This window comes from Ixodes scapularis, unplaced genomic scaffold (genome assembly GCF_016920785.2).
Source record: "Ixodes scapularis isolate PalLabHiFi unplaced genomic scaffold, ASM1692078v2 PGA_scaffold4__175_contigs__length_147842914, whole genome shotgun sequence".
NCBI classification, from domain to species: Eukaryota; Metazoa; Arthropoda; class Arachnida; order Ixodida; family Ixodidae; genus Ixodes; species Ixodes scapularis.
In genome coordinates, this window is record NW_024609879.1 from 40,976,261 (window position 1) to 41,264,618 (window position 288,358).

Genomic DNA, 288,358 nt, shown 5'->3' on the forward strand with positions numbered 1-288,358 from the left:
TGCAAAGCGACACAGTGCAATGAGGTTTCAAGTGCCCACAATAATATACTATATACGTTTGACCGAAGTGTAAAAAACTAGTGCCAAAATTCCTTTTTTTTTTTGTTCGTTTGTGCCGAGCCGACATTTAGCTTCCGTGCACTCTCATATTGTTACGGTAGACTTGTGTGGATTTAGGAAACTTTAAATTGATCGATTCGACCTTCGTGTCTAACACTGCCAGTACTCAAATGCTTTGCAGTTCGTCTTGAAGTCCGCGGTCTTTTTCTTTTCTTTTTTTTTTTGTTGAGTTCGTTGAGTTTAGTTTTCTCCATTCTTTGGTGCGCTACTGTGTAGCGACGGCGCCGGACTCTACGTAATGAGTCATGACTGAAACACATTTCCGAAAAGCGGCCAAATTGTATGAAGAAATCGCAAACGAAAATCAGACAGCAACTCCTATTGCCTTCTTTTTTTTTTTCTTTTTTTTTTTTTCTCTTTTCTTTTCTTCCGGCGGGGAAACCCGGAGGGGGACGGAGCGATGTCGCAACGTTACTTCGGGAGTTCCGTCCGTTCCGTCCCTCTCCGGGTTTTCTACTCTATGGCGCAGCCGCGGCAGCCGCCGAGGCTGTTTGAGTGTTTCCGCGGTTTTTGATCAGCTTTGTACGAAGACTGATTTTCGCCGATCTTTGTCGTGTTACGTGTATGTGGTGAACGGAGCATTGCGGAGACTGAGAATTATGTGGGCTGTTCGCTGTGTTGTGGCATTCGGGCAAAGCAAGATCGCGGTGAGTTTGCTCGTGTACAGTCGGCGGTAAAAGTTTGCGGGGCGCGGGAGCGTCAGCCGAAATGACTGGTTGCGCCTTCTGCGGCGCGCGGCCGCTCTCAAGATTCACGCTTCGAGAATGTGCTTCCTTTCGTGCTCGAAGCCATGACTTTTTCGCTCGCTTCCGCCCGACGTGCACGAGATAACCGGGGACCGGCGCAAGGTGCCGCTATGACAGCCATCACGCCGCGCGTCTGCCTCAGCCACCGTGATGGGTGACGAAACTCGCGCATGCTACAGATAACATTTCGCGGCACCTTGCGCCAGTCCCAGTTATATATCGTGCGTGTCGAACGGAAGCGAGCGAAAAAAGCATGACCGCGAACAAGAAAGGAAGCGCGTGCGCAAGGCGTGAGTCTTGGAGCAGCAACGTGCCGTGAGAAGGCGCAGCCAGTTTTTTCGGCAGGCGCTCCCGTGCCCCGCAAACTTTTGCTCCCGACTGTACGTCGGCCGATGCTCGTGTCGGTGCACATCTCAATCTCAACTAAACATCGAGCGCCGATTGTGGCTGACTCCATGCATGTAAGAATGAATTAATCTAACAGGAACTTCGTGAATAAGAACGAGGCAAGCGTGTGGCTGTAGAAGGATGTCGTGACCGGTGGCATACGTACACTGGTTTCCGCACGTTGCTTCTGTTTACTTTATCTGTTGTAATAGCAGTATTTGTACCGGTGCGTGAAGGCCTCGGTTGCTTCGAAAACCAAAGCTGATACAGCCAGTCTCTTTTTATCCGATGATTCTGTCAAGTCCTAATCACGGCGTCATATATATATATATATCAAGAGTGCACGTTTGGTGTTGTTTGCGTTAATTTTACTGCGGAGGACGTTGCCTTTTGCGCGGGATCAGTCTTCTCGTGTAACTTGTCTTCCAAATTTGCGTGCAACAATTTTTGCACCCTCCGATTTCCGTTCTATATTCGGTTTCTTTTCTTGTAAATGTGTTTCAGCCTTAACATTTTATCGCGGCGCAGCTCTGTTCAGAGAAGAAACGGTCTCAGCACAGCAGGGCGCACGAAGCGCGTCGTGTGTTTAGAAAAAAAGAAAATGAAATTGGGCAAGAAATGATTTGGTAACTGCACCGTAATAAGTGGCTGCCAGCAGTGGAAAAAAAAGAAAAAAAAAAAAGAGATATGTTGCCTTATAGTTGGAGTTAAGTCATCTGCCTTATTGTAGTATTTGAGGTAGAAAGGAGAACAAACTAGATGCCTGGGCCGGCTTGCGAGAGGCAGCGTCTCGGTTGAGACTGCTCAAAGAAAGCGCTGCCAAGGCTCGGGCGCGCGAGCGTCTAGGACTCGGTTTAAGCTCAAGCACAAGCCTTGACAGCGCTTTCTTTGAGCAGTCTCAACCGAGACTCTGCTTCATGCAAGCCGGCCCACATATCTAGAAAACCAATTTTCTGCCCCAAAAGGTGGTAAAAAAATGTGTCGCATTACTGTGCAATTGCGGGGCGTTAGCGTGAAATATATTCGCGGTAGACTGCAACGCAAACAAAAAATGGAAAAGAGCAAGAAAAAAAAAAAAACAGTAAGTCAAGCGCGAAATGCTAGGGAAAGGAAGGTGGGAGTGGAGGAAGCAGATGGTTAGCTGGCAAGGAGAGGAGGAACTTCCCTTCCCTTGCCAGCGTTGTTTACTTACTCCTTTCCATGTTCCTTTCCCTTGCCCTTGGCAGCAGTTTAAATCAAATAGCGCTGCGTCGTCCTGGCTTTCATTGCACTGCTCAAGCTATGAATGACAAGGCGCTATACCATTCCAGCCCAGCTCTGTTCACCTGACCTCTCAAGCCAGATGCACAGAAACGAAAACCTAGCCGAACGTTTCACATGACAATTACTGCGGCCATTCATATCACTGCCCAATGTTAGCATGCTAGACTGTAGCTCCTCATGGCTCGGGCAACCTAAAAGAACACGGAAACATAGTTTTGTATGTTAAGACTGAACGACAAGACGACACGCACGCTGCAGGTGTAGACAGGCAGGTGCAGGTGTTCTATCTTTCTGGTGTAAATAGAAACATTGCCTTCAGATTAACACAGAACATTGAGGATCGCTGTTTTGTACTTCAGTTTAAACACAATGTTAGTTTTGAAACTTGATGAAAGCTCACGTTAAGTGTTTTATAATCCTTACTGTGTTCATTTCTAGATAGGTGTATGTTTATGCTGTGTGTCATTATCTTCACAAGCACAGTTGATTTAATGCTCACTGATTTCAGTTGTGGCAGGAATAAAAAAATTTGGGGTCAAGGATTAATATCTTTGGATTAGGACTTCGCCATGATTGCTTCGAATATTGGTAATGTTTCAGGTACCTTTATAAAAATGCAAAGATCATGTGTATAAGTACAAAATCGTGGAGAGAAAAAATTTTTTTTTGCAGATCTTGGGACTTAAAGTAGATCTTCAATCCGAAAAAAGAAGGCCAAATTGTTCAGCTCTCATGTCGTCTTAGGATATTGTATTTCTCAGGGTCCTAACAAACGTGCTCAATATTAAATCAACTTGAAATAAACCAAGCACTCCTTTTTGGTTATAGATGAGACATCACTGCAAAAGATGCCAGAAAAAGTTTACATCATTGGACACGTTCTTCAAGCACACATTATATCATGAAACGTCATCAAGAGGTGTTACATGCAGCGTTGTCGGCTGTGAGGCTGCATTCAAAAATTACAACTCATTGCGAAGCCACATCACAAGGTGTCATTCTCCGCTTGCACCTCGTAATGCAACTAACTTCCAATCCTGCCGGACATGCAGTGTTAGTTCCTGCAGTGAAGAGGTGAGCCCTGGAAAGGCTTTTATCGAGCACCTCAAAAAACATCTCACCGGCAACCCGCCAACTGTTGTAACTTGTCCAATTGATGCGTGTGATAGCCAGCTTAGGACATGGGGTTCACTCAAGACCCATCTTTCCATATACCATAGAAATGGAAAAAAAAAATCAGTGGTGACAGAGCCAGTAGAGCAGGATGAAATAGTGACGTCATGCTGTAGCAAGGATGACAATGGTCTGGAGAACATTAGGGAAAAACCAGTCGTTGAGAGTGAAGTGCCTTCAGTCATTGATGATGTGCATCCCACTCACTTAGATCAAGACTCTTTCCTTGAAAGCATGGCCCTTTTTACTTTGAAGCTTGAGTCAAAATATTTGATCCCGTCCTCAATCGTCCAGGATATAGTTGATGACGTGAAAAGACTTCATGGCATTTCACAGGAGCATCTTATGACTGATTTGAAAGCTCACCTAACCGATAAGATGTCAAGAGACCAAATGACTGAGGCAATTGACCACTCCTTTGGGAAGAGTCCTTTGTCTGTTGCATTTTCAAGTGATGGAGCTCTTCGCTCAAGCTACATGAGAAATGTTTACTACACTAACCAACTTCATCACAATAAGCCAGTCGAAATCTCTCTTGGATTAGACTATTCCAACGAAATGCGACATTACAGCTATGTGCCCATAAAGGTGACACTTCATTCGCTGCTTTCTAACCCAGATGTACTGTGCAAACTCTCTTTCAACGCGCAGGGAGGCAACGATGGTGTGTATCGGGAATTCACAGACAGCAAAGTTTTTCAAAGCCGGATATCATCCGATGGCAGTACTGTATCGGTAATCTTATACCAAGATGCTTTCGAAGTCGCCAATCCCCTTGGATCAGCCCGTGGAAAGTTTAAAATGTTAGCGGTATACTTCACGCTTGGAAACCTACCACCTTACCTCAGAACCGTAGTTGACCCTGAACAGCTTGTTTTGCTTTGCCATGATAAAGACTTTAAACACTTTGGTTGTAGGAAGCTCTTCGAGCGACTCATCAGTGACCTCCAAGATCTTGAAGATGGCATCACAGTGAACGGGCACCGTTACATTGTGCAGCTTGCTTTTATATGCCGTGACAACCTTGGAAGCTATAGCATTGGCGGCTTTGTGGAGAATTTCAGCAGGGCCTCTTACATATGCCGGTACTGTGTTACAACCATGCAAGATTTTAGGAACAACAAGCCAGCAGAGCTTCGAACTGTTTCATCATACACTGAAGCAGTCAACCGTGCTAAGGACAGCCAAGAACAGGGTTTTATGGGAGTCAAACACGACTCTCCATTCAACAAGCTTTCAACATTTCATGTCTGTCTTCCTGGGCTCCCGCCATGTCTTGGGCATGATGTTTTTGAAGGTGTTGTTGACTACGACGTTGCACTGATGATAAAATATTTCGTGAAAACACTGAAATGGTTCTCTTACCACCATCTTAATGCAACAATACAGTTCAAGTTTAAGTACAACGCGTGTGACCGAAGGAACAAGCCAGCTTCAATGAACATAAGTGGTAAAAAGCTTGGAGGCCAGGCACTGCAAAACTACATACACCCTTTTGTTACTTCTACCAATAATGGTGGGAGACAAAGTTCAGGATGCAACTAACGAAATGTGGCGTCTCTTTTTGACTCTCCAACAGATTGTAGAACTCGTCATGGCAACTGCCATTTCAGATGACCAAGTGTCATATCTGGCACTCTTGATCAGTGATTACATCTGTGAGAGGGTAAGGTTGTTTCCAGCTGTTCCACTTCGTCCAAAGCATCATTATTTATTCCATTATCCTTATCTCATTAAACAGTTTGGACCACTCGTGAAGGTATGGTCTCTCCGATTCGAAAGTAAGCACAGCTACTTCAAACGTTGCATTAGAGCATCTGGCAACTTTATTAATGTTACAAAGTCACTTGCTCAGAAACACCAGCTCCTGCAGTCTTACTTGCAAAAGGAAGGCTTGTTTGGACCAGCTGCGGCGTTCAGTGACCTGGCTCCTGCATCTGAAATAGCCAGTTTCGACAAAAACTTCTGGTGCTTCATTCAGAAAAACTTGCCCACTAGTCATGAAACCTTGATGACTGCTTCGTCAGTGACACTATGTGGCACACATTACAAGCCAGGTTCTTACATAGTGCTTGCTGGGGACCAGTACAACCTGCAGTTCGGCCAGCTTCTGCATATTGTGGTAGAGTCTGGCCATGAGGCAACTCCATTATTTCTTGTGAAAAAAGCAGCGTCTGCATTCCTCCCAAACTTCAGGCTCTACAAGTTGATGGAATCGGAAGTGGAAGAGCTACAGTTGTTGTCTTCCTCTCAGCTGATGGACATACATGCATATGTCTCGTACAGACTCCTCAACTGTCTTGTGATCAGGCTGCGGAGTTCACTATTGTTCGACGATTTTGAAGGTATGATACCAGTGATTTGTGTGGAAATTACCTTAAATTTAAAAACGGGGGACATTCTGCAACTCACTTTTTCAGTATAGCACAGACATAGCACAGACAATTGGAAAATGTAGGCCAAACAAAAAACCTCTAGGCAGGCTTTTCTAGTTTTTTTTAATATAATATATCATTCATTGCAAGTTTTTACTAAGGTGCCTTCATGTGCGCTTCGCATAGGGTGATGCCAACTGCCTGTTTCCCTTTCCCACACCCTCGTCCACTGCCATTTTGTTCCTAATTGTTTCCCCGTGCGCCGGAAAGTGGCCTTTGTGTCCATCGGTCCTCCCATCCAAGGGGGGAAATGCTAATCCTCCCTCCGTGGGTTCCACAACACTGCTCCGAACTTGTGAGATAAGGTGCTTGTTTCCGGGAGGGTTATAAGCCCACGGATTATCGCCAAGGACCAAAATGGCTGCTGGTTTGTCGGTGAGTGGTATTACAAAGGGTGGCATCACCCTAGCAAAGCGCACATGAAGGCTCCCTAGTTTTTACACCCGCAATGTCTAATAACTTTAATTTGCAGTAGTGGGGAGTAACGTAAATAGGTTTCCATTTGGAAAAGTCGTGAAATTATCAGGGAATATCGTCAAAACGTTGGCCCCACAAGGGAAAATGATCAGTAAAAGTGGAATGGCAATGCGGAACAAAGCTAGATGGTTGCGCATGAGCACAGCCATGCCGAATAATGTTTCTGAAATATGATCCTTTGACCCGCAAATGCTCACGGGATTTTATCAAAATAGTCAAGGGAAAAACTGGGAAAAGTCGGGGCATTTAAGATCACTAATTTTGTAGACACCCTGTTAAATTGTAGCAATGCTTTACCAGCTAACTTGCACCCTTATTTTTTTTTTCTAAATTACAATTGTTTTGTAGCACATAACATAAACTTTGCATTTGTACGTTCACTTTTTTTCAGATGATAGTCAAGATCTGGAGCCTTGATAAAACAATAAAGAAACTGGCAGTGGTTGCCACTTTCGACGCCATAAAGAAAAAGGCCATAGAGTTCGGTATATGCTGCAATGGAGACATCAAGGTTTGAAAAATAATTTCAGCAGTTGAAATTATGTACTTATCCATTCTTATTGTCAAAATAACATACCCTGTTTCCAGGTACACATGCTGGATGGTACGGAGGTGGACGAAGAAGCTTTCAATTGTTTGAATCAGTCACCTGAGGATGCTACTTACACCTTCATTGCAACAACAGATTCTTGGGTTTCAGGGAAGTCCAAGCTTGAATTTACTTTAGGAATGGGGGAGTAGTAATTTTTCAGTTAAAAGAAAATGTGAAGCAAATTATAACGTAATATGAGAAATGAAAAATAACTTCGAAACACCTAATTTCATAGAACGGAAAAAAAGAACTTATTTAATTGATAAAGGTTCCTTAGCAAAGTTTCTGCCAATTAGTCTTTATTTATTATGCAGGCAATTAGCAACAGACGTGCAGTATAGAGTTTTTGCTTCAAACGTAACACTTCGATGGCATAGTTAGAAGTTTCAAAGACTGTAACCACAAACTACAAAGAAATGCACTTGGATTATTTTGCTTGAAATTTTAGTTACACAATATAATAACAATATTTATTAATATTCTAGAATATGTCTACGGTCCAGAAAAGTGAGCTGGTATTCTCTTTCGAGAAATTGTAAAACCTATAGGTACCGTGCTCATTGTGTTTTGTAAGCGAACACATGAAAGACATAAAAAGTTAGCTTATTGGTCTTCTCTGACAGAACTCAGATGCACAAGAAGAGAACAAAACAAGCAATGACACTGGCACCAGTGGTTGTATTTACCGGAATGAATAGCCAACACTCTTAAAGGCTGACGAATGCAAAACGATTAGGAAGCTGTCCCTCGCTTTCCTCGTTTGCACTCCAAAGAGGAAGAGACACTGCCTCCTCTCTGTGGGGGCTAGTTTTTGGACATTCTGTTTTCGGGGAAGGAGGAGAGAAGAGTGCAAGAGGGAGGGGAGAGGACACTACGGGAGGGATTTCAGACATGCAGAAAGTGCTCCCTGTGCGTCTGCCTTTAAAGGGAAGTAAAGAGGTTCTTAAGAAAACTGAGTTTGAGCCAGATTCCAGCATAATGTTATCCCGTGAATCCTGAAGATTAACTAAATGCGAGAAAACTCAAGAGACCTTAGGCCGGTCGTTGCGTCATATCCAGATTTTTCGGCCGCCAAGCGCGTTTTGCTCATGTGGGCAGCACATGGAATTGCAAGCTTGCCAGGTATATTACCCTGCACATGACACTGGTTGTGACGTTTTTGTCTGGCCTTTCTGACAATATCAAGAGTGCACGTGCATAGCTTTGATGGGTATTGTAGGCACGCAAGAGCAGAAGTTCCGACAAATCTGGGTATGATGTCACGCTCAAAGATGACAGGGCTTTGGCGCTATTTCCAAAGCACTGTTACGACTGCTCCTCGCATCAGACTGAAAAAATAATTCCAATATTTGTGGTCCTGGGGGCCAAAAGAAGATAATTAAAGTGTTTAATTTGTCGAAAATACAGAACCACTTTAGTTTCCCTTTAAGGCTTGTCGTGGCAAAGCACACTTTTTTGTTGTGAAGCACAAAAGACAGGTCCACATGCCAGTAGGCTCTTACGAGCGGTGGATCAAGCTTGTTGAAGGGCACATCAAACAGTCGGGTGGTGCAGGCTCTTTAAGGGAAGCCATTTATATCAAATAACTGGCAATGATTGATCATCTCTAGGCCTTCAAAAAGACCAAAGGAAAAAAGAAATTACTTGCTTGAGCTAAAACGTGTTTGTCAACCTTGCTGGCCTAGTCATTGTTTTAACTTGTTCTCGAACGTTTCGTCAGCTTGTACAGCTAGCTGACACCATCTGACATGATGTTGCAAGGAGATACTTTACAAAAGTATGTCTTTGCACTCGGATGAGGCGGGATGGCGGTTGTTATAATAAAGCCAATTTCCTACTTTTGATATGATTACATAAATACCATGTCTTTTATGTGTACGTCCCTCAAGCTCAATTGCTTTGCATCGTTGCTCTGTGGTAGAGCATCTTGGTGGCCCGAAGTTTGGATGTCGACCTCCTTCAGTTACTGTCGCATTGTATTTTGAAATACCACAGCCAAAAGAAATGTTCCCCTAAGTTTAAACTGAATATGGTGCTGCACTGTTATTTTATTATCCCTATTCTTTTTTTTGTCTGCCTCTTTTGGAATGATGTTTTGCACTTCGTTTTCAGGTCAGCAGGGGGATGTAACATCAACACAACATGAAGGTGTCGATGTGCCTTTCGGTTCACAAGTTCAGTTTCCCTGGAGCAGCCTTAGCAAAGACGTCATGAAAGCATTGCAAGAGGGGACTCAACTTAATCCGACTGACCGACAAGAAGTTGTGCGCATGGCTGCCGCGGCCTGTCAAAAAGTCAAGGCTAGACCATCTGCACGTGAAATAAGGAGTGCTGCCAGTTACCTTGTTGACAAGTACCTTGGGGCACTTGTGGACCCCACTTTCTGCTCAGCTACGTCAGTTTCTTCTGTAGGCCTGGCCTACAAAATAGAGAACAGGATAGAAAACAACAGAAGAGGATGCAAACGCCTTGCGGAAGCGCTCACTGGTGGAACCATCAAGCTAAAGAAGCAGACATTTCGATCAGCTTACGGTTGTGTGAACTGGCAGCCAGCTACTACGAGTTCTTCACTTCATGAAGTGGAAGCCTCAAGAAAGTTTCTATTGGACGAGGCATTGAAGTCGACATGTGAACAAAACATTTGCCTTCAAACAAAGGCCATGGCTGAGTGCTACCCCCACATCAGGACGTTCATAAATTCGTCAGAGCCTCCATATTCAGCATTGGATGTCAAACGAGCGTGGCTACTTCTGTTTGTGAGGGAGCACCTCCTTGATCACTTCCATAGGTATAATTTTCATAAATATTTGTCCATGAGTTTACTCAGGTTTAGAGTTATTTACAGGGTGTCGAAAAATGCAAAGCTATAGTTATATAATTGACGACAATGGGAGCTGCAAATTTGACAAAAAAGTGTTCCTTTTATTATTAACCATTATAATGCTCGGGCTTGGTGGCCACTGTTTTAGTTGCATATGGACTAGGGCAGCGTGAGTAAGCAATTAGAATGTGGGGAATATCATTAACTATAAATGTAACTATGGCTTCAATGTTCTGGTAGAGCAGTCACAATAGCATGTGGTAGAGGGCAAGAAACATTTCAGCACTGCAGCATGGAGGCACACATAACTGAGTGAATAAGGCAAATTGGAAACTTGCAGCAGTTTCAAAGTTTTTCCTGGCATGTGTGCTTGAAAATCTTTTTGCACAAATATACCTTTTTAAAAAGGCCGAATATGTTCAGTTCTTTGCAAGAGTCACTCACTCCTAAAACAAACATACACTATTATGCTCATAAAAAGGTGCTTTGAACGACGAATACGATTGCTACTTTCACCATACAGTGGTCCTTGCAGATTTCTTTCCTTCCATATTTTGCTTTTCGCAACAAGGTATTTTGATTACAAAGATTTCGGATATGAGGAGTCAGTGATAACATGAATTTTTTAAGGCTTACAGGTGTCTGTCTGGACGGAAAATTGAGGCTGCCCAAAGATGTCCTCCTCCTCGTGACATTGCTACGTTCAAGCCCCAAAAATGATGCTGTGCTCGAGTGGAGCCTCAAATTCAACAAGGCCGAGGCAGAGTTCAAAGATCAAAACGCAGCAGCTGTCTGCCTCCTCCCATTGCTTGCATCCTACTTTCAAGAAAACCTCGGAGAGCTCTTCCAGTTACATCAGGTGGGAGCATTCATAATAACCAGGCTATTTGTTTCCAAAGACACATCCTCATGACCTTGTTGAAAATAACTTCCTGGAAGTCTCACACAGGCAGTCAGCATTCCACTGAGAAACTATGCATCTGGAAATACTAAACTTTTCTTCATTTTTTGAAATTTTCAGCTATATCAGTCTTCCTGTATACCGTAACATACCGGTCATGCACCTATGTCCGAATAGGTGCCTACCTAGTGATTTTTAACCATTGGAGCAATGCCTTGTACTCTTTCTGCAGTTTCGCTTTCTGAGCGACCATCCCCCCACTTTTTCAGAATTGTCTGCAAAATCTTTGTGAACGCTTTCTTGGTATCTGACGACAATGCTGATAATGAGCACGTAAAAAGTGAAATTACTATTGCTCTACGAGGAGCCGAACCTTCCTTAATCTTTTCCTGGCTGAGGTGGCTCAACTTATTATACTTCATATTAGAGTGCAATGGGAAGATATGCAACTCTAGGTTGGGTCATCTTATAGTATGTTCTACATAAATATTTCACTAAACCAAAGCGGGAGCGGCGGTGGGCACCCACTCTTGTACCACTTGCTTCTAATGGGTTCACATGATGTTTTGCATTTTTGGGATCGAGTGTTAGAGTTAACACAAAAATTAAGCTAGAGAATTAACTAGTGACAAACGTTTGTACTTCCACTTCGACTCCTAAGTTAGGATCATTTGTTTTTAATATTAGCAACTTCCTTGTCCCGCAGGTGTAACAATGAGGCTTTGTGACAGATATCAGCAGATACATTGCTGCTTATTTAACGTTGTTTTTTAGTTGTTATTGAGCGTTAGGACAAGAAATGTTTGTAGTTAAAAATGTTCTTATTAGTGAGAAAATAACAGGAACCGCATCCTTTAATCTCAGCAAACGCTATCTCCTGTAGGTGGGATGAAGGGTTAAAGGAAATAAGGGTGAGATGAAAATAAAGTGGGTGAGACGAACCTCTTTCACATAAGTGAGGGGTGAATGGAGAATAGCCTTTTGGTATTCCCGAATACCCGTGGGATTAACAAACTCTTTCAAGGTTTGGGGTTCTTGCATGTGTTGGCAGTACCAGGAATGCGCTTCTGAGACTGTGACCTCGCAGTGGGCGCATAGGCTCTTGTCTTTTTCCTGTGTATGGCGGCTTATGCACCATGTTCTTGTGGGTGTTACATTTTGCTGTTTCCTTGGAAACCATAGTGGTGTAGGTCCGTTGTCTTTTCAGGCGAACCTCTTCCCACCTGGTATAATTACCATCTGGGAGTGGGTCTAAGTCTTCTTTGAGTAGAGCCGTGAGGTGTTTTCAGTGGGCCTGTTGTTTGGCTTCCTGGGAGAATAGGGGATCCTTTGTGTCTTTTTCAATGAAGGCGGCGCTGTTGTCACCAAGGATAGTAAGGATAAGGGAAGACAGGAACTCGCATGCGGCGGCTGACGCTGTTTTATTTACTTGGGAATGGTTTGGTGTACCAGGAAGCAGTGGATTTAAAGTTGTCGGCCTTCCTGCCAGAGTCCTTTGAATGTGCCCCACACTCGTCGTGTGTTATCTCGGAGCTTGCACCTCAGTTTTTTACGGAGCTTCTGGATGTATTTTTTATCTTCACCGTGGTTGCTTTGAAATTGGCTTGGAGCTTTCAGTCCTTATTTCTCCTGTAACATTGTTGGGCTTGCAGTCTGATAGCACACAAGTTGAGGAGATGAAGGTCGGGGTCTGGGTCGTCTTGTTTGGCTTGGTACTTCTGAGTGGATGTGGCTTTCATTATTCGCTCACCTAGACACTTTTTCAGGTGCTAGGTTAATGAAGCTGATCTGTCATTTAGTGTTGGGGTGTCTTTCTGTCATTATTTCTATTTCGACGGGTAGGTGCTTGCTTCCCAAGGCGTCGGAGCAGTTCGCACTCGGGCTTGGATGTTGTGTATGGCCCATGTCAAGTCTTGTGGTGTCGTTCTCAGTGCGACGTTTGCCAATGCGAATGGCAGTCTGTTTTTGTTGAGAATTCATAGATTGGCCTGCTTGGCGGGTGTGAAGACATTGCACTCTCTGTCATTGTCTCGCTTGTATCCCCATATTCGTGCATCTGCGGTAAAGTCGCCGGCCACGATAAGTTCTTCGGGCATCATTCTTTGCGATCCGCCTTACGTCGTCTTGCTTGTGTCCCACAGTTCTACATTCTGTGGGAATAAATATAGACCCATAGATATATGGTACCTTCACTAGCATTTCGTGCATTTCTCAATTAACCACACATGTTTTCTGACTTTTCTTAGGTGACAACAGAAATCACAGAGGAGTTTCGTAACAGTCTGCCTGCTTCTCCTGTAATTGTTGCACTGGGTGAGCTTCATGTGTGTTTTCCTTGCATGCTTTGTATTTTTGAAGGTGCTTTCTTTTTTAATTTGTGTTGAATTTTGGAACAACAACCTAGACCGTTTTATCGTGGGTAGTGCCATTTTGAGAGTGAGAGAGAGAAGAGGGGTCAGTGCAGATGACTCCTAGTGACTCAACTGTAGTGGGATACTGTAGTGGTGTAACCAGAGTGCTGGAATACTGCAGTGGTGTAACCAAAGGGTGGTGTGCCGATTTTGACCAGAGCTAGATGGACGACCATATTGTTTGGTTTCGGCAGCCTTATCAAGCACCAATGTAAAGCACATGTCCTGGTATTATACCATACTTCGACAATCAATGCTTGATTGATCCAGCAAGAAAAAGAGAAGTTTTTATTTTGGTTTGTGAGTGCAGGTGCCACAAAACGGCACACAGCCCAAACAGCAGGTGCCTGTGAGGCATTTGATTGTTCGGGCCTGCATTCTGTGTCTTGTCCAACCCGAACAGCCAAATTTTCTGCTCGTGGAATGTGTGGTCGCATGCGGTCTCCGGTCTTTTAATTTCCAGCTAAAGCAATTTAAACGAAACCGACGACTGGCATTGCACGTTGGCATCAGACTTCCATGCTACTGATTCTGTTGACAAACTCAACAAAAAGTGTTTGATTCTACATGCTCATATACAAATTTTTTGTTTTGTTCAAGCCTTCAGGAGCACTTTGCATAACCTAATGTCATTACTGGGTATGGTAGCTCAACACTATTTAGTTTGACCCTTATTTGGCTTGGCATATAAGGTGTGCCTTATCTGTGATTGTGATGCATCTCAGTCTCAGGTCTCAGATATGCGTCACAATCCTATATCAGTGTGCTTACCTATTCAGTGTCCCTGCTGGTAATACCTCTATAGAAGTTTCCAGATGTGAATATGACAATGGTATTTTTTTTCATTTAATGCGTGAGCGTTAAAAGCCCTATTAGAGAAAAAGCCGGCGTAGTGGTGTCGGTCGCATGACTTTTCTGGTCACTTGACTAGATAGGTCGATACATCTGATACTAACACATTTTCTCCGCATTAATTACATTAATCGCTTGTTTCTTTCCTAGGCCGCTCACTTTTCGAATGCAGCTGCCAGCTGTTTGTGGACCATGAGGTGATGGTGGAAGATGTGGGCTCTCTGCAAGCTGTGGAGCTCCTTTTCGCCCTTTATTATTGTTTAAACATCCGGTATGCCAAAGGTGCGGGAACCACACTTGAGTTCATTCAGAGGTATGGTTTATTTCCTTCATAATTTTGAGCCTCATGAGAGGCAATAAATAGCAACTCTGCTGAATTTTGGCTGAGAAAACGATTAGTTCTCTTTATAATCATCTAGGAAGGCTACAACTGAAATCTTTCTGTATATAAAATTGGACCCTCAAAGTTTGACAAGCGCTAATCTGCTAATTTTAGCGAGCGATGTGCAGGCTAGCCAACTTTGGCACTTCCTTCAGATGTGACGTCATGTTGATGTCTGTTGTATACACCGGCTTTTTTCTCTTTCAACGCCATGACATGTCCAGTCAGTTCAGACAACACTACCTAGAGTTGACCCAGTGAGTGGGGTAAATCACGTAATCATGCATCTGCCATGGACATGAGTGTGCATGCAACTGACGTCGCTGCTTGCCCTTTGCCGAAGTTTCGGTTTCAATTTGCGACTTGAGTTATAAATAGCAAAGTTGCACAAACAATATTCTACTTTTCGTGAAACAATGTAGAGTTGTTCATGAGTGCTTTTCAAAGTAAGGTCATCCACTATCTTGAAATTTTTTTAATTGAGTAGAGTTGCCCTTTAGTTTGCCACTGGCTACCCACATTTCCAAGCTCAATTTCAGAGTCCATTATTAAACCGCAATAGGGTGTTGTATTCTTGGACCACCGAATGAATAAAACGTGCTCGGGACGAAGGAGACGACAAACATTTCTTTCAACTAAGAACAACAGGAATGAACTTAAGAGCACTCCGTGCAATTCAGACTGCCAAGAAAATGGAGAGAAAGGGAGGCAGGAAGATAAAAAGGAAAGTGTAAAGTTAGAATTGTAACTCATGCTGTTGCTTCACTCTTTTTCTTATTTCCTTCCTTACAATTTTTGACACTTACCTTTCTCTCTTTCTGCCTCCCTTTCTCTCAATTTCCTTGGCGGTCTGAATTGAAGGAAGTGCTTTTAAGCTCATTCATGTTGTTAATTAAAAGAAATGTTTGTCGTCCTTCGTCCGGGTATGTTTTTTTCTTTCTGTGGTCTGTGAATTTTACCAACACACTCTTCAGTTACTTTAAAGGTTGTTATATCTTGCATAATAATTCGATTTAAAAATTTCACCTAATGTTACAGTGTGACTATGTTTGATCCTATCTCAGAAATCACAAATAAATATGTCAATATATCTACTATTCCTATTTTTTTATCTTTACTGAATGTGTCATTTACTTATAATTCTATTTGGCATTCAGTTAGAAGGCAGAGTCATAAGCAGTATACATCATTAAATTATTTTTGGCTGGAAACAAAGTGGAGCCTCAAAATATGTTTAATATACTCAGCTAATTATTTATTTAAGAGTTTCTTTACTGCACCACACTATTCTGTATCACTCTAAAAGTGCCTAGAAGTGATATGTGCAGATGATCTCTAATTCATAACTAAATTTGACTGATATACAACCTTTTCACAACTTTTTGAAGCTTTATTTCTGCATGTTTTAGTAGCATGTGGTTCACGTCTGATTTTGTACCTGAATACCTTTTTCTCGTCTTTATACATGTTTATCAATCGTATGTTCTTTCGACAGTGGCTGGCCAAAATGTGGCTTCCTAAAAAAAGAGAATGATTCTCTTACAACATTCCTTTTGCCATGTCTGGTGCTTTTAAGCAATCATTAACAGCTAGTTGAGTATTTTAGGTCATTCAACTGTCTGCAATAATAATTATGCAAATGGGTGCTTGCTTAATTACGAGTAGAAATGCAGAGGAGGAATTGCTTTGTGACTGTGTAGGACAACAGGCAAATTTTAATGCTGTATTGTAATAAAAGAAATAAGCACGAAGCAGGGATGGGCAAAATGCATGCAAATATGTATCGAAATACAAATACAAAATGCTTCGTCAAAAATGTATTTAATTACAAATCTAATTACTTTTGCAAAAAGTATTTAAGTACAAGATACAAATACAACCAAATGTAGTTGGTCTCTTCCAAATACTTTTCCAAATACATTCCTTAAAATTTGCATCAGCGACTTCAGGGCACCTGCAACAGGTTTCTGGCTATCTCATTTTAATTTTGCATCGCACACTCTGGAGTTAATGCTCGAGGCTCTAGTAACGTAATACAAATATAATCACAAAAAAAATGTAATCAGCTTGGACGTAATAGGTGAAAAAAGTACAGAGCTTCAAGCAGTTTTTTTTTTTTTGATTACATTTTGGTATAGACAATCAAAGAACCGAGACGACCAAGACGCGCAGCACTAGCTACAGATTTTTTTATTGTTGCAACTCGCACCAGTTACAAACATCTGGATGACCCGCGCATTTAGAATGTTCGAGGCAAAAGTATGGATGGAAATCAGGCTGGAAAGCATCACAAGTTGTCACCTTCACTTATTTAGCCAGTCTGCCTGTGAAGGTCGATTTTGTCACTATTCTTTCCCTGGACTAGCACCGTAATTACAAAGTCATTAAACGCTTGTGCTTGATTGAGAGACACTGCATTCGGTGCAGAACGTAGTTTTCTTCCTGCTCTGGACAGTGACAGTAAATTTGAGGGATGTATTTTCACCCACAAAATTGTATTTAATTACAATTGTATTTGAAATACACACGTTTTAGTATTTAAATACACACGTCAAATACATTACAGAATTTTTAATTAAATACAAATGCAAAATACACAAAGTATTTGAAACACATAGTTCAAATACTTGTATTTGAAGTACTGCCCATCCCTGGCGCGAAGTATGTACTTGTTCTTCTGTTTATGTCGCTGCTATAAAATTTACTTTTGTTTGCTTCCAAAGCTTCTCCCAAATGACTCAAATCAATTACATCGCTGTCTGTTCAATATCTTTTTAAATTAACATGTTTTTAGTGTTTTGTAGGTCTAAAAGTTACATTATATGAATCCTACCCCTTAAAGGACACATGCAAAGGAAAACAATTTTTTTTTAAACGGCTTAGATGGAAAAAGGACGCCAGAAAACGATTTTACAACGAAGAAAAAAAATTTTTAGAGCTATATTTACGGCGCAAAACGAATTCGTAGTTGGCGCCCGCGGGCACCGCGGAAAAGTGGTCTGTATTTATCACGTGACTGGTCTTTATTTATCACGTGGTGCTTGCGCTCTTTCGGAAGCTTCCTATGGCCTCTAAAAGTAACTTATTCATCTTTGTTTGAAGTATAACAAGAAACCAAGACGAATAAGTAACTTTTACAGCCCAAAGGAAACTCCTGAAAAAGCGCAAGCAGACGTGATAGACCTGTGCGCCGGTCAGACGACGGCGGCGGCGCCCCGAAGCAGACGAACTTGTGCGGCGGCGGCGACGGCGGCGTGGAGAAACGCGTTGAAGCGGCGTTCGCACAACGCTCAGCGTGCGGCGGCGACGCAGCGCGGCGGCGCGCGGGCCTACCACGTGACCAGCGGCGGCTACCGCGAGCGCCAACTACAAATCCGTATAGCGCCGTAAATATAGCTCTAAAAATTTTTTTCTTCGTTGTAAAATCGTTTTATGACATCCTTTTTCCATCTAAGCTGTCTAAAAATTTTTTTTTTTCCTTGGCATGTGTCCTTTAAGATGTGCCACATGGGGCTTCTAACTTCTGAAATATTCCGAGTTCTGTATCCCCATCGCATCTGAGTGAAAGAAGCCTTGAGTGCCAGATTTTCTCCTCTTGCAGAAAAATGACACATTATTACAATATTTTTTTTTGTTGTTCCCTCATTGTTTTATTTTCCTCAAAATCTAGGCATGAATTTGTACCTTGACATATTTTCTTTAAGTGCACAGTGCACAGTCTGCTGGCCTAAATGTAGGTTTTGCTCAGCTTGTTATGGCTTAATTGTTATTTTAGGAACCTTCAACACACTTATACTTTTGAAATGTGCACCTATGTGACTTTGGTGGCAAAGCTTGGGGCTTTCGACATTAGTTGTGCATGTAAAATATCAGCAAGTACTGATCCCAAATCCTTCACTGCAATTTTTTTTCACTTGTCTGGTTTCTGACCAAATACTTATGGGCCAATCTGCTATTTGTTTCAGATACCAAGTTGGTATCAAACAACATGATGGGTCACGACAGGAGGCCGGGAGGTCGAAAGGAGCTCGGGCAAGAGCAATCAAAGCCGCCACAGATCTTGCTGCTTTTGAGAAAAAATGGAACAGTGTGAGTACATATTTGATTTGGCATGTGTACGATGTGGTATCAAAAGGTTTCCAGTCTTGTTTTGTATTAAAAAGAAAAGCAAATAGCGGCACGACACTGCATTCACAGGGGTCGAGGGCAGCAAGCTTGATCTGTCATGGTGCTGAGTGGCTCAATGTGGCAATGCACAGGCGAGTTGGTGCATGATTACAACTGGTAGCAGCATGCAAAAACACACGGACAAAGGGACGAATGCACAGGACTTCGGCGTTTCCTTTTCATTAAACTTTTAGTTGAAGTTCAGCGCTCGCCTTGTGCATTTCCTCCCTTTGTCCTTGTGTTTTTGCGCGCTGCTACCAGAGGCTTAGAGCATCGCTCTGTGAGCTTGGGAGCCCCGCTGTACAGGTTTTTGTGACTTCAAGTGCATGCGGCTCTGCAATTTGTGCAAGTGGTTGTGGTCCTCCCGTAGCCTTTTCAATCATCTGAATATGAATTTGTTTTATTTTCAGCTCATCTGATGATAGATCGGATGCCATGAAGGTTTCTTTATAATTATGTTCTTTTACGGTTTACAATATAGTTCTTCAATTTCAAAACTGCCTCCGTCTTGTCTTGTCCCTTTTTTCAGACGCACTACACTTGTTTATAAGGATTTGTCGTTATATTACGGAACTGTACTGCGCTAACTCATGATGCCAGACGTTATCTGTAACCCTCAGTAATACTACCAATGCCGTAGCTGAGAGTTCACATTATTGTTACCGTACAGCGAGCACACAGCGATAGAAGTGCAGTACGCAAGTACGGGATTAAAGCTGCAAACTAAACTTGAGGTATGCAAGCCGTCAAGCGTTCCGACTGTATTGAAGGCGTAAGGGAAGGGTACGGTAACTGAACTGTTACCGTTACAATACGGCAATGGAAGTGCAGTATGAAAATCCGGGACTGAAACCGTGCCCTTCCCTTACGCCTTCAATACCGTCTGAACACTCGACGGCTTGGATACCTCGAGCTATGTTTGCGGCTTTAGTCCTGTACTTGCGTACTGCGCTTCTATTGCTGTATGTCTGCTGTACAGAAATGATAATGTAAACTGTCAGCTACGGCTTTGGTGGTATTACGGAGGGTTACAGATAATGTCTGGCATCATGAGTTAGCGCAGTACGGTTCTGTAATATAACGGCACTTTTTTTAACAGTGTATATATAGTTTTAAACAGGTCCGACAAAGCACGAGAGTGCTTGTAGGTGTGACATGCGACCAGCAGAGGAACTACTAACAAAATCAAATAACGTAAAAGAGAAAAACGCAGTTTCCTTAACCAGTACAACGATTTAAAAATCGTAGGTACAACACCAGTTTCTTAGCTCTTTTTTATCACTTTCAATGACTGTAGATGTAAAGGTTCATTGGGCAACAAATTAAAGTAGTGTGGAACGTAAAAAGACCGATCCCGCTTTCTGTAATTTGTGTACACCCAAGGGAGGTCGAACCGCTCTATTTTTCTCAAAACCTTTTGTTTTTTACAGGTTTCTTAAACGTACTATTATAATAAATCTTAACTAGTATTTCATAGACATATAATCTTTCAATTGACAAAAGCTGTAGCGAACGCATTTTTGATTCAGTTCTTAACTCATCCAATTTGGTTTCATGTGCTAAATTTCAAAAAATGTTATGCAAAATATTATCTAGTTTACTTTTATTAGAGTTCGAACAAGAACCATAAAGCGTGACAGCATACCGAAGCACCGACTCTCCCAGAGCTTGAAAGATCCTCATTCTCAAAGTCAGGTTAGTTACACCTCGGAAACGATATAAAGATGCAGAACCCCTGTGAAGTCGATTCGCAAGATACTCAATGTGACTATTCCAAGAAAGATGTTCATAAAAAAAAAAACATATTTTATCGAAGATGCATATTCAAGCGGCATAAATTTACATCTCTGGCAGTTGGATCGATGTAGACGCAGCGGTATATTAAACGTTATTGTTTTATGAGGATTACGGAAACATATAGGTTTGGCTTTACCTATGTAAACACAAATACGATTTTTATGAACCACGCCATTAGCTCGTGGATATAGGCCTGAAGGGATGACAGAGCTTTCGATTCATTGTTTCCCGCGAGTACAAGAGCGGCGTCATCGGCGGATTGGAAAACATGTGGAAAAAAAGTTCAATTTATCTATTTTATTCCCATAGATGTTAAAACAAAAGGACCCAGAGTAGATCCTTGGGGCACCAAAAGGAAGTATCAGTCAATTACTTTTAAACTCAACAATCGTTACAAAGTGACTCCGCTCTAAAGGTAGCTGGTTAGAAAGTTTATATATGGGCCTCTAAAGCCCAGGTGCTCTAGTTTGCATACGAGTAACCTGTGATCAATTGAATCGAACGCGTTTTTGAAATAAAATAAAGAAAGGACGAAATTATTTTATCAATATTATAATGAATGTGGTCACAAAAATCTTGCAGCAATGTAATTGTTCCTATATTTTGTCGAAACCCGTACTGTAAATGACACAGTAAAGAATGTTTATCACAAAAGGAGGTGATAGACCAAAATGCAAACTTTTTCATAATTAGGGATAGTAAGAGCAAAAGAGAAATGGGTCTATTGCTTAGCATCTCTTTTCTACTTCCTTTCTTAAAAACAGACCTCACAACAGCAATGTTAAGACGATTCGGATTTTTTTCTCCGAGAAAGATGAATTAGCTATTCTTAATAAAAGATGTTTTAGTTTTTCGAAATTGACTACAACAATCCCTTAAATGAATTCTATCATACCCAGGTGGTCTGGCCACCGACATACTATTGATTACTTCTTAAAAGTCTTCTTCTGGCATCCGTGGCAAGTAGGCGGAATTTCGGCACCTTTCTTCACATGGTAGGAAAACGTTAGAATCGCCAAATCCCTAGTATTGCAAATCTGCTGCACCTTGTATGAACGAGGCAATGAACCTATTGCACAAGGACTCTACATTGGAGTCTTCAAATGCTTTTACTACCATCTGATCAATATTGTCTTTACTTTTACCTCCTATTAATTCGTAAACAACATCGCACGTTTTCCTTTTTTTTTTGCGGGGGGGGGGGGGGTCACTCTGATGAGTCTGCAAATGGGCAATGTCATGTCTTTGGTTAGCTAATCTCATTTTTGCAGTGACCCTATTACGGAGGCTTCTAAATTATTCTTTCAATACGCTATTTCCAGGGTTGGCTTTACATCTGTGCCACTGTTTGTCCTTTTCATTGCACAGCTCCAATATTTCTGGAGTGATTCATACATTCTCACGTTGTGTATGTTTTAGCTTAATTTTTCTTTCACGTGCACTCTAAATATTTGCAAACCATTTGGTCGTTCTTCGGTGGGTTGTAATATAATGTAAAGTGAGTAGACTATCCTAGTCGTATTCAATAATTAATTTATCTACTTTTTTTGTTCTAAATAATCAACTTACACAGACAATTAGGTTTGCTGTTCCGGACATCCCCATACACAACAAGCGCTACAAAATAGTGATCGGCCACTTTTTGTTTAATTACACCAAAAACAATTTTAGTTCGCTTAGCCTTGCAATAATATGATGAATACATGTGCTTGTAATTGGGTTTCCGAGATGCTCTTCCCTCGTGAAGTTTGATATTACGTTGTCTATTCCAAGACCCGATAACAAGTTAAGGTTATCCGCAACTCCGTATTTGGACATATTCAGTACATCAATAATATAGTCACCCGCAACTATCCCTTACAAAAAGTGCATATCTGGCCAGATCTAAATACTTCAGATATGGCCTATCGAAAATTGGCCACATATCACCTGATATAGTATATCTGCCAGATATAGCCTCATAATGCCAGATCTAGTCTGATATCCTTGGCGAGTTATGAAAATCCCACATCTGTCGAAGTATGAGATTCCAGATCTGGCAAGGCATATAAAAAATACACAAGCCTTAAATCAGCACTTTATATTTTGATATTGTCTAAAATTCTCCCATGTGCCCTGGCCCGCACTCAAGGAATTATAGGAAGGGTGATCCTTCAGCTTTTAAGAAAGATATTATTAACGTTTGGCACAAGGTCACGAAGGGTACAATGACAGGGCAAAACAAGGCGCAAAGACGGGCGGACTAGGCCGTTTCAGAATAACGCGACGCGACGCAAGGGATTTACAACAAAACCGCCGGTATTACACCGGACAATGAAAAAAATACGGTCAAATTAAAACCGTCCTTGCGAGGGCGCGTACTCCACTCAGAGCTGGGCTAGGGGACAAATGCTAAGGAAATGCGGCCGTGGACTGAAGTAAAGTAACGGCAGGACCACCTGCGCAGGATTTCACGTTCGCTTAACCAGAAAAGTTCAGAGGCGATTTGGCGGAGCAAGGCTGCACAGAGCTGGGACAGGAGTGGCCACATCGCACGGGTGCACCGCTGTTGGCCCACCGCGGTACAGCGATTCTTCCAGAAAACTAAGTGTCCGAAGGCCAGGAGAAGCAAAGCCAGGCCACCCCGTGGGCACCGGCCACCGAGGGCAAAGTGGCGAACTCCCAAGAGTCGAAACCCGTGGTGAACTAGGCACCAAAATGTTTGCGCTACCGGACATTCTTGGAAGATATGCGAAACAGTCTCTAGTTGTCCGCAGTTGGGGCAACGGGGGTCCGGGACTAATCCCCGGCGGTGGAGACGTTGCTTCGTGGGCAGGATTTCTCACCCTCGACGCCACTCAAAATCATCTACAGACCCAGGCGGACGGCGGTACTCCAATGAAAACCAGAAGAAAGCGGTCGCCTTTCGGCGCTCTTCGGGAGTGACGCGCTGAACGCAAAGTTCTTCAGCAACACGGGTAGGGGTATACGTCCCGCACCACAAGGTTCGGGAACGCGCGGAGCGGTTCCTGATGGAGGCTCACCACTGCCTGGTAGAACGGCGGAGTGTACTCGGCGCTAGGCTAGAGGTTACCCAAAGCGCGAGGAACGAGCGCACGGCGCGAAGGTCCCATGAGATAGAGGGCAAGAGAACGCGCAGGGTATTCAGTGTTCTCCAGTACTCCCAAAACGGTACGAAGGGTCAGCAAACGGATCATGGTGTCGACACAGTCGACACACGGCATGCCTCTGCCGCCCAGGGACGTGGAGAGACGAAGTACCACCCAGGTGACATGCGCGGAGCCCCGTTCCAATAAATGCGAAAGAGACAAGAAGTGACGCGGTGAATGAACCGGGGGGAGGGGGGAGAGACATGGCGACGTGAGCGGCGCGAAAGAGAGGGCCGCAGAAAACGGCCTTAACAAGGTAAGAACGGTCTCGAAAAGACAACGCGAACGCTTCGGCAGCAGAGACCTGCCGTTCGAGGTTAGTGAATGCAACCTCCCAGGTGCGGGACGCCACGCCACGACAGTCGAAGAATAAGCCAAGAATGCGGAGCGCGGTGACGACCTGAATATCCGCCGGCAAGTTTGGAGGGGAGGCGCCACGGAGCAGAAGTGCCTCGCACTTGGAGCGGTTTAACTGTGCGCCCGACAGGACACCAGACTCAGAAAAGAGTCGCATAGCAGCTTCAAGGCTCTGAGTCTCGAATGAACAAACCGATGTCGTCAGTATAGGCACTGACGGTAACGCAGCCTAGACCGGGCAACGGGAAACCTCATATGCCCGAGCAGGACGCCAAACGTCTTAAGAGAGTATCGAGGCTCAAAACATAAAGCAAGGGGGATAAAGGGCAACCCTGCCGTACTCCCCGAGCGACGGGAAATGGAGCAAGGAGCCATTCATTGACAAGGAGACGGCTCGTCAAGCCACTGTACAGTGACCGTAGGAGAGCGACGAGCCTCTCAGGAAGGCCGAAGGCGCCCAAGACCTCGAACAAGAACTGGTGCTCGACGCGGTCGAAAGCCTTCGCCTGGTATAATGAGACGAATGCTCCTGACAAGTTGGTGAAGTGCGCGTACGTAAATAGGCCGCGGGTAAGAGACAGGGAAAAGAAGATGTTCCTCCCGGGCACTGAACTCGTCTGAGCCGGGCTCGCCACATAGGGCAAGAGCGGTCCGAGACGTGAAACAAACAGGGACGCCACAAGTTTGTAGTCAACGATAAGGAGTGTGATAGGCCGCCATGCCGTGGGGTCCGACGGGGAACCATCTTTGAGAAGAAGGACGACTCGACCGTGTCGGAAGGAAGGAGGGACCTCCCCAGTCTCTAGGAAATGGTTGACGAGGTCGACTAGAGGGTCCGCGAGGACGTCCCAAAAGGCCACGTAAAATTCGGCAGGCACACCGTCGGGCCCGGGAGCAGACCCGACCTTCATCGCACGGATAAGGTCAAAAAGTTCGTCACGAGTGGTGGGGCGTACGAGAGAAGGACCCTGAAAGTCGGGGAAAGCCGGGAGGTCACCCCAAAATAGGCGAACTCGATCGGCAAGGTTCAAAGCGGACACCGCAGGGTCCGTACGAAAAAGGCACGAGAAGAACTCGTAGAACACTGCACTAATGTCGCGGGGGTTGGCCGAAAGGCCGTCACTTGCGAGGCGGACATTCGGAATGTACGAGGGTTCATCTCTCCCGGTACGAGAGGAGCTAAGGCACTGAAGCACTTCGGGGTCGTCCACGGGCTGACCCCGCAGTTGCTGCGCGACGGTGGGTCGAAACGACGAGGGAATCAGCCGCTGGTACCGGTCGCGACGAAGCGCCAAGTACTCCGACATCAAGTAGGTGCGCGTGCCGCCACGCTGAACGATACAGATGCGGCGGATCGTTTCATTGAGGGCCTCAGTAACGCGGCGTCGAAGCAACTTCCCCGCTGTCGTCGCGTAAAACCGGCAGTCGGACTTGATGACCTCCCTGCGGGTGGGAGACAGCGGAGCAACCGACAGCGACATGCGAATCGACTAGCGCAGGCTGGAAAGGGCCAGCTCGTCTCGCAACAGCGTGGTGTCTAAGCGCCAGGTGTCACCGCGAGGATGTAAGAAAGCTCTAGAGGTACAAAACGACAGACACCGGGCGGTGGTCGGAAACGTACCTGACAACGGAGGGAAAAGAGAACAGCGCAACGAAGGAGGCGTGGCACAAGACCGGGAGGGAGATACACCTGATCAAGGCGGCTGGACGAGGAGCCGCGCGACCACGTGGGTACGTATCACAATCAATACGAGTGCGAACATCGCTCCGCGTGGCCCACAGTACTATCAGTGCCCTCTGGCGGTTGCTCTGTGAAGCATCAGTGCACCTTGCGGTCGAGACATATCGTCTCTAGCGACCGCCGCGCCACTCTGCACTTCCGGGTCGTCTTCTAGCGAAAAAAAGCAGGGCGAAAAAAACGACGAGGACGTCCAATGTTTGTCTTCGTCCTCGTCGTTTTTATCGCGCTGTTTTCTATGATGAAGAGTATCAGCCACGCTCGGCACCGCGCTAACGTCTTGCCTATGCGCATTCATGGTCCTTTGCTCTCGCAAAGCTTACGGTAAATAAATAATACGCCTCGCAAGTGGGCTCATTTTCGTCTTCTGCGCATGAGAAAGGAAGTAGCAGGGACATCAGAACGCCGAGCCCTGATTGGCTGATCGCGACCCCCTATCTGAGCGTCGTCTCCTCCTTTGCAACGTCGTCTGCTCGCAACGTCGTCTGCGTCTGTCTTACGTTTCCTGCGACTTTCGGAAGTGCAGGTCTTTACAAGCAAGCTCGACTTCGCCTTTCAGAGAGGGCAAATGAAATAACTCGAGCGGTAAGTTGTTTTTGTCTAACAACTAGCAGGCGCGCATCAAGGAGGGAAGTCAAAGGACTCACTGGCGAGGTGTCGCGAGGCGCCAAGGTTTGTTTGCTGAGAACCGAGACTGAGCGTGTTAGTGTCCGCAAGTTCCCTCCCAAATACTTTCTCCCTCCTTTCGTGTGCGGCGAGACTCCTCACTCTTTAACGGTGTCGGCAGGTTGGCGCGGTTAACGTCGTCTGCTTTACGACTGCTATAGTCAAAGCGATCGCTGCTTTATTTTTCCTGCGTCTGTCGGAGATTCACCGCTTTTTCACCGGCGAGAGTCACCGTTGCCTCGGAAAACAAGGAGAAGGCAAGAGGAAGAGGTTGACCTCTTAGTCTAAAATTGACGTCAGCGATCAAAGTATAAGACGGGAAGGGTTCACAAGGGCATTTTCCATTCAGTACGCCAGCCGGTCGTGGGCACACGGTCGCCGAGTCGGAGTGCCTGCTAGGCCTATCTGCCGAGCTCGCTTGGTCGTTGTCGGTGGAATCGTGGCCGTTGGATCTTTTCCCGGGTGTTTGTGAATCCAGCGTTCTTGTTCGTCGTGGTCTGTTTCAGGTACTTTTTACTTTTTTCTTGCTGCTTGAAGTCGGGACGCGTGAGAAGCGCACGTATAGAAAAATAAACGTCCCTTCGTCGTCGCTCCCGCGACGCTGTCGGCCATGCTGATTTGATCGTTAGAAGTGTGCAAGACAGCTTCGGAGCTGTCGTAGGATTTCGTCGTAACCTGCGCAAAACTTACGAAAATTTCGTTTCGTGAATACGAATTTGTTCTCAAGTTTTGTCTTACGCATATTTTTGGCGTAAGATCGTTTCGCGAATCTGGCCTCTGCACTTCCGAAAGTCGCAGGAAAGGTAAGACGGACCCAGACGACGTTGCGAGCGGACGACGTTGCAAAGGAGCAGACGACGCTCAGATAGGGGGTCGCGATCAGCCAATCAGGGTATCGGCGTTCTGACGTCACCGCTACCCCCTGCGCAAGAAGCAGACGAGCTTGCCCTCCGCATAGGCAGTCTTAGTTGAGTGTTTTGATACCTGCGAAAACAATATGATGCATGCTTAAAGGCGTCGGTCAAGTATCGGGTATTGTTATTGGAGTCATGAGAATAATCTACTAAAATTTATTTATTAAAAAAATTACGCTAAAAATATACAAGTAATTTCTACTGGCGCACATTGCTATACCCTGTCTCATCCTACGATGGACTAAAGACCAAAGCCACGGGACTCCAGGTCCAATCATGTTCCACGTTATACTATGGAACACTTTGCATTGATTAGGGGTGGACGAATAATGCTCGAATACAAAAGCGCCGCATTATTTCTATGCGGAGGGCAAGTTCGTCTGCTCCTTGCGCAGGGGGTAGCGGTGACGTCAGAACGCCGAGCCCTGATTGGCTGATCGAGCCCCCCTATCTGAGCGTCGTCTGCTTCTTTGCAACGTCGTCTGCGTCTGTCTTACGTTTCCTGCGACTTTCGGAAGTGCAGAGGCCAGATTCACGAAACGATCTTACGCCACAAATGTGCGTATGCAAAACTTAAGAACAAATTCGTATTCACGAAACGAAATTTTCGTAAGTTTTGCGCAGGTTACGGCGAAATCCTGCGACAGCTCCGAAGCTGTCTTAGCACTTCTTACGATCAAGTCAGCATGGCCGACAGCGTCGCGGTCGCGACGACCCACGGACGTTTATTTTTCTACGTGAGCTTCTCACGCGTCCTGACTTCAAGCAGCAAAAAAAAAAAAAAGTAAAAATTACTTGAAACAGAGCACGACGAACAAGAACGCTGGATCCACAGACACCGGGGAAAAGCTCCAACGGCGACAATTCCACCGAACGCGACCAAACGAGCTGGGCAGTTAGGCCTAGCAGGCACTCCGCGACTCGGCGACCGTCTGCCCACGACCGGCTGACGTGCTGAATGGAATATGCCCGCGCGACCCTTGTGAACCCTTCCCGTGTTATACTTTGATCGCTGACCTTAATTTTAGATTAAGAGGTCAATTTCTTCCTCTTGTTATCTCCTTGTTTCCCGAGGCAACGGTGAATCTCGCCGCTGAAAAAGCGGCGAATATCCGACAGACGCAGGAAAGGTAAAGCGGCCATCGCTTTGACTAGCAGACGTAAAGCAGACGACGTTAACTGCGCCAACCCGCCGGCGCCGTTAAAGAGTGAGGGGTCTCGCCGCACAGGAATGGAGGTAAAAAGTATTTGGGAGGGAACTTGCGGACACTAAGCAAAGAAACCTCGGCGCCCCGGGACACCTCGCCAGTGAGTCCTTTGAGTACCCTCCTTGATACGCGTCTGCTAGTTAGACGAAAACAACGTACCGCTCGAGTTATTTCGTCTGCCCTCCCTTCAAGGCCAAGTCGAGTTCGCTCCGCAAGTCGCAGGAAAGGTAAGACAGACGCAGACGATGTTGCGAGCAGACGACGTTGCAAAGGAGCAGACGACGCTCAGTAGGGGGTCGCGATCAGCCAATCAGGACTCGGCGTTCTGACGTCACCGTTACTTCCTTTCTCATGCGCAGAAGACGAAAATGAGCGCACTTGCGAGGCGTATAGCTTCGACGCTTCAAAGAGCCTACATCTCGTGACCTTCTTCGCTATGTAAAATTGTTGAGTCACTCAGTGCTCTTCGATTCGACCCACTGTCCACCCGTTCCCTCATCAGTGATCCGAGACGCGGGCACCGATACCGTGCATCGAGACGAAATACCGCACAATTTCTAAGTAGCTTTTGATTGGATCTGGCGGTCCGTAGCTTTTTCCTTTAGTCCATCGTAGGGTGAAACGAAGTATAGCGAAAATTGCGCTTTGTCATTGGTGAACAGTTTCCCAGTTTCGCCGACAGTTTTTCGCTTGCAGACGACCCGGAAGTGCAGAGTGGTGCGGCGATCGCTAGAAACGATATGTCTTGACCACAAGGTGCACTGATGCTTCATAGAGCAATCGCAAGAGGGCACTGCTAGTACCGCGGGCCACGCGGAGTGGTGTTCGCACTCATATTGATCGTGATAGTACAAAGCGCCATGCAGTTCGAGCCAAGCGTCGCGGAGGTTGTAGATTCTGAGCACCGGGGCCAACTCAGGAGCGTTCAAGATGCCACGCCCACGGCCAGGGCCACGAACATCGCGGTTAGAATCAAGAACGCAATTGAAATCGCCACAAAGAAAGAAAAACCCGTCCAGAGACACATACTGCAAAAGGCTCTTGAAAAAGGAGTGAGATGCCGAAGGACGCGTAGTCGCATAAACGCTTATCTCACGGAATTTGGCGCTATCAAGGAAAAATTGATAAATCAGTACGCGACCGTCTGGGTCGCAGACGAAAAAACTCCCCGCAAAAGAGAGCCGCGAAAGATTAAAACGCCCACGCCACAGGAGCGTGACGAGGCAAGAGAATATAGCAAGGGATCGAAAACCGGGCTTTAAACTCTTTCACATATTGCGCGGAAAAGAAATTGGTCTCCTGCAAAAAAAAGCAAGTCACGATGCTGGAACTAAGCAAAATTAACAACTTCGCGCTGCTTAGTAGGACAACGAAAACCTTGCACATTGAGAGTCAGAACGTGTAGTCCCAATATTAAAGGGTAGGAAAAGCGGAGTACCATCGGTAAGGTTAAAATACCAGCGGGTCGGAGCTATCGGAATCATCCATGTGGAGTTCAGGGCTTCGCAGATGGTCGGGGGTGTCCGGGTCGTCTCGAAGGAGTCTACGATGCTTCTTAGGGACTGTCGAAGCGTGTGTGGCGTCCGAGCCGCTGCTTGTCGTCGGTTGGCCACGCTTGGCGTCAGGACGAGCAGAGGGCATGTTGACGTCTTCAGCGGACGACGGGTTGGTGGACGACTCGCACGTGGGCGACGACGTCGGAAGGGTGGGCGTAGGGGCCGGGTGTCCTTGGCCCAGGGTAACGTTGGCCTGGTCTGCGATGACGAGGCGGTCGGAATCCGAGCTCAGACAGTCGTCGTCGACACCGGGAGCAACCTGTGCGCCGGCCGTGGTAAGGAAGCCTTGCAGACTAGGGTCACGGGAGCCTTCAGGGACGAGGGGCTGGGTGGTCGACCGGGGGGGGGGGGGGGGCGGGTGATCCAGCCGTAGGACTGGGGGGCCAAAGGTGTCGTCTTCAGGTTGGTTTGCCGGACGAGAGGCACCAGGAACGGGGAGGGCTCCGGGGGAGGGGGCGGAGGGCCGCGGGGCTGAACCGTGGTCTCCACGTATGTCTAGCGCTGCGTACAGTCGGTCGTGGCGTGCGCATGACCACAGCAAAGGCAGGGCGCCGTGCAGCCAGCGGTGGAATGACCGAACACGCCGCACCGGTCGCACCGAGGGGTCTGGCAGGCGGGACCGATGCGTCCTTCTTGCCCACACCTGCGGTACACACGACGAAGGCCTCGATAGTCCACCATCACACGATGCCCGTGCATGGTAATAAAGTTCGGGATGGGTTTAACCATCTCCATTTTCACCACACGGTTGCCGGTCCGGACGTCGGGGCGGTCACGGAAGGTCGCGTAAGTAATTTCTTTCACCTTACCCGACGGGCTGAGTGCCTGGACGAGGGCCTCTTCCGAGACGTACGGGGGCGGACGATAGACGGACACGTGAATGACGCGGCCGCCTACGGGTTCGATTGGGACCTCGACGTCACGAAGCACGAGGCAACCACGTGCTACGAGGCGTTTGGCCACAGCCATGCTGCTGACAGCCGCCAAAAACTTCACACCACCGTGGTGTTGAAAATACTGCAAGCCACCGGTGCCGGCGGCTACTTGAAACGCGTCCATGGTCTCGTCGACCGCCGTGTCGGCGAGAACGCTGAAGAAAAAACGCTGCACCTTCGGCGGGACGGTGGAAGACGCCATGTCGCAGCCAACGAAACGGAAACGCAGGGACGCACTGGATCGAAAACAAACCGCAAGTCACGCACTTCAGCTCCCTAGTGATCGCCAATTTGGACCAATTCCATGGTTACACAGTTTGGAGTGTAATTCGTAGTCACCCTGAACAAGCGTCCTATAGGGCTCAAGGACCTGTCATATCACTCTAAGAATTTCTCGTCAATTTCAGGGTTAATGATACTGTGCATGCGATCCACCTTTCAACCTGGCTAAGGCGCAGAAATCTTTTACAATATTATCATTCACGTGATTGTTGTTTTTCCAGGAATCACTTAAAAGCCGAGAAATCACAATAACCGAAACCGGAATTTAGCTCGGATTCAGCGGAGCTGTTTATAGCATTTTTAGCGTTTCTAACTTAATATTGTCACGGGTGGTAATTCGAAAACAATAAATAAACAGGAGGAAATTAGCGTTTACTGGGGCGAACTTGTGCCCAAAATAAAGCGAACACAAAGGATAAGAACAGAGCGTCGCGGGCGTCGAAGTTGGCGTAACGGCAAGTTCGAACTCTGGGGCGAAACTGACTCGGCTTGCCAGGCGAGCCCCTTTTGTACCCGCGTGGGCTTCTGGAACAATCGACGTAGAAGGTTATGTACGTAAAACATTCTTACCTCGAATTAGCTGAGACGGTTCTCGAATTTGCCAGAACATCACAATACAGCGTCAACAAAAATGTGTAGACGCGGCCATGAATCGAACCCTGGCCTACTGCGTGGAATGCAAGCCCGATAACCGTTAGGCCGCGGGCGCGCTGTCTACTTAGTCAGCTGCGCTCGCGGCAATACCAGTGCGTTGAAGGTGTACAAGACTGATAATAATGTAAGATATATGTCTGCAGCTCTTCCAGGTTGAAGGTGGGACAGAATGCAGAGTACTGACATTGCCGAGAAATTTTAAAAAGTGATATGACAGGTACTTCTGTTCTTCACATTTGTTCAGGGTGGCTCTGAATTACACTCAAAACTGTGTAACCGTAGATTGGTCGAAATCCGATCATTAGGCAGCTGAAGAAACACCGTCCCCATGATTCCTCGATTGCGGGCGAGGCACTTGGGGTTTTGGAAAATTGTCTATTCGGGCGTAATGTTAACACTTCGAAATAAATAAGCTACATTGAAATCCTCGTGAAAATTGGCACAAATAATCCCAAACTTAAGCTTGTTGAATATAGAGTTTGGGAGTATCTGTGCTAATATTCAGTTCGCGAACAATGAGTGATTTACAGTTTGCTAACAAAGCACTTTTTTTAATCTTTTTTACATTTTTTATATATTGAAAACCGGCCACCAGATAACGCTTTAGATAGGCTAGATAACGAAATATATACCTAAAATAAGTCTGTATATATGCCAGATAAGCCTGTATATACGCTAGATTTTGCTGTTTATATTCCAGATAAGGCATGATATTCGCAAGGTAAGGCTGTATATGCACAATATAAGGCTGTATAAACTCGAAATATAGGCCGCATATAACCATATAATGTTGGATATGGCCAGATAAGCCCCAGATATGAGATTTCCATACGGGATCAGTCGCCTATTGTCAAATGCATTCAGAAGCTGCGTCATTTCATAAAAAAAAACGGAAGATTAGAGCTAGGTGGCCTGTAAACAGAGAAGATAGTAGACGAAGTAAACTTATTAGAGATTGTTATGACCGACACTTCAGCATGACTACAAGATGTAATTACTTTCTCGGAAAGCCTGCCAGACTTAATAAACACAAGTATTCCTCCACCCAGTTGCCCTCCTCTACACAATGAAAAAGAATGAAAACCTTTTATCGTAAAAGAAGTGCTAGTTTCTCCGTCAACATTTATTTCTGTTAAAATTAAAGCATCGATAAAAGCAACTCGATCGCTCAAGTGAATAAGTGAATTATCCCAATTTTTTCGTATGCTTCTTATATTAATATTAAGTAAATTAAGTTTAATTTTACCTTTTGTAGAGACATCAAGCTAATTTTTAAGGTTTGCATCTCATTATAGGAACGACTGAAGTGCAGCAGACATTTGAAAAAAAAAAGTTCAAGAGATTTTCCTCTGTATTGATACGAATAGCGGGCTTCTGCTCGCTATGATGGCCACAATTTTTTTTCCGTTTGTGCACCGGACATCTTTATAATGGGTTTCCTTTACGCGCTGCTTAGCGCTCCAAAACAGTTGTCTAAGAGGCGTGGTCAGGTTGTCATTAATAAAAATACGTTCCTGCCTATGTACTACACGTTTAGTAATCCAAAGGTCTTTTACAGCGCGGTCCTTAAATCTAAGAATGATAGGTGATGTGTTTCCTTCACGGGGGCCCAGTCTATGAACTACTTCGATGTCATCGGCAGTTGGCATGGGCAGTTGCAACTTAGTGGCAAGTGACTGTATCACATTAAGCAGGTTTCCCTTCTGTTTTTGTTGGACACCATGAATTTCCAGATTATTCCTTCTGAAATATTGCTCAACGTTCTCCACGGTTGCCTTCACATTGCCATAGATGCCAGATACCTTCCAGAGTCTTTTCTTGCCGAGTCAGTTTTTCTATTACGGCATCATGTTTAACAGGCTGCACGGCAATCGACTTTTCCATCGCATCCATTCTGTTAAGGATTTCGGTAAGTATTGTACTCATACTCGTAAGCTGCGTCATCAGTTTCGCGAGCTCCGATTGATAGCCGTTCTTCTTTGAGTGGCTGGATTCATTCGCACCTTTATCAACTGAAGCTTGTGTAGTGAAATGTATTTTGCATGTAGCACATTGCCACGCTTTTACCTGCTCGCCTAAGAATTCTTTAAGTTTAGTCCTTGTAATTCCGGCACATTTTCCGAGATGGTACCAATGGGCACAGGCTGAACACCTAATCCCTTGAGCGTCTGGTGGCAATGTTTTAACACATGCACACATGCAATGCATTCTCCTTTGTCATCAAAATCAATGATATCGATTCTGAAACAATCAAACACTGCAAAAGCGAGGGGCAGTTCAGCAGAGCGTGAGACACAAGCTCACAACAAAAAGAAAAAAACAACAACAACAAAGGCAGTTCCTTATTTGCAATGGCAGTAGAAACAGGTGTTAGTGTGTGTGATACACCCTGCTGGACTACAACCCGCAGGCTGAAGAGGACCCCTTATGAAGCCTCGCTCGGTGCGGAAATAGGACCCACGTGGATTTATCCCCCAATATCCGCCAATGCCGTTGACGGAGAGTTTTTTTGAAGGTTATCAAGTTCAGTTTTCAAGATACGTCGAAGTGAACAGAGTAATCACACACCCACCGATGGCAGCTGACCACAGTTGGAAGTCTTGTCGGGTAAAGATACGGTACTTCGCCACTGGACAGTAGAATTACGCCTGCAGACACTCAGATCTCCGGTGCAGTGGCTTCGCTGCACAATAGCTGCTGATCTTGTCGCACCGGGTTATCGTGTTAAGAAACAGACTCTGCCACTGGAAAATAGGTATTACACCCGCATACATGCAGATCCCTAGTGCAGTGGCTACGATCGGCTGCAAAAGCAGTAGAAACAGGCGTTAGCGTGCGGGATACACCCTGCTGAACTTCCGAGTAGGTACTGTACCTTAACATAAAAAAAAAAAAACAACGAAGGGTCCAGCAGTGGAGTGTATGTGAAGTGTTTCCGACTTTCATTTCAAGTTTTTTTTTTTTTTTTTTTAATGTAGTACATGTTAGACGAGTGCTGTGTTCGCTATGCAATGAGCAAGGTGGGCGGAAATTAGATAAACGAATAATCGTACAGAAAAGATTGCTACTTTACTAAAATGTATGTAATAACTTTTTAATTTTTGGCATTAGGGGATATGTGGAAAGTGCAGTATTAACGGCAATTGCCATTATAGGCCATACAAATTAGGATATTGTTTCAACATGTAATGGGTTTGGAGATATTAACTGATGCATTTTTTTGTATTTCAGGTTGGTTTTAAAACGGCCCGCGAAAGAGAGCTACCCTGCCCACTATGAACATTCAAAGAGTTACTCAGTCGTTTCAATCATGTCGTCATCGTCTCGACAGCGTGTACTCGTTGGGTTCGCAGAGGACACCAGTGACCACGTGACTCAAACACCTACTTCACTCTTCCAAAGTCATTGTGGGTAGGGCTTGCGGCGCCCTTTCTGCGCGCACTTCCTAAGTCCTGCTGAAAAGGCTGAAAATTGATCGATTCGTATCTAATATAAAAACTATTGCAATTTCTCTTACGATTCTATCTCGTATGGCCTCTAATAATAGCTGCCATAAATACTGCATTTTGGACATGTCCTATTAAACCGAAAAATAAAAACAAAACAATGAAAACATCTGAGTTAATGAGCCAACTTACCATAACGCAGGGATGGGCAAATACATGCAAATATGTATCGAAATACAAAAACAAAATACTTCGTCAAAATTGTATTTAATTACAAATCTAATTACATTTCCAAAAAAGCATTTAAGTACAAGATACAAATAAAATCAATTGTATTTGGTCTCCTCCCAAATACTTTTTCAAACACATTCCTCAAAATTTGCGCCGGCGACTTCCGGGAACCTGCAACGGGTTTCTGGGTACCTCATTTTAATTTTGCATCGCACAATGGGAGTAAGTGTGCGAGGCTTTAGTAACGTAATACAAATATATTCACAAAAAAAAATGTAATCAGCTTGGACGTAATAGGGGAAAAAGTACAGAGCTTCAAGCAGCTTTTTTTTGTCGATTACATTTTGGTATAGACCAACAAAGAACGAAGACGACCAAGACGCGCAGCACTAGCTAGATAATTTTTTGTTGTTGCAACTCGCACCAGTTACGAAATTCTGGACGACTCACGCATTTAGATTGTTCCAGGCAAAAATATGGATGGAAACCAGGCTGGAAGGCATCACAAGTTGCCACAGGCACTTATTTAGCCAGTCTGCCTGTGAACGTCGATTTCGTCACTATTCCTTCCCTGGACTAGCACCGTAATCACAAAGTCACTAAACACTTGTGCTTGCTTGAGAGACACTGCATTCGGTGCAGAACGTAGTTTTCTGCCTGCTCTGGACAGTGACAATAAATTTGAGGGATGTATTTTCGCCCACAAAATTGTATTTAAGTACAATTGTATTTGAAATACCCACGTTTTAGTATTTAAATACACACTTCAAATAGATTACCTAATTTGTAATTAAATACAAATGCAAAATACACAAAGTATTTGAAATACGTATTTCAAATACTTGTATTTGAAGTACTGCCCATCCCTGCACGCTTATCCCCTGATCTTTTATTCGCCGAGCGTGACAATACGCGGTGAAGGAGTCACTGGTCTATGTTTCACCCCCTTTCATTCTAAATTCTGTTCGAATTATAATCATTACTCTGGATAGATACAGGGTGTTTCTTAAGCTTAACAGTTTTGTTTTTTTAAAAGCCGTGAAAGCGCATACTAATGTAATTTGTGCAGGTAAGTTATACGGCGAGGGGGCATAGTATAGGGGCTAATCGTAACAATCAGTCGGATAATTAAGCAAAATTTGTAATTTAATATCTTGTTTAGTACAAATCGACGAATCGTTCCAATGAGAAACTTGTTTAGCGTCATGGATAACAAATAAGGATTGGTTGCACCAACGTCGCTTACCTTAACTTAAAGCGGCTGTTTTGTAAGTCAGCTTAGCGTCCTAAACCTAACTCGAGTAAGCAGAGTTTTAAATTCCGGTTGCACTAACATTGACTCGGATTTACAGACGCGCCCCTAGTTTTACGTTGGATTTGCGTACGGAACGCGGGGACAGAGAGAGCTAATGAGGGAACTCTTAGATGAACGAATACAACAATAGGCGGAGAGGAATCACGCGATGTAAACAACATTTTTTTGACGTGCCAGTCGACGCCAGCGGTTGCGTTTTGCTGTGTTTGTTCTATGAGTGACGAATGAAACATCCCCAAATTCATTCATATTTGCGCTGATCTTTCAAAAATGGAAATCGGAGCTTTTAATAAACACCCAATATCTTCACTTATGTGATTGTGTGATTAATATCGGATGAGAGAATAATATTTTGATAGTGAGAGTATTTTAGTGCTCAAATTTTGAGTTAAAGGAGCCATTGTGGGGCCCAAAGTATTACCAAACGGAAGAGGGACTCTCTACTTGGTACATCCCGGTAGACTGCATAAACATCACCGAGAATGAGTAGGCAGGTGGGATGTCTACGAAAACCAAGAATCATATCTGATACCGACGACGTTCAAAACAGTGGCAAAGTCGCCACGGCAGCAGCAAAAGTGCCCGGAAAACGACGAAGAGAAGGCGTCAAGAGATCAAGTCGCCAGGCTGGGTTTTTTCAGCGACCGTGGCCATTGCTCTCACCAAGGTGACGGAACAGCTCTGTACTACCGCTGATCAACTGCTGCAACCCGAAAAAGACTGAATTTCACAGTGCGCTGTTCGAAGGTAACTGAGGAGGCTCAGCCATTTTTAATGGATATTTTTCTCCGCAGGCACAAATTACTTGTCTACTTGATATTGCCGCGTGCACGACCGAGCAGAAACGCTTCTCTGTGCATCTAGAACTTGCGTGGGCGCATTGATACTTTAGACCTATGTTGTTGCAAAAAAAAGAGAGGTTTACAAATATCTGTAATGCCCAATTAGAGCGCAGCTCTTGATGAGGAGAAGAGGAGGGTACGCTCCTCCTCCCCCTCCGTACCCTCCCCTCCTCCTTTCCTGCTTCCCTCCCACTTAACGGAAAATGTTCGCTAAATTTTCTGCTAAGTTTAGTGAAAATTTTCCCGCTGAATTTAGCGTGGAATCTGAATTAGCGTTGAGGTCACATAGCGTCAATTTCGTCGCTATAATTAGGGAGGAAACGTTTCCGATAATCTTAGCGGAAAAGATTTTTTGCTACATTTCACGTCACCTAACATTCATTCACGCGACGCCACACGTTACGTCACGTGTGGCGTCATGAAGGTAAAGTTTGGACGCTAAATTTCGTTGCCCACTACATCTTGCTGCAAAAACATTCCCCGGGTTGAGTGGCGTCACGTGTGCCGTCTCGGGGCATCATACGAGGCGTCACGTGTGACACTTAAAGACTAAAAGTTCCCCGCTAAATTTAGCGAAAATATTTCCCGCCAATGGTAGCGGCAAAATTCTAGTCTTGTGACGTCACACTTGACGTCACGTGTGACGTCATTGTGGGAAACGTCCCATAATGCAGAGGTCGGTTACGCCGACCGCGACGGCGACGCCGCTCAACCAGGAAACGGGCGCCGAAAGGCCCATTCATCCAGCGGAAAAACGCGCGTCGTGGGGTGAGTTTTTTGCTTATTTTTTCACTGATAAAAGTCGGGCGCCGAGGATGACGACGCAGGGAGACGACATCTCCGGACCCAATTTTTACCTCGACGGGCGCGCTTGAGTCAATCAGCGAGCGAGCGACCGGACGTGACTTGTTGCTCGCCCTTTTCCAGTCAGAACATCTTTTCGCTGTTTTTAGTTTCGATCCACAAGGAAGGGGAAAATGCAAAGGGGTCGAGGGATTCATGCAGTCGCCAAACGTGGCTGGAAGGATTTCAGCGTGGAAAGAAGCAAGCCGATTTGACCATCTGACTGTGAAAATTGTTTTATGTGCGGTTATGACGTCGTGAAACTACTCTTCATCGTTTTCGCGAAAGCCGTCACCGAAGTTTGCAGTGTGTTTCGACCTCCGACTACGCGGGAGCGATCACTCACTCTCAACGTGTTTTGTGTATTATTTGTGTGCACGCTACCACTACGAAGTACAACTGTTCTCCTTCGAAAACACTATCGCTCAAGGTGGGTGCAGTGTTAAAGGTACAGATGCGCGGGCGTAGCACCGTGCTTTGCACGGAAACTCGGCAACAGAGCGCCTTCTGAAGCTGCCCGCTCGAGTCCGTGCCTTTCGCATATGCTGCATACAATCGGAGTGTAAACGTATGTTACACATAATCATCGCAGTTATCCATTCAGTGAATTTGTTTGTCTCCAATCGCATATGCAATCGCGAAGGCAAGGCAACACCAATCGTACGAAGCAGACGAATAGAAAATTCCGTGTTGCATCGACAAACGTGAGGTTCCCTGAGAAGACGCCGACGTCGCGTGGCCCTGGGTGAATGCTTCGTATTCTTCGACGTCGACTTCGACGTGGACCGCAAGGCGCGTTTTTTGCTCAGTGTGAATGAGCCATAAGAGCTGCGGTCTAAAATCTATCTTTAAACTCCGGTTCAAAAACATGCTTTTCGTGTTAGCCTTGTCAAATTATAAGGCGCCAAATGATACCAGCCTCCTGCGTTAAGTAATTATCTCGAAATATTTTTGTTCGCGTTCCGCCCACCGAAGAGCATGCGGGAAAGGCCTCAGCACGTAGATCGTATCGCTGCGCCGCATAGCTCTTCTGCAGCATAAATGCCGTCTGCGTACGTCGTCGTCTTCATGGCAACTGACGTCTAAATTTCCGAACGCCGTCTGCCAGCCAAAGTTTTGTGGCATCGCAAGAAGCAACCGCACAGGGTCGCTGCGAAGCGGCGCGACCCCAGACAGGAGGGGGGGGGGGGGGGGGGGGGGGAAGGCGTTGTGTTAACAAGCTCCCCAGTGAACTATTCTGACGGGCGAGGGTTGGGGAAAGAAAAAATAGCTTCGTTTGTTTGGGTCAAATAAGAGGAGATCTGCGCAAAATAGTCCGAAGGCATGGACATAATTCGAGTTAATTCTGTTCAAGATCTGGATAAGATCTGCTGGATATGGCTGGTATTACTGAGAAGTGCAAGTAATTTCTAGAGCTTGAGCGGTTGATAGCTACAACCTCCCAGTCTTTTTTGGTTGTCTATATGGATATAAGAAGTATAAGGAAATTTTAGAAACTTTTTAAAGTTTTCGGTGGAAACGTTTTGCCTCGCATTGACGTGTTTCTTTTGACAAAATCAAATGTCCCAGGAGCACTCGGGGATCTTTTTTGGTTGAATGGTTAAGATTATTTTTGGTATTATCGTCAGTTGTCGTTGGGAGGATAGAGATTTCTTGTAATGGAGCCAGAGTTGAGCGTTCATCCCCATAGCGCCGGCTTTTCTGCATGGCACTAGTAGTATGCTCCTCACGTGACTGAATCCGGCGAATAGCAGTGCCGCGCGTTCGAGGTGGGTGGTGCGCTCAAAAGTGGGTCAACGTACACCGGGGCACGCGTAACGTCTACTTTCCTGCACGACACTTGATCCGACTCCTCACGTGATCTGATCTGGGCGAATAGCCGTGTGGCGGTACGTGAAAAACAGACACGCCAGTCTGGCTCCCGTAGAAAGCCTATACAGGAACTCTTGGAGGATGCATCGTTGTTTTTGTTAAGAATGACTGGATAGTAACGATATTGGAAAAAGTGCTTAATTATGAGGAATCTATTTGTTTAAAAATTGAGAATTTTCTCACTCTCCGGGCCTTTTGGCTTGCTATAGACCTTCTTCTAAAAGTGTGAGGCAAAATATTAAGAAGCTCACTGCGACAATTTCTAAAAGTTCGAGTCGGGGACTATTTTACTTCGTTGGGGATATCAACATTGTTATGTTGAAAGGCAGTGAATCTGAGATATATGACTACCTAAAACTCTAGCCAGCGTTGGCTTAGAAACTACTATTAGTTTTCCAACAAACCTGGAAGTGGTATCTGCGAAGCTGGTGTCCTTCGGAATTGATCAAATCTTCGTCAGAAATTAGATGAGTTGATAAGTAGTGACTTTAGCAGTAATTTCCTAAAGGTCAGCTGATCATTATTTCGTAGGTTGTGAAATTGATCTGGCACGTTTTGAGGCGAAGCGTGTTAATAATTAACTGACGGTTCACATAATTGAGAGAAAGCTTTTGGATATTCTGGTTTCATCCTTTGATTGGAGCTCGTTTTCTGAATCCTCTCATATTCTGATGTGTATCATACATTTTTGGATGCGCATAACTCCTAGAAGATTAAGGTACAACTCACAGTCACAAATTGAAAGAGAAGACCCCAGAACGCCTGGTTAAAACACATATTTTGAGAGTTGTACGGAAGAAGGAAAAGTTATGGGTACGTAGCAGGCGAGCAGCGAAAATAAGTAAATTCGCGCTCATTTTCGTGTAGTTAGAAACAGAGTAGACGCCCTCGTGCGCTCTGCAAAGTGAGATTATTTTCAAGCGCAGTTTTTGAAAAATCGGTTTATTATCGCAAGGACTTGGTTTCTCGTGAATGGGCTTCGCGGCTACTATCAGCTGCGTTGTCTTGACGATGTGGTGATTAAGAACTTCGTGGTTAATAGTAAGGACACCGCGGAAAAATTCCATTTTTTTTTAGGGCCTCTTCCGAGCAAACCTAGAAGGGAGCTATCTTTAGTTAACATAGAAAGAGGGCAACAGTGCGTCGGCAATTTTATGAGAAATAGATAGGAGGGTTTGCGGTCAGCTTTATTTAGTATTAAGTTGTCTAGACTACTGGGTGCGGACGGCATAATTGCAAAGAAATTTCTGCTCGCTAAAATGTGTGCTCCTTTTCATGACCAACAGCTTCTTAAAGACACTTCAGTTTCCGGAAGAGATAAAAAGGGCAATAGCTAGCGATTTTTAAGGGTGGTAATGCAGCTATGATAGACAATTACCGACCAATTTTCATCTTGCCTATCCTGGAGCATTTTTTAGAGAAACACCTTTTTTCGGCTATGAGAGGATTTCGCATAGGCACCCAATTGTGCCGCATGCTTGGCTGCCATTAAAAAAAATGAAAAAAACTTTAATAAGATGGATACATTCACAATTGCATATGTGGACCAATGTTGCCTAAACATTTGCTTAGAAAGATTGTGCACAAGGGAATTCATAAAAGTGCTAGGTCTCATTCTGCAACCTATGCTAGGAAAGATAGTCGAGAGCTTACCTCCTCTCCAACAAACAGATGTGACAGTGCCATGGTTTCCTTGACACTGTAAACCACGATCATCGTAGCCGCTACTGCCAATATGTCTGAAAAATAGTAGCACCGTTCCAGTATAAGGTTAATAGAAATTCTCTGCAGTTTTCATGTCTTGGCGCCATGGAGGGCCAGCCCTCCACGGCGCTTGTCCACATAATTTTGCAAGGTCCATCGAAGTTGGAGCTTCGGGTACTAAAAGGAGTACGGAGCTGGATGTAGTGCTGTACAAGCATACTTCTTGTAAGTGTCTAAAGCACTGGCCAAGACTCTTGGCTCCAGCCGGTATCAGGGGCAGATGAAGACGACCAAGACACGCTAATGTTCCGAGCATGCCTACCTACAGCGCCCGACGATTCGAAGGCACAGATTGGCGAGCATTTTTTGAAGTTAGCCCCACAACCGCCTGTTGCACAAACTTAAGGAGCATGGTTGTAAGCAGTGTTTCCTGCAATCACACAGGTATAATTGCAGGCACTGCACAGCTGTGACAACTGCTCAAGAGTGCTTTTACTGCTGAGAGCTACTGCCACAAGCCGTGCACTGGTGCACCCCCTGTTCCACAGCTCCATGGCGGGTGTGTTGATGATGTGATGGTTTCGTTGCTTAATGATTCCATACTTTATAATTATAACTTCAGATGATCCTTGTTTATATGCGATATTAAATAGAAACTACCTTAATAAATAACTGGTGCAGATCTCTGATTATAATATTCATTTTGCTTTAAAAAAGACTTAGCGGGTCTGACCCATCGTAGTTGCTTCATGAGGCATCGCCAATGCGTAGCAAATCACGTGCATTCGGCATCATGTGACGCCACTGCAGCACAAGCTGTTTGTGCCTTGTTCAGTTAAAATATAATGCACTAGTAACATAATTCTCCCCTTATAGCCTAGGTTGCCCAAAGCACCAATACAAGGATTATAAGGATTTCTTTTCTGTGAAGAAGCTGAAATTGAAGGTCATAAAATGTAACAAAAAAAAAAAAAGATTCTTCATCGTCTTTTGCCCAGTACAAACTGACATGTCTAGCTAATTGCTTCAGGGAGATCAACGACGTCACAATGCACAATATGAAGGCAACCGCATGTCGACTTCATAGGTAGTGGATTATATTGTCCGTCCTGTTTTTCTGTATTATTGTTCTGCCGTGTGTACAATCAATTTTGTTATATCCTCTGCCTGCATTAATCCAGGGCAGTTTCTCGGCCAGTAATTCATATTATAGCTTTTTGGATCCAATAAATTTGAAGTATGTGAACCTCAGCTTTCCCAGTGGCACAGAGGCATCACCAGGGCCTGTCCTACTCAAAAGATAACGAAAGCCCGGACCCCTCTCCGCTCCCCCTCCCCCCAAAGTATTCCATATTGCTGGGGCCTCCTCTCCTCCATTCCCCTCATACAGCATTTTTTCATGGGCGCCACCGAATCAAAATTTTAGCTACGTGCCTGGCTTGCACCCATTTTTTTTGTCTGTTCATTACTGCAGGATTCAACTGTAAGCACAGTGTTAATGCAGAGTAAAAAATAACAGCATACTCTTGTTGGCTAGTGCTGATTATTGGACCAGTTGGTAGACAATTATAAAAAAAATCATTGTGAAGAATATGAGAACAGAGCATACGAACACAACACAGCACTGTGTTCATCTCCTCCTCCTTGTCTGTACGACTTCCATTTTTTGTTTTAATAATAATGACTTTTTAATGACTTTCTGTTTGGTGTCATCTGTATGGGGGTTTACTGTAACGACCCACCTGCCATTGCAGCTCCACCTTCCTTGTAGTGCCATCGTTGAGTGAGTGCAGGGTGGGCGTCACTCTCACTCTTGTGGTGCAGTTCCCCAGGTTCCCATAGGTTACAAGCTGCCAGCCAAACTGTGTCAGGCCTGCCAGCCCAGCGGGAAATGTCAATTCCACTCTTTTAGACGAAGACACCTACGTTTGGCGTTCACCTGAAAAAAACTAACAGAGGGGAGACGCAATGATTGGCCCTTTTTTCATGGATCTTTTTCTTTTGCTGGGAACATACATAAAAGTCACAAGCTATTGTTCATTCAGTGGTGCGGTATAATTTATGATGAGCATTTTTTTTATATAACTTCGAGCATTTAAAGAAAATATACAATATAATGACTGGGTCGGACATAAATTGTTCCTGTGAACTATCCTATACATTTACACCTTACCTGATATCATAAAAGCAAAAGAGCAGGGAAGGCTGTACTGCATGAATTACAAATTTATAACCAATTAAATCTTGGTACTTATTTCATTTCTTACTATTGGCTATTATATTATTACAGAAAGAATATCTGGGCTAGTCGGTACGTTGGTAGTCTTTCAACACATTCGAATATTCAGGATCATTTCGCATTTTTTCATACTTTTGCTTTTTATAGCTGTTCTGCTTTTTGTAGCGGCTTTCACTACCACTAAAAACGTGACATGTAAACTCACTTTATTTACATCACACAATTGTAAACTTGGAAAGTGTGCCACTTCGGCATACGCGAAGAGACCGCGCGTCTCTGCGGCACAGGCATATTCATAGGCAAGAAATCATGCTGCTCGCTCTTGTAATGTTTTTTTCTCGCTCGCGCTTTACGAAACGAATCGGTGGCGAGCGGCTGTTGAGACCACACGGCAGAACTAGCGTGACCTGTGATTTCTTTAACTGCCGTCAGACTGCACTTGAACGCTCCGCAAAAGTGTTGTCGAACGAACGTCGTAGAACGGCGCCCAGAACAGTCTCTCGGTTCCGCCGCACACGAATCTTTCTCACTCTGCAGAACGAACCATAGGTTTCGAAGAACGTGCGAACTTTTCAAATAACGAAATAACACCGGCCAGAAGCATTGTTGGAATCAAGCATAGCTTAGCAACCACATGGTACACGACAAAGTGTGAAACACGGCGCACTTCAGAAAAACAAAATAGCTCACCGCCGCTTGCAGCAGTGTTGATGGACTGTCCGCAACTTGCGTTGGTAAGACGCAGCATGTCCCAGCTCTCAGTCATGGCTTGCTATTCTTGAACACGGTATTCATAAGGAAGATATCTAAAATATCTGCAAAAACGGCTAAAACGTAAAAAGGAAGCGATTCTCGAAGCCTGCGTAACCCCAGCGGTCAGTGCCAACCAACGTTACGAAACCACTTAGTTGGGAAATTGCCATAGAGACTGCTCTGAAAAAGTGGCCCCGATCTGTCCTCGAGAACCGAGCTAATGGCGAACACAACGCCGCCATACCTCCCGCAGCGGCCCCTCGAGGAACTGCACGTTACTTCCATTTTGGCTTTCATCGGCCGTTATGATGGCGAAACAGATACAGCAGAAGAGGTTACAGGGGTGCCACCCCCGTCACTCCAGCGGACGCGCCGCGACTTACTACCGAAGTTAAAATTCCCCTAGGTAGGGACGTGCTACCTGAAAGCACTGCTGAGGCATGGTTGTATAGAAACAATATTAATTGTGCCGCAAAACCCTGCAAACAAAAGATAATAAAAACATCACGCGTTCTTCATTTTGTACGAAACTCCAACAAATTTCACACAAAAAGAGTCTTTTCCGTTTGGTTTTACGCAAAAACATGCTTCGTAAGAACTCAAGGTGACCACAGTACAGACAAATGATAAAGAGTGGCGCTGTTGTCGTATTTAGCTCGGTTTCGGTGGACGCTAGCGGCCCAAGTTTCGACGGTGAGTTTCTCAACAGAGTGTTTTAGCAACGTTGGTGCAAACCAACGTTATTAAAACACTCAGTTGGGAAACTCCCATAGAGACAGCTTTCAAAAAGTGGCCCCAATCTGTCTCCGAGCACCGAGCTAATGTCGAACACAACGCCACCATTTTTCACGCAGCGGCCTCTCGAAGAACTGCACGTGACTTCTATTTTGGCTTTAAGAACAGATACAGCGGTAGAGGTCACAGGGGTGCCACCCTCGTCACCCCCGTCACCCCGGCGGACCCGCCGCGCGTAACTTCTGACGTTAAAATGCACCTAGGTCAGGACGTGCTACCTGAAAGGCCTGCTGAGGAATGGTGGTATGAAAACAATAGTAATTGTTCCGCAAAACCTTGCGAACTAAAGATTTTAAAAACATAACGCGCCCCTCTTTTTGCATTGATCTCCAATAAATTTCATACAAAAAGAGTCTTTTTCGTTTGTTTTTACGCAAAAACAGGCTTTCAAAAAGCTCAAGGTGACCACAGTACAGACAAATGATAAAGAGTGGCGCTGTTGTCGCATTTAGCTCGGTCTCGGTGGACGCCAGCGGCCCAAGTTTCGACGGCGAGTTTCCCAACTGAGTGTTTTAGTAACGTTGGTGCAAACGAAGCTGATTGCAATAGCGATGGTCCAGGCGCAGTCTTCAAAAGGCTCTTCTTTATATTTTGGTTTTTGAAAAAGAAACTAAGCAAATTAGTATTATAGTACAATTAGTAGTGTCACTGTAATGTTGTAAAATATTTACAAAAATTTAGTCTATATTATGTTTTATCTAAACTTTGGGTTTTCTTTTCAATACAAAACCGAAACTATAGCTCAAGCACATTTCGTTCGTCGTATTCGTTTCCGTGCGTGTGTGCGTGCATGCGCCCGTGTTCGTGTGCGCGTGTAGATGCGTCCGCGTGATTGTTTGTGCTTGCATCTGCGTCTGCGTGCGCTGGCGCAATGTGCATGCTTGCGTACGCCTGTGGGCGCGTGTATGTGTGTGTCCGCGCGCGCGCAAGCATGCCTGTTTATGCGTTCTATTGAACTACGCCGCAAGAAGACTGGACGTCCCAGGGCACTGTAGAAAACACAAAAATTAATTTATTATTATTGTTATTATTATTAGAATGCGCCAGCGCGAAATCCAGTGGTTCTTCCTCAAGTGTGCAGTAAACATTAGTTGATTGATTGATTCATTGATTGAGCTTTATTATTGCTGGTCGTAATTTGAGACAGATGCCAATCGGCCACTTTCGCGAATAGGGCAAACATCCGTGGCCCTTCTAAATATCGCGCTTCGAACGTTCCTCGAGAAGTCCGACGCCTTGAGTGTCGCCATTTCAGCAGTTTGATTACCAATATGATTAATTCACTTACAGCATGTACAGTTCAAATTGTGGTACAACCAGATTTTCGTTTTCATATGGTATGACCACTATTTGAGCCGGTATAGCAGGCGACAAACAACTTATGCGATTTTCAATAAAATATTTTGCAGTTAAAGTGTTAAGTTCAAGATTACTGTTTTAGACAGAGGAGGGACTCGTGCATGAGTCCAAGTCTTCAACAAAGCGGTAAATTAAAAAAAAAAACGAATGCTTCCTTATTTTCTGGTGTGTTTCTCCGCCACTCACCACTTAAGTAAAACAAAGTCGCATACTAAAAAAAAGAACTGCGAAAGGTTTAAGTGGGACAAACTTTTAGTAACTGGAACTAATTTAGGCGGAACAGGTGATCAGCCTGCTCTAAATGCGCGTGTTCCATCTAAAAAAAACTAATTATAAAAATAAAAAAGCGTTCCATTTACAACCGCTTGATCCGCTAAAAATTTGCCAGGACTAAGTCAAAATAGGTGGAACGCCAGCTTTATGCAAAGTTTAACTGGAACCTTAGTGGAACAAGATAAAAATGTATAAATGCCTCACGCCTTGAAGGTGCGTTGAAGACGCTTCCGTGTTTATCGGAAGTGCGCCACTTTTTTATTTGTTTTATTTATTTACAGAAAAAAAAAACTGCAGCGCCGAAATATTCGGCAATATAGCAGGTACAGCGCATGGATTAACACGCTCAATAAAATAAAAATAGAATACTTGAATATACAACGTGGGCTCTCTATAAACGAAATACATAAACATTGAACATAAACAACATTAAAATTCAAGACCATTTCCTGATATAAATGGTCCCACGTCGTCACGAGTAGAAAAAAACTCTGGTAACAGGTTCCACCGAGCTATTATACGTGGAAAAAATTAAAACTTCTTATAATCTGTTCTACAAGAACTTTCCCTTATTTTTCTCGTATGATCCACATGATTTGAAATGTAGTTAGTTTATTTTATGTAGTTGCTTTTATCAATACCTTTCAGATCATTAAAAATTGCGAGCAAGAACCTGAATCAAAAATCTTTGCGCCTTGACAATAAAGTTTCCCAACCAAGTACATTTTTAGTCTCTTTTACGCTATCGTTCTTACAATGTTTTACTGTTACAAATCTCGCCGCACGGCTTTGAAGTTTTTCTAACTTATCTGCAAGGTACTTCTGATGCGGATCCCACCAAACACATGGGCATTCTAGTATAGGTCTTACCAAACAGCAATAGGCAGTCTCTTTTAGTTTCTGTGGAGCACTACGTAATATTCGAATAAGAAAATTTAAAGTGCGGCTGGCTTTCTTAGCAGTTTCAGTGACATGAACATTGAAAGAAAGGGTGCTTGACAAAGTAATTCCCAAATATATAACATCAGTGTTATTACTTAATCTAAGATCACCAATAAAATAGCATGATGGGACAGGATTACGTTTACTCCCAAAACTGACTTGCACACTCTTTTCCACATTTAAGCCCAACTCCAAAATTCTGCACCAATCTGATATTTTATCTAGGTCCGACTGCAAAAAAAGCTGAATCACCAAAACTGTCTACCCTGCTGTACAAAACACAATCGTCCGCAAACAGCCTTATGGGCGAGTTAATGGTTGATGATATGTCATTAATAAATACAAAAATAAAAGGAGTCCCAGCACTGAACCCTGCGGCACGCCAGAAGTCACACCAACAAGATCTGAGCTTGCACCATTTATGACGACACACTGCTTTCTCCCAGAAAGGCCCTAAAATCCTACAATCCTAAATAATACTATTGGCGCGCCTAAATTGTACTTGAAGTATCTACGGTTGCTTAGAGCGTACTTGGAGTAGGGTAGTAGTTATATTATTTAAATATACTTGGCAAGTATACTTGGGATCATGGAACGGCTCCCGCATGCCATAAACTACTACTCTGTTTTTTGTAATATTCTATTACACTCCCTGCCATACAGTACACTAGAAGTATGTCGAGTATACTTTTATTCCGCTCTTTTTCACTAAGGGGATGACGGCGAGACAGAAACGACTACGTCACATATATCAGCACATCAGGCGCTCTAGTTTTTGAATTGTGATGGAAAAGCCGATGGCTATCTCAAGACTTGACGCATTTTCACGCATTGTTTCAAATGAGTTAGACCTTAAGAATCGCTCCATTTGAAGCTGTAATTCTAATATCGCCCATCAAACTAAAAAAAAACATAACAGATTTTGGTTAATTAGTCATAAATAAAAAATAAAATAAAATAGAAATAAAATAAAATAAAATTAATAAAAAATATACTGGGGCGTTTATCAATTCATCTAATGTACGCTGAGCCTACTTGTATACACGGAACACGACCATCCAGATATCAATCGCTTCTTTTTTTCTAAATTATGCTGTTAAAAACAAAGAACACCCTTGTCCAAATAATCGAGCACCCTTCCAGCACCCTTCCAACACCCTTCCAGCACTCAGCACCCCTTGCAATGTATCGGAAGGGTGCTCGCGCCCATGCACCCACGCGCTCGTCATGACGGGTGCTAACCCTGCAAAAAAAAGGGTGCTGGATGGCTAATTGAAGGGTGCAAATCCCGCGCAGCACCCCTAAAGGGTGCTGTGCACCCTCAAAGGGTGCAAAAAAGTTAAGTGTGTAGAGCGCGTGCGCCACGCACCTTGAGCGCCGACTAAAGCCGGGCGCACGGCTTCAATCCGCATTCAGGGTGCGCGAGCCCACGCGCTCTCCATAAAAATAAACGTAACACATAGGCACGGACTTTGAAATGGTTTTGTTAAACATTCCGGCTATCTATCAATATACTTACAGATTTCCTACATTTGATCAAGCAGTGACCGTGGCCAATTGCATAATAATTGAAAACCTGAGACTGTGGTTTGAAAAACGAAAAAATGTGAAGTAGAAAGAAAAAGGGGCAGACAGCGTGCACCAGCTCGCCTGCACTTTAACCGTTTTTTCGGTAGCCAATCACTTTTTTTTCAGGAGACTCCGCTTCCACTGGAATTAAAATTATGCAGCATTCACTTTGCTGTCGTGTACAAAGTATACTTTATTTTTCAATTTCTTTATTTTTCCGAGGAGAGTACACTTTAAAGTTTCAAGATCCGCACGCTTTCCTCCCGCATTTTGTGCTTCCGAACCTTTCCGGTCTGAGTCCTCGGGAAGGAGTCTACGAACAACACAAATTCCGGAATTTCGAACTCGTGGAGCTGTAATTAAGAAATATTATGTTAGTCACGCGCACACTTTACAAGAAAACCTTTAAACTGTTTATGTGTTCGTGTTATTGCCTTGTTTGTTTTTGTTTGTTTTTGTGGCTCAGAAATTATAACGCTATTTTCGCTGCCTCCAAGCGCTGATAAAAATTAGCCATTTCCCAGCTTGCAGTGGCGAAAAGCTTGGGTCTGCTTTAAGCTTCTTTACCTTGGCGTCTCCATATATGCTTCAGATTTAAGGCCCGGTAAAAATGCAAGTGCCCAGTTGATGTTGTAGTCCACGGAAATTATTGCCGATGGTTTGGTGCTACCTGTTCCAGGAACATTACTACAATGAAAACGCCAATAAAGTGTTCCCTCTATTAGAGCCAACGCTGAACCAGTTTCACTTAAAGTAGGTGAGATGTGCTAGTACTCGTGTTTACGGCGGGTCGTGGGGCTAATTTTCAAGTGTTCAGAATTAGAGAGACGTTTGAACCATATTCGCTAGAGGAGCGCGAATGAGGACTGTAGTCGCATGTGACATAGTCGCTTTCGAAGCATAAGCGCACGGAAATGGGGATTGCTCTTTGTCAGGCGAGGGTGAATTGGAGAGTATCTTTTTCATAGAACGACTTTACACAAACGCCATTCTGGTTGCGACTACCTGTACGTAATATTAACTTCAGAGTTTTTTAAAACATGGCAAAATTCTTGCAGTATGTCAAAGTTTAGACGAGAAGAAACATATGCGAGTAAACAGTGGATGCGTCTTAACACGTGTAGTTTTGTGTAGATATATTTCCCGTACTCAGTTACCTTGTTGCTAAATGTGTTTGATAAATATGGAACAACTCGATGTTAGATTGCCTGCAGATGTTGAAATAGCATGTAGATATGCTTTAGATCGTATATTGGAGATGCCAGTGAGTGAACCTTGTGCCGAAATTCGGTGTACCGTCCACCACAAACCGCTGTCCAGTTATTGCTTAGGTAGTGGTTGAATAGCTACCCGATGTTGGCTTGAATGTTGGATCAATAGCCGTATAATATAAGCATAAATAATGGTCCAATTACCCCTTAGATGTTGGCTTAAAAGTGGTTAAAAACTGGATCCTGATGCACAACTCCGAAATCCCAAGTAATGTCAATATTAGAGTCAATATTTGGCGTTTGTGGGCCTATGTTCTTAAGAATACTGTGCTGCTTGGTATAGTTTTCTTTTCAAAAACTATCCTGTCCAATAAAAAAATCGCCGTCTAGATAGAAGTCTCCTAGCAATGTGAAATGTTTTCCTCTCATAATTACCTGATTGTACACTTGTTCTGTGACCATTCCTTTGCTATTAATATAACTTTGAGAGATTTTGATAAATTATGTCAAAAACGTTCCTATTTTACATTTTGTATTATAATTTTTTTAATTGCTAAATAAGAAAACAGGTATATCTGGGTGGTTGAAGATGGCCTCCGCCAGGCCCTTGCCTTTATGCTTACTTTCAGCTTTCTTTGTTCTGACGTTACTCAGAACTTTGCGTATATAAATTTTAGCCGCTATGCATCTTGAATTTTTTACATACGTCCTTCTCCTTGCAGAAGGCTTTTATGTCTTCTTGGGTCAAGGTTTTATCTGATTTCAGCTTGATCCACGCACAAACCTTCTCTACCGTCCTTTCATCTGGTACTCCAATTACCTGCCGAGAAGTAAAATAAAAAGAAAAGAAGACAAATTTATTTTAGCATATGCTGTTTTACAAAAGTACCGCTGTAGTTTTTTATCTGTGTACATTAGCAACAGCAAATACGTAACTAAATGGGCACCACCTCTCCTGGTTTCGTACATTCACAATACACCAAAACACATTTCGATTTTAGTTGGTGATTAGGTTCCTAATGGCCCTGATAAGGCTGCTCTCAGAGCTATACGCAATCGAATGTGAAAATTAGACGGTTAAATAACAATCATAAGCAATTAAAACTCCCACTAAGACATTTTTTTTCAGAAAACACAACGGTTTTCACAATTACCGATCATTCAGACTTCTTGTGTTACCGCTGGTAGAGGCGCCCGCCTTTGAAATGCCATGCTTTGTATTGCTTTCAGTTACTATGTGCTATGTGTTCATACTTTGTTGAGTTGCCACCTCCAGCGTTCAGTGTTATTCGCGCCCCATATGGGTTAGGGGTCTAGGGTTTTCCACATAAATTATGTTAGTAAGTTGTGGTGCTTCATCAAGAACTGACACATTCATGTGTCCCTGGTAGGCGAGAATGTGCTCTTTACCGTATAGTTTAGTGTAATTACACCCACTTTCGATGCTAACAAAGAAACAACCGTTTTGTACACAAATCAGACTTCAGAAAGGCTTTTAATATTAAAAATTAACTGCTTCAATATACGGACCCAGTTTGCGGCGGAACCGGGAACATAGAACGAAAGACCTGAGCGCCTGTCACAAGACTAGTCTTAAACAAATATTTAAAAGAAAAATAAGAAATGCAGCAAGGAACAACGAGAATTAATTCGGAAAAGATCTCTAAAGGTGTCACAGGTTCTCCTGTAAGAGTCTGATATATCCGTTGACAAGTAGACGAGACGAAAATAAGACAAAGGTTATTCCAAAAATTAAATTTAACTAATAACAGTAATAGATAAAGCAGCGATATAAGTAAGAGAGAAAATAATTTAAGTTTGGATCATACGTTATTTATAAAAAAAATCAATTCTGACTTGTTGACTGTAGGTTGAGGCGACCGCATCCCGTCTAGATGGGACGCCTTAAACTGACCCTTTGCAAAAACAAAACCAGCGCTTAGAAAAAAAAAATGATAGCTCTTTTTTTCTTTTCGACAGAAAGAAAAGAGGGAAGAACCGCTTTTTCGGCTCGCATCGTACTAACTAGGATGCTCCGCAAGCAAGAACTGCGTCGTAGATCGCCCTGTTTATTATAATGCCAGATCAGCGCGTCGTCAAAGATTGCTAGAAATATAAAACGAATAGGGTCTTTGTTTTTATTACGGTGACCAAGTGTGTCCGGGCAAAAAGGAAGCTTGTATTTCTGCCGTGAAGAAAGAGAAGTCTTACGGCTCACCATACATTCCGCAGAATGACGCCGCCAGTGAAAGACGTGGCTGACGGCGCTCCCCTGAAGGGCGTATGTGGCACGTGTGATGCGCGCTTCTATGGGAAACAGCAATATCTAATCTGGTCGGCTGGTTGCAACCGGCGCTTCCACTGCAAATGCCTGAACATTGGCCCGGAAGAATACATCTTTATGGAAAGTGGTGCTAGTACCTTTAAATGCAAAGACTGTACCCGGCAACGACGAAATTCGACAGATTGTGACATGGATACCAACCAAACCACTCAGCGTGTTCAGCTCCGTCCCCGCTGCAGCCGACCAAATTAACGCCAAGTGTTTTCCCCCTGATGTTCTTCGGTTCTTCAGCACTATGACTGTACAGTTGGACGCACTAACCGCAGAGGTAAAGTGCCGAAGGGTTGAAAATCGACAATTGCGTTCCGAGCTCATGTTGCTGAACAGGAGGATGCTCGATCGACTTCCTTCTGCGTCGGCTCCTCTCGGTTCATACTCAGCGGCACTGGCATCCTCGAAGGTTCTATCGGTTGTACCCGACCCACCAGCAGCGAGTGTAATCTCCGGACTGAAACCGGCTTCTAGCAAGGAAAGTGCCAGCAACATTGCTCCTGTGTCTATGGTTGCAAGTCCTTCTTGGCATGAAACGCCTGATGTGCCGGAGGACGACGGTTTCACCATGGTAGCGAGAAAGAAGCGAAATCCACCGAAGCCTGGAACGGCCAAGTCACTCAAGTTGACGTCTGCTCCTCGTCAACCTACGGCATTGTTTCTCTCGAGACTTTATCCTCGAACGTCTACAGATGACGTAAGGGATCTTGCTAGACCCATCTTGCCCACAGGTCTCGAACAGTCACGCAGCTACAACCTAAATTTAACTCTTATGCGTCTTTTGATCTCGAATGTGACTACTCTTTGTTTGACAGTTAAAACGTCCCTGAGGTGTGGCCTGAGGGGATTATTTTTCATCAGTTTTACGGCAAACTTGACAGGACTCGTTTATGTACCTGAGACAGAAAGCTTAGACGACGATGCATATACGGCCTAAGTTTTTTTTATCAGAATGCTCGTGGTTTAAGAACAAAAGCAGCGGAACTGATGACGAGTATTCTTTCAACTGATATAGACATAGTTTGTCTGACAGAAACGTGGCTCTGTGACAGAATAGCCAGTGTTGAATATTTTCCTCCAAACTATGTTGTTCACAGGAGAGATCGCGACTATGAAAACACGGGTCAAAAATTGGGAGGCGGGGATTTGGTGGCTGTTGTCTGTTCTGTCCAGTCGCTTCGAAGAGCTGATTTTGAAACCTATGCCGAGTGTGCTTGGGTGGAAATTCCTACCATCGACGGTTTCCAGTACTTAATAGGAAACTATTAATTCCCTCCACTTTTTGATGACGTTGCGTTTATTGACCATTATGAGACCCTCTTTAATACTGTTGACTTTCTCTAAATACAAGGTACAAATATATGGAAATTTTGCCCTTCCTGGTCTTGATTGGTCGACTGGAACGGTGTCGCATATGAATAGTGTTGCTTCTAAAAAAACGGAATGGTTACTTTCTTTTTAAAATTTCTGTGGGTTTACTCAGTTTAACTTTGGCAAAAATACTGCTGATAACGTGCTTGATTTATGCTTATCAAATGCACCCATAGAGTATCTTGTTCCGGCAGTTATACCTTAAATTTGGTGCCTGTCGATGCATATCATCCTCTCTTTGTAGTTCAGTTTTCTTTGTCATGTACGCCCCGTGCAAATTATCAGTTGTCGTCGTTTTGTTATCGAAATGGAGACTATGGCGGTTTCTACAACAGTCTTGTTCAGCATAATTGGTCTGATGTTTTATCGGATCAAAATGCTGATTCAGCCGCTAAAAATTGACTAAAGTTGTGTCTACTGCAATGGGCGTTTTTATTCCGAAACAGCAAGCACATAAATCTAAGTATCCCAGCTAGTTCTCTAGAGAGCTAAAACGCCTATTACGCAATAAGTATCACTGTAATCGAATGTATAAGAAAGCAGGACTTACCGTCTGGTACCATAAATTCAGTGTTTACCGTGCTCTGGTGAAAAACGTCTCTAAAAAGGATAACCTATTGCGCTCGTCGAATGTTGAAAAGAGTTTAACCAGAGAAAGAAAACCTCGGACGTTCTGGCGCTAAGCTAAAACCACATGCGCGAAAATGCACAAAACTTATGTTTACGTGAATCAACTGGCTATTTGTCCTCTCCAACTGACATAGCTAATTGTTTTTCTGATTACTTTAGTCACTGCTATTCTAGTTTGAGAACAGCCGGTGCATCCGACAACATTACCACCACATACTTTTTATCTGTTTTTACTGTCGATGTCTCAGAAGTTCTTTAGGCGATAAAAAAAAATTAAAACCTAAGTTCTCGACGGGAATTGACGGTATACCCGATTTTAATATTAAGTACTGTTCCGATATATTTGCTCCCATTTTGGAACATATATTTAACCTATGTATCATGAAGTGTACTTTCCCTAGTTTGTGGAAGTCTTCTATAGTTGTGCCCATATTCAAAGCTGGTGATTCGTCATTAGTTAGTAACTATCGTCCTGTTTCGTTATTTTGCGGTTTTGCGAAGGTTTTCGAAATGTTATGCATAACCGGATCTCAATTTTCCTTAGTAAAAAAATTAGTCCTTTTCAGCATGTTTTTTTTTAAAGAAAAGTCCGTTGAAACACATTTTTGCTCTTTTCTAGATTTCTCTGTGCCGATAGTCACAGAGGCCAAATTGATGCCGAATATTTTGAAATGTCGAAGGCTTTTGACCGTGTAGATCATACTTCACTCCTCTGCAAACTTTCTTTTTATGGCATGTGCCCAAAGCTTTGTGAATGGTTCAGGAGCTACTTTTGTTTACGCAGCAATACTGTTCGTGTTCGCAACTGTTTTTCGAAGTGTTTTACATAAACTTCTGGTGTACCCAAGGTTCGAACCTGGGATCACTGTTGTTTATTTTGTTTGTAAATGATATAGTGTCATGCGTCAATCACTCAAACATCCTTCTTTTTGCTGACGACATAAAACCCTTTTTAAATATAAAGGACCATCTGATTGTACTCTATGGCGAACTGATATTGGTGCAATTTCAGAGTGGTGTGGAAAAAATGCTTTGTCGCTAAATCCTGGAAAAACTAAATTGATTTCTTTATCGAGAAAGCGGGACGTTTCTTTTTACCCTTACGTGCTCGAGGGGAATATGATAGATCGTGTATCTCTGGTAAGAGACCCTGGCGTCTATATCGATAGTACTCTATCACTCACTGCGCACGTTCCTAAGATCGTTGGATCAGCGATATGGAAGTTGGGAATGATCACGCATCTAGCGAGTTCTTTCACATCACCATTATCTGTAGTGCGTTTATTTGTAGCCTTGTACGCTGAGGACTTGAATTTGGTTCGATCAGTTGGAATTCACTATATTTAACACAAGTTGAAATCACTGAGCGGGTGCAGAAGAAATTTATGCGAATTATTTATAACCGATACATTGGTCGGAAACTCTTTTTTAGTTACGATCTGTTGCTGTCTTTATTTAGCCTTGAAAGGCTATCAACGAGGAGGGCTGTTAAAGACATTCATTTTCTTCATAAGGTAGTGCCTGGTACTGTTAATACTGAAAATTTACTTATAAATTTAGACTTTCATGTGACATTCAGAGCTAGTCGTCATTTTTTAACATTTTATCCTACTAGAATTTGTGAATCATGGCCATTGTGTCCTATGCGATTGTGATGTTGATATTTTGCTTGATTTTGTTATTTTCAAGTCAGCCTTGACAAAGTATATTTTATCCAACCAAGAATTAATGTAAGCTTGCTTTGGCTCTGTAGACTTGTATTTGTATCCTTACAAATGTCTGTGTAATTTTGTGCATGTTTGTATTTTAAATTGTGTTGCTGTAAACACAAACTGACAGTGCACCACACAAAAGGCGTTACAGCTGTTTCTGGGCACTAAAGAAACATAAAACATTATTATTATTATTATATTATTATTATAGGCCTAGACTCATGCATACTTTGTGTCTGTCAGACGGAGTAATAGATACGACCTCGCCCTCAGTTCGAGATGTTGCGCTTTGCCGCCGCTGCGTCAGGGTGGGGGCGCCACCTTCGCTGGGGCAGCTCAGAGCCATGTATAGAGAGAGTTTGGTTAATGGGCGGAGCGGGCAGAGCCAGGGCGTGCATCTGGCGCAGATAGAGGTTTCGGCCTGCTCTCTTGGCCAACCAGAAGTAGAAAAAACGAGAAAAAAATAATTGCCTAGGAGTGGTAGCGAGAAACAGTTTTAATAAGAGGGTATGGGTGAAACGTAGTAACTCTTCATGGCTTTAAATATGGTGCATGGGATGTTTCGATTATGATTAGGCAAAAAGATGTAAGAGACGCATATGCCGCTCGAACTCTGTTTTGCTCGGACAGAGTATGACTTCTGTGACGGCAGATTCCCGGCCCTTGGCCCCTGGCGTACGGATTATGGCGATCACTCCGCTAGTCGCGCTCTACTATAATTATTTTGGACGACAGTGATTGAAACATCGCGTGCACAATTGTTTAAGTCACCGAAAACTACTGCGACGCACTTATTAATTTCGTATAGTGATATTGTTTTAAATGGAACCAAAATAGAGATGCTATCTAGTTTTAAGACACTTGGCGTTATATTCACGGATCGAATGAGTTGGGATGAACACGTAAATTGTATTTTGGTAAAATTGTCACGAGTCGCAGGCTTAATGTATCGTCATCGCCATATTCTGCCCAACAATGTAAAATTAATTATTTATAATGCATTATTTCTCTCCCAGATCCATTACTCCTTCTTAGTCTGGGGTACTACTACGACCTCTCTTTAAACGTTTAAATTTGATGCCTGTAAATAGATTATATAAATATCGTTTATGCATTACCTATAAATCAGAGGTACAAACAAATCTTCATGCCCTTAGTGAATTGGCGTCTCTCTCGCTAAGAGTAGCAACATATCCTACTCGAAACTCGGAAATTTGGACGCTCCCTATTTGCAAAACTAACTAAGGTGAACAAATGTTAAAGTATGCACTTCCTCGACTGCTTAATTTTCTTGTTGCTCACAGCACTGACCTTCCGACAACATCTGTAAAAAATCTCCGAGCATTTTTTTCTTTTCCAAATGTGATTGCTTAGTTGTTATGTTTGAAAACCTAAATTTTTGCTGAATTGTCTAACGCTTTGCTTGCATGTGCTTTGATTTTGTTTGCGTCTTATATAGTCGCAACTGTTTGTAATATTGTCCTGTTCTTATCTCTGAAATTGTTATCTTTTCTCTTGGTTTTCTTTTTGGATTACTTGTGCCACTGCTGCCATGTGTAAGGAGGGGGGCCGAGCGCCCGTCAAGCTGCATGATGCAGCTTTTTTCCTCGGTCTCCCTCCGTCATTTGTGTTTTGACGGAAAAATAAACATTATTATTATTATTATTACTCGAGACCACCGCCAGGTTATTATTTCCGGCTTCTGGTTGGCCATATTCATATTTGTAAAGATGCCCTGGAACACGCTCAGCCCGCTTTCAGCCAATGGCGCCTCCTCGTTTTCCACCTATACTTCTTAACGAATGGCGAAACTTTCTTTATACACGGCTCACGGTCAGCACAGAGAGCCTAGATTTAAGGGTTTCTTCTGAAACAAACGGGAGTGTTTGCACTGTAATGACGGACACCTGCGGGGATCGGCCCCAAATGCGCAAGCCGTGCGTTTTTCCGTAGTGGGAAGGAAAGGCACAGACGTTTGCAGATGATCAACCCGTTCATAACTTCCTCGGAGCTCGTATTTTAAATACGCCCTATAAACCAAGTGATCCCAGTTGAGCAGTTAAAGACTCCCTGTACTTCTGGCTCGCTAGGGAAGGAGCACACGGCGCGTGGCGCGCAAAGCCTCAGCGTTATTCTCCCGAGAGCCTCTATTACGAAGAGCTTGCAGCTCATTGGTCGTGGCCACGTTGTGTATGGGTGGCGTTTGGTATACAAGGTGCCAAAATGTGTCGAAATCAGTTAAATGCCCGTATACGTGGCTCCTTTCCGGCTGCTTTCCTCCTTGACACGCAAAAAACGCTGCGACTGGGCACTGGGGAACAATCCTCGCAGGACACCACGGCCATTGAATTGCAAAAGCTCCCCGTGGTTTAAGATGGCCCCTCCTTTCAATATGGCATCTGTAGCCTCCTAAAGTAGGCAGCGCCGTATCGCGGCGCACAAGGAAATTAGAAGGCGAGGAGGAATGATTGGGAGAGGGGTAAATACGACTGTCTTGGGGAGCTCTTCCGACAGGGAAGAGCTTATAAGGGGTGCTATGCCACGGCAGCGGAGAGAGCGAAATGGATCGGCAACGCGCATTTTATAACTTGTACGCGGATTTTATGAGCTTCTGGCAAGCTTTCTATTCACCCTAGATTCTCGTGACTCGGTGAACCCTTTAACTCGTTCAACGTGAGTCTAGAGACCTAATCTAGGTCCAGAGATCTAACCAGTGAATATGTCCAAAGAGTTAAGAGATCCACGCGCAGTAAGGTAGTCCAAGGAGTTCAGAGATACACGAGGACTCAAGAGGTTCAACGGGTCAAGGGTTCAACGGCGAGTTAAGAAGTCCAATGAATTTAGATAGTCTACGAATCAGGAGGTCAACTTCTAGTCAAGGAGTCCGACTGGTGGAGATGTACACTGCTAATCAAGATGCCCAATGAGTCATGAGGTCCCCGGCGAGTCAAAAAATCCAACGAGTCAAGCGATCCAAAGAATCAAGACGTACAATAATGTATTTCTTATTTGTTGGTCTTGCGATCGTATGTGTTCGGTTAAAATAACTAAAATAAGAAAGCAGCGTTCAATGCTCGTTAATTTGTTATAGCTATAATAATTTGTCACAAAGTTTCGTGCATGTTTAGCATCTAAATAGTGCGTTCGTGTATGTAGGGAAGCGATTCAAGGTGTTCTTTGGCCAGTTTCTCTTCACTGGCAATTAATCCTTAATGCATTGGCAGATTTCCAATATTGTTTCGCTTGCAAGCTCATTGTGAGAGTGTTAATCGCGAAACGTCGTTTAGTACTACCGCGCCCCGCTGCATTATGTGTTCTGCGCCTTGGTTCCCTGGCACTCTCGCTTCTGCCGCTAGATTATCTAGCACGAACGTCTTCCAGGCTGAAAACGCCAGCTCTGTTTTCAAAAATAAACGTGGCCGTTTTATATCCACTTCACCTACGCTGCAACAGTTTTAGCTGGCACAGAGTAAAACAGATACCTTCGGCGTCATGAATATCGCGTGGTGCTCAATGGCTGTTGCGCCGGGTGATATTTATCAACGCGGCGATGGTTGCCACCGCTCAACAGTCCACATCAGAATCGTCTGCAGCCACATAATATTTATTGCTTTTATTTTATTTTATTTTTCCGAAATATGAGCATCGACGTTTGGTGAAACCGTGGGGACAGCGTCCAGGATAAACGTAGGCGTCACTCTTTAAATTCGAAGTTACTGACCGTTGATTCGGTGTGTATAGACTGGGTTGGAGGGGAGGCCAGAAGTCCCGTGGCCGGTACAAGAAAACATAACATTGTCGGTCATGGGCAATACGTATCGTTTCTGTCGTTAACCACCTTAAGTTGACCACAATTCAACACCCACGCTCACATATTTTCGTCAGTGCCGCAAGTTGTGATTTTCCTGCTCCTAGTCTGTACAGAATTAGTACGATTGTGGCGCTGATATTGACGTGTGTCATGAATGATCGGCGCATTGCGTTTGTAGTTTGAACGTAGCAGTAGAAACAAGGTGACGAAACTAAATCTCTTGCTTGTCTGATATCTTCCCAAGGAAGAGGACATTTTTTGATAGGCAGGCGGCAGAATGGGACGGTATTCTACTACACTCTCAGGAAACAGACTTTATTCCTCTTCATAAATGGAGGCCATCACTTTCAAGCAATGTTTCATCGCAAACGAAGAAAAACGTCCTTAATTATAATAATTTTTTCAGGAGAAGGGGAAACGCAGGAATTTTGTAATATTTGGAGGTGGGGCTAGTCGGTGGTGCATAGTAAACATGTAATTAAACTGCGCAAACGAGCACAAGGACAAGTAGAAGAAGGGACACAGACATAGCGCTGACTGACGACCTATTTTCTTTTTTGTCTTCTGATGTGTATTAAGAAGACGAAAAAGAGAGTAAGTCGTGAGCCAGCGCTGTGTCCAACGTTACTAAAACCCTCAGTTGGGAAACTCACCCTTAATCCTGGGCTGCTGGAGTCCACCGAGACCGAGCTAAATACGATAACAGCGCCACCCTTTAGCGACGCGTTGAAACATGAAAGTTTATTCACATAGCTACTGCAATATAGCCCTGCAAGATGGCGCCACCGCCCCTTGCCCGATTCGACGTGCAGTCGTGCAGTTCCCAGGGTGGACGCTGCGGGAGAATGGGCGGCGTTGCGATCGCCATTAGCTCGGTTCTCGAGTGCGGGGAAAAACCGGGAAGGAGAGATAAGCGGACGTGTCTTCCATGTGCTCAGGATTTTCCGTGGATTACCGCGGGTCCCGAACATCTTGGGGGTGATTCTGCACTTTTTACGCATCGGAAGATTAAGCGAAAGGTTGAGATATCGTTTTCTGCACGAAATTCCGTCCGAAATAGCCATTACAGAAGGAAATCTGTCGGAGAGAGCTAGGCCTCCCGCTGAGCCTAGCGCCATGACGGCGAGGGAGCAGAAGAATCACGCTACCTTCTTGAACATCGCTAGATACAAGCAAGAATTGACTGCTAGAGAGGAACAAAAAGTCGAAGATGACGACAAATCAAATGGCAACTAGTTGGTGGATATAAAGGCCGGCAGATGATAAGGAATTATAGAACGTCGCTCAAAGACGAAAGAAAGACCGTCGAGACTATCGTCGGAAACGAGGGCCTCGACCTAAGGAAAGCTAAAGCCTTGGAGAGTTTTGCGTGCATCCTATGGCAGCGACCAACGTATCGCCACGGGCAGCGCTCGGAGAAGACTATGCTATCAAGAACGTACGTAACAACACGGTCACCGTGCATACGAACGATCAGGAACGGGCGGAGAAGTACCTAGGAGTCAAGGGATTTCGGTACGAGGGCAGTGAATACGAAGCGCATGGATACACCGCAAACTCAGAAAACACTCTCCGAATAGTAGTCGCCGAGGTGTTTAGTAGAAAACGAGAAACCAACAACCAAGAGATTTTGGAAGAATTGCAGTGGAGCAATCCCAAAACACACATAATCGATGCAAAGCGGATTGGGCCGATCCGGGTCCATCTTGATTACACTGGGCACGAAGGTTCTACCGGGAAATATCAAGATCTTCGGAAGCATCAACTGCTACCACATCTATTTGGAGAAGAAGCAAGCGTCCACCGCGTGCAGAAAAATGGGACATCGTGCAGATAATTGCCCCGAAGGTGTCAGCCGCAGATGCCCAAACTACGGCGGGGAACACGACTTCCCTCAACGGGCGCCTGGAGTGAGAACCGATTACACGTGCACCCCCAAGTGCGTGATATGCAATGGACACCACTACACTGGAAGCAACGCCTGTCGGGAACGCTACAAGCCTTGCAGGGAGGACAGGCCCAAACAAAAAAAGTATTTCGTTACAACCGAAGATATCAACACTACTTCTACCAGCGAAGAGGAAGAAACAATGAGCTACGCCCGAGCCGTACGTGGTAAAATACGAGGGAGCCGCAAGCCAAGGATGCACCCGAAAACTCTACCGATTAGGCGCTTGAAAAAGCAAACAAGAAGCTAACCGAAGAATTGGCGTGCCTCAAGAAAAACTATGAAGCGGCCATGCGTACGATCCGACAACTTTAACAGGAACAAGTAAAAAGCAGCGCTCCTACACCAACCAGTGTCGTCACTGGAAACCAGAACATGGAAACCGACAACGATCGAGATGCCAGCACCTCCACTGCCGGCCGAAGTCAGGAAAGGACGGAAGAGAACAGACTCTGAAAGCTCGGTCCAAACAAGCGTCAGCTGCTCATCGGAGATACCGTACAAGGCTAGAAAGACCGGAGACTCGCTCCCTCAGAGAGTTTAAGCTGCGCTCAGCAGCATAATGGCAAGCCTTCAAAGACTGGATGAACGTATGAAGACGAACGAAGAGCGGATGGAGCGCATTGACCAAGAATTTGCGAGACTAACTGCAAACCATGGAGGACAGCAGTGAAGTGCGCGTGTGGCAGTGGAACAGTGGGGTCTCAACACAAAGATTGGCTCGCTCAAAATGTTAATCCTGGACACCGATTCTCCGCCGGACGTTTTGGATGTACAAGAATCGGGCTTCAAGTGTACGAAACAGAGACACATAAGATACGGAATGATAGTACAAACGGAAGGAAAATTTGTACACACTTTCTTAAGGAGAGATCTACCAGTCAAACAGCACGACATACAATTGGATGCCCAAATTAAATTGGTCACCGTAGAAATTATGCCCAAGCGCAAGAAACAGAAAAATCTCATTATCTGCAACGTGTACTCCAATCCAAAGGATACTTCCTATGCAGTCTCGCAAATTTTCAAGAAGATAGGGAACGTTGCGGGAGAAAATCCGGCCCTGATTCTGGGAGACTTTAACGCTCCAAATATTCTTTGGGGCTACGAAAGGGATTCTGCGAAAGGAAAGGAAGTTGCACACCAGGCAGAAGCCCACAAAGCCTTGCTACTGAACGACACTACAAAATACACTAGGATTGGAAATAGCGTGCAACGGGATACAAACCCGGATGTTACGTTTGTCCTAAACATCGACGAATTCAGATGGACCAATAGCAATGAAAATTTAGGCAGCGACCATTATATTCTGGAAACGAAAGTTCCACTGTCAGGATTCCGACTCACGAGACTTCCCACACAACCTTGCACCGATTGGGACGCTTTTCGCAAAATAAGACAAGAAGCCGCACGACCGCTGGAAATTATCGGCGACTGGTGCAAGCAGTTAGTCGAAGATCAAGTGACCAGTACTACAGAAATCGAGAACCCTACTCATTCGAGAACGATGGACAACAAACTACAACATATGCTGATGGCCTACCGTTCAATCTATCGGAGATGAAACCAAACGAAAAAGAAGTACCCTAAGTTAAGACGACGGGCTGCCAAACTCATCAGCTTACGTTTCTTTGTTTTTCTAAAATAAAGTTCAGTTGAAAGTGCGCCTCGTCCGGTCTGCTTCTCTCCTTGTGTCCTCGTTGTTTTGGCGCCTCACTTCAAGCATGTACAACCAACTAGCCCAACTCGCCGTTCGAATTCATCAGCGAAATTGAAGCGTATGCTCAGCAACTTAACCAGCAACGGTGGCTGCAAAATGTGCGACGAGCTACAAGGCAGATTACACACAAAGAGCCCCTGGTACCTGTTTCGCTATATGATGGCACCTGACGACACCAAACTAGAGAAGAGGAAACTCCTCACCAAACTCGTTCGGGAACTCGATGGTGAAGACATCTACGCAAGACTTATATCCCTGTATCTCGAATCCCCCCCACCTGCCACCCCGCTACCAACAGCGTACGGCGGAACCGAGAACGGCAGGTGGATGCTCCAATCACCGAATCGGAAGTGCGTCTCGCCATGGCCGGAGTCAGGATACTTCGGCACCGGGCGCGGACCAAGTTGCGAACCGAATGCTTTGCAACTTGGACGACGAATCGGTCCTACGAAATACCGAGTACTTTAACGAAATATGGACGAACGGGAGCCTGCCGGAAAGCTTTCGCCACGCCATCGTCTGCTCCATCCCAAAACCCGGAAAGCCTCTCAAGCTGGAGAATCTGCGCCCAATCTCACTTACGTCGTGCGTGGGCAAACTATTGGAAGGCATCATACAAACAAGAGTACAAGAATATATGGAGGAGCAAAATCTATTCACGCACCAAATGTTTGGTTTTAGAAAACATCTTTCTACGCAAGATGTGTTTATTCAACTTAAAGAAGACCCGCTGAATGAAAGCATAAATTGGACCGCACTCGCCGTACTCGATTTGAAGAAGGCTTTTGACCGCGTATCCCCTGCGGCAATCTTGAATCAAATCTCCGAGATGGGGTTCGGGGAGCGGACCTTTAACTACGTCCGCTCTTTCCTGTCTGGCCGCACAGCCAGCGTCCAACTAGAAGGCGAAACTTCGAAAGTCTTTAACATCAACAACGGGGGCGGTACGCCACAAGGGGCAGTCATTTCCCCTCTACTGTTTAATCTGGCAATGATACCCATGTCGAGAAAAATGGAACAAGTTGGAGGCCTGCAGCACGCCTTGTACGCCGACGATATTACGATTTAGACCAACCACCCATCCCCCTACATGGGTAAAACCATAAAGTTAGGGACGGATATTGTAAGGGAAGAGGCTAAAGCCATCGGACTGGAATGCGCCACCGAAAAGTCGGCACTACTCGTCCGAGCCCCCAAACATAAAGCTTACCAGCAGGAAATGGAGTTCTACCTCAAGACGCAAGGAATAGACATTCCTAGGACAGACAATTAACGAGTTTTCTGAATGACAATCTCTATGAAGAATGAGCAGAGCAGTATCAACAAGTACATCAGGAAGCACGCGGGCAACCTTGCCCGATTAGTTCGACGTGTGTCCCGCCAGAGCTACGGACTCAAAGAGAATGGGACTTGCCAACTAGTTCACGCATTCGTGCTCAGTCGAATCATGCATGCGGTACCTTACGTGAACCTAAACGAAGGGACCATCAAGACTCTAGACACAATTATCAGGAAAGCCTTTAAGACCGCCCTTGGTCTACCAACGTGCACACCAAACGACGCGCTGGAACAACTGGGACTTCATAATACTTTCGAATAAATGCGACTAGCACAGAGGACAGCGCAAGAACAGCGCCTGTCGAAAACTGCAACAGGCCTCATCACTCTGCAGCGCATCGGAGTCAAGCAATCGCAGAAAGAAGTCAGACAGAAATCGATCCCAGCAACATGGCACCGGGCTTTAAGAGTTATCCCGCTGCCCAAAAACATAAATTCCGCGAGGGACAATGCAAGAAGAGAAGCAAGAGCCAGGGCACTGGACACGCTACATAGTGGTCAAGACCACGTGTACCACGCAGACGCCGGCACATACCCCTCCAAAGAAAGCAAGTGCGTGGTGTCCGTGTACAACGTTAACTGCACGACCACCACATCAGTACGAACGAGCAGCGTCAACGAGGCAGAAGAGGCGGCGATCGCCCTGGCCCTGAACCTGGCCAACCTGCCACCATTACATCTGACTCAAGATCGGCCATTATGAACCTGAGCAACGGTAAAGCCGGACCTGCGGCACGGAATCTATTACTGAAGACGACGCCAAAGGAAGAAGCCAGCTACTCTTTGGCATGGGTACCCGGCCACTCGGGTCACTCTGGCAACGAGGGGGCTAACTCGCTAGTGCGCAAAACATCCGGACCACTGGCGGGATAGGCATCCCCACCACCGACGGAGACAACAATTACGGGGCCTCACCAATCACGCGGGGTCCCGTAACATATAATGAGATGCTCAGAAACCTCAGGATTCGACGCAAGTTTTTGGGCGAGCCTCACAAGAAGCACACCCGACTTCAAGAATCTACGAGGCGGCGCCTACAGCTCCGCAACTCCCTGACTCCCCGAACCCTGAGAAGAGCATGGCCAGATCTCTTCAAAAGAAATTGTGAAGAATGCGGCTTCGGGGACGGGTCCTGGCGGCACACCTACTGGGAATGCCCAGAGACCCCCCTGCCTACTGTCCTGCGAGACATACTAGAGGTAGGCGACGCCCCTGTTTGGGAACGGATATTGGTGGCAGAAGACTACACCGTTCAGGTTGCAGTCGTTTCATGGGTGCAAGAAATTGAGTGCAATCCAAGTCGAAGCTAAGAATGCGAAGAATCCGACACTCCCCATCCCCCCTTAAACGAACCCTCGTATCAGATCTTATGATCTGATTTTATGGTTCAATAAAGTTTACTGACTGACTGACTGTCTCGAGTGCGGATCGGAGCCACTTTTTTCTAAGCAGGCTCTATGGCAGTTTCCCAACTGAGTGGTTCTAGTAACGTTGGCTGTCTTTGTCCCTTCTTCTACTTCTCCCTGTGTTCGTTCGCGCTGTTTAGAAAGGGAAACTCTGGGACAAAGGTGAAACACACATGTCCAAACACAGCTAGGTGACTGCATGCTGCGCGACCGAAAAAGTCCTCTTGATCTTGCTATCCAACCAGGGACGCCTCTACTTCCAGTGGAGTTTTGATGGTAATTTAATCAATGCAAAGGTGAAGCAAGCTGGATCAGAATAACGAAACTAATCCCTGGAGTAGAAAAACAATAACTTTGCAGCCACAAACAGGTCCCCTAAATGTGTCTGGAGATTCACGTTCGTCTTTTGTTACCCTTGACCTCCTTCTACGGGGATCATCATTGTTACTCTTGTACAGCTGGCTGCACCTCTGCATTAATTGCATTAACATCAGAACTACCGTCTCTGACACAAGGGGAGCCAAGATCCTTCTTCGCACGCCTCTTAGTTTGGCGCCTTGGAATCGAACGAACCGAGCTTAATTAGGCTTAACCGCGACGCTACGTTGGTTATCGGTATCAACACGAATCGATACCGCGACTCCCCTGCAAATAATTTGCACACTTTTTGGACCTCCAAACACGTCGCGCTAGTGGCGCCACCGCCACTAGCACTGCTGTTTGCAGGCACTGCTGTTTGCAGTGCCTGCAAACAGCTAGGGTTAAGAAAGTAGTCAGCCGCTTCACACACATTCAATCAAAAACTCGCTCTTTCCGGAGTGAGATGAGCATCAAACAGAAACATAACACGAGCTTTTCAATTTACGGTAAGGAAAGAGGCACATTGAAAACAAACAGGGAAGACAAGCCTGTCTCGTCTCTTTGTTTTCAATGTCCCTCTTACCTTATCGTAAATGAGAAACCACGCTCAACCATCTACAGCCTTTCAAGCATTTTATGTATTAGCGATTGTCGCTCCGTGTTTTGAAACATCTTTAACGTCTTCGTCGTCAGAATGCCAGGTGCTGTAAATATTTGATTCGCTCTAGAAGCCTGGATAGCAAACATGACACCACAGCTTTCTCTCCTAGCCGCCAGGTGCCGTCGATTTTGCCGGAGTTGCCAATTGCCGACAGAGGTTTCCCGCGCAACTAAAAAAACTTGCGTTCTTTTCAGTTTACTCGTTTTAAACTCTGCGATGCTAAACCGGGAAAACTAATCATGGACCACTTTGCGTATTTCACGTCACACATTAGCTATTTCTGTAGTCAAAATCACGAAAACCAGAAGCCGCCCTAAAAATAGCTACTTTAAAGCAGCCTATTTCGCTCACTACACGATATGTTGACAGCGACACATGGAACAAATTTAATTGCTCACTACCAGGTAGCAAGTTCAAGCAAAGCAATTGCAAATAGGTAGGATAAGTTACACTAGGTACCCAAATTACACGAAGCCCCTCTATACAAAAAAGATAATGATGTAATTCTAAAAATGCCGCCTGCTATATTAGAGAGATTCAGACAGCTTTAGTGCTGACGATTCTGTACAAAAGAGCTACGAATCGAGAGAAAACATTTCTCACCGGGGAGGAGAAATGATGTAGAAAGCCAATGCTGCCAGGACGCAGTGGACGCTAGGAGCATTTCTCGCCTAACAGGTAATGCCGAGGTAACAACGCCACGGCTTTAATCGCCTTTCTTGAGCACATTTATAACAAACAATAAATATATTTATGTGTGTTGAATGGTTCTCAGTAATGCCATTTCTCGGATGATATATTAAACGGCGCGAGGAATGAAGCTCCAAACGTTCATGCTCCAATTATTTTCGATACCTGAGAAAACAACCTGTTTTGCAACGCTAAATAGTAGCCATGTATTCGTTTTCCGGAAATGCAAGTCGTAAAATAGTGCGAGGGACGGCAGTTTTTTGGCGTAGTATTTTTTCTGGCCTCGCTCACCCATGAATCGATGCTTCACGGGTAAAGAAATCACTTCTCGATCTACATGAATATGGTCAAAGAGGCGATTTTTGCCTAGTGTTTTGTACGGTTAGCTACGACGCTCCAAGCTAAAAGAAACAAGCAGATAGTTTTAAGAACTTCTGAAGTAAAGAACTTTATTGTGCCCGATTATATGTGGTGGGCGGAAGAGGGCAATAAATAAAGATATTGATTGGTTGTTGCACCGAGTAACTTTGGTGATACCATCAAGGGACACGGGTGGACGCCACACATCTGGTAATCCGAAGTCGTTAGTTTCTGTCCGACGGACAGGTCATTATTCTTACGGTTTGTCGTATACGCTACGATCATATGAATTGGGCATCGAGGAGAGGACGTTTTACAAACTAGACGACCAGCTACTTTTTTTTTATTATTACGAGGTACCCAGTGTTCTCTTTTTGGCTTGGCCGCAAACCGACTGTCGACTAAATACTCCGGCTATAACATAAAGTCAATGTATCTAGCATCTCCTCGGTTTTTTCGCTTCTTGTCATTTGATTATAAACTACTATCAGTAAATATGCCTATATGTCAACGCTTTAAGAGTACAGACATGCTTCGTTTTTGACGTATATCAAGACGATTCATCTCTTCGACAAGAGCGCAATCGCCCTCGGGGACGAGAAAACATTGCACACGGCAGATTCCTTGGCCACTGTAAGACAGGAGATACTGTTCATGTAAGCGTTCTACCATGACCATGCGAAGGTTGACCGATCGCACTGTAATCGCTGAAGCGATCATTTTAGGCTCTTTAATGCAAAGCAGAATATCAACATGTGATTTTAGTTTATCGCATCTTGAGATTACACCACTGGCGCGGGGGACACCTGGTCGCATCGGTAACAATGCAGCCTCTTTACAACGCGCAACACTGCCATGGCAAAGTTGGTGACACGCGAAAGTACAAAACCACGTTGAACGTCGGAATGCAGGCAATAACAGGAAACATAACCGAACTTAGCTCGAAAATGTACACAGGCAACATGCAGCAAAAACATACTTGCCTTGGACGCAAAATAGCCATGACGTTTTTTGGGGCACTGCCATCTCTGTCCACAGTACATACACTCTTAAGAAAAAAGGGAGCGTGACTTGCTCCCTCAAGGGAGAAAATGCGCTGACACAACCCTTGGTCCCCTAGGGCAGCATCGGTGACGAAAGCAACTCTTGCTCCACTACCGTTAGTTCCTCAAGCTTGAACCCCCAGGACTAACTTTGGCACCTTTGCATTTAAGCCCCTGGGACTAAATGTTGCGCCCTTACCTTATTTAGTACCAAATTGCGCCCCTACACACCCAGGTGGCGCTAGTCAACGTCAAATTTAAAGTTGGTAAACAATATAGTATCGCTGGGGTAGATCTTTTCTGAGCTCATTACATTCAGATACGGACAACGCTTATTTCACATTTGTACAGATTATACACATTTTAACACAGACAAAGAATTATAACACAGATGACATACACAACAGATGCTCCGACATCGTGAACTACATCGGCAATCAGTCTCGTTCCGGGCTGCTCAAGGAAGACCTCCCAGTCATCGACAGCGCCAGAATAAGGAGATATGCGTTGGAACACCACGCATCGACTACTACGACGGAGGCGGGGCTCGTAGCTTTGCTTAAAAGCAGTCCCTGGCATCGCCAGCGCTTCAGTGGGCTTGGCAGCACGTTCAGAGCAGGGATGGCTAATCGCTTCCTGTTCTACGCACAGGTTAGTAGAAAATCCCTTTACAAAAGTGCTAGAGATGATTGTGCTGCCGAGCCCACGCAGCTTGTGTATAACTATTTCCGTGGGTTGGAAAGTTATTGCTTTGTTGTTACATCTCAGCGGTGATGTCGAGCTTAATCTAGGAGATGATAGGGCTATGGAACAGCTGGTTGAGGGTCAGAGGCAGATTGATCTAAATGGTAGAAGACATGAGAAAAAACCAAGAAGGCTTTGGTAAACGACTCGAATCAATCGAAAACTCGGTTGCTAACTTACAGCGATTGTCTAGTGAACTGCAGAAGGCTCAGAATCAAATTTCCGCAATAGATACGTCTCTATGGGATCGGCAGCAAACCTCATGGGAATTGCAGACAAAAGTAGATCTTCTAGAAAACCAGGAAAGGTGTAAAAACCTTATAATCTATGGCGTTCTAGAAAATGAGCACAAAACCCAAGCATCGTTAAGGAAGCATGTTGTTGACAATGTGTTTAAAGAGAAACTAGGAATCGACGTTGAAAGGGTACAGCAGATAGAAAGATTGGGAAGACATATACCCGATAGAGTAAGACCAGTTTTTTGCGATTAGATAACTTGAATGAAAAAAAAAACGCAATCCTTCGCAGCGCAAATAAGCTAAAAGGAACGAAGATATTTGTCAATGATGATTTTTCCTTAAGGGTTAGAAATATTCGACGGAAACTTTGAGAAAATAGCCGGGTAAACAGAACCAACGGTGATAAGTGTGTTCTCATGTATGACAAGTTAAAAATAAACGGAACTACGTATGTCTGGGATGACAGCATAAATGATAAATTTAGGATTACTACAGAAAGAGGATATCAAGTTAGGCAGTCGCAACCGTTATGACGTAAAGTATTAGTAGACCAACGAAGCTTTCTTTTTTTAACCTTAATGCAAGAAGTATTATTAACAAAGTAGAGGACTTGGAACATATTCTAATTGAACCTGACCCCGAAATCGCGGTAGTTACAGAGGCGTGGTTGCATGGGCTTGTGTTGGATGATACAAAGAAAAGATCGCGGCAGCAGGAGAGGTGGTGTCGCTATAATTGTTAAGCGTGACCTTGTCTGCAACTTAATCGAAAACTCATCGAACATTGAGAGCGTTTGGTGCAAATAAAACTACCCAACATCAAAATATTGATAGGGGCTGTCTATCGTCGACCAGGTTCCGGCTTCGACTTCATAAAAAATTACATGACTTTTTTATTAAAACCAGGGCCAACACCCATAATGTTATAATTGCGGGAGACTTTAACGTACCAGGCATTGATCGGGCTGCGTTAATGCATGGAAACCAAGACGTCATTCTGGCTTCTGCATTGATCGATATGACTTTCTCTCAGTTTAACCCAGATAGTGGCCTCGTGATACACGAGGCCACTATCTTGGCCTCCTGATACACGAGGCCAAAGTGGATGCACATATGTTCTTGGCTTATTCGTTCTTAGTGACAGCGTCATGTTGTTCCCATTTGTATATAGTGTAGTACCAGGAATATCTGATCACTCCATGGTTACGTTGTCTCTGCATCTTGTAAACCTGCCAAGTACTTGTTGCGATGTCACAACATACAAACACTTCGATTACGCTGATGATGTTGGTATATTAGATACGTTGGAATCTAGTTATTCCGGTTTTACAGATTTGAGTCTTAACCCTGCAAACGATTTAACGATCTATGGCTGAAGTTTAAAGAAATAGTTTTCGAATGCATTGATCAATACGTTCCCACAAAGACAAAAAAAGGCATAGAATCAATCCGTGGATCACCAAAAATATCGTACATGAAAAGCGAAAAATCTCGAGATGTAGAGTGCAGCTGCGCAAAACCAATTGTGAAACCATACGTGAAACTATTCGAACTTTGAGTGCCAGCCTAAATACAGCAAGAAAAAGTGCTAAACACAAGTTTTATAATTTTACAATGCCGAACTTTCATTTAACTGCACCCAAGAAGTTTTGGCGGTATCTCTCTCCCAGGAAAAGCGAAATCACAAAACTGATTAGTGATGATGAGCCAGTCATTGAACCGGTGGATATAGCCAATACGTTCAATAAGTTTTTTCTACAGTATTTTCTAGTGACGATGGTATGGCACGAGTGTTTCACACGTATGCAAACATCCCGGCGATAGATGATGTATTTTTGTCATACGAGGGAATCTTTTCGTTTTACTCAACATTGACCATTCGAAATCAGAGGGATCCGATCAGGTTCCAAATTCTTTTTTAAAAAGATACGCAGAATGGTCAGCCAAATATCTTTTCATTATTTTTCAAAAATCACTACAGTCAGCTGCTATAACGGATGATTGGAAAATGGCTGAAGTAATTCCAATCTTAAAGTCAGGTGATGCGTGCAGTGTAATGAACTACCGGTCAATTTTATTAACATCAAGTTGCTGTAAACTCCTAGAACACATAGCTTCAAAGCATATTAAATGATTTTTAGACACTCATTCCCTATTGAATGACAAGCAGCATGGATTCAGAAAGGGTCTATCTACTGTAACGCAACTAACTGAGGTTGTATATTTTCTTTCTCAAGTTTTAGACGCCAGGGGACAGGTAGACTGTATCTTTCTAGATTTCCAGAAAGCAGCTTTGATAAAGTAAACCTTGAGAAGTTAATGATTAAATTACGTCCGATATTAAAAAAAAAACAACTGTTGCTAGGTTGGATTGAATCCTTTTAAAAAATCGTAGACTGTATGTAAGCATCAAAAATGGCTATTCAGATATGTATGATGTTGCGTCGGGGGTTTCTCAAGGGTCCGTGTTGGGCCCGTTGTTGTTCTTAGTATTTATAAATGATCTAGCAGAGGATCAAGAAGTGCATGCTAGGCTCTTTGCGGACGATTGTCTTATATTCGCTGAAGTTCATGCGGCCTCTGATCAGGATAAATTAAATAGATTTTTGACTAGAATAGGCGAATGGTGTGCCACTTGGCAAATGTCTCTAAATAAAAAAAAAACAGTATGTATGCCAGTCACTCACAAACGTCAACCATTAATATTTTCATACAAACTTAATGGTCCTTTGCGGTCTTGCGTGAATGAATTCAAATACCTTGGCGTCACGATCACAAACGACCTAAGATGGAGTACGGACATCCATAATATAGTTAAAAGGCCAATAGTAGATTGGGCTTTCTCCAAAGATTCCTTAAGTTTGCGTCCGTAGAAACAAGGCTAACGACGTACAAAACGCTGATCAGGCCTTTACGTCAGAAGTGTGGGATCCTCACGTGATGTATCTTGAGCGGGAACTTGAAAGAGCCCAGCGGCTTGCAGTGCGCTTTATATTTTCTAGTTATCGCCGACTTGAATCCCCTACCCAGCTTTGTTCGCAAGCCGGCCTTCCATCGCTTAGAAGTAGGAGAAAAACCAAGCGTTTAAAACTTCTCTTTATGATTCTCAATGACCTTTTTTTTATTGACAAAACATCTTATATCACGCCTCAGCAATCTAGAATTTCAAGAAACAAACATAGTCGACATATACAAGAATACAGATATAACAAGGAATGTTTTAAAAATTCTTTTTTTGCACGCACAATTCGCGAGTGGAATTTCCTGCCGGAAAGTATGGTGGCATGTCAAGATTCAGAAAAGATATTTTTTTATTAAGCGTGTTTCTAGATATTTAGGTGTATTGTCATGATCTGTGTGTGAATGAACGGGTGTGCTTTTGAACCATGTGTACCATTGTTGAATTGTTCTTTTTTTCCACTCCTGTAAGTGTCCCGACTCGGGACTGACAGTATGTGAAATAAATAAATGAAAAAAAAATAATAACCCACAGGCACAACACACACGCGACGACACGCTATTTCAATCGCCACACCAAAGCCTACCCATGCGCCTTTTAGAGTGATCATACGAGAGGAGTCGTTTTGTCAGTGACCATCTCAACCGTGAACGATGTTACAAATATGGTGCTGCTTTCGCACCATTATTGTTCTCCAATATTCTTGATGAACTTTCCAAGGAGTGTTTCTCTTACTAACAAGTAACAGTGCACACTATAATTATTTGTGACAGTCTATAAAACAGCGTCCCCAAAGGCTCCCGGCAGCCGTGTTCTCGCTTCCCCGCATAGACTGCCCTACTTTGCGCATGCGCGTCTCCGTGGCAACTGCATCGTCTCTTACGAAAAAAACAAAAAGAAAATAAACCAGAATTAATCTTTTTTGTCTTTGGAAACGCTTTTACCATGTGCTACGTGTTAAAAACATTTTTCTACGTTTCAGTTTACCTAAAAAGAAGATATAAACGTCTTCAAAGCACGTTCAAAGGTATGCAAAAGGGAAGAACACCAGGACAATGGTCAAAAGCGGCATGGCCAGTGCATCAACAATGGCTGCGCTTGAGTCAGCGGCGGCTTCCACGACGAGCTGGTACGGAGGCTGCGATCGTTATAAAGTCAGCTTCAACCCTTAAAGATGCCCCCTCTTGCAAGTTTTGATGCTACGCCATCGTCTGTGGATACCTCCCCCTGTGTTCCGAAACAGTAAGTGCGTCGCTAACGCTGGCCATCGACGATGCAGCAGACGCCGCCATCCTGTCCGCGCGTCTTTTGCTTCCTCGCGCCTTTCGCTGCTTTTGTACCCGCGCTTTTGCACCCGCGGCTGCTTTTGTTCCAGCGCGCCTTTCGGTTAGTCCTGGTCAAGTACAGTTAGTCCCTAGCATTTGCGCACGGTACTTAGCTCAAACCAGATGGTCTTTTCGGGGAGCTAATGGGAGTTCAGGGGACCAAATGCTACCATTAGTCCTTTGAGACCATCTTTTTTCTTAGAGTGTATATCTGCTGGCACTGCTTCGGGGCTCCGCTCTTACTGACGGGTTTGTTTGATCGTTTCAGAAAATTGGTCGTAGAAACGTTGATGAAACCTAGGTGTTCTTAGGGTTAGGTCTGTGAGACTTAAGTAGAGGAGGTTTCCGATGCCAGTGACGACATATAACCTCAGAAGCGTTTAATAAATAACGCGCTTGACGTTTCCGAAATACGAAACCGAAAAAAGACGACGTGGGAGTGAGAAGTATCCTTCTGCCTGACTGAAAAAAAAAGAAGCTTGCTCCTTTTTTATTTTTGTGCCTGCATGGGGGCACGTCAGTACAAGAAAAGAAAAAGAAAACACCGTTGATAAGTTTTCTCTTCTTTTTATCTTACAGTATACGCCAGAAATCAACAAGAACGCGAAGACGAAGGTAACCGACGCCAGGCGTAACCTTCAACTCAATCATTCGATCGAGAAAAATAAATTATAATCTAGCCCATGTTCTATGACAGGTTGAGTACGTACGTTCAGTAAGTGCGAGATTTCCTATTATTTATGTGGCCTTTTTAATTAAAGGCGAGAGAGTCGGATTGGAAGAAGGATCCTGCCCGGTGATTTCTAACAGTCCCGTCCGCCTACAGAAACTATCCATAAATAAACTAAGATGTTAGTGAAACATTTAAAGAGCAGCGAAGACTGAATATCGTTCTGAAACATGTCTCCCACCGTGTACATCTTTCTCAAGTTTCAGAATATATCGTCAAAAATGAGAAAACGTAACTGTATTTTTGACGAAGTTAGCTGAGCCTGTCGGTGCATGCATAAGAATGCTTCGGAGCAGCGAGATAAAAAAAAAAAATTTAAAGAAAGAGGTCCTTGGTCACTGGCTCTAAATGAACGCGAAGACGCTACGGGCTTTCTTCGAATAAACGACAGATGTCCAGGATGCACTGCAGGTAAGGGATTTACAAATGCGCGGCTGGCACCATCTCCGGTGATTCAGAAAGCATACCTGCGCCTCCTCCACGTGTGGGTGCTTGTTGAGGATGCTCTCAACCTCCAGCGGCGGCACTTTATATCCCATGTAGTTAATCATCTCCTTGATGCGTCCCACAAATGTGATACGACCATCCTCGCTCATTGTTGCCTCGTCCCTAGGAACGAGTTGATAGAAAGGAACTTTCAAGGCTTCAATCAAATATTATTTATATTTAAAATTTCCTCTCGTCCGGAAGAGATATCTGTGGAACTGGTTTTCAGACAGGATTCATCATCGCACGCGTAACGAAAATGATACATACAAAATTGCAATATTACTCTTCGATATATATTAAAGAAGCAGTGAGCTCCAGGTCCAGGGCAAATTTCCTTAAAGGAAAGGGTTAATATATTTATATAACAAAAGCAATTATTTTCTCCCCTCCGAAAAACAAAATGTTGCGGAAATATTTATATTTGCCGGCGCATTTAAAACAAGTCGCGTTTTCAAATATCATCACCTGCCGGTGCCAAAATAGAGACATTTCTCAGAATCACTGAAATTAGCCTCACGAAGTATTGTACTGAAAGTGCTTTTATTGTAATTTTTTTATAGGGCGCCATCTGCAGGTACCTAAATCCTGATGCTTGGTAGTTTCAATGTTTAAAAAACATTATTTAAGATGCCTGAAGCGTCAGGCTCGCGTTGAGACTGTTTGAAGAAAGCGGATACAGGTTCGATAGAGCTTTGAGGGCTGGAAAGAAGGAAAAACAAAAAGAAGTGCTGCAATCGGTTATCCCCAGGTTTAGCCGCCCTTGCATATGTGTTTATGCAAAAGTGTCACCATTTCTTGCAAAAAAAAAAAAAAAAAAAAAAACAACGAAACAACCTACGTGCTTTGAAGAAAAAAATGAACAAACTGCTGCAAGTGGCAGACAGTGGTGTAAAATAGACAAAAAAAACTGCAGAACCAGGGATGCTGCCGGAATTAGACAGGAATAACTGGGCAAATTTGACGGGCCTCGAAAAACAAAACAAAAAAAACATTTTGAAGAATATAGATTCTGGACGTGAACACATACTAGTGCGAATTGCTATTACTTTATAATTCTAAGAATAACATTATTCGGTGAGGGAGACAATTCTAATTTATTTCGGATTCAGGCGTGGAAGGTGATTCTAAAAGGACACTGGATCTGGTTATTCATAATTCAAGGAACTTATATGTAACACAAATTATCGAAGAGAGGTTACAGAGTGGTATGGAAGTTTGGCATTTTTGTGTTGTATTGAAAACATAGTAGGCATATACAAAAAATATTTAAGCGTATTTGGCATCTCCATGATAGTGCACCCTTAAATAAGCGCGCCGCGTTTCACAAACGCGGGTTGTTCCGGCATTTGCGCGTTTGTGCAATTGAAAATATACTTATGACTGCCGTACTCGATACCTGTTAACTTAGGGTGTATCGATGCACAAATGTACATAGCAACGTTCAAGGGAATTCTTGCGGGCACAGAAATAATTTAATTAAGTTAATCTTCACCGACTCATCTACATATTTCGGCCGAGCCTTTCGTATTCCATACTGGAAGGCTTAAATTTTTTGTCCAAAAATGCTAGCCCTCTTTGTCTCAAAAAAGAAAACTGTATCTTTTCGGTATTAAACAACTTTGAATTTAAGTCATGTCTTTTTTATAGTGATATTTGCAACAAAACACAAGATCGTTTCTTAGAGTTTTAGTTTAAGCTTTACTTTTTTTTCCTTCACTTAATTTTTTAACAGCCGAACAAAATGTCGCTTGAGCGAAACGTTCTGGAGTTTCACAACGCCCGTCAGTGCGCTGATGAACCTTGTTTAAAACGGAATATACGTTTTTTTTTATATATATACTAAGCGTTACTAACTTTGTGCGCTCGGAATTTTTTAGCGGTTATTCTTAAAGACACTCCTATTTGACTATCCGTATATTCTTTATCACAGTGAGGAAGCATCCATTATAGCCTTGGGCAACGCAACCGACGTGACTGCCTCCCTTACCCTGTATGGTACCAGTTATCTCGGATTGCGTCCTTCGTCTTGGCCTCATTGTTGATGTAGCCTTTGAAGACATGAGGGCCTCGGGTGCACAGTTCACCCCTCGTGTTCACAGGAACAATCCTGCCTTCCGCGTCCACAACCTTCACCTGCAGCAACGAAGGACGTCATCAGTTTTATGACTCTATAGCTTTAAAAAAAATGAAAAGTCATAGTAGTAAGTAGTTTAACTATTGCACTGATGACATCGCAGCTTCGAATAATAGGGTGACTATAAAATTGTTTTCAAGTCATTCACACTTGAATCAAAACAGAGTTCTGAAATCTGGTGTCGTATTTTCTCATCAACAAACATTTGCACCCCGAGACAAATAAATACGGCGTGGGAAAATAAGTTGCTATTTGCGAAGATGGAAGGAGGGCAAGTCCAGAAGATCCAGAAAGCGAGCTGTGCTTTGAGTGCCTTTATATTTTTTTTTGTCGGTGTCTTGTTGCCATTGGGCAGCATTGGCCTAAACGTCAGCTGACACTGTACAGAAACGTGAAGGTTGACTCCAAGTGCTTTTTCAAGTTCTGCTGACCAAATGTGAAAGTAGCTTTACGACTCCACAACTCCGAATAACAGAGATGGAAAAAGTCCCAGAATACCACCTGCTGTTCGTGAGCTGGAGAAAGGCGCATCGCACCATTTTAGACCGCAGCTCTTAGTCGTCCGTTTCCCGCTTGAGCGGCGTCGGCGACGGTATAGCCGTGAGCTCACGTGACCTCCGTGAAATCATGTGACCCCCGTGAGGTCACGTGACCCCATTGACGTCACGTGAACCCGGTGACATCACGTGAGCCCGGTGACGTCACGTGACTCCCGTGAGGTCACGTAACAACGGTGACGTCCCGCGATCTCACGGTTACGCCGACGACGCTTGGAGGGAGGGGTAGCAGGCAGGATGTGGAGGTGAGGAGAAGAGAGGAGGGGTTTACGCTCCCCTGAGTAGCCTTCCCTCCTCCTCGTGAGCTACGCTTTGATTCTATGTTACAGAATCGAAGCGACTTTCATTTTTATGTTGCCTTGTAGTTTTTGTACTTATGCATTTTATATCCTCATGCTCATGTTTATGTAGTTACAAGATACTTTTTTTATTTATAGTCTTTGTACATACTTGCACATGTGCTCTTTAAGCGGGAGACACCGGATCGAGAAGATTCAAGGGACACCCAATTGTTCCTGAGCCTTGCCGTACTCGGCCATTCCTCTGACCCGTTGTACGACAGGCTGGACGTTTTGTGGTTTATGGGTTTCCTCTGTCAAGCAGGCAACAGATCGACAATTTGTGGAGACGTTCAAAGCTCAGGTAAAAAACTGATTGGAAGGCACCAGCTATTCTTGGCTTGCGAAACGTGCCCAGCGACCGGTGTGTAACCGACCTCGACGTGACCCAGCGGCTTGCCAACCGTTCGAATCCAGCGATCTGTTTCTTCATCGGGATTCGTAAGGGAAATGACCGGACTTGTCTCGCTGCCGCCGTATACAATCTGAAATATCGCACCATAGAGTGGCATCAGTTGGGAGACCAGGGAATCTGGGAAATGTTCCGTAGTGAAGAGACTGCTTAAGAATAGTCCACGTACGTATAATTGTTGGGCGTTCAACCTTGTCATCGTCTTTTCAATGGTGGCAGGATTACACATGGACCCGCCCATAATTGCTGCGGTAGACATGGAAACCAAAGAAATGCATTCAGGAAATAAATAAATTGAGGTAATTGCAGGAAAGAAATAAGTAAATTGTAAATAAGACACAGGTAAACAATACAAATAAGGACGTAGACAGTGCAGCGAAGCCGCCACCAGAAAACAAAAATGATTTAAGCATGGAGCACAGCAGAGTAGCATTAGGTTATGCTTCACACTTCTGTTAAAGCATAAATACCGAACACAAATTGCTATAGGCATATAACAGGGAAACCGCTTGAGAAAAAAAAAGGCCTACCGCCTTCGCATTGCATCCATAATCTAATATATCCGTAACGTATAAGCACGTTCTGCGAAAAGAGTCTTGTAACCAGATTGAACTGTTTTGGATGATGATTGTTTGACGGCACGAGGGTGATGACTAGCACGATCTCTACAACAAAGCTAGCGTTTCCCTTGTGCGCCCCTGAGCGTCACTTTGTATGATATTATGCTGATAAATGTTTCTAAAAACCAATCGAGGCAAGCTCGTTTGATGTTCGATCATTACCCTAAAATGAATTCCCAGATAATGCATTTCCAATCTGACCCCCTCCAATAAATCTTACATGGTGACGTGAACGTGAGATGCCAATGCTGATTGCTCTTCGATGCTTCGACTTAACTTCTAAAAGAGCCCTGATACTCTCCTTCACAGATTTGACATTCACGTAGTAAAGATGTGGCGTTTCCTTGCAACGCTTAACTTTGACGGCGTATCTGTTGTTTCTGGAATAGCATTGCTTACTCCAGCGGAAAGACATTGGAGCTATTAGACGCAAGATCAGGGACCTCGGAACCGGAGGGGGCAAGGGGGCTTGAACACCCGCTGTCATTTTCCAGGGGGGTGCTGGGCAATACGCTGAGCCCTGTGCATTTGGCTCAAGGCCTCCCTCTACCCCAGCGCCGAATTAAAGTACTGGATAAGGGGGCTGTAGTGCTAATCCCCGAAAATTTGAAAAAAAAAAAAATAAAATCCTAGTCGGTTTTAGTTAAGAACAGCTCACACCTAAAGGTGGAAGCAAACTACAAGGAGCATCGGGGCCCTGGCTTTCTGACGTTGTGCCAATTCCCACAACCCTTCCTCCACCTCCCATTTTTTTTCTACGACGGGTAAGCGGTTTTTTTAGACGATCTGGTGTTTGTGAGCTCGTAAAAAAAAAAAAAAAAAACTGTGCCAGAGCAACAAAATGTAAGCGTCGCCTCCGACCCTCCTTGTCCGAGGGAGCAAAGCTGTCGACGTTGGCGGTTCCTTTTCGGTCTCTTCTAATGGAAACCAGACGTAAGGACGGCCACGGAGTTCTCTACTGTACTGGGGCACACTCGGCGCGTTGTACGGAGAATTGTTAGTTAGAAGGCAAGCAAGATTCGCCGAAGGCTACACGAGCAACATACATGCTACATATTATTTTTTGTATATTGTTGGTCTTTTAACTTAGTTCCACGTGGAAAATTTCCTCCGAAACGACAAGTTTAAAACAAGCAAAAAGAAACATCGGTGAACCTCCTGAAGCATTCTTTTCTAACCTCTAACAGGCGTTTCAAGGATCCGGTTCTTGAGGTGCCCCCCAAGAGTTTTCGAGAGGCAGTGACTCCAAGCAACGGCTCTGGAGCCCGTGTCTGATCTACTAGTGCGAGACATCTTTTCTGCCGTCGAGTGATATGACCGTAGAAATTTGTTTTGTGCGTGTCTCTGAGGTATGACTTTTTATTCTTAGCTTAGAGCAGGGGTGGCCAAGCTGCTGCTCTTTGAGTGTTAAAGTGCGGCTCGTGGCTCCCTAGAATTCCTAACACCCCCCCCCCCCTCCTTTTCCGCCTCTTAACGGTCACATGAGCATTTACCGCAGAAGGGAAAAGGAACAAGTTTTATATTGAGACAGGTTGCGGTTTGGTCCTGTGCTACCGCTACCATACGTACGTAGAGTTGGACTGCTTTTGACTTGGATAGTTCTAAAGTAGTGCAAGTTTCATTTATTGGTCTAAAAATGTTTGGACCCCCCTCTTTGTTTTCTCCCGCCTTTACACTTAGAAGAAACAAGACCATTTCCAAAACGAATGGAAACATTTTACCTTCAAAACACAGCATGTAGAAGAGGAGTTTGAAAATACATTCTTGATCTTTATGAGAGATGCCCGTGAATGTGTCCAAAATGATAGAGTTTGCTATATTGCCATCACATTTAGTCTTAATTATTTCTTGTATTATTTGCTTGCAGAAGTCTGTTAGTTTGGGATACGAGAGTTCAGTTACTAGAAGAGGGTGGACGAGGCGGCTTGAGTCCTAAATAATTGAACCACCAAGAATACTTTGTTTTATGTTTTCCTTTTAGAGCGCAGCTCTTAGGGGCCCGTTTCCGGCTTGAGCGGCGTCGCCGTCGGCGTCGGCGTCGGCGTCGGCGTCGCCGTCGCCGTCGCCGTCGGCGTCGGCGTAACCGCGCGGTGCATCATGGGAAATGTCCCATAATGCACCGCGCGAGCCCCCCACCAAGGTCACGTGACCTCGTGGGGGGTCACGTGACCCCCCGAAGTCACGTGGCCCCCTCCTCGAGGTCACGTGACCCCCGCCGATGTCGCGTGACCCCCCGATGACGTCATCGTCACTGATGACGTCACCGGCATCCACATCGTCATCATCACTGATGACGTCACCAGCATCCACATCGTCATCGTCATCATCACTGATGACGTCACCGGCATCCGCATCGTCATCGTCATCACTGATGACGTCACCGGCATCCGCATCGTCATCGTCATCATCACTGATGACGTCACCGGCATCCACATCGTCATCGTCATCATCACTGATGACGTCACCGGCATCCACATCGTCATCGTCATCATCACTGATGACGTCACCGGCATCCGCATCGTCATCGTCATCATCACTGATGACGTCACCGGCATCCACATCGTCATCGCCATCATCACTGATGACGTCACCGGCATCCACATCGTCATCGTCATCATCACTGATGACGTCACCGGCATCCACATCGTCATCGTCATCATCACTGATGACGTCACCGACATCCGCATTGTCATCGTCATCATCACTGATGACGTCATCAGTGACGTCACTGATGTCGTCACCGGCATCCGCATCGTCATCGTCATCATCACTGATGACGTCATCAGCGACGTCACTGATGACGTCACCGACATTCGCATCGCCATCGTCATCATCACTGGTGAAGTCATTAGTGACGTCACCAATGACGTCATCGGTACCCGCACCGTCATCGTCACTGATGACGTCATCAGTGACGTCAGTGATGACATCATCGGCATTGGGGGTCACGTGACCCCCAAGGTAACGTGACCCCCCCCCTGGTTAGTTTAACCCCCCCCCCCAGTGCCCTTCCCTCCTCCTCCTCAAGAGCTGCGCTCTAATTCGGCGTTACAGTGAGTTGTAAGCGGCTTTCATTTTATTGTTCAAGTCCCCATATGCAAGATATAAGTAAATATGTGAATTGAAAAAAAAGTCAGTAATTAAAGGGGTCATGAGATGATATCGGCTTGGAATGTTGATGACTTTAAAGAGGCGCACTCGTCCTAGTCTGAACGTATTGATTGATTGATTGATTTTGGGTTTTAATGGCGCAGCGGCTGCTAAGGCCATGGTGCGCCAGAACAATGGTAGAAGACAAAACTTCGGTGCTATTTAGTTAAAGGTGAGGCATGATATGAGAGTTTAAAATCTTTCATAAAATGCAGACAATACAAAGAAACTTCACTAACTTAAATGTGCTGTAATAGGCCAATGCTGTTTAGGAAGTTAAAAACTTGGTTATGAGGAGCAAGAGGCTCCTCTCCCAGCAAAAGGGCTGGGTGGAATGGGATCTGTTCTTTAAAAAACCGTGAAAAGTTGGTGCGACGCTCCTCATGAAATTTCGGACATTGAATGAGAATGTGCAAGACGGAGAGTGTTTCATCACATTCTTCACACATTGGAGCATCCTCTGCTCGCAGAAGGAAGCCATGCGTGAGTTGAGTGTGACCAATTCTCAGGCGACAGAGAACAACTTCATAAAAGCGCTCGTTATGTCGGCAACTGGCCCACTCAGAAAGAAGAGTTTTCACGCAATGGAGCTTATTATGGACTTCAGTGTCCTATTCCTCCTGCCACTTCTTTTTAATTGACTTTTTTAATGATGAACTGTAATCCAGGTATGGGATGCAGGTAACCTCTCTGTCCATGTCCTGACATGTTCTAGCGGCTTTATCGGTCTCCTCACTTCCGACTACACCGACGTGGCTAGGGATCTAACAAAAATTAATGGTGATGTTGGAGTCTGTGGCAGCTACAATCTTGTTACGTTTTTGCAGAATAAAAGCATCGTTTGATCTATCTAGGGATGCAAGTGCACGGAGTGCACTGAGGGAATCTGAGAAAATTATGGCAGCCTTGATATTTCTTTTGATGATAGTGTACACAGCTACCAGTAGGGCATATGACTCTGCAGAAAAGATGGTGGCTTGGTTGCTGAGCCGCGTTACAATACTGCATGACGGCCCGACTACAGCACATCCTACACTGCTGCTCCCCTTCGTTCCATCCGTGTAAAACTGTACAAAGTTTTTGTAGTTTTCAGAGATTTGGAAGAACTCTTGCCTAAGATCTTCTGCTGGTACATTCTTCATGTCATACTTGGAAAAAGAAAAATTAATCGGAATAGGTGTGATGTTCCCGGGTGCAACTGGGCGGGGCAACACTGCTACAGGGCTCGATAAGTCTATTACAAAATGCTTGGCCTCCGATTTAAGGCGCTGAGGAAAAGGAGGTGTAACAGAAGGTTTGTTATGGTACGTCCTTTCATACCGCGTGTCCAGAAACACTTCGAGTGCAGGATGTCGAGGCATATAGCGAACTCTTAAATGATATTGAAAGTCCAAGAGCAGACGTCTTTTTCCGAGAGAGTATTCATTAGATTCAGCGTAGAGACTGGGAACTGGAGAGGTCCGGAAAGCCCCCGTTGCAAGTCGTAGTCCCAGGTGGTGGACAGGATCCAAGATCCGAAGAAGAGACGGCCGTGCCGAGCCGTACACCATGCAACCAAATTCTAATTTCGATCGAACAAGGCACTGATACAAACGCAGCAGGCAGCTTCTGTCACTACCCCAGGACTTGTGCGAAAGAACTTTTAAAATATTCAATGCTAACAGGCATTTCTTTTTTAGATGCAAGATGTGACTACGGAAGCTAAGTTTCTTATTAAAAATAACCCCTAAAAATTTATGCTCAGGATGTACGTTTAGGGTATGACCTTCCAAATTTGGAGTGGGTTCTGTAATGATACCCCTCCGAAGAAAAAACAGAACACAGACTGTCTTTTCTGCTGAAAACCGGAAACAATTCTCATCTGCCCAACGTGTCATTCCATTAATACCTAGTTGAGCTTGGCGTTCACAGATAGCTGAATTACACGAAGAGCAGGATATTTGCACATCATCAACATAAAGTGCATAGGAGAGAGATCGGGGAAGAACCTGTCTAAGAGAGTTCATTTTGATCAGAAACAAAATAACACTCAGCACCGACCCTTGGGGAACACCATTCTCCTGGACAAACGTTTCAGAAAGTGTCGTGCCCAACCTCACCTGGAACGTGCGCTCCTCGAGGAAGCTCTGGATAAGAGCTAGCATTTTCCCACGAATTCCAGCTAAAACTAAATCACTTAAAATTCCGTACCGCCATGTGGTATCGTATGCCTTCTCAATATCGAAAAACACAGATAGACAATGTTGTCTGTTAACAAAGGCGTCCCTGACCGTTTTTTCTATGCGAACAAGGTGATCAACAGTTGATCGCCCTGTCCTATACCCACACTGAAATTTGTCGAAAATTTTTCCTGCTCTAAAAAATACACCAATCTAGAGGTCACCATTCGTTCAAACGTTTTTCCCAGGGAACTGATGAGTGCGATTGGTCTGTAGCTGGAGGGTAATGATGGATCCTTTCCAGGCTTCAGCAAAGGAATCACAATTGCCCTTTTCCAGAAAATGGGATAAGCTCCACTGCTCCATACAGAGTTAAAAAAACGATAGGATGGTATCTAATGTTGCAGGATGTAAATGCTGAAGCATACTGTAATGAATAAGGTCTGGTCCCGGTTACGAGTTCTTTCCCTTGTCAAGGGCAATCATCAGTTCCACAAGGGTAAATGGTTGATTATAAGCCTCGTTAGAACCACCGTACATTTTACTGGTACTTTCTTTTTGGCAGCCTTGTATTTTAGAAAGGTGTCTGAATAATGCTCTGATCCCGAGACAGACTTGAAGTGTTCACCTAGAATATTTGCCTGCTGTTTTAGTGTGGGAACACTGCTGCCATCCAATGTGAAGAGAGGGATAGTAAATGCACGGTAATCCCCTCTAATTCTATGAACCCGGTCCCATACGACTTTTACGCCTGTAGAACTGTTGACTGAAGAAGTATACAACATCCACGTGGTTTTTTTAGATTGGCGTCTTAGATTGCGGGCCTTAGTACGTAGCTTTTTAAACTTAATGACATTTTCAACTGTTGGGTAACGGCGCACTATTGTCCATGCACAGTTTTGGCGCTTACGAGCTAGGCTACACTCCTCATTCCACCAAGGCTTTGGTTTTGATGGTAAGCGTCCTGACGTTTTTGGAATAGAGCATTGTGGTGCTTGGACAATTACATTAGTCACAACTTCACAGTCTTCATTAACATCTAAGCTAGCTAATGCATCTGGATGCAACTCTGACTCCTTTATAAAGTGGCCCAGTCAGCCTTTTCTAACTTCCAACGCAGAGTTCGAGTTTGTAATGACTTAAAAGAGACTGTGCTTTTTAAAACAATGGGGAAGTGATCGCTACCATAGGGATTCTGATCTACACTCCATGAGAAGTCAGGCAGCAACGAGGCACTACCAATGGAGAGGTCAATGGAAGTCGATGATAAGGATGAGGCGCTAAAATAAGTTGAAGTACCAGTATTAAAAAGGCAAAAGCGTCGAGAAGTTAAAACCGATTCGATTATTTTCCCGCGAACATCAGTTAGATTCCCAGCCCAAAGGGTATTGCGGGCATTAAAATCCCCCATCAAGAGAAAGGGCTTTGGAAGTTGATCTAAAAGAGAGTGAAGTTCTGCACTTGCTACAGCTTGTGAGGGTGATAAATATATTGAACAAACAGAAATGGCTTCATGTACTAGAACACGCACTGCCACTGCCTCTAAAGGAGTGTGCAAGGGTATGGCTATACAAGCAGCCAGCCTTGGAACTACTATCGCTACTCCTCCAGATGAAATGGTAGCATTTAGGCGGTCCTTCCGAAAGACAGTAAAATTTCGGAGGAAGTTGGTATGTGTGGCATTTAAATGTGTTTCTTGTAAACACAGGGCTGCAGGTTTGTGTTCCTGCAGAAGATATTCAACATCGTCGACGTTAGTAAGTAATCCCCTGCAATTCCATTGGAGAAATGTTGCACCCATGTGTTGGAGATCCTTACTTCGGGGGTGTTACTTGTTTTTTACTTTTATGGCGGGCCTTGGGAGTCTGCCACTTCATGTCGTCTGTGTCAGACGCATGAGAGGAGGCTTGGGTGCATTCATCCATAGGTTCTGGGTCCTGTGGCGAGACCTTCCCAGATGGTATGGAAAGGCTCTGGCCACGAGGAGCCAGCCGTCGACCACGTCCACCTCCAGCCAAAGAGGCGGTGGAGGTGCCAGGCAGGGAGGCGCCAGATACCTCCTGTTCCTGCCCTTTGGGTGTTGGAGTGGCACAGGAACTATGCCTCTCCTTGGATGAGGATGTCTTCTCGTGACAGCGTGGGCCCCTCTCCCTTGAAGGGGATCGCGGGCTACTGACAGGCTTGGCCGTTGCCGATCCAACCTGTGAAGGGGATGCCGTAGTGCTCCCTCCCCACTAACTTGGACAGACTGCTGTCCCGTGAGAGCGGGAGGGGTGGTCGTCTGGCTGGAGGAGGCAGTAGACCCCCCAGCCGATACTGCACGCCCGGGCAGCTCGATTTTAAGCTTGGGCGTGGGGGACTGCAGTGGCTTCCGGTAGTCCAGAAAGGACGTCTGGGTAGCCACTGCAACCTTCAGTGGTGCATGTCCCCTCTGCACCACCTGCGCGTAGCCGCCCTTTCGTAAGAAAGCAAAACGACGACGTGCCTCCAGGTATGACAAGTTTTCTTTAACTTTTAGAGTCAGTATTTCTTTCTCATCTTTCCATACTCTACATGATCCGGAGCATGCCGGGTGGACCTCGTTGCAGTTTGCGCAGTGTGCGCTGTTTGGGCAAGAGTCTGTCTTATGGTCAGTTTTACTGCATTTCGCACATGTGGCTTTCCCGCGACAGGTCTGGGAGTCATGTCCGTACCTCTGACACTGAAAGCATCTTCGGGGGTTAGGGATATACGGCCGAACCCTGCAGTGGAGGTATCCGGCCTTGACAGCTTCAGAAAGTGTGGCGGCTTCAAATGTTAGAACGATGTGTTTTGTTCTTATTTCCTGCCCGTCACGTCGCATGCAGATAAGTCTTGCGGCCACGACTCCTTGGTCAGAAAGACCTTCAGCAATTTCAGTCTGTTGTCTCTAGAAAGTCCTCATCGGAGATTACTCCCCTGGATCGTATTTAGTGTGCGATGTGGCGTGACTGACACCTTATGGTCGGACATTGTACTCCGTTCAAGGAGGGCCGCACTCTGCATGCTGGTTTCAATTTCTACCAGAAGGTCGCCAGAAGACTTTTTTTTTTTTCGGCTTTGAAGCTCTTTCCCACAACACTTTCCAGTACTTTTGCAACAAGGAAGGGTGATAATTTTGAGAGCTGTTTGTCACTTTCGGAGTGAATAACCAAACACTTTGGGTAATTGGAACGAAAACATGGAGTCTTGTCTGGGATGATTACTTCGGTGCGGCCTCTTTTCAGAGGCCGATCAGGTTGGTTTGACTTGGACCCATAAAAGTGGGGAGGTTTTCAGAAACTGTGGCGCACCGCCTACCACCGAGCCCAACAAGGGGGTAGGTAGCACCCCATAGCAAGTATGGCTTGGCTGGGTATGTTACACTACCAGTGCTACCCAGTAACTATAACCAAGTGTGTTTCAAGAAAAGTATCTGTCGCCACCCAAGGTTAGCCCTTGCCGCCAAAGAAGGGAGAAAAAGGAGCAAGAGAAATGAGAAAGAAATGAAGGAAATAGGACAGGTAAAAGTGAAAGATCGGAGGGGATAGTAGAAGAAAAGGCGACTAGACTGAATCATCCTGGCCGGGCCTTACCAGGACTTCCGTCTACGAGAAGCGGGGGCCGAAGTGGTGTATTGCCTCACCCGGGGGGCCCCGAAGGGTCCAAACCTACCCCGGGCTCGGCTCAACCACCAGGATGCCCTTTTTCCCGCACACGGGCTCGCCACGCACAGCCAGACGTGGGTGGGTCTTAGCCACTTTTTACTCAGGGTCTGTGGTGTCGCCTATGTGGCTGGGGTTCGTGGTGACGCTACTCACCAAGCACCTATACCTAAGGTGCAGCCGCCTCCTGCGGGGCTCGGGGTCCGTGGAGACGCCACACTCCAAACACCTGCTTTCACAGGTGCCCCCTTGCGGGGTCTGAACTTGTTAGCACACGGTATAGGTAGTGATAATAAACCTTCTATAAAGAGTAGAATAATATATAGGTAGTGATAATAAAGCTTGTATAAACAATAACATTTTAATAATGATTTTGTTTTTTTTTTTCAATTTCTTTTTTATTCCATTTCCCCCCCCCCCCCACCCCTTTTTTTTTTCTCGACCGCTAGCCCTCCCATGTAAAATAGACTCCCGGGGTCGCTGCACAAGACCTTAACTTTGAGCAAGCAAAGCGGAGCCAGACTCCACTAAAATGGGGAATGGTTTAAACCCGGCACTTGGGTGATGCTCTCTGTGTAATTTCCTAGCCTATAAAAATAGAATTTTTGCCTTCTCTTGCTTAAACTGGCACATATGCACTCCCGCCAGGATATCGCAGAAAGAAGCATAAAAAAGGAAACAAAAATGGGTTAGGAAACTATAGACCTATTTCTATATCATCCGTATTTTTGAAGGCTATGGAAAAGTTACTCTATCATCGTTTAGTACACTTCTGGAATAAATGTGACCTCATACCTTCCTCGAATTTCGGCTCCAGGACAAACTGTCCCGAAGGAAAAATCCATCAATGTAACCCTGTTTGGCAGTCAATGTTTTCTAGTGGACCGCTGACTGTGCCTGACTGTACGTCAAGCATGTCTGATTGGCCAACAAGTTACTCTGACCGACAGTCAAACTCCAGTCAGACTCCGCTTGTCGGCTTTCTGATGGTTTCCTGGTGGCGATCGGCCGCCCCGAAATTCCATCAGGATGTCTTGGTGGCGGTTCTGACTGTACATCGATTGTCTCTGACTGTACGTCAAAAAGCTTTGACGTGGAGACAGACGTACGGTCAAAGGACGTAAAGTTCGTTCGGATACCACTATTTCGTCAAATCTATGAATACGAAATGTAATCTATGCACGAGAAAACGATTTCGGGACGTGAGTCCATAAAACCGCTGACGTTAGAGATATGACACGCAACCGACCGACAACCTTGATCAGAAGCCCACCGAAGCGCCGAGCACGACACTTCGCTTCGCCCATAGAGGCTTCCCCGCTTCGCCGAGCTTTCATGAACGATCGACTCGCTTTGTTTGCCCGCTTGCTCCAACCTGTCGATCCTGCCCGGGCTGTACAATGTCGTATGTTTTAGTCGAATTTCTACTCGACAAGACCCAGCCTGTTGTGAGTTCCGACGATGTAAGGGACTTTAGCGGTGTAGTTGAAGACGACAGGGTGTACCAGGTCTACTGGGCCGGTGACTCGCGAACACAAGGATCGTTCTACGACGCGAAAGTACTCTACATGGCAGGTGAGTAGAACTGAAGTACGGCGAGTGATGTACGAGTGCTTTGCATAACGTGCTGACGGCTTAACTGCATTTGCAGCCGAAGCATCTCGTATAAAACGACTAGTCAAATCGAGTTCCAAAAACAGTGGCAAGCATAGTGGTTAAGGTATCCGATTTGTACGCAAGTGGTCACGGGTTCGATCCGCGGTCGTCCTGCCTTTTTTTTTTCTTTTTTTTCTCGAACATTTTGTTTTATCGATGCATTTGGCGATATTTATGAGTGTGTATAGCTTTACTCTTGTATAGATGCCGCCCTTGATGATGAAATTCCCTTGGCAGTGGCAGTCAGGCGTCATCTGATGGACCATCAGAAGACGTCTGATGACGAATCGCCGGTAGTACGCGCAAAGTCCCAGGAATCTTCGTACGGCCCTTTTGTCGGTGGGCGGTGGAAACGCCGCTACGGCGCGTGTCTTCTCAGGGTCAGGACTTACACCTTCGTTGCTCACAAAGTGACCTAGGAACTTCAGTTCACCGTAGGCGAACCGGCACTTCGTCGGCTTGAGGGTGAGTCCTGCGGTCCTGATGGCCTCAAGAACGACCCGAAGGCGGCTTAAGTGCTCGTCGAAGTTCGTCGAGAATACCACGACGTCGTCGAGGTAAACAAGACAACTCTGATATTTGAGACCTGCCAGGACCGTGCCCATGACACGTTGGAACGTTGCCGGCGCCGTTCACAGTCCGAAGGGCATCGCCTTGAACTGATACAGTCCGTCGGGCTTGACGAAGGCAGTCTTTTCACGGTACCCTTCGTCGACTTCGATCGGCCAGTAGCCACCCTTAATGCCCATCGACAAAAAGTATCGGGAGTGGCGCAGCCGCTCCAGCGTGTCCTCGATGCGGGGGAGGGGATACACGTCTTTCCTGGTGACCGCGTTGAGCCGCCGGTAGTCAACGCAGAAGCGAAGCGTTCCGTCCTTCTTGACCTGTAGGACTGGAGTGGCCGCAGGCTGCTCGAAGGCTGAATAATGTCGTCGTTCAGTATCTCTTGTACTTGTTTATGGATGGCCGCTCGTTCCTTTGGGGAGACCCAGTACGGCGGCCGATGCAGAGGGGGTGCATCCTCGTTGGTAATGATGCGGTGTTTAGCAACTGTTGTCTGGCGAACCCTCGATGTGGTCGCAAAGCAGTCGCTGAATGTGTCGAGGAGGTCTCCGAGCTGTCGTTGTTCCGTGGCACTGTGCTTGGGGTTACCGTCGAGCTGTGGCGGCGGTGTACTGTACGGCTAACATGGCGAGGGCTAGTTGGAGATCACCGCGATTTCGGCGTCGGCCCGAAGTTCCTCGACGTGTGCTATAGCGCCACCTTTTGTGAGGTGCTGCGCCTCCGATCGATAGTTCGTCACGAGGACCACAGTACGTCCATCCTGCACCTCTACTACGCCCCTTGTGACTCCTATTCCTCTCCCGAGGAGCAGTTGGACGTCGCCTTAAAGAATAATTTTCCTGCGGGCGACTGCATTGGTCACGGCGGGCACAAGAACAGTCGACCTCGGCGGCAAGTTCACGTGGTCCGGAATGACTCGGACGGCGGCTGGCGTCGTTTTGAATCCCTCCGGAGGTAGGACGGGCTTTCGCAGCGTCAACCTGTTTGCTCTAAGGTCGATCACGGCACCGTTCTCACAGAGGAAGTCCATGCCAAGGATGACGTCTCTCGAGCAGTCCTTAAGGACGACGAATTTTACGGGGCAGATATCTCCGTGGATGTCCACACGCGCAGTACACCTTCCCACTGGTGTAATGAGATGTCAACCGGCGGTTCGTATTTTCGGTCCATCCAACGGCGTCATTACCTTACGAAGGCTGCGAGAGAGCTTCCCACTTAAAACAGAATAGTCTGCTCCGGTGTCGTCGAGTGCCTTTGCGTAGTGGCCGTCCATGGTAACGTCGAGGTTATTCCACACCGTCTCAGAAGCGTCGTTCTGATGCGTCTTGTTGCTAGTGTGGGAGCCCTCCGACGTTTGTGGAGGATATTGGCGTTGTTGGTCCCCGGCAACACCCCCTCCCGGTTTTTCCGCACTCAGTTTTCCCGGCGGGACACGGAAGACAGGCTTTTGGCGGGACCGATGGACATGTGATGCTGCAGGCCGTCGAGGTGAAGGCGAACGGGACCCACGTCGAGGCGCAGGCATCGGAGAGAGTGGACGTCGTAGGTAGTCGTCGATCTCGCACGGTCGCTCACCATAGCGTGGGCGCAGGTCGTCGGGGTGGAAACCACGTAGCCCTAGCTGCCGGTACGGGGAACGGCGGTAGACATGGCCGGCTTCCCCGCAATGGTGACACACCGGGCGTCGATCGGCCGTTCGCCACACGTCGGTCTTCCTGGGCGCCGGTTGTTCTTGCCGGACGTAATGAGGTCGATCGTCGAGACGTCGGGGGTACGACTGTGGTGGTGCATCCCGTCGTCGTGGCTCAGGAGGTTGACGGGTTGCCTGTGGCGGTCGTCGGGCCATGGCGGCGTAGCTCAACGTCGGTTGCTCGAGCGGAACGGGGTTGACAAGAGCCCGTGGTTCGATGGCTCTTTCGGGCTCGTCCCTCACAACTTCGGCGATGGACAGCGACGCGGGGGTCGGCAACAGGCAGCAGTTTCTTGAGTTCTTCGCGAACGACTTGACGGATTATCTCGCGAAGCTGGTCGGCGCTGGCGCTGAACTCGATGCTTGCCGATGCCAGAGTCGAAACGTCGTTAAGCCGATGATAGTGGCGCGCTCGGGCCATTAGCGCCCGCTCGATGTTTGTCGCTTCGGAAACAAATTCTTCAACGGTCGTCGGGGGTTTGCGAATGAGTCCCCCGAAGATTTCGCTTTTTACGCCTCTCATAAGAAAGCGCAACTACTTCTGGTCAGCGGCTTGCGGGTGAGCACGGCTGCTCAGGCGGAGGATGTCTTCAACGAAACTAGTGACCGTTTCGTTCGGGCCATGAGTCCTCGCCTGGAGAAGGTCTTCGGCCCGCTGCCTACGATGCTGATTCATGAACGCCTGCTTCATCTCGGTGACGCAGGCGTCCCACGACGTGAGCGCAGCCTCGTCGTTCTCGAACCAGTGCCTCGCAGTACCCCCCCGCCAATAGTAGAGGTTCTTTAGGTACTGCTCGGCGGTCCATCCGTTATGGTGTGCCACGCGCTCGTAGTGTTGGATCCAGTCCTCGACGTCCTCGTGAATCTCCCCGTGCAATGGCGTCGGAGTCCGCGGGGCGACGGGCAGGTAAACTACGGGGGGGGGGGGGGGGGGGGGGCTGCTGTGATCTGCGCCGCCGAAGAAGCGATCGTCGTTATCGCTTGCCTTGTCCTCACCGGGAGTGGTCCGAGTTCAGGAGCTTTCCCTTGAAGACTGCGGCTGGCACGATGCTCCGAGTCTTCAACGGAAGGTCGTCGGGAATTAGGGCTTGCTGTCCAAGTTCTTGTAGGGGTACACCTGCACGGGTTTCATACCCCGCGCCTCCACCAGAAATGTCACGAATCAAGGTGGCGAGAAGCTGAACAGTGAACTGAAGGATAAAGTTTTAATTGGCGAACTTGTGCCAAACAAAAATGAGAAACGGAAGAGTGTCAAGGCAACAGAAAAGGGAGCGGCAATTCGGTGACAGTACAGAGCGCTAGTGGGACTGACTCGACAAGGTCGCGGTCAGCTGCTTATCTACCGCGCGTCACTATCTCGAAAGTTCGGCAAAGAATGCTTGAGCGTTGCGCGCTCGGGGCAATGATGAAGAGGCGCTTTCGATAACAAGAAAGCAGGAGGAAAGTTACATCTGGTGCGAGAATGAACGCGAATCCTCTAGAAGTCCGTGACCAAGCGTTTCTTTATCGACCCTGGCGGCGGCAATATTTAGCAAGAATATGTTTTCTTTCAGATCGAAGATATTTTCCTCTTACATATTATCAGGACACTAGTATGTTTTTAATTCAGTGAAAAAATCGTCAGGAAAGTAAAATCTACAACGCGAAAAATATATTTCGAGACATATTCAACTATGAGACTTCCCAAGGGAATTTATCGATATAGTAACAATTGTGTGGGTAGTTTCATGTTGTAATGAAAAATTCCAGCGCGTTCGCTAGTTGATGGCGTTTTAATCCTTGAAAACAAACAAGGAACAACCACGAAGTATTTGTACGAATAAATAAAAACTATGGGTTCTATTTATTCGTACACATACTGAAACTATGGCCGGCACGGCCATAGTTTAAGTTTATTCATACAAATAAAAAGCGGCCATTCTACAAAAAGCAAAAAGCACAAAATCCATTCTTTCAGAAATATATCGGTGTCACTGAAAGACTCGGCTGCTTTTCAACGTGGAACACCAACACAGTTTTTTTTTTGTCCAATATTGCTGCGCTCACAGCTGAATACCTAGGCAGCGCACTCGTGGCTTTAACGGTTATCACACGTTCACACAAAAAGCCAAGGTTTGATGCCTCGCCGCGGGTGCATATTTTTGTTGACCCTATAATGTGATGCTCGGGTAAATTTAAGAACCGTGTTGCTGATTCGATGATAGAATATTCTGCGCGCCGAACTTTCTACGGCACTTTTTCCAGATGCCCACGCATGTACAAAAGGGGCTTCACGTGGCAAGCTACAGTCAGTCTCGCTCCAGCGCTCGATCATGCTGTCACGCCGACTTGGACGCCCGCGACGCTTTGTTGTTTTCTGCTATTTCCTTTTTGTTTCGGACACAACTTCGCCCCGTTAAACGTCTATTTATTCCTGTTTATTTATTGTTCTTTTCGTGACCAGCTATGACAATATATATTAACCCCCCCCCCCCCTTATGTAGGCCCTCGTCTTTTTGGTGATGAGCTAACTGGCCCCCACATCCAAATGATTTTGATACCCCTGCTTTGTTTAGTCACAACTAGCCATAAAAAGTGAGTATACCTGATGGCCAGTAACAGCCGTAAGTATGAGGCAGCTCAATTTATTTACTTCCTAGAAACCCTGCAGCGCCTAGGCATTAGAGCAGGGGAGTGAGATAATAATGCTGTCATTCAGACATCAGTATACGTCATCACAGTACACTTCAGCAACAAAAAAAAAAATCCACACATTATAACCCTTTTTTCCACAGTTATACTATATCAGGGGGCACACACGTTTGAACTCATCATCACAGGATGTTTACACGTCAACATAACACTCTTCAATATTATTCGTTTACAATTCATCCAAGAGTTTTAAAAAAGTGGCATTATCAACCGAGACCAAATCTGCAGGCAATTCATTTTATTTGCCTATCGCTTTTGGAAGAAAAAAAAAAACTTCATGTAGCTTATGCAGCATTTTATTTCACGTATTTTCCTGCTATGATCATTCCTATTTGAGATGTAATGAGGCGTTTTCAGGTATACAGATTTATCAACCCAGTTAAGTTATTGTATATTGCATGAATAAGTTTTAGTCTGCATTTCCTGCGTCTGCTATCAAGACGTTCCATATCAATACAAGCTTTCATCTGCGTCACACTTTCAAACCCAGAATATTTGTTGAGGATAAACCTTACTGCCCGATTTTGTACACACTCTATCTTATCTATCAAGTATTTTTGGTGCGGACCCCCCATACGGCACTTGCATACTCTAAATGTGGTGTTACCAATGCACGACATGCTGCTTCTTGTAGAAGTTGGGGTGCTGTACGCAGGTTTCGGATGACTAAACTAAGAATTTTACTAGCCTTATACAACATCCTATCTATGTGATGATTAAAGGCCATGTCTTCCGAAAGAATAATTCCCAGATATTTAAACTCTGACACTTTTCGAAGGGGGTTCCTTCCAATAACGTAATGTGAATCAATACTATTGTACTTTTTTTTCTTCTAAAGGTAACATCAACGCATTTGTGTGCATTTAAACGTAGTCTTCAGTTCTGGCACCAAACACTGATACAGTCCAAGCTCTGTTGCAACTGTAGTACATCGTTGGTATTTCTTATTACGCTGTAAATAACGGAATCATCCGAGAATAGCCTGATATTATAAATCACAGTGGATGCTATATCATTAATGAAGAGTAAAAATATTAGTGGCCCCATAACACATTCCAGAGAGACATCCGAAGTAACGTCCACAATTTTTGATTTTTCCCCCGTAAGACGGCACATTGTTTCCTTTCACTTAAGTGATCTTTTATCTATGCGAGTAGAGTACTATCATTATTAAGTGCGCTCATTTTATGCCACAACAAATTGTGAAAACGAAATCAAAGGCTTTACGAACGTCGATAAAAATGGCATCACTTAGTAGCCTATTTTCCGCTACACTAACCAGAACTGAAAGAGTTATATTAATTGAGTACTGCAAGAAACGCCCTTGCAAAATCCACGTGGGTTTGGACGGAAAAAAAAGTTATCTTCTAAGTGCTTCATTATATTACTATACATGATGTGCTTCATTATATTACATTCTATACAACTTAGTGAAATGGGCCTACAAATATCTACTGTCGATTTCGATCCACTTTTATGAACTGGCGCAACATGCGTTTTTTTCCATTCTTTTGGAAATAACCCTGTTTCAAAATATTTGCAAAACAATTATGTTCAGGTATTTGGACACGATACATGAACAAGCTTTCAGTACGTTAGGGGACAACTCATCAGGGCCAGAGGCCTTTCCCACCTGCAGGGAGTCTAAACACTTTTTATTCCCTCTACCGTGATTATGACATGAGGCATTATGCTTTTCAGTTCATCCCTTATCATCGGCAGATTGCCGAAGTCGTCTCTGTATAAGAATATGGACTTAAAGTAGCCATTGAAACAATTAGCATTTGCAGAGTTATCAGTTATGACTGTGCCAGAAACAGTAATGCTCGAAATGCCGGTTGTCTTTTTTTTCGCGTTTTCCGCAGATAACTCCACAATGCTTTGGGTTTGTGCTGATAGCGTTTGCAAGTCCAGTAAAATATGCCACCTTGGCATCACTTATAGCCGTCTTATAGACGCTTTCTAGTTCTCTTAGACGATGCTCAAGATTAGTACAAAGGTTCTTTTTATATATGTTATACATAAGGGAGCGTTATTTCACTACTTTTTAGTTTTTTTTTGTTCATCCAAGGTTTAACAGTCTTCCATTTGTCTATCATGCGCTTAAAGGGAATGTGGTTGTCAACGAGTGATGATAGCAAGTTTTTAAATCTGGTCCACAATGCGTCAACATCCTTAGATAAAGATTCTGCCGTGTACATGTCCAGTTCACTCTCAAGCTTGCTTATGATTTCATGGTACTTGGCTCGACTGTACATGTACACTTTTTAACATCACAGCTAGCAGGAACCAACTGAGACAGGAAAAACCTGGCGCTAACTATGTTATGGTCACTTATACCGGGTAAAACACTCACACATCGAACTACGCTTGGATCATTTCATAGTATTAAATGAAGCATATTATTTCCCTTTGTAGGGACCAAACGTACTGTTCAAGACATATGGATTAATGACATCATAAAATGCTGAAGAATTTCCACTGGGTGGTATTGCTTCATGCCATTTCAAACTTGGCAAATTAAAATCTCCAGCCAAGATAATGTGGTCATCAGGAAGCGAAGCCAAGATAGAATCTAATGACTTCATAATTTCATTAGTTGCTCCAGGGGGCGGTAGAAACAACATAGTGCCCTCTTACCCCTATCAGGCGTAGTCAATCCGCACCACACAGATTCTACATCATTACACTAAACGTCAATTTCAACACCGTCCAACGACTCTTTAATTATAATAAACACTCCCCCCTTCCATGACGCCTATCTTGGGTTCAAAACCTGCACCAGACCAGTGAAGTCATCAACTTTATTTTTGATACTTTGACAGTTCAGCAATAGAACAGTGCATTAGGTCATACTATTCGGTGCTGTTAAAGGTCGCCATTTTTTATTTAATTTGGCTGAAGATTGTGCATCTTCATCCCAGACATAGGTTTCACCGTTTATGATCAACTTATCGTGCACCAGGGAAACTTTATCTCGTCTGTTTTGCTTTTTTGCCCTGCCAACATTCCATAACTTGCGTCGGATATCTCCAACACACGGTAAAAAGTCCTTAGAAATGCCATAATTAGTGCCGTTCAGTTTTTTACCGTTGCTAAGAATTTTGTCAGTATCCTTGTAGGATGCGAAGTTCGCAATGATCGGGCGATTTTTGTTAGTTTATACTTTCCGATCCTGTGCACTCTCTGCATTTCACCGACAAATATTTGCAACTTATCCCGACAGAAGGCCCGAATCACATTTTCAGTTGTTTCCCAACTCTCACGTGAATCTCGATCTTCGATACCAAAAAAGACAGGACATTGTCTTCTGCTTTGATTTTCTAAATCATATAGTTTTCTACCCATGTCATCCACGTTTTTTGAGTGTGCTTGGGCATGGTTATAAACCCAAGCTGTATCCCTCTCAACATGCTCAAACGCTTGCATTTTCAATTCGAAGGACTCGACCTTTGCCCAAAAATCGCTGATTACGCCATCCAGGTTCGCTTGTCTCTTTTCTGTGTCGTCTAGTTTGCTCAAGATAGTAGCTTGACCTTCTTGTAAGTTCTTTAGAATGGTGGTCATTTCAGCGTCAGGGTCAGGATTCTCCTCGACATCTCCGGCCAAAAGCAGTGGCTTTAAGAAAAGCACTCTTACTTATACACGTAACATTTTTGCTCTTTGTGGGAAAGGCAGCAGCAACAAGAAGCGATCATCACTACAGTAACGGAGAACGTCCACCCTTACCTGTAGCAAAGAGAAGTGCCTAAAGCCAGCACGGCCAAGTAGGGTCCTTTTGTGTATTCCAGAAAGGAAGTCGTCCGATGTTCCCGCACGGACGTGACGTTGATAATCATGCCCAAAACAAACCAATCGAACATTGTCGCTCACGAGAGCATGTCAGAATAACTCCGATGAATTTTAAAACTATCATCTGCGTGTCCTCTTCATCCAAGCACCCTTTGTGCTCCAAGTGATTGTATCGTTTCCCAATATGCTATGCCTGGACCCAATTTACAGGAGTAACAAACTGCTACTGCCTTTGTTCGTGTTTCTTGTGGAAGAGGGCTCCGGTCTCAGACATGCTTTTGCATACGCCTTCGTTGAATCCAATCAACAGCATTTCGAAGCACACCTGCTGGGAACGTTAGCGAGAAGAATGAGAGCGCAAGCAAGACAATTCTGGCCAATGTGACCCAAGACTTCGCCGAGATCGAAGCCATACGGGAAACCTTTTATTCGACACCTGTAGTGCAATTATGTCAATTCCACGTCATGAAGCGGTTCAGGACGGCTGCTGGACAGGTGTCTTATTCAATGGAAGAACGAGAGAGGCACATCAGCAGCATAAAAGGCTGCTAATGCAGCGTACGGAATGAGCAGCTTGCAGCATGCTGCATTCTCAGACACCAGGCATGTTTGAGGAAGAACGTGTTGAAATCGTGATGTATAAACGATGCTTCCTAGCACTTCAAGAAGCACTGGGCACCTATTCTTAAAACGTGAGCCCGACAGCGCTGTGATCAGGTATTCACTTCAGGTGACAGCACTACGGACCGCGTGACTTTGCACAACGGAAAACTCATGGACATTATGTCCTCAACTGGAAAACTTCATGTAGCTGGCTCTACTTGCCCTCCTGAATATTTCAAGTTCAATGTTACAAGAGGCAAGGCACTAAGAAACATTGCGACACACCTCCACATTTTACTTTTAAAACAGATCCAGAGAGACTAAGACAGTGTGCTTATATATAAGAGATCGCACTCCGCACGCATGTCTCTTATTAGCAAGGAAGAAAAAACACTCCGCACGCAAGTTCTCTTATTAGCAAGGAAGGACAAAATTCAGAAGAAAACATTCTTGAAGTCCGTCAGCTGGCACCAGAGATGATGTCAGCTTGCGGTGTCATGTGCCATGAAGTCGCATTAGTAGAGCAAACCTGAAGCTGCACCATGTTTTTGAAGATGGAACTGTTATGCTTCCACTTTCGGACTGTTTGCGAGAAAATCAACAAGATGACATACATAAAGAAGGCAGTGAAGAAACGCTGGTTTAATTCGTACAAGCTGGGTTTCCCGGCCGATAGTGTTGAAGCAAGTAAAGAGCTTAGGGAAGACACCAACGTTACACAAGTCCTGATAATACCTGAACCGTTGTACCACAGGGTGAATAGGAACCAGCGCTTTAGTTATGTCATGCCAACTTTTAAGATAATTGCTGACTACTTCGACTGTCTAAAGGCTTTTTTCACTGAAAGGTTTGTGTTTCTGGAATATCTCCAAAAGGGGGCTTCGCTAAAAGGAGAGGATATTGTGACAGGCGCCGATAGCAGCAAAGGGCTAACATACTCGCAGCATCAGAACGTCTGTGCTATTGTTACGTGCGAGCCCAACGATATCACCACGCAGCAGGAGCACAGCAACTAAGATTTGTCATGTAGATACAGTGACCGCAACAAGGACCCAGGAGAACCATTTCAACATGTTTCTTGTACTAGCCAAGCTGCACATGGAGGTGACGACTCTTCTACACATCACGAGACTGTCCTCTTGCCTGAACCCGCTCCGGACCATTCAGAGACCCCGGGTCAAGCATTCTTCAGGTTGAAGCTCTCTGTGGTAAAGAGAGGTCGTCCAAAAAAGGAGCCGACCCAACGGCAGAGCAGGATACCAAGGTACTCCGCCAGCACTCGACCAACGCCCATTGTGCAACTTCCAGAAAGTGGCTACACGCAAATGTAATTATTATAATCAATTGCATTCACGAATGATTATTTATTTTTAGGTTTCTATGTGGTGTTGACCTTTTAGTGCTTCTGAATAGAATTGTTGGAAAAGCTGTCTGTTACCATGTCCTAAATCAAGGGTAAGTTTTGGAATAATCAGAAATGGGAGTGTGGCCAGGAGTCCTGCCTAGTGGGCTTTTAGATTATAAAGTAAATTTGCGAAAGCCAAGGAAGTATTTGAAACAAGATCTCAGGGCCCGTTTGACTTCATCCAGTTTGTGATATTTTTATTTCTTTAAGTTTCTTGAAGAGTGGTGCACGAACCACGTCCGTTCAGCCTCGAGCCGAGTGGTATGAACCTTGAAATATAATAAACGAGGATTACAATGCTATGAATATTTGCTTCTATGAATCTAATGTCGAATTCAAGTGATCACTTGCCGTCGAGACGTTGCTGATGGCACCGGCAACCAAAAACACGCCAGTGGCTGACCACGTGACCATCTCCACCGGAACACAAGACGCCGGCAACTGGCGCTTTTGTTTGCCTGGGTTGCACGAACGCTTTAACTTCTTGCTCTAATAATGCAGGGCACCATGAGCGCGCTGTATACGTCCAACAACATGTGTGCAAACTGAAGCGGCTTCGCAATAGTTTTCGAAATGTCAACATCACTACAGTCGTCACAAATTCAAGGATTCTATAATTATAAAATTAATGCACATTAATAAATCTTTGTGGTGCTGGCGTACAAGCGTCCGATTTCATTAAATCCTGTTTCGATTTTCGAAGAAGTGGGGCCAATTTGCGAGGATCGAAAGTCTTGACAGTTTTATTTTTCATGTTGCTATTTTATTGCTATTTCTTTTTTTTTACTCCTCAATCATTTCATGGCACCCAACTCCCTCGTAAATGTAATGTGCGTTGAAGTGCCGAGCTGGGCATCACGAGCTATACACAGTGTATTAACGTGTTATTTACCAGCTGTAAAAAAATAAGAAAAAAATGTGTGGATAGTGATGCAGATCGGTGCCCAGAGCAAGCTGACCCTGTGCAAGCTAGACAAATTATTAAAAAAAATATTGGCTTCCTTGAGTACCTTAATTATCTTTATCTTCATTGTTTTTTTTTGTTTTTTTTTATTTCTGTTCTCAGAGTGCAAAAATATGTGTGCCTCGATGTTTTCCTATTGTGACTCCCACCAAGATATTTGCAGCGGTCGGGGAGCATTGTTTTTTTAGGCTCCTTTTTGCAGATTCGAATGTGACGATACCTGATACAGTCTGGGATACTTATAATATTAATATTAAATTTAAAACATATATTTGTGATAATTTTTTTCTTCTTCTCCTTTGCAGGATTTGTGCTGGAAACTGGAAAGCAGGTGTCAAGTAGCTGTTGTTCTGCATGTTCCGCAAAAACAATTGATTGTTTATCGACACCAGGTGTACGAGATCTGACCTCTTGAATGATGTAATAAAGATGTGTCGTTTTCTTCGCAGATGACTGCCTTTTTTCTGCTTTTATGTGAATTCGTGGGTTGCGACCGGTCTACCACCTAGTTTCGGAAGCAGAAGAAGATTGCTTGACCGCGTCAATTTGAAAACATACATTACTCAACACAATCGCTGGTGGGGTGCCGCTGGCCTGTTCCTAAGGCGGAGCTTCATCGATGGGCGCGGCCTACGGAGAGAGAGCAGCATGCGAGCGACCGGATCGTGCGTATTTTAGCTAGGGAAGCCCGCCGCGCTAGCTAAACCTTGCTTACCGAAACCTTTGCGGTTTCAACCTGGCGCACGCGTGAGCCCGATATTATGTTAGGACAGAGCGAAGCGCTGCGAGGAATGCAAGACCAGGTTGTCGCCACGACCCACGGCCGCCGCACAGGCGGCGGCATCCCCTCAGCGGCTCGAACCACAGCATCGCGCGAAGCCAGCGTAGACGCGGAAAGGCACCACGCCCCCGCGAGACGAAATCAATTCGCGGCTAGGCACTAATCCTAGCCAAAGTTGGAGATCCTACCGCCCAATAAACGCGCCGTTCCAGTCGTCCTCTACGAACATCGCGAAGACAGCCTACTACTATAAATGTGACAGGCGCCCGTGGCTATACATTAGAGGCAGCACGTTTCCACGTACCTTTGAGACACCGACCAGTTTAGGAACAAGTTTCATTTCAGGTTCGAGAGTCGAAATGAAAAAGGCCGCTCGTTGTTTTCGCATAAATACGCGATAGGGCGCCTTATGGTCGTGGTTGGGCTGGTTAGACAGGTGTCCGCGATGTGGCGCAATACCCTAGTGCACATAGCACCTTCCGGTCCAGTCGTACTATATAGTGCATATTGCGTCGCTAATTCGCAATGCGGAAATCTTAACCACACTTTTAACGATGCCTTTTGTGCAGTTCGCTTGATTTAAACAAGCTCTTTTCCGTAGGGCAACGTAAAATATTTTTCAAGTGTTTTGATTTTCGGCGAATATTGCGAGAGTTTTCGCCGCACGTTAATTAGCTTTTACTTGTAGAATAATTACCTCGAAGGCCAGGTCTACTAACGTGTAGCGTTTACTTTTGTTCGTTCTGCACGAGCTGTACGAGGTTAGGTCTAGCCGAGGTGCTACAGAAAGCAAAAATATGGCGCTTAGAGATTTTACAACAATCCGTGCTAAATTAAGCCAATATTTAGGCGAGAAAAAAAAAATGTTAGGCTATACCCACTGCCAGAAAGAGAGCCCGTGTCATTCGAGTGCGGGGCTTCCATTACGCACTCCGTGCCTTCCATCGTGCTTTGGCCACGCGCATGCGCAAGAGGTGCGCGAGACGTTGAGTGTTGTTGAATGTATAAAGCACGTGCCGTTCTTAATTTGTTAGTAACTAAGATAACTTTTTTAAAAGTAGACTTGCATACCTTTTCGAACGGAAGAAAAATCGTGTACTCCTTCTTCAAAGTCCCGCGCCATAGCGAAGAATATGGTCGGTGAACCGTAGATCATCGTGCATCTGAAATGTAAAGTTTGTTCTTGAAGACTTGCCAGCAGATTTTAAAAAACCAAATCTAACTTTGTGGCTCATAGCTAGTTTCAGTGTGGCCTAGTCAACAAATAATGTTTCGCTGTATCCCATCGGAAGTAACAGCGAACAAACGATCCTCCTCTTGAGGAGGTATGTCGCCTTAGACGAGTGGCCACGCTGTTGGTGAGGTCTAGTCAAATAGTACTACCCGAGGCCAGTCTGAATGCAATGCTGAAGCGGACCTTTGAAAGGGGCAGAAAAACATCCGGAAAAAAAGGCGAGTAATGTTTGAGAACACCTTTACTTAGTTTCGCCCGAGGGGCGCGTTCACACTTGAAAGCTTCAGTGAAGATCGCAAAAGCGACCGGTTCGGTGCAGTTACGTCATACCTATTTCTTAGTTCGGTCGCAAAGCCGCCGTGCACATAGGAAGTTACGTGAGACACTTGCTGTTTCTTAACGTACGGCATTTAGGCGGGATATGCATGTCCGCTTCAAAGCGATGTTCGCAGTAGCTGACTTGAATACAAAGTCATGGACGTCTGCACAGCGGCTCTGATTAACACTGTTAAAAAATATCCATGAATTTATAACAAGCAGCGCCCTGATTTCAACGAGCGTCCGAACACGAACTCGGCTTGGCAGAAAATTTGTGCCCTTTTTTACTTGACAGGTACAGTCGTGGACGATGTGAAAAAACCTTGGCCAATGCGTGGCTCGCAATATATCAGTGCTATTATATAGCGGAAGAAATATTGGTTATCATCGAAGCTATCTGGAAATAAGATTATTTTTTGCGGCTTGGATTTCCTCAACACTTCCCAATTGGTCGGATAAGGATTTGTTCAGTCATAAACAAAAACAGTGCTAAATAATAATAAAAAAAAGCTTGATGGACTTTTAAGCATTTCTTCAAATTATTTTTTGGATACGAAACCATCCCTGGCTCGCCGGTGACTGCTGTGCCAGTGGGTGATGCAGCGGCGGGAGTGCGAACCTCGGTAGGGCGCGTGCTAAAGTTCCGTGTTTTCTCATCATCATCATCGCCCTAGCTGCGGGTACCGGTTGAACATGTTAGACCTTAAAAAGTAGCTTTTGACCTAACGTTAAGCCTGACGTCAGGCCAGCGCATACCCGAGTCCCCCCTCACGTGCAACTGCTGAGCGTACTGGTTGACCTTAGACCTCAAAGCGGGTGGATAGGCCTTACGTTAGGCCTAGCGTTAGGCCCAGCGTCAGGACTTCCGCTTTGCTGCCAGCAGTTCGGCTGACTCCTTAGCAACGATGACGCCGTTGCTATGGAGCCACATGACGCGTCGCAGCCAATGGAAATGTAGGTCTCGTTTTGCTCAGGGGAATTTAGGTCCCGCTTCTGGCTGCTACAGACGGAATTTAGGTGCCGTTTGGCTCAGCCAATTGGAATATTGGTGCCGCTTATGGGGGGGGGGGGGGTGCTGCTACAGGCGCCGAAGACGCCGGCTTCTCTCAGATAACGCCGGGTCGTTTCATGGAACAGTTAATGCGTGTGCATAAAAAGCGTTTCCCGTGATTTGTCACGTGGACTTATCAAACGACCGAAACCTAACCATGTTGAATTAACCCGAGACTGGGGCACAAAACAAGCATGAAAACGAAGAAGCAGCAGAAAATAGATGGGACGACTTCCCAATTTCAACTAACTCCTTGGCGTTTTCAGATAAGATCGAACAAGCATGTCTGGTGACCATTTTTACTTTTGACGAAAAAATAATTATGCTGGCTTTACGCCCAGAAGAATAAAAGCAATCATTGTTTTCGGGCAAAAAATATTCTCTTCCGAAAAAAAAATTGTGAGCACCCTCCAGTCACGTGCGCGTTTTGCGTATCGCGCGATGTTTACATTTTGGGCGGCTTCCCCCAAAACACTGTTCTGGCTACGGGCCTAGAAATATTCACTGATAACTTACACGTAGGAAGCATTGACAAAAAATATTAATTACCGAGTATTAGGGTATTTATTTTGAGAAAAAAATCGCAAACACTGCACATGCGCAATAACACCCTGAATTAAATGAAAATTTTCGCCGTATCTATAAGAGCTAAAGTCTTGAGACTTTGCCAGTGTGTTACCCTGTATATAGCTAATATTTGCGTGAAATATTGTTGTCCTGGTTAGCGAGAGAACGTTTCAAGAATTGTTCACACAGGGGTATTTAACTGAAAATGCGTTATTTTGAAAATCAGTTAAAAAAAAGGCTATCTTTAATAACCTCTAAACTCTCTGAAATTAACGGTCGTAATGTGTACCAGATGAGTCCGCGAAAATATGAAGCAATATGTGTGTGCCTTTTAAGTTATAAAGCGAGAAACATGGGCAAATTGACGCTAACGCGGTTGCCATAAATGGGGCGCGCACGTAACCGTTTATCACAATTTTATTATTATTAAAAAAAAAAGTAAAAATGCTACGTGGTGGTCAGCAAAAGACAAATTGACAGCACAGAGGTCGCTACTTAAAAAAAGAAGTTCTTTTGCTGACAAGGCCACGGTCGGCGCGCTTACGCAGAAATCCCTACTGAACATAATAACCTGTGCCTCGTAGAGCTTGCGATTTCGTCGTTCCCCGAAACGTTTCAGGATTTTTGTTTTCGTGAACAAGGCGGAGCACTGGCAGTCCCTGACATGTATGGCAAAGTGGCCTGCTGGCGACAACTTTAGTTACACGGCATGTTCTCTTCGACGATCTTTGACACACCTTCCTGTTTGACGAACATACACTTTCCCACACGTAAACGGTATTTCGTATACGACTGTACATTGGCATTCGACGTATCATTGTTCATGTTGAACTCCACACACGCCCTGTTGCTGCCGCTTGTTGTTAATTTTCGGACACAACTTCTTTAGTTTCTCCGGTGCAGGTAGCACGACTTCGACGTTAAAGTTCGATTCAATCTTCTTAAGGTTGTGGGGAGTGCGGTGAATGTATGGAAGCATAGCCGTTCGGATATTTGTGCCCGCTTTTATCTTTGTTGTCAACGTGAGGTGATAATGGACTCGGCGACGTCATACAAGACGGAACTTGGATAGCGAGAACTTTGAAGACTCTGCTCTTGATCATAAAAACTGTCCCCCGCTGAATGTATACAAAATTTCTTTAGCGCCGCATTTAGGGAGTTTTTTACAATTTCTCTCTTAATAATCTTCGAATGTGCCAAATCGTATTGCAGGAGGCCTTTTTCAGATTTTGGGGCGCACTTCCAACAAGTATGATGTTCAAAGAACGACAGTTGTAGATCCAATAATTAAAGAACGGTGTTCACCGGTAAGTCATGCGTGAAATTTAGCCCTTCTCCTTTTTTAAGGAACGTAGATTTTATGGTGTAGAATATTTGTAATTCATTGTCTGCCGGACGTTGTGTAAGGAGAACCAGGTAGTCGTCCACGCACCTAAAAATACGGGAAACTTGGCCGGTGGGAAGGGCATTAGATATTGTCCAATCACACTGCGAAAGAAAAAAAGTGAAAGCCGTTTACAAATCCCTGAAACGCCGAATTGGAGCGCAGCTCTTGAGGAGGAGGAGTGAAGGGTACTGAGGGAAGGGTAGACCCCTCCTCCTTCTCCTCCTCCTCCCCTCATTCTTTAATATGCTCCGGGGGGGGGGGGGTCACGTGACTTCGGGGAGGGGGGTCACGTGACCTCGGGGAGGCGTGACCTCGGGGACACGTGACCTTGGGTGTCACATGGGGGTCACCTCAAGGTCACGTGACCCCCAAGGTGACCCCCCACGTGACCGCAGGGGTCACGTGACCTGGAGGGGTCACGTGACCTTGAGATGACCTTGGAAGGGGTCATGTGACCTTTGGGGTCACGTGACCTCGGGGGTCACGTGACCTTGGGGAGGAGACCGCGTGACCTCGGGGGTCACGTGACCTCAGAGGGGTCACGTGACCTTCAAAGGGTCACGTGGGGTCATCTTGGGGTCACGTAACCTTGAGATGACCTTGGGAGGGGTCACGTGATCCCAAGATGACCCCACGTGACCCCCAAGGTCACGTGATCTTCAGGGGGTCACGTGGGGTCACGTGACCTTGAGATGACCTTGGGAGGGGTCACGTGACCTGGAGGGGTCACGTGACCTTGGGATGACCTTGGTTACGCCGACGCCGACGCCGACGCCAATGCCGACGCCAACGCCGACGCCGACGCCGCTCAAGCCGGGAACGGGCCCCTAAGAGCTGCGCTCTAAAAAATATTGCAGAGGGCTGGAGCGACGCACGACCCAATACAAATTCCTTTGTTTTGCAAGTAAGTCTTGCCCTCAACCGTAACGACTGTGGCAGAAAGGTATAACTGCAAAAGTTGTAGAAATGATTCTTCCGTAAATACACATTCGTTTTGAAAGGACGTGGTTCCCTTTGCCTTAATACACTCTTTGACGGCGGAAGATAATTTTAAATGTGGGATCGAATAAAACAGGCCTTGCGCATCAAGCGAAAATCTGTATTTGAGTCGTAAACTTCCTCTTTCTTATTTTTTTTACTGCAGTTTCTATGAACATCGTCGAAGGACTCAATCGTTTTTAAAAAGTCTTTTAAGCGAGCAGCTTAAAGCTTAGTATCCTTAGCAGTTCATTTCCAGGCAGTGTATGGAGTACTCTAGCTATAGCATATGTCTGTTAATGTGTCAGCTGAACGTTTTAAGGACACACGCACACAGACGAGCAAAAAGGCAGACACACTTCGTTCGTCTCTGTGTGTGTGTCCTTAAAACGTTCAGCTGGCACTTTAACAAGCATGATCCAAGTAGCTCAGCTTTAAGTCGTCACAAAATGGCATACGTTTTTGCGTCTTTTCATTATGCATGTTTTAAAAGTATTTTTAGGTTCTTTTTCCTCTTTCTCCTTTTCATTAAACGTCAGTTATTAGTTCAGCACCCTACCCTGTCTCTTTTCTCTATCCTTCCTTGTCGTATTTGCGCTGTTAATTCCATATAATGAACAACCAGCAAGCCCACCAGATGATTGTGATAACCAGGACAACAATATTTCACACAAAGATTAACTATATACAGGGCAACACAGTAGCAAAGTTTGAAGACCTTAGCCTTTATACATGGGGAGAAAAACATTCTTTGATCCAGAGCGTTGTGGCGCTATCCGCCGTGTGTGCGATTTTTTTCTCAAAAGAACTACCCTAATACTCGGTGATTAATACTTTTTGTCAATTCTTCCTATGCCTAGTTTGTCGGTGAATATTTCTAGACCCGTAGCCCCTACAGTTTTCGTGGGAAAGCCACCCAAGATGTAAACATCGCGCGATACGCAAAACGCGCACGTGACTGAGAGGGTGCTTACAATTTTTGCTCGCAACGACGACATTTTTTTTTTTTTTTGAAAGCAATGAATGGTTTTATTTTTTGGGGGACATAAAGCCAGCCAAACATATTTTTCCCATGGAAATTAAAAATGGTCACCAGACACGTTTTTTTATGTTATCTGATTACAACCTTTTCTACCGAGTTCAATTCTTTATATTGTCTCAAACTCAACGTGATCACCACCAACGCAGCAGGGCGAAGTAAATACAGTTCAAGCGCTGCAGTCCCCATCGCACAATGTAAGAACGGTGAACCTTTCAAGTCGACTCGCTAAGGCAACACCCATCCTTCTTCAAGCTTGAGCAAATTGATTATTCTCCCCTTCTGTTCTAAACACATTTTTGAAATCTTACACAAAAGGCGCTCTATCCACCTAGTACCACCAATAAAACCCGGAATGCCTTCAAGCCAAAAGAAAATTGGGAAACGAAAAAAAAAAAAGAGAAAGGGGTGTTTTTCTATTGTTCCGGACAACCTCAGTTCTTACATAGGTTCCCGGTTTACTCTTGGGAACACACATAAAAAAATGAATATTACATTTATCGAAAATGTTTTTAATTGATCCCTAACGCAGCGATACTTGACTCATACAATTTCTTAGAGATTTTATCCGCACAGTCTTCTACTACTTTTTACGCCGTGTCTCTTTTTTCTGTTTGATTTTTGTCTCCGACAGGAGCGCCGTGCAGTTGCTACATTCATGGATATGTTTTGCGATTTCCAAGATTTGTGCATTAATCTTCTCGTGTCTTTTATGTTTGTTCCATACTTTACTGATGCAGAGTGGTGTCTGTCTTGCCTGCTTAAACCTACACTCTAATTTTGTTATTCAAACACGACACCCTTCTCGCAACATACCGACTTTTGCGATAAGAACAATCAGTGTGTTGATTGAGACGGATTCTACCACAGTCTCGGGTCAATTAGACATGGCTAATGTTTTACCAGCTTACTTGAACTACATTACTATATCGTTTGGGACCCAAATCTAATCGCTCAATCCGCCGACACGTTAGATTCAGCCACGCCCAATCTCAGGGACTCAATGACAGCTAGTCAAGCGCGGAGTGACGACAAAATCTTATGTAAACAGACGCTGACCCTTCAATAATGATCAAGCTTTGGTCTGAATGATAAGCCTCTTTCATTGTTCAGGCGGCGCTGCGAATAGACTCATTTTGGGCTGTACAAACTCCGGCGAAATCACGGGGAGACTACAAACAGCAAATGCTCGAACGATGTCAGATCGCCGGTCAAAGACCGTGGCTCACGCTCACGGCGTCTTACGCCGTGAGCGTGAGCCAGGGTGGCATGAGTCAAAGACGCCGTTTCAGGCGTCCCAAAGGAGAGAACAGAAAAAAAATTAAGCACGTTTACAATTTTCTTTAATGCCGAATTAGAGTACAGTTATTGAGAAGGAAGAGGGCAGAGTACGAAGGGGAGGGTATGCCTTCCTTCCCCTCCGTACCCTCCACTTGTCTTCATCTCCGCTCTCATATAGTGCAAAATTTTTGAATAATTTTCCGCTACATTTAGCGGGACATTTACAAACGTTTTCCTGCTAAATTTAGCGAGGAAAGCAACATGGCAACATGGGCTCTGCGCACACAAGATTACTCATCAATCTAGGTTCTTTTCGTATTTGCAGTAACGTCAATATGCTGTATCTATTTATTTGGCCCAATTTGCATGTAATAGTAGAGCAATGCAACATTATCTGGGATCCGCAGAAACCAAACTATTTATATTAAATACGACTGTTGTAGAATTATAGGAAACGACCCTCATTGGTCGAAGTAGTGGCTTAAAATGTTGTATGGTTTACTCGATGCTCCCGAGGATATCCTTGGATACGAAGTCCACTTTTTCGGAAGCACACTGTTACACGCATTCGGTATGTGGAATGGGGCAAACGTGCTAGGTCACGAAGTTTAAATTAACTAAAAGAGCGCATCTCCGAGGCAACGCAGTTGACATCCGAACATATACTGGACACGTCTGGGCAAACTGTCTACCGTCTTGACATCTGCCTGATGTGATAGTACAAACGTCTGGATTTTGTATATTCTGTAGCATACTTCTTTAATTTTCTCGAAGTAATTGTTTTACTAGATGGTTTTAGTAGAGCTTTATAGACATCTTCATCCACCATCACTCGGCACTGCCATCTTGGAATAGCGTCACGTGGGTGCCATTAGGTGCCTTCAGTTTGTTGTTCTACTTATCACTACGTGCCTCGACAAGTGCGTTCTATTGGGGATTTTCAACGCGGTTCGACGCATTGAAGCCTTACTTTGTAAACTCTTGCCCAATGTGTCTTTTGAATAATATTTATGGCATATTTATGGCATTCCATAGTAACCAGCTTTTTACTGACACATGTTTCGTAGATAGATGACTGCAAAAAACTTTGCTATACGGAGAGCAGGGTATTTATTAGCGTACACTCGGGATCTCGCATAATCTCGTGTAGCTGGCGTGAAAATATTCAGCATGATACTTCCCTACGTGATTTCGAATTATTTTAGTTTTTAGTTTTTTGTTCAATGTCTTAATAAGCTCACTCAGAATTTAATCTTTTGTAATACATATCAACCTGAAGAGTGGATGGCATCTGCCTATTTAGAATGACATGTTGCGCTGTGGAGCAAATCAAATAAATATTTCCTTGTCGAAACCAGATGCGATTAATGCATAGTGTTTCACTGTGTGTGGTCGCACAGATACATTTTGTTTGCATAGTTAGGTGCTACTATCATGCAACAGGTCAAGGTGGCCAAGTCATAACGTAAACGATTTAATTCTCAAGCCTGTGTTCGGCAACTTAAGGTCGGTCCAAACCAAGCCGCGAAACGGGCCCTCAATAATGAGGAAGGAGGAACCTGTTTTTTTCCACAACTTCCGCCTGCCGTTTCAGTGCAGAAGCGTGTGGGAGTGTATGAGAGAGACCTTGAAAATAAAATTGCGCCGGAACGCTGGAGGCAAATATGTAGAGAGGAAAACGGAAAACCGTACAGGGACGGGCGGGAGAGGGAGAAAATGCGCTCTTTGTGGGATATTCGAGTGACTCCCAGGAGGAGACTACAACAAAAGCAACAGCTCCTTAAGCCTCCATTCTCCTTTTGTTGGGCTTCCGAGAGGCTATTAGCGTAACCCCCCCCCCCCTTTCCCTGCTCCCCCCCCCCCCCCCCCCCAACCCCAATCCACTCCATTCCACTTCAGCCCACCCCGCCTCACCCGACCTTTTCCGACCTCTTCACGGGCTCTCCGGCGCTTCGCGGCTCTCTCCGGTACAGAAAAAAAGTTTAATATTTTTAACTTCAGAGCCGCCAAGCAGGAGCCGCATAACGTCATGTTCACGTCATCGTTGACGTCGCTCCTCGTCCGTCGTATTTCTCCGGGACCCAATTTCTCCTGTTTTGCGTGTTGGTTTGGACCGCGCTTTACGCCTCCGTTGCTGAACTGTCCTGCTCCCTCTCCACGCTCTCCCCTTCCGTGGCCTCAACCCCTCGCTTGCCCGTCGCACGTTCGACGCATCGTCGCCTAATTTATGCGTCCGGAACCCCCAGATCCCCCTTCCCCTTTTAGATGGTTAATGTTCCAGGAAATAACAGCTACTCATCATCACTGCAGACGTTTGCACCAAGTCAGCCTTAGAGTAGAACTTGGGCTCAGAAGAAAAAACAAAAAACATTAAAATGGTTATATTCGAAATCACCACCTACTCTCCTTTGTGAGGCAGAAAACCTAACGAAAATTAGTAACCTCGCGTAGCCAATAACTGGGTACTCATCGTAAAATTAACAAAGAGTTTGAAAAACAAAATATCTGTCTGATTTTCCACCGCGCTCACTCTCCAACGAAGTATCATCTATAGCGCCGCTTAACTTTGTAAAGCCTTGCAGCTCACGACAAGTCTAGTTCGGGCAGAGAAAGAGAACGCGAGTTAAAGCAGGCGTATTTGTTTTCAAATAAAGACTTATATAAAATTAAGAAAACAAAAAATTACAATACCTACAATAGCAAAATATTGCCTGCATTTTGACCGGTCTCTTTCCGCAATCTGAGCATCATCAATGACGCCTCAAACATTTATAGTCTTACAGCTTGCGCCATTCCAAAGTTTACAGTCCAGTGGCTGTACTAAACCACTTCTTCTGTTATCTTTGTGTCGTGCACCGAAGACTGGATTATGCCTTTAGAAATCCATCAGTGAATTCCTTAGTATGCACACTTCGCACGCGTTTTTCGATGAGATGACGAGCGTGCTTCGGGTCGCTTCTGCCGCTTCCGTATATAAGACCAACAGTTTGCGAAGGACTCTAGGGGCGAATCTGCTCAGTCTTAATACACCAGTTTTATCGCTCGCTACGGATGAATAAAACGAAGACATCTGTTTTTGCGGGGTAGATGGCCGAATGGTCTAGTGCGCACCAGCTCGAGGTAAGTTGAGCTCGAGCTCGAGCTGCAGAACTCAAATATCCTAGGCTCAATTTTACCGCAACCCGTTTCGATCTGGATTATCATCGTACAGGCGTGGGGTCGCCTATCATCACTGCGTGATGCATGTTAAAAAAACACAGTTTAGCGGTTCCACAGCACTGGCTGAATTGCTCACCTAGATCTGCGAGATAAGTAGCCCGATGTGGCAGACTAACTTCAGGCGGTATAAACATCCGCACAAAATAGATGACTTCAGATTTTATTTTCAACTTCGTAGCAGTTCATTGTTGGCACGTGTATCGTGTATGTAATACATTTGTCCTTTTTGATTTTGTTATCGTTGTTCAGACCGCTCCTGCCTTTCACTCTGTATGGGCAGACCGGGCAGACTTACATGACGCTTCGGCATTTCTGACGTGACCAAAGTGCTTGAAACTGAAGCTTTAAAGGCTAGTTCACACATGCCCGTTTCCTTACGTTACGTTACGAAAAGTCACGGAGAAATCTGTGCTTCGTAATAAGCGTGGGTACCAATTCAAGGATATGGCCTGGCACAAGACATTTGAGACACGAATGTTTTGGTGACGACGAGCTAGGGCGGTGAGTTACCGTGGCAACCAAGGACACAAGGCTCGCCGTAACGTAACATAAGGAGTGTAGCTCAGTTCAACATTTCACACAGCACCGTATTCTTACGTTAGCTCCGCTCACGTTAGTTACGTTAGGTCTAAATCACCGAAACATTCGTGTTTCAAATGTGGCGTGTCAGGTATACCTCCTTGAATTGGTAGCCAAGCTTGTTACAAAGCACAGATTTCCCGGTAACTTTTCGTAACTTAACGTAACGTAACGTAAGAAAATGGGTCTGTGTGAACCTGCCTTCAAGGTCAATGGCAAAATAGCAGGATGTGTTTGACAGAGCTGTAATATTAAGTCGTTGTCACACTGCTTATACATCATACAAAAGACAGTCTGCCTAAATATACAAAGGAAAATCACCGCCAGATCCTTGCTTCGAATGCCGGATGGCAATGCGTTCAAGAAGAAAATTTGGCACGCGGCGTTCGGTCCACAGATGTTGCGGTGACTCGTGTGTTCAGACTGCCTTTTCTATACATTAGAGAGTTCGTTTCTAGGTTTTTCGTCATTGTCGTAATGTCATACCGTTTCTCGCCTTAACATGGACTAACCTAAAACAATGCATACGCAAACTCATACACTCTAAACAATGTTTGTGCGTCTACTTTCACGCACAAAACTCGAAGAGCCAATCACCGCGACTTACGGAGGCAGCTCAGCGAACGACATGCCGAAGCAAATGTTCAGACCGAAAAACGCAGTCTGAGTTGTGACATTAAGCAATGCAAAACGCCACGCTTGCATTGCTTAATGTCGCAACTCAGACTACGTTTTTTGGTCTAAACATATGTTTCGGCATTGTCATTCGCCGAGCTACCTCCGTAAGTGGCGGTGATTGACTCTGTAAGTGTTGTGCGGGAAAGTAGACTCACGGGTTTTTTTTTGTTTTAGTGATAGCGTTCCAGCACGAGCTTTAATATAACTTTGCGTCCTACTTATTTATCACCTGGAAGCTTGTCCAAATAGTGGCTTACATTCGTAATCGCGAATCATTTTAAAATCGACTTATGGGTTCTGTGGCATTTCCAGTGTGAAAGGCGCTCGTGCATTGCCTTGAGTTGCGCTTAAGGCTCAGTGATCTATACCCCTTTCACACTCGGTGCACAGCGCTGTCAAGGATACTTGCAAACGCGCGTGCAAATAAAACGCGTAAGAAAGGCACAAGCACGCGACAGCAAGTTCCTCAGCGTTGCACACGAAACAGAAACGAAGTAATATAGATGGACGCCCGTTGCTTTCATTGCTTAACGATCGAAAGTTGTCCTCGAGCATACCAAATGAATACACAATCGTTGACACATATACAGATACCCCAGAAAGCGAAGAACTTTCTATAGGTGGTATGTGTAACTTTCTTGCATGTGGCGTGCGCTTTTCTGACTTCCCGAGACAACGAATGCAAGCGTGCTAAGGTGTAAAGGAGGTAAACTGGGCTATTGGTTCTAGAGCATTTTATAGTGGTTGGAAAGACAAGATGTTACTCAACTCAAGGGCGAGGTTAACAAGCTTTGTAGGTGTTTAATGTGTCGTTCTCAAGAAGGTTGCTGTTAGCTTTAATCACGTGATACATGAAATGCATAAGGAAAGTTCGTTTCTTTTTTCACGCAGACCTCAGCGATTTAGTGCTCGAAGGCTGTCGACGGGCTGAACATAAACTGCGCTTTTGGAGAACGCCAAGCACACTTAGATTATATGTACTTTATTGTATACTTTAACTTTACTAGTGTGTGATTTTTGTATAATTTCCAATCTAGATGGCCACTTTAGGTGAAGAAAAAAGTTACCTTTCAGTGTTCTTCTAGTGTACTATCCGTATACGTATACAGTCATGTCTAGTTAATACGGACCAGGCTATTATGAAGACCCCGCCATATGAATTCCTTTCTTGAGGACAAAAAAACGTGTATGCATATTAGGGTCGTTATTAGGGACAACAAGCATTATAAACAATTTCTGGGGGAACGGAAGTGTTGATGTTCAAGAGACATCACAGTAGTTTACTTTTATTCAAAAATATACGAAAGAGTCAGACGAAGAGGACAGACAGGACAAACATCTTTCGAAAGATGTTTGTCCTGTCCGTCCTCTTCGTCTGACTCTTTCGTATATTTTTGAATTCATTACCAACGCGCTCAATCCAAGTTTACTTTTATGTTTCACGAAAGTGCGGAGATACTTTTATGCTTTTACTATATGCATAAAGTATGCAGTAAGCATATTTTAGCGTACTGCTCTCCACCTAGGGCGCCTTTGAACAATGAAATGCTCATTCTCATATTGAAACATCTATTTCTGCCGACACGCAATGTCATAACTGTACAGGTTGACTGAATGGAGAGATTTATGAAAAGGGCTTGTGCGCTCCATGGCGTTTAGAACATGACACAATGGGAAATTCTGCCTGTGAATGCGATCTACACGAGTAGAAACTGAGTTTATAAAAAAAATTGAAGGATATATAGTTGTTGGTAGGGGAGAAAGTGAGCGGCTAGTTCTGAAAATAAACAGTCGGGTCGATAATCTAGAGAGTGGTTTTATTTTCAGCCAATGCCCTAATTCCGCAATATGGCAGTTTGTTCCTAATACGAAACAGGCTACCCTGGGGAATAGTAAATAATTCATGCAAAGCCTTTGTCACCTGTGCTTTGTGATGACTTCTAGGGCAACTTTTGGCAGGAAGTAAGCTCCCGCCGTCACTATTGTGGAGCCGAACATCGAGGCAGCCAGCACACCCATTGTCCTGCCCAATCCGTAGATCAAATCCGTGTTCAAGCAGATGGATTCACGCTACAAACAAAAAGAGTACCATGTTTCAGCAAGCGTAATTAGGAAAAAAATAAGCATCCGCAGGTCTGTACAGCTTTCCACTTGCCTGAGTATTGTAGATCAATCAAAATGGCCCAATATACAAGGTCAAACTTTATAATCAATCAATTTCTACGAAAACGGAGCTGATGAGAATGTCATCAGCATTTTCTTATGGCATGACGGATCAAATCCCACCCTGTGTACAGCCTAAATTTGCCATTGATGAATGCCAAGAAGAATTTATTGTTCTAACTTCTAGCAACTGCTCTAACAAGTTTAGATGACGGGCAACGAATTTCGTATTAGAACGTAGTATGTCACGAGAATATTTGAAGCTATTCGTTTGTGATTCTTATGTAATTATTGCTCTTTTCCTCTTCTTGTTTTTCCTACCTGCATGCCACCGCATGTTTGACCGCTCTCTATTTTGTCACGCGTAAAGCTATTTCACCAGAACCCTTCTGTGATACTCTCAAAATACATATTTCAATGGATTAATGAAAATCATTTTTTTATATTTGACAGCTCTCAAAAATACATTTCTATTCATTTGAAGATTTGTGCAAAAGATTGGCGATTTTTGACGTGTAAACAATGTCATATATTTAAAAAAAATTCGATATCACCCCATCCAAAATGTGACTATTTCAATTGCCTATTAGCACAACTATATGCGTGCAACACAAATGCTTTGCATACAGTTGAACAGACGTGAAATTGTTCAAAAACAATATGTAATTCGGGGTTGACTTTTTTAAAAACCCAATTCTAATTTTTGTTTTACTTTTATTTGTGTAAAGAGATGCCGTGCTTGCCCACGGCATCCCGAAAATATGGGTGGAATGTTTTGGTTGTCATTTAAGATATTGTTTTCAGATGTTGGTAAACCACACTACCTGCTATTTGCTTGAAATTGCTCATTTCATGGGAATATTTTTTTTTATAAACTCAGTGTAAAATTTATATTTGCTTCATGATGTTTAAAACGGCAGACTGGAGTGCGAAAAAAAATAGAAAAATTTGAAGTCGAATAAGATGGCACAGGAGAAGACGTCTCTAACGCAGCTAAAAGCTTCCATCAAAACCAGCTACTCAGAAAATTGCTCGAATTTACGAAAAACATACATTTGCGTCATATAATTTCGAGTACTAGTCCTATATACAGAACGATACCTTTTGATGATAACCCACGAAGCGGCCAACAATGTTGGCGTTGTTGATAACATTGAAGTGAGACAGTCGCGCTGCTTTCGGCTGCCCCGTTGTGCCCTGCATTAATAAAAGAAAGCTTGATTGTTTACAGTAGTCCTCTCCCCTAAACGCTTTAAAAAACGTCTGTGCGTCTACTTTCACGCACAACACTCGGAGAGCCAATCACCGCAACTTATGGAGGCAGCCCAGCGAATAACGATGCCGATATATATTTAGACCAAAAAACGCAGTCTGAGTTGTGATATTAAGCAATACAAGTGTGGCGTTTTGCATTGCTTAATGTCAAAACTCAGACTGCATTTTGGGTCTAAACATATCTTTCGGCATCGTCATTCACTGAGCTGCGTCTGTAAGTTGCGGTGATTGGCTCTTCAAGTGTTGGGCGTGAAAGTAGATGCACAGACATTTTTTAGAGTGAAGACAGATTAGGGGGAGAAGCAGCTCATTTACAATAGATATTTATCCTACATGAATCCTTTAATTAAACAGCAGTGAAGGTATGAATCCGAGCGGCCAGTTGCGGTATTACCACACAGAAAATACGATGAACGGTGCACCTATGTTTGAGTTGTTTTCGTGTTCACTAAAGATAGGATTTTTAATCGAATTTTGCATTTGAGGAGAAACATATATGTATTTAGGCAGCATTATTAAAATGAGATACGACGCAAAGTGCAAGCTTATCAGATTCTCTCATTGTGAATTATTGGCAAATAAAGTGACGGAGGCGAAAACTGAAGATTCTCTCACCTGTCTGTGACAGCATGTTTGACCGCAAGCCATTTTATTCTAGTTGTCAAAGAGCTGCGCTACGTCACACTAACAATGTGAACGGCTTTGTGCTTAAAGAAATATTTGAATTTCTATATTTGTACATGAAAAGTTATGTTTCACATAAATTAAGATTTCGGAAATTTGTTAAAAAATCGAGATCTGTTTTCTCAAGAAGGTCCAGTTTATTTGTAGTATAGGTACTTTGGAAAGGTCTAGCGTTTGATTAATAAAATACACGTAAAAATTAATATGTTATATGACCGCACATAAGCGCAATTCCTGCAATCATATTTAGGCATCTACATTTTTTTTTGCGGTTTACACGTTTCTCGGTGTACGGGCAAGCCAGCGGGCACGGAGATAGTAACTAAATATCAGTGCGTCGTATTTGAACCAGACGACGCGGAAACCTCCTCCACCTACAGGGGCGACCCGCGGCGCCGAAAGCGCTGGATATGTGAAGTCTATGGTCCTGGCCTTACTACTGGTCAGAACCACTAACAGATTCTTTTAAGCCAATAACCAAAATATAATTGGCGCCAACCTTTCGATTATTTATGGAAGTAGTTCGTATTCAGAATTTTAGATCAGAAAAGAAACAAATGCAGATTATAAAGTAAGGAAACAAAGAATGACCCGTCGACATACCCGCCACCAAGCAGTGGAAAAGGCGGCGCATAGAAGAAAAGCGTAGTGGGATCAGGCACCTACGAGCGGCGAGCGTAGAAAGGTCCCGGATGTACGCGGCGGCGCTGCGGTCACATACTGGCTCCTGAATCCGACCGCTTCCAAACGTTCCAAAGAACTTCGGCGAGTAGGCTTTGCTTGCGGTTTGGCCATTTGGCGGTATGGCAGTGCAAAGTGGCTCCCGTTCTGAACTGAGCTTTACCCCATGTTTCCTGTCGTTTGTGGCCAATGAAGTATCATGACGAATTTGTGTTTCCTCGCGCAGCCAATGCAATGCGAGCCACCCTGGCTGCGCGCTTTATACAGAATATCAAGAGCATGCATTAGTGACGCCCTCTCGAACCGTCGACGCGGAGTGCGGCAGCCGTGAGCGCTCGCTGAGCTCACTACCTGCTCTAGTTCACGGTCACTCAAGCGACCAAGGACATGATAAAGAAGGTTATTTTTTGCTTGTTTTTACGAATTTAATCAGCCTACAACTTTTTTAATAAATCGGAACTCGAGAGAAAAAAAAAAGTTTCATTACGTTACTACGCTCAGTTCGCTCAAATTTAGTGCAATTTAAAAACCAGTAAAAATTTCCTTGCAGGGCCCCTTTAAAGCTTAAATCTTGCCACATGTGTTATGTAATGTGTTCTTGCCCGGGCGCTTTAATTGCACATATTCTGAAGTGGATATGGTATATTATGAAATATTAATATTTAAGCACATATTCAATCATAAATATGACTCAAATATTACGTATTGCATAAAAAACTATTTTCAAGTGTTCTTTAACGTAATCCAGCAGAAATGCTGAACAAATAGGGGAAAACGCATTAAATGCTAAACAAAAAGTAAACTCATCAAGGAGTAAAATTAAACATAATCCAGCAGAACTCACTTACAATAAAGAACACAAGACGTAATAAGCCTATTTTTATGGACCTTAAAATTTATGAATTCTTTCAGAATTAAGACTGAATAAGTTATATGTGGCGCTTAATAGGCTATAGCTACCAAAAAAACAAGGTAGTAAATTATATTTGCATATAGGCACTCCATATTAGCCTACCACATACAAATATAGCATTGCATGTCCGATTAGAGGAATTTATGATCAACTGTAGGAACTTATGATGAAGGTAAAGGGAAATTATGGGAACTTATGATGAAGGTAAAGCATTCCGCCGCAGACCGGCGGAATGCTTTACCTCGGCAACTTAATCTGACAGGCTGCTTCTGATTTTGTAGGGAGACATCGTCGGTATTTCGGAGCAAGCCGTGCTGTACGAGTTTGAGGCTGGGACGTTTTAGGCCAGAGCATTGCTGCCGTGTCATCCTGTCGTCGCCGCACACGCCCAGTACTACTACTACTACGTATGAGTGATTGATAGGCTTGTAATCAGTCGACCAAAGGACTGGCAGCCGCATCAAGCGTCCAGTACTGTGCTCTACAAAAGCCTTGGAGGTAGAGCGGTTCATCGCAGACCGGCGTAATGCTTTACCTCGGTAACTTAATTTGACACGCTGCTTCTCATTTTGTAGGTAAGCACTGTTTTCGCTTTCTCTTCACCCCGTGTTTGACTGCTTGCATTCCGCTAGTCTGCTATCCTGTTGCTTTGTGTTGCTTCCTCTTTTAGTATTTTTTTTTTCAAAATGAGTGACTGCATCTCATGCCAGAAACCGGTGGCATTTAAAAGTTGTTTCATTAAATGCTCAGAGTGTGAGCACTGTTATCACACTGGGAAGTGCTCTGGAGTTCCAAAAACTTTTCTTAAGTCAATGCCACAGGAGAGTCTCAATCACTGGGTATGCAACACTTGCAAATTGCACGCTCGACGTTCGTCTACTTCCTCGCTAGAGTCTCAGTCTGCACGGTAGAGTCCTCTGACCTTGCACGTCCAGACAGCTAAATCATCGGTGCCTCCAGCTGTAATTGAGGTTTATTCCAAAACCAAACGCAAAATACCGAACTGAACGTAGCAAACATGTTGGTGGCTATAAATGCAAAACTGGACACGCTCCTAATCTTAAAGGCAACGGTGGATGGTATAAAACACTCCCTTCAGCATATGTCGGAAAAATGCGACGATGTGTTGAAACGTGTTGGTGAGCAACACGAGGAAATAAAAGACTTGAAGAAAAGGGTCACAAACTTGGAGAAATCAGGGGCCGGAGCAGAAGTTTATCAACTAAAGCAGAAAGTTCACGACCTGGAGCGGAGAAATCGCAAACAAAACTTAGAAATACACGGGATCCCCATAAGTGAAAATGAAGACCTCATGGCCAAGCTAAATGAGCTGGCAGGGCAACTTGGTGTCCCCGACTTGACCACAGATCAAGTTGTTGTAACGCACACGCTTGCTTCACGTCCAGATAAAACACCCGGAATCATTGTTCTATTTGCTAGCCAGGCAACGCGAGACCTGTGGCTAGATAATCGGTCAAACCTGAAACGTGTCTGAAGCAAGATTTATATTTCGGAAAACCTGACACAGCAAGAAACAAAGCAATGGGCAAAAGCAAAGAGTTACCAGTATGTCTGGTATAGGAATGGAAAGGCCTTTGTAAGGGAGACAGATGGGGCTCGGTCCTATCTAATAGCAACGAAGGATGACTTGTAAAGCTAGACTGATTTCGTTGCACTTTCAGTTGATCACTCTAAATTTGTTTTTTTTGTTTCTAAACATGAAGGACAAGCCATATTTGTTGCCAAGTGAGGTTGAGCTTGTTTTTAAACACAAATATAATGTACCATTTAGTCTGATTCACCTTAATGTACAATCGGTAAGAACTAAAATCGAGGAACTAGGCATATTTTAGGAAATTTTGATTTCATGTATGAGGTAATTATGTTAACCGAAACATAGTATTGGTCAAGGGATGAAGTTTATGCGCTAGAAAATTATGAAGATTTCAATTTATGTCGTAATGTTAAACAAGGTGGCGGTGTATGCATGTATGTAAACAAAAGTTTTGAGTGTGTCGTGATTGATGATATTACGATTATCACAAATGACTACGAGATGCTGACGTTAAGGCACCATAAATCTGTATTTTGTGTTGTTTAACGGCCGCCAAGTGGAAATATTGCTACTTTTCTTGAATTGATTGATGTGTTTTTGAGGTTTATTTGTGAAAATGATTTTATGGTTTTTTGTGGTGGTGATTTCAACATAGATCCGCTTACGTCTTCTCCACGTCAACTAGACTTTCTTTTTTATTTCAGTCGTACGGTTTGCTTAATGTTATTGTACAGCCTACTCGTATTGCACCTAATCACGAAGCATTGCTCGTGTGCGAGTCCGATGTAATCTCGGGAGTAGTGTGAGAAACCGTTAGTGACCATTTGCCAATTTTTATGCTTGCTGACATAGGCTATAAGAGGAAGGAAATTAATTCACAAGATGTCTATTTTAGAAACGTAAGCGCAAAAAAACCTTGAAAAATTTTAACAAGTGAACTCTGAGGACTGTGGAATGGTTCTGTCTAGTGTGTCAGCTGATGAAGCCTTCAACTTTTTTTAGAAAAATTTAGTATAATATATGATCGTTGCTTTCCATATCAATTGCATAAAGTTTACCGTAAATCCCGTAAACCTTGGGTTACGTCTGAAGTATTACACATGATTAAAAATAAAAATGTTCTTTATCATAAATTTGTACTTAGCAAAAATGTTGCCATTTTGTCTGCCTTCCGAAAACAACGAAACGCGGTAACTAAAGCCCTAAGACCAAGCTAAGCACGCATATTTTAAGAATTGCGGTCTGGAAAAAGTTGAATAGTTTAATGAAAAATGGATTGCATATGGATAAGATAACAACACTTAAAATTGATGGTATTGACCTAAGTGGTGTGGCTTTAGCAGAAAAATTTAATGAATACTTTGTTGAACTTCTTCATAGTACACATAGTGTGCATGCTTGCAAATACATGATCAGCGTAAATGACAGTTTGTTTCTTCGTCCAACTGATGAAGATGAATTATACTCAGTTTTTCAAGACAAAAATAGCAGGAGCAGTGATTTTTATCAACTTCGAATTAAATGTATTAAGCATGTACTACGGTCTATCGTTCCGTGTTTGACACATATTTTTAATCTAGCGTTGCAAACGGGTTTTTCCTAAGAAAATGCAGGTGGCAAAAGTTTCAGTTTTACATAAAGCTGGGAATAAAAATAAGTTAGGCAATTATAGGCCTATTTCCGTATTACCAATATTTTCGAGAGGTCAAGAAAAAGTTTACATAAACGATTATACTGTTTTTGTGAAAAATTTTCAATCCTGACAGCCTGTCAGTATGGGTTCAGAAAAGGTCGCTCGATTGAACTCGCGCTGCTAAATCAAAAAGAATTAATTTTAAACAATATTGAAGATAAACTGGTTACGCTCGGAGTGTTTATAGATTTTTCAAAAGCCTTCGATCGCCTTAATCACCCAACGTTAATTCAAAAGTTGTATATGCCAGGTGTTCGTGGTGTCGCTCTTGAGCTGATTAAAAGTTACTTAGAAAACCGCTATCAGTGTGTAGAAATCAATAAAAATAGATGAGATCTCAGGAAATCAACAGCAGGCGTGCCTCAGGGCAGTATACTCGAGCCCCTTCTTTTTGATTTATATATCAATGATATAGTACATATTGATGATACCGTTAGTTACATCATATATGCAGATGGCACATCTCTCTTTTTCTCGGGGAATGACGCTGACCAAATTATACAGAAAGCAAATCAATATCTTGATAACCTAAATGTTTGGACGATATAAATTCCTTAAAAATAAATGTAAATAAAACTAAAGCCGTTCTATTCAGATCACATAATGCAAAATGTACCTACATGACTATCTCACCACTTGGTGGAAGTGAAATAGATATAGTAGAAAATGCAAAAGTATTAGGAAATATATTTAATGAATACCTGTGTTGGGACGAAACTGTGCAACAGCTAGGTAATAAGCTATCGAAAGTTGTTGGGATTATATATAAATACCAAAATATGAATTTAATCTCTGTTATGCTACTTAGAAGCAAGTCTCCTTTTTACGCATACTACAACTAGTGCTTTTTAGTATGGGGTAACACGACTGCTACAAATCATAAAATAATACATAATCTTCAAAAAAAAAAAGCAATTTGAGGTTTATCTCATGCTGCATACAATAGTCATACCAAGCCATTATTTTATAAATTTAATATAGTACAAATTCCAAATCACTATAGTTTTAAACTTCCACTTTCCTACAAAAGGTATTTTAGACAGAACGAAAATATGTATATATCAATTTCCCAACTTGAACTCAGGCAAGCTAATTATCCCACTCCTAATGCTGAGATGTGAATAGTGCCACATTCCAGAACAAACTATGGGAATCAGATGTTAAAATGTACCCTCCCCCATCTTCTGAATGATTTTTATGAACTCGATATAGATTTCTTCAGTATGTCCTCCAAACAAATATGTTCACTTCTTGTCTAATAATTACTCCCATGTAAAAAAAAAAAAGATTTGTATAACACGATTCTATACGTTTTGCGCGTGTTGTTATTGCTGACATACTTTTTCGTTTCTTTTTTCTCTCCCCTTTGTTTACATTCCTCTTCTTAGCAATAAAGATTATGTCTTTCCCGTGCTATAATGAATATGTCAAATGCTATTTTCTACGTTTGTGTTTGTTCTTCCCTGGGCTGCTGTGGGGGACAGAGGCTAGTCAAGCAGCGTGTCAGTTGCTTTTTTCTCTGCCTCCTTTCTCTGATTCAGGGATCAATAAAGAATTTGAATTAGAATTTGAAATTTGATCTCGTACCAGAGAAGCAGAGCTATATTGCGTATGGAGCAAATTAAACACACAACAACTATATTTAGTTAATGTTTTGAACACACCCAATAAACTCCGGATACTTAAAGGTCGCAAAATGTTATTAAGACGTTATACTCAGTTAAGTTAAAAAAATATATATTTTAAGATATACGAAACAAATACTCATTTGCTTTTAAGTTTATGAAAAGCAACGTAAATATCAGCCAAGGATCTTGATGTTAATTAAAGATGGGACCCGAGGATTTTCGTCACTTGAATGAACGCGTTCGAAATAGCATAGAAAAACTGCCAAATTAACTGTCTGTTACAATGTTTGCCAAAAGAACTGGCAGTTTTACCGATGCGCAACCTATTTGGTGGTCTGCACCGAAGGTAAAAGCACGCTATGCAACTCCATGTTCAAATGAGCATCTTGTAGACCACACACGATACTCAGTGCACAGAATAGACGGTGCTGTACTACGGTTTCTCGAAAACCAAGCAAAGTCAAGAACAGACGCTGTCAAATAGAGAAAAAAATATATCATTAAAAAAAAAAGTCGAGTTAAGAGCTAATTAATGACCAAACGGTTAAAGGCCTGCCCGAACTCATCTTCAGTTGTGACTGTGGTGATAGCCGTCGACGAGCAGTATTTTGATCTTACGATACACATGAAAAACTAAAGAACCCCAAAAGAGAGGCGCTAGGGAGACCGTGTCTGCTTTGAAGGATGTGCGCGAGCATTTATACAGGAGGCATGTGCAGCACGCGTGAACGTTTGATTAAAGCAATCTTAATTAAACTACTTAACTTTAGACAATATGCAAATATTTGTTTCTGTATTTTGAGGTTAAGGTAAGTTTTATTGTTAGATCATTAACCGTATCAACCCCAAATATTGGTCAGAATATCGACCATGCGAGGACGAACTCACAACAGAAATCTGACAAGATTCAAACTTTAATTACAGTCCCGCAAACAAAACCGTTATTTTATACTTATTTTTTCTAATGAACCACTATCCCACCTGCCTAATAAAAAATAGCGATTGAAAATTAAGGTTTTTTAATAAAATTAATGTTACATTGAGAAGATTTTTGAAACATTTCTTCATAGAAATGTTTTGTAAGAAATGTATTTTGAAGTTTAATATTGAATTTTTATTAAACAACAGCTTAGCTTGACATTTCGCTTTATATCACGGTCATTAAACTTTCTTGAATAAAACACACATAAGAACTTGCAATTGGTTTAAAGAACTAATAAAAAAAAACTTTCCACAGTTACCTTTTTTTCTTAAGCCTAAAAGCAAATGTCATTGGGTATAATGAAATCGATTTAAAAAATGCGAGAAAAGCTCAAGAGAAGCATTTTGAGAAATTGCGAAATAGCACGCGGCTAAACATGAAAGCCCCACGAAGAGTACCATCAGTTTTGCCGATCGCTTCAATGGTCACTAATATAAGAGTAAACAGGAAATTAGCATAGCTTGCTGTTTGCGCTGTCTTTCATTGAAAGATTGCTCACAAACACAGTCTTTTAGGTCAAAATAAGAAAAATTTGACCCAAAACCGTGCCCGGGTTACTATGAAAACAATAATGTTTTTTTGTTGATGTATACGTTTCTTAATTATTAACAAAATATTGTGTTAACATTTTGCATCTAAGTGTCATAACAAGGTTATTTGTGGCTGTATTTGCAGACCAGTCACATAACGTGTAGACTCAGAAATGGTGGGCGCTTTGGAGGCTACCATCATGGCTGGTCAGGCCGCCCGACGCCCAGGGTAACGGGTCATATTAGCACCTGGAGGTGACCCAGAGCGGCTGGCCAGGCGCACCTCGTGAGCACTGCCTTGATTGGGCATAGCTGCGGCGGCCGAGAGACAAGGTAGAAGCCTAGATTCTTCCCTTTCCTGCTTTCGTGCAGTGATCTGTAGATAATTATTTTTGAAACCGTATGGCTACTTGTAATTCTTCCGTGTCGGGTGTCCGGTAAGGCAAGCCACCCGCACAATTGAGGCATTAATAATTTAAGTGACCTTCTATGCCACACAAGGTAACCACACTACGCTATTAGTATCTGAAGAACGATCGCGGTATGCCTGGGATCACGGAAGTGGAATGCAAGAAGAGAGGCTGCTCAACTTTACTTTCACAAGGATGGTTATTTGGCATCGATAGAAACTAATGCTCAATTATTCCTTCGAGAAAAAGGAGCATGAAACAAACAGTTTTAAACGTAGCGTTTACGAAGTGTTATCATAAAGTATGCCATCTCATTGACTTGTAGCGACTATTTTGAAATTACGTGCCATCCTTGTGTGTCTTTTCGACGCATTGCGGCAACCCGATGTTTCGCGCAAAACAAAGTTATCTGTAGATTGATAGAAAGAGAAGGAACACAATTATGTTGGTTAATTTTTTTTCTTAATTTCTGAGGGAAAAAGACAATGAATACATGACGATTATAAAGTTCAGTATGGATCGAATCTTGTCCAAATTTATTTTCTTACGTTTTAGTTCTCCTTTTAAAATTACCAGAATGAATTGACCTCACTTCCGGATAATGCGGAGCGTTGGAGTCGAATCCAGTCCACGTCTGAACCGCCCCACAATTCACTCTGCTGCGAACAGCAGTGTGGTGGTTTAGTTTCAGAATATTGCTCTAGGTAATATTTTAGTGTCTTCAAGTTTAAAAAAAATGGAGATGATTTTAGGTACTTACTGATGAATATTGGATGAAAGCGTCTTGATCGAACTGTACTTTGGCAGACACAGAGTTCATGGTGGCGTAGTCCTCAGCAATCGCTGAATTCTTCAGATCGTCGAAAGTCATACTGCCGCTGCGGGAGGTTATCGTTCAGATTAACTGCCATTTGCATGGTGAGAGGAACTGCATAAACGCGGCGCACGCTCAATGGTAGAACGACGTCTCAGCGCCAGCCAGGACAATTTTGTGCAAGCGGCAAGAGCATGTATTTTGTTAAAAACACTTCATGGGAAACAGCTTCAGACGGCGCCGTAAAGTCACATGATAGTGTAGATTACCGGAAAATTGTTTCTCTTTGTGTAGTTTGAATAAACCTTATTGAAAACGAGTCTCATTTGTTTAATATAACATACATCTTTGCGAAGTAGTGACCCTTCCTCTCAAGGAAAGAAGGTCCTAGGCAAATTCCAATTCAGGACTTCTCAGAGTAGGCCCCATGAGTAAGATACAAACTTTATTTTGCACCAGAAATGTGGCGAAAAATAAGTATGATGTAGCTCTCCCATTGCTGCCAACCAGTGGATTGGAAGGTATTGATATTGAATCTCAGTCCACTCCCACACAGCGTCCATGACGGCGTCGTCGATGCGGAATTCCTCCACTTTCTGGTGCCGCTTCGGTGAAGAAGACATATGAAAGTAAAGCGGCGCCAGATTCGTTGCATACGCTGGTTGAAATAGTTGCTGGATACCGCCATCTATCGGGTAATCCTGGAACGCTTGGCACCTGTGCATAACTTGACTAAATATTTTTACATTTGAGCGATAAAATCTACGCAGTACGCATAGAAAAGAGTCCTCTAAAGCATACTCAGAATATTCAGAAGTGCAGGGTGAACGAATGGTGCCTAAACAATCATAAAACTATATATGCAGGTTCGAATCGTTGCCATGCTACCTGACACGTGGCAAAATGTGCCAGACTGCTTTTTTCTCGTAAGCAATTACCGCAGAATCCACTGTACTCTAGCACCCTCAAACGCAATTGTACAAATTAACCGGTAAAATTCAAATTCGTGACTCCGCTACAGGGAGGCGCGGGTACAGTGATACGGGTTTTTGGTTCTTAAATTTGATAGAACGCGCCTATATTACCGCGGCCGCGCCTTCAATATATGGCACCTCCAAGACCCCTTGCTTTTTCACTTTGTGTGCGTTTTACGGAATAAACGCTGCGAAATTGCCAGAACTCAATATCATCGGTTCGCCCGTAACGTAAAAAATCTTATTCAAACGCCCCTCATTAGTTTACACCGCTACGTGAATTGGCGGACAGCCCCGTATTATTGAATAGCGCCCCGGGCCCGGATTACTTTATCTGATATTGACCAGGAGAGGCTTGCTACGAACTAGTCAAGCTTAATTTTAATGGGTCGAAAAGGTTCCAAGTGAGTTCTCTATTTTTCCTGCACTCCTCGCGAAACGGCCAACATATCTTGCTTTGAGGTGAGGGCGTCTTAAAGGGACACTGACAGGTTGTTTATTCTCGCCAAGGTTCTTAGTTGTACATGACATTTGAGAGCCTAACTACCAAGAAAAGAATTTGCGACTCGAAGTTCGGTTTCTTTCCGCCCGAAAACCGAAGATCAAGAACTGGCCAGTTCGAGTCGCGCTCACTTTCTTTTCCGTCGTCACGGGCCGTTTCCTAAGGTATCGATGCGACCACCCAATTTAATCAAAGTCGTTGGCCACTTAAGGCGCGCACTCAATATTAAAAATAGAAAAACAAACATGAAATTCATATTCTAGATTATAAAATGCTGCAAATACGTTGATTGAAAAAGAAAAAGTTCCACAGAAAACCGGAAGCATTCTGGGCGTGCGTCGTTTCGCGTATCGTGGGACTCGCGAGGACGGCGATGGTAGCGGACGACGGGCGTGGGACCTCTACTTCACAACTGTCGTTCGCGGTACAGGTGAATTTTGTCTGTCTTTAAAAGAGGACTAATGAAAAGAATTGGTATTCATCCTGTACGACAAGCCCGACCACCAAGCCGATTAGCACGAAGACGTCGCCGAGCCGTCGCTCCCTTCTCGTGGCTGAAGACATCGCTCGCGCAAACGTCAAGCACGACGTGTCTCCTTCGAGTTGAATATGCACGCGTACGATATCTTTACTCGGTGCGAATGTCGCCAATCCGTGGTGCTTCCCGACTTTGACCCGGGAGTCCTTTTGCTGGGGGAAAATCCGCAACAAGGTGTAAAGTTGGGCGTGATGGTTGATGGCCATAATGAATGGGTTAAAACAGCGCAAAAAGACGAAGGACCAGCGAAAGGAAACTCAGACACAGCGCTGTGTCTGTGTGTTTCCTTTTACTGGTCGTTCGTCTTTTTCCGCTGTTTTAACTCATTCAATATGAAAATCGTCGGCAAACTGTCCAACTTACAGTTTACCGGTTGAATTATTAGTAAAGAAAAAGATCCCCCCCCCCCCCCCCCCCCAGTAAAGAGATGCCCCAGTAGCTCAGTGGGAAAGACTTCCGCTTCACACGCAGTAGGGCCGCGTTCGATCTCCAGTGAAAGTTTTTTTCTTCTTTTTTTTAAACATTTTCTGGTGTCTACATTTCCTTTTTTTTTTAACAATTATCACTGAAGAAACAAACATAAAATTAACAAACTAATGTTGTGCACGACACGTTGCTGAATTAAATGGTATGGGATATCCTTTTTGACACCTGCGAACTCAATGTAATCACTTTCCACAAAATGCAAGAAGCATATAAATCAGGTAGCGTCCACTTTCCGAGGTGCCAGTAAATGTTCTACAAGAATTGCAGCCAGCCATTGGTCCCTATCCCGTTGATCTTTTGGAAACTCTGTCGCACAATGCCACTTTTTTTGTTTTGGACGAAGGATATGTGAGCCAGCTCTTCACGCAACATCTTGGGTGTATTCTTTTCGGAGCCAATCGTGGAAATTCGCCACGGGCACTTACTACTCATCTCCAACTCTACAATGTACAAAACAACTCATCTTGGAGTGCAGAACAGCGAGCGGAACAAACATAACTGCTAAAGAATCGCACGGCAAACAGTTCCGGCTACGCCACAAGTCGTCTCATACGCAAATGATAAAAAAAAGAAACGCACGGTCGGGTCTAGTCACGTGACTTCCGCCAGTCACTCTTTTCCCTCCACTTCTTCGACCTCCGGGCGCTGGTTTCGGTTTTGGTTTCGAGCAGTTGCGTCTTTTGGCTTTATTTAAAAACAAAATACGCTACTCTTGCAAAATATTAATTGGGTAGTCCACCGACAAATATAATAAAGCGCCTGACAAGAATTAAAAAATAAAAACTTTTTTTGGGTGTTGTCAGTGTCCCTTTCATGGCACGACAAACAACAACCTTCTGGGTGTGCTCCTGGTACTCGCTACGCAGCGCAGCGCGTTCGCGAGAAATCACAACGCAGCAAGGTGGCTTGGCCCCGTGGAGGTAGTTAGAGGAGGCGACATACCGGCTCAGCCAGCTAAACAAAAAGAAAATCCCAAGTGAAACCGGAAGTAAAGATCGCCATATAATCGTATAAGGGTGTGCAAGTCTGTCCAATAAGGTTTTGGTTTTGCGTGTTTTTGGCCATCATTGGGGAGACGTCCCTCAAAACAGCAAGTGTCCCCCGGCTTCACCTCTGGTAGTGTGATGTTTTCTCGAGAAGCTTCCTACCTTCGAGTCTGGTCCTGACTACGAACAGCTGCAGCAAGATGAATTGGAGAATCTCAGGGTCGGAAGTCGTCTGGGTGGAGCTCCTCCATGAAGAGATAGATACACGCCAAGCACTTCCATGCTACTAACTCGGCTTTACATTAAGTGTGGCCGTAGCCAACGTTACAATATAATGAATCCAATCAAAGAGCGCGAAAAGTCGATCGTCGCGGGGATTGTCACTTTTGTGCGTTTGCATTACCGGTTAAACCGATCACGCACAGGCATTGCGGTGTGATTCTGCGCGTTACGTTCTTGAGTGGTTTAGTTGGTCCTAATAGACGCACAAAAACGACGAGTGACACGACGAAGCACTTTCGGTGCGGCTTGATTAACTCTATGGGATTGTAGCTTTGGCTTCGGTTGAGCTTAATGTGAAATGGAGTACAATTGTCTTGGTATTGCAACATAAAATGTAGCCTCTGATCGTTCACATCTAGGCTTCATCTGGAACCGCTTACTTGGTCATGAAGTCAGGCAACTTTGCCAGAAAAGTCATATCACCGCAGCTAGAAACCAACATTGTAAGCAAACAGACACTTTGAATCTAGATAGGGGAGTCAATAAGATGACTTTGTTTTGTGAACGCAGTATATTGGTTAAAATGTCTTCTTCCTCCACAGCGGGGAAGGCGAGAGTGGCATTACGCAACCAAAAGAAACAAAATACATTTTTTTTTAATTTGCTACGTTAATACATTCTAAAAAGAAGTGTTTTTTTTTTCTACAGTTTGCAACTGGTACTCTTCGCAGAGTCAGCTCTATGGGTTCACTTTACTCGAATGACTTGTATATTGTGATACAGATATACGTTGTAGGAGAAGAGGGTGAAAGACTGCGGGGCGGAGGATACGTGGCAAGCCGTGGCAAAAGAGGCACCAGCTGGAGCTGGATAGTGTTTTGCGCGAAGCTGGCGCCGGGCAAGAACGATGGAACCCGACTGGCTCATGGCGATCCCCGGAGCGGTCTACCATCTAGGTTCCAATCAGGACTGACGGGAACGGCGCGCCTTGGCAACACCGGCAATTTTTATGTCGGGTCGCTCTATAATAATTGCCGCCCTATCGGTCTGTGCTTTGCTCGTCTCGCAGGGAGCGACACAACACAACTAGAAGACAGCTAATGTGTTTAATGTACTTCCTTGTTGCCCGTCATCGAGAGCCGGCACTCCGGGCCCGGCGACCCTGGTTCTCGCCTGTCATTCAGAGGCCGCAGTCTGAGTCCGCGTTCATGCATGGGGATCGTCATTTCCACACCAGCGCGGCGTACGCTAGCTGCTCCGGGCTATCAGAGCCAGAGTCTTGCTACGGAACCACTCAGACGGTATGGCCCTACCAGCCAAGTGGTTCCAATTCGTCCACACAAGTGGACCACTTGGCCACACCGTAGCTAAATAATTTGTGGGCCTCGTTGGTTAAATATTACGAATATAAAATTCGCGGAAGACAAGGATACGCGGAAAACTACAGAGGACAAGCGCTTGTCCTATATAGTCTCCCACTCGTCATTGTCATTCGCGCTTTTCATTTTCGAGATGGCAGTAATGGCATAGACCGTTATGGCCAAGGCTCGCCGCTCCCGCAGGTCCTGGTCCGAACCTTGCTGGGGGACGATTCTGGGGATCGCCTTGGTCTAGACCGGTTCCATAGTTCCTGCCGGCCCCATCGTCACGCAGCACGCTCTGTCCGAAGCCAGCTCGTGCCTCCACCACCACTGGCAACGTGCCCTCCGCCCCGCCGTCTTCCACCCTCTTTTCCAACAACGTTTTTTTAATCTAGGTACCGTGAGTGCCATGCGCCACCATTTGCGGCACGTTCTAGTATGAATATTCCAACCACATTGAACGGGCCTTCTGCGTTGCCCAGAAAGCTCTGAAATAAAATCGGGTTTCTCGGTAATGCTGATTTCTGATATAGCTGCCTCCGATGAACCGTGCGAGCTTCATAGTCGGTGACAAGTGAAAAGTTCAGGAGAAGATCCCTCCGAACGTCTCCTCCTTTAGCAAAGTAGACGCCCCATTGAAAAATTGTTTATGGGGCCAACCAGTATTTAAGAAATAATTTTACGTATTCATCTAAGAAATTGGATCTGTTCGTGATCTCCATAAAAGTTTTCTAGGGGCCTGTCGTACACTTTTAAAATTGCTAAAGCGTGTAAGAAACCGTTCATGACTTTTTGAGGGGCTTGTGGTGTCTCTCGCAATCCTGACTGTGAAACCACCCCACTCATCAAAATAGTTTTAACGGGTTTGCGGTAGAAATCAAGTAACCCTTCAAATGTATGCGTCGCGGAAGCCGCTTAGCCAATTTTGGATAGGGCGGCGACGACGAGGTTTGAAAATTAAGGAGACGTTTGTCTTTGTGTAAAGGCGATATAGCTGGAAAAGGAAACGGGCATTTGTGGGTGGGCGCTCATATGCTTGTCTATCACTGACTGGGTGTCCGGTCGCTAAGTAGCTTACCATGCGCGACCGCCCCATGTGAAGATTTGACGAGGCGCCGACCTAGCGACGTTGGAAGGCGAACGCAATGCTGTCCGCTCTGTCATATTGTGATGCCAGATCCGTCCGCGTGATACCAGATGGCCTGCACGGCCGCCAACCTTGGCACGGCGATGGAGGGCTCCGCTTCCGTCCGCCCGGGGCTAGGCAGCGGGTACAGGGCCAGCTATGTCCCTCCCCAGCGGTAGGCGGGAGAGAGTGGAGCGTTGAAGCCGGGGGACCCAAGAAGAGCCATTTTCTGACCGCGCGTGTGCGATTTTCTTGTTACCACCGCGGATTCTCGAGCAGACCGGTTACCTCCAGGAGAGTGAGCATGGCTTTGAGGGCTCGCTGCTCGTTCTGTTTTGATCCGTGTGGTTTTTTTCCCTGGTTCCGCAGAGGAAGACCATTGCGGCGCAGGCCGTCGCAAGCATTGCCCGCCCGTTATAGTGTTCGGCACATTTCAGGAGAAGGTGGCCTGTGTTGGCCCACTCGCCGCAAGTCTGGCAGTCGGGGTTAGCGTCACACTGCATGCAGTGCTTGCGCACTGGGGTCATGGCACTTTGGGTCCTGATACGGTGGATGACGGCCGCTATCCGGCCGTGACTGTGCTCAGTATTTCTCAGCGGTGGCGGATGTTGGTTTCGCGTTCGTGGTTTTCGCTAAACGTGCTTACTGACAGTGTGTGTGTGTCCGTGTGGTGCACCTGCTCGGTTTTATTAGTTGAAGCACCGTGTATGAGGGATTTAGGCAGCGGCATTTTGAGTACTTTGAAATATATTTTGTAGCATAGAACTCAGTTGTCACTATTTAATTTGATCGCTTTCGTCCATAGCTGCTTGCGTCCGTGTTTGAGGAAACGTTGCTTTTTATCGTATTTTTAAATTATAAAATACATGTCAAACTCAATATTGGAAATAAATATCCAATAAAATTTTAAACTATTTTTTGCGTGTGGTTCACACTTTATGTAAAATTACAATCACATATCCCACACGTCATTGTCCCATTTAACATTTCTTTGTATAAAACGAGTTAAGGGGAGCAAATGATGAAATGCAAACTTCAAAAATTGCTCATTGTTTGTAATGATTACAATATACAACTAGAATTTACATAAAAAGTGTTGATGTTTTCTATTCTTACACGAGTATGAAGTCATGAGTATCAAGGTGTTATGATTGTGGAGTGTTTATAGCCAGTATCATGAAGAAAAAAAATGTTGGTATGATTGATTGAGTGTTTTTGCATGATATGCAGTACTGTCTACCTTTTTGTTTTGTACATTATATAAGTTTGTTGCAGGACCAGCTCGTCAAGTTGATTTCTTCAGATTTTTTTTCTCCAACCATTTACATCGCTGGGATGAAAAATAGGGTGTTACTATTGGGACGTGCAAAGAGTTGATCGGCTAGAGCTGAAGGGACTGACGGGCTGAACGGTCTGCTGAAGGGGCTTTACGGTCTGAAAGGGTTTGATGGGGCGGGGGGGGGGGGGGGGGGTGAGCTCCAGGGGTTTGAAGCGCTGAGATTGACCAATACACATCAGGGCTGAAATGTTATTTTCAACAGGGCGTAGGAGAGGATGTGGCATTATCTCCAGCGTTCGCTTGCTAATGTTGAAAGAGGTGGGAGGGGCGTCCTTTAACTCTTCGGATATCACCGACAGTAGGTTCCCACGCGCTTACGAAAATCATACAACAAAAACGAAAAATTCAAAAAGCCCACTTAGCATTTGTCAAAGAAAAGAGTTTGAGCGAGGAGACCCTGCTGCATGCACTATCGAATCAAAACGAATTGGAAGCATAGAAATGCACCATGACCCAACCTGCTATTCTAGCATAGATATGTAGGCCAAACATTTTTGTCGTCTATTTAGGGTCCTCCAAACATATACCTTACTTAGTATCCTTTGGTCAGTGTCTTACTATTTTGGCTATAAAGTTCCCAACATGTAAGATAGTTAGGTTTCACGGCATGGTAGTTCGGTGTCACCTGGCTTCCTTCGGCTTCATTTCCCAAGGAACTGCCAAGTGTAGGTGTTATTTTTGGTTCTTCGGTTTTCATATGGCTACGTTAGCAAAAAAATGGCCAAACAAGTGCGAGAACTAGGCTTTACTACGGGTTGATTTGCTGGCGCATCAAGGTTTTTTTTATTATATCTGTAACTTGGAAATTGTATTTGAAAATCAAACACAAGTACTCGAGACGGCAAAAATACGTACTGCCGCACAAACTGGCGCCTTTGACTGGAACTTTATTAAGCCCAAGTTAGCCCCTAGGTTTCCCAAACTTGGGCTAAGTTTACCGTTTCTCGTGCGTGTTCACTGGGCAACCGCTTAAAAAAAAGTATACGTGTCACATCGGTGTTGGGGCGCCGTATCTTATTGCTTGAAGGCCTGGAATGTTTGCGGCGCGCTAGTAAATGAGAGGAGGAAAATAGGCACGATAAGAGGAACTGGTACCATGTGCGACGAATTCGCCACTGCTGCTGCTCCTATATCCGGTGCAGACGACGTACCGACCAAGCATTTCTGAATGGTTAAACACGTACGGTACATGTTAGTAGGCCAAGACAACGTACCCTTATGAAAATTTCCTACCCCTTTCCTATAAAACTGAGCTCTCTTTCGTTACAAGTCTGTGGCTTTCCAAATGTCGTCGAACAGGTAAGACACACATCGCTAGCAGTAGGCCGAATGCCGGCATTGCGAGCTGAGTGCAGAAAGGGCTGTCTAGCATTTAGTGGTCCCGCCGGAAATTCATATGGTGCTTACGAACCACGTCTCAGTATTCGACGAAGGCCAGACGAAATTCCCCTACAGGTACGTCGTCTTTGTCGACTATTTTTTGTTTCAGCTTGTGTCTAGGCCCAGCCGACGCTACGACGTAATGTAACCAACCAAGAGCGTCAAAGGCGCAAGTCAAGAGGTCACTTTTATTTAGGGTTGGTTCAGCAATAATAGAAAACGTTTAGAGACATGACGTAACCATTATGTTTCACTTTTGGCGCAGTCTGATTGGTCCCATCAGCTCGTAGCGTCGGCTGCGTCTTGACTTAAGCCTAAACAAAGTACGCAGGGTCTGTCCCACAACTTCCTGGAGTGATAATTTTGTAGTCGGACACGCCGCCTGGCGGGCAGGGTTTTGGGCGTAGAAGTTAGTGGGGGATCTAAGCTTTAAATCGAGACCGGTTTCAGTTGCCTGGGGGCAGTTGTTGAGGCAGGTCACGGTCCGTGCAAAGGTATCACCTGCACCCTTGCCGAAAAAAAAAATGGACAGGTTTTTGGAGCAGCGTTATGCAATCAAGAGGTGTGGGAAACTAGGTAAAAAAACGGGGCGGAGACGCTCGAAATGCTTTGGAAAGCTACGGTGAGGACTGGATGATACAAAGCCAAACTTTCATGTGGAGCAGAAAGGTTCCGGGAAGGTCGGCCGTCCGTCTACCACGAGTACCGAGCGGGACGCCCGTCGACATCAGAAACGAACGGCTCGGTGCAAAAAATGCGTCAAGGTTTGAACAAGGACCGGCGATTAATTGTTCGGATGATCGCAAAGGAGTGTGGAATGCCGAAAATAATCGTTCACCGCATTTTAACGGAGCATCTTCAAATGAGAAAAATCTGCGCGAAAATTGTGCCAAACATCTTGACGAGTGAGATAAAGGAAGAGTGTTTGTGGGAGTGCCAGGAATAGCACGAACGCTACGAAACGAACCCAGAATTTTCGAACAGAATGATCACAGGGCACCAGACGTAGATTTTTAAGTACGAACCCAAATCGAAGTGTCGGAGCAGCGAGTGGCACATCGCGGAGTCTCCTCGCCGAAAAAAAGCAAGGATGAGCAAATCACAAATCAGGGCAGTGATAATTGTGTTTTGACAGAAAAGGTGTGGTTCACAATGAATTCATACCACAGTGACAAACAGTCTGCAAGGCGTTTTACATTGAGTGCTCAAACGGTTGCGCAACAGGGTTCGACGCGTCCTAAAACAAATTCGCGACAATTGGATCTTGCACCATGACAACGCTTCATGCCACACCGCGCTCATGATCTCCGACTTGCTGGCCAAAATGGGTGTGGCAACGCCGCCCCAGCCGCCGTACAGCTCTGATCTGGCACGACCGGACTTCGTTTTGTTCCCAAAAATCAAAAATAATCCTGAAAAGAACTCGGCATTGGATGCTGGAGACGGTAAAATCAGCTGCGACGACCTCACTCAAGAACGTTTCCGTTGACGGCTTCCAGGGCGCCTTCAGTGATTGGTTGAAGCATTGGCAACGATGCACATCGAAGCAGGAGGAAACTAATTTGAAAAGTCCTGAGAAGTTTGTAAACTAATATTGAATGAATAATTTACAAAAGAAAATTCCGAGAGGGTTTTGGGCAGACTCTGTCGACACTACAAGACGTGTATGAACGAACGAGGAATTCTTGACTGACGCATCTTCTGCTGCAGGTCGAGGAACAGTACTTGGGGCAAAGCTTCGTAGAACACACTGACAATCCTTCTCACCTCCGCCTGTTCTTCTTTCCTCCTTCCTTGTACCCCGCATGGTAACCAAAAGAATAAAAACGGCGGTGAGGTATTTCCATTGTCCAGACTTCAAATCGAGCTTCCTACCTTCAAAAGCTCTTCGGGCTATGACTGCTTTAGAGCGTGCACGCGAATCCAAAGCACGACGGAGTGCAGCCAACACGTGCTGAAGAGCGTAGATCTGAAAGAAGCACCTCGCCATTATCGTCCAGTCAGGCATTAGAGTTGGTATCGGTGTTGGGAGCTGGTATCAGTGTTGGGTATTTTGGTTCCTTTAGCAGTACACATAAAATTTAAAAAAAAAAAGAAACTTCAATATGGAGTTGCTACGCCCACGCCCGTTTCATAGCTGCCCAAACACGCGAACGTGTAGAACACAAAAAAGGGAGCATGATAATTACTTCAAAGCTTTAACGCACAAGGCGTTCATATCAGATTTAAAGAGGGAAATTATTTTCAGCGCCCCCCCCCCCCCTCTTCCCAAAGTAAAATATATAGACAGAAGGGAGAAGCAGATATTAGCGGGAACCAATCATGTTGCACTGTACTTGAAGGTACTTACGGCAGCAACGTGCGCTAAAAGTGCTTTTTATTATTGCATTTCACTTTGTACGTGTAAGGTTAAGAAAAAATTCCAATAGTCATGCGCAAAAAATATACAACTCACACCGCCAAAGTGAAATTGATTGCCGAATATTTTAACCTTGAACTGCCTGGAACACTTGAAACAAAATCCCCGGGCTAAACAAAATTAGTGGTTGGACCTCTTTCTTGCTGGGTTAAGCGTAGTAAATCTAACTTTTGTTGATGCATTAACTGATTGCACATTAAAACAAAAAAATAAGTCATTGACCGCCAGATGACAACCAATTGCACTAGCAACTTGCTTATTTTTCTTTTTTCTTAAGAGTTGACCATCCTCTCATTCTCTAAACATCCGGGCGTCTAATCTGCTTTCGAATCTAAAAAAAGGAACCAATATTTGTATATAATTACGTTCGTCTATAAAATACTGCCCTTTTCTCATGAATATACTCTGGATACGTTGTTAAATACAAACAACAAGAAACTCGGTTTTTTGTTCGTATTTAAAATCTTTCCAACTTTCACGCGAGGGAAAGACCTAGCTAGGCGCATGCTTGGCAGTTTGAGGGACGGGACCTAAAGTAGGCCGAATCCGTTTTTTGCCCCAATGGTTTTTCACTACCGGAGTACTTGTCTTTTTGCATTTCTATGACGTCTTTCTGGCTCGCCACATATTTTCCAAAGTGCCAGACTTAGCATGTATGAACCATGGCAAGCTTGAAACCGAAGAACCATCAGTGAACCTTACATCTCGTGTGCTTGGTTGGCGATTAAGCCCTAAAGTTTCCGCATAGTGTCCCAACCAAGTAGAAAGAAGCATAACTCTGACAACCGTTTGGCAATTTAGAGCCAACATATTAACGTCTAGAATCAGAAGTTCAATCTTAACTCTATCAACATATTCGTTTTTTTTTCAATCCCTTAAATTAAAAAAAAAACATTAAAATTTTGATTATTGGGCCGTTCTACCTGGATTGTATTTGGTATAAAGTCCATCCCTTCGGGAGCTCATAATGTTTTGGCGTCTCTTCTGCAGGAGGTCTTGTGCACCAGGGACGCGTGTTCTATTGGCAACTCAAGCATAGAGCAAGACAACAACGACCAGGGACATTAAAAAAAAACAGTGATTGATCAAAGCACCATCATGTGTAATTTAGTGTGCTCATATCTAAGTCTAGTTGACGGCCCAAGTGCATATATCGAGTCAAGCTCAGAGCAGGCGATAATGTGGTTTCACCTTTAATAACGCAGTACCCTATGTTGGTGCCAAACTTCATTTACTGCGCTTGGGACTCAACGTATTACAGTGTAAACAAATCGATCTAGCAAACAAAAAGTGCTTGTCCATCGTGCGCTGGACAAGCGATTTTTTGATACTTAGCTCAATGTCATAGGGATCTTCAGAAGTCAGTGTTTCGGCGTCTTTGTGCGGTACATAAACCACATAAATTGTAGGCCTGAGGTTAGACCAAAATTTTACTTCAGCACTAAAGGTATAATTTTGAAGATACGTCTTGATTAGTCCCCCCCATATTAATAAAAAATCTAGATATTTGTTAACGGATGTATATGTCAATATGTGAATGTTTAAACACTATTGGGACTTCAACTAAAATTAAACGAAATAAAGTCCTGATTTCCTGAACGCAAAATTATGTACACTTTTCTTGCAAGATCCAGTCAAAATTCACATGTGTTAACAAATAATTTCATTAATGACCATATGCTTTGATTTTCTCTCTGCTGGCGGTTGACTCTCTTAAAATTATGTACGTGTTCACTTCATACACTGTGTGACTACCAAATAGCGCAACCATTTTACAAAACGATGATGTTTATTTTGCATTGCATAAAATTCATCAAACGTTCAAGAACATCTGTGTAGTTTGAACGTAATCCGCTATAGACGATGTCTAAAAATTGACTAGGCGGAGATAAAGTTATGTTTAATTGCTGCGCAACGCCTGTAGTATGGTAAATAATATATATTACGCAGAAACTGACTCAGGTGCCTTGAGCACAAATAAAGGTAGCGCATTTGGTGTTAGATCTAAGATTCTTGATGCGGTATACACGATCGTCGTTACTTACAGACATACATTTTCGTAAAATGTGTCACACGATTAGTTTCACGTTTTAATTACGCACACGAATTGTCGTTAAAGTTAGCTTTTAACTCTTATGTTATGTCCTCAAAGACCATAGAAATAAAAGAAACGAATATAAGAACGAATTGGTATTGTGGGAAGCTCTTCGCGTTTTTATTAGGAATCAACTACTAAGCTATGGAGGATTTGTCAATGGAGTGAAGAACTCCTCTCCGTTTGTCGCTCTTTCGACAAATCCTCCACAGATGAATAAATTCACTTAAATAAACTCCAGAAAAACCCACTCTGGAAAACAGTCATAGCACTGACACTCGTAGTCGAGATTTAAGGTTACTTACGGCATCCTATTGTCGCCTATGGTGATAACGTGTTTCAAGAACGGTAACCTGGAAGGAGGTAGCAATAATTACGGCACTCAAAGACCGACCTTTGGGAGGTTCCACTGAAATATCGAACTACTATCCAATTACAAAATCATCACCTTTTGCTCTTCAACTCTCCCGGTGCCGAATTCTCCAGTTCTGGTGCAATTTCAAGCAGCATCTTGTAGTAATCTTTCTCGGTAAATATTTCCGAAACGATCAGAGCCGCACACTCTGCCTGAAATGAAGGGGTCTTTTGTGAGACATGGTTGAGACCAAGCGCACAGGCCTTGAATTGTAAATGGCGTCCTGAAGGGGTGTTGCGCTAACTCTTTTGCCTCTTCTGCGACTTATTCGAGTCACTGAGGAGGCAAGAGAGGTAGCACATATCTTTTTGGGGGAGCAGACCATGATTAAAGTTTTTTTCCCCGGCGTGATGACGGTTTGGGCATGCTCAAATTTCTGTATGATTCAAGTCAATGAGAATTAGTGGGTTTGCTGCTTCCCGAGTTACTGTGAAAAGATACCGTCACAGCGATAGCTTGCCAAGAGAAAAGACGAAACTAAAGTAACTGCATTTTATATATATGTACCATCGGCAGTCATTGTTTAAGATAAAAAAATAGCTAAGTGAACAGCGTTCGAACAAATCACTGCACCTCATTTATTATTGTCAAACTGAAGTTCTCATTGCTGTGAAAAGCGCGCAGTCGTAGCATAAAAAATAAGGTTTCATAAAGCCCATGACGCACTTTCTCACCTATTCACAGACATTTCAAACGAATTCGCAAAAAGAATAAACCTCACGTGTACCGCTGTGCACTCCGCCAAATACCCTTCATGACGGGGAACTATCGTGAATGACCAATGGCGCCCATTGTGTTAGGTTTTAACAAAAAAAGAAAAAAAAGAAATACATTATTACTGAATTGCGAATAAAATTAACGCATTGGCGACATGCGTTACCTCAAAACAAAAGGAACGTGTTTACGTTACCTTTACCATAAAAAATAACACGTTACTTTTGCTTTCCATTTTAAATTATGAATTACCAAGTTATATTCTTTTAAAGTTACACGCACGCATAAGGGCCACATTTCAAGAAACCTTATGTCCATCCAGAAACTGAACATAATTACCTAAACTTTTTTCGAGTTCTTCCAAAATAGTCACAAAGAAAACGCAAAGGAAAGCAAAAAAAATCATTTAGGCGCGTTTGTAGTGACGGTACCACAAAATGGGCTCCTCGCAAACAAAGAGAGTAATGATCTAAATTCACCACTTAAATTCTTTCTCTCGATCATTCTAAAAAAAATCCACACACACTCCAGACAGCGCAGGAATATGTCGAGCGTTCAACGTATCCGGCACTATCTGAAGCTCTTCGCGCTCATACACACCGAATCACATGGCGCGCGTAATGCACTAATAACGTAATTTGTGGTCCCCATGCTGATCAGAATGACAAAGACGAGTTTTCTTAACCCTTTGTGCATTTCAAATGCGCCTGGTTGCTCACCGGCGACAAAGTCACGCGGCGCATTTGCAGCGACGCCTTGCATTTTTTGCTTAAACGTACTTCCTTTTGCACCCCATCGGCGGTAGTTTGTTCTCCAATGAATGAATTGAGCATTTTAGGCTTTTTTCGTCGGCCACGCTATTTATCGCCTTCCATGGTGAGTTGTGTTGCCATCGGCGCGCTGCGCTATCCTGTTTGTGTGTTCTCAAGCGCCCCATGAGGCCCTGGATTCTCTGAGGGGGGATACCTGGGTTACGTCTTTGGGTCACCTGCTGCAGCAGGCTCTTGTGGGCTATGCTCAGTTCATTCGCTTCCTCTTCGTGGCGCTGAGTGAAGTCGTCAGACGGCGGATCACACGATAGTAGCTTCTGTTGCCGCTGAACCCGCCGATAAATATATCGTATAAATAATGAATTTAATAGGGTACGATTAATCTTCACGAAAGTTCACCTTGTATGTATATTCATATCCTGCAATGGGCTATGCGTGATATATTTTGCTTTGTCTTGCTTGGGGCGCTCTTTTGTTTTCCTCGACATAACGCTATTCATATAAGATCGAATTCTTGAAAGCAATCTGTTTGAAACTCATCGTCAATCATTTAAACGAAGAGCACGGCTTCCTCCTTTAGGCGCCTACAATTGGAGCAAAATGAGCTTCGGGGGCATGTGACGACGTGTTCCCAACACGACGTTGCTTCTTATGCTTACAAATAGAGTGCACTAAAGATTACGTCTAGATTTTGTTTTTAAATTTCGCATCTATGTAGCTGCTTAGAACATTTGTTTCGCGGATCAAGGTTGTCGGGCTGCCTGAGCCTAAAAAAATAAAGAAAAGGTTTGTGGTCTAGATGTGACTTACCTTATTCAAGCAAAACTCAAGTTCAGAGAGCGTGCAGAATGGGTTGATGCCAACCTGGATAAAACAACGGACGGGAACAAACAAACATTGCTGCGCACAGTGCCCAAGCGGTAAGCGTGTGTAGCGGAATAACTCAGTCGCACTTACCATAACAAGTCCCGCCTTGGATGCCGCATAAAGTAGCTGTGCCCCTTCGTAGAGCCTAGGAGCGAGTATGGCCACTCTGGAACCCAAGGGAAGTTCGAGGGACACCAAGCTTGCAGCTAGGTGGTCTACCTGTAAGAAATAAAAACCGAACCATTTTAACAACTTTTTTTTTTAAAGCCACCGCTATCATTGAATGTATTTATTATGAGAGGGCTTTAACTGAATGCATCGTGCTTATATATATTTATTAAAGTTCATATTATTATGCAATCTATTTTTGAATCGCTAGACATGAGGAAAAAATAACATTGCACAAAACATGTTTTAAAATCGTACAAAAAGAAAAGGATCAAAAATATATATTTAACTTGTAAGCAGGAGAACAAAGTAGTGCCGAGAGTCAGCATAACTAAACCTTGAAAGTACCAGGTGTAGTTTCAGAATATCCAGATTTGTTTCAATACGGGCCTGTCCTTAAAACATTGTGGGACACCTACACACGTGTTCATGTGTCTAGACAATTTGCTTGCCTCTGCTAAGCATAGTGGGACACCTAAACACTTGTTCAGGTGTCCACTATGTTTAGCAGAGACAAGCAAATTGTCTCCGATGTTTAAAAGAGACAAGCATTTTTTTTCTTTAATTTCTGTTCAAGTTAGTGTTTCGTTTGTAAACCTCAGCCGAAAGATTTGAGTTATCTCAGCCAGATGTGTGAGTGCCCAGTCACAAGCGAATACAGGTGTTATCTAAAATTCGTTTGACGGAGTAATATAGCGTTCGTTATAGCGGCGCGATGCATTTTAAGATTCGTCTCCATAAGGTGTAAAGAGCGCAAAAATTTAAATGCTTGGCCTGCATCGTCATCGCTGTCGTCATTCTATCTTAAAATGGATGAGTAATAAACTCCCAGACACTTATGTATTGCAACTAGCGGTTCTTCCGTAATGAGTCAAGTTTATACATATAAAATCCCCCCCTTTTGGTATATCTCGTAGGTCCTTTATATACCTAGCACCTATAGATCCTCTGTGACGTCATGTTGCGACCTGTCATCATGGTGACACCACGTTGTCAAAGGGTCACGTGACTTTATGTTCCAGCGTGACGTAAGCGCTCAAATTGACATGACGAGACCATTGGGAATATGTGGCCTGTGACCTAACGTAATATAATCTTGTGACATTACATAGCGTCAGGGGAAATCAGTGTCATATAACGTTCCGGTTTCAAATCACGTCATGGTATCACGTCAGTGACATCCCGTTCTCGCGTCATGGTTTAACCTAACGCCACGGTTTCCCGTAACGTTACATTACATGGCGACACGGTGCCACATCATGATAAAACCCAATATCACGGTGTCACGTGATGCAACAATGTCAAGGGAAATACGAAATCATGCGACGTTAGAGTCACGCTAAATCACAGTATCGCGTCACGTCACGCTGCCGTATGACGTAACGTCCCCTGACGTCATGGTATAAGGTGATGTCAGAGCGTCACGTTCAAAGAAAGAATGATCTAAGAGTTTACCCTCCTCCGAACCCGCCACCGCTCAGTCTCCCAGTCAGATTATGTAACTATCGTCCGACGCTGAACTTAAAGGTGCTGAAGCATTATCACGCCACACGCCGTTATCTCTGCCACCAACGCCGTAAATCCGTGAACCAAATTTACTAGAAAAGCTGTGAACTTCGTGACGTCACGTGCGTAACTTCACCATTGGTGCTATATCCCGGTTGCAAACAAAACATATCTACTACGGTAACATTATGCTTCCAGCACACTTAAATTCCTCTGACGTTAACATCTTCTACGTCATTTAGAAAGGCTTTGTACACTGTATGGAGCATGCGGACAGATCGAATGTAGCAAGCTTAATACTTATTATAGCTTTAATTATGAAATATTGTTTGCCACTAGTCGCTCCTGAGTTTAGGCTTATAACACTCCTAGAGCGAAATTGGTGATCATGATGGGGCTGGTCAGTCGTACTATGATCTGCTATGCACATGCCCTTTTTGCTATGTCGTTGGTTTTTTGAAAACTTAATCTAAAAGGCCTCGAAGAACTGCAGAAAAAAATGTTCTAAGTTAGTCAAGAGTTGTTACTGGGAAAAAGGCACTTCGTAAAGAAAAACACTAGAATTGTTCTCCTGTTTTGTTAAATCATTCAACAGATATATTATTTTTCTCCATACGCTGCCATACAACAACGTGTGGAGTAAAAATGTATAAGTAGGTAGTTTGCACACCCCAGAGCAGTATCCTACTTAGGCATACATCACTCAAGTAACGTAGAAATATATACTCGTGAATTGTGCTGTGTTGATTGTTATTAATTGTTCAGAGATACCAATTCCCTCGTCGGTAACACCAGCCACTCGGGGATATTTTCGAAACACCCTTAGAGGTGGTCGCATCTTTGAGCACCACCGGAGCGGCGTTTCCTATAAAGAATACGTCTAAAGTACCGATACGTCCTTAACCTATGTTTTTTTTTTTACTACGGGCACGGCCGGCGCCTCTCCCACGGTGAGTCATTGCCGGAGAGTCTTCCTCTAACCCAGGGCGGGGGCATCCGGCCACACAAATCTACGCGGCCGCTCGGAGCACCGGAGTGGTGCTATCGACGGCTGGCACGCCATTTTGTAAATTTGGCCGTGTCTCCGGCTCGAAAGACATCGTCATAACCCTCGGGTCAGATTCCAGTGGTTCGTGAAGTTGGCGGGCGGGGAACCGGGCGCGGCTGGTGTGTGCGCGCCGGCAAGGACCCAGCCTCGTGGGATTCTCCGCGAAACGGCTTCTCCCAGCGCCCGAATGTGTCTGGCGCGCTTTTAGTTTATTTCTAGGCTCCTGCCCACGCTCTGTGGTGATGGAACGTTTGCTGGTGAAGCACGTATCGGCGATCCTCGCCGAAACCGAGAATGAGTATATCATCCATGGAAGACAAACATGTTGGGGGTTTAGTATCTCAACCGCGGGACCCGATTTTAATACCACTACGGCAATGGGTGTGACCTCGCGTTGGATTGTATGAGAACGCGCCGGGGCTTGTACCCAATGATAGTCAAACTAGACGCTGACTGGATGGGCAGGTTTTGCCGCACTGTCATAACCCCTGACCGGACGGAAAATTGTAGAGTTTGAACGGGCCCGAGTGGCTTAGTAGTTTTCTCCCGCGGTTCGCCTCGTTACTTCTTTCGAGCGCGACAGCTTAGCCGCCGTTTCAACCGAGCGGGCGGACACTTGACGCCGAGGCGCCCGCCTTTTTAAGTGCTTAACTATGTAACCCGCGCGCGGCAGTTAGTTGCAGTAAAATTTTATTTTGTCTGTATTTTTTTTGTTGAAGTAAAGTGTATTTTCGATCAGTTCTACTCGTAACAACTTCGCCTCCAAGCCAATTGACTCTCCGCCGTCGATCACAACAAGAGGAAGCAAGAAGTATAATTCAGCCCAACCAGTGTCCGAACCACATCTTCCAAATCTCCCCTCCCACCGTTGCCGACGGTAGCTCAAGGTGCTGCATCGAGGTCCAGGAACAAAAACAACCTGATCTCTACTTCCTGGGGGTAACGGCCTCTAGGTAGAAAAGCGGCGCTTTCCCGCCAGGTCTGACAACCGAGCTACTGCACGTGGGGGCAACAAAGCCCGCACACAAACAATAGCCAACATGCCCACAAACAATCCGCGGAAGCAGAACTGTCTTGTACGCACGCGAGACCGCCCTCAATTCGGGAAACGCGATACCTGGTCTCCGAAAACGTTCCCGAGACGCGGCCTAAGCGGCAACAGACACATAAGTAACACAGAGCGCAGGATATTTTCCTGACTACTCTAAAAATTAATAAAGAAAAACGACCTGGTCTACACGTCCCCTCCAAGACTACGCCAGGACTTCTTGGACTGGTCAGCAGTTAAAAGAACTGAGTGGTCGCATAAACAAATCTTGATTTAGGCTCCATTCACGCATTTTGCTGGCATAAACCTGCACTGGCCGACATGTCTCGGTGGTTCTCGCCGTAGTTCTCGCTAGAATATTTTCTTCGTATGCCGGGTTTTACTTGTTACCGATCGCGTCGTAAACTACAGTTCAAATGCTCTGTGAAAAATTGGACCCCGACGCTTGCGTCAGGACAGGTACGCTGAAGTCTTATGTACGTTGTTTCGGTTTTGATATTTTCCTAACCACGTCCCTCCACAATTTGTGGAGGGTTGAAGTCGCCCGGCGAGGCATTTTTCCACGACTTCAGCGGACCCATATATCTGCTGCCGCTGGCAACCAGAACAGTACTCATGTTTGGGTCCTGGAATATGAAACCAAGGACCGAGTTTTTATTAACACCACGGGAGGGAGGGGGGGGGGGGGGGGAGGGCGGTCAGCGATATTGAAAGTGATGCGCCTAGCGTGTGATGGCGCACGGGGCCAATCCAAGGTTTTCAGGGCCCTTTTTGGACGGCGAGGGCATCATACAAGCGGTCTTTACTCCTGACGAGTCGGCCCGTACGAAAATGTCAGATATGGCCGTGATATATTTTATATAGGACCAAATATGATAATATAACAAGTCAAATATAGCCATATTCCGCCATATGCGGGAGCGAATACGGCAATATTCTGTCATATAAGTGGGCAAATACTGCCAGATGGGCCATATATCGCCATATACGCGTGCAAATATAGCGCCTGATAATGATATATGGGCCCGTTTCGGTCGTGCATGCAATAAGTCATATGAACTCGCCAAGACACTAGTTGATTGATCTAAATTGCATGAATCTCATGCAATTGGTTAACTATTCTTAACATCCTTAAAGTGAAATTATTCCAGGTATTTGGACCCATTAATAATTCGCGCATTTTGAAGGTTGAAAGACAATTGAAATTTGGTTGTATGTTTGACGTGTGACAATATGACGAAGTGGATAAGATCGGAAAGCGAGTTAATCAAATAATGAATTTTAGATCGCAGCTCTTATGCACCCGTTTCCGATTTACGCGGTGTCGGCTTCGCCATCGGTGTAACCGCCCCACTAAATTTAGCGAGAAATTGAATTGGGACGTACGTCACGTGACGACGATTTTCCCGCGAAATTTAGCAGTGAAACTAATTTTGTTCACGTTTCCCTGCTAAATTGAGCGGGGAAACACGAGCCGTTAGCTTACTGAAGATGCAAGACGCTACTTCGTCGTCCCGAATCCTTTTCCCATCGAACGAATGCGAAGTCGTTGCGTGCGTAGTACCCTTCGCAGCATCTTTCAAAAAGATGATGCATAGCGCTGGGATTCATCGTGTGTTGGAAGTCGGAAGATGTGGTGTCTTTTATGGGTAACTCTTTCGGAAAACAATTTGAAACTTAAAAACGCGAACCTAGCAGTGCACATATAATTTTAAATTTATTGGTAAAAAATATATATATTTATTTATCTATTTAATTGTGGACATCGTGCGCGAAAAAAGAGTCTGGATTATTTGTTTCATTTGAAAGTATAATGTGAGTTATACAGCGTAAAACATAGGATTTTCAAACTCGCATCGTTTTGGGTAACTTTCGAGCTGGACAGCTTCTTTGGAAGTTGAAAAACTGGACTTCATAGAGCTGTACGTTCACTCGGTATTGACAGCAGGGTAGACGCTATGCATGTTTTAGGCCAATTGTGTCTCCGGTTATGGTGACGTGACTACAGTCTAGAAGCTGGTGATAAAGCAGACCATGGCACCTGCCTGGAGTCCAAAGGCCCCCCCCCCCCCTACAAAGACACACATAGCATTCACTCCACTATCAAACTTGGGTACAAGTGACAAATCCGCGTGTCCTGGTTGTTGATGCCTCATAAGATAAGCCTTTTGTTTGTGCATTCCCGTTTCGGCCTTTCCTTCTCTCCTTTTCTCTCTCTCCCTAAGCTGAAAGCGGGGTAGAAGGTAGGTGGTCACGTGGTTTGACGGATGACGCATTAGCCGTTGGCTATTTCGGAATGCGTTTTGCCGGATCTAGTTTGCGTCTGCTCGCCCTGCGTGGCTGCTGCGGGTTTCTGCTTCTGCAAGCGATTTCTTCAAAGAAGCCAAAGATTTCTTTTGTGGTGCGTTTAGTGTTTGGTTCTACAAATGACAGCTTGTGCTACATCGTGTTGAATCCTCAGGGACACTTTCCTTCTCGTTTTTGTGTTTGAGTGGTGGCTCTGCGGTGGCCGTGTCGACATGCATCTCGGATTACACCTTTCAAGTCCCGTCTTGTCAACGTAAGTGCGCTGCAACCTACTTCGCGACAATTGATCGTTTTCCTAAAGGTACTCTTCCGGATTAGCTCTAGAATTACGCCGTGTCTATCTCGTGGCAGCCGGGAGAAAAATTTCTCCGAAATTATAAATCATGTCAAAACCGGAGGCAGAATACTGATTTTTTTTATTCTTCCTGCCTTTCGTGATAACACGTTCCACGGCCACCTTCTCGTTGATACACGTTTCATGAACATACATTTCATCGACATTAACGTTTCATCGATATTCGTAAAGCGATTGTCGATAAATCCTGCTTTCCCTGGGAATTAAGTTGAGCGAAATAGGAAGCGGCATAAAGCGCAGCTCACGTAAAAATTAATAAAAGTTGGTACATGCTCAATATCCAATTGGTATTTTTCTTATACAGGGGCGAGGTGACTTTTGGTAGTTACTTGCAGAGAACAAGTTTATACCGGGTGTTGTTTTCTTCCTTATTCTTGCAGATTTGTTTTAAAAGAAGCCGGGAAAGCTACACTTTTGTGGTTTGTGCAAGTGAGTTTTACGCCCAGGGGGACATTATATGGTTTGCTAATCTTTGCGATAAGTCGGCTAATTAAATAAAATTCCCTAATTAACTTTTAATTAGTGAAAACAGACATATGGCTTCAATTAAAACTTTGCTGAGCGTCGTCCAAAACCCCCAAAATCAGTAATTTTTATAAAAACTTTGAGCGCGCATAAAACGCACTAGTGCGCTGAAATTACCACACGTGGAGAAGGTACAATGCTGGGGCTAGATAAGGTACGGAAAAATTGCGCGGGCGCCTTTGCGGGCAATTTTTTCTGGTCCACAAGTGGTAACTTTAGTGTACTACTACGCTTCTCAAGCGCTGAATGTCTTTCTGAAAATCGCTGATATAGTGCCTTTGGACGACGCTGAGCAAGTTTCTAATTGGAATCGTATCTCTATTTTAAATAATTCAAAAGTTAGTGAATTTCAAATAATTAGCCGACTTATCACAGAGATTAGCCACCTAGATATTGTCCCCCTGGCGTATAAATGACTCGTACGCACCGCATAAATGTGGCTTTTATGGCTTTTTTTTTTTTTAAACAAACCTTCAAGAATAAAAAAAAAACACTGTATATACATGTTGCCTTACTTGATTGGGACACATCTGGCCTGATATGGGAGGCAGATATACCACTATTTGGCAGACCCAAATATGAATATATAAAAAAAATTGGGCAGATGTGGCTAGATAAGCCCTCTATAAACGGATGTGCTCTCTATGGGCCAGATCTACCCAATTTTTTATATAACCATAGTTGTCTTTTATATAAGCTCAGATATGCCATTTTCGTTAGTGGGGGCATGGTTGAGTTTGAACGGGTCCGAGTGCCCTAGCGTTTCTCTCGCGCGGTTCGCCGCGTTACTTCTGTCGTGCGCGATAGCCCCTGCTCTGCGACTCATCCGCCGTCCTCACCGTGCGCGGGAGGACACTTGAAGCCGATCCGTTCGTTTTTTTAACTGCTTATCTACGTAAGCCGTGCACGGCAGTTAGTTGCAGTGCGTCATTTTCTTTCCTGTAACTGCTTTTTTGTTATTATTAAAAAGAGTTTATTTTAATCGGTTGTATTCGTTACAACTTCGAGTTCAAGCATAGTGACTCTCCGCTGTCGGTCACAACAACAAGAAGCAACAAGTCTCGTTCAACTCCGACCAATATCCGGGCCACATTTCCACAATCTCCCCTTCCGCTTCCTGACGCTAGCCCAAGCTGCTCCACCAAGGACCGGGTACAAAAAAAAACCTGATTCTTTACTCCCAAAAATTACCTCGAAACTGCCAAATTATTATAAAAAACCTACAACGAGTCAGACGAAATCGTTAGGCAGAAGTGTTGGCAGCCGGACCATTAATTGACTAGGAGTGATTTCACATTAAAGCAGGGTTTGTACCGACCAAATGAGTCCAGGTGTTTCGATACGCATAGTGTTTTAGAGACAGGGCAGGTTCGATCATAGTTAAACCCTAGTCATATTTATATCAGGACCAGTCAAGGCAACCGGTTTTATTTTTAAATGTGACTTGCTGCGATAAAAATATATGTATTATTTTATCAGCAGCAGGCCACAAGTATCGCCCCAACAACTATTGCAGGATCTATTCATGTTCGATGCGAAAGGTATTCTTAGTTACATCCATGCATTTTTTCGGCTAATTAGATGATAATAAAAATGCAAACACTTAAGCCAGCGTGTGGGGAGTCGTGCGCGGAATCGACTGTGGCTGATGAGGATTCAAAGTCACGCCGATGAAGCTGCTGAATACCATAAGCTGAATGCTTACTGGTGTTGGAAGACATAAGATATTTGTATCATCGTTAACTTACACAGAAAGAGGTACTGCGCTGAGGATATCAGATAAATGGTTACAATCATCCCAATAGTCTGGAATATTACTGCGGATATATCACGGATTATCGATGATGGTGCGGTCACAGCCGGCTACGAAAATGTTACACAACACTGGTTCCACCCGCGATCATGTGAAAATGCCTTTCTTCTGCAAGTAAGACTGATCATTCAAGGCCACTCTTGGAGAATAAGTAGGACTCTAGAAGCTACAGAAAAGACCTTACTGTTATACCACAATTGTTCTCAAAATTGAAAACTCCGTTGGCTTCTGTGCACTCGTTCTCCGCAGCAGAGTTCCTTGTTTGGTATAGAGTATATTAGATTCTCAACATCAAGTGAGAAGCCATTGTGAGTAGAAGAGGAATTTTTGTCAGATACCGTGTTACTGTTTTATGATTAGGTACTTTGTAGGGGTCATCCAAATGAAGGTTGGACAGGGGCGTAGAAGGGACTGTGAAAAGACACCTAGCCATGATCCTTTTTGAATGACAATCACGCGGAAAGGGCATCCATTATTATCTGTCCTTGCTGTGAAAAACATTTCTAAGTTGCCTCCTTTGTTGGCGTAAATTTGATTTCCGAGTTTTACCAAATCTAGTCTATGACATAAGTGAAGTGCTCTGGCTTTTGCAGGTTTGGTATTGAAGGCTGACTAGCGGTTGAAGATTTTTTCTAATAGACACTTGAGCCTTGCCTAGGTAGATAGCTCTAGGCTCAACCACAAAACTTACCTTTCTTCATATTTTTCTTCGTTGTTCTTTCCTATTCTGCTTTTTACTTCATAGTGAAAGCAAGGTGCTTATTTATAGCGATAGCCTTTTTTATTATAAGTTTGCACAAATTTATTTTTATATTTGAATAATAATATTTTATATAAGTTTTATTTATTTACTACAGTTATCACCGCCCTTCGACTTTCCAGATCATAAAAAAGTAAGTTGTAAGTAGTGCTCTTTCCAGACCCTGTCTTCTTCGAACCGTGTTCCTGCGCTATATTTCGTTTACTATGTTTAACCAAGTTGCCCATCAATTAAATTTAGTAGAGGAACGATGGAGACGTTCTGGCCCATGAAAATCACTGGAGTGGTCCACACACTACGTTCAGACCAGGACTCGCGGTAACTGCGAGCCCTGGTCATACAGGCATAGGCCATGCCGATACGAGAGTGGTTTCGCAGCGAGATCCGGGCTATGTTAATCCGGAACGGCTACCCTAGGTAGCTTTTGCGTGGAAAGAACGATCCGCAGGTCTGCATACGGTCACCAACTGCGAGCTTTGAACGACGGGTGACAATGAGGGTCGGCGGGCCCGTACTGCCCGCTCTCATGGGCAGGTAATCAATAATTATAGTAAACCCATTCGCTGTCTTCTCGCTGTGTTGTGTCTCTCCTTGGGAGACGAGCGAAGCACTAACTGATCGGCGGCGATTATTATAGAGCGACCCCATATAATATGGCGCATCCAACGTGGAGCCCGGTCAGTATGCCAGTGCAACTGGTCGTCCTCAGGGAGTCCCACAGATTCACCAAGCGTGTGCTCACTAACGCTAGAAATGCCTGTCGAGACAAAGTCTGTTGGAATTTTGGTGTCTTGCCTAACAGCAAAGCTCAGCAGGTGTTTCCTCGAGTAGAGTACCGAAAGGACTCGAAGGACGAGTTTGCGGTCGTGTTCGATCCAGCACCACACAATATTGGTTGGGAGGAGGCAAACCAGACAGGCTCGTTGCAGATTGATGACGCTGCACGATGGTACCAAAGATCGTGGCTTGGGTGAAAGTAGTGAGCAAGGACGAGCTTGTCGAGGCCCTGTGAGTAGACGGGTTTTTGTCAGCGGTTAATAAAGAAATTAAGAGAATAGCAGTTAACACCGGTAGCATTGGCGGACCAGTTTGTCAAGGGGTGTCGGAAAAAAATGCGGGCAAAAGAATTGACACAGGGAACGCTGGCGGACGAGTTTGTGAAGCCGGTTTAGGATAAAATGCGAAATGTGCAGTTTACACCGGGAACGTTGAAGGGCAAGTTGATGTGCTGTACAAATCGCATCCGCTGCGCCAAGACGGCTTGTTACGTCACGTCATCCCAACGAATGACGATGGGAGAGGCACGACTATTAATTCTGGCAGACTTGTGCTCTTTACTCGAAAAATGTAACGGATTTCAATTACAAATTAACGGTCCTCAAGTGTGTTGAATTACCGGTATTTATTACTTTCGCTGAAAAGTAACTAATTACTTTGACGTTAATTTCCCGTGCCCTTATAAAAAAAAAGAAACAACTACAATAAGAACCATTTTGATATTTTTCAGAAATGTTCTGCAGCACTACTTTTCATTTCCAACACGCCCGTATTACGGTACTTCTTTTTAAAATAACATAAATATTGTATTTCAGAGAAAGAGTATAGGTGCCTTTTGTTCACCTGAAAGCTGACAAGGCACCGAAAGCTGCAACCGCACCCGCCATCCCACTAGCTAATGGCCTGCGGAAATGATCCCTGGAATTATGCAGACAAAGCTAGCGGTGTGCATTTTCAGTAGCAGCGTTTACCTCCACTAAAAGATTCGGAGCTAAAGAAGCAATCTACGAAAGCTCCCTTTTGACACGGGTGTTTCGCCTGTTATTCACAAGAAAAGAAACAATTGGTTCAAACATTGCAATGTATAGACAATGCAGAATGCACGTGTCCCTGCTTGCCTTGATGTGTTACTGTAGATCAGAGTGTGTTGTACTTGCTGATGACAATGTGTTTTTTTTACTAGCAAAGTATTCACTGATACTCTAGGTTTCCATTCTCCTTAATGTCCTGAATTTGGACCATCTCATTACCAAATGGCCATGGAAACGACGAACACTCCATGACCGAAAACTCGACCACTCAGAGAAAAAGTTTCAGTCACGGGTTATCGATCGTTCATTGGTTCTTAGTTTAATACCAATAATTGTGGAAGCCAGGGGATCGGAGGGCATAGAGGGAGAGAGAGAACCGGTGATGGGGGATGGGTCTCACATAACAATAGAGGATCACACCACTTTTACGCGTTCCCCCTCCCTTCTTTGTCAGCACTTTCTAGATGGCGTAACTCACCCCCCCCCCCCCCTCCCTTTTTATGTTGACAGTTGACTATAAAGTGAGAGTTCGATTCGACCACCATGCCCAGACAAGTAAACCAAAAGAAGAATCGTCCGTACCCTCCAAGACGATGCTCTGAGCCTCGCGCCGAGTGCTCTTCAGCCGTGCCTGAAAAGCGTGCTAGAATAAAGCAGCGCCCATCAAAGGCAAATATAATTTGACCCCTCGCGCGTGCCACTTTTTTTATTTATTTTTTTTATTTCAGTCTGTTCAGACAATAAATTGGTCTGCACTACCAAGGCAAAAGACCGGAAGGTCTGACGAGGCCTTGGTACCGCTACATAAATGAAATATTAAAAAGACTTCACATCGTCTGTTTCGAAAGTTGTGAACCCGCGAATCGAGGAGGTACGGACCCGCGTTTGATGTCTCTGCAGGTGGCGGGAAACGTCGTAGAAGTCGAATAGGTTGAAACGGTGTAAAAGACAAAAACAAATAAACGCGAAATGCTTTCTCCTTCCCGGGAGAAGAAGAAACACACGACGGGGAAGGCGACAAAGAGCCTACTCGGCGTTGCTTTACTTGATATTTGTCTTTCGTATATTTGTACATGCCTTGCCCGTTTTTCTAGTGATTCTGTAACTGGCCATACAAAAACTCGTGTTATTTTCGGCTATTTGCCCTTCCTGATGTTTTCTATTTTGTTAAACTTGATCTCTTTAAGCAGTTGAATGTTCTTCTCATATTACTCAAGCTGTTGTGTTAAACTGATATATTAAAAAAATACGAGTAATGAAAGCAATTCCTTACCGATATTTTGTAACGTAATTCTTTTAAAAATTACATTCGAAAAAATGTAAGGTGAGAATTACAAAATTACTTGAAAATGTGACGGATGACAAGTAACCCGCTACTTGTAATGAATTACTTCCCAAGTCTGCCGTCGGGGTGGTTATTCCTAGAAAACTAGAGAGGTGATAATGGGATGCTTTTACGACTTCAATATAGCTGGCCCTGGGAGTGGCAGCAAGACTTTTCATTAGTTATGTCGCGTCACGACTTGACCGGGAATGAGGCGGGAAATATTCCAGAGGGCTAGTGGATTTCTAGCTTGCCTTCAGGTGCGAACGGTTAAAGCAAGCTCTCTCGCTTCCGCCCTTTCCGGAGCCCGATACGCCCCTAGAGTCCGGAAGCGTGTGGACGGGACGGCACGCTGCGGCTCATACCGAGTAGCACACGGTATACTCGGCCATGGCGGAATGCGGGTATGGTATGGCCATTGCTACGCGGGGCATAGATCTCTCCGCTTGCGCAGCAGTTAGACTGGACTTAAGCCATCGTGGTCTAGTGCTGAGGGAAACTCACCCTCTGATCAAAGCAGCTGGTGGTTCTGCCGCATCACTTGCTCTTAGGCGAGAGGGCCCTTAAGAGGTAAAGACGCGAGCGTCGTGCCTTACTTCTAGGCTTACCCGGCAAGATACGAACAAGGAGTTTGTGCCTGTTTCCATCGCGGATTCTAAGGAACGCTACCGTCGTGATGGGGAAGATGATTAACATGGGGTTGCACTAGGACACAGGAAATCCCGTGTTAGTCGCACAGTACAAGACACCATCTGCAAGCAAGTTTACGGTAGATTATATGGCGGCTGCTACAATCTCCGGCTGAGTGTTTGTTTGTTGAGTATTTTTTTATCACTGTCTTCTGCGCAGGATGGCTTCTTTGAAGGGCGGTCATACACGGCATCACACAGGAAGTCCACCAGGAGGAAACACGAACCCGTCTCTTTTTGGAAGTGCTCAGGCTGGCTGACACTGGTTTGGCCTGGCTGACCCCCAGGGTAGCCGTTTATGGGGACGAATGCACCGGTGGTGAGCAGCCGTCGGAACAGTGAGAATCCAAAGGGGTTCGTGGGCTTCACGAGCCCGATGAACAAGGGCAGTTATAAGCCCGCGACGACTTCCACGCGAAACGCAGCAGGTCCGTACGCGTCGGGGGGACCAGCTTAGAGAAGGGTCCTGCCGTATCGTAGTAAATGGGAGAGCGAGAGACGGACAGGAAGCTGTGGACATTATCTGCCTGCACCGCAAGAATAGCCACCTAAGATTGGCACCAAGAAAAACTGACGCCGAGGTTTTCGGCAACAGCAATAGCAGCCGCCTCTGCAGACATCTCAAGCGGTCCCGACCACAGCGCTCACATCTGTCTCCCCAGTCCATCGACGAATGCATCATGGCTGACGTAGGGGAACTCCTCTCTGAGGCTCATGAAACCCCGACTGCCGGAAGCCCTTGAAGTCCAGGAGTTCAGTAGCAGAGTGTGGGAGACGAGTGTTAAAGACGAGGATGCGCAGGGCATGTGACAAGCGGTCAGCTGAGGAGGCTCGTGCTGGCGTTGGACAGAGCGTGCTGAGCTAGGCTGGCGCCGAGCAGGAGCGATCGAGGCGCTCTGGCCCATGGCGATCCACGTAGTGGTTAAAAAGCGAGGTTCGGACCACGACCGGCGAGAACGGCGCGCCATGGCTATACTGGCCTAGGCCATCACGGTCCCGGAATGGTTTCGTAGCGAGAGTCCTGCTATGATGGCCCGGAAAAGCTAGCCCACGTAGCGCTGGTGTTAGAAGGATTATCCGCAAGCGTGGACAGGGACTCGGACTCCAGGTTCTCAACGACGGACAACCAGGCCCGGCGGGCCTGGACTGCCGCTTTGAAGGACGAGCAACTGGGAGTACAATAATCCCACTTGCCGTCTTTCTTTATGCTGTGACACTCTTTGGGCCACGAGCGAAGCACACACCCGATCGGGCTGCGATAATTATAGCGCGACCCCACAAGACTCGACAAAAATACTGCCGGGAAAGACTGATCCCACGTGAAACGATGACTTTATGAGGTAAGTGACGCTATCATGATATAAAATAAACTGATGTCGTTCAGTCATCACGTCATATGACATCATTATGACCTCAAATATTGCCACGGAAAGGTTTTAGTCACGTCATGTCGTTTCAGGACATTATATTGACGTCATGGGGACGTTTCTTGGACGTTCACTTGACGTAACGGTGAAGGCCTGTGGCCTCTGACGTTACGGTGACGCCATGATGGCTTCACGTGATGTCGCCGTCACGCAATGATGTCACATAATGGAAATGCTCCTAAACTAGAAATCCTCAGCTCTACAAATTCTCCGCTGGTTGCACCGGTGAAAGCAGATGTTTAATGAGTGGTGACACAGCGGACCCGAGAAAAACGGGGCTAAGACCCACCCATGTATGCGTGGCGTACCCGTGTGCGGGGCAAAGAAATAATGGTAGTTGAGTCAAGTCCGGGGTAGTATTAGACCCTTCGGAGCGCCTCGGGTGAGACAACACATCATTTTGGCTCCGCTTCTCGTAGAAGGGGTATCCTAGCTTGGCCCAACCAGATGGTTCACTCAGTCGCCTTTTCTTCTACTAACCCCTCAATTCTTTCACCCTTGCTAACTCCTTCGCTTCCCCCCCACTATTCTGATTTCTTTTCCTCCCTTTTCCCCTGCTTTGGTGGCAGGGGCAAACCTTGGGTGGCAATATATGCTCTCGTCTTGATACTTGGTTGTAGCGTCTTCGCAGTACTGGTGGAGCAACACACTCAGACAAGCTCTGAGTGTTTTGAGGTATTGCCTGTCCCCTTGTTGAAAACCGTGGCGGGCGGAACGCCACGGATGCTGAGCTTTCTTTGCCTTCTATGGCGTCATCTACCAAAACGTCTTCAGGACAAACGTCCAAGCGGCGCGCTCCTGAACTAACCAAACTAAAAGCGTTTCAACCTGCGATTTTCAGAAGATACCTTTGTTATGTTGGGGCGTCTCGGCCCGTATATCGAAAGAGACCACTTCAGTCGCTGGCTGAGTATGAACTGCTTTTATTTCCACGATCTTCGTACGGCCCAGCCTGCTCGCGTTGCGGGCGGCTCGGGTAACCCGATCCTCGGATTCCGCGGCGGCGGGATGGCGGCACTACGTGATCGCCCGAGTGGCGCCGTAGAGTTCCACAAAGCGGCGGAATGTTGCTCGTATTATGCATAACATCCCTTCCTCCTCAGATCGAGTCACCGTAGTGGTCCGAGGGACGCCGTTCGCGCTGGGGTCTCGGCACCACAGTGGAAACTGGCGCTGACTGGTTCTTCCGCTGGTTGGCAGGTACCGTGTCGCACGGGTCAGATTGCGCACGAGCTCCATCTTGGGACTCGGGCGCTGGAGGTCGATTGGATTCGGACGATGCTGGGAAGTCCGGCTGTAAAACATATAGAGCCGGAACATGGCTCGTCACCGGTTCCTTGCTGGAATTGCGCGATGTCGAGTTCGTTTTCTGATTCTTCTGTGCACCGGGTTTAATGTGATCCAGGTTTCGACGAACCGTTCCATTCTCGCACTTCACCAGCCAAGAGCGGTGTCCCAGTCTCTTCATAACGGTTCCTTTAATCCAAGTAGGGTTTCCAACGAAGTTTCGGTCGAAGACGGGGTGTCCTCCTGTAACATCTCTAGGTGATTTTTCTCTGCGGTATTCCGATGCCGGCTCTTCCAGCACGCGGGGCTGTAGGCGTGTGAGCGCTGTAGGAAGTTCGCGGCCGAACATGAGCGCCGCTGGTGTTTTTCCAGTTGTTGTACAGACGGTTGTGTGCTGTTTTAGCAAGAACCTTGCCAGTCTGCACTCGAATGTTGCTGTTTCGTTTTGACTTTTTGCCCATGTCTGCTTCGTCATGAGGACCATTCTTTCCGCCTGCCCGTTTGTGGCGGGATGGTAAGGCGCACTTGTTATATGCGTCACACCATTTTTCTGTAGGAAGTCTTCCACCTCGGACGAAACAAAGGATGGTCCATTGTCCGTTACCATCTTTTCGGGGACTCCAAACGTTGCGAAGAGTTCCCGCAATTTCTCAATCAGTGTGATTGACTGTATGTTGTGCATGCAGCGTTCTTCTAGCCACTTGCTGTACGCGTCGACAACAATCAGCAGCATCTTCCCCTCCACGGGGCCAGCGAAGTCCGCATGAATGGTCTGCCAAGGCGTCGTCGCGCGCGTCCATTCGGGGATTGGTGCCTTGGGTGGTGCCTTCTGGTGTCGCCGACAAATTTCGCAGCTTCTTTGCCAGTCTTTCAATGTCGCTGTCAAGACCTGACCACCAAAAGCAACCTCGTGCACATGCCTTCATAGCTACTAAGCCTCTATGACCTGCATGCTCCAAGTCAAGCACATCTTTCCTCGCCTTTGTGGGAACGACCACTCTGCATACTCTCAGGAGGCAACTTTGTTGCGCTGAAAGTTCTGTGCCGAGTCTCCAGTACGGTGAAAACTGTTTCTTTGACAGTTTATGCAGTTCTCCACTTGAAAGAGCTGTGAGCACTCGAGACAAGAGTGGATCCTGTTGGGTCATTTGAGCAAGTGTACGTGGCGATAGTTCGACACTTGAAGGTGACGCCAACAAAAGTACGTCCGCCGGGGGACAGGGCTCGTTGACTTGTGCCGGAAGCGGGAACCTGCTGAGTGCATCAGCGTTTTGATGGAGTCTCCCCGGTCTGTAGACTAAATTGTAGTCGTAAGTGGCAAGCTTGAGTCATCAGCGTGTCATCCTAGGTGACAGGACTTGGGGCACTAGCTTTTTTTCTCCCAAGATGCCAAGCAGAGGTTGGTGATCTGTTAAAACTGTCACGTGTCTGCCTGCAATGTACTGGTGAAAATGACTGACACCGTAAATTACTGCCAAGCCTTGCTTGTCGAGCGGGAGTAATTCTTTTCTGCGGATCCCAGTGTTCGCGATGCGAAAGCTATAGGGGCCCCTCTGCCGAGTTCATCTTTCTGGGCGAGCACGGCACCGACACGGTACGGTGACGCGACGACAGACAAGAGAAGAGGCTTCGTCTCATCGTAATGAGCAAGCACAGTGGAAGATTGAATCAAGCTCTTAAGTGCATCAAAAGCAGCCTGGTGCTTCCTTTCCCACCTCCAGGGCGTATTTTTCTCCAGGAGCTTGTACAAATCGGCGGCAACTGTCGCGCGGTTTTCCAAAAAGCGGTCGCAGAATGCGAGAAGCCCAAGAAAAGCTTGTAGCGATGTCTTATTGGTCGGCTCGGGCGCTTGAAGGATAGCTTGAACTTTCTCCTCGGTAGTGTGCACTCCTATAGCGTCAATTCTGTATCCCAGAAACTCAACTGACTCGATGCCAAATCGGCACTTCTCTTGCTTGAGGCGTAGTCCTGCCTTGCGTAGCCTCAATAAAACCTGGTCCAGGCGTTCCGCATGCTCGAGAGTGCCCTTCCCACTGAAAATGATGTCGTCAAGGTAAAAACTCACCCCCGGAATTCCGGCCAGTGTGGTCTCCATCATGCGTTGGAAGATGGCTGGTGCTGCATAAATTCCGAACGGGAGCCGTTTGACTTGGAACAGTCCCTTGGTGGTGTCGATGGTGAGCACAGCAGCAGTTTCATCATCGACCTTCATTTGCTGGTATGCCTGGTACAGATCCAGAGTCGAGAGGACAATTCCACCGCGCAGATTTGCGAACACTTCAGTCGCTTTTGGCAAGCGGTACGATGCCTTCTTTGCGGCTGTGTTAACAGTACTCCTGTAATCGCCGAAAACACGAAATGTGCCGTCGCCTTTGCGTACGAACACCACTGGTGTGGCCCATTCAGCATGTTGCGTCGGTTCCAGGATGCCTTGATGTTGCAAACGATCAAGTTCTTCCATTGGTCTTTGCAAGGCCAAGGGGACAGAACGAGCCTTGCAAAACTTGGGTGCTGCTCTGTCTTCCAGTTCCAGGTGAACCAAAGGGCCCGTGTAACCGTCGATGTCTTCTTTAAAGACATCTGGGTGGCGTGCGAGGACCTCCTGTATCTCCAGTGTCATGAGGGCTGCTGGAGTTGACTGTATTTGGTTTATGCCACAGACGCGAATCCGAAGCGCTTGAAACCAATCTCTGCAAAGAAGGTTGCATCCCGTCCCTTTCATAACGAGTAGTGGCAGCAAGAAATCTTTAGACTTGAAGCGAACGGACACTTGCGCTGCACCGAGAAGTTGCAGGCCTTCTCCAGTTTAGGTGCGCAAATGCAGGTTGTCCTCGTGGAGCTGAGGAGGGTTATGGGGCCACACCTTGCAGTACGTCTCCTCGCTGATCAGGGTACACGAGGCACCGGAATCCATTTCAAATTCATTGTGATTTGCCTTCAATCTTCAATTTCACAAGGATTTTTGGACACGGTCCGTGTGCTGTTACGCTGTTGAGCTTATGGTAAAAATCTCCATGTTCCTCTGGCTGCCGGTCGACTGCTGTGGGCGTGAAGTCCACGTTGTGTTGACTGCTTTTGTGGCTTGCACTTTTACCTTGCTTTCTCTTCGTGATGCAGGCTTTTTCGATATGCCCACGATTGTGACAGTAACGACACTCCTCGTTACGGAATCTGCAGTCCAAGGACTGTGTTGGCTTTATCATCGAGAACAAGGTCAAGTGGACGATCGCCCGGGGTTCTCAGCTTTTCCCTCTCGGCCCGTATATCGAGGGAGACCACTTCAGTCGCTGGCTGTGTATGAACTGCTTTTATTTCCACGATCTTCGTACGGCCCAGCCTGCTCGCGTTACGGGCGGCTCGGGTAACCCGATCCTCGGATTCCGCGGCGACGGGATGGCGGCACTACGTGATCGCCCGAGTGGCGCCGTAGAGTTCCACAGAGCGGCGGAATGTTGCTCGTATTCATATTCATATATTCATTCTGTTCATATATTCATTCTCACGGGGTGCTGTTCATATATTCATTCTTAATATATGAACAGCACCCCGTGGGAAAGGTGTCTCCTTTTGCTTTACCTAAACTATTGGAAAACTTGATTGGTTCTAACTACAAAACAATGAAGATGCACACCACTGATCTGCTCGTCGAAGTTAGCACCAAGAAAGAAAGCATGGCTCTCCAGAAACTGTCCCGTATTGTAGATGTTCAAGTAACAGCTGCTCTACACCCCACACTGAATACCATTCGAGGAATGCTCTCCGAGGACGACTTTTACACTTTGGTGAAGAGGAAATTCTCGAAGGCGTCCGACCATCGGGTGTCGTTGGTGCAAAGCTGATCGTTTTCAAACGAGATGGTGGGGTAACTCCCAGCAAGCATGTTATTTTCACGTTGGAAATACACGCTCTCGCAGCATTTGTGAAGGCGGAATACGTCCACTGCCGTATGCAACCGTATTTACCGTATTCGCTGCGGTGATTTTGATGCCAGCGGTTCGGTCATGGCTTTCGGAGCTGCCGAAGCAAGGAAATCTGCTCAGAGTGTGGAAGCACTGGTCACGTTGATGACATCTGCGAAAGCGAAGTGGAGGGTGCTGACTGGGATGGGTGTACATCATGCCTACTCGCGGGCATTCCCCGTATGGAAACCGGACAAAGAGATTCCTTCATTGAGAGCAAAAAACAGCCTGTCTTACCCCGAGGCCTAAAACCGCAACGCATTGTTGGGACTGGGGGTCTCCTCGAGGTAGTGCGTAGGGGGCTTGCACCACCTTCCGAGCCTCTATTCTTCCAGGTTCTCTCTGGGAACTCGGAGGCCGTCGCTCAGCCCCCGCCTACAAAGAAGCCAGAGGTGAGGGCGTGCCCTCCACCTCAAGGAGGTTAAACGGGTGCCCTTCCCACCCAGGGGGACAGGCTGTCAAACAACATGCCTGCTCTGGTTACTCGGTCTCCTCCTAGGAGGAAAGAGTGTGCCCCTCGCCCCAAGCTTCTCGAGGAGCCGTCCACGTCTAGGGAGCAGCAGGCTGCCCTGCTGCCTCCACCGTTCCACGTGAACGGGAGACGATGAATGTGACTGAGGCTCTTCCTATCGGTATGGCTTCCCCTGATGACACAAAACTAAATAAGTCATCCCAAAAGAAGCCGATTCCACGGGTATCCCTGCCCAAGCCGCCTGCGGGCGCCTAGGCAGGACCCCCTTTCAACATTTACACCATGAATAGTTACAGTTTTATGCTGTGGAACTGCCGAGCGAGGACTGCTTCAAGACATTAACCATGGGCATTTGTTTCTTGATGAGCTGCGAGTTCTAGCAGCTGCTCTGCAAGAAAGTCGTCTCAATAGCGCTCACATCAACGGGTTTCGTCGGCTCCATGTTTTTCAAAAAGACCGTACAGCATCTCATTCTTCTGGTGGAGTGCGTGTTGTGGTACGAGGCGATATTGCGTGCACGGCAGTTCCTCTTTGCTCAGCACTGGAGGCGGTTGCAGTGCACAGTCTTGCAGATCGTCTGATCATTCTCGTCTCCTTTTACCTTCCACCAGATGTTCCGATTGACTTTAGCTATTTGCAAGACCTGCTGAATTGGCTTCCGAAGCTTTCTTTTTTTTCTTGAGAGACATAAAGGCACATAACCTCTTATAGGGAAGCACTCGGTTGGACAATCGAAAAAAGTCATTGAGCGTGCTTTGCTTTTATCTTTATTATGCCTTTTCAGCAAAAACAAAAAAAAAGATTTATAGTGCGAGCCATAACACTTTCACATGTACAGACTCGTCTATATCACGTGCTACATTTCTCTCTTTCCTTTCATAAAAGGTTTTAGATGATCCTCTTGACAGTGATCACTTCCCATCGTTCTAGGAAGTCATATTCCAATGCGCACTATTTTAAAACGAATTTCCCGATGGAAGCTTGAAGGGGCTGGGGACTGTTTAAACTTGAGGCCATATTTGCCCCCCTAATGTTTGAGAGTATGATACCAGAGGAGGCTAGATTATATATTACCGAGCAGATCATAAATGTTGTGCATCACATTATCTCCAAGACATCCACAAACCTCCCAAAACAGTACAAGCAGTGGTGGACCTTGGAGTGCAGCACAACTAGGCGAAACCAGAAAAATTGAACGAAATAAACCGAGCTGCTATAGTCGTTAAAGCTGAGCATAAATTCCTGGGCATTATTTCCAACAAAAAGTTAAATTTTAATTCCCATTTACAGCAGCTAAAACATGCGTGCTTAAAATCCACTAACATTCTCAAGGGTTTGTCTAACAAAACACGGGGGTCCGACTGAAAGTTTTGGTTACGCCTGCATAACCCTCAGGTGAGATCCCGTCGTGACTACGGTGCTTTAGTCTATGACTCAGCGCGAACATCCTCACTGAAAATGCTAAACCCCGTGCACCACCATGGCTTGCGGCTCTCCATGGGCGCCTCCCGTACCTTTTCTGTGCTTAGGTTGAATGTGGAATCTCACCAGGTGTCCCTCGCAAAGCGACGGCAGTATATAGGTCTCACTTGTACTTACCGGATTTTGTCTGACCAGGACCATCCAACCATTAATACCTTGTAGCCAAAAACTCCTCCACCGTAGGAGCTGCCGTTTACTCTGAAGAATTCACAAAGGCCCAACGACTCGAAAGCCATCCCTATTGAAAAAGGCCAATATGAACTCGGCTTATTGGAAATATTGTATTCCAATGAAGTTGATGGAAACCAATAAAAACTTATTGTTATCCGATTAACCCAATACGCACGATGGGAATTCATATCGGAGCACAATATCCCGATATTGTATACGGTTATTGGTATACAACAGGATATTGGAGCACAATATCCCGATATAACTTGCGGTTATTGGTATACAACACGATATCGAAGCACAATATCCCGACAGAACTTACGGTTATTGGAATAGAATACGACACCGCGTGCATATTGGTGACCGACATGGACATACTGTGCGGCCACACGATATATAAATATCGGTCGTCGATCACGGGCCCAAAGGAGAATACAATATCGCGTGGGTAAATCTCAGAACGAATTCCAAGTTACCAACATGAATTACGTCGGCATATTCCGCGGACTAAGAGGATACGTATCACAGTATTGATCGCCCGTGAAGCAACATGTGGATATCGGTACGCCCACATATACGACATCGCGTGAATGATATCGTAGAACAGCAGGAGTTACCATACGGCAATACGAGAGAGAACGATATTGGAGGTGGATACACACAGAACACAAACGTTCCGCGTTGCAAACATATTCACATTGATCGAAAGCGCAAGTGTACGTACGGCACACAGTACACACAGCCTCGAGCGCTTGAAATGCTAGACAACCACCAAACCATTTAGAATAACTAGCTGGGACACCCGCGACCTACCTTTCAATGAGAAAGCCCAATAACGACGTGCTCATTGGAGTGATCGTTTTCAAACAAATGTTTATTGCAGTTTTAATGCAACAAAAGTTAGGTTACCGATGTTGGAACCCAAATCGAACGCGATACGTGACAATGTCAGTTCGCACGATAAAATAATGAGGATTAATGGGCTTGACAGGTCACGTGCTTCTTACCCGCACATTTATCGATATTGACCCACCTTTCTGGGTAATCCTACGTCGTACACAAAATCCACAACCACACGCGAGCACATTTCACCCACCACTCTTCGTCGCCTGTTTCGCAAGATTCACACACTGTAAAAAACGACGGGGAAAATACGTGCATTTGCGCCATCAAACGATACGTTACAGACTCGTTTTATGAGAAAAGTTTCCATCGTCACCCCGCGCGCGCGAAAGCTCGAGCAGCTCGAGCTTCGGAGGCAGTTCGAACTCCGAAGGGAGGCGAGCCGGCGCGCCTGCGCGCATGCGCTGCCAGACAAGCGGCTGAGCGAGCCGCCGAGATTGCGCCGCCATTGCGCAACGACCGCGACCGCGCCAACCCGGCGGAACCGACGGATAACAGCTCGTCAAGTTCGTCGCGCACTTTGCTTGTGGGTTCCAAGTGAAACCAACGCACTTTCAATCGCTTCGAAAGGTACGTATAGACAACTTTATTACTTGCAGCATTGAGTGCTTTGGTATACACAGATCAAAGTGAACACTGAAGGACAGAATGGAGACATGATGTTTTGAAATCGCAGCTTATTTGAACGCATGCGTCCCCGCTGAAAGCGTCTGGCTGTGCTCTGTTGCAGACGTCATTTCGACTGCGTGTACTCTGATGTAACGTCAGTCAGTGTTTACACTCGGCTAGCTATCACTCGGTTTGTTATCTCGTGCGAAATAGACGTAGAAACCAGCGCCTCGTCTCTTTCGGATATTCAACCTCCAGCCCCCTGGCTCCCAGCGTGCTTACCGGCGCAAACCGTTCGACGTGTTGGATTCGTGGGCTCGTTCGAAGAGGCGTTGTTTAACGCTCGCGAGTCGCCGAAGTGTTACCGGAGCTTCTCTTTACGAAAGTCGCGATCGACGCTGGGCTCTGAGCTCGTACCCATTCATCTGTGGTGCCGACTGGCGCCGTACGAAGTTGAGAAAAGCTAGCGAGTCTCTCAGATTTTCGTGACGCCGCCCAACTGCTCTGCTACCGGCTGCGCTCAACAAATAAAGTAAAAAAAAAAAAAGCGTTTTTTTATTTTTAAACATTTTTTTTTTTTGCCATGTTTCATTTTAGTCGCTGCAAAGTAAATCGCGGCCGTACGTCGGTTGGCTCCCGATTACGGTCTCTACATCGTAGGTTGTCTCACCACAATGGTGCCTCGTTGGTGTGATCTTATTCTGATATCGTTACATCTTGCTTTTTCATCTTGGCACACTTCTAGACGACCTTCTACACGTTGCACTCCTTGTCGACATGTCGCTGGTGTTAGAGACACATCTGAAGTCGCTGTTTGCTCACTCCTTGGTGCACATATTTCATGTTCAACATCAGGTATCTGAAGGAGGTGCCATGAAACCCTGGAGTTTGTTTAGAGGCACCTCAACATACTGTATACAAGTGTCGTTTTGTGTGTTAGTTTCCTACAAAACCAAATTGCACTTTGTTCGTAATATACCCTATAACTGTTCACAACAATTAAAGTTGCTATGAAACATTGGCCACGAGAGGTGACTCGGCCAACGCAGCCTGAAAATTCCTCGCATAATTTTCTTCATGGGTCATTTTGGACATTGACAAATTTTCTTGTGAATAATGAGTGTTATGCACATGTGTTCTACTTTTCCCCAGCAAAACCCCAGCAAGGGCAGCAAGACCGTCTCATGGGGTCACACCAAGGATGACTGCATTCCTGCTCGAGTCCCGAGTCTTGTCACAAAACTTCACTGAACATAATGGTACATTCCGTTTCCTTAACTTTTTCTTCTGAAGTGTGTTATTTTTTTTATTGTTGCTTTTTTCTATTGAAAAAAGGATAGTACAACGTTTAAACACCCAATTTTTTTTTTCTTTTTGTAAAATGTGTAGTACATCGTTTAAACACCCAAGCGTTCATAAATGGTCTCTGTACCAGACAATAGGGTGTCTTATACTCTGTTTCATACTTAGCGTGCAACGCTGTCAAAGGTACTAAAGTAGTGCGCATGAAAAAATAGAAAAAGTGTTACTCCCCCGCAGGGGGCACCTGTGAAAGCAGGTGTTTGGAGAGTGGCGTCTCCACGTACCCCGAGCCCCGCAGGGGGCGCCTGCACCTTAGGTGCTAGGTGCTTGGTGAGTAGCGTCACCACAGAACCCAGCCACGTGGGCCACCATACCCGCACGCAGGGGGCACCTGCCTTGGTAGGTGCTTGGTGAGTGGCGCCACCGCGAACCCCGAGCTATGTGGGTTTACCCACCCACGCCTGGCTGTGCGTGGCTTAACCCGTGTCCGGGGAAAAGGGGACCCTGGTGGTTGAGCTGAGCCCGGGGTATGTTTGGACCCTTCGGGGCCCCCCGGGTGAGGCAATACACCGCTTCGACCTCTGCTTCTCGTAGACGGGTGTCCTGGCTTGGCCCGACCAGGATGATTCAGTCAGTCGCCTCTTCTACCCTCTTCTTCCTTCTTTCACTTTTCCTCCCACCTCTTTCTCTTTTCTTCTACACTCTCTTCCTTCCTTTTTCACCTTCTTAGGCGGCAAGGGCCAACCTTGAGTGGAAACAGGTCCTTTCCCTGCAACCACACTAGGGTATAGTGCCCGGGCAGCACTGGTAGTGTAATTGTGTCAGCCAAGCCTTTCTTGCTATGGCACATTACCTACCCCCTTGTTGGGCTCCGTGGTGGGCGGTGCACCCGGGCACTGAATGTTCCTCCCCATGTCATGGGTTCTCGTGCAAAAACCTTCCTCGATCGGCCCCCGAAAAGGGGCCGCACCGAAGTTCCAACCACAGTCAACACACCATCTACTCCTGCTAGGTTCCCAAAGTTCTTGGTTCTGCACTCTGAAACTGAAAAACCACTATCAAAGTTTTCTCCCTTCCTTGTAGCCAAGATACTTGAATCTACTGTCGGAAAGAAATTCAAGGCCAAGAAATTGCCCTCTGGCGACCTGCTTGTTGAAATCGAATCAAGCCAGCAGAGTGCTGCCCTTGTTGCTTTAAGTTCCATATCTGACCAGAAAATCACAGTTACACCTCACCGCACCCTAAACACCATCCAGGGGGTCATTTCTGAGGATGACCTCCTTGACTCCTCAGACAGTGAAATAGTTGAGGGACTTTCCGACCAAGGCGTTGTAGCGGCAAGGCGTATCTCCTTGCGCCGCGACGGCCAAGAACGGAAAACAAGGCACATAGTTCTTACCTTTGAATCCACTACATTGCCAGAGGCTGTGAAGGCTGGGTACCTTCACTGTAGAGTCCGGCCCTACGTGCCAAATCCTCGCAGGTGTTTTAACTGCCAGAGGTTTGGTCATGGATCCCAGAACTGCCGAGGAAAAGCCACTTGTGCGAAGTGCGGTCAGGCTAACCATCAAGCAGATACATGCTCTAACGACGCCAACTGTGTCAATTGCAACAATCCCCATCCTGCGTATTCCCGCTCTTGTAAAACTTGGAAAGATGAAAAAGCCATTCTTACCTTGAAAGTAAAGGAAAACCTCTCGTATCCAGAGGCACGCCGTCGCTTTGCGTTTTTGCAAAAAGGCGGCTTCGCGGAGGTGGTGCAGCGGGGGCCTGCACCACTGAAAGTTGCAGTGGCAACCCAGACGTCTTTTCCAGACAATGGGAAGCCACTGCAGTCCCCCACGCCCAAGCTGAAGATTCAGCTCCCTGGGCATGCACTTTCAGCAGGTCGGTCTCCCGACCATTCCAGCAAGAGTGCTAACTGCCCTGCACCTTCAGGGCAGCAGCCTCTCCGTTCTGGCGGAGAGTGTGCACAAGCAACCCCCCCTTCTCAGGATAGGCCGGCAGCTGCAGCTGTCGTGCCCGTCCGCACTCCGCGGTCCCCTTCCAGGGAAGGAAGTCGACGCTCTCGTCCGCACTCGTCGGAGGGAGCATCCTCTTCCAAGGAGCGGCATGTCTCTTCTGTCGCTCCTACATCGAAAAAGGGACAGGAACGGGTGGAGTCGGGCAGTGCACTGCCCGACACACCTGCTGCCTCTTCTGCTGGATCAGGTCGTGGCCGGGGCCTGCAGCCCCGCGCTCCGAGCCAACTCAAAGCTTTACCCAAAGCCCCGTCCCAAGAGGCGGAGGCAATGGATGACAGCAGTGAGGTGTCTGCGCCAGCGTCTGATCAAGACGACATGGACTGGCAGACAGCTAAATCTAAGCATAAGAGCAAAAAACCAGTAACCCCTCCAAAGTGACGTAGGACATTCTTTTTTGCCCTGCGCGGCAAAGTCAAGGTTTTACTTCTACTTGTCCTTTACTACTTTTACTTATTTACTAATCTTTTAACTGTGTTTTAGAATAATGTCTAAATTTACTTTTATGCAGTGGAACTGCCGCGGTCTTTTACGAAATATTGATGATGTCAATTTTTTCATGGACGAATTGCGACCTATAGCTCTCTCCTTACAAGAGACACATCTTAATGATCATCATAATTCAGTGTTACGTCGCCATCAGCTTTTTAGAAAAGATCGCCCTTCATCAAATGCATCAGGTGGAGTAGCTGTGGCTGTTCAAAGTGGAGTCGCATGCTCGCAGGTTCCTCTTTGCACACCCCTTGAGGCAGTGGCTGTGCGCCTTCTTTTGGATCGCCTCATCACTGTTGTATCTATTTATATTCCACCAAACATTCCACTGCATCTTCATGATCTCCAAAGACTTGTTGCACAGCTTCCTCACCCTTTTTTGCTTTTGGGAGATTTTAATGCTCACCACCCCTTGTGGGGTAGCGCCCGCCAAGACTCACGTGGTGGAGTCCTTGAGCGGTTTTTATTAACATCTGGGCTGTTCCTCATGAATAAGAGAAAACCAACCTTTTTCAGTGCAGCTCACAATTCATTTACATCTATCGATCTTTCCATCTCATCCCCTTCAGTGTTTTCTTCATTTACATGGAAAGTCTTGGATAATCCTTTTGGAAGTGACCACTTTCCAATCATTCTGGAGAGTCTTGTTTCAGTTCCAAGCCTTATGAAACGTACCCCTCGTTGGAAACTTGACAAGGCAGACTGGAGTCTATTCAACCTAAATGCAGAGCTTAAGCCTTCCATGTTCTTGTCCTTAACACACGATGAAGCCACCACATACATTACACAACAGATCACTAATGCCGCTTTTCGCTCCATCCCTCAAACCTCCTCTAGCATCCCCAAAAAGTGTAAACCATGGTGGAATGATGATTGTTCCAATACTAAGAAAAAACAGGACAAGGCATGGGGTATATTTCGCAGATATCCAACATTCATGAATTTGATAGAGTTTCAGCGAAATAGGGCCCAAGCTCGTTGGACCAGGAAACAGGCCAAGAGGAAGTCCTGGAGAGGCTATCTGTCCTCTATAAGCTGTTATGTCCCAGCAAAGGAAGTGTGGGACCGACTGCACAAGGTTGAAGGCAAATACCGATGCTTTACAGTACCTCTTTTTCCCTCTGTAAGCTCTTTACATGACCAGGCAAATGTGTTGGGTGCTCATTTTGCAGCCGTTTCAAACTCATCTCATTATTCTCCAGCGTTTCTGAAGTTTAAAACAGATGCGGAAAAAACGAAAGTCAGCTTGGCAGGAGGAGCCTCTGCACCGTATAATCAGCCGTTTACAATGGTTGAGCTTCAAATGGCTCTCAAAATCCGGAAGCATTCATCCCCCGGTCCTGATCGAATACATTATGAGATGATCCGCCATTTATCGGAGGAGTCACTCTCAGCCCTCCTGACATATTTCAATGAACTATGGAACAATGCACACTTCCCCGCCGATTGGAAGCAGGCAGAAGTAATTCCGTTACTAAAGCCTGGAAAAGATCCTTCACTTCCTACAAGTTACAGACCGATTGCACTGACTAGTTGCTTGGGTAAAACGTTTGAAAGGATGATTAATAAGCGTCTTGTTTATTTCCTGGAGCAACACAATATTTTGAATGTAAATCAATGTGGGTGTCGATCAGGACGTTCCACCATAGACCATTTAGTCCGGCTGGAGACTGTTGTACGAGAGGCGTTTGTGAATAGGCAGCATTGCGTATCTGTCTTTTTTGATTTGGAAAAGGCTTACGATACCACTTGGAGGCATGGCATCCTACGTGACTTGTTCATGTATGGAGTACGCGGCAGATTACTTCATTGTATAAAAAACTATCTTAGTGGACGTTTCTTCCGTGTACGGTTAGGCACGACAGTATCCAACAGCTTTCTCCAGGAGAATGGTGTTCCTCAGGGTGGAGTACTGAGTGTCACCCTCTTCGCCATAAAAATTAACTCTCTTTGTCGTGTCATACCTTCCTCAGTATCATATTCATTATACGTAGATGACATTCAAATTTCTGTAGCATCATGTAATATGTCTAGTTGTGAAAGGCAGCTACAACTAGCCATATATAAAATGACTAAATGGGCTAACGAGAATGGTTTTAAGTTTTCTCCAGAAAAAACTATTTGTGTTCCATTTTCTTTACGGCGGGGTCTCTGGTTAGAGCCCTCTCTCATGTTAAATGGAAATACCATCGAAGTTAGAACTGAGCATAAGTTTCTGGGATTGATATTTGACGGTAAGCTTAGTTTTGTCTCCCATCTCAAATGGCTAAAGCAGAAATGTATGCAGACATTGAACATTCTTAAAGTCCTCTCACACAAGTCTTGGGGTTCTGATAGCAGGTGTCTACTTCGTTTGTACTTCTCTCTTGTACGATCGCGCCTTGATTATGGGTCTGTTGTGTTCGCGTCTGCTCGGCCGTCTGCCTTAAAAATGCTTGACCCTGTGCATCACCTTGGGTTGCGCCTTGCGACGGGTGCTTTCAGAACATCTCCCATTTTAAGCTTGTATGCTGACTCCAATGAAATGTCATTGGAAAAAAGGCGGCAGTATCTAAGTTTGGTTTATGCCTACAAGGTGTTATCAGAACCCAGCCATCCAGCCCACAATAGTATTCGAGAGTCTAAGTTTTATCGTACTTTCGAGCATAAACCAACTGTTATTCGACCCTTGAGCCTTCGTTTTGAGAGTCTCCGTATCTCCCTTAACCTGCCACGTGAGGGTGTCCATTTCCTAGAATGTGCATATCATACTGCCCCGTGGGATATGAAACAAATAGCTTGCAATTGGTATTTTACAAAATTTAATAAACATAATGTTTCTCCACTCATTCTACAACAGGAATTCTTAGCTCTGCAAGAAAAATACAGACATTACCGCCAGTTTTATACTGACGGTGCCAAGTCCTTAATGTATGTCGGCTCAGCTGTTTATTCAAATTCGTTTACCCATGTTACTCGACTTCACAATGTCGCCAGCATTTTTACTGCCGAACTATATGGTGTTCTGGCAGCACTTGACTATATAATCAGGAACAAAGTGATGAAAGCCATTCTTTTTGTAGACTCTCAAAGTGTTCTTACTGCAGTATGTTCTATCACACCAACTACGAATAAGTTGACTCAACTTGTACGGGCCAGAGCTCAACAGGGACTTGCTGGTGGGAAGGACATTGAGTTTTGCTGGATCCCGAGCCATGTGGGCATCGCAGGCAACGAGGCTGCAGATAGACTAGCTGCTTCTTCACAGAACCTTTTACCATCGAATGTCTGCATACCTTACCAAGACCTTAAAGCGTCCGTAAAATTTTCACTCTCGCAACTTTGGCAATCTGAATGGAAGTTAGCCGATAACAATAAGCTTCATGTCATCAAGCCAGAACTTGGTGCATGGGAAACCTCGTATAATAAAAATCGTTTCCACGAAGTCCTCCTGTGCCGGCTGAGAATCGGCCATTCATTCCTAACCCATCAATACCTGCTTATAGGTGAGGAACCGCCGATATGCGAGCACTGTGGGGAAGCTTTATCTGTTCTGCATGTTCTCTTTCTTTGCCGTGGCCTTTTACAACAATACAAGATCTATTTCTCCGAGTTTTTCAAGTACAACATCCCATTTCACCCTGTCTTATTTCTAGGGGAGCAGCCTCTCATATCACTTGAACGTCTTTTAGCTTTCCTCAAAACTACAGGTATCTTACATAAATTATAGCCAAATTCTAGTCTAGTGAATGTACTTTTACCAGTGTTTTTCAGCTTACCTAGTTTGGCGCAGTATGGCCATCGGAGCTCTTGCGCCATAAAACCCGTAAACAACAACAACAACAAAAAAGTGTTACTCCGCGCGTTTCGTGGACGAGTGGTAGAAGGCGCTGCTCTGGCGATATTGACGTCTCGTCTCGGTGGCCGTAATTCGAACCCATTTTACGCGCAGCTTTTTTTTTTTTTTTTCTTTCTTTTCTAGACATTCTTTTTCTGCAAGATTGTGCGCATTGACGAAGTGCATATTTCAGTTCTTCCTTCTTGATTTTTATTTATAAGTCGCCGAGAGGCCAGATTTCTACCATCTGGTCTGCCGCTTTGCAAGTGTTATTTGCCTCCAGCACCGAGTTATATTTTTCTTTCGTGCAGCGTGGAATGAGGAATCGCCCTGATAGCGGCCTTGTCCCAAAATTTATAATAAAACATTAACGACAATAGTTGTGGCCTGTACAGTTTATTTTGAAATAGCTGTCAAGGGTAGGAATCTCCCTCTCGGAGCACTTGCAATGCACCTTCAGGCGAATGGCGTTCTGTGTGAACTCGTCATGCTTGACGGTCCCCGTGCTCGAAACTTTCTTGTTGCGAGGTCTTTGCTTCGGGGACGCCACCTTGCCAGATAGGCACTGTGCCTTGCACTTCGCGACAGTACAGGGCACACTCCAGTGTCGTTACTGGCCGTCTCCAGGACTTCACGACCGAATTCTCCGGGGAATGTGTTCTTATACTCCCGTACACATTGGCGATCATCTGCTTGCACTCTTTCAAGATTTTCGCACAATGAATCTTCGAAAACATCTGAGCAGGAAAGGTACTTGAGCTTGCTGCGTAAGACGCCATCTTCTCAAAACCAGCGGCTGCCACACGGATGAACACGAAAACAATTTAAGGCACGTGGTTTACATTATCTTTTCCTTTTTCTTGAAAAACATTTGTGCTCCGTTGAAATCATAACGCCAATATCAGTTACTAGCCCCGAGGAGGCACATTTTCCGACTTTTTAAAATTTTTCTGCAGGGGACGCACTATCTTATGGGGCGAACGTAGGCACGGTCAGCAATGCAAACCGGTGCGCTAGCTTTGACTGCGTTGCACTCTATGTATGAAACAGAGTATAGGATCGCTTCAGACGGGGCAACCTTTCCAGCAATTTTGGGGCTGCTGGCGGGTTGTTCCCTAGTTTTCCCTAGATCGACACAAATTGCTGAGATTGGGTCCGGCTCGAAGCGGACGAGCAACTCTGACTACTCGGAGATGTTTGAAGCGGCAGCAGCCAATCAGGAATGCAATATTTTCACTTGACACCCCTGTGGTCGTGATGATGAGAACTGAGGACTTAGTTCTGGTTTGAAATGGATCATTTTTGAAAATAAACTGTTTCAAAAAGACGAGTTAGTATTCTCAGCCCAATTTAAAGATATAAAAACATGTTTTTAGGATATAACTGTGTGTCTAAATACTGTAAGAAAAATAAAATTTCATGATGATGATGGCAAGTCGTAGCAATTCGGTTGCTGCATGTGAACGCGGGCGGCCCGTGTTGCTGGTGTTGCGACATGAAGTTGCTGGGCGAAATTGTTCCGTCTGAAGCGGGCTTTAGGGAACTGAATTCAAGGGCCGTGGAGCTCTGGGGGCAAGCCCACCTGGAAACATTTTTGTTTTCTTTTTTGCCTTTTTTAGTATTTAAATAGATATATATATATACATATATACTTTTTTTAAGTTTTAACATATAGATGCATAATTTACACACTAATTCATTTTCAGAAGCGCTTTTATTCACACTCTGTGGCTTTCTAGTGCTTGCAATAGCTTCTCGGTGAGCTAATGCCAGCTCTGCAAAGGGATAGGGATCTTCCCACGCTTTGCAGGCTGTAAAGCTGTGGCTTGCACAGCTCTAGTGTGTCACACCTCGCTCACTGGCTCCATTGCGAAGCATAGGTGCTTCATGAGTCGCGCCACACCGTAAGCCCAAAAAACGGTTGGGTGACAAACCTGGGACCATTTGTCACTGCACTCAGCTATGTTATGGTGGCATGGTCGGGGCATGAAGCAGGGGTACAGCTTGGAAATGCTGATCTTCATGACATTTTAAACACATTTTTCATTACTTTTGTGTCGAGTTGTCAGCTTTCTAAAGGTGAGAAAGCAAGCAGCAGTGACAGCAAGAAAAGAAAAATTTAAGACCGCTTTCACCAAGAATCAATTACGAGCACTAGAAAGGCATGGAGTGTAATTAAAACGCTTCTAAAGGTGAATTAGAGTATAAATTAAGTACTTGTGCCTCAAAAATACAAAAAAAACAATGTAAATATAGTTATAAGGATAAAAATATACACCAGGAGGACTTAAACCAAAACTACAGTCTGTAAGTTTGAAATTCGACACCTTAAACCACTTGGCCACCACCCAATTTTATTTCCAGGTCGTTCATTGAGGTATATGAATTTTGTTTGCAGCTGTCGGCTGCAAGAGAGATTGCCTTATTTTCATTTACTTTACTATTCCCACCAAATATGACAAGTGGTAAAGAATAGAACCTCATTTGGTTGGCCGAGGCACTGTGCTTGCATGAAGGCAAACTAGCCTGTCTTGCTGTGTTCATATTTTCTTTCATCATCTGTTTAGGATTCTGTTGTCGCTCATCAAAAGAAGAAAAACAAAACTGACTAATTCTGACTTATTCTGGTGTGCAGGTACCCTTGGCAGTAAACTCTGCTAAATGGGGCAAAATATAGATACTTTTTTTAGCAAATATGCATCGTTTTAGCAAAATGAGCTACACCATTTGACTAACGTGAAACAGAACGAGCCTCTCCACTTGGGTCTTTTTTCATCTCTCGCAGACACTATTTCCTGCTTTTTGTGGTTTGTATCAGACTTTTGTATTCTGTCCGGCCAAAGCATCTGTGTTACACTAAGACTGGGTTCTTTAGGATATCTACAGGTATTCTTCGCGGCAAATGGCTTCCAATCAGGAACACGAGTTCGATCTCGGCCACCGAGAGCAAGTATTTTCAAGGTGAGCTATTGCCCGCCTATGAGTTTTGTATTTCATTCCTCTTGAATGCCATAACTTATGTGTAGTGGTCTTGCATTAGTATTTTGTTGTCTCTCTTCTGCAAAAACACCCAAGTTTGACTAAGACCAGGTTCTTTCTTATACATGCAGGTCTTGGTGGCAAGCACCAGCCAATCAAGGCCAGAAGTTTGCTCTTTGCCGCGCATGGCGAGTGTTTTTAAGGTGAGTGATTCACGCCTATCTGAGTTGTGCGTTTCATTCCTCACAGACACTCAATTTCCTGTCTGTATAGTGGCCTTGTTTCAGGCTTTTGTCTCTCTGTCCGGCCAAAGCATCTGTGTTAGACTAATCTTTAGGATATGTGCAGCAATTCTTGGCAGCAAGTGGCTGCCAATCAGGAACACGAGTTTGTTCTCGGCCACCAAAAGCAAGTATTTTCAAGGCGAGCTATTGCTCGCCTATATGAGTTTCAGCATTCATCAAGGAGCGCAAAATCAAAGCCCGGGGGTTGGCCATTGCAAAAATGTTGACTCGGAAGCGCATAGGGAGGAAGCTTTATAAAAGTATCCACCTGCTTCTACAAGACAAACCAAAACTAAGAATGTGGGTTCCATTGAAAAAAAAAAAAAACAACATTGTCAGCCCGAATTAACTCGGGGGCGGCACTGAGCAAACAAGCCACGGTACGAGTATGCTTGGTTCAGGCGTTTGTAGGGGTGGTAGATGATTGGGTGTTTTCTAAAAGAAATTTTTTTTTTCTAAAGGTGTGGTGGTCGAATATTCAGGGATGGGCATTGAGTCGGGATGTTAAGGTAAAAATTTCATCCACATGCCGGGATTCATGTGCCTTGTCCCCCTAGCGAGGGGGACAAGGCCTTCAAAATTTTGGGTTCGCAAAAGAGGTGCGTCAGTATTGACGTCTCATTTTACATCATGCGTCTCAATTTAAAACGCACTATAATGACATGCCTGAGATTCGTTTGGGTGTACTTCCTCTCAGCAAGTATATGGTTCTGTCTCAAAAAGGTCTAATCTGATGTTGACCACTCCTCAGGTCTCCACCGACGATTCATCAGGACGAGACCCAACCGGGACACTAGGGAGGAACGGCTTAAGCAAGGGACGACAGCTTCTTGCGGACAAGAAACGAAAATAGATAGATGGTGGGTGTTTCATTTGCTATGCCTTTTGGCGTGCACATTATGTTTGTTATGTTTCAAGATTCCTGCGGAGTTCGGTTTCAACTATTGTAAAATACCGAGCATGCGCCCAGGTCGCAGAAGCGCCTACCCTCTGATTCGGAACGATCCGCAAATAAGCAAAGGGCATACTAGACACCCATCCACCTGTTTTGAGCCGTGCTCAAAATATTGAAAGAGCACATCAAGCGCCAGGTGCTGTGGCGTCTTTGCCACAATAGCGCCAGTCGCAGAGCTGACAGATCCGTGACTGGCGCAAGCCATGGCATGGCCTTTGGGAACCAGGGAATCGAGATTAAAGAAGTAGCGCAGAAATTGGAGGCGAGTGGTGAAGGTGAGCAGAGTTAACGGAAAACAAGGACGAAGGGAGTTCTGTCGCATGAGGCATCTGTGTCCCGTGCATGTAATTTTGAGTGTGCTGTAGGTGGCTACCCAAAAAAATTGTTACTTGGACGTAACTAATCGCAAACCTCTCTTGCAGTTTCCATGGCCCACAAGCCAGCCGGCGCCAGTTCGTTCTCGTTCAAAGGTGAGGATTCTAGATTTTCTAGATTGCTCTGAAGCAGCAATACTGAAGCCAGAGAAGCGGTAAGGCATATTTAATTGACAGAACAACTGGGGACGCTTTCACTGAAGCTTGTTTTGCTGCAATACACGTGTGTATTGCAGCAAAACAAGCTTCAGTGAAAGCGTCCCTACTCGTTCTGAGCTCCGTCAATTAAAGGTGCCGTACCTGTTGTCTGTCTGGCTTCAGTGTTGCTGTAGGCGACAAAACGTGTGCCCAGTTTTGTCACAAGAGGCATATTATGTCACGCACATGTAATTTTGAATTTATCGGGCTTAGTGTGCTGTAGGTGGCTGGTCAAAGAAATTGATACTTGGACGCAGCTAATCGCAAATCTTTCTGGCAGTTTCCACAGCCTAAGAGCCAGCAGGTCCCAGTTTGCTTTTCTTCAAAGGTGAGAATTCCAGATTCCCGAAGGAAGAATACTGAAGCCATATGAGCGGTACAGCATTTTTAATTGACGGAGCTCAGAACGACTGGGAGCTCCTGCATTGAAGCTTATTTTTCTGTAATACAAGCGGGCGACATTGACACGTGCCCAGTTACGTCGCAAGAGGATATCTATGTCCCGCACATGTGATTTTGAATCTTTCAGACTTGGTGTACTTTACGTGGCTACTCAAAGTAACTGCTACTTGGACGCAACTAACCGCAAATCTCTCTTCCAGTTTCCACGGCCTACAAGCAAGCAAGCACCAGTTCGTTTTCCCTCAAAGGTGAGCATTCCAGATACTCTAGTTAGGTGCGAAGCAGGAATAGTGAAGCCAGAAGAGAGGATACGTATATTTAATTGACTGAGCTCAGAATGACCTGTGGCAGTGGCATTGAAGCTTATTTTTCCACAATCAAACGCAGACATAATTTTGAATCTACCCGCTTGGTGAAGGATTGCTACTTGTCGCGAACTAATCACAAATTTTTATTTTGCAGTTTCTATATAACTACAGCTAGCAGGTGCTGTTTTCATTAAGGTGAGGATTTCACATTCTGTTTTCAAACATCAAGTTTTTGAATGAGAGTCCTAAACAATTAACTTTCTTTTGCAGTAAATGCCAGATCCTCCAGTTCAGGAATATGTTAAATATATTTGGTATGGATAAGTCCAGTGTTTTGCTTCTTTATTCACAATTTCACAACAGCAACATTTTTTTTAAATTTATCACTCAGAAATACACACAAGAAGAGACTGCGTTGCAGAGAAATGTTGCGCTGAACGTGATATTCCAACTCGTAAATAGTTTTATTGGTAGCCAATATAATATATTGGATTCCAATATCCATAATACGCTGAGTATATTGGAATCGTAAACCCTTATTGGATCCCCATGTGTCGTATGGGGATCCAATAAGGGTTTATACGGTATTGGATTCCAATATTTTCAGCGTATTATGGATATTGGAATCCCATAACAAATCCTTATTGTAATACAATACAATAAACGTAATGTTTTCCAATACACTGTCTATATTGTATTGCAATACAAAAAAAAGATATTGTTTACCAATATCCATAATACGCTGTTTATATTGGGGTTTTCCAATAGGGATGGCAAGTTTTTTTCCCGCAAAGTTCTATGGCGTCTTGATGGCTATTGAATACACTATGGCAAGCAAAACTATTAAATCTGTTCTTTTTGTGGATCTGCTGAGTGTTGTTTCAGCTCTCTGCTCTGTTAAAGATATAAAAAAGGGCCAGCTCAATTAGTGCGATGTGAAATCATAAAAACGTTTTGCTGGATCCTCCGTCACGTTGGAACTTTAGGCAATAAAAAAGTGGACCAGTTGTCTACCTCCAGAAAGAATCTTAAGGTGACCCCTTCTGCCCTATCCTACCAAGATATGAAACCTCTCCTTAAAAAAAAAGCACTCCTCTGGACGTAGAAGTCTGAATGGAACCAAAAAAGTACAAATAAGCTTCATGTGGTAAAACTAGTTTTAGGATTATGGGACAGTTCATCTCATGAGAATCGCTTTAGCGAAGTTCTCCACTGCCGCCTTAAAATTGAGCACAGTTTCTTGACCCATAGACATCCTTTGTAGAGGGGACGCTCCAGTCTGTGAGCACTGCGGAGAATCACTTACGGTCCTTCATATTCTATGGCTTTGTTCCGGTCTCGAGCAAAACCGACGTGCTTGCTTCCCCGGATTTGTTCGCATACAATAATTCTTTCCATCCTGCATACTTAGTGGGTGAGCTTACCATCATTCACTTCAATTGTATAGTTCTATACTCGAAAAAAGAGTGGTTGTTTACGTCAATTCTAACTTCTGTATCCTCTTCCATCTCATATCAGTACCAAAAGCTCTTTTGTTCAAGATTTGATTTCACAGTGAGCCTTTCAAGACTATTACTCTAAAGAACATTATTACATCTGTTTGGCGCAGTATGGCCTTCGTCGCTTTTGCGTGAGCTATCCACCAATACAACAGCATCTACGAACTGTGACGTCAGCAATGCCGCAGAATAAAGCCCCCGACGAGAAAAGTAGCCACGGCCGCAAGAAGGCTGCTCACGAAGCCTTCTTCTTATTGTGAGCCTTAGTTGGGGTGAATTATATTTTAAATGCCTGATCTTGTGTAATGGATTGTTACATAATTATCTGCTCAATGTACAACGCACTGCCCAAGATGGAATGGCAAATGTTTATCTGCAAATCTTAACGATGAAGTCGCTTAACGTTATGAGGTCACACAACATCATGGCATCATGACGTCATGTTACACGAATTAGGCCAGTGGTGCTTAGTCAAGAGACCTCACGACACCAGATGACCATGACCTATCATTTTTATTGCATGTGGCCACTAAATTTAGAACACTTATTCTGCTCCCCGGTCTGTGTCACCAAATCAAGATGGCGTAGTTGTTTCAGAAATGCCAGGACATCTGGTCAGTAGTTTTTATGTAATTTGAACATTATAAAACGTGTAATGTGCATTAATGAACTTTTTGACGCTGAGTTTAACGACCAGGGGCATATAATAGAGGTCCCTAGTCGTGTCAATAAATCAAATTATGCACTTCAAAATCTTAATTATATATTGCTGCACGCTGGTCGCTATCTAAAACCACTAAATTGGTTATTTTAAAAACTACTTGAAGCACCTGTGATGCGCTCAAGTTACCCCCCGCGCAAAAGACCCAAGACTTGTGGTATGAAAGCGCAGACTTGAGGCAGGCACTTGATGTCGATTGTGCAGTGTTTAGTGGAGCCTTTAGTGTTCACGGACCGACCGAATTCGGAGAACTACCCATTCGCTGCACGAAGGCTTCTTGCTTCACGACCCGACCCCCTACCCCTGACCAGGTTCTCACGGTCGATGCCGCTGTAACCAATATGTTAACGGCCGTTACCACCGAACGCTCTTCACGTGGTCCGTGCCTCAACCCCGTTGTCTTCAGCGTCCTCTAGTCAGCCACCAAGTCCCGCTTTGTATTATACTGGGGCGCACAAACTCCTCACCTCACGGCACCTTTGCTCCGCCTTACTCAGCTAACCCAGGCCATGAAAGCAAACTCCTCCCACTCCATGCGTATATGGTGAAGCTGGACTTTGCTGAGGACTTTTTTTCATCTAACGGTTCATCGCTCCCTTCTCAACCTGACCACATTTAGAGTAGGCCACCGCTACTACCGTTTTTGCCATATGCCCTTCGGCATACGACCGGCGCCATTTCATATGCAGCTGCTTGTCGTAGACATTGCCATGGAAATGCGCGCGCGTGGACTGTCGACTTGGTGTTACATGGACAACTTCTTGAGCGCCCATCCAGACCCAGACAATGGGGCCTATACGGTGCGCCTCCTCGTGAAGGACTTGCTGCGGTCGGGATTTCGCTTAAACCTATGCTGCACGAACCTAGAGCCTACGCAAAGCATGGAGTTTCTTGGGTTCAGGCTCGGCACAACCGATGGCGCCATTTCTCACACAGCACCACGGCTCCGAGCCATTCCTCGTATCCTTCACTCCCTGGAACGCACGCATCCCTCTAGGTGCTCAAGCGGACGGCGGGCTATTTGGGATTTCACATTTCTTTCTATCGCACTGGGGTTTCTTGCTTCGTCTCCTGTTTCTCAATGGTATGTATTTTTTTTTGTTAATATTTATATAAGTAAAATGGGTACCAACGGCATGAACCACGTCGACCTGCCGTTGCACGCTCAACGCGCGATGGTGGCCCGGCGGCCCAGCGAGTCCTTACGCTCTGAGAGCGAGAAATCTTTTTCTTTTCGAGCTGAGAGTGGCGGAAAGAGCGAGAAAGCGTCCGAAGTGTTTCCTCGCTCGGAAAAGGAAGAACTGCACTTTCAATAGCCGATGGCAAAGCTCGTCCATGGTCGCGGCGCAACACTAGAGCCGAAGCTCTGTTCTCCGTGTGTACAAGAGTCCCTTTCTCGGCAATGCACGCCCACCACAAGCCTTCCCAGAGGTACTTTGGCCTCGACAGAGGGGCGATGATTGCCTGTGCAAAGTCCGCAACAACGAAGCAAAAACAGACTCCGGAGGTATCTGCCCATCCTCTTTGGGGTAGCGGGGGAAGGTGGAGCGGTTGGCAGTGAGGCAAAGTCGGCAAAACTCGCATAAGAAAGGAAAAGCCAATTGAGTGAAGGAGGGGTTTGGTATGAAACTATGTCAAACATAAGACAAATAAAAAACAAAACAAAAAAACAGAGCCATAGGAAGAAAAGCAAATTGCCAAGTAGCCTACTGCCCGCTGGAACACCTTGAGGGTAACCTGGCGCTCCATCGAACGAAGGGCACGAGGGTTTCTCGTGCCTCCGAGGCGAGCTGGCGTGTAGAAAATAGTTGCTTCGGCTGTGTAGAGCCTGAACCCAAGCAAATTCATGCGTCACGTAGGATCTAGGCTCGAGTCGCTTAGGGTTAAGCGAAATGCCAACCGCACCGAGTCAACCACGAGAGGCGCGCCGCAGACGCCAACTTGTGTGGGTCGGGATGGGCTCACAAGAAGTTGCCTATGTAAAACCAAGACCAGGGTCCACGCATGAGCATTTTGTGGATTGGCTGTGGACAAAGCTCCATCTAAAAGGGCGCCGAGTGTATCCCGAAGGGCATACGGCAAAAGCAGTAGTAAAGGCGGCCTGCTCTAAATGTCGTCATGTTGCGGGAGGAGGGATAAAGAGTGATATGGTAAAAAGCCTCTGTAAAGTAAAGCTTTATCATACACGCTTGGGGCTGGAGGGGGTTTGCATTTGATGGCCTGGGGTAGCGGAGTAAGGGGGAATGGAGCTGCCGAGATCTCAGGAGTGTGTGCATCGCAGTCTAGAACAAATTGTGACTCAGTGGATGACTTGGATACCAGGAAGACGGAATTGAGGGGCGGGTCACGAGAGGAGCGTTCGATGATGCGAACCGCAAACATGTTGGTTACGGCGGCATCGATCGTGGGGACCTGCTCAGAAAGACGGGGGCGGGCGGTGAAGGAGAAGCCTTCGACCAGGCAATGGGACGTGTTCCAAAGGCGGACGACCCGTGGAAACTAAATGCATCACTAAGCACTGCCCAGTTGACTTGAGGTGCCTTTGGGACTAGCGAACTGGCAGCGGATGTCCTATACCCCTCGGCTTGTCAGTAGTGCTGCCCAGTTCTGATTCGGTTTCTTAGACGTCGGTTTGTTTGTCTGTAGTGTCTTCCTTTGCGTTGGTGTGATTTTCGCTCCTCGTCATTGACGTGGGGCTCGGCGAGACTGTCGGTCCTGCTGGGTCACTCCAGGATTCGCACAGCGGAGGTGGCCGTCGAGTCCGCATCCAATGCGTCGTTTTCTTTGGTCAAGACTAAGCACGGGCAAGGTCGGCCGCGACACCAGCCTCGCGAATTGCGCGGGCCAGAATGTCCCCGACCGGGAGAACGTCCTGGAGTGTCCAGTAGACAACCGTGTCGTCGATGACGGCACTGATGTGTCTCGGAGACCCAGAGTCACGGCCGGACTCATTTTGGATTAGGGCGGTGGCGGTGGCTGGTGTTCGCTGGGTCACTGTACGTGCGTCGTCTGCGTCGAGGCGGGTTCGGTAGCTGATCCGGGAGCTATCTGAATACGTAGGACTGGAGTCTGGACGTCTCGAATTCGATAGTCGCCTCCCAGCCCTTCTCGTGACGACGTTGAAGAGTTAGAGTTTATCTAAACTGAGGTGCTGCTTTTCGGGAGACATAGCGGCTCAGTAGGATAGCTGCAGGTGGAGATGCCGGATCTCGTGGACGTCTCGTAGAGAGACTTCTTGTGTTCTGGGCGAGGTCGCGCAGAATCTCGTAGGCGTGGCTGGACCTCGCTCCAGGAATGGGCGGAGGGAGCTCTAGTGGAGGTAGTCGGATCACATTCACGGCTCCGGTAGAAATAATTCCCGTAGAAGCCATACCTCCAGCGGAAGCAGGGTGGAGGGCTCCGGCGATGCACGAAGCAATCTCGTTGCGCGTTTGTGGATGCTCCGGCTCACCGTGCTGACATTTGAATAACCCGTGTTCAGAGTCCTGCGACAGGGACTGTGGAGATTGCTGCCTGTGAGTCTGATCATCCGCGATTTCACACAACTAGCCTTGAGCCTCTTGCTCGAGTGGTAGCTTGAGCGCTTCAACGATGTTACGACTCGCTACAAGTCGTTTAGAAATTACGGATTTAGATATTTCAGGCAAAGCTCAGCCGAGCTTCTGTTTAGAATCATATTTTTATTCTTATTAATTAAAATATAATCAACAGTTTCAGTTACTTTTTATTATTAAGACAATTTCCCTCTATATTATATTTGCATGGCTATATTACTCAACTGCGCAGAGGGCATTATTACACTTTTACGTACTTTTTTAGTTTATCAATTAAATTTAAATTAAACAGCAGACATAGCGCAACATAAGCACTCTTCAACCTTTCGCCGCGGGAAATATATATTCAGGCATTTATTATCAATTATCCAATTATTGTTATGACTTGAATGCATGCATGAATGCATGGCTATGCATGGCTAGCTAGCGCTTCGGTTAGGGTACTCCTTCAAGCCCTTTTGTGGTGAGGAAGATTTAACCATGCATCTCACAAATGATGTATTGGGCTTGTCAACCAGTGCGATTCAATACTGATCGTCGCACGCCGAATCCGTTCCTCGCGTTTCCCTTGCTATATTCAGAGCCAGTGCTGGCAGAAACGTGACATCTACATGCTTTGCTTCAGGGGTTAATAAAACGTTTTATTATAGCGTCCCCGACTCTTACGTGTGCAAAACGGAATATTATAGCGTACGCTAAAAACTACCTGCACGGACCGATTTTAGCTTCCGAGCTTAAAGGCCGGCCCGCAAGCAGAAAGAAGGAACTTGACCCCCACCTTCCTTCTCGCCACTGAGAAAGGAGGAAATCGCCTATCGTTTCCTCCTTGCCATTTTCGATTTTATGTTTTTGTTTTTTTGCAGGATGCCTGATTTTTTTCGGGGCAAGTTTGGGTTGGGGATTATGAAAGCTTGAAGGATTTGAAAATATTATCCAGAAGCCAGCCGGCACACCTGCGACAAGGGGCTGAATCAACCGAGGAGCTGTTTTGACTTTAGAGCGAGCTTGGCACTTGCTCTTCCCAACGTGTTGGATTGACTTTTTTCAGCATTGGCTTGGAGGACGATTCTCGCTGTTGTGAGAGCACAAATAACTTGTTCTGTTCAAAGAAGTAGTCATTGAAGTATGAATTTTAATATAAAGATATAGTTTGGCATCTTTCGTTGTTTAGGCGAATTCATGGCGACAACGAGAAGTACGAGCGGCGTTTTTCGGTATCTCAGGGATGGCGCTCCATAGATGACGGAGAATTCCATCCGTGATGGATCTAGCACTTTTCGGTGTAGAGCGTTTTGCTGTAGAGAATTTCGGTGCGGGCGTTTTGGTGCACAGACATTTCAGTGTACGGACTTTTTGCTGCAAAGACTTTTCGGTGTGGGACTTTTCGTTGCGCGGATATTTCGGTGCACGGACATTTTGATGCCTGGACATTCGACACTATCGTTCGCTCGCCGGTATCTCTTTTCCAACGTACGCACTACACGCTTCACATCGTGTTTGCGCGCTGAGTCGACAGAGATGGTCTCCTCTATAAGGTTTTGGCTTTATTATTGGTACTGCGTGTAGGAAAGACCCCGAACAGCAAGAAGCTTGAGAAGTTGTTTGTGTTCTCGGAACAATTTTGAATATCTTCAAATGCGCCTCGCGTAATTGTATAGCTCCGGTCGTTAATAATTTGTTAATAATAAATTGTTAATAACCTTACACGACGAAAAACAATGTAGGTTATCACTTGTAACTCAATAGAAAATAAAGTAGACGTGTGGCGGGTACAAAATGAGTAATATAAAATCAAATATCGATTTGAATCAAGTAAACACGCCGAATTTGGTGAATGCTAAATCTATTTTATTTGGTATCAAATGTTTGCTCATTCTCGCACGAAAAAAACAGTGGCTGTGTGGTCTGTGGTCAACGTCTCCTTCCGTGCCGTAATGATGTCGCCGGCCTTAAAAACCTGCCTTACAATCGTGTTTATAGAGGGGGATTTTTTTTTTAACAACTATACATTTTTCTAAGATAGACGTGAGGGTTACGCAATTGCGATTTGTGCCTTATCTGTAGTCATCAAAAACACCCAATTATTCATTCTTAGAGAGATGTAACGCACGTGAAGTAGTTCACGGCGTCCTAAAAAACAAATTTAGACGCGAATCGTGTTACCGCAATCTTTTCGGCCGCCGCGCTCCTCGCCCCTTCTACAGTGGCGTTATCACAGCATGGCGCATGATTTATCCCTTTGGTTCATGGCGTTGAGCTGTGACACGCGGAGATGGTGACATCAAATCAAAACTATATTTTCGCGCCCATTTGAGGAGGACGCCTTATCAGGACGCCGTATATTAGTGTACGTGCGTTGGTATGGTGGCTTTCGATTATGGCCAAGAACTTTCTAAATACACTATGCCGTTTTCTTTCCTAACTAAAAGGTTAATTATCGAATTTTAGGCAATCAGTTGGTTTTAGTTCCGTTCTTTCTTGACCCTAATTCTCGCTTGGCCGTATAGCTCACATCCATAAACGGCAATTGCGTTAATTTTCACTGAACAATTTAGTGGCTTTCGATTATGCGCAACAACGTTCTAAATAAACTATGTCAATTTCCTTTATAATTAACAAGCTCATTATTAAATTTTAGGTAATCAGTAGATTTTCAGTTGCGTTCTTTCTTGAACCTAATCCTTGCGTGGCCGTATAGCTCACATCCGCAAAGCGCAATTGCGTTAATTTTCACGTTTTTTCCCCCTAATATCTAGTAGGTGAAAAAAAAAAGTATATAAAACAGAAGGCAGTTCTTTTCTGATATAAATAAAGTGTGGGGCACGCGTTTTGCCCCCATGCATCTTTTTTTTCCCGCCTATAAAAACAAATCCCGGGACATTCCAAATTGAGTTTACGATGGGGCGGGCGCTTTATCACTGGGTATTTTGTCATGTTTTAGAAGCTTTATTACTGGTCAGAAGAAAGCCACTCCAGCCGTATCGCGTTGCAAACAGCTAATTCGGGTGTTTCTCAAGGAGCTCTACAACTTTCCAATTGACATTTAGGTTCATAACGCATTTAAAAAGTTGGATAATTAGTCCTAAGCACTTAATTTTTTAGGCATAATTAAAAATACTGCAACTCTCGCAAAATGTTTGCTAAAAACATAAAGTTGGTTTCATCGGCGTAAAGTGGTTGCGCTTTAATTTCGCGTAACAGAGATTTATAAACGTCCTTCATTTTTATGCTTCTGTTTTTAAAGATTCGTGAAAAGCATTCTCGACCTTATCTGTCAAGCCGCGTCCGCGGACAGCGCGGCCTCCTCGGCAAGTTGTCCCCTCATCGAAGACGACAATGAATAAATGGTAGGATCAAAACTAAATGCCTGAATAGAGTGAAAGTTTAAAATAATTCTAAGAGTGTCATTTGATTTTATTTGTATCATATTCAAGGTTCAACACTCGTCGCAGGCAGCATGAAAGGCAGCACTGCACTCTTGGCGCAAACGAGTGCCCAGTCAACGGTCCTACACTCAAACACGCATCACCACCCGACCTGTTTGAAAAATAAATAATTTCCAGTACTTTTGATGGAAAAGGAGAATGTTCTACTGAGCGTGATTTTTCGTAGACCGAAAATTCCTCTAGCCAAGATCGGTGGTTGACAGCTTCTGGAAGCCCGCATGTCTATATTCAAAAATTGCTAAATCGTTTAAGCCTCCTTCTTTTTATAGTTTGTTTCATAGATTAATTAGGAATTGTGGCGAATCCCGGCTGGGTTCAGGTACAGATCTCGCACATGTTCAAGGACACATTTCCGCGTGATTTCCCGTTTGGTGATGACGTTGAGCTGGCCGCTGTTTAGCTTCTTTTCTAAGTAGGCCGGGCAACGCCAAGCGCCTAAATTAGCCAAGCAGCCCCAAAACTGGCGGTAGTACACCTTCCGGACTCCTGAGTTTTTCGCAGATGGTCGCTGGCCTTTGCCCACCCTGACAGAGCACCGAACAATTATGCAAGGGCTGCAGAGGCTATCTGGGCATTCCAATTCCCAATCTGCGAATGAATGGAAACACAACAGAATGAAAACTTCGTAATACCTGCTGTCTTCTAATAAATGGCGTAATATGCTACTATTGCTAGTTGCACTATTTTACGCGAAGAAAATTGTGATTTTGTGGTTCATTCTCCGTGTTTCCCGCTTTCTTTGCTGATACGCCAGGTATTCGTCTGCTGTCGACTTTTCAGTTGCATTCGTTGACAGAAACTAAATGCACGCTTGGCCGCGAAGAATTTTTTTTCAAAATCTGAAGATACATGAAATATACCATAAACCGTTTCACTTTTTATGGAAGTTTGTTTTTTACTCTTCTTATTTCCTTCAACGAGGCGGCCTTCACTCTAGAAAACACCTGTAGTACGAACCTATATATGCGCCAGGAATGGTCAGACTGTTTTCATTTCGATACATGACTATATATTGTCCAAATCAACTAATTTTACATGCTTCGCCCTCTTACTGCAATATTTTTGACTTGTATTTATTTACTCGTGATTATTATTTTGAAAAAAAAAAAAAAATACTGATACAAACACTCTTCAGCGTGCCGTTGTTAGAACGACCAATTTTCAACTCCCTGGGTATAAAAATACCCACCTTTTTTTTCTTCTGCTGTGATGTTCATGTTCCGTTCACTCGAGATAAATTTGCGGTATTGTAGCGTATGTGGCCGCATGCGGAAGCGTCTGAGCATGTTTTAAAGCTGCAAAAAGGAAAAGTAAAAAAAAAAAGAAAAGGAGAAAGGCGAGCCGGCCCGAACCCTTCCGAGCTCATATCGAGCCTGCTGAACTAATCCCCGATGTTTGGGTTTGAAGCAGAGAACCTTGAAGGGTGACAGAGATTTTGTCGGGGGGCCGGTAAGCCCATTAGAACTCGTGCGAGAAGACCGTAAAAAGCGAGGAGGAAAATGGAGGAGGAAAGAGGATAAGGAAAAAAAGAAAAGAGGGGGAATCTTCTGCCACGCTGAAGGAAATTTTGAGTGCCCTCCTTTAACCCCACATAGTTTGAATTAACACCGACCTTGACAGACACAACGTCGCCCATGCTGCGACAGTCGAGGTAGCCGCCATGTTGAAAATCATGCCCTCGCGGACCCCGAGATTTCCCGGGAGGTTCCCGTAAAGCCCTTAACCCTAAATACGAAATTTCTAGCTTTGCGTGCGTACGCAATACGTTTGTCCTCCTATTGCGTTCATCACATGCGCACTTACGACCCACAATATCTTTGAGTGAGCAACGTTTCTGCGTATGGTGCATCAAAACTATCTAATAGTGAACATTGCCGTGCTCCATTTATGAACCGTTAAAGGTTCCTTAAGTTTTCAAGGAAAAAAAAAGAGACAAAAAAATTACCTGGCTTAAGCATTCCGTTATATTCAACAAGAGGTGCGATATTATTCGGTGATTTTTTCTTTTTTCATTACCAAACAGCTCCTAATGCAGCTCCTAATACCCCCCTAAGCTTAGCGGGCAAATTGTATCATCGAGTCACGTAACATCGGAGATTTACACAATATTATAACGTCACGAAAACAGCGACGTCACAAAATAGTGTGGCGTCATGAAGACAGTGGAACGCCACATGAGAATTCTACGTCATGCCATCCGATAAACTCGAGCAAGATAGTGTCGTGCCGGGTGTGCTAATAACACTATTGCTTTAATACCTACTGCCCGGCCAGTGGTTTTCCCGTATTTACACGCCACACAAGTCCTGAGGCAGGATGTTAATGTAGACGAGGATTTTTCGGGTGTTTTTTCCCCTTTCTGAATAGTTCTACATCCGCGCTTTTACAGATAGCGCGGCTGGAGTGATCACTATAAGCGTGAAGGGAAGCACCGAGTTGTATATAAAATTGTAGTGTTCTACGAAGCTGTATTGTCTGGTGGAAAACAGTAATTAGGCCAGACAGAAAAACGCCTCCACATCCTTGCTCTAGTTTTCTTGTTTGTTCAGCGGAAGTTTCGGGGCATTTTGTAATAGGGTGTGAATAGGACGAGCCCACAACTGATTTATCTTGTTTAGATTTCGTGACGACACAACCAGAACGCTGTCATGGTATAAGAGGAAGCGCCTATTTTTTTGCATCAAACCTCAATACCCCATATTACAGATGTCAAGGTTACGTTTATGAGACAGTCTGGCAGGTATTTGTGTAAGCTTAATTTTTTGTTTTGACTGTGTAATCATGTGGGTAATCAGGTGGCTATTTATATGGTCTACCTTTTATATACTTGTTAATCTTGGTACGTGTATTATGTGGATTTCAAACTAAAATTAGACTAACCGTTAATGTTTTATGTTGGCATTTTTTAACGTGAGACCTTTTTTGGCCTTATGTTGGACATTTGGTAAATCTCAGATAAAAGAAGCCTGGATAAAAGCGTGGTCGCCAGGATCGGCAGATTGGTTGACGGGTTAAAGACGAGTACTGCGGTGCCCAATGCTAATTGCTTAACGGGGAAGTCATACACCCAGGGGGTAAGTGAGGAGGAGTGAGGAAGGCGAGAAGGTAGTCGACCAATTGTGCGTACTGAGGACAAGGAACTCTTGACTATGGGCAGTTCTGGACGTTCACAAGGGTTATCAGCCCGATCAGCGCTCGTATCGCTTCATGCAAGGAACAACTATCAAGTCTGCCGATGGCACGCGTTAATCTATATATTGAAGAGCGCCGTGAAGGTAGGCCGCTGGTGTCTGGAAATTTAGGATTGTTTTTTCAGTCTGTCCTTCGTCGTAAAGTTATTTTATTGCTATTTTTCATTGCTAGTTATGGTTTTCCTTAAAACGGCGGTTTTTTGCCAAAATCACGGACGTATACATTGAAGGTAAACATCTCCGACAGAAGTCTGTCTCCTTAGATGAAATGACTGAACCAAAAAATAATTCTCCAACTACAAAACAATAAGAAGTAGTCCAGACGTTTCGAAACTTACTTGGTTCCTTCTTCAGGATTTGCTTTAGGTCGAATGGGACAGACACCGCTTCAAACCTCTTCGTCTTTGGACACGAGGAAAGATTATTTTCTTTTTCTTAAATAGGCGGTCTTTTGGACACATGACGTATGCCTTGCGCGTACACAGACGGTAAGGACCTAGCGATATGTTGATATTTCCTGGTGTCTGTTGGATGCGCCAAGATTGCGAGAAGTCTAACCGGAAATTTGGCTCCGTGCCATAACGTGCGGATGAGCGAAGTCAATTGGATGGTCACGCGCTTCGCAGTGTTCGGCAACTGCTCTGCGTTCACGGTCGAAGTTACGCACGTCGATTTTGTGCTGGCGCATTATTTCGAAAAAGTACTTTGTCTCGCCGCTGTAGGTGGCTGGGCAGTATTTGCATGGGATCTTGTATAATACGCATGTGCTCTTTCTTTTGCCATTCGGCCTTTGGGTATTGGCGTAAACCGTCCCAGTGTGGACACTGGCTTGTGGGCCACTAGAATGCATTCTTTTCGCAATACGTGTGCCAGTGCTTCGCTGATTCCGTTTACGTAAGGCACATTGATGCACGCAATGGGACAGGGCTGCGTTGCTCCTGATGAATTCTGGTCTTGGCTGGCGCGACTTTGGCGAGGGCCGACACGTTGACTAAAACTCTTTGTGCATTCATTTTTTGCTTGAGGTCAGATATGATGATCTAAATCTCCTTTTCTCGGTCAGTTTCAGACGAGCAAATTGTCACTGCCCTGGAGAACAGCGTCAACACTACCGACGCCTTGTGGCTCACCGGGTGGTTTAATTCAAAATTAAGGTAGCGCCCCCTGTGTGGGTTGGCTTTCTGTACAGACTGAACTTCAGTACCTCTCGTTCCCGTTTTTTTCTGTTTGGATACACAAAGCGTTTTATTGAAAGTGTCGGACGTCGCCAAGGTCGCGCCAGCCAAGACCAGAATTCATCAGGAGCAACGCAGCCGAGTCCCATTTCGCGTATCAGTTGGCCTTACGTGAAAGGAATCAGCGAAGCACTGGCACGGGTATTGCGAAAAGAAGGCATTCAAGTGGCCCGTAAGCCAGTGTCCACACTGGGACGGTTAATGCCAAGACCCGAAAGACCGACTACCAAGAGGAAGAGCACAGGGCGTGGTATACAAGATCCCATGTAAAGAGTGCCTGCAGCCACCTACATCGGTGAGACGAGAAATCTTTCACAAAATAATGCGCCATCACAGGAACGACGTGCGTAACTTCGACCGTGAAAACAGCGCAGTTTCTGAACCTTGTGAGGCGCGTGACCATGCAATTGACTTCGCTCATGCGCACGTGATTGACACGGAGCTAAATTTCCGGAAAGGGCTTCTCTTGGAAACTTGGCAAATCCAACAGACGCCAGGAAACATCAACAGATCCCTAAGTGCCTTACCGTCGGTGTACGCGCAAGGCCAACGTCACGTGACCAAAATAACGCTTCTTTTAAGAAAGAGGAAATAATGTTTCCTCGTGAACAAAGACGAAGAGGTTGAAACTGTGACTTTCCCATTCGACCTATAGCCACCCCTAAAAAAGAAGCCAAGTAAGCTTCGAAACATCGGGACTACTTTTTACGGTTTTATGGGTGGAGAATTCTTTTAGATTACTCTGGCGGTAATCTAAAGGCAGGTTTTCAATTGCGGCTTTTTGCAAGGTTTATATTGTATTGTCTTTGTCGTAGTTAACAACGATATTGGAAGTATTTGTCTCCATGTCAGCAATTTCAAACTGAGTATTTAATTTCGAGAAATCAGTCCCAAGAAGGACTCTAAATCTGTGTATACACTTACGTCTTTCTTGTATTCCAAGTATGTCTTGCTGATGTTCTGATGAGTGTATACTACTGCTGTGGTGTCCCCGAAGACGTCGCTCGCCCTGTTAATGACGTCTCCCGCAGTCCAGTTTAGAAGCGGCTCCTTTCCGGGCATATGGAAGTAGCTCACTTTGGAAAGGTCCCTGTTTCGCCAAGCAAAGAAAGATATTTTCTTTCACAGATATGCACGTAAAGACAACGATATTAATAAAATGTTGCTGTTAGATAGCTCCAGCTAATTCTTCGTTTTATTAGTATTGCGGTGTATAATACATCTTCGCACTGCTCTGCGGCAGCTGGATAAGCGCATCTTATTTTTGGTCTCAAAGACTTTAGACAGGCATTTAAAATTAGACACATGCCAGCAAATTATGTCATTATTTATTTCAGATTTCTGTTCATGAATTATAGATATCCTACCAGTGTTGCTTTGATGGAGCCATCCGATAGGAATGTTGCATGTGCGAATTTTCTAAACATTAGTGTGATTCAAATCCCGTTTACAAATGAAAATTTTGATGAGAGGTACGTGAAATCGGTTTTCGCACCAATGATTTTTTAGTCTACACACACTAAGTGAGAGTATAACCGCCACCGGAAATTTCCTAGTAAAGTAAAAATAAATAATAAACGTCGTAATTATATTTTGTGCTTTTGTGTGTATTATCAACTTCCACGTGGCCGTACTTCAATCTTGTTTTCTTTTTGCTGAATTATTCTAAGTACCCCGTGTTCAAAGATATATGCGCCTTCCTGCTTGCCAAACAATGCGGCCAACTACGTGTAAAAAACACAAATTTCGTTGCAAAAGCCCTGCCCGGTCTGAAGAAAGCCATCCAGTATGACATTGCGTATGCCAATAAAGCGGATCTGAAGACAGTTAATCTTTCCTTTTCAACATATAGCATTTTCCCGCCAGCTGAGAGTGAGAGAGGAATCTCTAAATCAGTGTGGGATGCGCAAAGGCTGAGTGTAAACGAAGGCTAACAAGCAATCAGAGTTGACGGGCCACAAACTATAACAATATTCAATCCTCAATCCGAAGAAAGCAAAACACAGAGGGCAAAGACAGACTTGTGAATGTCTTCCATGTCTGTCTCTGTCCTTTTTTTCGTGTTTTACTTAGTGTGTTTAGTAGTGACCGAACACAATCGTCAAGCTTATCAATATAACAATAACATTCTCAGAATTTCCTGGCTAATCGGACAGTATGCGCTGAATACATTGTAAGGTAAAAAAAAGCTCCATTGAAAGGCCACAAAAATACCTAAAATTCAAGTAAACGATCGAAATGTGCCATTTTATAATAAAAGCTCCCAAATGCTTCCACGATATTATCAAACAAATCTAGATTGTAACTACTGACGGGACATTTTTCCGCACAGGAGTAATTGTGATTTATGTAGCTTGATTTTACATCGATTAATGGGACGATATGGCGGAATTATCTCTATAATATAGTAAACACTCTTTCTTAAAAAGATAACGGAAGCTTTTAACATTCAAAAAATTTCCAACTCCTGCACTTTAAGTGGTGCGATTGCGCTCTCAGGTGCACGCAATATTTTTCTTACTGCCCAAATCAATACCTCGGTGCGTGGTGTACTGATAAATAATTAAAATAGGAATGGAAATATTTTAAAGGCTGTTGGTCGGTTTAAGTAAGATACTGTTAAATTAAATGGTCTTATCAAATTTTTAAAGTACTTGAAAGTTTTCCAAAAGCTCTGTGTCATTGGTAAAATTATATTTGGGCTGCTCATACAACTGCATCTAGTGCGCTTCCCACCGGGCTCAGGTGTTTTGCAGAGTATTGTCACTCTTGTAACTGATACAGGATTGTGTGTGTAGCTTGCTACGTTGTACCGAACTTGTGTACTATGGGAAAAACACGCTTTCTTTGCACGTTAAAAGTTATTATCTTAATATAGTTCTCTCTTGAGAGTTTTTTTCCTTTGTTTTCTAGACCAGAAGCGTTTCCAGTACAACTTCCTATTGTATATTGCCCTCCAACTTGTGATAAAAAATGTGAGCGTCATGCAGTCTCCAGAGCGTTTTGCTCTGTCTTACTGCCGTTACATCAAGTCTGCCAAGGGTGCAGGAATAAAATTAGGATTCATCCCAAGGGACTTTTTTAATTCACCACTTCAGATATTTTTATAAAAATGTTTCCAAAATATTGACACATTTAAGCTTTTTATAGAAATATGTAATGGCACTGCGATTGAAGTCTTCAACCTGAGGCATTTTTTAATTTAATTGTGGTAGGCAAAATGACAGGCAAACGGGATTGAGTTGTATTATGTTTTTTTAAAAGCAGACTGGTCCCGAGGGAGGTGCTATACAGGTGTGTTGTCCAGATATAACAAAAAGGTAAATTCACATTCGTGTTTGCAAAGTTCAATGTTTTGACACAACGATTATATTTCTTATGTAGACTACAATTTTTTGTTGTTTTGATGCCGAGAGCTTTTTCTGCTAATTATTATACTTCCACTATAAAACGCCAAAGAGAGAGGATAATTTAGAGTCACATCGGGCGAACGCGCTTTGCACTTAGTGGCAGTCGTGCGGTGCTGTAAGGCAACGTTTCTTGTCACTCGCCGAAAATCACACTATCCTAAGACCATGCTCCGTGAACTCACGACGGACTTGCTCGAGCAAATCGATTGTGTAGCCTCGATAGCAGTGTTTCCGCAGAAAGAACGAAAATATAATGGAAAAGAACAAAGTTAAGTAAAATAATATCTTTTGTATAGAAGTACTTTTGGATGGGCCCATGTTTTGTGCCCACGAAAAAGTTAAGGATCTCCAAAGAAGAAAAAAAATGGCAAATCTAGCTTTCAGCTTTTCGAACGTACCCATTGCACATTGTTTTGCAAGGTTTGGAGCCCATATGTTTGCTTCTTGCAGCTGACCGCGATTACGTTCTTTAGCGTTCATGGAGGTGGCGCCCTAGGTAGCACCAAACATTGTAGGAACGTACTTGTTGCGTATGTTTAAATAACGTTATGTGTTATACCTGAACATTAATGCAATGTTAGAGTTAAAGATATTATGTTTTAGTTGTGTTTTAAATACTAGTATAACGTTTCAGTAAAACATAAAATGTTATATGTTATATTATTAACGTTAATGTAGCATCCTGTATGTAACTCTCAAATAACGTTAAAATAGAGCATGCAAATAATGATTTTGTAACAAACATTACTAACGTCATTTCTGTGTTAATAATTAAACATTAATCTGACGTCACATATGTAGCTGTAAAAATAGGTTAAAAATAGTACATTCAGATAATCATTTCGGAACAATTTTACTAACGCTATTTCTGTGTCAATAATAAAACGTTAATGCAACTGTATTTGTACAACAATAAAATAATGTTACAAATAAATCATTCAAATAATGATTTTGGAAATCTATTTCAAACGTTACTTCCGTGTTAATAATGAAACATTAATGCAACTTTATTTGTAAAACAATAAAATAATGTTAAAAATATAACACTCTGGCAATGCTGTTCGCCGATTCCTTTAAGTGTTTTTTTTTTCGCCCGATTCTTTAAAGGTTTTCTGGAGGTACTCTACTTAAAGCCCCTGTGTCCTGGGAATGGTGGCGCCATTTAATATTGTGAAAATTCTTGAGACAGACACGTCCCATTTAGCACACGACATTGTAGTTACGTTATTTTGTTGTTTCATATGTTTAAATAATCTTATGTGTTATACCTGAACATCAGGGATGGGCAATATTTGAAATACAAGTATTTGAAATACGTATTTCAAATACTTCGTGTATTTTGCATCTGTATTTAATTACAAATTGGGTAATGTATTTGACGTCTGTATTTAAATACTAAAACGTGGGCATTTCAAATACAATTGTAATTAAATACAATTTTGTGGACAAAAATATATCCCTCAAATTTATTGTCGCGATTCATTTTGCTTATCCTAAGACGTGTCCAGAGCAGGAAGAAAACTACGTTCTGCACCGAATGCAGTGTCTCTCAATCAAGCACAAGCGGTTAGTGACTTTGTGATTCCGGTGCTAGTCCTGGGCAAGAATAGTGACGAAATCGACGTTCACAGGCAGACTGGCTAAATAAGTTCCTGTCGCAACTTGTGATGCTTTCCAGCTTGATTTCCATCCATATTTTTGTCTGGAACATTCTAAATGCGCGGGTCGTCAAGATTTTTGTAACTGGTGCGAGTTCCAACGATAAAAAATTCTCTGGCTAGTGCTGCGCGTCTTGGTCTCCTCGGTTCTTTGTTGGTCTATACCTAAATGTAATCGAAAAAAAGCTGCTTGAAGCTCTGTGCTTTTTTCACCTATTACGTCCAAGCTGATTACAATTTTTTGTGATTATATTTCTATTACGTTACTAGAGCCTCGCACACTAACTCCCAAGTGTGTGATGCAAAATTAAAATTAGATACCCAGAAACCCGTTGCAGGTGCCCCGAAGTCGCTGACGTAAATTTTGAGGAATGTATTTGGAAAAGTATTTGGAGGAGACCAAATACACTTGGTGGTATTTGTATCTTGTATTTAAATGCATTTTTGGAAATGTAATTAGGTTTGTAATTAAATACAATTTTGACGAAGTATTTTGTATTTGTATTTCGATACATATTTGCATGTATTTTGCCCATCCCTGCTGAACATTAATGTAACGTTCAAGTTAAACATATGTTTTAGTTGTTTTTGAAACCTTACTATAACGTTCCAGTCAAATATATTATGTTATATGTTGTGTTATTAACGTGGATGCAACATCACATATGTGACTGTCAAATAACGTTAAAATGGATCATTCAAATAATAATTTTAGAACATTGATTACTAACATTATTTCTGTGTTAATAATGAAACGTTAATGTACATCACATGCGTAACTGTCAAATAACGTTAAAAATAGAAGATTAAAATAATGATTTCAGATCATTTATTACTAATGTTATTTCTGTGTTGATATTAAAATGTTAAACAAATCCATTTGTAGAGGAAGAGAATAATGTTAACGATAAAACATTGGAATGATGTTTTTGGAACATATATTTCAAACGTTACTTCCGTGTTAATAATAAAACATTAATGCAAGCTTTTCTGTAAAACATCAAAATAATGTTAAAATTATACGTTACCCGGCTCCTTTTTTTTCGCCAGATTTTTTAAAGGTCTTTCTAGAAAGTACCCTACCTGCCCGGTGATAGTTGCAAGGAGGTAAAGGGGGAAGATTAAGTGCGGGAGAGAACGGAAAGAATAAAAAAGGAAACTTTTTTGTCAATTAATTAATTTATGGCTAGGCGGCGCAAGGTACCGCCCGGTAAAAAGGGAACAGCCTATATTCATCCATCCGCGTTCCCGCCACTGCCACCGCTGGTTTCGCCGGTTCGAGTCTCTCCAAGCGAACTTCTGGGACACTTTGCATAGCTTAAACTAGTTTGAACTTTGAGTTACTTTGCTATCATTCAAGCTACGTCCAGCATCGTCCCCAAAAGTGACTGCTGGTTCACAAAGCGGACAACCGAACAGCGCCTGGACGGCGGGACTCGAGAACGGTAGGTAGCCACCTTTTTGATAACCACTGTGCACGTGCTTGTTTTCTTGAAAACAATCTGACATAAGCTGGTATCCTGTCGTTCCCTTTTTTCGATAGTAACAAGAGGGGGAAAAATGAATTGACTGAGAAAACCATTACATCGTCAGTGCAACCGGCAAAAAAAAAAAAAGAATAGACGAGAGCTTTCCAGACCATCTTGCAGATATTTTTCCGAACTCGTTTTGTATGGCGGCGGATAGGGATTCGATGGTCGACAGAGCACACGACAGCGACACCGAAGCGATATAGGTTTTAAACAGTGCTACCCAACGGTTTCAGTGAACTTTGCGTAGACACAGATTAGAGTCGGGTGGTACTGAAACCTGGTCGTCCAGCTTAAGTGAAGGTCCTTTGAGCTTAGAAAGCGAGCTAGGGACATTGGCTAGGTCATCAGTGCGACGGTGTGCCCAGCACTTTCTTCGCGATTTTGGAAATTCTTCGTGAAATTTAGGCAAATGCTAGTGAGAGGCCTGGTCCCACATGGAGACATGTGTTGGTTTTGGCTGTTGCAAAAGCTGAAAATGTCATTCCGCACAAGTGTGTACAATGGCAAGGAGGGCTGGAGAACTTTTCGAAAACCTTGTTGGAAAACAGGTGCAACTCGCGCTACATTTTCAACAAAACATGTTTGCCATTAGTCGACAACTGCACACATCATCTCTCCGTCACACCTGCAAATTTTCGACAAAGGGCTGAATATTGCCTTGTAACAAGTTTATGTGTTTTGCATTTAGTATTGTGTTGCTTTGTTTGCAGGCAAAGAAGTCCTAAGCGTCGTGTCCTAAGCAGCAAGTGCACGGGCGAATCTCAGCTCTCGAAAGATGAGATATCGTGTTTACTTTTATTTAGTCCTTTAAAAACATACAATATATTCATGAGTATTTTCCACCTCCTCAGTATGGCACTAATGTTTTTTTTTTTTTTGTTCTATCTTGTTTTCATCTAGCCATCGGTTGTGGACATTTATTTTAAAGCCTATTCCTAATCATGAGTTCCAGACAGGTTTTTAAGCTTTTTATGTCCCTCTTTTCACGTTTGCAACTCGAACATTTGTAGCTGCTCGGCATGAGATTGCGGAGAACTGAAACTCTTCTAAAACGCCCTTGCGTTTGGAGTACGGTGTGAAAGTTTGAGAACATTTCATAAACTGATAATAAAGAGAAACAATTTTGGTACGAAGCGAATCCACTGTAAAATCGTAAGATGACATTTTAGTTCTTACGACATTCATTTCAATGAGAAAGTTTGTGAGCAGGAAAGATAAACATGCTTTCTTTCATGATGACATGCTTTTTCACCAAAACTTGTGCTACATGCAATCCCGGTGCTATTTTTATGTACCGCAAATTTGGCTTTAGATGGACGTCAGCTCATAGAGAAATTTAGTTTATTCGTTATTGTCTTTTGATCCATTTAATGTCGTATTCTCAAACTTTTGCACCCTACTCGTATCGCCAGGTCTATATTCCACCAAAGTTTGAGCTCGGTGTGATGTCTAGTTGATTTGTGCGGTAGAGAAACTACGTTGAGTTTTCTCGCTCCTTTCTTTATTTATGTGAGCTTCATGAACCCAATTTACAGGCCTTGAAGTTTTTCGAAAGCGCGACATTTTCAAAATATCTAAATTTTATTTTTCCTTAGAGGAAAAATAATTTTAACGCCATAGTCTAGCAATATTGTTGCTGCTCATGTACACTTCCATGGTTCAAATTTGAAGAGTTAATAAATATATTCATAAGCATGTACCAAACTATTTTCTTTTCACAGCAGGGGTAGACTGCAATTAATCACCTGAAAATCATGGCGTATGGCGCAAAAAAAAAAACGGACACAAGTGAGAAAACAGACATACAGGCGCCACTCCTAACTATATTTGAAGAGTGCAGAAAAAAAAGAATACTTACATATTCATCTTCTTCACGTCCACGCATGCGCTCAGCCATGTGATATACGCTTCATCTAACACACGGCTAAGCGCATGCGTGGACGAGATGAAGATGACAATTTATGCATTTCTTTCTTTCTACACTTTTTGAAATATAGTTATAAATGGCGCCCTTATGTCTGTTTTCTCTCTTGTGTCCGTTGTGTTTTTCGCCTTACACCATGATTTCCAACGTTCACCCACTAGCCCAACTACAAGTTCTTCTACAATCAATCACCTGCAGGGATGCTTGCTTGTGCTGTGCTAGATCTGGTGATAGTCGTATCCCATCATTTTTACCGTAGGAACACTTTTTTTCCAATGAGTGGCGTATCAAGTGGCATTATGGCTAAGCTGACTAAAAGAATTTCTATGAATATTCCTCTCCAGGAACTTTTGAGGCCGCCACACAGCTGTTTATTTTCCAATAAAGTGTCTTTCTATATTTATGCTTACAGCTGCTGTCACAAAGAAGCTTTGTGATGGTACACTGTTCAATATTTTAAATTATTATGCCTATCACAAACACAATCTGTTCAATTACTGGGACAACCCGTATATGGCCAAACAGATTTGATAGGTTTGGGAGTATGATAAACATAACTCAACCTTTGTTTGCTTGTTTATCATTTTCGGCTTAGATCTCACATGCAACTTTCGATGAAGAGTGCAAAGATATTACAATAATCATAAATTAAAAGACCACTTAGAGTAGAATCCTTTTCTGACATATATGGACAGACGTGGAAAGATTCACCGAAGCCAAATGAGCCTGCGGCCTCAAATTACTCACTCACTTCATGACGGCAGCGAAAAGAAGTAGCATCAATTGCTGCCCCAGCCATAGCTGTGAAATTAGCTGCTGTCAGCATCCGGTTATATGACCTGCTCTGCAACACTGCTACCCTACTAATGATAATTCGCCTACAGCGGCACTCTCTACATTGCGTCTCGATAAGGCTGGTTATCTATATCGAATAAGCTGATCGTGTATATACTTGAAATTGCGGAGCGCAACATAATCTCCTTCCTTTTTGTTTTCGCTACAGTACCAATGAAGCACAATAAGCTTCTTTGGTTCACATCACTACGACCACAATGAACCGAAAGCATGCATCGATGCAAATAAAGTTTCGAAAAGCGCAATGTCTGTTCAACTGAATAAACATTGCAATGTATGTGCACAGTGCGCCCCTTTAGGCAAATGACTGTCAGTACGGCAGCAGGGCAGGTCATATAACTGGATGTTGAAAGTAGCTAATCTCGCAATCTACCAGTTTTTGGAGGGGGTGGTTCCCTCTACCACCGGCATGACGCACACAAGTAGTCTGAGGCCGCACGCTACTGTGGCTTTGTTGGCTTTTGTCCCGACTGTACTAGCAAGAAGCGCAGCTGCACTCTCAGAAAAAAGGTGTGTTGTTACACCCCATGTCCCATATAATACACCCTAAAATTTCAATTCGATGTACAGCGCCCCATAATCGAACAGGCGACCCCAAAGTTTACGAGGGGCTTGATAGCCATGTGGTATAACTCATTAAGATAGCCGACCTACGTATTATTGACTACAAAAAAGATTATCGGAGTTTTCTTGGCTGTACTGTAAAAGCTCCGTGTTTTACGTACTTTATCAATTTAATAAGTTCTATTGCACCGTTATCAAGGCCCTGGTAAAATTTAGGGCCGTCTGTTCGACTCCAGGGCGCTGTACGTCGAAATAAAGTTTTGGGGTGTATTATAGGGGACAAAAAGGTGTAAGGTGATTGATACCTTTTTTTTTTTTTAGAGTGTAGCTCGGTTAGTGTTCACGAAAAAGAAATGGAAAAATGCTATTGCTCTTATACAAAAATGTTCGGAGGGACTCTTCAGAGCCATGGAGACAATCCATACATCTCTGTTTTATTTAGTCTTTTCACTGATCGTGCTTCACAATTTTGAGCTCATCGCAAATCATCTTCTGAGTAAACAGTACTCAATAACAGGGTGTAATTGCTGTGTACTATTGTTTTGGCTCACCATATACTGTTTCAAGGAACTTTAATGCTTGTGAAACAGGAGAGAATGTTACTGCAGTAGTGAAATGTCTGCAAAGTTTGGAGGAACACTTCTGAACTATTAAGGCAAATATATACTGTGTGCCAGGCACATCTGAACTAAGGCTACTTCAGACGCTTTAATTTGACTGTGTTGCAGGGCTTGCACGTTGGTAAGGCGACTGAGTAACCGTACGTGACAAGTGTTGCCATGTTAATTCACCGTCTCTCGGCAACAGCCCTGGCAATGCAGTCAAACACAACTGTCTGAACCAGTTTTTTGCAGTATATACAGGGTGGTTCAAGTCACCAGGTTCGATCTAAAATGGACCGTATAAATCGACGCCTGCACGTAACAGTCTATACTTTTTGTCAAAGGTGGAATTCTCAGGTCGGTATTTCCTTGTAAAAATGCCAAGCGTAGCTTTCTTTCTGTAAAAAATAAGGCCCAGAAACTTGCCAGAATCTACGGCGGGCAGCAACGCAGACGACAGGGGTCCTGTAGCGGGGTGTGTTTGGCGTTCGTATTGATAGATGGCACTATCTCCTTGTCGCGACGGCTTGCGACCATCGTGGTTTAAAAAATAACATAATCTTCTTGAAATGTACCTTCGGTTAGAAAATAAATTCAAGCAATAAAAGTATTAAAGTAAAAAAAAAAAAAACGCGTCTGCATAACGCCGGCGTTTTCGCTGCCAACGTATTTCGTCTGCGTGTCGTTTGCTATCTTTCGCTGGCGGCTGCACCTTCAGACGCTGCTCCCGACGCCATCTATCAATACGAACTCCAAACACACCCCGCTACTGGACCCTGTCGTCTGGGTCGCCGCCCGCCGTAGCCCCTGGCAAGTTTGTTGGCCCTATTTCTTACTAAAATCGATCTACGCTTTGTAATTTTACGAGAGAAGACTGACCTGTGAAATACACCTTTCACGAAAAGTTTAGGTGGCTACGTGCAGGCTTCAATTTTACGGTTCATTTTAGATCGAGCATGGTGACTTGGACCACACTATATTTGTCATCTTGGTTCAGGACGCACCTCCGAACATTTTGCATACACTTGGCTGTAGTCGGTGACAGGTCAAGAACGAATTGGAAGCTCCTCCGACCTCTTTCCTCTTTAGTAGAGTGAACGCTGGAGAAGAGGCGACCTCCTCTCCAGCGTTTGCTCAGCTCAAGTGGAGAGAGGTGGGCGGAACGTCCACTTCGTTCTTGGCCCGTCACCGACTATAGAGTGGTAATAACATGTTTTACAGATGTTAACATAACGTTTACCAGAACATTATTTTAATGTTTTGTGAAAATTATAGTTCTGTTGTAATCGCTGCGTAAAGGATTTATTTATGTTTTTCAAAAGTTATTAAAATGTTTACAGTAATGTTACGTTAAAGTTTTCCAGACATTATATTTACGTTGCAAAATTGTTTTGAAGTGTTCAAATAACGTTTATCAGAACATTATAAGAATGTTCTGCCAAACGTTCAAACAACTTTATACAGGCGGGCATTAAGAACATTCCGCCAACGTTTGGGACGAACTAAGTATCATGTTATTCTAATGCTTTCGTATTACCTGGCGTGCCGCGCGCCACTTCTGGGAAGAACATGGCGTCTGAAATCTTTCTCGGTGCTGCACTACGCCGCCACGATCTTCCCAAAGGCTGCACGTTGCACGTGCCTCGTTCATCGACGCACCTTGCGCTACATTTAGAACACGTAGGGGCTTTAACTCCACCTGCCCGGTGATAGTTACAGGGTGGTAAAAAGAGAAAATTAAATGCGGCAAAAAAAAAGAGAAGAAAAAAATTCTCGAATAATTCATTCAAGGCTAGGTGGCGCAAGCTACCACCCGATATAAAGGGAGCAGCCAATATCTATCCATCCGGGTTCCCACCCAACGAGATTGTTTCCGCCACTGCCGCCGCTGGTTTCGCCCGTTCGATTCTTTTCGATGAAAACTTGTCTGAACTTTGAGTACGTTTGCTCTCGGTTAAGCTACGTCCAGCCGCGTCCACAGTAGTAACTGCTGGTTCATAAAGCGGACAAACGAACAAATCCTGGCCGGCGGGACTCGAGAACCGTAAGTAACTACCTTGTTGATAACCACTTTGTTCGCGTGCTTATTTTTTTAAACAATCTGTCTTAAGCAGGTATCCTGTCGTTTTCTTGGTTTCAAAAGTAACAAGAGGGACGAAAATGAAGAGACATAGAAAACCATTGCATCGTCTGTGCAACCGACAGAAAAGAAGAAGAATTGCCAAGAGCGTGCACGACGATTTTCGGACTTTTTTTCTCATCCGGCTTGTGTGGCGGCGGATAGGGTTTTGATGCTCGACAGAGCAGACGACAGCGAAAATGGAGTGAAGGAGGTTTTAAACACAGGGCTACCCGACGGTTTAAGTGAACTTTGCGTCGACACAGATTCAGAATCGGGTGGTACTGAAACCCGGTCGTTCAGCTCGAGTGAAAATCTTTTGAGCTTGTCAAGCGAGCTAGCGACATAAGCGTATGACACCAAAATATCTGCACCTCATCTCAGCAAACGTCTAAACGTCTTAAACAGAAACCACCCCGAGCCGCCTTCTGACGCAAGAGCTCTATTGGGGACACTGAGGCCCTGTGATGAGAAAAATTTGGGGTCATCCGGTCTATATCACTACTTTGGGAGTGAACCGGCACTAAGAGATATGATGAGCGCAGGCACGATTACTGGGAATACGATTTCACTGCTCTTCAACATAGATGGTCTGCCCATTTCAAAATGCACAAGTAAGCAGTTTTGGCCTATTTTGGCATCTGTAGCCGAACGGTGCAGTCCTGAACCATTTGTGATAGGTCTATTCGAGGGAGTCAAGAAGAAAGAAAGCCTAGATGACTATCTAGCAGACCCCATTTCGGAGATGAACACCTTACTAAGAGAGGGCAACTAAGGGTTGTCAAAAGTGCGTAGTACATGTGTGTGCAATTATTTGTGATGCGCCAACAAGGGCATTCTGGAAGTGCTTCAAAGACCAGGATGAATACTTCTGCTGTGAAAAATGCACTCAAGAGGGAGCGTTCTCCGAACGCTGCACGAAAGTAATCCCTCCAGATATCAGCGCACCCTTGCGAACTGACGAGGCATTTCTGAACTAAGATCAAGAAGAGTATCACCATGGGCAGTCTCCTTTAGTCAAGCTAAAGATAGGCATGGTGAGCCAATTTCCGCAGGACTATATGTATTTAGTGTGCTTAGGGATCATGCGGAAGCTTCTCGTCCACTACTGGATGCGAGGACAACATCATAGATCCAAGCTTCCACAACGTACGCAAGCTGACATCTTAACAATGCTCGTAAGACTACGGAAGCACAACCCCCAGGAAATGGCTCGGAAGCCCCGAGGTCTCGACGAACTGGAAAGATGGAAGGCCACTGAGCTACAGAACGTCCTCTTATACTTTGGTTCATTTGTCTTAAAATATCTGATGGAGAAGCGCTACTACGAACACTTCCTCAAACTTAGCATCGCAGTCTCCCTTCTAGCAAGCCGAAGACTTTTCAAAGTGGAACTGGCGCTTGCAGAAAGGCTGCTCAGAGAGGTTGATGCCGAAGATCTGTAGGGTGAGGGTGTCTATGTTTATAATGTACACTCTTTGGTGCACCTTCCTTCAGATATGCAGAAGTTTGGGCACCTTGACTCTTTCTCTGCATTCCGCTTCGAAAACGTTTTGGGTCAACTAAAGCGAGAGTTAAAGTCGCCCAACCTACCACTGCAGCAGGTTGTGAAACGTCTGTATGGATGCACTCAGTCTGGCGAGTCCTTTAGAGCACCATCAAAGCAGCAGGAATAGCTACAGAACCCGCATGATTCAGGACCCACGCCTCCTGCGTTCAAAGGAAAACAATTTCGCTAAGTGGTCCTTCCAGAATGGTGGTGGAAATCAACACACATGATTCATGCCTTCTAAAGGAAGATGGGAATATGGTTGTGGCAAGAAATGTTGTGTCGGATGGAGGAGAGGACAAGATTTGTGGAGAGTTCTTCAAGCAACTGGCAAACTTCCATACTAGCATTTCTCGCATAGATCTACTGTGTGTTTACAGAGCCTCTCAACTGCTATCTGCAAATATTTTGTGGAATGTGAAGCAGATCAAGTCAAAGTGTTACTGCTTTTCCTGTGGAAGTAGTTTTGTGGTAACTCCACTCTTGCATACTGGACAGCAGACGTAAGGTATGAAAACCCACACTAGAGAGTCCTTGAAAAAGTTTCAATATTAAAATTGTGACCATAAACGTAAAACATCTGTTCCAAGTGGTATGGGGTACAGTGACAAGAACGTTTTTGTGGCAGGAAAGTTGAGAGGAATAAGTTTGTACTAATTTGAAGATCCTTGAATTGTCAGGGAATTTCGGATTATCTGAAAAAAATTTCGACCATAGCAATGACAAGTACAAGTAACACAGCGGTGTGCAATGAAGCCGACGGTCACGAGATGCTGAATGGGGTTGTTTGAAATGTGCCTAGGCAGTTGATGGCACCACTTGATTAAACGGAAAGTGCCGCATGTAACGGCATTCTAGCAAGCATGAAGAGCATAGTGAGTATTGGCTCGTCGGAGCAATCGCTGCTTGGGGAAGTACCCTTTCGGTAGAAGGACCGGCCAGGGAATTTTATCAAGAGCCGTGGGAAACCTGGAAAAGTCGGTGAATATCAAAGAATTTTGATAGACAACCCATGGATAAGGAGCGATGGTAACAGTACAATTATGGACATCACATGCAAAATTTAAAGAAAAGAAACGCTGAGAAGCACGAGCAGTTCTGTACTGTAAAAGGTCACGGGGTCTGTAGAGTTACTGAAGTGATATTGGGATGTTCTGTTAGAATGTGGTTGGACTTTGCTCTTGACTCGTATATGAGGATTGCTTTAGTTCTCCCGAATCCTATTTACCCATTTGTGCATACTATATACAACTTTAGTTTTGCGTGCTCAAAATTTTACGAATTTGGTCAAGCACCATTTTCAGGAATATTTTGCACGAATAAAATTCTGCGACAAGGGGTGCCTGGAATGGAATTATATACACTGTAAATTACTCAATTTTTGTGTGCACAAAATTATGCGAATTGTCAAATTCACGGTTATTTCTCGGGAACAACATTTAGTGATTGAGTGTGATGACAGTCTTTTCGCACCTATGGGGTAACCTATTCCCACAATCGATTTCTTGCAATGGAGCCCAAACAGGGAATTTGCAAAAATTAAGTCATTTACAGTACTCGTTTATCCGGGGTGAGTTATTCGCCAAAGATTAACTTTTTGCGATTTTCATCAAATTGATAAATCAGCAAAAACAAGGTTCCTGTGAAAATTAAGTCAGTTATTATCTCTTATTTAACAAAAATGTAGATATGCTTCCCACTAATGCTCTTAATATTAATTTTTAGGCGATGTTTCAGTGGCGTACTTCATTGTGTGTGACGACACATCCGTAATCGCATCAGACTGGGTTCAGGATGGGAAGTCTTTCTGGCCCCCTTTCAAGAGCTCAACAAAAGCTACCGCTGCAATAAAAGGCCAAATGAAGCCTGACCACGACTGGGAACAGTTCACCTGCAGGGTGTTGTCATCCACAGGTAAGCTGCTCTGAAGTTCATGCTGTTTTTTTTTATTCAACAGTAAATGTTAAGTTGGAGGTTCACATGCCAACCCAAAATTGGTACCCCAGCGATGGACTGAAGACTATTTTAAACTACCTGGGAATCTTTTGACATGCGACCCAATTCTCAGTGCCTTTCTTGAGTCGAAATTACAGTTCTCAATCTTTCATAACATAGAAGCTTTCTGTTGGTTTTTGATAAGTATCCAAGGTTCTTGCGACTCTACTTATGATTATCGTGGCATCAGCACTGCAGCAATACCACTGCCGATCTGTGTGGCAGTGCAGTAGTAGACACTTGGTACATAAATAAAGTACCGTATTTTTGGTATTTATCAAATTTCAGGTTGATTTTTCTGGGTTTATTTTTTCTCCTGAATTCGGTGTTTTTGGGTGTTTTTTTATGTCGGCTAGAAATCAGGGTCAACTGGGCGTAATGTCTTAAAATCGAATAAAAATCACTGCCGCTTTTAGCCAACACGACGTTATCTCTGCTATTGGTGAATAAATGGCGCACATAGAAACAATCCTCGGAAAAAAAGCAGCCTCGTGGACACGTTGGGTATGGTAGGCGTCCGATGTTAAACACAAATAAAGTTGTTTGTGCTGTGAAACTGGGATTTTTGCCCCGCTCGAAGCTAGCCTCAATTTAAGTTTTTTTTTTTTTTATTTTTACCGAAAACCCTTAATAGCCTCGAGGGTTATTTTAGGTGTTTATATTGGGGGTTATTTTTTGCTGTTTATCAGTATATACCCAAAACACGGAACTCACTATAACAATACAACAGCGTATGCTTGGCTACATAACATCTCATTAAATGTATGGCTATGTACTGATAATGCTCCACCTCTTGCAGAGATTTATGAAGTTGCCCGTAAGAGAGCGATAAGGGCTGAAGAGGGATCGGACGTCACATCAGAACCTGAGGCAAATGTAAAACGTACCCGGCAACCTCCAAGGCCGCTGGACGACTATTTGACACAAAGCAGCAGTGACGAAGACCAAACGACCGAAGAACCAAGTCCGAAGGATTACATAAAATTTCTTGATTAGACCCCACAGGCGCCTCTCCCAAGAAACAGTGGATCCCAGTCTATCGGAGCCCAAGAGAAAGACTGTGGCAAGTATACACGCCGATGTAGATGCATGTTCCACTGTGCTCTAAATGCTGACCTTTTTGATGGAAATCATATTCCCAAAAATAAACTAAATGCTTTCATCCAGCTTTATCGGATCAAACCAAAAACGCTAAACCGTAATGTCAGTGACAGGCTAATTGAACGTTGAGCGAAGAAAACAAAGGATGGCTAGAAGAAAGTAGACAATGCTAAAGGGAAGAAGAGGATTTCTCCTCCTCTCCAGCAAAGTCTGCTCTCTTTCCATCTTTTTTTTTCTTTTTCTCTGTATTACCCTTCATTAGCCACTGTAAAGTCAGTGCTGCAGTTCTTTTGCAACATGTCGGCTTCCACTATGGGGCTTGAGGGCATCCTTTCAAGTACCTTTTAATGGGCCTTTTTTGCGAATGTTCAGGCCATATACCATATACCAGCTGCCTAGTGATTGTTTTGATTACTCACGACACGGCCGGACTAGATTTCTATTTATCGTATCGCCTTCTCTGCCACAGAAGAAAGAATGATTGCTGTTTTGCATCGGGAGCTGCAACCTTATGCCCTTCTACAGTTCCACCTGTGCAGGCTCACAAGCTGTATGTTTCTACCCGTGACATCACAATCTTCAGTGTCCTTCTGAGTAAGCATCTAGAAGATCACAGTGACCTGTCAGTGCGTTGAAAGCATTTCTTATCAGTAAAAGCACATTTGTTTTTTGCACACGCACTTTCTCTTAACTTTGCTTATATTCAGTAGTCTCTAAAACTATATCAATCTTTGTGCCTTTTTATTCACAACAGTTTTATTTTGCAATGCCGCCTAAGCCATCGCTGACCCTTTCGCTCGGGCTGGTGGGATATTATATTCAAGGAACCGAACTGGCCACCTTTTTGTTAATTTTTTCAGGATACAGTTACTTTACGTTTGTCTCAGAGTTTGAGATTGTGACTACTGGTTACCTGTAGCGAGCTACAAGCTTGATTGTGCGTATTGAAGCATGGCTGAAGCTTGTAGTTATCAACTATTCAACAAAACACTGTACAATTTGAGGAACCGGCATAGTACTTATTTCCGTCGATGAAATCCTACTAGCCACGTCACCGCGCTGCGGCGCTTCCACGCCATTCCATCCTGGGACTCCAGAGGTACTCGTAGGCGGTTTTACGCCGCATTTCACAGGCCGTAAGAGAGAAAGCGTACCTAGTCTGGCATGTTCATGATTAATGCTACAATGTGACTGCATCTGACAGCAAAAGAAAATATTGCGTAGTGCAATTAGGAATGGTAAGCAGTCATGACTTAAATGTGCAACGGACCGCTGATTATGCTGCGCAAGCGTGCCACAACGCATGGCGGACATCTGTCTGTTACTGTGGCTTATGCCCAAGCAACTCAAGAAATGACCCATTTCTAGTATGATGCTATTGCTTGCAGTATTGCTGTGGCATTAATATATCACTGAAAGAAAAATTTGCTGGCACCGTGGCAAAAATAATAGAATTTTACACATGAAATAAAATTGCTAAAAGTACAGGCCTCAGTGTGACTGGCCTGCTTACTGCCTTGTTTTATTGTTTATGACAGCAGTAATGAATAAAAACTAAGTGCATGGGCTAATAAAAACAAAACGGACCTTTCTAAATATTTGGGTTTTTCTTATGGTCATTTGGCTTGAGTAAAATAAATATTTTATCTATGCTGAGTCATAGGATTAAGCATAGATGAAAGTGAAAAAAAAAAGATGAGATGGTACAGATTAGTGCAGCACATTTCCAGCGTAACTCCTCATCCTTAAAATAGCTGAAACTTTGCTTGTGCGCCATAGTTTTTCAGATGGCATTGTGCTGCGTAGAACCTGAGGAGCAGAAACCACATTTTCAAACTGCACTCCTGAACCTTGCAAAAATGGTAAGGAGATTTTGTCTGTTGTACAGGGAGATAAAAGGTAGCTTGGTGAGATGTGATGATCCTGAAACACAGAGATGGGCAAAGGTGAGGGAGATATTTGTTTTAAAAGGGACTCCCACAATTTGGCCTCAAAACAGATAACGTTTTTTTTATGTTCCTTCCTTCTCCCATTTCAGAGATGCATTTTTTTAAATTTATATAACAGTTAATGTAAATATTGTACATATTCATGACCTTCTTATTAGTACTTTTTTTAAAAGGAGCACAAAAGACGTTTTTTTGTCGTCTGTATGACTATTCAATCTCTGGGCTCTAGGCATACTAAGAATTCACTAACTGCACTCGTGCGCCGTCTCTTCCTCTAATAAAATGTGTTTAAAGCTTGCAACAGACCCTTTCTGACTGTAAACGTCTGCTCATATAATTCAGCCGAGATGCCGGCTGGGTAATAAAAAAGTGCTAGGCAGCCACTTGCAAGCTGTTTTCAGAGAGAGCTGCCAATGCTGCGTCGGCTCTTAAGGAAAGGTGGGTTGCGATTTGTTGACGAGCACCTTTCGTCCCCCCTCCGGCATGTAAGCTGAATGACACGAGCAATAATACTAGGTTCTGTCTGTTTTTAGTGTCGAGGGAGCATCTTCTGGTCAATAACAAACTGTATTGGTCGTCATCATTGCTATGAAAATTTTTAGAAGCTCATTCTCGGATGTGCTCTAATCTGGTGCCCTTTTTTATTAGTCTTGCTTACAGTTCTCAGGAAACTCGAACATATTAAGGTACAGCTGAGAAGCCAGGCTCTGACCTCGAGTAAAATAGAGAGAAAGGTGAATGGTGATGCTCCTGCTGCCATGACTGAACCGCTCCGGCCACATGACATGCCAGTCTACCCGGTGGGGACAGATGAAGAGCTCTTACTCTTGGAGGCCAGTTTGAAAAATGAGGCCGTTTGCGCAATGCTTGTAAGTTCCAGTTTTGCACACTATGGTTTTATAGCTCATGTGTGTGATAATGCAATCCACATTAGAACATCTTTCAGATTAAAAAAAATTGCGGCGCCTTAGCTCGGCTATGCCAGGATATACGTAGCGTGAGCTTATGCGCACAAAATGAAAGGCGCTATCAAGCGGCTCCGGTGCAGCGTCAGAGTTGGCTACTGCTCAACGGAGGCGCACAGCTGGGCACGCTTCGGCGACAGTGCGTCTGCCGCGGCTATGACGTCACTACTCTGGAATGCGCAGACCGGCGAGGCGCGCGCGGCGGCGGCGGCTTTGGCGCGCCGGCTGTGCGCCGTGTGACGTCACTGCTCCTCGCGCATGCGGAGCACGGCTCATTATGCGAGCCACGCGTAACTGCTCAACCCCGGCCAGTGTAGCTCACGCTACAAAACAGAACCTTTGATATGCTTGTAATATGTGGACAATTTTTCATATCCAGGTGAGGAACTTGGGCGAAATGGGAGGAGGAAATGTAGCCCTTGCAACAAAGGCAGTTTTTAAGAAGCTCGTGAATGATGAGGTTGCCATCTTGTACAACTGGAATGGGTGAAAATGGAAAAAAGCTTTGAAACTGATCATCAGTTCTCTCATTTTCGTTAAGGGCAAAAGAGCATTTATGTTTCTTAGCTTGCAATCTTTGAAGCTTCATGCAGTTCCTATGACAACTATACACATTGATTCCTGCTGCTGCGCGTGTTAACTTCAGCCGTGCCACTGATGACGAGATGGGCCACGCTATTGGTGAATGTCTACGTTTTGCTAACGTACGATTCACAAATGCCAATGTAAGCAACAACGTTATTATCACAAAACATTTTTATTCAGAGAAATTTCATCGAAAAATCTAACTCCTGACTAATATGTTTGTTACACATGGTCACATGACCACAGAGAGTCACATCTACTTGCTTGTGAAATAAAACACGACCAAAATTAGGCCTCCATAGACATTTGGATTATAGAAAGAAATACCAGATGCCATCGAGTAGGATTCAACCTCGATCCTTATGTTCCAAAAAATAGCACTAAGGTGTGCAAATTTCAGGTATGAGCCCTTAGAACAGAGGCGAGCAAACTTTTCAGGCCTGCAACTCAACAGTCACAAATGCCGTACAGCAACCGCGTTAACCCCCCCCCTCTTTTCAGCACAATGAATATTGAGCACAGGTGCTCTTTGGCGCACATTTAAAGCAGTAGCTTTAGTACCCACACTACATGGAAAACGTCATAGTTTTCATCTGTCACCAAAACAGTAGAAAGGCCGAGCGGTGGCGGGGCGCGAGGTAATGGGGCGAGTCTGAACTTGCAGCTATGTGGAATGATTTGCCTTGGTTTGGAAAAACAATAAGGGAAGATTCATTGGTGGACCGTTAGGAAATGCATTAGTATCATCCCTAAAAACTCCACACACGTCCCCCTTTGGGAAACAATATTGCCCCCGTAACCAAGCTACCACCCCAGCCAAGCCCGCGACCTCCAAGCATCGCCTCGCTCCCCCACATTTGGACACCTCTGCCATAGAAGATAGCTCCGCGACTCCTCTCATCATCTTTCCTGAAATCAATATTGAACGTAGTTTTGTCTGGTTTGCACACTGAAATGAACAATTTATACCGAACATGCTTCCAGGACAAAAAATGCACAAGGTCATCAGTGCAACGATGTGCCCAGGTCTTTCCTTGCAATTTTTGGAAATGTTTCGTGAAATTTAGGCAAATGCTAGTGAGAGGCCTGGTCCCACGTGGGCACACGACTGTTTGTTTGTTTTGACTTTTACAAAAGCTGGAAACGTCAGTCCGCACAGACAATGACAAGGAGGGTAGGAGAACCTTTCAAGAACCATTTTTGACCAACAGGTGCAACTCGCACTTTTTTTTCAACAAAAACCTTTGAAATTAGTCGACAATTGCCCACATTATTTATCCGTCGTATTGAGTAGCACTCCTGCAAATCTTGGACAAAGGGCTGAATATGGAACTAACCGAAGTAAGTTCAGGGAGGCAGCTATGCTTTATTTATTGCATCTTGTTAACAAGTTTAGGTGTTTTGCATTTAGTATTGTGTTGTTTTATTTGCAGGCAACGAAGCCCTAAGCAGGAAGTGCTGGTGAATCTCTGCTCTGGGAAGATAAGATTTAGTGTTTACTTCTATTTTATCCCGTAAAAACAGAGCATTTTTAATTCATTATTATTTTCCACCTGCTGAGTATGACAATAATGTTTTTTTTTGTTTTATATTGTTTTCATCTAGTCATCGGTTGTGGACATTTCTTTTAAAGACTTTTCTTAATCATTTGTCCCAGACAAGGTCTTAAGCTCTTTAGGACTCTATTTTTCACCTTTGCAACCCAAATGTTTGTTGCTGCTCGGCATGAGAATGCGGAGAGCTCAAACTTCTTTGAAACGCCGTTGTGGTTGAAGTACGATGCGAAATTTTGAGAACATTTAATAAAAGGACTATAGAAAAACGATTTTTATATGCATCGAATCTACTGCAAAACTGTAAGATGATATTTTAACTCTTATTGCATTCAATTTAATGAGCAAGTTTGGGAGCAGGAAAGTTATAATCCTGCTTTCTTTCATGACGGCAAGCTTTTCCAACAAAATAAGTGCTACGTGCAATCCCGGTGCTATTTTTATGTACCACAATCAGGCTTAAGATAAAAGTCAGCTCATAGAGAAATTTTGTTTTTCTTTATTATCTTTCGATCCATGCAATGTGGTATACTCAAACTTTTGCACCCTACTCCAATTGCAAAGGTTACTCTCCACCAGTATTTAAGCTCTCTGTGATGTCCAGTTTTTTTTGTTTTTTTTTTGCGGAAGAGAAACAGTGTAGAGTTTTCTTGCGCCTTTTTTAATTATGTGAGCTTGATGAACCTATTTTGCAGGCCTTGAAGCTTTTTCGAAAATGACAATTTTTTCTTCATAAATGTTCACTCGTATTTATATTTTTTTTATTTTTGTACATAAGAAAAATAATTTTAACTGCATAGTCAAGCAATATTGTTGCTGCTCATGTACACTTCCATAGGGTTCAAATTTAGAGAGTCAATAAATGTATCCATAAATAAGTACCAAACTGTCCTCTTCTCACAGCAGGAGTAGATTGCAATTAATCGCCTGTATGGATGCTTGTTTGAGCTGTGCTAAATATGGTGACAGTCATACCCCATACGTTTTACCAAAAAAACCACTTTTTTTACTTAGTGTTGCGTCAAGTGGTACTATGGCTAAGCTGACTAAATTAATTTCTATGATAATATTACTCCAGGAAAGTAAGGCGCACACAGCTGTTTATATTCTGAAGATATGTATTTTTATATTTATGCTTGCAGCTGTTTTCAAAAAGAAGCTTTATGATGGTTTAGTGTTCAATATTTTAAAATTATTATGGCTCTCATGAACACTTTCTGTTCAATTACGGGGACAACCAATTAATGGCCAAACAGATTTGACAGGTTTGCGAGAGTGATAAACATAGATCAACTTTTGTTTGCTTGTTTCTCATTTTCTGTTTAGACGTCAGTTGAAACGTTAATTGAACAGTGTGAAGATATTCCAATACTCATAAATTTAAAGGCCACTTCGAGTAAGATCCTTTCCTGACATATATGTAGAGACGTGGAAAGATTCAAAGGAGCCACAGCAGCCTGCGGCCTCTGGATGCTCGCGCGTGTCAGGACGGCAGCGAAAAAAATAGTATCGATGGCTGCCGCAGGGCTAGCTGTGAAATTAGCTGCTGTCAGCATCCGGTTATATGACCTGCTCTGTCGGCCTGCTACCATACCAACGATCATTCGCCTGAGTGGCACTCTCTACACTGCGTATCGATAAGGCTGCCGGCGCTATAGTCCGAGTATTTCTTTTTAAAGTGATTATGGTTATCTGTATCCAATAAGCTGGTCGTGCATACTTGGAATTGCGGGAAGCAATCTAGTGTCTTTTCGTTTTCACTACAGTTCCAATGACGCACAAGAAGCTTTGATACACATCACGACAACCACATTGCACGAAGAGTGTGTATTGTTGGAAATAAAGTTCTCGAAGAGCGCATTGTCTGTTCAGTCGACTAAACATTGCAATGTCAGTGTACACCCTACTGAAAAAAACCATTTGAAATTCAAACGGGTGGCAAACTGGTCGCCCGTTTGAAATCAAACCTGTCGATCCGTTTGGATCAAACGTGATTATGGGATACGGGTACCCGTTTGGAAACGGTACCCGTTCGAAACGGTACCCGTTTGATACAGGTGCCCGTTTGATACGGGTGCCGTATGGTACGAGTACCCGTTCGACATGGCACGTGACCACACGTTTGAACGTGCCCTTCGAAATGGCAAATTATGCGCTAGCCCTAAATGGGTATCGTCTGGGAGGTTGGTTATCTTAAACATATTTAAGACGTCCCGAAACTCATAAACGTATTTATAACATGGAGAAAACACGTAGAACAAATGCACTCGCGTAGGTGCTTGTAAGTGGACAGGAAAACCGACACGAAAGATTGTTTTCAATTCTCCTCGAAGTTTATTACCTCTTCTGTAGACAAGTACAAACGTGCAAGCGATCTGTGAACACTATACAGGTAGACTTTCGGGGAAATTATTCTCCTGGCTGCCGCGCGAATAGGCGCTGCATAATTCTTTAGATAATTTAGAGGAGTACGCGTAGAAGAACGGTCAATCGTTGCCAACACGTAGGTTGCAGTGCACTTACCATAACAATAGCGGACTTGAAAGAGGTAATCCGTGATATTTGTCGACACGGTCAAAGCAGGACAACCACACAAACACAAACGAGAGGTAACGGCTCCTTGGAAGTTTCAACACGATGCGGCGCACAAGCTGTCATTTGCCGAACCCAACCAAACCGCGAGAATTTGCGACTTCTTTGAAGAATCGCTCGTTGCCGACATACACGTGGGTCTTTTCGAACACTGATAGCTTTGGTGCACATCCAATACGTTGTCGAGAGACATCCCAATAAGACCGCAGGGTTAGGCGACAGATTGATGCAGGTAGGACGAGCGAACTTCGAGCAGCAACTGACAACAAGCAGACAAAGAAAAAAGCGGCTGCAAGGCGCGCCCTTCCGGATCTCTATGCTTATCAGCGTGTAGCTCGCGCGCTGCTGTGGGTCACGTGACATGGGTGACAAGAGAGGAGGGAGGGGGCGAGGTCAAGGCGCTGGGACCACCGGGACAGCCCCTCTCCCTCTCCCCAGGCATTCCAGAGAGATGCGTTTTTGTAGTCCCTAAGAACAAACGCGCGCGCGCGCGCGCGCTCGAACTTTGGAAATGGCGGCGGGGCTGCCAGAAGCTCGGCTTGCGCCCGAGCGAAGAAAGAACTCAGCGCAAGCTCGTAGTTTGAGTGCTGCAACGGCGGGCGTGCTCTCGCAATGCTCGATGTTCTTGCAGCCGCGTGTACGCGTGCTACCTTCGCTGCGTCTTGAATTAAAGTGAAACGGAGTCTAGACGTACATTCTTTCACGCGGTCGCGTCTTCTGCGAGAGAGATTCGAGCTGAATAAGTAAATTGAGGCAACAAAGATGGACAAAGTATTAAAGGTCTGTCAAAAATATCGGCTCACCAACGTCGCGCGTTTACGTAAAACAAAAAAAAAAAGGTGTTAGTTTTAGTTGCAGTATAATCGAAAATCAGCGCAATTGAAATATAAATATAATTACTTGCATTATGCGGACGATCTGAAATCGATGAACCGGCGCTCCCAGCCTCCCGGAAAACATTGGCTGCCACGGCTGAAACGCTAGGCGTGCCCACGCCGCCGATCTGTACGTTCAATATCAAACGGGCTCCGGAGAGCCGTTTGATTAAACCGGTGCAGTTTGCAACATGGTCGCCGGTTTGAGCAAACGTGCGACAACTTTGCCCAAACGAGTCGCCCATTTGCCCAGACGAGCGACCCGTTTGCCAAATTGGTGACCGTTATGGCTCATACGGGGGACCCCTTTCAGCCATACGGGCGACCCCTTTGACAAACTGGTGACCAGTATGGTTAAACGGTTACCGGTATGGACCCGTTTATTTTCATATGGGCGCCAAATGGTTTTTTTCAGTAGGGCAGTGCGCCACCTTAGGCAAATGAGTGTCAGTACGACAGCAGGGCAGGTCTTATAACTGGATGTTGATAGTAGCTAACCTCGCAATCTGCCAGTACTTGGAGTGGGTAGCTCACTACACCACCGGCATGACGCGCGGACATAGTCCAAGGCCACACGCTACTGTGGCTTTGTTGGCTTTTTTCATGACTGTACCAGCACAAAGCGCAGCTTGCTTAGATAGTGTTCATGAAAAAAAATGCAATTGTTTTCACGGACAAATTTTTGGAGGGTCGGTTCAGAGCCATAAAGACAAACTATACACTCTGTTTTATTTGGTATTTTCAAAGGTGTGGAAGATTAAAAAGGTTCACTTGATCTGCTGTCTTGAAAATGCTTAATAATGATCGTGCATCACATTTCTGTGGTTATCGCTAAGCATATTCTGAGTAAACAGTACTCAATAATAGGGTGTCATTCCTGTGTAGAATTTTTTTTGCTCACCATATACTGTTTCAAGGAGCGTTAAAGCTTGTGAAACAAGAGAATGTTACTACGCTGGTGAAATGTCTGCAATGTTTGGAGGAACACTTCTGAACAAGTAAGGCAAATATATACTATGTGTCGGGCACATCTGAACAAAGGCTACTTCAGAGACTTTAATTTGACTGTGTTGCAGGGCTTGCACCTTGGTAAGACGACTGAGTTACCATGTGCGACAATCGTAGCCATTGTAATTCACCGACTTTCGGCGACATCCCTGGCAATGCTGTCAAAGACAACTGTCTCGACCAGTCTTTTACAGTATGTATTTGTCTTCGTGGTGCAGAACGCTCCTCCGAACATTTTGCATACATTTTGCTAGTGTGGTACCAACATGTTTTACGAACGTTAATATAACATTTACCAGAACATTATTTTAATGTTTTGTAACATTATATTTCTGTTTTAATAATGCTGCATAAATGATTTATTTATGTTTTACAAATGTTATTACAACGTTTACAGTACTGTTATGTTACTGTATTCCAGACATTATATTTATGTTGCAAAATTGTTTTACAAGTGTTGAAATAATGTTATCAAAAGTTATAAGAATGTTTCGCTAAACGTTCAAATAGCTCTATACAGGCGGACATTATGAACATTCCTCAGAAGTTTGGGACGAACATAAAAATAATGATATTCCAATGTTTTCGTGTTACCTGGGGCATGGTTTGCTCGCTTTCGAACTCGAGGAACTTGCGCTTGCTGGACTAGAATCCAATATACACTAAACGAACGCTTACCGCTTGAGGTATATGGATATTCTTTTTTTTGTTTTGTTTCAAGAACAACGTCTAGCTCACGCTTGTTGGAACTGGACTGGTCATGCTGGGCTCGCAAAATGCGTCCACCACACACTTCCATCCTTCGATATCATACGTTAACATGTCATCGACACGATCCTTCATGTTGTTATGTTGCGTTGACTGTGTCTCCTATCGTTTGCTTTGAGCTTGATATCTGCTTTACACTTCTCCCGTCTTGTAATGGGTAATTACAGAAATCGAATCGGCGTAAAGATAGCTAGTTTACGCAACGATATTTGGAAATATGTTTTGGTAAAGATACAAAACTACTATAGAGAGTCTTCTTTTTTAAAAATAATAAGGTACGTTTGATTTCACCCAATGTCATTGACGTCAATTTCGAGTGACACAAAAGTTTGTTGTGTAGCACGAAGGTGCTTTGAAGTAACATGCAAAGTGTTGAAATGCACTCTGTTAAAGTAACAATAAATGAATTTGTCTGAGAAGGGTACTGAAGCTTACTCCGATTTAAAAATAAAAATGTTAGATGCTGTGTGCGACTGGGACACACATTCCTTGCTGCAGTTTATAGTAATATTAAAGCAGCGGTTATGACTTGGGGCGTCACAAGCGCTTGGGTCAAGGCGCTTCTTGCATTTTACTTTCCCTAATTACTTGATTTTGCTCTCATACGTTGAACAATTTTTAGCACTCAATTTGTTTCGGCCTAGCTTCTTTTTCCATGCAATTAAAAATAGTGTCTAGAATGGGCTCATCTCTCATCATAGCCACTAAGTTGAAAATTGAAGTAAAAACAAGCGGTGATTGCTGACTGCTAACTGGCCTTATCGCTTGATTGATAAGCACTGGCAACGAATGTTTAAGGCGATTACGTTAGAGTAGTTTAGACTGTACAGAAACAACACTCATATCCCAGACCTGCCATAGTCTTGCTATCTTGTGTTTTGCTTGATGTCTGCATTTTAATCCCCAAGTCCCATATTACCCTTAAAGATCATTTTCTTTGTGCATGATTTTCATCTTTGTATTATGGTATTTAATTGTGCTCAATGCCGAACAGCCAGGGAATCATGTGGACAGACCATTTTCATTTTCTCTCATATAAAGTCTAGTGTCACCTTCTGTTAAGCCTTTGTAGAAATGAAACCCTTTTAAACTCCAGTTTTTGCGGTTCGCGACACCCGAATTCTAAAGTACGGATGTCGCGAACCCTTCAAACCCTGAGCTCAGCCAGGTCTAGCTTCTATAAACCGTCACAAGTTAGTTTACATTTCAGAATTTACTTTTGGTTTGGCAATTGTGTGCCTGAATGATATTGAAAAATGTTTGGTCACCACTAAAACGGGGTGAATGTGGTTGACCGTTAACAGGAGCCACGAACACAAAATATTACATCTACAAAACGAGTTTCCATGTACAAATTTCTTCAAGTTTATACGATAGGCGAATAACTAAAACAGGGAATGACGACAATGGCATGTATGACTATATATGCCACGTTTGCACCCTTTACCAGGCTTTCCATTTTGCATAAATTGCTCAGCTAAATATAACTTAAAATTTATATCTCATTCATGTTTCATTTCATGTGACATTACTTGGACAATCTTTTATGGAACGAAAACGTTAAGTAGAACAACAATTTGTAACATCATTTTTATTTTTACTTATATTGCCGGTGCCTGCAAAAACTCTTAGTAAGGAAAAATGTACCCCTGTGTAATTTAAAACAAGGGTGGTAATGCATCATGTTTAGCACAAGCCTGTATGGTAAATATGAGCGTAAGCTCATATCTCAAAAAAATCTATCCACACTGTTACACTTAACTTCCTCGTGTGAAATTTGTCACTTATTATCTGATATTTGTTCCAGATACCAAGTGGGCATTGCATAAACGGTGACACCCTACAGGAAGCCGAATCCAAAGGGGCAAGCTCAACGGCCCTAAAGCTTGCCAGGGACCTCAGAATTTAAAAAAAAGGCAATATGTGTGTACATTTTTACTTAGATGTGTTGTTTGGTGGCCGTCAACAGTCAGCTGGATAGGAAACATTTGTTTAGGTACTCTGATGGAAGCGTATGAAGCACGCGAAAGCTACAGGTTCTAACCCATTGAAACAAGCAAGGTTCTGGGCCAAGAAACGTGCAACGACCTTAGTAATCCCAACTTACCATAACCAGCACTACCATTCCCCGTGCTTTTCCATATTCGTTTAGCAACATCAGTAATGTTTTTTTGTGTTGCCATGAATGTTATTCTTAGTGTCCTAAGTCGTATCTATTATATATTGTCAGCATCACTTCTATCATACTCATTATTCAGTTTCTCTCTGTGTGAACACGCCAAAGGTTATTTACGCTGTGATTTATGCCTTGCGCGTTTTTGTGTCTTGATATTTGTTTAATATCATACTTAGCTAAATTTTTATAAAATAATTATATATATTTAACAACTTTAATGTTTACTCTAACTTTGAATTGTGCACTTAAAAGTTTGTCTATATTTACTTAATTGGCTTCAATCATTTATATCTACATAATTGTTTTCCGCAGCGACAAATCCCTGACTGTTTCTCTGAGCCACAACATTTGGAGACCCCTGATCACCAAAATTGAAATTATTGTTGCATGTCCAAAAAAATATTGCCTCGACAACATTATGCGCTTTTTGTAAGCTTGAGAATATAAACAACCTCAAAGTCCACAGGTGTGAGTAGTCTCAAAATTCTAGTAGATATAATCAAAAAGACATCCGTGAAAAATGTTTTTTTTTTCGTGTTTTACGGCATTATTTCGGAAGCTGTACGAAAGTCAGCGTAAAAAAAGAAGAAAACCTGCGTCCATTTTTTTAAATTATTTTCTTAATAAGACGACATCATCAAAAAATCCTATTTTTATCTGTCTTTTCAAAAAATGGGGACTAGCGGAGCATGTGAGAGTTGGCACTATCTGAGTGGCAACAATTGTCTACAAAACAACGAAACAAAACATAGATTGGAACAAAAAATATGAATAATTATAACACCTTCCAGATAAAACCACTCATACAAAAGAAACCGATTTAAAATTAGAAAAGTTTGAGCGGCTAAAGTGCACTTAAATTGCCTCAATCTGTGGGATTGTGCAAAACCACGTAGGCGACAAGGCCGTCGTGCTGACATGTTTGCGTCACCGCAGGGCCCACATTAAAAACGAGTGTTGTGTCAGCGCTCGGCTTTGAGTCCAGTTTGAGCCGAACGTTAATGCAATCGCCGTGTTTATTCTGTGGCCAGCGTTGGCCTTCGATGAGTACCCAACCTCATGCAGCGCTACGGCCTTGGGATCTGGGAGGTGTTGGACTGTTGACTGACATATAGACATTCTAGGGAAACGATGAAAGCCTCCTGCCTAGATGCGGATTCTTCATGAATGACCCCAGATACCGCACAAAAGTAAGACACCAAAAAAAGTGAAAGCCGTTTGCAACTCCCTGTAACCCCGAATTAGAGCGTGGCTCTTCAGGAGGAGGAGGGAAGGGTACTGGGGGTCAACTGACTCCCCGAGGTCACGTGACCTCGGGGTCACGTGACGATGATAATGCCGATGATGTCACCAGTGACGTCACTGATGACGTCATAAGTGACGATGACGATGCGGATACCAATGATTTCATTAGTGACGTCACTGATGACATCATCAGTGATGATGACGATGACGATGCGGATGCCGGTGACGTCATCAGTGACGTCACTGATGACGTCATCAGTGATGATGAAGATGACGATGCGGTTGCCGGTGACGTCATAAGTGACGATGACGTCATCGGGGCACGTGACCTTGGGGGTCACGTGACCTCAGGGGAGCCACGTGACCTCAGGGGAGTAACGTGACTTCGGGGGTCACTTGACCTGAGGGGAGTCACGTGACTTCGGGGGTCACGTGACCTCGGGGAGGGGGGTCACGTGACCTGGGGGAGTCACGTGACCTCAGGGGTTTCACGTGCCCTCCCGAGGTCACGTGACCCCGGGGGGGGGGGGCTCGCGCGGTGCATTATGGGAAATTTTCCATAATGCATCGCGCGGTTACGCCGATGGCGACGCCGACGCCGACGCCGCTCAAGCCGGAAACGGGCGCCTAAGAGCTGCGCTCTAAAAGGAAGGAGAAGTAGCATATTTGCGGTTCATTTTTGACGAAATCCGTCAGTATTTGGCGCTGAAATTTGGCGTCAGCATTTGGTGCGTCAGTATTTGTCGCAAAATGCGTCAGTGCTTGCCGTAGCAAAGAACGGGAATTTCAACCTCGCAACGGCGCGCGTACAGCTTTTTTCTAAGAGGCAATCTTTCCTCCCGAAAGATGGCGGTTTCGAGCAATCGGCGTCGTCTCGGCTCCTCAGTTTTAAGTTGTCGCTTACGTTGTGTATAGTGGGGAAACCAAACCACGCGCCTACGCTCCGCGGTCATCGTAAGAGGAGTGTGTGTGAACAGCGGCGCCTCATTGGAAGCGTGCTGGAAGACTCACTGTCTCGCGTAAGAGGGAAAGTGGACTTATTGAATAAACGAACGAAGCAAAACAGCACGGCGGGAACTGCGCCGTGATCTTACGAAAACAGTCCAGTTGTTGGTTCAGTGTAGTCAAGTTAAAACCATAAAATGCTGCATGCACCAGAGGAATGTTTGCTGACGCACTAAAAAAATAAACTCGACCTTCTGCCGTAATAGCGTGCCGAACGCAATGGTAACACGAAACGTTGTAGGGAAATTGTGCGCACCTTAACTATGTTCAGTTAGCCTGAATATGGAGTAAAAAAGAAACATCATGACGTGTAAAGATAGAGCATAAGCAGGACAAGGTCTCAAATCCCAGCTAAGTGGTTTATTCACTTCACGTCTTTGCACAGCATTTCGCAGAATCTCATTAGTTCAAGCTCAACAGTTGAAGCGCTAAAATATTCGTCAAGCAATCAACTGTATCAACTTTGTCGTTCGATGTTGGTGGTGACGAACTTCATTTTGAGGCTATATAAAGTGGTGGACCAAATAAACTAGTCTGCGGAGATTGAGGTGTCGTGCTTTATAATCTCTATCCCTCCCACATTTTGATGTTCCTCTTGTACCCCAATTTCAGATTGATTGATTGATTGATTGATTATTAGGTGTTTAATGGCGCAAAAAGCAACATAGGCCATGCTGCGCCAAAGAGATAATTAAAAGACTCTATAGTAGAAGGAAGGAATTACTATGCAATGCACTATGCAGAGGATCTATAACTGGTGCAGGTAGCCAGTTTTTTTAAGAAAATCTAAAATGTGATCAAAAGGAACTAAAGGTTCATCTCCCAGTAAGAAGACTGGATGAAATGGAAGATATCCAGAAAGTAAAGGAAAACTCGTCCGGCGTTCCTGATCAAAAAATTTGCAGTGCCATAGAATATGCAGTATAGTTACGATTCACCGCAATGCTCACAGACTGGGGTGTCCTCACCACAAAGAAGATGTCGATGGGTGATACGTGAATGTCCAATTCTCAAGCGACACATTAAGACTTCATGGCGACGGTCTCTATGGTGCGAACTCTCCCATAACTCCAAACGTGGTTTGATAACATGTAGCTTATTATTTATTTCTTTGTCCCAGTCTTGCTGCCAGGCATAATAAACTGCTTTTTTGAGAACCGGTTTAAAATCTTCTTGAGGCAGCTGAACAGGTGTTTCCAGAGCATCCTTAACGGAGGCTGCTAGCCTATCCGCCTTTTCATTACCTGAAATTCCCACATGGCTTGGTACCCAGCACAGCTTGATATTGTATCCCATTTGGAAAGCCAGGTTTAACTCTGCCTGTACTTGTTGCACGAGCAGATTCTTAGAATCATTGAGGGAACAGAGAGAAAGGATAGCACTCTGGGAGTCCACAAACAAAATAGCTTTTTTGATGTTGTTGCCTAATATATATTCAATAACCATGAGCACACCATAAAGCTCTGCAGCAAAAATGCTGGCAACAGAGTGAAGCCGTCGAGCTTTTACAAAGTGTTCTGAATATACAGCTGAACCGACAAAGTGTGGAGTTTTTGCACCATCAGTGAAGAATTGTGCATAGTCCTTATACTTAGCTTGCAAGGCCATAAACTCTTGCTGAAGAACTAGTGGTGCAACAGATCGCTTATTGTATTTCGCTAGCGACCAGTCACAGGTATAGTGAACCGCCTTCCAAGGAGCAATGCTTCGAACTCTCGTCATCAAGCTACGCTCAGGGAGCGCAAGTTGCAGGGATGTAGACATGCATTGAATGCGGAGGCATAAAGGCCGTACTATACTTGGCTTGTTCTCAAAAAGACGTGAAAAAGGAGATACCTGCAAGCAACGATAGGATGGGTGTTCAGGATCAGATTTGACTTTATAACTATAGCATAGGCTGAGGAACTGTCTTCGCTTTTCTAGTGGCATTTGGTGCGTCTCTGCATACAAACTCGGAACAGGCGACGTTCGGAAGGCCCCCGTGGCAAGTCGAAGCCCAAGGTGATGCACAGGATCCAGCATTTTTAAAGATGACGGTCGTGCCGAGCCATATACAACTGCACCATAATCGAGACGGGAACGAACCAGCGAGTTGTAGAGTCGCAGGAGGCATCTCCTGTCAGAACCCCAGGAGACGTGTGCAAGTACCTTGAGAACATTGGCAGATTTAAGACACTTTCGCTTCAGTTCCTTTAGATGGGGCTGAAAAGTGAGCTTCTTATCAAAAATAACACCCAAAAACTTGTATTCATGCCTAATGGTTATGTCAGTGCCATTCATCTGCAAGCTGGGATCTAGCGACAACCCCCGACGTAATGAAAAAGGTACGCACACTGTTTTTTCTGGTGCAAACCGAAAACCATTTTCATCAGCCCACTTACTCATCCTATTTATTGCTATCTGCAATTGGCGCTCACAAATTGACAAGTTGCATGAGGAGAAAGCAATCTGGACATCGTCTACGTACAATGAATAAAAAACTGATGATGGTATAACTGCAGCGAGGCTGTTGATCTTAATTGCGAACAAGGTACCACTCAAGACACCTCCCTGTGGGACGCCGTTTTCCTGTGTAAAAACATCCGAGAGCGTGGATCCCAGGCGGACCTGAAAACAACGGTCTGTCAAGAAGTCCTTTATGCAACGCAGCATGCGACCTCGAACACCGCACCTATACAGGTCCTGAAGTATTCCGTACCGCCATGCCGTATCATAAGCTTTCTGTAAATCAAAAAAGACAGAAAGGCAATGCTGCCGGTTCACAAAAGCCTCACGAACAAAAGTCTCTAACCGGACAAGGTAATCCAAGGTTGAGCGACCTCTTCTAAAACCACACTGGTTTTTATCGAAAATTTTCTTTTGTTCTAGAATGTATACTAGCCTTCTGTTTATAAGCCGTTCATAAGTTTTTCCTAGACAACTAGTCAAAGCGATAGGCCGATAACTTGCTGGTAGGGAAGGGTCTTTGCCAGGCTTCAAGATGGGAATGATGTGTGCTTGCTTCCAGCACTGTGGAAAACAAGAAGCTGCCCATAAATGATTAAAGAAAGACAACAAATTCATCAAGGATTCAGCCGCCAAGTGCCTCAGCAGTTCATAATGAATCATATCTGGGCCAGGTGCTGACTGCTTCCTTACTGCAAGGGCTATTTCAAGTTCATACATTGTGAACGGCCGGTTGTAACCAGTATCACTTCCAGAGAAATCAATTGGCTGTTTTTCTGCCAAAGACCTGAACTTTTTAAATTTAGTACTGTAATTTGAAGAACTGGAGACCTCTCGAAAATGATCAGCAAGAATGTCAGCCTGATCTTTTAGTGATGGGGATGATGAAGGAAAAAGGGGAATACTGAAGGAGTGGTAAGTACCCCGAATTTTCCGAACACGATCCCATACCTCTTTTGCAGGAACAAAACTGTTCAGAGAGGATACATATTTTACCCATGAGGTCCTCTTGGCTTGTTTTCGTGTCCAACGAGCTTTTGCTTTGCACTGTTTGAATTTAATCTTGTTCTGAACAGTCGGGTACCGCCGAAACCTTCCCCAAGCCTTATTCTGAGCTTTAATGGTGGTCGTACAGTCCTTGTTCCACCAAGGCCTGCATTTCTTGGGAATATTTCCAGAAGTTCGGGGAACTGACAGAGAAGCAGCATTTATAATTTTTTCAGTAAGGTAAAGAGTCGCTTCCTCAGGAGACATAGCTAAAAAAACAGCGGGATCGACGGCTGCCTCCAGAGAAAATAAAGACCAGTCGGCTTTATCTAATTTCCACTTGGGAGCACAAGCTCGAAGAGAAGGAAGGGATACTGAACTTTCTAAAATTACAGGAAAATGGTCACTACCAAAAGGATTTTCTAAAACCTTCCAAGAAAAACAAGGAAGTAAAGCAGGTGATGATATGGAAAGATCAATGGAAGTAAAAGTATTATGAGGTGCACTAAAAAAAGTCGGTTGTCTCTTGTTTAAAAGGCAAAGGCCAGATGACAGTAAAAAACGTTCTATGACACCACCACGGGAGTCTTGACGACCACTGCCCCACATGGGGTGGTGTGCATTAAAATCTCCTAAGATTAAAAAAGGTTGCGGGAGTTGGCCCACAAGTCCTTGCAGGTCATGTACATGCACTGGAAGGTTTGGTGGAAGGTAAAGCGAGACAATTGTAATTAGGCGGTCAAGCAGAACACGAACTGCTACTGCCTCTAAGTGGGTCGCAAGAGGGACAGGAGCACAGGCAATACCACTCTGCACAACCACAGCTACTCCACCAGAAGAGCTGTTGCAAGAAACACGGTCCTTTCTAAAAACCTGATGTCGCCGTAATACCTGTGTATGTGTTTCATTAAGATGAGTCTCCTGTAAACAGATGGCAACAGGCTGGAGCTCATCGAGAAAAAAGTTGACATCATCAATATTTCGTAAAAGACCGCGGCAGTTCCACTGCATTATACCTATATTTTTAACCATTTAAAACAAAATAAGTATAACATACAAATTCTACTAAAAAGCTATATTCCTTACGGTTTAAAATCTATTTTTACACGCGGTGCACTTTGTTTTTTGGGGGGGTTATTCTGCCTCCGATTAGAGTCACCGGAGGCAGAGGGGGTGGTCTCTGATCTTGAGAGGAGAGCCTCCTCATCAGATCTCGACCCACCCTCATCCATGGGCTCGTCTGCAGTTGCTGGCAGCTGGCCCTTGGAGGTCGACTGCTTTGGCACTTCCCCAGGCTTCCTCTGGGGAGCAGAGGTGTGGGGAGGTAGGCCCCGACCCCGAGAGGTCGAAGCAGCTGGTTGAGCAGGAGACGTCATCTCCTGTTCTGGGGTGGATGCTGGCAAGGCAGCATTCACCTTGCGGTTCGGAGGCGGTGCCACCGGCGCCGCTCCCGGGGGTTTCGAGGGGGACCGTGATGGGAGATGCAGGTCGTCCGGAGACGTCTGCGTTCCCATCGAAACCATTGGCCGAGCTGGTCCCCTCCGCACGGCCTCGGCATAAGTGCCTTTTGAAACAAAGGCAAAACGCTTCTTTGCCTCAGTATACGTGATGTTTTCAGTGACTTTTAATGTAACAACTTCTTTCTCGTCTTTCCACACAGGGCAAGAGCGGGAGTATGCCGGGTGGTTGCCACCACAGTTTGCGCAATGGGGCTCATTATTGCACGCATCTGTGACGTGCTCCTTGCTGGAGCACTTTGCACAGGTGTCCCTTCCCCGACAGTTCCGTGACCCATGGCCGAACCTCTGGCACTTAAAGCACCGTTGAGGGTTCGGCACATAAGGTCGGACACGGCACTGAAGGTAACCTGCTTTTACAGTCTGTGGCAGAGTGGTTGAATCGAAAGTCAAAATGATGTGTTTTGTCTTCCGTTCCATACCATCACGGCGGATAGTGATTCGTCGTGCATCTGTAACTCCTTGACTAGAGAGGCCCTCAATTATCTCTGGCTCAGGTGAGTCAAGCAAGTCATCCTCAGAAATGACTCCTTGAACACTGTTCAGTTTGCGGTGAGGACTGACGCTTACCTTGTAGTCGGAGACAAGGTTGAGTTTGAGAAGGGCATCACTCTGCTGCTTTGTGTTGACCTCGACAAGGAGATCATCAGAAGCCATCTTTTTTGCACTGTAATTGGAGCCAATAACACCTTCAAGAACTTTGGAGACCAGAAAGGGAGAAAGTTTGCCAAGTGGCTTGTCACCTTCCGAGTGCATTACAAGGAATTTCGGGAATTTCTGCAGTACGAAAGATTCTTTCATCATGTTCAGTGCTTCGGTGCGGCCCCTTTTGGGGGGCCGATCAAAAGGTTTAAGTTTGGAACCCATATGAAGGGGGAGGGTTTTCGGAAACTGTGGTGCACCGCCCACCACCGAGCCCAACAAGGGAATAGGTAACGCTCCATAACAAGAATGGCTTGGCTGAAGACGTTACTCTATTAGTGCTGCCCAGTTTCTATAACCAAGTGTGGTTCTAGACAAGGTGTCTGTCGCCACCCAGGGTTAGCCCTTGCCGCCAAAAGAGTTGAAAAAGGAAAGAAGAGAAATGAGAAGAGTGAAAAGAAGGAGAAGACAAGGGTGAATGGAAGGGAGGGGATAGTAGAAGTGGCGACTAGACTGAATCATCCTGGCCGGGCCTTACCAGGACTCCCGTCTATGAGAAGCGGGGGCCGAAGTGGTGTATTGCCTCGCCCGGGGGGCCCCGAAGGGTCCAAACCTACCCCGGGCTTGGCTCAACCACCAGGATGCCCTTTTCCCCAGACACGGGAAAGCCACGCACAGCCATACGTGGGCGGGCGAACCCGCATGGCTCGGGGTCCGTGGAGACGCCACTCTCCAAACACCTGCTTTCACAGGTGCCCCCTGCGGGGCCCCAATTTCAGGTTTAATTCAATATGGTTACTAACCAGCACCTCACCTTCACCCTTGGAAAATGTTCTGTGCACACATGTTAAGACTTGATGGCTCCAAGTGGCCGTGTGTCATGCAAGTAAAGCGCTTGAGCATTTGTGAGTGCCTTGCTTCCGGGTGCCAACTCGCGCGGTTGCAGTATAAATGTGATTTTTGCAGAGCCTGTAGGAATGTGAGACGCAGTAGACGGAGCGGGCGGGAAAGAGAACTTTTAAAACCTGGCAGCGCAAAGCAGATCACTGGCGCCAGCTGGCAGAAAAAAAAAAAGACACCCGTTGCTGTTAAGTGGGTGTCTGATTTAGTTTTCCTTGGTTTCTGTCGCACTCTCGCGCTTTTCCTCTGCGGAAACACGGAGCGCGCTCATTTCCCGGAGTCCGAACACACGATGTTTTTCCCTGATTGGAGTTACTCAGAGGAACTCGAAGACGAGGTTCGTCTGGCACTTCCCTACTGAAAAAAACCATTTGGCGCCCATATGAAAATAAACGGGTTCATACCGGTAACAGTTTAACTATACTGGTCACCAGTTTGTCAAAGGGGTCGCCTGTATGGCTCAAAGGGGTCCCCCGCATGAGCCATAACGGTCACCTATTTGGACAAACAGGTCACTCCTTTGGCAAACGGGTCGCTCGTCTGGGCACATGGGCGACTCGTTAGGGCAAAGTTGTCGCGCGTTTGCTCAAACCGGTGACCATGTTGCAAACTGTACCGGTTTAATCAAACGGCTCTCCGGAGCCCGTTCGATATTGAACGTACAGATCGGCGGCGTGGGCACGCCTAGCGTTTCAGCCGTGGCAGCCAATGTTTCCGGGAGGCTGGGAGCGCCGGTTCATCGATTTCAGATCGTCCGCGTAATGCAAGTAATTATAGTTATATTTAAATTGCGCTGATTTTCTATTATACTGCAACTAAAACTAACACCTTTTCTTTTTTTGTTTTACGTAAACGCACGACATTGGTGAGCCGATATTTTTGACAGACCTTTAAAACTTTGTCCATCTTTGTTGCCTCAATTTAATTATTCAACTCGAATCTCTCTCGCAGAAGACGCAACCGCGTGAAAGAATGTACGTCTAGACTCTGTTTCACTTTAATTCAAGACGCAGCGAAAGGAAGCACGCGTACACGCGGCTGCAGGAACAACGAGCATTCCGAGAGCACGCCCGCCGTTGCAGCACTCAAACTACGAGCTTGCGCTGAGTACTCTCTTCGCTCGGGCGCAAGCCGAGCTTCTGGCCGCCCCGCCGCGATTTCCAAGGTTCGAGCGCGCGCGCGCGCGCGCGTTTGTTTTTCGAGACTACAAAAACACATCTCCCTGGAATGCCTGGGGAGAGGGAGAGGGGCTGTCCCGGTGGTCCCTGCGCTTTGACCTCGCCCCCTCCCTCCTCTCTTGTCACCCCTGTCACGTGACCCACAGCAGCGCGCGAGCTACACCCTGATAAGCATCGAGATCCGGAAGGGCGCGCCTTGCAGCCGCTTTTTTCTTTGTCTGCTTGTAGTCAGTTGCTGCTCGAAGTTCGCTCGCCCTACCTGCTTCAATCTGTCGCCTAACCCTGCGGTCTTATTGAGATGTCTCTCGACAACGTATTGGATGTGCACCAAAGCTATCACTGTTTGAAAAGACCCACGTGTATATCGGCAACGAGCGATTCTTCAAAGAAGTCGCAAATTCTCGCGGTTTGGTTGGGTTCGGCAAATGACAGCTTGTGCGCCGCACCGTGTTGAAACTTCCAAGGAGCCGTTCCCTCTCGTTTGTGTTTGTGTGGTTGTCCTGCTTTGACCGTGTTGACAAATATCACGGATTACATCTTTCAAGTCCGCTATTGTTATGGTAAGTTCACTGCAACCTACGTGCTGGCAACGATTGACCGTTCTTCTACGCGTACTCTTCTAGATTATCTATAGAATTACGCAGCGCCTATTCGCGCGGCACCCGGGAGAATAATTTCCCCGAAAGTCTACCTGTATAGTCTTCACAGATCGCTTGCACGTTTGTACTTGTCTACAGAAGAGGTAATAAACTTCGAGGAGAATTGAAAACAATCTTTTGTGTCGGTTTTCCTGTCCACTTACAAGCACCTACGCGAGCGCATTTGTTTTACGTGTTTTTTCCATGTTATAAATACGTTTATGAGTTTCGGGACGTCTTAAATATGTTTAAGATAACCAACCGCCCAGACGATACCCATTTAGGGCTAGCGCATAATTTGCCAATTCGAATGGCACGTTCAAAGTGTGGTCACGTGCCATGTCGAACGGGTACTCGTACCATAGGGGCACCCGTATCAAACGGGTACCGTTTCGAACGGGTACCGTTTCCAAACGGGTTCCCGTATACCATAATCACGTTTGATCCAAACGGATCGACAAGTTTGATTCAAATGGGCGACCAGTTTGCCACCCGTTTGAGCTTCGAATGGTTTTTTTCAGTAGGGTTTAGTCCAATCAATGAGCAGAGGAGCTTTGCGTCAGCGTTTGGCTGGTAGTCGGTGTGGTAATAATCACGTTTATGCGTTTCAATAAAACCCCGAGAGGGGCAGCTAGTGGGGGGGGGGGGGGGGGGCGTGTGCTTAACCCCGCTCGCTGGTGCTGTTCTGTCTCTCGTTGTGGTCAATCCGAATTATCACGACATGGTGTCAGAAGTGGGGTACGAGCGGCCACAGCAATGAAAATGGCAGGCGTGGCGAGTGGCGGTCACAACAGGAGAGGCGTCCGACCGGGAAGAAGGAAGACGGTCGGGTTGTCCGGGTGCGCCGGGGACAAAGATGGCGGCGAGCGAGCATCGGGAAACCAGGCCAGCCTACGGTTTCGCGCCACCGACGGCGTTCGATTTTCAACGCCCAGAGGAGTGGACGGCCTGGTCCAGTCGTTTCCTTAGGTACAGAAGGGTCTCGCGACTCATGGAGGAAGAAGGAGCAGCTCAAGTAGACGCTCTAATCTACTGCCTAAGGGGAGATGCCGATGACATACTCGCCGCAGCAACGCTGACGGAAGAAGACAAAGTGGACTTTGAAAAGGTACTAGAAGTATTCCAAAATCATCGCATAGGAAAAAGAAACGTTATTTACGAGCGAGCGAGGTTTCATCAACACAAGCAAGAACCTGGCGAGAAAGTCGAGGCCTTCGTAACGGCCATACACAGACTGGTGGCCCATTGCGCGCACGGAGCACTCAAAGAAGAATTGGTGCGCGACCGCCTGGTGGTCGGCTTACAGGACGAGAAGCTCTCAGAGACGTTACAAACTGATCCCGAACTCACCCTGAACAAGGCGCTACAAAAGGCGAGACAAAAGGAAGCCGTACGAAGGAAGCAGGCTGTCGTGCGCCCGGAGAACCCAGCAGAAGAACGGTCTTATCGACGCCCTCCGGAAAACGTCGAGTGAAGGCTGCTTCAGTTCCGGAGACCAAACAAACAAGACTGCGGGGTGGAAGAGCCCGCTACACGGTTGCGGGAACTGCGGCGGACAAAGCTTTCATGAAAAGAGCAACTGCCCGGCATCCACGTCCAAATATCACTCATGTGGCAAGAAAGGCCACTGGCAAAAGATGTGCTACAAGAAAACTCTACGAGAAGTCACCACAGAAAAGAATGAACCTTTACAGGAAAGATGGTCACTGGGCGCTCTCAAGGAGGGTAGCAGTACATCAGCATAGAGAAAAGAGCTCAGCGTCAATGGAAAGCCAATCATTTTCAAGATTGACACCGGGACAGATGTAAGTGCGGTGCCACTGAGGGCTGTTAGAGATGTGAGTGCAGTACGACCCACTGAAGTGAAATTCTACGGTGCCGGCGGACAGCCACTGGAAGTGTTGGGAAAGGTTCAAGCCACCCTAAGCTGCGGAAACAACAGCGTCTGAGATGAGATGTATGTTATCCAAGGGCTGGAAGCACATCTGCTGGGTCGTCGGGCGAGTACGGCTCTAAAGATTGTACAGCTGCTGCAAGCGGTTACAGCAGACCCAGGTACCAGGTACAAAGAAAAGTTCCCAGGTATGTTCAAGGGTCTCGGGGAAATGAAAGGTGACAACCACATCAAGCTCGAGGCAGGTGAAAGCCCAGTGTCAGTAAACACGTCACGGAGAGTGCCCTTAGCTCTGTTGGATAGTGTCAAGGCTCAGCTGACGGAGATGGAGAAAGACGGCATAAATTAGGAAAGTCGTAGAGCTAACTCCCTGGTGCTCAGCTATGGTGGTGATCCCCAAATCAAGTGGGGAAGTCAGGATTTGTGTTGACCTGACGAACCTCAACAAGTGCATCGAAAGGGAGAAGCTTGGCCTCTCGTCGGTAGAAGAAACTCTGGGGCGTCTCGCTGGCGCAAAGGTTTTTTCGAAGTTGGACGCCAAAGCGGGGTTTTGGCAAGTGAAATAGTCTGAAGACTCACAGCTGCTCATAACTTTTATAACCCCTTTGGCAGGTTCTGTTTCCAAAAGCTCCCCTTTTGCATCTCGTCGGCGCCTGAGCACTTCCAAAGACGTATAAATCAAGTTCTTGAGGCGATACCTGGAGTGTTGTGTCACATGGATGACATTCTGATCACGGGAATAGATCTCAAAGAACACGACGAGAGGCTGGAGGAGGTACTTTCGAGACTGAATGCTGCGGAAATCACACTTAACGACAGGTGCGAGTTCGCAAAAACATCTTTGAAGTTCTTGGGACACCTCCTGAGTGCGGAAGGAATCCAGCCAGACCCCCGAAAGAGTGAAGGCAATCATGGATTTCCGGGCACCGAACACCATCACTAAAGTTCGTCAGTTTATTGGCGTGGCTAACCAGGTTGGACGGTTTATACCCAACTTGTCGGAGAAGCTAAAACCCATCAGAGATCTTCTCAGAAAGGACGCAGAATGGAACTGGGACGCCCAGCGGAAAGGAGCATTCGACCAGGTGAAGCGAGACATCACGGAGGCTACAACGCTGACACTCTATGATCCCCGACGGTAGCTGATACTGTCGGCAGACGCCTCAGCGTATGGGCTAGGCGCAGTGCTGTTTCAGATGGATCGAAGAGAACTGGTGAGCCCGGTCGCTTTTGCATCCAAAGGACTGAGTGAAACGGAAGGAAGGTACGCGCAAACAGAAAAGGAGGCTTATGCGGTCACTTGGGCATGCGAACGCTTTGAAAAGTTCCTGATAGGAACCACGTTTCATGTGAAAACGGACCACAGACCCCTAATTGCGTTATTGGGTGACCGAGAGTTGAATACCATTCCTGCAAGGATCCAGAGGTTCAAGCTCAGACTCATGAGTTTCAGCTACTCCATAGAACATATACCCGGGAAGGATTTGGGGACGGCAGATGCTCCCTCGAGATCCCCAGTACAGCCCCCTGAGAATATAGAAGAGGAGTTAGAGGCGTTCGTCCAGCTTGTGACAAGCGTCCTGCCAGCTGCGAGTCACTATCTGGACGAAGTACGCACTGCTCAGAGTCAAGATCCTGTATGTTGCAAGTTAAGAGAGTACTGTGCAAAGGGCTGGCCCCACAAGACGGACATCCCACCAGAGATCGCTCCTTACTTCAGGAATAAGGACAGCCTCACGGTACAGAGCGATCTCCTCGTGAAAGACAATCGGCTAGTAATCCCGAAGTTATTGAGAGAGAAAGTGCTGTGCCAATTACATGCAGGGCGATAAGGAGTGTCCAAGTGCAGAGAACGAGCAAGAATGTCAGTGTGGTGGCCAGGACTCAGCACTCAGTTGCAAGAGGTGGTTACCAACTCCACAAGCTGCATCCAAGAGTGCATCCCAAAAGTGGAACCTATGATAGCATCGGAGCTTCCCGACTATCTATGGCAACGTGTTGCAGCCGACCTCTTTGAATTAAATGGCGAGCACTACCTTGTAGTTGTAGATTACTACTCCAGATTTATAGAAGTGTGTCTGCTGAAACAAACAACTTCGGAAGCGATTGTGGCGGACCTAAAGTCTGAGTTTGCCCGCCATAGGATATCGGAGGTGTTCAAGTCAGACAACGGACCGCAGTTCGCGTCCAAGATTTTTGACGCATTCACAAGAAAGTACCAGATTCGCCACATAAAAAGCAGCCCATACTATCCCAAGAGTAACGGGGAAGCAGAACGCATGGTAAAAGTTCTTAAAGACATCCTGAAAAAGGCAGAAGACCCAGACCTGGCACTTTTGATCTACAGAACTGCACCAGGCCCCTGCGGATTTAGTCCAACTCAACTACTCATGGGACGGCAACTACGTACAACTTTGCCTATGTTGCCATCCATGTTAACCCCGAAAATGCCAAACCACGCGCATTCCCAAAGAAAAGATAAGAAAGAGATAAGAGGGCAGGCCCAAGGATACAATCAACGGCATGGAGTAAGCTGCCACAAGGAGCCGTCCATCGGTGGCTCTGTTTGGGTCAGAGACCCTGGCACGCCGGGACAGATTGTGAGGAAAACGAACAACCCGAGATCCTTCGTGGTGGAGACACCGTCTAGACAACTCGTTCGAAATACCTACCATGTAGACCCAGCAGAAACACCGAGAAAGTGTGCTCAAACCGGGTACAATGAAGACGAAGAAACGATATACGAACAAGTGATCAATCCAGGCGAGAATGTCCAGACCCGGTGCGTTAAGGACAAAGAACCGACATCGGAACAGGTACTCGACCCAGAGGGAGGTCCAGCTACGGCTCTCGTTCCGGAAAAATCTGTCATCGACTCCGGCACAAGGAAAGAGGAGCCCTACACTTTCATTAGAGCTGGACGACGAATCATTCGGCCCCAAAGATTCAGAACTTTTGTCAAGCCCATTGTAGAGAAAGGGGATGTGGTAATAATCACGTTTATGCGTTTCAATAAAAGCCCGAGAGGGGGCAGTCAGGGGGGGGGGGGCGCGTGCTTAACCCAGCTCGCTGGTGCTGTTCTGTCTCTCACGGTGTGGTCAATCCGAATTATCACGACAGTCGGCGTGCCCACTTTCGTTGTTGGCGCGTAACCGGAAACGGACAGGCGACAGCCATATAACACATTCTGCGTAAGAAAAGGAGCGCCTTCTCGACCTCCTTTGGGAAAAATCCAGGAGCTCGCTGCTCGCTCGTTTAGGAGTCTCTGGGAGTACAGCGAGTCGCTTACGTGTCATTATGTATTCTCGCGTGATGTGACTTGCGGCAATAACCCGCTTTAACTGGAGCAATCGGCGGCAACTGGCGTATTTTAGACTTCAAAAGTGAAAATTTGAAATGATTAGGTGCCAGTCATATAACGAATGCTTTGTTGAAATGCACCCAGGTAAGCCATTTATCTCCGCAAAAGTTTTTAGTTGCTCGGGATATTTCTGTCCCGGAGGATGGCCTGCTGAGGGAGAAGAAAACTGCACACAGGGACGTAGACAGAGCACCTGACACAGCTCAGTGTTGAGGAGCGCGCAATGATACTGGTGAGTAATACAAATTAAGAAACTTCTCCCAAAATTGCAGCTGGCCACCGGAATCCGATGTGCAATAGCGTTTGCTGTCGCTCGTCAGCGCCGTTTTTTTGTGAACGCATTTTTCCTACCCCGTTGAGGAGAACCAGCAGTTTCCTCAAGGTAACTTCCCGACATACATTCATAAGTAGCTAAGGTGATGAGGGATGCCCCAGTAAAAAGCATAAGTGCAATTGCAAGCAGGAAGAGAATCATCGACCCACAATTTACCACACGCCACCTACGCGGCTTTATATGGAAGGGCTGGTGTGCTAAATCAGGAGGAAAATATACCAGGTACGATTGTACGACCCTTGTGATGTATGAGGCGCCGAAGTCACCCGAAGCAAGTCATTCAAGGCACCCTCTGTGTTTCGGCTAAGTCAAGCTTCGTTGCAATATTTTTAGTGACATATTTGTGTTTACCCAAACATTTGGCTGAACTTTGATCCGACTTTAACGAACTTTTGTTCAAAAAGTTCGATGCTTATCGCTCTTGTAAGGTCCGCAGGTTAATTTGTAATGTCTATTTGGTCTGACGCGTGTAGTGTATAATTCTGCAGCTTGAAATATTTGAAAGCTGAAAAATATAAACATTATGTAGCGCGAAATATTTGAAAGTCGAAAATCACCGATGCTCATAACGTTCAAATACGAACGTAAAAAATGCTTCCAACTGTTCGAACACTCCTGTCCAATCTTCAAACATAAGGCTCGAAAGAAAACGTCCCTACGTGTTTTACTTAAACCTACCACCATTTCGTGATGCATATATTAGTCATTGAATCTTGGTTGCGTTAATCAATATCTAAAATCTTTGGACTTTCAAAATGCGAAATCTAAGGTATTCGTTTTGAACAAAACAATTCAATCGCTTCATTCACCCGACGCCTTCTGGTCCATGTGGCGTAATAATACTGACAGTGTTTCGGAAAAACACAAAGGTTTCGCTAATCGTGGCTGCCCGCACCACAATATAGAAATACACTATTTTTACGCATCTTCTTGACCTGATATTAGACGTACCAATATGGAGAAGGCCTAGGACTTACCTTTTGCAGTGTTGCATTCTGTTCACTCTTCTTGCGATACAGCTTAGAGGATTAAACACGGACCGAGCGCGAATTGAATTCATCTTCACTGCAGGCTTTACGATCGAGAACGGGTCACAGATGCGAGTTATAACGGAATATGGTGCAATAAAAACAGAATATCAACTCGTCACCTGGACCTGAAAGTAATAATTATGATGCCGAGCTCAAGGCGCAAAAAGGGGGAGGGTCATTGAAATATATTATTGTCGATATCATTTGATGGTGCGAGCAGTGCTCTAATCGGTGTACGATGAAGAACCCAGGGCAAGGGGATCGAAGGCTGGGCAGGAGGAAGCAGGCACAATGTTGGAGCGAGGGGAGGATTCCTCCTTTCCTCTCCAGCATTCGATCTTCTTCCTTCTCCACAGCCTTCCTTTCCCTCGGCCTGGGTAGTTGCCCTGTAACAGACTATATCAAAGTGACACATGCACAAAATGGGATTTATATGATGTAACTGTCGCAGGAAGTTTTTTTTTTTTGTCTCTTTTTTAGTTCAGCGGGTGGCACGTTGATGATAAGCTCTTGTACCGTGCATCCAAACCTCTACATGCTTTTTCCGCTCATGCTTCCATCGAATCGTTTTGCTACGTAGTTTTTTTTTTTTTTATTTCAAGGGACGAGGCCGAGGTACGCAAACTCGCATTTTTACATACACTCCGTTTTTGGTTTGTCCGACAGAAGCCAACGCTACAGTGATAGAGCCAATAAAGTAGTTCCAAAAGTGTATTGCAATGGCGCTCCTAATTTTTTTTTTTTGCGTTTTTTTGTCTACGGCTAAGCTAACCTCTCAGAGAATAAAGCGCAGAATCACTCTTCATTCACCCTTCGTGATTGGTTTAGCCGGAAGCAGCAAACGTACAAAGACGTCGAGGGCGGTGATGATGCACTTTCTGTCTCTGCGTGATAGTTTTCATCCGATTGTAGCGTCGCGTGCGGTGGGATTCCGAATGAATGAAAGTATAGTCACCAGCTCTCACTGTAAAAAATTATAAATGACCAAAAGCTCATGCAAGCACACGTGGTGAAACACCAGGAAAAGGTTTCTGGAATACGCAAGGCAGGAACCTCGTGCCGAGCATCCTGTCACGAACCTCCCCAGTGGCAGTTGCCTTTAAATCGGCTTAGAGCTCCTCGGTATGGTCCCCCGAACCGAAGGCATAGTTGCGTATTTGTTTTTCTCAACCCACTACACCGCGATTTGCCGAGATATATCACGTGAGGGGGAAAGAATGTCAGCGCCGCGCAGGAAAGTCACCGCTAGGGTCATTCCACGAACGTTTGGACCCGCCCCGGAGTACGTTCCCGTGCTTCTGCTTCCTTCTCCTCCTTTCCTGTTTTTCATGCGCTCCGGCACGGGCGACGCCGCTATTCCCCAAATTGAGTCACGTGACGAGCGGAGCATCCAGGGCCCTGCAGGAAATCCGGTGTTACGGCCATACGCCGAGGCTGACAAAGCTACTCTTCTTGCTGGAACTCTAGATTGGATCTAACAGGATACATTCAGGTTTATGTGACGTTATAAGGCACATAAAGATATTTATGTGTCTTATAAAGGCAACTTTTATGTACCTTTATCAGGCACATAAAAATTACCAAAGAACGTGGCGGGGTAGGATAGTGGTTTAAACATAAAGCTCTAACGTGGTGTGGGAGTGGAGTAGGATGCACCTGACCAGCTTAATCACCATTACATGTCATCGGAACCAGGCTCCACCTGATGATGTTTTTTTCGGCGGCTACCTAACTTATTCGAATAGAACGGCACTTATTTGACTATCTCAAAAGTTTGTTTTATGAGACATCACTATAACGACGTAAATGGCCACAGAAGAATTAAATAAATATAAGAATGCATGTGAGCATATGCGACCGAGATCGCTACAGATAGCAACACGAATAGTGCCCAAAAATATATTTTGGCAACATATTCAGTTAACAAACTATTTTAGAAATTTTATTGAATACGGTATTTGTGTGTTTTGTGGAAATTATGTAGTGTATTGACCACATCTCAGGATCGTGTAACCACCGAGCACAAGCCTGTGCCCCGTAGAACGATCTCTGAATGAGACGAACGGCAGCCATTGATGCCGGCGCCGTTCCGGCCGCTTACGTTCCTAATGAAAAAGTCATTTTCAGACACAAAGCAAACATAGCAACTAGCGAAAAAATACTAAATCACGCACACGCGACCATTCTAGAAAGCATCAACCCCAAATGTAAACAGGGAAGTGATACATTTGCGAGCTTACCGCGCGTATTAGGGAACGATAGCGACGTTTGGAGAGGTAAAGGCATACGACAAAAGAAGAGAAGGGTTATCCTAAACAAAACGGCTGGACGCCCTCCTTCATGGCGAACGACATCAAAGGCGTTAGAAATGAACGCGGTTTTCTTGTCGACCGATGGAAGTGGCACGTCCGCGACATTTGGGAGTCTGCTAGTACCGGCGAGATTGAATAAATACAAGGAGCTAAATGCTACTCCCAACAACAGCCTCTTCTAGTTCTACATCAAAAATCGCCGAAAGCTTCGGATTCAACACGAGTGTACATCTCGAGAACTAAAACGTCGTGGTTTTTGCCACCTAATTTCGGCAGAAAGCAGAACACCGCCACTTCAGCACATATTTTAACTGCAATCCGAGGTACCACCTCGCATGTTGCAAACACCAAATTTTATGTTCGTGTATATACAGCGTAATGTCGGTCTGCCTTTGAGTTGCAGCGACACAGACACTGTAGATGAAACATTTACCCAGTGCCGTACCACTGTTACCCTGGGGCCTTTAACGGGAATAACGCAGTAGTAATACGCGACTGCCCAGCGATACGGTCCTCTTGCAGATCGGCACCGTCAGGGGTGGGGACTGAGCCCAGTTTCGCTGGGCTCTGCAGTAGGAGCTTTCGATCCACGTTCTCCTAGCGACACTGTGCTAACTCAGCCGGCCACTGGTCCTCCCTTCGTGTGTGGCATCAAGCACAAGACTTCATAACAACGGCTGTCGGTGGAATACAACTTAACCTTAAAGAAAGCTGGGAACATTTCCAGGAATGCGGAAGACGCAGAAAAAAAAACATAGTTGCAGAAATGTCTCGCAGAAGCATCTGCTTCTGCGGCCCAGAACAATACCAGCAATCACTTGCAGTTCAACGACAGGAAGCCACAACATGTTCTTACTGGAAGAAAGGGGTACAACCCAAAGCCAGGAGGGAAAAAGGAACTTGAACGCTGTATCTGGGATGCCTCCAAGAATTACAAGCACCCAGAGTGCAAACACAAACTTAAAGTGCCACGAGCGCGGGGAAAGTAAAAATTGGGCACGCACCCGCTTTACCAAAGCAGACGGCCCCAAGAGGAAGTTCACAAGGCAAGTTAGCGGCCTAGAACCAGTTGGTAAGGCACCTGAGTATTACTTGTACCTTCTGCAGGATAAGTCAGCATTGAAGCCAATAACTATAACGTTAGTGATCAGTAAACGTTTACCAGAGATACAGCTAGACTCTGCTTATCTTGCGTCTTTGAACTGCGGGGATACGTTTTATTGTCATCACAGTACGCTACCTCCACCGGCACAAGCAGTTGGCAAGCTCGACTGTATTGATATATCCATTCAAGTGCAAAAAAGAGTCACGCTCTATATAAGAATCGATGACACCAAAAGTTGACAAATACTCCTGGCGGTTGCTGCAGGAGCCCCAACCTCTGTGTGATAGGCTGGATGGCGGCGTTTAATTTGTTTCCACCGGAGGTAAACTCAGCTCAACTCGGAGGAACACCAACAAAACGTAATGTGCTGGAAACACTTCACGAATTTGACGATGTCTTCGAAGAACGCTGCGGCACACTCGAGAAACTACCGGTGCATGTTGACTTTAATCCTACTCTTGACTGCGTTAATAGAAAACCCACTCGGCACTATATGCACCAAGAAACAAGGTCGAACATGAACTTCAACTTTTTAAAGAAGAAGGTATGATTAGTGCCATAGAGCCCTCCGAATGGAGTGGTTTATGGCACTCTTCCATGACACGATGGAATCTTCCATCGTATCAGCGTTAAATTCGGATATCAAGAGTGTCAAGATTTTGTGAGACTACAAGATAAGTGTTAGTCATTCAGTGATGGCTACACAGTACTCACTGCCCATAGTGGAACATGTTTTTGCCTACTTGTAAGCGGAGACGATTTTTCCGCTTTTGACTTCTAGGAGGCCTACGATTAGTTTCCCGATGGTGAGGAAGAAACAGGCACCTGGTCATCAACACACAACAACGACTCTTCGCGTAAAAACGGTTACATTTGATGTATATTCGGCCCCTGAACCTTCCAAAAGCAAAATAAGAAATGCCATCCAGGAAATTCCCGAAATATATTTATACTTTGCCAATCTCGTGGTGACTGGGAGATAGATAAAGAGCCTCTGCAGAACCTGCGAAATTTCGAATGAACCAAAACGTCAGGGCTTCAAATAAAGAAGTACGAGTTCTTCAAGGAAAGAGTCCTTTACATTGGGTCACTGCATCCTGGCAGCTTGGCTAGAAACTAGTAGTATCCGAGCTTTATGTACGCTCTTTCCATGCTCGCTTTTTTCTGGTAATGTTTTGGATGATATTGAAGCTGCGGCCAAGTTGCGGTTTGGTGAGCTATCACCTTGGTTCGATTCATATAAGCTACAGTTGAACGTTTACAAATCCGAAGAAAAGTGAAAGACGTCAACAATTCTCTGTAACGCGAAATTATGGCACAGGTCTTGAAGATGAGAAGGGCAGGTTAAGGATGGTAGGGTTTGCGTCTTCTCCCCTCTGTACCCCCCCCCCCCCTCCCCTCGCCTGAACGTCGCATCATATTCAGTGAAACATTTGTGCTAAATTTCCCACTTTATTTAGCGGGAAATGTGTCGAAAATATTTAGGTTAAATTAAGCAGGGGATTTAGTGAAAATTTCCCTGCTACATTTAACGGGTTAATTTCTCCGTTAAACTTAGCGGGAAAATGACTTCAATACTGATTGAGTTTTCCCACTAAATTTAGCTGGGAAATTGTGACATCTCACAATGGAAAGCGCGCGGTTACGCCGACAGCGACGCCGACACTCACGGCGTCGCCGACACTACTCAACCCAGAAACGGGGGCCGAAGAGGTGTGCTGTAATATTTAATATTTAAGCCTTGAAACAAACTCGATGACGCATTGTTTTTACTTAAAAAAATTGTGTAATTGAGGGAGTCCCTGTCTAATAATATTTAGGAGTTCTTATCGAAGAAATATTTTTATGAACACTCCAGATAAATAGAGTGGATGCGAATATATCTCGATCTGTTTGTAAATCATACGAGTTTAAATGTGATTCTAAGCTGGCGAATGCGTCAGTTATATTAGTCGCTCGTGCACGCTTATTTATATTGAATACTGTTTATTAATTTCAGGTTTTACAAATAAACTCCATTTAGAAAGGTTTTTGATCATGCACAAAAGGCAGTGCGTTGCGTCCAGCGTCATAATCGCGTAGACGAAACTGTTCCGCATTTTCTCACGCAATTGGTTAAGTAGTATGAACCAATCGTTTCATGAGAAACATAAAATTTAAGAAAAAAAACGTCGGTATTGAAAATAAATTTTTCTGAGGTATACCTCGGGTATTTTATTATATATAGTTCCAGACGTTAATTCAAGAGAGTACAATGTTAAGGACAGTAAAACGGAATCATAAATTACTATATCTAATACTACCTTTTTAAACAACAATCCAAATAGTATCGGAATAATACAAAAGTGTTTTTTCTTAGAAGTACAGTTATCACATTAAAATATACCTTGAGGCACGTCTCGGATAATAAATATAATTCGCCAATTTATTTATACGTAGCATTGTATTTAATATTGCCAATGGTTTTAGTACTTTTATTCAAGGGTTGGGCAGAAACACCCAAAACTCTATTTGGAAATACAAACACTGGTATACATTAAAATAGAAGCTAAAATACTCATACTCAAATTTATCTTTCTAAGAATATATCGCGATATGTGTTGAAAATAAATTTTTAAAAGAGGCAAGAAAATCTTTGGAAATAAAAATAATGTAATACATTTTAGGCAGGGCAGATGTACAAATACAGAAATACTGATACTTCAATACATTTTTCAAATTTGATTGAGCCGCCATCTGAGATAGAGCTTGAAGTTTGAAGCGCGAGTTTTTGATGCCGAAATTACTTTCCTGTATGATTGGCACTTTGCCTTGAAGTTAGTGGTTTCCGACGACAACAAGCCTTCGGTGGGCTCAGAAAAACGTACCAACAAGGACTGACCACGGTCCCTTCCCTGCCATCCTGTCCTTCTGACGAGAGATGCGAAAAGACTTCGATGTTTAAATAAATTTTATGTCACCCTAAATGCCATAAGAACGTCACCACACACCTGTTCAATAAGGACGCCCCTGTCAACATTGATCACGTGACATCACGTTGGAATGAACTGGTGTCTTTATCTGTAGGTGTAGACTCGAACATTAAGCTTTACCCACGCTGCTGTATGAAAGGACAATTCGTACTTTCGTTGCAGGTACCTCGTTGAACATCGTGCAGGCAGTGCCATTTCGAATTTTCTAAAATAGTGGACCACCTGAAGCATCTGGGAATACATGTATTATCTTCTGTTACTGTTGAAAAAACGACACGGTAGCCTCCCTGTTATGAAGGTACTTCCTACCGACCCTCCGCTACCGACGCATGGATTGCGGTCCTCAAGTTTCGCTTAGCGTCATTCAAACAGAGACCTCGTGGATTGCTACCTCATATTACTGGTGCAGGTGCGAGCTCGCCTAACCCAACCTCCACTAGAGAGGCATCGGAGGCTGCCCTACTCACTGTTCGGGACTGGAGTCTCAAAGGGGTCTAGCCCAACAGGCGCGGGTAGCGGCTTTGTCCAGCGGGGTCCCGCACTAAAGACTCCACCTTTGTAAAGGGGCATTTTGGCCTTCAAACTCTCCCTTTATTTCATAAAAGATTTTCTCCACCAATCCGAGAAATAGCGCGCTCGAGACGAGTCGCAGGTGTACAAAGTCTGGGTAGGCACAGCAAGGTCACGTCTGGCCTCCTTTTTTGGTTTCGGATCACCAGAGCATGGGGTCACGTTCATGTCGGCTGATGACGTACCCTTGAGCCATGCAATATTACGGGCGCAGCCGCAGACACGCTCGAATATGTGTTAAACTTTACAGCGCGTGTCATTCTACTATTTTAAGTCAACCACCACCAGGCTCATGCTGCAACAGACTGTAACTCAGCTTTGCCGGCTGGGTGTACTGTGTACTCTAAGGCAAGAGAGACGGTTAGCAGCGGGCTTGGATGCCAGCAAACAATGACTCAAGAAATCCCTACCTAAGGGCCTGCGGCAAAAGATGGTCTGGCTCCACTCCTGGCACGACACCTGGTTCGAGTTCCTGACTACGCAACACTTCTCACAAGAGAGAAGAGGACGAATAGAAAAATAGCTGCAGATTCGGGAGGAACTTTGGTCAGCCAGGTAACAATGGCCCAGCATTTCCTTGAACGTGGTGCCCTCAGAGGCAAAAAAAAAAAAAAAAGCATATGCGTTCGGACTGTATTTTTTTTTTTAGAGCGGGGGGGGGGGGGGGGGGGGGGCTTTTTTTAGGAAATTTAGCGATATGCATTTAATCCTGATTGTACCGCGAGAGAAAGAAAAATTCTAACTGTATTTTGATACAGGAATAAAGATACCTGTGAAAAAAGTGTATTGCTATACAGAAATGCAGATACGAAATGTACTTCTGAAATACTATCGCGATACCTTTCTATCGCCATACTGCCCAACACTGTTTTAATTATTGTAGCCAGTGTATAAATATTCAGCGTAGTTTGTTTTCGTAACATTTATAAGTATAGTAATATTATTCTGATGTTGGATTCTGCCAGTGTTTTATTTTCGTATTTATAATTCTTGTTTTGTTTTCTTTTTCGAGCTGGCGCAATGTGCAAGGATGACTGGCCATCGTCATGCAGTTTTTGTGCATTTTTGTTCTGTTCCCCAAAGACCTTATGTCGAAATGGAAAATAAACTAAAATATACTTTAAATAGTCACATAAAAGCTTGGTCATCATTCCCGGGCAACAAAAACCAACCGCCGGTCTCTGGGAGACGGCACACTGAACACATGCGAAAACTTAAGTCGGTGGAACCCAAGCAGTGGCATAGTTCGTCGTCCCTGAACCTCACCACCATTAAATTTGTTGCCAGGAGAGGCACAAGGAACGCTAACTGGAGATATCAGCACAATAACTTACGACCGCAGCGCAAGGGTGACACTGGTAACATTCTCTTTACCGAGACCCCAAAGGCAGAGGCGACTCCCGTTCGAGAGGTGCGGAGGAGCCGCCTCAAGTTTGGACAAGGCGTTGTGTCTCTGCGCGCTATTTATCGCTTTGGAGCCATGGAGCGTCGATATAAGAGAGTCGAGCGCGAGCCCAGGTATTGTATCTGGTAGTACGGTAAGATCACCTCAAATAAACGAGGCTTAACAGCTACCTCCTCCATCTCCATAGAGCGACATCACAGTGTAATGGCGCCAACACCGACATTGGACACGAGGACTATGACGTGCGGCTTTTGACGGGTTGTTTGGACACGACGCCTAACCGAAGGCTGCCGCAGCTGTTGTGTCAAACTTCTACCTTCCCTTGATCTCACAGCAATGATGTTAAAATGCTGGTTTATAGGCTTCAAATAGCCTATGCGCTGCGGGTCGTGTGCAAGTGTGTCGCTCAATGTGCACCGCAAGACCATCGTCCGATTGTGTGAAACACAGAGAGCATAAACCTCGCGGGAAACTCTTTTGAAGGCTCGAGGAAAGTTTATGCTAAGAGTTGCCGGGGCCAGGCGCGCGGCTTGTCACTTTGACATGTTCTGAATGACAGAAAGTATATATATATACGTTACCTCTTAGTTAATTCTACTGTCAAACATGAAAATAATGCAACTATGAAATGTACATATTTTAGTGTGTAATGTTATGATCATTTCAAAAATGTTATTTTGTGAAATTACAAAATATGTATAAAACGAACTAAAAGTCATTTAGTGTACTCGCAATTTCTTATGCCTTTCCCACTTTTTAGTTTGAAGTGTACGAGTTTATATCTTTGACGAGAAACATTTAAGGCAAGCACATTTTACAGTTCATAAGGAATAGGCACGTTTACCCACTCTTTTGCAATGTTTTTTTTTTCATTCGCAAGGACTTTTTGAATGAGCGCCGACTCGAAAGGCAGGAACAATGCACTTACACATCTCTCTCGCTCTCTTTACACTCGGGAGCAGCTGGAGATATATGACAATTCTGAACTTTCAGCGGAAGATTTTTACACGTTTATATGGAAAGACAAGATTATAGCGTGTTCTTGTGTTTATTAGCCGACCCATCGAAAGCAGTCAGATCTTGTGAGAATTTTGGTTATTCGTTGTGAATGAGAGAGTACTCTAGGACCAGATCTTCTCAAGAAGGAGTGGCGGGAAAGGTGGAGTTTGAGATGATAGGTCGAAAGGGAAAAGGTGCCAGGCGCCATCTACCAGTCTGGCCCGCCTATGGAAACTATGAGGAATTATGTGAACATAATAAAGGAAGATCTAAAAAAAACAAGACTGAATATCGTTTTGCAACGTGTCGGCCGCCATGTCCACCTTGTGTTTCTCAACACCAGCACCACAAATTATGATACGCAACGGGGATCTGACAATGTTAGCTGAACCTGTATATATGCAATAACAAGCTATCCACCCGACAAAGTAACCGCTTAAACACGATTATTCGACGCTAGTTACTTATATAACGTGAAGATATTAAGGGTTTCTTTGAATGAAGTTAACGAGTCAAGCATCCACATTCAAAGAACGACCCGTTGCAAGTAATGAATAAAAGCATGCACAATTCGCATCATTAGACAAATTAATTTGACAAAATATCATTTTTGAAATGATCATAACATTACACACTAAAATATGTACGTTTCATAGTTGCATCATTTTTATGTTTGACAGTAGAATTAACTAAGAGGTAACGTATATATACTTTCTCTCATTCAGAACATGTCAAAGTGACAAGCCGCGCGCCTGGCCCCGGCAACTCTTAGCATAAACTGTCCTCGAGCCTTCAGAAGAGTTTCCCGCGAGGTTTATGCTCTCTGAGTTTCACACAATCGGACGATTGTCTTGCGGTGCACATTGAGCGACACACTTGCACACGACCCGCAGCCCATAGGCTATTTGAAGCCTATAAACCAGCCTATAAACCAGCTGTGAGATCAAGGGAAGGTAGAACTTTGACACAACAGCTGCGGCAGCCTTCGGTTAGGCGTCCTGTTCAAACAACCCGTCAAAAGCCGCCCGTCATAGTCTTCGTGTCCAATATCGGTGCCGGCGCCATTACACTGTGATGTCGCTCTATGGAGATGGAGGAGGTAGCTCTTAAGCCTCGTTTATTTGAGGTGATCTTACCGTACTACCAGATACAATACCTGGGCTCCCGCTCGGAAAAATACCTGCGCCTGCTTCACGTCAAGGTGCTTGCTGAGGATATTTCAGACCTCCAGCGGCGGCATTTTCGAACCTCTCTAGTGGATTATCTCCTTAATACGGCCCACGAATATGATCCCACCATCGTAGCTCATTGTCCCCCGTCCCTGTGATGGGGTTAGACAGGGAGGAAACTTCAAACACCGGAGTTCTCTTTAATTTAATCTAAAGTATGAAAGTTACAACATGAAATGAGGATATTCAATACAATTAATCATTATGGCACGAACTAAAAATGCAATATTACGATGTCGCACACGAGGTGCAACCCCACCCTTGGTTGCTGTTATTCTTAACCAAAAGATTGTGATGCGATCGCCTACTGGTCTTGTGCATCAGTGCAAGAAATCGTGTGTGGTTATTGTGTCATTGTGTTAACACTGAAATTGTCATCCCAGGTCCTTCACTTGTTTTTCTCTTCGGGAACTTTCTGTGAAACACGCACGGCTGCGCCGGTTCTCATGCAAGCGAACGAGTTGACTCCGATCCAAGCTCACGTCTCCAGCAAATGTGGTTAGAACGAAACGCCAAAAATTTTCCTGAGCTAATGACGAGACACATGAACAATAAAATAACCGAAGCTTTAAAAAATATAAATTTAGCACACCTGGAATTTAGGAGGACAATTCGAGATATTTGAATGTGATCTTATTTAGATGACGGGCCGACCTTTTTATTGTGGATTGTTTGGCGCGGTATGAATTTACGGCAAAACGTGATGACGTGACAGACGTAGGTTTCCGAAATTCTAGCTTGCAGAAATAAATCCCTAAAAAATAAGACAAACAAACTATGTCTTTGGATTTTCACATTTATGTATATTAATTTGGGGTATTCATTTTGACCACATCATGAGACTGGAGAGCACAAAAATGACACGTTGGTGTATATTTGCGTTCGTTAACCGAAAGTAGGGCAGCTGCAGGAGTCTTGCGATTCATAAAGTAATGCCAAGGGTAAACACTCACTCACAACATCAAATGATAATAATTAATTAAAAGGTGAGTTAAGTAATAAATGAAGTGACTGGCCAGGAAAAGAAATTGGGTATGTGGATAGCCCTTGAAAAAATATTTGTGGGCTTATTAAAAATTAAAAATATGCTAAAGTTAGATTGAGACGTTGTATAAAACATGTCGTAAGATGATTAAGACAGAAATATAGCTTCATTTTATACTAGCGTTGAGCGTATCGAATGTTAAGGGCACATCGGAAGCTAAACTGTGTACGCATATACTGCTCAGGCCATAATAATTTAATGTTGGTAATACTTTATTAAATTGAGACGTGTAAGTTGTTTCCCGATTGCTTTCAAGATAAAGAAAATATTCTAACTCGGGGCAGAAAGAAAAACATTTCTGCTAACAGGTACGAATCATATCAGCGCCGATTATGAGTATTCACTGTAAGCTAGGGTCCCGTGTAAACAGCGAGTTTGTTCACGTGATTTCACACAATCGCCGCTATTCTTGGCAAATAACATTTCTTTACCCATGCCGGCATCCACATGTGAAGTTTAGAGCATTTGTATTAATTGTGGCACAGGTGACATAGGTCTTTTTGCAATTCGCGAAATGGATTGCTGCTGGGTTACCTTGGAATATCTGAATCGCCGTGGGAAACAAAAACAGTAAGGACAAAAAGTGTATACCCACGCGAAAAATGTGGGCATTGCACATAGGGAGATGGCGTGCATTGTGACACCAAATACTTCCTCAGTAAAATATGCTTTGACAATGCGAGTGAAGAGGGAGCTACATGCGCGAGCATGGTGCCTTTAGTTACTCTTACATTGCACGTGCTTGGTAGAACAGTTGAAAGCATGGAGCTCACGTTTATATCTTTCGGTACGCTCAAACCAAAATTGGTTTAGTAGTGAAGTGCTATTTCATTGAAAAGAGAAAAGACATTTAAAAGACAACGCCATTTAATCAGATATATCCTATTCTTTCAGAAGTCCGACAGCTGTTTCATCAGAAAATCTGCATAATCAAATATGTAGAAAACACGAGGAAAGCAAAATTATAGAGCCCTTCCGCTCCTCCTGAAGACGGAGGACCAGCGAAGCTCTTATCTTTACGACGTCTGGGACGATGCCTAGAGGACGACGTATAGGACAACCTCAATGAAAAGCTCAAATACGACTTCTACGGCGACCTCGAGGACGACGCCTAAAAGGCGACGTCTAGGACGACGTCAAGGACGACTTCTAGGACGACCTCGTGAGCATTGCTTAGAGATGATAACAAGAGATTAGGACCTCACTATCCAATATTGCCAAGGAAGGCTGACCCACCCTGGTTGCTCCATCTTTATTTTTATTTTTTTATTCATACTTGCCACGACCGATGGGGAGTTTTCTGTCAACATCCGCAGACGCATTTTTCTTCCAGATCCTAGCGCATAACAGCTTCGCTGCAAAACGTGAACGCGCAAACACGCATTAAAAATTCAATGTAACGGTGCATTTAAAATTAGTCATTACTTTCTTTAGACAGCAGAAGTTTCGTAAGGCGACATTTTACCCGTTGTAGATCATCAAATTATATTGCCAGTGCTGTACAACTGTTGGCACGGGGTCTTTAACGTGCATCACGCAGTCGTAAAAAACGGTGTCATAGCGGTAGTATGGAGATGGGCGATTTAACTTATGGCGAATTCCACTGGGCGTTTTGGAGCGCGCCGTGATCAGTCGACCAGATCCGAATTGCATGGAGCACAAGATCCGAACGGGGTCGCGCCGCCTACGGATCCCCTGTGGAACATGACCACTGCTCCGGGATCGGCGGATGCCTTCCCGTCATTCAACTGCCTGGGAATCCCCTTTTCGCGGCCGCAGCGGTCGTTTCGAAGAAGTTTTCGCTACGCGGCGCTAACACGTGTTGGACGCACGAGTGGCATGAATGGCTCAGGCGCTTCTAGCAAAGATTGCCGGAATGCCCGTAGCGTCGGCAAATACCTTCTCTTGTCCTTCCTGGAAACGAACCGGCGGAAAATAAAGAGAGGAAAATACTCCCCGTGGCAAGTTTTCTAATTACAGCCACTGGTTTATGTCGTACCGTGGTAATTCCCGGCCCTTCGAACGCACTAGCACTTTGTAGAGTCACATTTCCAGCCATCCCGCGCCGCACACAAACGAAGGTAAACATTCAAGATGGCGGAGTGTTCCCCGTGTTGTCCCCGCCGTCAGCGCGGTGTGACAGGGTTGTCGGACAACAAATCGGGCAACACTGTTGCCGGGCGGTAGCAACATGTTGCCCGACTGTTGTTGCCGCGATGTGACAGGGTCACCGGCAACACGACTTCCCCGTGTTGCAGGAGAGAGTTGTCCAACTGTCCCCTCAGTGTGACAGGGCCTTTACCCCTTGGCTCGACAGCCGGTTCGTTTTCCAGGAAGGAGAAGAAAAGGTTTTGCCGCGCTACGGGCATTGCGGCAATCTTTGCTAGAAGCTCCTGAGCCATTCCTGCCGCTCGCGCGTCAACACGTGTTAGCACCGCGATTGCGAAAACGTCTAGAGGATTCCCCGGCAGCTGAATCACATGAAGGCAAATGCCGATCCCAGAACAATGGTCATGTTCGACTGGGGATCCATCGCCGGCGCGACCCCGTTCGGATTGTGAGCTCCATTCCGGATCTGGTCAACTGATCCCGGCGCGGTCCAAAACACCCAGTGAAATTTGCCATCGGATCCAGATCGAGATCTGGAGCGGGGTCTAATCCAAAACGACCATTGAAACATGTCGGTCTCAATCCCGATCGCCCTGTGAAATAGGTTCGCTCCAGAAAAGTCAATCCCGGCGCGCTCCAAAACGACCAGTGGAATTCGCCATTAGAATCGCTGCAAGCTCTGCAGCGTGAGCCCGTCCTTTGAACGGAACTCTCGCTCGCGCATTTCTTCACGCGCCCTGAGCCGCGGTGCGACAACACACTCGACCAACGCAGAGCCAATGATTGAGCTGCATTTGGAGTATCGGCACTCTGTTCCCCGACATTGTTGTGGAGGCCGCCATTTTGGTGCTTGCCCAGAGCAGATACAACTACCCATCCTCATCCTTCAAAAATGCGACTTCCTTAGCATTAGTTTCGGTGTTAGGAAGCTTATGTCATATTGCTTTGTAGCGAACTGCTTAAACATTTGGGGAGGACGGAAAAGCGTTTCCAGTGATTTCAGATAAAGCTTCATATAACTCGAAATTTCAATTTTAAGCCACAATAGATCCAAGTGTCGTTACTCTGAAGCGTAGCATATTTAGTGGCACAAGGCCAACGATTTCCTACCGCACTTGGTTGAGCCTGGAATCACTAAATGAACTACGCTTAGAGTATCGCCACCCTTTCCTCCGATGTTATTGTGGGCGCCGCTATCTTGCCGCCATAATTTGTGCTCGATAAAAAGCGTACGCAACTGCCGATCGTCGCGATCCGAAAGTGCGACTTCCTGAGCATAGTTGCAGTGTTAGGAAGCTCGTGTTATATATAGCGTTGCTTGGTCGCAAATTGTTTAAACATTTGTAGAAGGCAAAGAAGCGTTTTCTGTTTCTTCAGATAAAGCTTTAGGTGACTGACAACCATGGTTTAAAGTACGAAGATGTGTATGTGCCGTTACTCTGAAGCCTAGCTTATTTAGTGACTAGTTAAGCCTAGCCACACAGGCACAGATAATGAACTAACTGCATGACCTCGAGCTCTTGGCGCTACTTGAGTGGCGTCATCAGCCCGTAGAGTCGGCTGCGCTCTGAACTAAGCTAAAATAAAGCAATGATTCAGATCTTAGAGTTTTACAAGCTAAAGCAACAAAAAAACGTTTAACACGCCTAGCGAAAAACAAATCGCCACTTTACTTTGATTAATAGGATATCTTTTAATGCTAAACCTATATCTCAGACTGGCCTCCGCTGGATCGCGGACTCCTCGAGAGGTATTTAAACCCGACAAATAGAAATATATATATATACGTATATATATATATATGTATATATATATATATATATATATATATATATATATATATATATATATATATATATATATATATACGTATATATATATATATATATATATATATATATATATATATATGTGTGTGTTTGTATGTATGTATATATATATGTATATATATATATATCACTGCCACTTAAAAGCCTCCGGGGTGGTTGCGAAATGATATATTGTCGAACCGTTCCGACAAGCCCAAATCGATTGCCAAAAGGATTTCTGCAATTGACAAAAAAGTCAATTGTCTTTGTATACGTGATGGAATCACAACGGCCGGAATCCTTTTTACGGGGCCCATTTTATTTGAAACGTGTCAGGAACATGTACATGTTCAAAGGAGAACGCGCTCAAAAGCAGCTGTGGTACACCCATTGTCTCGCGTTCGTTTTTCTGACGTCTATGGCTCGCTCACAGCGGGCATTCAGGCATCTGACATCCTAACATCTGGCGCCTCTTCTGTCTTTCACAGGGAGTTCCAAGCGGCAGACGACGTCAAATGCACATCCAAACTATTTAGAACACCTGCCGCTCTCTGTATTCTATATAAAAAAGTGCAACTTGCCGCGCCTCAGTGGGAAAAGCATGAGGTTTCATAACGTTCTGTATGTGTAGTATGTCCATATAGAGGCTCTGAAAAATATAATATCGAATGATGCCTCGGCTTTAATGCTTCGTAATTTTGATTAGTTAAGATGATTACGTTTTTATAACACGATAAAATAATACCTTTTTAATTTTTATTTTTTAATCTAAAATGTACATTACCTGTACATACCTGTGCTCACTTTTTAAATTCAATATGTCCAAAGGAACCACTCACGTAAATTATCCTGGACGACGGGATGTAATATTTCAAGAAATATATTTATATATATTTTTAATGGACACTGACTTATTAAAGCTGAATAATAAAATAAAAACTTAGCACAATCGTAATATCGATGCGTCAAAGTATAGTTTGAAAAACAGTTCTTCAATTTGACAATAACTTTATGACTGTAGGGCACTTAAAAATATTATAAACCGTCAAGAAAGGACAAAACGTTTTGCCCAGTCGGGTTGCACCTTAAAGGGGCAATGCGAGAAGATTCAGTTGGTAAGTTTTTGACTTTAGACGAGCTTGCAGGCCGTCTAACGTGCGAGTGTACTAGTAGGACACAAGTACACTCGCACGTTAAGCCACTGAACAAAAAACTAGTTTTTCGCAACGTAATTTCAAGGACAAAATCAAGTTTTCTTTCAATTTCAACTTTGCAAAACGTCATGAAGTATCTAGGATGTTGCATTGTCGGCATGATACCCGCCAGTGTCGATATTTGAATGCGGCTCACATATTTGATCCGGGCATAGCGTGGGCGCTCCACCTGGGCTCGTGATAATCACTAGCTCGACAACCATTCCGGTGGTTGCCCGTGCTCAATCGTTGTAATGGCCATAACCGAAACCTAAGAATGTCTGGAACTCAGCGCGTGTCATGCGCTTTGCGAATGCCAGTGCGTGGCTAGATATGCGCACTCCAGATCACGTGGTCACTTGTTCGAACTCCTAGTTGAGGGCAAAAGGTGTCGTTTTCTTTTCACGTCTTTTCTGCGACTACCGTCGCGTGGGAGAAAAAAATCATACGTGCTTTTTACTTTAGAAATGTCAGGAAATCATTCTATGCCATATTTGCGCGAATTAAAAAACATCACTGTATATCTTAAAGTAACGCTGAACATCTAAAAGCGTTTAATTTTAAAGGAAAGGTTAGTACACTTCAATTTAAAGAAAATAACATTTTATGGCACTATTTACTTACCCAGACACATTTTTATTTAAAGCGACACTAACACCTCGGAAATATGTTTTTTTTTGCCCGATACTTTAATAAGGTGTAAGGAGACTACCCTATCCGTATCTTGGGGCAAAGCCACATTTATTGTTATAATACCAGAAACCTCAATTTCTCAAAACCAAGAGCAAAACACGAGCACGGAATCTCCTGGTCGAAAGTCACGTGGGAACACCCAACCGCCTGTTTTTTTTATCCACTTCTCCGGCCTGTAAGCATACATACGACGGCGAACTTGCGTGTGCCGTTTGTCCTGGGATTGGTTTGAAACCATATTCCTTTCGCTCGGTGTTCTGCACTTGAAGATCAATCGACCGATTCCGAAATTCAGTCTCGCCCATTTGATCACTCTTATCATCATCTGAAAAATGACATGTGTGTCGTACTAATGACGGCCTCCTGTTTACTGATGAAAAACCATGTCGAAATGTCGAATATACTTCTAAGCTGAGGATTCAAAACCTATACAATGGAGACGTTAGCACATTGCGAAGAAGGAATTAAATGAAAGAGCGGCGTAGGCGTTCATTCCTATGAATCCGGCCCAGTCAAATTGTTATTAGTACAGAACTGACTTCAAAGCCCCTTGATATACATAACTATATCAAGGCGTGTATCTGGGTTGGAGCTTCGTTCTGACTGGTTGCATCTTTGGGGCCGTCGAAACTGAAAGAAATGACTGAGAAAGAATAGTATAGTGGAAAGCCCATTCTCGTTTTTCGTTAACTTGCGCAAGTAACGGTGCCCGATAAAACACTGCAGGTTACAGGTTCATTTCCGCCTTAAGTGCGCCAAAAGGTAAACCGCCATTTCAGCCAACAGATCGAACTAAAATTTCGGACAGACTGCATTGTCGGGTACCAGGAACGGCAGTTCCGAAGTAGCGGGCCCACGTCCCTCGCAACATCGGTCCGTCGTGCCCCGCCATCGCGTCGTCCAGCCCGCGGTACGTCGCCATATCGAGAATGACGTCTACATGTACTTCGTGCGATCTGCGCAAATTCGTTTTACAACGCAGCTCTCAGACGACTCTTTCCGCGTGTAGAGGCGTTGGCGTCGCTGTCGCCGTCGGCGAAACCGAGCCCGTTGCATGGTGGGGCGTCACAGACCTACGCACCAATTCCATTCCCCGATAAATTTAGCGAAAAGACTGAATTCGTTTGTAGGTCTTTGACGTCGCATAATACAACACTGAAAATTCAGTTTCCCCACTAAACTTAGCGGTAAAACTGATGTCACATGACCACAAGACTAATCAGTTTGCCCGCTAAATTTAGCGGGTAAACTGAATTATCGTGGAAATCACTGGTCGTTAATTTCCCAGCTAAATTTAGCGGGGAAACTGTGGGATAAGGGGAGAGTATGGAGGAGGAGTAGGGGAGGCTACGGAGGAGGTGGACGGGAGGATACACAGAAGGAGGAAGGGAAGGAGCGGATGGCGGTGGGGGGGGGGGGGGTACGGAGGAGGAGGAGACGATATGGAGCACGACGAGGGGAGGGTACGGGGAAGGAGGGGAGGGCACGGAGGAGGAGAGGAGAGGGTACGGAAGAAGAGCGGGGGGGATACGAACGAGGAGGGTACGAAGGAGAAAAAATACACGGAAGGGGAGCAGAGTGCAGAAGCAGTATTTGAGGAGAGTCATCTATATATGTGTGAACATCGCGACACTGTTAGCGCAAACACGACATCGGCGCATTTTCGCATTTTACTTATAAACTGTATTAACGAGCACGACATTTTATCGCTTACATTATAGAACTGAATTAGCTGTTTCCGTAGCAATAATAACTTAGATGACATCTCTTGCTTGCAAGAAGGAAAAGTGGAAAAACCGGCGATCGCTTTTTCGCGCTAACAGTGTAGCGCTCTGTACACGAAGAGAAACACAGATATTATATATATATATATATATATCTATAGTAACTCCGACAGTACGCATCTTTGACTTATCTATATATATATATATATATATATATATATATATATATATATATATATATTTATATATATGCATATGTATAGACATATATAGATAGATAGATAGATATAAGTCAAAGATGCGTACTGTCGGAATTACTAATGCGAAGTTTATTACGGCGTTTTGAGTGGGGACCGCTCTTCATCAGGTGACGAGTGTACAGCCCGTCTGCCATTCACGGGCTGTACACTTGTTACCTGATGAAGAGCGGACCCCACTCGAAATTTCGTAATAAACTTCGAATTAGTAGCTCCGACGGTACGCATGTTTGACTTATTAACTTTTCCCGGTCCATTGTTTTTATATTTACCTTACTTCAACTATGTACTATATATATATATATATATATATATATATATATATATATATATATATATATATATATATGCGCGGTTTGATATGATTCAGGCAACGAGGGGCAGTCGTATTTTTTATTTCGTTTCAAATTTTTATATTTCATGGTTTCGTGGCGCTTGTTCCCAAAAGAACAATGTTTTTTTGTTTTTTTTTTTTGATATGTTTAGTTTTTCAGGAAAAAAATCTTAAAATAAGCGGGAAAGAACAACGAGGTTTGCACGATTCTTGTGTGTGGCGTTTTTGAGTCACTCTCAATCTCAAAGTATTCAAAAGAGAGCCTCTATATTTTTTAGTGCGATATATATGCAAGTCGGTAAGACAACATTATAATTACTATTTATTATTTGTCGCTCCAATCTTTGTAAAGAAAACCAAACGTGCCTCCGCGAACAAGTTTGACCTAAATTGCGCATTTTTGTTTTAAATCGAGCATGTTTAGTATCGCTTTTTAAAATAATGCCGGGTGTAGAACCTCTTATTGCCCTTCAAATGAAGCAAATTTTGTGTTTTTATCATCTACGACTACTGAAAAATAAATTATGAAACAGAGAGGGTTTTCACTTTTCGTCAATTTCAGCACGCGGTATACAAAAACCAATTTTATTGTTTGTTTTTTTTGTTTTGCTTTTTTTTTGCGTTGGGTTTTCTTCGCACCCTTTTTTTACCCAGAATACATTCCGTTTGAGGTATATGCACTGGTTTTGAGTATTAAGCCTCTGAATATGCTTAGAAATCATTCTGTTCTGTTATCAACATGAATTTCGAAATTAAAATATAAAATTTCGTATTTGATACTCTTGGTTTGCAAAAGGAAGTGTATTTTACTCTGGTGTTTTACGATATTTTCATGTGACATCTCTAACGCACTAGAGATTACGTAGCAATAGGGTTTAGGCTTGAGAGCTCTCCAATCACGGCACCGGCGGAAACTGTCCGAAAACCCGCTTTCGACAGTTTCGACTTTATAGTGTTTAGACGTTAGGAATTGCAAGCTTGTTATTTTACACCCAACGACATTAATGACATTAATATGAGTATTTACTGAACGTCCATTAGATTATTAGAATAAAGAATAAAATAAATACAGCTATAACACATGAATCATCATAAGCATTATTTTTAGCATATGTATTCGTGCGACAGCCATTCATCGTTTGTAATGATGAGCAATTGTTCTCAAAAAGTCCCCCACAGCCATGCTCCGTCGGTTCTCATAAAAAAGGCGGGCCTTTTCGTTTCTTGCCGCTATGGCCTTCTTCTGGCGAGGAGGCGCTTGGAAACTCGGCATCGCCTCCAGCTTGTCTTCCGTCAGTTGATGTTCTGCGGCGATGCAAGTCAAAAACTTCCAGAACTCGGGATGGGCACCTCCGACCAGCTTTAGGAAGCGGGAATGCAACCCTGGCGTTCGATAAGACGGCGTTCGATAAAACGGCGTTCGATGAAATGGCTTCGATGAAACGGTGTTCGATGAAACGGTGTTCGATGAAACGGCGTTCGATGAAACGGCGCTCGATGAAACGGCATTCGATGAAACGGCTTCGATGAAACGGCGTTCGACGAAACGGCGTTCGATGAAATGTCCGGTCCCAATTTCGCGTTACATTGGCGTTAGCCAAATCATTTTATTTATGGCAGGGAATTCTGCCGTACGTATCTTATGTTACTATTACCTACCCTGGATTTCGTCCGGCAACCAGTTTGGGAATGACGACGCCAAATTTCTGTTATAATTTCTTTGAGGTCTAAGGCCTCGTTATCCGTCGGCCTCTAAGATTGGCTCTTCAAGTATCTTTTGGGAAAGAGTTGACGACAGGCATCTTTAAGGAGCACGTGTGTCGACCAGACTAAACATTGCTGAAGCGCCTCTAGTGTGATTTCGGCCGTAAATAGCTGGAGGCCCCGGGCAAACCAACCCAATGGAGAAAAGTATCTACCTTTCTGGTTTCATACAGAGCTATGAAAGTCAGAAGGGACGAATCCCAGCCGAGTCAATCTACCGGCTTGCAAACGCAATCGTGTTGATAATAGCGCAAAGGAGTTTGTATGACTCTCTCTGGCGGTGCGCAGAAGGTAAAGGCACGGAGGTAATATATGCTTTTGCCCAGTCACCTCGCGAACGGTTGGGTATTGGCTGCAGAGATCCATTTCGCGTTGTTTTATCACCGGGATTATAGCTTGATTTCTGTGTTCCTAATTTCACAGACAGAACGAAATCACTTTTCTCGTGTGGCGTCACGGCGGTGAGACAGAAATCAATCAGTGTACCGGAATTCGACGCTGTGCTCGTTCTATAGCGCTTCTAAAAACCGTGCGATCACGGCTGTGCAACGTCAACATTGCATAAACTGCCGTTACTTGTACTCGTTTTGCATCGTGAGGGAACGACTATGACTGGGTAAACAGAAATAGGAAGAATGGGTGCGTGTGATTTGTTGAAGTTCGAATCAACAAATCGAGCTTCAACGAATGCGATAGTATTGCATTCACTCAACCAGCTATATGAGTTTTCAGATCCTTCCAAGTATGCGATTCGTGTTCTGCCAGTGGTACCTCAGTTAGATTAAAAAACAAAATCCACGTTAAAAAAAAAAAAAAAAATTACGGTGACTCGAGTTGCTCCTGCGCCGAATCATGTTTCACGTAAGCGTAATTTTGGGTTCGATGCACGACGAGGGGTCTTCAATTATAAAAATATTTTGATTACGATTATTTGCGGCGCTAAAAATTTGAAAGCCAAGCAGTGAACACGATGGTGTTCTTATAAATATATATATATTTTATTTTACACTGTTTGAATACGCTGCCGTCGTTATGTCCTTGAATTATTGGCTAGCTTGTGGCGGACAGGGAAGTCTTGCAGGACCATTATGATAGCACCTACACTAAACCTGCCGCGCTTCGAAAAATGTTAGTCCAATGCATACCAGCTTGTTCAAGGCGGACGAAGCATTACGCATCCGGCAAAGCGCATTAAATCGCTGCCCGCAACGTTTTTTCTTTTCTATTTATTTTTTTTTTTTTTTTTTTGTGCAGCGAGATCATTTTTAGTCAAGCAGCACGCCCCCTCTACGGCGGGTTATGCCGGATTAACGGAGGCGTCTCCTAATCCGTTCTCCGTGTTGGCCCCTCGGGGGAGGGCGGTGAAGTGAGGAAAGGAGGGCAGGAGAGGAGGAAACGCAAAAAAAAGTGGAAAGAGCGAACTTTATTTTCGGCTTCAACCTCAAAACCCGCTCGCTCCCTGGGAGTACCGGAAAGAGAAATCTTGGCGGAAGGAGAGGAACCGAAGGAAATGTACGCGATCCCCCTGTCCTGCGGGACCAGGTACATCGGGCAAACGGGGCGATGCCTCAACGACCGACTCCGAGAACATCAAATGGACGCTGAAAGAGCTGCTTCGGAGTCAAAGCACCCGATAGTCATTCACGGGAGAAAATGTCCCGGTTGCGCTCCTAATTTATGTAATAACAAAAACGGCTTGACATAACAAAAATAACAATTTAATTAAACGTTGCGCCTCCAACGCGGGAGGCATCTTCAGTAGAGCACAGAGCGAGTGAGAGTCACACAAAAAAGTTCGGCTATTTAGGCATAAAGTTTGTGTACACGTCCGGCAGGGGGCCACGGTTCTTGTTTACCAGCGATGAATCACTTCCGCATTTGTCATTCTGGATGAACCAAGATTCCAGCAGCTTCCTCGGTCCCCACCTTATATCTCTCGCCAAGGTCGATGCCTTGACAAAGTCAAATTGGTGTCCTCACGTCCATGCGTGGTCGACGAGTTCGGACTTGAAGCGGGTGGCGTTCGTGGAATTGGCGACATCCCGTGCGTGTTCCTTTAGTCTTGTTATTCTTTTTCGTCCCGTCTCTCCAATGTAGGAAGCGTCACATTCCTTGCAGTGCACCTGGTAGATCACGCCCCTTTCTGCCTCTGGCGAGGTCGGGTCTTTTGGCATGGAGATAACATTGACAATTGTTCTTTCGTACCCCCAACGGCCTAAGGGCGCGTCCCAATGCCTCCGGGATGCACACGACGTCACGTGTTCGTTCGGCTCGATCCGGGCGCTGATGGGACATTTGTTTCTTAACGCGATTGACAAACCAGTCGGGGTAGTTACGTTTTTTTCAAAGCCTCCCGCACATGGCTAAGTTCTTGAATGCTAAGTGTTGACTTAGATGGGACAGTTTCTGAACGATGAAGTAACGATCTTACAACTGAGCTTTTGTGTTGAGTAGGGTGATGAGAGTGGTAGTCAAGAAAGTTTTGTCTGTCACATGGTTTACGATATACGGATGTCTCCATCTTAAAAAAAGGTTCACTAGTTCTATGGACACGTACATCTAAACACGGCAAGGTACTATCGGTTTCATGTTCGCAGGTGAACTGAATTGAGGGGTGGACACTATTCAAATTGCGGTGAAAATCAGTTACGTTCTCTCTGTTAACCATTACAAAAGTGTCATCGACATAACGACGGTAGAACTTCACGGGGAAATCAATGCCAGACATTACCTTTCCTCAACATATTCCATGACGAGATTCGAGACGGTGACGGAAACTGAACTCCCGATAGGGCATCCGCTGACCTGATGATATATGTCCCCATTAAAACTAAGATTACACTGGTTGAGACAAAAACGCAAAAGGAGTATAACGTCTTCAACAAGGAGGGTTGTGCGAGTGGACAACGACTGGTTTGCCAACAACCGGTCACGGGCGACATCAACCGCCAGGGCGTTGGGGACATTCGTAAATAATGAAATCACATCAAAGGATACCATAGCCTCGTGCGGTAGCAGGGTCTGAGCGCGTATAAGTTCAACAAAGTCATGGGAATTCCGGAGGCTAAACTCATTTTTTCTTGTAAGAGGGCTCAGAATCATAACCTGATATTTGGAAAGGCTATAAGTGGATGAACTAATAAAAGATACAATCGGGCGTAGGGGGCAACCCGGTTTGTGAATTTTGGGGAGTTCATACATCTTGGGTGTCGCGGCGTGAAAGGAGAAGAGACGACGGTATAGGTCGTCACTGATGCGTCCTTTCTTTTTCAGCTCTCGAAGGTGGTCAACTAACTCTCTTTCGGACTTAGCAGCGGGATCTCTTGATAGCCTCACGAAATAGTGACTGTCGTTTATAACTTCATACATCTTCTTCATGTAGTCCTCCCTATCAAGCACAACGGTTCTTTTTCCTTTGTCGGCCTTTAAAATCATGATGGAGCTGTCTGACTTCAACTCATTAAGACCAATGCGTTCTTGTTGACCAACAAACAAATGTCCCATCGGCGCCTGGATCGAGCCGAACGAACACGTTACGTTAAGGGTTTCGGAGGCATTGGGACGCGGCCTTGGGCCGTTGGGGGTACGAACTCTATACAAACCCTACAGAACAATCGCCAATGTTATCTCCAAGCCAAAAGATCCGACCCTGCCAGAGGCAGAAAGGGTCGCGATTTACCAGGTACAGTGCAAGGAATGCGACGCTTCCTACATTGGAGCGACGAGACGAAAAAGAAAAACAAGACTAAAAGAACACGCACGGGACCGCCACCCGCTTCATGTCCGAACTCGTCGACCACGCATGGACGTCAGGACACCGATTTGACATTGACAAGGCATCCACCTTGGAGGGGGATAAAATGTGGGAACCGAGGAAGCTGCTGGAATCTTGGTTCATCCAGAACGACAAACGCGGAAGTGATTCATCGCTGGTAAACAAGAACCGTGGCCCCCTGCCGGACGTGTACACAAACTTTATGCCTAAATAACCGAACTTTTTTGTGCGACTCTCACTCGCTCTGCGCTCTACTGAAGATGCCTCCCTCCCGCATGGGAGGCGAAACGTTTAATTAAATTGTTATTTTTGTGATGTCAAGCCGTTTTTGTTATTACATTTATCACGTCTTCGCCCGGCTTGTGGAGTATTTTTGCGCTCCTAATTTCACCGGCACGACAGCCATGGGAGGCCACTGCGAGCAAATGGGGAGAGAAATAATTGAGGCCTATCGGATGGCGTCAAGCCCGGAAAACATAACCACCCCGTCCATTTCGCTCTCAAGAAAGGAGATTATCTTTCTTAGGCCCTTAAAGGGCCCATGAAACGATTTTTGGGTTGGGATAAATGATTTTAGATTGGGATTTTACTAATAGCACATCGTTCAGTGGACCAAAAGAAAAAGGTAGAAAGTCAAAAGCCTGACTTTCAGTGCGAAAATTTGAAAACAGAGCGGACTATTTCGTACCTCCTCCCCTTCGCAACCTCTCTGCCTTTTCACTGTGATACAAACGCGGTCCCAAAAGCGCGTTATCGGGTCCAAACTGACGTCACACGCAACCGGACCTCACTTATTCCCTTAACCCCTAAGCTGACATTGTGGTGGAAGCTACACGCTTGCCGGACCAATCAGCCGCCTCCCTTTCATCACCTGACTTCATTCTCTGCAGCCACATTTGCCACGCTCACGTGGCAAGTGTGGCTGGCCCAACGAGCACGTAGCTTCAACAGCACTGTCAGCTTCGGAATGAACGGGGTGGGGAAAGCGACTTTTGTCTGAATTTTGAGCGACGGGCTAATCTTCTAGGGGGAGAATGGATGTGTCCGGGATTACACAAACGGGAGTCCGAGCAAGAGGGGACTCCCCCTTTTCGTCTTCTTCAACTGTTTGGTGGAATGCGCGATTTAGGATTACGTGTTAACACATCCATCGAGCCAGTACATCCACCGAGCCATTATATCCATCGATGGATGTAATGGCACGGTGGATATACCATCTCGTTGGATGTGTTGACATGTGTATGGATGTAGCTGCTCGATGGATGTAGTTGCTCGTTGAATATGGTTGTTCGACGGACGTAGTTACTCGATGGATGTAATTGCTCATCCTATGTTACGACACCTAGCGTGCCATTACATCCATCGTGCTAGCGCATCCATAGAAGCCAAGATGGCCGCCATTGGCCTTTTTGCGTTATTCGCATTCTTATGCGGAGATCAAGCTCGTTTGCTTCTTCCGCAGGGGTCGCGGTGGCGCCATAAAGATGCCGAGCTCTGAATGGAGCTCTGATTGAACGATAGTGGTTAGAGCTCAAGGCAGCTTGCTTTGAGGTCTATCCACTATCCTTCATTCAGAGCCAATCAAAGCTCGGCGTCTTTATGACGTCACCGCGACCCATGCGTGAGAAGCAAACGACTTGCTGTCCGCATTGGTTCGGGAGCCACAGGAACATAACAAACGGCAAGCCCCAGAACGTTAGTATATCACAATTAAATTCTATAACACATTCAGATTTTGTTTTTCAAAGCAAAATAAAAGGTGTCATTGTGTGTACCGTCCTAATTATATAATAAAATGTATATTTATTTATATTTGAGGGTGAAAAAAGCAGCAACTCAAGTGTGATCTGCGTGGAAACAACGAACAACGAGTCGACGATGCATGTTCGACTTTGGAGACGCCGAGGGCCGCAGAAAGTGCATGACGCACCGAAGGTCCTTTCACTCGGTTTAGTACATTCAATCTAGCGTATAAGTCTTCAAAATATTGTGTATTGTGACCTACTACACAACATAGCTAAAGAAATAAATAAACCTGCGTAATTAATGAATGTAAGGGCACGCTTTTGGAAGAAGCTGCTCGTTGGATGTGATGACAAGATGGATGTGGTGACACGATGGATGTAACGGCACGATGGATGTAATGACACGCTTTTGGATGAAGTGCCTCGATGGATGTGATGGCGCGGTGAATGTAATAATACGATGGATGTAACGGCATGATGGATGTAATGGCACGTTGGATGAACTGGCTAAAAATGGATGTAATGGCATGATGGATGTGCTGACACTATGGATGTACGGGCACGATGGATGCAATGGCACGAAATTGGACGTATTGGCTCGATGGATGTAATGGCACGATGGATGTGTTGGCCCCAAACCGCGATTTAGGAGTTCAGGAGGAAAGCGAAACAGGAAAAAGTTGGAAAAGCGTTTCATGACCCCTTTAATGGAAGCCGAACGCTGACAGACTAGGCAAGGCGACAAGGTCACCGGCAGAAGCGGCCTTTCCTTTTATGCGTTGTTGATGCCCCTTCGACCTCGCCTTTTGCAAATCCTCCCCACCTGCTTTTGCGTCTTCGTGTGGCTGTCAGCGAGCGCGACAGCCGCTTTAAGCAAATCAAAAGGATGAAGCGAAACGCGTTACTCAGCGTGACCTCTCTACATAGGACGCGTAGGACAAAAAAGTTTGGACGAAAATTTGTCACGTGACGTTTTCTGTCACGCTGATGGGATCTCTGGGGCTGTCGTTTTCGCCGTTTGCCTAGTTATAGAAATAAGCAGGCCACGTAGGTCCGGTTTTTGAAATGGGCTCTTCAGTGTTCTGTTGCTTTCGTGCGTTGCAGACGCGGCCGTGTTTTTTCGTCGTAAACGGTCGGAATACGTCCATGCCAATTTTTCGGTAACAGTCATTTTTTGCACCGGAGTTCGTGGAATACTTGTGATGTGTTTGTTGGACACGCTTCGACAAAAACTGCTCTTCGCCGACGACGAGACGTCAGTTGAATGTGCGCAACCTTCTTCCTCGAATGTGTTTCTGGGGTGCCTGAGTTGGATTATGCATCTATCAAGGATTACATGTTATCGCTCTTTTATTAGTAAGTGCACTGCAAGCATGATTCTGATAGTCGCCCTGCTTTCCTTTCATTGTCCGCGGTTTTACGTGTGATGAGTTTTGCTTGGCATGAGGACAGTGTTAATTGTATTTTATAATTTGCTTTTCGTTTTACAGAGAAGTGTGACCTTTGTAAATATGTTGAGAATACACTGTGTGTAATGATAGTTGTTTAATAAACTTCTGGGAGCGATCGAAAAAATTTGTTTGCCCGTATAAGTGATTGGATATGCAACAAATGACATGTAACGTACACATACTTGCACGACGTTCGGCCAATACGAAGCAGACGCATCGTAGAGTTTTCGCACAATATTACGCGAACGCTAGGCCGGGGCGAAACAGCTGTACGGCAATACCTGCCGGGTATCAAACGGTGGTGCAAAACTGGACAGTTGAGCGATATTGTAACCGACTTTCGGCCGGCACTGGCACGATACTGCAAAGTATTGCCGTGCTGCTTGGGAACGGAGGTGATGACATCTTACTATCGTGCTTCCAACGCTTATTTATTTTATTTCGCTCCTGGGACGCGTAAAAGAGAACTTCTGTGACACACCAGAGATATTCGAAACTTGGGCTGGCCTCTCGGCTTTCTTTGCCACTTTTGGCACTTATTTGGCACTTCAGTGGGTAGCCAGAAAAGAGCCAAACTTCGGCATGCCCCGAATCGACAAATTAACATTTACTGCGGCAGTTATGGCTCAAGTCTGACTTACTTTGGCACAACTGTGGCGGACCAGAGAAAAGCCAAACTCGGCGAGGCTGAAATACCGAAATTAGGCGTTGCTTTGGTAGTTATGGCTCAAGTATGGCACACTTCGGCACTCCTGTGGCGTATCAGAGAAACGCCAAATTTTGGCGTGTCCGAAATACCCAAATTAGGCGTTGCTCTGGCAGTTATGGCTGAAATATTGCATCAACCTTGGCGCTCCTCTGGCGGGCCAGAGAAACGCCAAACCTTAGCACGTCCCAAATACCGAAATGAGGCGTTGCTCTGGCAGCTATGGCTGAAGTATGGCACCAACTTTGGCGCTCCTCTGGCGGACCAGAGAAACGCCAAACCTTGGCACGTCCCAAATACCGAAATTAGGCGTTGCTCTGGCAGTTATGGCTGAAGTATGGTACCAACTTTGGCGCTCCTCTGGCAGACCAGAGAAATGCCAAACCTTGGCATGCCTCGAATTCCCAGATTAGGATTTACTATGGCAGTTATGGCTCAAGTATGGCATCAACTTTGGCACTCCTCTGGCGTACCGGAGAAGAGCCAAACTTTGGCATGCCATAGGATCGCCCAACTTAGGCTATAGTTAGGCACCGTACTTTGGCACTGATGAATGCCATGGTGCAAAAACCTAACTGCGCCAAAGTTGGGCCCTTATGTTTGCCAGACCTTTGCCCAAGTTGGGCATTCCTCTGGCGTGCTACCTGGGTATATATATATATATATATATATATATATATATATATATATATATATATATATATATATATAGATATATATATATATATATATATACATATATATATATATATATATACACAACACGGGCACTTCACGTCATCGTACGTGGTCTCCGAGGAGGATATGAACGAATATGTGCAGATGAATGATCCGTACTTAATCCAATGAATCAAAGAATAAAAGTTTCCAGGAACCCGCCGAAAGCCAAAAATCCTGGCTCCGCCAATTTTTGGCTTTCGGCGGGTTCCTGGAAACTTTGATTCTTTGATTCATTGGATTAAGTACGGTTCATTCATCTGCACATATTCGTTCATATATATATATATATTAGTATATCTTAAATTATTTAGCACGATATATCGCAAAATAAAATACCTCTGCGCTCTAATTTTGCATTACAGATATTTGTAAATGTCTTTCTTTTTTTTTTTTCTTCAGTCTTCGCATTAGCAATTTTTCAAATCCTACAAAAATCGGGTCCATGATCTTTCGTATTTTGAATATTGAATACATGCCTTAAATGACCCACGAATTGGAATATATTTGGCTGACTGGACACCCTGTGACCATGAAAAAACGTTTGAGCGCGACTGAAACCGGTCAATTATCCACCGCCCGTTGTGGGCGAATAAAAAACAAATTTTTTGCCGTAAATTATATTTTGGGTAGTTGTAGTCTTATACGTCATGTTCCAATAAAAACCTTGGCGAGCATAAATACCCTATCAGTCATCAAATAACGAGTATACCGTTATCTCAATCATCAAAATTTAGGAAAGTTGGAAACCTGGATAGATATTAGGCAAATTGAATTATTCGGTCAATCATCATTTGATTCAAATTTGATATACGAATTTCGGCAGACCGTTAAATATTTCTCAGTCACCTTTTTATTTTTAAACTGTACGATTTAAAATTCGAATCCCATAAACATTCAGGGAGGAATAAATATTTAAATTAAATTAGTATGTATACACTTCAAGGCGATTGCAAATGGGCAATCGGTAGACCCATAATTTAACTGTAAACTAAGTGAGCTTAACTTTAAGACAGAGAACGAACCAATTTGTGGATACTGGTTATTCAGAAGCATAATGAAACAGACGTAAAACAAAGTAATAAATAGCATTAGAAAGTTATATGGAAACTTTGTTTATATGTTATTTTCAAAGCCTAGAAGTCATCTGCCCAGAATAAATGTTTGCTGTCTCGATATTTTTTTTTTCGTGATTGCGCGCGCATCCGTTTATAACAATTGTCCTTTCCTACATTTGAAAGTTTGCGTTTGCGGGAATATCAGTGCAAAAGCAATGTTTATTATTCCTTAATTTATTATATTTCTTTAATTTTTTCACGTACCCTCAGGACCATCGGCAATATAGAAGGAAGTGGGAAAAAACGAAAGTTAAGAGATAAAACACTAATTTGACAGAACGTAAAAGCGCAAGTAAGCTGGTGTTTATCAAACATTTTTTTTTTTTTTAAATCCGAGACTCACGTGATTTAAGACGTTCTCATTCTCTTCCTTGTCGTCGTCTCTCAATAACTCAGTCTCGGGTTTTTCACAAAAACTAATTTGAGACTTAATTCATGGAGGCTCGAAACAGTGAGGGGTGTTAAAAGCGTTTTTGAACCATTGATCACTAATAATGTATACACCGGACGCCAAAGGTTATTCCCTTCCATTAAATCTTCGGAACAAATGAATGATGAAAAGCGTTAGTTTTATAATCAGGGAAATATAAAACAGTGGAATGAAAAGTAGTATGTGTAAGTACGAGTCAGTGAGGATATATCTTGTGGGAAAGATATAAGCGATCAGCTTTACGGCTAAAAGACAGGTGTATTTAGGATAAAGTATTTCTTTAAGGTTGTTAAAGGCCGACGACCAGACTCGGCATTCTGCAAGGCAGAACATCCTCCTCAACATGGGGAGAAGAACGCGCAACGGTGGACAGGGTAGAAGGGGGGAGAGGAGGAAGCGGGCGAAAAGTGGAAAGCGCGAACTGGTCGTCGGTCTTTAAGCTTGTGGAGCAGGGATAATTACCAATAATAAAACGATGTGATCGTTTTTGTATGTTTTCCGAGTGTTTCGATCAAAGATGAGTGACCGAGGTGCCAAGTGAAGGGAGACATTATAGTTGGGAGCGAACGATAATTTTTATGTCATGAATTTTAAGGCTAACGAGGAAGAAAAAGATAGCAGGAAACCCAGCATGTTATAGCGTCATTAATTACATAGTCAACGGAAATTTTCCCGGAGATATCATAATGCACAATCAGATGACGGAATAATCAAAGAAGCCATCACGGTCAACGAAATTCTTTTCATATAATCACTTTCATTACTCATCTAGAAAAACGGCCCTGCATATATATGAAATAAGTATCCACAATATTACAACTGAACATTAAAAAAATGTATTCACGTTAGAAATTTTTTTCTAAAAGCTCAGCCTCACGGAATCAGGTAGAAGTCCCGGCAGGGCTTTCGGTTATCTTTAGAAGCATTCCGAAGTTTCCCTACACCCCTTAGTACGTTCTCGAATCTTTTTCAGAAAGAAAGATATATTCTCTATTCAGTTCAACTGCCTGACTCTGATGGTTAAAGACATGCTTTAGCAGGAGGTCGCTGGGGGCTACACTCAGACTATTGAACGTTACCAAAGAAAAGTATGGACATACGACCACAATTACAGAAGGCTAAATTGTAACTGATTTCAGTTACAATTAACCTTTCATAACAGTTAATGATCGTTAACACAGTGTATAATTTGTTACTTTCGTGGCGTTACTTTTTACATTATGGTATTAGGGTGAGACACAAACCATAAGAGTGTTATGGAAGCGTTTATTGTTGCCACCAGTCACACTTTTGTGACCTGAGCAACAGGGCTCTTGAAAGACTCGTCGGACGTCTTGAGTCGTTTCAAAGTAGCACATTGTACTGCGCGCTTCTTGAAACAGATGAAACAGCTCTCAGCCCTGGTAAAGCCGTAATTTGATGCCGTTAGAAAGGCAAAGCTATAGAAGCTAGCCTCCATGGTTATGGGTCCAAGCAACGATTGTGTATTTAAAAAAAGAATAGCAAACGAATAATAAAAAAAAAGAAACAAATTTTATTAGGAAAAAAAACACAGAATAAAAAATTGTATGTAGAAAATGTATATAATATTTGAGCCTCCAAATATCGCCAAGCGGTGCTAGAGGAAAATTGTAAGTCATGGAAATTACACATAACAATTAAATTATAGCTTAAGTTTTTATATTGATCTTCTAAAAGCTCTAAACACACATCGTGGCTTCGCTTAGACGCCGACGAATAAGAGTATGAAGCACTGTTTATATGTAGGGACTTATATTAAGCGTTATAGCTTTTTTTAGAAAAACCGGTAAATCTGCACTGATGCAGTCTGTGCGGTTGAATTATACAGCCAGGTGAACATAGTATAGGGGAATAGTCGTAGCGATCAGTCGACTAATTAAATTTAAGTTGTTAATTTACTTTTAGTTTGGGAAAAATAATATATATACGGTTTCAGCCTTTCACCCTTGTTGGTGAAAGGCAGGTGGTAGCTGATAAAACCTGTTTTCTCAACTGACGTCTAACCCCTGGTTAGCTCAGTTGGTAGAGCGCTCTACTGGAAATGGAGAGGTCTCGGGTTCGATACCCGGACCAGGCGGATTTTTCGGTCGCGCACCAGTCATTTAGCCCTGTTTGGAGTTTTGTGTTTGGGAGTTGTCCCTCTTGTTCCCCCTCTCCAGAGAATATTTTCGTCAAACGTTCGTCTCGGACTTTTATTGCAGAATTGCATTCCAATTGAAGCTATATAAATTCGATTAAACTTTGAAAAGTGAAGCGTGCTACGGCTACCACAGTAAAAGAAAAAGGCTCAATGGCGGTCTTACACCCGCACCGCTTGCGCTGCCGGTCACGCATCATAACTGCGAGAGAGAAAGAAGAAAGCAAAATGAAAAAAGGAAAAAAAGAAAAAAAAGAGGCAGACAGAGGACTCTGAGTGGCTTGTAGAAGAGTTCGCTAGCTGCGAAAGCGTCATTAGAGAGAAACATGGGTACGTCATAGGCAAACACGCTTATAACTGAAAAATCCGTGTTCGGCCGAAACAGATTTTGGCACTGGAGCCCAGAAACCCCAATGTTCTGAGGTAAAGCTTCTACGCATGCGCCATACCGACTTCAGCGCCAACTGAGCCGCGTGACATCAGGACCTTGTGTTGACCTATAGACACAGCGTAACGTGCCTGGAAGGCTGTGAATGGGGTTCGCTCCCTTTGCATCGCCAATAACCCGCACTTCTGGTTACGAAGTTTGGTTGGGAAATCGGAAAACAACTTGAAATGTTATATGATAGACATGGCTGCCCGTGCGGGAGGGCAATTTGTCAAGTAGGAAACTATCACTCAAGACGGCGTGAATCGAGCCTGTGGTCTTTCCTATCAATCTTCACAATCCTTTCCCTCTCGCCCCAGGGACACCATCCCTTAGATGTGAACTTTTCATTAAATAAATACATGTCTTGTTGCAGGTCAAAGGGTCTCTATGTGGTTGATGTGAAACCTCTGTCCTCCACTGGTTCGTACCAGTTGCCCTGGTTGGTTTGGAACGTAAAGCCCCAAATGTAGCCAAAGAGTGTACCCGTTGTGCTCAGTCGTCATACCGCTCTTGTAATCGAGAGAACACATCGCACTCCGAGAAGGTGACAGTGAATACAGCAATGCCTAAGTCTCCAAAACGAGGCTTCGCCGCACCTGGTGTAAGCTAGCCGAGGTACGTGAGCGTCCTGGGTCGCTTGGCGTACATCACCAATGCAGCTGCGGGCTGGCGGATGCACTAAATGACGGCCGGGTGCTCGTTAATCGGACAAGGGCAAATATACGACATGAACATGAAGCCCCACCTGTCTCCATCATTTCTACACCCATATCCGTTCAGCATAGAGGGGCACTGCAACTATTCAACCTTTAATATAGTCTCCATCTACTGCCTTTTTAGAGCACAGCTCTTAGGCGCCCGTTTCAGTGTTGAACGGCATCGCCGTCGCCGTTGCCGTCGTCGTCGCCTTCGGCGTCCCCTCCTGAAAAAGACATTTGAAATTCAAGCGGGTGGCAAACTTGTCGATCCGTTCGGATCAAACGTGATTATGAGATAAGGAGTACCCGTTTGGTACGGGTGCCAGTTTGATACTTGTGCCCATTCGACCTGGCATGTGAACACACATTTGAACGTGCCATTCGGATAGGCAAATTATTCGCTAGTCTTATATGAGTAACGTCTGGAAGGTGGTTATCTAAAACTTATGTAACACGTCCCGAATGAAAAATTCATCAATGTAACCCTGTTTGGCAGTCAATGTTTTCTAGTGGACCGCTGACTGTGCCTGACTGTACGTCAAGCATGTCTGATTGGCCAACAAGTTGCTCTGACCGACAATCAAACTCCAGTCATACTCCACTTGTCGGCTTTCTCATGGTGTCCTGGTGGCAGCCGGCCGTCGCGAAATGCCATCAAGATGTCTTGGTGGTTATTCTGATTGTACATGGATTGCCTCTGACTGCACGTCAAAAAGCTTTGACGTGCAGACAGACGTACGGTCAAAAGACGTAAAGTTCGTTCGGATACAACTATTTCGTCAAGTCTATGAATACGAAAAACAATCTATGCGCGAGAAAACGATTTCGGGACGTTAGCCCATAAAACCGCTGATGTTAGAGATATGACACGCAACCGACTGACAACCTTGATCTGAAGCCCGCCGAAACGCGGAACACACCACTTTCGCTTCGCCCATAGAGGCTTCGCCGAGCTTCCATGAACGATCGCTCTCGACTAGTTTTGTTTGCCCGCTCACACCAACCTGTCGATCCTGCCCGGACTCTACAATGTCTTATGTTTAAGTAGAATTTATACTCGACAAGACCCAGCCTGTTGTGAGTTCCGACGATGTAAGGGACTTTAGCGGTGTAGTTGAAGACGACAAAGTGTACCAGGTCTACTGGGCCGGAGATGCGCAAACAAAAGGATCGTTCTACGACGCTAAAGTACTCTATATGGCAGGTGAGTAGAACTGAAGTACAGCGAGTGATGTACGAGTGCTTTGCATAACATGCTGAAGGCTTAACTGCATATGCAGCCGAAGCATTCTTTAGAGGGATGCGCTCAATGCCGGAATCTCGCGCTGCCATGCTAAAATGCTCCTGACTCGGTAGGAGAAGTTTGAGATAAAAAGTTTATACCTTTCTATCTGGCATGGGCTATATGCCTTACCGCTGTGTCGCACCTCATTAATATTGTTTCATGAAGAGAGCTGACAAAAAGCATCCGCGAGCGTAGTTCAGATATGTCTGCTGCTCGCGTTCGTCCGCGGAAGCCAGGGCTGTCTGTCGTAGCATGCATGCTTTGCTCCCTAGCTTCATCGGAGTCGCAAAGGTTTTGTGAATTAAAGTGTATACGGTCGTCCCGAAAGGTTCAGACATCGAGGGCGTTTCTTTGAAACGTGCTTACGGTGCATGGGTTCCCGTTAGTAAACGAATGTCCCTTTTGCCCGAAAAACGCAAATTTCAAAAGGGGGAAAAAAAAGGACGGGTACACACTTTTCCTGATTTTTGATGTCATGGATTGCATTCATTTTAAGGATTTGTGAACCGTTTCACAGCCATGCAAGACGGCCACCTCGGCTTGTGAACCCTTTCATAGCCATCCAATATTGCTACCTCGGAATTTGAGCTTTATATAAAGAGTAAAGCTATACGCACTCCGGAGTGCACTTTGGACGGAAATGGCTATACGCACTCCGCTAAACTCGTATAAAACGAATGGTCAAATCGGGTTTCCTAAGTGATGGCATAGCATAGTAATTAAGGTGTCCGCTTTGTACGCAAGTGGACGCGGGTTAGATCCGGGGTGGACCTGCTTTTTCTTCTTTTTTTTTTCCTCGAACATTTTGTTTTGTTGAAGCATTTGGTGTTATTTATGAGTGTATATAGCCTTACTCTTATATAAATGCTGCCCTTGTTTATAAAATTCCCTTGGCAGTGGCAGTCAGACGTCATCTGATGGACCATCAGGGCACATTCCACCAAGGCTGCTGACTAGCAGTCACTGTCCCAAATTACGTATTTTTGTGGAATTTTTAATAAGGACGTCCCGAAATTCACAAGCCTATTTATAACAGGGAGGAAACACAGAAAAAAGTGTGTTTCGCGCAGGTACCTGCAAATGGGCAGGGAAGTAGAACCAAAATATTGTTTTCAATTCTGCTAGAAGTTTGTTACAACCTATTCTGTAGTCAAGTACAAACGTGCAAGCGATCTGTGAAATGTGAAGAGGCACTTCTAAGCCTTTATACAACTAGGAAGATTGCAAAGCAAACAGGAACCGAGGTAATTCTAGGATATATATGTAGACATTCGGGAGATTATTTTCCCGGCTGCCGCGAGAATAGACGCGGCATAATTCTATAGAAACTCTGGAAGAGTACGCGTAGAAGAACCGTCAATCGCTGCCAATAATTCGGTTGCAGTGCACTTAAATTAATAATAGCGAACTTGAAAGATGTAATCGAAGATACATCTCGGCGCGGTCAAAGCAGGACAGCCACATAAACACAAACACGAGAACGAAGGGCTTCTTGAAGTTTCAACATGATGCGACATACAAGTTGTCATTTGCCGAATCTAACCAAACCGCGAGAATTCCTGATTTCTTTGAAGAATCGCTTGTTGCCGTTCGAACACTGATAGCTTTGGTGCACATCGAATACGTTGTCGAGAGACATCCTAATAAGACCGCAGAGAAAGGTAACGTGTCGAAGAAGGTAGGACGAACGAAATTCAAACTCCAACAGACAAGCAGACAAAGACAAAAAGGAAAGCCGTTTACAACAACTCTTTAACGCCGAATTAGAGCGCTGCTCTTAAGGAGGAGGATGGAAAGGTACTGAGGGGAAGTTATACCCCTCGTCCCTCTTCCTCACCACCCCATCCTGTCGGCTACACCTCCCACAGAGCGGCGCCACCTTCGACTCACGAGCGTCACATGAGCTCACGGGGGTCACGTGACCCCTGTGAGGTCACGTGACGATAACGTCATCGTCATGGTTATCGTGATGAGGTCATCAGTGACGTTGCGTGTGACATCACTGATGACGTCATCATCACTGATGAAGTCATCTGCGGCGGCATCGTCATCGTCATCTTCACTGATGGCGTCGCCAGTGACGTCACTGATGACGTCATCGGCATCGAAATCGTCACTGATGTCATCATCAGTGACGTCACTGATGATGTCATCGGCATCGTCATTGTCACTGGTGACGTCATCAGTGACGTCACGCTTCCCATAATGCACCGCGCGGTTACGCGCGGTGCATTATGGGACGCGTGATACTCAAAATACTGTATTTCGGTTACCTACCCGCAAAGAGATCACTGGCAATTTAATTGCAGATGACACGTGTCAGGCTAAGCTCTTTGCGCTCTTCATCTATCAATCTAGCGACATGCTTAAGGGGTGGCTTGTGCACTCGATAGCCATTCCTAAAATCGAGACACCGGTGGTAACCCGGGTTTTAAAAACGTGTGTCAGGTTGTCAAGTTGCTGTGTCTTGGACGCATAGTGGTTGCTCCGCAAACCTCTCTCGCCAAATAGCACCCAAACCTACGGCTCTCTTTCATGCAGAGATTGTACTATAACCCGTGGTCCCCCCAAACCTTTATTTCCCCGCCTCATCATAATTCCTCTCGTCTCGCCCACCACTGTAATGTTGAACCTTTTTTTTCAAAAACCAATATATTCAAATACTCACCTCTTTCGTTATGCAAGCTATTCAGATTGGAATAGCTTGCCCACAAGCTTGGCAACTACCGGTGACAATAAATGTTTGTACAGCCATTTTGTAAAATTGTTGAATAATGTTTATATGATAATGTTTCTAAACTTTTTCATCTTTTTTTTTTTGTAGTGTTTTCTTGTCTTGTTTTTGAGCCATGATTGTGGCACCCGTCTGATGTAATGCTTCCCTCAAGAGGCCCTTAAGGTAATACAAATGAAATGAAATGAAAAATCTGCGGTGACAAGCTGGTGTAACACTTGCATAATGCAGCCGTCAAGCGATTTTTCTACTTCCGCTGAATACTACCTTAAATCGCTCCCTAACGTTGACAACTGAATAAATTTGCCCTGTTTTTTTTTTTTTTTTGTCTTTGAATTGTAGGTTATGGCGGGTATAAGACAAATTTGAAAAATTCGAGCATCATTCAGTCCCTCAAAGAGGATCCTGAGCAAGGGGACAAGTGGCCTAGTCGTATCCTGCGCCGCAAAAGTTAATCATACACTCTAAGAAAAAAGTGTGCCTCAAGGAACTAACGGCAGCATTTGGTCCTCTGAACTCCCAGTTGCTCCCAGAAAGGACCATCTGGCTCAAGCTAGGTATCGTGCGCAAAAGTTGGGGACTAACTGCGCTTGAATGGGACCAACCGATAGGCGTGCGCGAGCAAAAGCATCTATTAGTCCCCCTCAGACAGGGTGCAACTGTATGGTTTAGTCCCCGAAGGCAAACGGAATGTTCGCCAGGAGGACGGATGCTATTTCGCTTGTCTTGTGGACCGGCGAGACTCAGCCCAGCACCGCTGAAAGTGTTGACAAAACTCGGACGAAACTGGCGAATTCGTTTAATGTGCCACGAACGTTAAGACATTACATGGTAGAGCTTCACGCGTTGTGTGAATGCGAGTGAACAAATGTGTTGATTCGACTACACCCAACTATTTCGTCCAAAATGATCTGTTGACATTCCACAAGTCCCATTTACCTAATATGCCCTCGCGGAAAAAAATGTGCATTTATCCAAACGCACCACCTCCAAATACTAACACTTTTTTTCTTCTTTTAAATGAAACTTAACAGTTTTTAGAAGCCACGCTTTTAACACCGGAGTCTCGCAGTCAGAATAAATGGTCACTTCCATCGCTAAAACTGAGTTACTGAGAACCAACCGAGACTCGTCTCTGCGTCTCCCTGTGACAAACCTTTCTGGGTAGTCCAATGTCGAACTCAAAATCCGCAACGACACACTTGATGCACGGCACGTTCCACTTAAAGAGCACATTCAGGGGCCTTCATGCCATCGTCGTCGCTGTTCCCGATAACATTCCAGACGAAGAACGAAGAACGAAGCGCACCCGGAACGTAACACCTGGCAGCGCCCTACTACTATAAAAGAAATGCGACCTAAAAAAAAAAAAAAGAAAGAAAAAAAAGCCACCCGGGAAAGCTGAAAATGCTTCAGAGAGAGAGAGAGAGAGAAGAAAAAAAAACGTGTTTGCTTGTACGTCACTCGACCGGCGAGTTGGATGTGGCGACCTTCTCCCGTCCTTGGAGCTCTTCGGTGTCCGTGTGTCGTGTGTAGTGAAAGGACGAAAAGAGATTATCTTCTGCGCGCACTGCCCCTCCCCCCATCCCCTACCCCGCATTCTTTGCTCCTTGCTCTCGCGGGGGGTTGGGCGTTGGTTGGGCAGATCGGGTCCGTCGGGAAAATGGGAAGGGTCTTTGTTTGAAAAGTACCTGTTTTTAGAAAGTTGAAAGTCGAAATACAGCCTTCGTCGGAGGCTAGTCGCCTTGTGTCGTCTCCGATCATGGTGGGATCCGGTTTGGATTCGCTGTGCTGAAGCACAGCACTTGATCTGTTCTAAAGTCGCAAGTCAAGGGAACTCGATTAAGGTATGTCGAAGTGCTTCTGTTTATGGTGGATTTATTAACTGTGGCTTCAGAAAGTGTTTTATTTTGAGCGCGTTCTCTAGCTTGCAAAGCGCGCGCCATGCTCTATTCTCTTAGGCCCCTTGGTTGGTGATTTTGTTATGCAGCATAAAGACGTCCTATTCAATCGTATCGAGCGAAACGCCAGTTCTACCGATCGCTTATTTTTTGTGTTTTGCAGACCTTGGCAGAAGCGCTTTACCATAGAGGCCTGTTCACACATCCAGCAGAGAGCTACAAGCATAGCGCTGACCTAGCGCTAAGCGCGTGCTGACGGGATCGGTCACCAGCTTTGTATCGTACCGTCAAAACTCTTGCTCATGGCAGACGAAAGGTAGCTCATGACACGTGAGCAGCGCTACATCAGCGCTTCGCTTCGTGTGAGAACCGGCATTAATGGAGAGATTTATTCGATTGTACACTGGACTTTCGCGTTGATGGCGGGAGATCGTGCCGTCACTTTGAAGCATAGTTTGAGCACGCAGGCACGCTCTGGGTCTGTAATTCGCAACGAACGGTCTACTGAACATCTCATATTGCGCTGGTCTGCTGTCAACAGATCACATGTTGGATGTGAACCATTGTAGCACTTCTGCAGCCTATTTGTTATTATATTATGCGTGTGTTTTATTTCATACTTTTGTCAAGCGATTGGGTATTTCGCGCTGCCCTGTTACTAATAATCCAAATTCCTCCCAAAGAGGCAAGAAGCTGCCGGCGCCCCAATAAACGGTGCTGGGACCAGCACCGGTTTGGACAGACGTCCCAGTGTCCAAGCCATCGTCGACGCAAGTGCACTCTTCGGAATTTGGCCTTATCGTGTGTTGTACCGCCCAGGAACTTAGACTTCAGTCATCCTTGAATACGATGTGTATCTGCGAGGCAATAAAGCTGCGTTTCACCTGAACTACACAATTTCGTTTCGAAGATTTGTGGCTCGGGAGCAAATGTAAAGGATAAACCTTTAGTCCCAGAAGCCTTAATCCAAAGGCACAACGTTTAGACCCCGGGGTCCAAGTGCAAGGGCCTAACAGTTAGTCCTCGCGGTTCATTTGAAACGACGTAACAGTTAGTCCCAGGGGTCCAAGCGCAAGGGCCTAACAGTTCGCTTTCGAGGTTCAATTGAAACGGTGTTACTGTTGGCCCCAAAGGACCAAGTGTAAGGGCCTAACAGCTAGTCCTCGAGGTGCAACTGAAACGGTGTAACAGTTAGTTCCAACGGCGCTAGTGCGAAGGACTAACTGACGGGGCGCAACAGTTGCTCCCGTTACAGTTGCTCCCCTAGGGGACTAATGGTGGTGGCAGCTAATTTGGTCTCCCGAGGGACTAAGTCGCGCTCCCTTTTTTCTTAGAGTGTAGCCAAGCGCCAGGGTTGGCAAGCTTAAAAACGCGTAAGGAGTTGCAGTTATTGTTAGAGTTTGGCTATTGTCATCGCAGCAGTGGTTATACACGAGGCACTACCCAAATATTGGTCAAGCCATAGATTGTTATGAGCGGAAGGCGAGTGCTCACGCAGTTCTTGAGTTCAGTTTGTGAGCCTTGCTCGACTATCACAAGGTGGGTGGTCTCGATCCCGCAATTACGTCATCAAGCTTTTGCGAAGGCACCAATGAAAGTAATAGTTCCGTCCCTTTTTATCCTTGCGATTTCAGGGCGACAAAGAAGCTTCTGAATCAGCGGTGGTCTGCGCGGGTATACTTGGGCCAGACTAGGACGGGTACACCTCTGTGAAATCAACATCATTCCAGCCCGATATTGTTTCATAGAGCCTTTATTTTTCTAAATGGTGTGGGTTGGCTTCGCGCTTGAAGCAAACACATTTTTTATAGCAATGGCCGCTTTGCCCCCACTTGAAATGGTGGCGGTTTCCGAAATGGGGTGTGTCACGTGATCACTTACCTGAGCCAACCGGTGTTGAGTTAATGGGCAGCTTCACTTTTAGGTTTTACAAATTTCTACATTTGATAATGAAGCTACGATCATTTCACGAGACAACTAATTCTCTCGATCTCGAGCCGCGCGTGGCATTAAGCGGAGCCAATCTCACGGTGTTAGGAGTGTTGCATATTTTGTGACGCCACCTATTCGAAATTTAAAAACAAAATAAAAACAACATCGCCTCTCTGCAGGTGCCCTCTCCTCCGCTTTTGGGGTAAACAGTATTTCGTCTTCATCTCTTGCCGCGACCTTCGACGATGCGACCAGCACGCAGTTGCGGCGCTCTTTTGTAGTCGGGTAGGACCTCGATTGGCGTGCACTCGCCGACGAAGGGTAACAATCGATGCAAGTGTGGTGACCTAGAGACGTCAATGCACCATTGATTGGAAGTAGGGTGTGAATTGAGGGATACCCTGACCTTGGATTTGTTTCTTTTATCCTCATAAAAACTAACAAACACACTGAAATATTTGCGTATCATTTTTTTTTTTTTACATTCAGTAAAACTGTTTATTTTCGCGGCCCGTATCTTTCGCGATTTGGGCAGTAAAGTCAAAGTCGCGACCATTACATTCCGTGTATCGTAGTGGCTCTGATCCGCCTCTGCACAAAATGAAAATATTCGTGGCTACAAAATACGCCAATTTTCGAAGTTGCGAAAATTAGACGCGGGCAAATATTACCCGCCAAATTCGCAGACCTCACTCCAATTGAGGAGTCACTTCATTTTCTCAAGGAAGGCGCGAAAGTCGGCGCAGGGCAATTGCGACGAGAGACCTACCTGCCCTCCCGATTGACCAGTGCCGGCCCTTGCTCCTTGCTTGAGGAAGTGGAGGGGCGCGTCAATAGGAGTGAGGTTTGTGAATTCGGTGGTTCAGACTTTTACAGTAGACACAACTTCCCATTATTAACTTGCCAAACAAACAAAAAAAAATTGTTGCTCTGCCCCTTTGAAAAAAAAAAAAAAAACACATTTGAGACTATTAATTCAGATTATTCTATACATTTACACCTGGGATCGTGGATTAACCTCGAACCGCGCGTTGTTGTGACACGAACCTATTCTCCAGTTAGGACATTCGCTGCGTATCGTGCAGTGTTGTCAAGTGTCTCTTGCAAAACAAAAGCATACAAGAAAAAAAAATACAATAAAGAAACAGAATGAACCCTTCTTTTTTTGGAAACGTTTTAAGCACGTGCTAGGTGGTTTTACCCATGCCGGCAGCTGTACCGTTACAAAAATGTTCCAGGCTGTCGATAGAAATTCTATCCACATTTAAATGACTGCTTCAACTTTTTTTCCACTCACGTCGTATAACAGTTTTCAACACTTTCTATAGACTTTTTTTTAACAAATGTCTATAGAACACGATCAAGAGAAATTATATACAATTTGTATCTTCGCGTCACAACTGCCTCTATGTCACCATATTTCTAAGGAACTATTATAGACTAGAATCGATGAAATAATAAAATGCAATGCGGAGAAGCAACATCACCTTCATTCGGAACCTCATTGCGGAAGTTTTTCATTTTTTTGGTCTATGTCAAATAATTATTGCATTTTTCGAAGCTTTATGGTTCGCTATGCCTTTCAGCAACCCTTACTAACAACATTTTGTATAAATTATATGCGAAAGGAAAAAGAAACATACTTGTAATCTTCTTCTGGAATCTTCCTCGTTCAAGTGATTCTTTTTCACGTTTAGGGTATATGTAGCGGTGAACCAGACAGCACTGCAGGATTACTAGTGTTATGTGTGCTCTGTGGCATATGTATTTGTAATGCCTGCACATGCGCACACGGCAAGTGACGAATGCACGTTCCATGGATGTTTCGTGAGAAAATTATTACTCCGGATTGTTTTTCGCGAAAACGAACATATTTTTCTCAGTAAATCTGTTTAAATCTGGGGTTCCATAGATATTTTGTGTGCGTCAACAGAAACTCAGCTCCTGAATTTAGTGCAAAATCGCTTTATTCTATGCAAAGGCTAGCGGATTTTATCACTTGGTTATGCATTTTCACTAGATTGTTTATCAATAGGTACCATTTTCAGGATCAGTACACGCTCAGGTATATAATAAAGGATTCTC

General features: G+C 44.6%; 2 protein-coding genes, 1 long non-coding RNA gene, 1 other non-coding gene and 1 pseudogene across 4 annotated transcripts; 4 read left to right on the plus strand and 1 right to left on the minus strand.

The window, feature by feature from the left end:
• Positions 1-619: 619 nt before the first annotated feature.
• LOC120843322 lies at positions 620-19,228 on the plus strand. The gene is made up of 5 exons (XM_042293180.1): positions 620-767; positions 13,162-13,228; positions 14,329-14,491; positions 18,526-18,649; positions 19,138-19,228. Exons 1-5 carry the CDS (start codon positions 720-722, stop codon positions 19,144-19,146), a joined length of 411 nt encoding a protein of 136 aa, XP_042149114.1. The 5' UTR covers positions 620-719; the 3' UTR covers positions 19,147-19,228.
• Positions 5,971-7,206, plus strand: LOC120843323. Its single transcript, XR_005716141.3, has 3 exons — positions 5,971-6,034; positions 6,993-7,112; positions 7,190-7,206. It is a non-coding gene; the product is annotated as an uncharacterized LOC120843323 (long non-coding RNA).
• Positions 19,229-50,399: 31,171 nt separating the features above from the next.
• LOC8029015 (medium-chain acyl-CoA ligase ACSF2, mitochondrial) lies at positions 50,400-197,939 on the minus strand. Its single transcript, XM_040214686.2, has 16 exons — positions 197,926-197,939; positions 197,642-197,807; positions 146,369-146,497; positions 146,222-146,275; positions 143,961-144,079; positions 143,818-143,865; positions 130,031-130,148; positions 120,021-120,116; positions 118,678-118,826; positions 105,497-105,588; positions 80,858-80,934; positions 80,654-80,761; positions 79,235-79,380; positions 77,226-77,367; positions 52,084-52,197; positions 50,400-50,519 (listed from the first exon to the last, which is right to left on the minus strand). Exons 1-16 carry the CDS (start codon positions 197,937-197,939, stop codon positions 50,400-50,402), a joined length of 1,692 nt encoding a protein of 563 aa, XP_040070620.2.
• Positions 197,940-198,170: 231 nt separating this feature from the next.
• Positions 198,171-217,931, plus strand: LOC115330979 (annotated as a pseudogene).
• A 59,229-nt stretch (positions 217,932-277,160) lies between these two features.
• On the plus strand, positions 277,161-277,233 carry Trnas-gga. The gene has a single exon. It is a non-coding gene; the product is annotated as a tRNA-Ser (tRNA).
• Positions 277,234-288,358: the final 11,125 nt, after the last annotated feature.

Coding starts and splice junctions, on each gene's coding strand:
- LOC8029015 (XM_040214686.2), bottom strand. Junction 144,080..146,221: donor TTGAGTTTTGCTTGAATAAG/GTAAGTCACATC, acceptor CCTTCATTTCAG/GCAGAGTGTGCGGCTCTGAT. Junction 120,117..130,030: donor CTTTCATCCAATATTCATCA/GTAAGTACCTAA, acceptor TTATTAATGCAG/GGCACAACGGGGCAGCCGAA.
- LOC120843322 (XM_042293180.1), top strand. CDS start 720: ATGTGGGCTGTTCGCTGTGTTGTGGCATTCGGGCAAAGCAAGATCGCG. Junction 768..13,161: donor TCGGGCAAAGCAAGATCGCG/GTGAGTTTGCTC, acceptor GACTTTTCTTAG/GTGACAACAGAAATCACAGA. Junction 13,229..14,328: donor TCCTGTAATTGTTGCACTGG/GTGAGCTTCATG, acceptor TTTCTTTCCTAG/GCCGCTCACTTTTCGAATGC.